General features: G+C 39.7%; 2 protein-coding genes and 1 long non-coding RNA gene across 3 annotated transcripts; 1 reads left to right on the plus strand and 2 right to left on the minus strand.

The window, feature by feature from the left end:
- Positions 1-6,523: 6,523 nt before the first annotated feature.
- Positions 6,524-8,119, minus strand: LOC122992429. The gene is made up of 3 exons (XR_006406047.1): positions 8,043-8,119; positions 7,734-7,805; positions 6,524-7,036 (listed from the first exon to the last, which is right to left on the minus strand). It is a non-coding gene; the product is annotated as an uncharacterized LOC122992429 (long non-coding RNA).
- A 21,161-nt stretch (positions 8,120-29,280) lies between these two features.
- Positions 29,281-110,786, plus strand: itgav (integrin, alpha V). The gene is made up of 32 exons (XM_044366219.1): positions 29,281-29,867; positions 31,363-31,493; positions 47,878-47,969; positions 50,240-50,354; positions 51,492-51,553; positions 52,235-52,283; positions 56,207-56,329; positions 58,525-58,569; positions 61,252-61,295; positions 61,580-61,636; positions 64,489-64,541; positions 65,386-65,461; positions 68,172-68,301; positions 68,485-68,582; positions 70,348-70,441; positions 70,557-70,602; positions 71,970-72,077; positions 73,106-73,161; positions 73,332-73,486; positions 78,646-78,783; positions 80,828-80,895; positions 81,202-81,346; positions 82,532-82,624; positions 83,012-83,091; positions 88,835-88,915; positions 89,573-89,678; positions 95,590-95,748; positions 98,483-98,614; positions 100,548-100,661; positions 102,197-102,304; positions 104,657-104,776; positions 105,579-110,786. The coding sequence occupies exons 1-32, from the start codon at positions 29,701-29,703 to the stop codon at positions 105,669-105,671; spliced, it is 3,138 nt and encodes a 1,045-aa protein (XP_044222154.1). The 5' UTR covers positions 29,281-29,700; the 3' UTR covers positions 105,672-110,786.
- Positions 110,787-116,658: 5,872 nt separating this feature from the next.
- enox1 (ecto-NOX disulfide-thiol exchanger 1) lies at positions 116,659-216,577 on the minus strand. Its single transcript, XM_044366220.1, has 14 exons — positions 216,444-216,577; positions 216,191-216,322; positions 193,699-193,866; positions 191,532-191,738; positions 190,335-190,568; positions 181,876-182,088; positions 175,851-175,957; positions 169,434-169,551; positions 168,630-168,853; positions 160,685-160,792; positions 142,305-142,361; positions 134,148-134,250; positions 122,433-122,518; positions 116,659-119,348 (listed from the first exon to the last, which is right to left on the minus strand). Exons 1-14 carry the CDS (start codon positions 216,451-216,453, stop codon positions 119,217-119,219), a joined length of 1,899 nt encoding a protein of 632 aa, XP_044222155.1. The 5' UTR covers positions 216,454-216,577; the 3' UTR covers positions 116,659-119,216.
- Positions 216,578-288,358: the final 71,781 nt, after the last annotated feature.

Below are 288,358 nucleotides of genomic sequence, written 5' to 3' on the forward strand. Positions count from 1 at the left end.
TTTGTTCAAACCCTTAATGAATACTCCCCATAACGCCTCCTCATTCCACTGGGTATCGGCAGAACAGGTCCAAAAATAGAGTAATCAGCAACAGTCCGATTACCCTGCCTGACACTCAACATAGGAAAAAGCAATAGTAGGATCATTAGTGAATACTGCCTCAGCCCAATCCAAAGATTGGTCTGATAAAAAGGTCAGGGATTGTTGTGGAACACCTTTTCACACTGGAGAAGGAAACCTCTGCACTGGTCCAATTCTCCAACAAAGGGCTGTGGGTCTGTGGTGTGGGACTCTGAGTGGCGGAGGTGCCAGTGCAGGAGCTGAAGGAGCGAGCTGTGGGGGCTGAACAGTATAGGCTGGAGGAGATAATGAGGAAGTTAACGGAGAAACTTGCTGAGTGAGTTGGTGATCTGGTTTACCATGTCTTGATTGCTCTCAAAAAGACTCTGTAACGATTGTTCATGCTGTCTGAGTAAAACACCTTGACCACAACAAACTGCTTGTTGTAAAGAGGTGGTATCAGGAGCTGTGCCTGCCATGTCCATGTTGGCCAGATTGTTCTGTTATAATTACTTGGTTTAGGACCCGAAATGCAGGACACAGACTCAGACAAGAGTGGTTTAGGAAAGGGTTTATTGCGAGCAGTTGGATTGATATCACAAGAGTCCAGTGTATGAGCAGGGCAGAGAGTGGCAGAAGGAGCAGGTGGAGATGGAGCAGGTGAGGGGTTTTGTGTAGTCAGCAGGCTGGGTAGGTGATGAGTGGAAGATCCAAAACCAGGGGTAGATAACAAAGATGAAGCTGTTCGTGGTTGGCAGTGGTGGTAAACCGGAGTGGTAACCTGGTGCACTCAGAATAAGCAAATGCAAACTAATATGAAGCTCAATAAACAACATCTTGGCCTGATGTTGATACCGTGGGGTAGACTGAATGATCTGGTAGAGTCTTGAAGGATTAGCCCAAGTTTTATACTGCAAAGGCTTGTTAAGTTGATAGATGATCAGCTGCAGGTGCACTGGTTGAAAAGTGGGGAGAGGGAAAAACCAGGACGCCACGTCCAGCATACACACAAACACAGAGAGAGACACTGGGTACAAAACCACACACACCCACACACAAGGGAGGGGAAAAACAGAGGAGAGCACAGGGAATATGGGGGACTCAATCCACTCCTAACAAAAACGTGCTGCAGGCACGAAACCTACTTCCAACTGAATCATACATGAATCTATAGATTAAATTTCATGACTATTTCATAGATTGCCGTGAGACTGGGTTGGATTATGAATCAATATTGATATGTAGATATGTTCAGGCCTGGACTCTTATCAAGCATGAGAAATTTGGGGCAGATTGGACAATGTAAAGTCAAGTTATAACAACTTATTAACAACTTAAATAATCCGAACATGTCTTGGGCAACATTCACCAGCACACCACACCAAGGCCGTTCCATGAAATATAAAAAGCTTTGCAATTTAGCATCACAAAAGTGTTTAGATGTAACCTACCAAATTTGAAGTCACTCGGGTTACATCTCTAGGGGGATTTTGTTTAAGTACAACAAAAATGCAAAGTAGATTAAAAATGGCTGACTTCCTGTTGGACTTAGGGTATGGCTCCAAGAGGCTTTTTTTTAAGTCTGGAAATGGTACATCTGCATACCAAATTTCGTAAATCTACGTCAAATTTAATGGTGGGGACTTTGACTTTGAAATTTTCCAGGGGGCTTCCTTGAGCCATTTTGCTCCACTCATGCCCAAGACCTATATCAGACATTAAGTTACTTGACTTCTGATTGATGTCCAAAGTTTTATGAGTTTTTGCTCATCCTAAAGGCCTCAAACATGTGTTCATAAAATTAAAATTGACACACAAAATTCAAAATGGCTGACTTCCTGTTGAGCAAAAAAATAACAACAATTATCTCAAGAATAATGAGAGCAATGAACCCAACAAATTTAATGACCATCAAAGAAACGTTGTTGATGGCCCTGTGTTTGGGGGCGCTATGGAGCCCGCTGGCCACGCCCAAGTCCAATCATTACAGATTACATTACTCCGCTTCTGAGATGTGTGCCAATTTTCATTAGTTTTCAAGCATCCTAAGCCCCTCAAAAATGCAATGACATGTTATAATAATAATAATAATAATAATATTCTGTGTTTATTTTTTTATTGGGACAGTATACAGTTTTTAACATAAAAGATGCCGTGCACTGGAGTTAGCTCAAAGCTAATTTACATCTGCAGTCCCCCACAATCAAAACATACAACAGCTCAACAACGCTGACTGCCCAAAATGCAGTGCGACGAAATGGTATGGTACAATCTTGTATAGAGGATATTCTGGAGGATCTAGTAGAACTAACTGAGCAAGTGTACACAAAGTCACATAGTGGAGGAGGGGCCAAACCATTTCAAATTTTATAAACTAGGCACAAATTTGAGAATAGTCTAAAATTGTCAAAGCTCAGTAAATTGTATTTCTCCAGTAGCCTACAGTAATGGAAATGCATTGGCTTTTTGTGTAGAGTTTTTAGAGTTTGTTTGTATAAGGACTCAAGAGGTTTTATGGCTGCTTCTCCAGCCTGCCCCCTACACGTGATGCAATAAGACATATGGGAAAGAATCATAGTATGCAGAAATATCTTGGCTGCATCCAAAGAGAGACAGTTTCTAATATGTCTTATATTTGCTAAGTTGTACTTTATGGTTTTAATCATTTTTTTAACATGTTTCTTAAAGTTCAAATTTGGATCCAATGTCACACCAAGATATTTAAAATCGGTAACTATGTCAATCTTTTCACTTTTGATTAAAATATCAGTGTTAGGAGGTTGTACCATGGTTTTAGAGAAAAAAATACCTTTTGTCTTGTTTACATTTAGACTCAGACATGATTGATCAAGCCAATGTGTGATCCTTTCCAATGCAATTGTTAGCCTAGCAGCAGCTAACTAAGCTCTTTTTGCATGTGTGTACACAGTGGTGTCATCTGCATACATTTGTAGTTCTACATCATGACACTGTTGAGGGAGATCATTAATATATAGGCTAAATAATAGGGGACCTAACACTGACACTGAAACACCCATTGCGCACTTCATGTTACTGGACGGTGTGTCACCAACTTTAACACATTGTATCCTATTAGATAAATATGAAGACATTCATGCCAGTGAGAAGTTAAATTTAGAGATTTTTGATATTAAAACATCATGATTGACTGTGTCAAATGCTTTATGCAGATCTAAAAATACAGCACCAACTACTACTCCTTTGTCAAGTCTTGATTTAATTTGCTCTACTAAGTGCAAAGTAGCAGTTTCAGTGGAATGATTTGCTCTAAAGTCAAATTGCATACGCCAAAATTGCTTGTATTACGAAATGTTGTCAGTTGTTGTTAATGACAACTTTCTCAGCAACCTTTGAGAGCACTGGCAGTATACTTATTGGTCTGTAGTTACTGGCTTCAAGGCGGCGTGACAATGGCACATTTCAAGTCATCAGGAAAGGAGCTGTGTTTAAAAAACAAGTTAATTAAATGAGCAATAGGGGGAGTTAAAATATCTTTGTGTGATTTGACAAACATGGTGTCAAATTAGAAAGCATCTCTATTTTTGGAGCTTTTTAAGGAGCTGATGATTTTGTTTACTTGTAACTCATTAGTCTCTACCAGCTCGAAAACCTGGCCTGTAGCATCTATAGAAAAAATATCCAGTTTCCTTTTCGTAAATTTTTTTCCTAACTTATATACAGACTCAAAAAAAATGATTAAAGACAGAAGCAACAATGAGATGATCTTCAATTAACTTTCCCTGTACCTTGAGTTTAAAATCTCCTGAAAATTTTGGGTCCCTCCTTATGAGAATATCAATATTTTTTATTATATATTTTTACCTTTATAACTTTTACTATTACTTGTTGTTCTAGTTGTTCTAGTTTCTCTGTGATCATTTTTAGTTTTTTCTGCTAAGATTTATCCTCCCAGTTCACATTAAAATCACCCATAAGTAATAATTTTTTGTTGAGATTGCACTCTTTCAAGACTTCTGTGAGTTGATCATAGAAAGAGCCATCTGCAGAAGGGGGCCTATAGACACCTATGATGTTAAAAGACATTTGTTTCTTGTGTTACCCGCATTGTAAACCACACGTTCACATTTGAAATCGTCTCTCACATAAGAAAGCACCTCTCCTCCTTCCATCAGGTCTGTCTCTTCTGAAACATTGGTATCCGGGCACCATGAACACATTCGCAGGAGGTGTTTGTTTCAATTATGTTTGAGTCAGACAGAGAAAGTCCAGATTTGAGTCAGACAGAAGATTGGTTAGCTGATTGCTTTTTGCACTAATGCCTCTGATGTTAAAATGTATACTGAATGGCCCCCTCAGTTTCATCCCATAAAACTTTTGCATGATTGACAGTTTGGAAGGTTTTAAATAACCTCTGCCTCCTCACTGCAGAGTTTGGACACACAGTGGTGTCAGCAGCAGATTTTGTGAGAGAGACACTGAACCTATCAAGGTTTCCACAGCCCCGTAGTGAAAAGTTATTCATTGAGACATCATGCCTGGTGTTAAAAAAGTGGATTTAAGGGAGAGGCCCAGCTCAGAAAGTTGCTGCTCATTCGTCACTGGCACCAGAGGAGTCCCAGACACACTCGGGCACAAATCAGCATTGAAGTTCTGCAGCACTGTAGGGGTCACTGGTCAAGGATTTAGCTGAACATCTCCAGAGAGAAGGATCAGCATGAAGAGGAGTTATGATGAAAACTCACTGTAGGAGCGTCAACTGGCCATAAGCCAGCATTTGCCCCAAGCTCAATCACTCGGTCTCCCAGCTGTTCTCCATCAATGTTGATTGCTCTGGCCAGACAGACACGCACAGGGAATACAGGAGTGAGTACCAACAGTAGTCCAAAAAGCACTCCATGAAACACAACCCAGGTGTTTTTGCTGATGAAACACTGCTTTGAATTTGATGCAGTTTTTGACAGGCAGGCTCTGTGGTACAATAAACAGCCTCGGATGACAGTCCTATGTGGCAATCCCATCCAGGATCCTGGTGGCCAGATGGTAGAAGCTCCTCTTAAGCCCCTCTGCACCGGCCCAGTGCACCCGGAACCTCCTCTCAACCTCAGCAGGGAGAAAAAGCTGCCACCCGGGCGGTTAGGAACCCCAGTGGATCCATGTGACCAGGACTGTTTCTTCGATGTTGAGATGGATATACAGATGGTCTTACCATGTTTAATCTGATGTTTACATTTGGTAACCTGGACTGGCCTGGTAGCAAAGTCGGCAGGGGGGTGAGCTGACCCTCTCCCCATCCCGATGAGTGACCCCCAGTCATATGCCATCACTTCTTGAGTCCAGGGTGAATAGAGAGGCTCCAGCATGCATGCATTACATTACCAGCAAGGATCCTTTAAGTTTTCTTTTTCATTTAAAAAAATAACTCTTCTGTTAGCTTCTTTAGTGTTGTATCTCCTTTGGAATATTGGGAACAGCAGGTAGCATTTAGCAGTTGTAATCTCTACAAAAACAATGGGTTACTGGCACTTTTGGTGCCAGGGGCCATTTTGTGCTCAGGCCCAGGGGATGCCATGCATTTAAACTATTTTTTTCTACTACTGTAGTTGTAACCACTGCTTCAACTTACCATAAAATAATTACTGAGACCATATGAGTGTAACAACTCAGCAGAATTTATTTAGCGTCTGGTAGCAGTTTACTACTTACATCCAGTTATTTTTGTGAATTGCTGTACTGGAGCATAGCTATCCTTATTATACTTAAGATAATCACAGAGTATCTTTATCCTACTCCCTTACATACCTTACAGATATGAAATTAAAGGAAACTTATACTTCCATTAAAATTAAATGGATAGTTATAGATGCATAGCAAATTGAACTCTGGTAACAAATCAGTATCTTCGAAAATTGGCTTAATAACATTAACAATTACAGGTTCAACCTGAAAATGTATTATGTTGCCCTTAAAATGTAAAGAGTCATTTCTGAGTCCATGGACTAGTAAAACCTAAACTGTCTGTTTTTTTAAAAAAATGTGTCTCTTTTATTAGGAATCCAAAGGGGACCTTTAATTGTCTTTAATTGGTAAATTAAATTCCTAAAGTTGTCCAGGAGGTTTTGTATCAGCAGGGGTCAGTTCCTCTCCAATAGCCACAGGGAACAAGCGGTCCCTCTTCATCCGAAGTCCACCTCAAAGTTAACAGGAGAATATCACATAAGCAGGTGATTTGAGGCTAGTGAGTGCAGAGAGTGAACAACTAGCTCCAGGGCCGGCTTTACCCATTTTGTTGCCCTGGGCAAGATAAAGATTTGGTGCCCCCGCCCCAACCACATTCCACCCAAATTACCCCAGTACTGCCTCATCACCACCCACTCATTCTACAGTAAAAATATGGACAACACACCACAATTGTTTCAAGACAAAAATATATATATATTTTTTTATAAATTATAATTACTTCTCAAACAAACATATCACGTATCAAGAAGAGTGAATAAATGGTTCAATATTACAAACTACCTGTTAGTAACATACAGACACTGGCACTTCATTATTCATAAATTACACTCGATAGATGACTCCCTCCACGATGCCATGTGCCTAAAATGTTCTGGACTCTTCTCATGGCTTTTGAGTATTTCACTGCAATTTTTCCAGTCATTGAGTCCATTACTGATTAGTTTGTGGTTTTTTTGTGACAACAGCTCGGAATATACCACTCAGCTTCTCTTGATTTTCCCTCCATTCACTAATTTTCTGTAAGGTGGTGGTGATGGGAACTTCTCCCATCCTCTCCTTTTTGAAATGTAGAGTCTTATTTTACCTGATATGGCCTGTGCTGACTATCTCTGTCCTCATCATATCAGACAGAATCTACAGCTGCTGCCTTGATGGACTCACATACTTCAGGATATGTTCCAGTTGATGGTGTCTGCAGGCTGTAGAGTAGTAGCAGTGGATGTTGTGTCTGTTGTTCCCTCACCTGCAGGCAAATCTAAACATACATGCAATCATAGTTATTAATCCTTTAGTAAGAACACACAATGACTCATAAATTACAACCCATCAGGCAATAAACACATCTGAAGCATAAATTATTGATAACAGTTGACCAGTACCGTTCAATTACATGAGTGAAAAAAGGTCAAGAGTCCAGGTTTAAATTAATTTTGATGGGAATAAGTTATTCTAGTTTTACTGTGTCCTGTAGACAACCTAAATAAATATAGATGGTTGCAGTCTAATATTGATTATTATTTAAGTTAGCTGTGTTCCTTTTCCTACTATAGAAATGATATTAATGATTCAATATATTTTATTGTGCTAGTGTTACCATGATAATGGAAGTATGTAAGAAACCATTTAATAATAGATAATAAAAATGAAAAAAATATATGAATGAATGAAAATAAAAGAAATTAAATGTGTGTGTAAGCTGCAGTTCCCATGGCTTTCTATCACTGTGAAGGGTTAGAAAATGGTTAAAGGTTTGGTCACAGTATTGATATAATAAAAATAGATTCACTAGCATTCGTTTGTGGACAAAACATTCCAGATGTACAGGATGAGTTACATATGTTCATAACTGATTGTGAATATTTGATAGAATTCGAGTAAAATGTGTTTGGAATTTGTCCATATTGGCATTAGTTACATAACTGCAGCTGTAACATACAATGAACAGAACTCACCTGCTGCAAGCTGTGTTTCACTGCAGGTAGCTGGAATGTTTGATATGATGTTAGATGTTGCTTCACCTGCAGCTGTATTCAAACATACAGAACATCCAGACTGTTACACCATTGCATTAAGTTCATTGTGTCATTCTACTGCATATAAAGTAGCACTGTACAAATAAACTTTATTTAATTTGACTAAGACCTACATTTAATTAGTAACAATGTGTAATTGTAACATTCAACAACAACAATAGTTATAATAATGACAACATAGCAGTTTATGATCAATTACACAGACCACATATAACTGGCTCAACTGACCTGCTTCAGAGTGTGGTGTAGATGGGAGATCAGATGTAACTTCTCCAGCAGCTGGAGGCTTTTGCAGATATTCCTGAAAGCATCTGGACAGTTATAGAGTAGATATTAGCTTGAGGTTTCTACCCGTTAAAGGGGAGTTTTTCCTTACCGCTGTCGCCAAGTGCTTGCTCATGGGGGAATTGTTGGGTCTCTGTAAATTAAAGAGTACGGTCTTGACCTGCTCTATGTGAAAAGTGCCTTGAGATGACTTCTGTTGTGATATGGCGCTATATAAATAAAAATTGATTGATTGATTGATTGATAAAAATAAAAAAAACTTTTTGCTTGTGTTATCTCTGTTTCCATGGAAATACATGGGGTATGACTAATACCTGGAAAACAATCACTCACGTCAGTAGAATCCTATGTAATAAAACCTAGTTAACTACTCCTGCAAGTAGGTTGACCCTTAGCAACAGAGATGATTCCTAGTCCCTGCTGACTCAGCCAGTCAACTCCAGCTGCTAATGCTTTCTGGAGATTGCGGCATTTCCCAAACTGAATAAATACCTCACAAATTAAATACAAAACTGCTTTGCTAGCTCAATCTTGTTGTAACTTAAGATATCTGCTGAAAAATTTTTTTTTTCCAGTGACAGATTTAGCTACTATGTCCGCAAACTTCAAATACAGTTTTAAGCTAGTAATGCCGTAGCACCAGCACAGCTGATGGAGGATGCCAGAGTGGAAGCTGAGATATACTCTCAACTGAAGGGAAAATGGCTACGTTTTGCTGTGTATGGGGGTGCCAGGTAACGATGAAGAGTGAAGAAGGGTTTGGGTTTTGTGTGTGTGTGACTGTGTGCATGTGTAACTTGTCCCACAGTCTCAGAGTTCAATCCACTCGGCAAGGGTCTGTTTTGTTTACCCCACAACCACTAACCAGTTCAGTTCAATCCAGTTTCACAAACATAAAAGAAAGACAACTCAAAACTCTGCTCCGGGTTTTCACCGCAGACCCCCCCCCCCAAAAGCAAACAAACAAAAGACAGCAAAGCAACACAATACACAAAATAAACCCAGCAGAAACATCAGATAGGTTGGACCACCATGTGAAACTATATGGGTCCTATTTTTAACAATCTAAAGCGCACGGTCTGAAGCGCATGGCCCAACTGCATTGAGGATGTGTCCAAATCCACTTTTGCTATTTTAACGGCGGAAAAGTCGATGCACCAGGCGCATGATTCAAAGGGGTTGTCCATAGTCTCCTAATTAATCATAGGTGTGTTTTGTGTGTAACATGCAATAAACCAATCACAGTGTCATCTTCTATTCCCTTTAAGAGCCAGGTGTGCTTGCACCTTGGCGGATTGCTATTATGACATGCATGCATTTGCCAGGTAGTGAGAAGGAGCGCTTTTCTCTGCAGAGGCAATGGATCTGCTGGGAAAGCGCACGATCCATAACAAGCACACTGCTGCTCCTGGACCCTCCTGTGGTCAGCCTCAGACCACAAGTTTAAGGTCCTGTTCATTAATTTGTTGCAAATTTATCCTCGTTTGGTTTTTGAAAAGGTTTATTTTTTTAATTACAGCTTTGGTTTCTTTAAAATCGTTCTGTTCAGTCATGGAGTGACAGGTAAAATCAGTGGCGGTTTAAAGAATATTTGTTAAATATTGTTCAAAAATTAAATAATTAATTTTAATCATGTAAAGAATCATCAACACAATTATCAGGACTTGATCAGCTCTCCAAGGTTCTGATCCTGCTGCTGGCAGCAACTAGAAGCTGTGCAGATATATTTCCTTCGTTAGTTTAACCATTGTTTTCACCTAATTTATTTCCTCATGTGTTCCTCATGTTTTTATGTATTGATGCAGCAGGAAAGTCGATCTGTGTCTGATCCGTTGTTGTCCGCCTATTTAAATACCTACATGTATTGCCACGATTTGGTCAAATAATTAAACAATTTAATCCATCATTACTGCGATCAGTTAATTCTGATAAATATTATCACTAAGCATTATGACATATATTTTTTAAAATATATTAATAGACACAATAATAATCTTTCACATTGTAATCCTTTTATTTGTTACCTTTTGCATGTTTGTGCACTGCTGCGCATCCTGTGTGTGTAACAAGCAGAGTGTATGTTGTGCACCCGCGTCTGTAGGCGCATATTACTGTCTTGATAATGCACCCTTAAAATAACAGTGAAACAGTTATTTTAACAGTTTTTGTTGGGCAATAGCGCAATCGTTCTCTGCTGCCTCAAGATAGCAATGCGCTGAAAATGCGCCTGATCACACCTTACTTTTAGACCAACACGCCCATGGGCGCACTGATGGGCACAAGTGCCATTACTATTTTAACATGGGAACTGGACGGGAACATGACAACTGCGTCGGTCTTAAAATAGCAAAGAGACTTGCGCTGCGCTAAGCGCTGCTCTGCGCCAGGCGTAAGATAGGGCCCCATATCTTCAAACATTGCAGTTACGGCTGAAAATGACAACAGAAAAAAACAAGTTTGCCAAGTTCACATATCTCTGCTATTCAAATCAACCACCAGTCATCTACTCAGAAATGACTGTTCTCAGCGCAATGTCACGGTCTGTAGTTCTAATCGATGGCGGAGTAATATTTTATTGATGAAGCTTTTTTCATTTGAGCAAGGCTAGGTGTGCTGTCATGCTGATTTGAGCACATTCAAAATGTCTAGTTGACCAATCAGATTGCTTGGTCGGAACAACGTATTGTATAATCTGTTATCACAGTCAGTGGAGAGTAACAGAAGCACTGTTCCTGAATGCACAAATATAACTTTACTATACTTAAACTGTTTACTCTTCCCTGGCCTGCTGGGTTGGTCAAATGGCTCTGATTGGCTGGATGGCTGTTCAATTAATCTAACTTGACCAATAGGTTTTTCATGTATGTGAAACTCAGTTTTGTTTTATCAATGACTACCTCAGGAAAAAGTGGGGGGGTGGAATTATGTTTCTGTGAAAGTGCAGGTGTCACAACACCTGTAACACCCATGGCTGCGACACGCCTGCTCAGGCCCTGATAAAGTGACAATGAGTCGTATCATAGGCAGAGCAGACAGTCACACTAAGCCTGATAGCATCCTGCTACACAACACCAGAGCCACTGAACAACAACCTACATTAGCTTTCCTGACTAGGTAGGCCACTGAACTTAGCATGTTTAAGATGCGTATCTGTAACATTAAAGTTAAAATCCCCACCTCTGTCATCTCTTCTACAGTCCCAATAAGTCATTTTGGCCCCTTCTTAACTCTAAGATCTACCAATAAAACACTTACCTTCCCACTTACCTTCCTATCTCTCATCCCCCCCACAAACCCACACACAGTGAGCGATAAGCATTACATAACATGGAAACCAGCCTTACATGCATCTGTGCTCTACATGGTACGTAATGCCTTACACAATGTCTATTACACCATCTCTCTCTCTTACACAAATACATAAGCATGCTCTCTCTTCTGTTGTCCTTTCCCTGCAACACACAAACACACACACACAAATATCTTAATCATGGGATGTAAATCAGGTTCACGTGTTTATCTTGATACCTTTCAGCATCTTCATACTGTATGTGTGCCTCACACTTTATACATCACACCACCCCTCTTTCTCTTCTACACACATACACATACAAACACGTAACCTCCCCCCTCCTGTGAATCCCATGGGAGTTCTGCCACACATTCTTGAGTGCACACTTCATTGTAGCAGTGATTCAGAGCAGCTCATGGCCAAATAAGACGAAAAACTCTCAGCTCACTCACTGGATCTGCATCTGAGCTGTTGCTGTGCATAGAGATGACTGTGGACTGTGACGATGACTGAAGACTATGGATTTATAGACAACAAAAAACCATTGGGTTGTATCTCTATGGAGCTTAATACGTTGCCGAATGTTTCTAAGCCATGACTTTCTATGGCAGTGTCGTTATGTACTGTCAAACTTTTTTTTCTACATGTGTTAAAAGGGAAATCATAAAAAAACAATCTTAGACTTGCCTGTCTTCACTTAGGACTTGAACTTGACTTGACTTTGTTCTTACCTTTCTTGACTTTGGACATGGCTTAGGACTTGTTTGTCTTGACTTGAACTTCCATGTGGCTTAAAGCTGCAGTGTGTAGAATTTTGTGGCATCTAGCAGAATGGACTTGGCAGAAATGGAATACAATCTTCATAAGTATGTTTCCATTAGTGTATAATCCCATGAAAATAATTGGTGATTTGCCAATCCTGACTTATGTCTTCTTTTTCTGACTGGGGACTTGACTTGGGACTTGTGGGAGTCACCTGTCTTAATTTGGGACTTGACTTGACCTAGTCTTAACTTGGACTGACCTGTCTTTATTTGACACTTCACTATCTTGACTAAGGACTTGAACTGGGACATGTGGCATCTGGATTCAGGATTTGGTTTGTGAGTGTTCTGAACTGCACTTGAATTGGGACTTACCTGTCTTAACTTGGGACTTGACTAGAGACTTTCCAATCTTGACTTGGGACTTGATGTGGGACTTGTTGGACCTGGACTTAACTTGGACTGGCCTGTCTTGACTTAGATGCTATGCTGGTAAATTTTTATGGGGGCTATAGTTTTTTGTAGCCAACTTGTCCTAGAATATGGACAGTAAACTCCAGGAACATGCTTTTTTTGTTCAGAAAGACAGATGGCAGACATGCTGAATGAGAAATTGCATTGAATTGCAAAAGTTAGTGGAAAAGTTGCTAGCCTAGATGTGACGTCATGACTTTGACTTCTATTTAGAAGAAAATATGTTGAAAAAAAAAAAAAAAAAGCTCAGTTTAAAAAATATGATGCATTGTGATAGATAGATAACCTAGAGTATATAAAGTAGTTATAATTAACTTAATCTCAACCATATATAACATTGAAATGCTGCTTAAATGTTTCTGCAATTACTATTAATAATCCAGTAATATAATACATAAGAAAATAACAATGACAGGGGCCATTCTGCTGCACAATGGGGCACTTTCACTTTTGATACTTAAGCAATACTTTGCTGACTATACCTATGTATACCTTGTTCTTACATCAGATGTAAAATGCAGGGTGTTCAATACGATTAAAGATTCTATATGTAGAATTGTGAAGCAATTTATATGTTTTAATTGTTTTTTTCTATTGCCGATAAGTGAATGTAATGTAAAAAATGAGACTTTCCCCAACTTGAAGATTCCGGAGTAGTGGCTGCACTGGGAGTGAGTGCCTGATTACATCTCAAACTTGGAACTAAAAAAGTGAAACATTTCGCAAAATAACCTTCAATAATCTTCAGAAAGGACTCTAAAGAAGAAGTAATAGCATTGATCAGCAAGAACACAAGAGAAAATATCATCTTTGGATATATTTTTCAGATCAAAACAACTAGCTGTCAACTGCTAACTGCTACCTGCTGTTACCAATGTTCAAAAGGAGATACAGCACTAAAGAAGCTAACAGAAGAAGAGGAGTTTTTTTTTATGAAAACAACAATATGAAAACTACCAGGCCGGTCCAGGTTTTCAAATGTAAACATCAGATTAAACATTGAGGAAAAGATGGAGCGGATAAACACCAGCTGGGATCCTGACCACATGGACAAGCAAGACCATCTGTACATCCATCTCAACATCGAAGGAAACGATCCTGGCCACATGGATCTACTGGGGATTCTGACCACCCAGATTGTGGCCTTTTCTCTCCACTGAGGTTGAGAGGAGGTTTCGGGTGCACCGGGCTGGTGCTGAGGGGCTTAAGAGGAGCTTCTACCCTCGGGCCTCTGGGAACCTGGATGGGATTGCTGCATAGCACTGCATAGGCCGTTCATCATACCACAGAGCATACCTGTCAAAAAGTGTGTCAAATTCAAAGCAGTGTTTCATCAGCAAAAAGACCTCGGCTGTGTTTCATGGAGTGCTTTCTGGACTACTGTTGGTACTCACTGCTGTATTGCCTGTGTGTGTCTGGTCAGAGCAATCAATGTTGATGGAAAATAGCTGGGACACCAAGTGATTGGGCTTGGAACTGGCTCATGGTCAGTTGATGCTCCTACAGTGAGTTTTTATCATAACTTACTGGGATATTTTGCAATTTATTTCTGCGGCACGGATGAGCCCAGGTACTAGAGCGAAACTCCAATCCAGTGGACCGGTCATTTGCCACCTCGTTTCGGAGAACAGCAGGTCTCCTCTTCATGACCTGGTGCCGGTGATGAGTGAGCATGAATTTTCTGAGCCGGGGGGTCTCCCTTAACAGACTAAACTTTTCGCTACTGGGCTGTGGAGACCTTGATAGGTCCAGTGTCTCTCTCACAAAACCTGCTGCTGACACCACTGTGTCTCGAAACCCTGCAGTGAGGAGGCAGAGGTTAATCAAAACCTTCCAAACTGTCAATCATACAAAAATCTTATGGGACCTGAAGCTTAAACCGAGAGGGGTATTGGTGGACATTTTAATATCAGAGGCATTACTGCAAAGAGCAATCATCTAACTCATCTTCTGTCTGACTCAAATCTGGACTTTCTCTGTCTGACTGAAACATGGTTGAAACAAACAACTCCTGTGAGTGTGTCCATGGTGCCTGAATACCAATGTTTCAGAAGAGACAGACCTGATGGAAGAGGGAGAGGGGTGTTTTTTTATGTGAAAGACAACATCAAATGTGAACGTGTGGTTTACAATGTGGGTAACACATTAGAATATGTTGGGATAAAAATAATGTTAACCCGACAAATGTCTTTTGACATCATAGGTGTCTCACAGAACTCACAGAAGTCTTGAAAGAGTGCAATCTCAACAAAGAATTATTACTTATGGGTGATTTTAATGTGAACTGGGAGGATAAATCTAAGAGGAAAAAACTAAAAATGATCACAGAGAAATTCCAACTACAACAACTAGTAAAAGGCCCAACTAGGATTGCAAAATGCTCCAGTACACTAATTGATCTGAAATTTACCAGAAACAATACAAACCAGAAAGAATAACTAAAAGTTATAATTTAATCACTGGTTTATCAGATGTAAGAAAACTGACTAAAATAAATTTAGGATCATGGCATCTAAGATAATGATCCTTCAATGTATACTCAGCGCTAAGCAAGAAGAATTTTCAGTGAAATTAACAGCTTGAACTGGGATGATGTACTGTCCTCTGATAAGCTAACAATTGCATTGGAAAGTATCACACTTTTGCTTGATCAATCATGTCTGAGTCTAAATGTAAACAAGACAAAGGGTATGGTTTTCTCTAAAACCATGGTACAACCTCCTAACACTGATATTCTCATCAAAGGTGAAAGGACTGACATAGTCACTGATTTTAAATATTTTGGTGTGACACTGGATCCAAATTTAAACTTGTTCAAACTTAAACATGTTTAAAAAAAATGGCTAAAACCATAAAATACAACTTAGCAAATTTTAGACATATTAGAAACTGTCTCTCTTTGGATGCAGCCAAGATATTTACGCATGCTATGATTCTTTCCCATATGTCTTACTGCATTACATGTTGGGGGCAGGCTGGAGAAAAGGCTATAAAACCTTTTGAGTCCTTATACAAACAAACTCTAAAAACTCTGGACAAAACACCAATGTATTTCCATTGCTGTAAGGTACTGGAGAAATACAATTTACTGAGCTTTGAGAATTTTAAATTATTCTCAAATTTGAGTTTAGTTTATAAAATTTTATATGGTTTTGCCCCTCCTCCACTATTTGACTTTGTGTACACTTGCTCAGTTAGTTCTACTAGATCCTCCAGAATATTCTCTATACAAGATTGTACCATAACATTTCATTGCACTGCATTTGGGCAGTCAGCTTTCTCTGTGAAAGCCACAACTCAGTGGAATGTCCTACCTGATGATATGGAGAGCTGTGCTAAACCAAATTAAAAATTTTGCTAAAAACTACTCAGCTCTGTAACCACTGAATCTAAATTTGATCTCATAGTCTTCTCATGAACGCAAATAATCTTACTTTTAAGCTTACATTATTAATTTCTAGTTGACATTTGATGTGCTATTGTGTGTAGCTTTGTATTTTGTATAATGTGTCCTGTGTGTTTTTTGCTTTGTACTGTTTGTTATTGTGGGGTTATATGTTTTAATTGTAAGGGAGTGCAGATGAAAATTTGCTAAAGCTGACTCTGGTGCAGCACATCAAATGTTAACATTTATGTTTAACACTGTACGTGGTCCCAATAAATACAATACAACAACTTTCTCGGTTGTCTGTAAGAGCCTGTGGACTGATTTGTATATGATGGCCCCAGGTTGGATTTTCCATGAAAATCCAATGGAAGTGATGTTTTTGCATGCTCCCAAGTACCCTGCCTCTCTCCTGCTGACATCAACAAACAACTGGCATAACGAAACAACAAAAACGGTACTATCCGACTAGAAACATCCTGCAGATATTAGCTCTCCAGATAATGAGACAGCTAGCTGCTTCCGTCAACCACTACACATTGCAAAACAAAGCACAGCTGCAGTGACAAGTTTATTTCCTCAACAAAGGAGCAGAAAACAAGCTCCAGAGCGATAGCAGAACATAGCTTACCCCTTTTGTTTTTCCTGTTGGTAGTCCAAAGGTCGTAATAAGCACACATTTCGCAACAAACTTCATGTTGCTCCCCAGCCACAGCTCGCTGAGCCTATTGGTGTTTAGTAAACACGGTTGGTAAAAAAAAAAGTTGGTGGTTTGCGTGTCTGGTCTAGTTCGGGTGGTTGATTAACACATATTTGTGCAAGTTGGGCGGTGCGGATTGGCTCTCACCGGCCAGCGGCCACAGTGCAGTAGGAGTCTCTGTGTGTGTGTTTGTGTGTTAGCAAAATGCACAGGGCTGGCTGACTGACTGTGAGGGAGAGACGCTTTGCTGAAACATGGTGTAGAACACAACGAGAGAGATCTTTTATGTAATTATGAGAAGTGTAAGCGAGAAAAAAGACATCACCGGCAATGGTCTTGTGCCACAACTACAGGAGCATGCGAGCGCGAGCACCAGGATGTTCTTTACAGCTTACTCAATGGCCTTAGGTGTCACTAATGAAAAGGAATTTCTGATTCCTACATATAGAACCTTTAAAAGAATAGGTTCACATTTTTTTGAGTCTGTCTTGAAACAATGCTCACATCCCATATGTAAATTGAAAGTTACTAGCAGCTGTAATTGTTCCTCCTGTCTATACTGTCTTTGAAGAAATCTCTTCCTAAAACAATTTGAAAGTAAGAGATACACAGTTTTTGTTCTGTGTAAATATACATTCTAAAATTCAGCCAAAGCTACAGACATGTCTGAAATTATTGGTACCCTTGCATTCTATTTAAATAATGTACCATTCATCCTGAACAGTGTTGAAATTAAAAGATATTTAATATCAATCCATGTTGATGTTTGGTTTGCAGTAGAACAAAACAAAAAACTGAATTCATGCTTATTCTACAAAAACATTCTAAAATAGCCTGGACAAAAGTATCAGTAACCTTTAGAAGTTGTAAGAAATAATTGATTTGTAGTGATACTTTAAGCAGACTATAGCATTTTGATAAGTATCACAGGTGTTTTCAATCTTATAATCACTCAGAAAATTACTCACTGTGCTATTTTGTGCCACTGTATGCATCTCAGTGAACATGGAAAACAGAAGGAAAACTAGAGAGTGGTCTGAAGACATTAGAAAAAAGGTAATAGCCAAGCGTTGTCAATGTAAAGGTTACAAGACCATCTCCAAAGATTTTGATGTTCCTGTGACCACTGCTGCCAATATTATTAAGAAGTTTAAGGCCCATGAAACTGTAGCCAGCATCTCTGGACGTGGTTGCAAGAGGAAAATTGGCCCGAAATTGAACAGAAGAATTGCTTGAATGGTTGAGAAAGAAACACGGAAAACTTTCAAGTCGCACCATTCGTCGCTGTCTGAATGAAAATGGGCCCCATGGTAGAAGACCCAGGAAGACCCCATTTCTAAGGGGGAGACACAAAAAAGCCAGACTGGACTTAGCCAAAAACATGTTGACAAGCCACAGTCCTTCTGAGAGAATGTGCTTTGGACAGATGAGACAAAATTTGTGCTTTTTGGTAAATCACACCAACCCTATGTTTACAGAAGAAAAAATGAAGTCTTCAAAGAAAAGAATACCATGCCTACTGTGAAACATGGAGGAGGCTCACTGATGGTTTAGGGTTGCTTTGCTGCCCCAGGCACTGGGTGCCTTGAATGTTATCAAGGCACAATGAAATCAGAAGACTATCAAGGCATGTTGGAGTGAAACATACCGCCCAGTGTCAGAAAGCTGTGTCTTGGTTGCTGGTCATGGGTCTTCCAGCAGGATAATTACCCCAAACATACATCAAAAAGCACCCAGGAGTGGATGAGAAGAAAATGTTGGATTGTTCTGAAGTGGCCTGCTATGAGTCCTGATCTGAATCCCGATGAACATCTGTGGGAAGAGCTGAAACTTGCAGTTGGGAGGTGGCACTGGAACTGGAGCAGTTTGTTCAAGAAGAGTGGGCTGAACTACCAGTGGAGAAGTGTAGAAACCTTATTCAGAGTTACAGAAAGTGCTTGACTACAGTTATTGCCTCCAAAGGCTGTGCTACAAAATATGTTTTACTGTATGTGCAAACGTCCCATGGATGAAAAAGAGGCTGCCACTGTTGTTAAGTAGTTGCTAGGATACAGACCCTTACAGACCAGACTGGAAAACCCCACCTACTTGCTGAGAGGCACATGTTGTTAGCTTTGTTTCTTTTCTTTCTTTTCCTTGGTGGATGGTGGATGTTAAACAATGTGTCGCAGTGTGTGAATGTCTACCTGGTTGGTGAATTATATATACGAAATATGTATTTCCTGTTTATTTCAATTGTAATCAATTCCTAATTCCTGTATTTTGTGTTATGTCTGTAATTTCTGTTCATTGCAGACGACTGGTAGCACTGCCCATTACACCATAAGTAAAGGATGTTAACTGCATCAGATGCCTTGATCTGAGTTATTCACACTCCCCATAGGTTGCTTAGGTCTCCACTATACTCTCTAACTGGAGTAATATCTGAAGTGTTACTCAGTCAGCTAAATTAATATCCAAGAGGTAACCTTCTCTTTGTAATAAGTGGTCCTTCGAGCCAGATTGAGTAATTGCTGACGATAATGGAGCCTGAGGATACCTATGTTGGTGCCCATCCACAAATGGTACACCAGAGACCTGCCAGGGAGATTAGACCTCCACCACACTTGTCGGATTAAGCTGTTGGCTACCTCCCCATGGCTGAGCTGCCTCCAACAAACCTGCCCCAAGAAGATAGGGAGACACAGCCCAGTTTGTTCCATAGTCATCTATCTTCAAAGCCCAAGTCTAATGTGCCACATGCACACAGCGGCTCTTCCTCATCCAGTAGGATAGGTGAGAGTGGTCTCACAGCCTAGCAGGTTGCAGTGTTGAATGAAAAGGTTAAACGTCTTGAACTGAAGGAGCTACATCGACAGATTGAGGAGGAAGACCATGCTGAACAGGAATGCCAGCATTTAGATGCTCAAGCTAGAGAGGCAATGCTCCACCAAGAGATAGCCCATAAGAAACGGGAAGTTATTACAAGAAGGATGGAGCAGCATCGTCGCCTCAAGATGAAAGAGATTGAGTTCGAGAGAGCACGACTTTTATCTTCATTACCACAGGAGGGAGATGTAGGTGCATTTGCCTTAGTCCCAGATGCCGCTGTAGGTACTGATAAGTGGACACAACCACATTGCCCAGAGTTACTCGTGAAGCAGACTCCTCCCACTGTCCCAACATAGTCTGAGAATATTGGGAAAGTACCTCTCAAACCGCCAATGACAGACCATCATGCTGCTGTTCCAGAGTTTCAGCCTCAACTACCAACAAGTGTTTAGGGCTGCAACCTCCAGGTGGTCGATGGAGATTCCAGAGAGCATAAGGACCACCCTTATTCCACCTACCCCCTTCACTCCACACCTCTTGATAACTTGGCTTGGGGGCAGCTGTGGCTCAGGAGGTAGAGCGGGTCGTCCACTAACCGGAAGATCGGTGGTTCGATTCCTGGCTCCTCCAGTCTTCATGTCGATGTGTCCTTTAGTAAGATACTTAACCCCAAAATTGCTCCTGATGGTTGTGCCATCAGTGTGTGAATGATTAGATTTCTTCTGATGGGCAGGTTGGGACTTTGCATGGTAGCCCCTGTACCCATTCAGTGTATGAATATGTGTGAATGGGTGAATATGATTTGTAGTGTAAAAGCACTTTGAGTGGTTGGAAGACTAGAAAGGCGCTATACAAGTGCAGTCCATTTACCATTTGATAGCCAACATGACCCCCAAATTGAGTATGCAGCAGTGTCTAATATTCAGTCTTCGGATTCAGCACACCCTGCTACTTGTACTGTTACAGAGGACGATAGGGCGCCATCTCCTGTGTTCAGAGCATCTTCGCATCCCCAGATCCAGTATAACCCTGCTCAATCCCATTAATTCCTCCTCTCTCTTAACAACATATTGAGCCAGCCAACATTGCGACATGGAGTTTGCAGTCTCTTCATGATGCCATAGGTAGGCCAATGCCATTCTCTCCTAATGTAGCCCGCAGAATATCCAGCTAACAGGTCCCTTTCATAGCAGGCACCAGCCTGCTCCGCCCTACCATGCAGTATCTGCTGTGATGTATCCACCAGCTGGTTCCACTCCTGTACCTTACCTTGACCTGCTGATTGCTTCATCATATGGTGTTCTGAAGCCTACATTGCCTACCTTTGAGAGCAGCAAAGAGAGCGACTTTGCACTCCTCAAGAGGGTTCTTGACAACCTCATGAGCAACCACAAGCACCTGAATGAGCCGTAAAAATACCAGGTGTTATTGGGCCACTTCAAGCTCCCGAGTGCATTGAAACTTGCCAAGGCATACATGCATGACCCAGAGCCTTACACTAGAGCACTCCAAGCTTTGCCAGCCGCACCAGCTAGTACAAAGCAGCGCACAACCACCCACTTCAAAGAGAAGACCACAACAATCTATCTCAACACCAACCAAGAGAGAAGAGAAGGTCCATCTCATCAGCATCCTAAGAAGGACAATAAGGTCAGGCCTTATTGCCCATATTGTGACACAAAGGATAACTTCCTCAGCGCCTGCACCCAATTCAAAGCCTTCCCCACTGAAGGTTAAATGGATCCAGGAACACAAACAGTGCTGGTGGTGTGCACTTGCTCATGTACCGGATTCTTGTACCCTGAGGAACCCTTACAATACCTGCAAGGAACAGCATCTCACTGTCCTACACAATGTTGCACAGCAGTGCAATCAGAGCATTCTTATGGTCCAAGTTCCGCCTAAGAAGCTTTATATGGATCGTCCTAGTCATCCAAATAAGGTGATGCTATAAGATCATAAAGGTCATTCTCAATAATGGGAAACAATCTATGGAGACATACGCCGTCGAGGATGATGGTTCGGAGCGCAGTATTGTCTTGCAGCCAGCCGTACAGAGCTTAAAACTGAAGTCTGTTCCAGAAACTCTACTCTTGCGAACTGTCCGCCAAGACATCCTTCAGATCCAAGGAGCTAGTGTGTCTTTAGAGATCTCCCCAATCTCCAAACCCTCACAAAGATACTGGATACACCATGCTTTCACCGCTGATCACCTAGGGCTATCTGAGCACTCGTATCCTGTTGAGTCACTTCAAAGGAGGTACAGACATCTCTGTGACCTACCTCCTCTGCCAGCGCATAAAGACCAGCCTCAAATCCTCATTGGATCTGACATGGCCCACCTACTGGTGCCCTTATATCCAGTGAGTAGTAGTCCACAAGGGGGCCCCATTGCAGTCCGGACCAGACTTGGTTGGGCATTGCAGGGTCCCGCAAGCCACATGGAGAGCCCAGGGCACAAAAAGCAATGTCTCTTGACCAAGGTAGTCAACCCAGAAGCTGAGCTTCACCACCATGTTGAGAAGTTGTGGCAGATTGATGTATTTTCTTACCTCAACCAGAAGCTAGTGACCAGATCTAAACAAGATCAGCAAGCCCTAGAGCTCCTAGCATCAGCCACTACCAAAATAAAAGTGAATGGAGTAAGTTGTTATGCTACCCCCCTCCTTTGCCAACCTAATCTCCAGGATCTGCGAGCCCCTAAGGAGGCAGTTCTGCCCAATTCTCTGAAATTGTGAAAGAACACTCCTCAAGGACCCATATCTGGCAGAAGTCTACTGCACAGGGATGTGGAAATTCGAACAGAATGGATATGTGGCCAAAGTACCACCTTAGGATGTCGAAAGGTCAAAGGAGTCCTGGTATTTGCCTCATCATGCAGTCTCACACAACAGTAAAGACAGGATTGTCTTTAACTGTTCGTTCACTACAAGGGACAGTCATTGAATAGTTAGTTGCTCCCAGGGCCCACTCTCAGTCCTTCCCTCCTTGGAGTGCTTCTTAGATTCCATCAGCGACCGGTGGCTGTCAGTTGGGATATTAAAGCCATGTTCCATCAGGTAAGGCTTTTTCCCACTGACAGGCCACTGCTTTGCTTCATTTGGAGGGATTTGGTGAGGACTGAAGAACCAACAGTGTATGAGTGGCAGGTGTTGCCCTTTGGCATGACGTTCTGTCCCTGCTGTGCTACCTACGCACTACAACGACATGTGCAAGACAACAAGATAGGCAATGAAGACATCTTGGAGTCCATCAAACAGGCGTTGTACGTGAACAATTGCCTACAGAGTCTTGGGACAGTGAATGAAGCCCGGAACCTGGTGAACAAGATAAGGGAACTGCTTTCTGCAAGTGGCTTTGAGATTAGACAGTGGGCAAGCGATGACATTATTGTCATAGAGCACCTGTGAACCAGTGAAGCTAGATCTCAAAGTTGCGAGCTGTGGCTTTCTAAGGAAAGCCCTGACCTCCAGGAACCCACATTAGGCCTGCGCTGGGACTGCTTACGAGACACCCTACGGTACAAGAGTCAAACACTAGAATCTTCCTTGCCCACTTTGAGACACATACACAAGGTGCTTGCATCCCTGGTGTGATCCGTTGGGTTACTTACTTCCGTACACTACCTGTGCCAAGGTTTTGGTACAAGATCTCTGGAAGACTGAGCAAGGTTGGGATGACTCTATTCAGCAGCAAGACCTACTGAAAAGATGGCAAGCATGGGAAGTCGAGCTATGTGACCTGAACAAAGTGGAGATTCCTTGGTGCTACAACCCACCATGGGCCGACTCTGCAACAGTGACGAGGGACCTCCATGTATTCTGTGACGCATGGCAGAGAGCTTATGAGGCAGTTGCATACTTGCGGATTATTGACGAATAAGGGCATGTCCATACAACCTTTGTCATGGCAAGATATAAGAACTTTTAAATCAGTATTATTTGATATTATCCCTATGTAGATTATGGTAATGACATTATTGTACTAATTCCTGTATTTTGTGTTATGTCTATAATTTCTGTTCATTGCAGACCACTGGTAGCACTGCCCATTCCACCATGAGTAAAGGATGTTAACTGCATCAGATGCCTTGCTCTGAGTTATTCACACCCCTTATAGGTTGCTTAGGTCTCCACTATACTCTCTAAAAGGAGTCATATCTGAAGTGTTACTCAGTCAGCCAAATTAATATCCAAGAGGTAACCTTCCCTCTGTAATACTGTATTAAATAATATGTTAAACTGTAAATCAAAAGCAAAGTTTCAGTTATATTCATTGTGAAATAAAGAATAATGGATACCATATACTTCTGTCAGTTTCAACTTAATATAGAAATTAGTTTAGTTTCACAAATAAGTTTTTTTTTAAAAATGTGGAAGTGTACCAATATTTTCAGCCACATCTGTATATGAGATTTCATCAGTCTGACTAAAAATATGTGGGTATCTTCCTTTCTCAAGACAGTGTTTTCCTGTCGAGCTTGGTTGGAGGGATAGTAAAAAAACTGATAGAGAATATTGTTATACAGTGTCTTTGGAAGATATCCATTTGATTTGACTAGGTCAGTCTTCTGAAGTCTAATATTTGCTTTGGCTGGACTTTGAAATTCACACAAGAACTGCAGATTTTGTCCTTTGTCACTTACATTGTAATTGCAATTAATAAGAGATGTCTTCATGGGTCACCCTTTGCCCTAATGGTTAAGACACATACCATATAACTACAATGAGGGGACTTGTGTTGCATGTCATACCCCTCTCTCTCGCCCTAGCTTCTTGTCTCTACAATGTCTGTCAAATAAGGACAAAAAGCCTGAAAGAAATCTTTTAACAAAAGAAGAGATGTCTTCATGGTATGGACAGGAGGAACAATTACAGTGACCAATAACTCTTTCAATATAAACTTAGCACAAAAAGTAAGGAAATTAGTGTTTGGTAGATTATTTCTTTGTTGTAACAATGTTTCTTGGCAATAAATCTTATACTGTTGGAAAGCCTGTTTATTTCCCTTTTAAATGGTGCCACATTTATAAGGAACATGCATTTGTGGGATGAGCAGCAGAGCTGAGTATGTAGGTTGCGCCTATGAAAAATATGCCAAATCTTCTTTGCCAATGCCAAACAGCTTATTCTGCCATTGACTCTTGTTTGGTGTTTGGTGGATTGGATGATTGAAGTTTGAAGAAACAAGACATATTGGCAATTTAACAATTTATTCATTTAACAAACAGGAGCCTCAGTAGCGTGTGGAAGAACCATACACAGCCACAACAGCCTGGCACCTCCTCCTCATGCTGGTCACCAGCCTGGTCACACATTGCTGTGGGATGGAATCCCATTCTTCACCCAGCATTTGTCGCAAGTCAGCCAACGTGGTTGTTTTGGTCACTCTGGCACGAACAACACGCCCAAGCTGATCCCACAAGTGTTCAATGGGGTTGAGGTCAGGACTGCTGGCAGGCCATTCCATCCTCTCCACTTCCAAATTCTGGAGGTAGTCTCTGATAAACCCCGCTCTGTGGGGGTGAGCGTTGTCATCTTGGAGGATAGAGTTCGGTCCCAGACCTTGGAGATATGAGATTGCCACTGGTTGCAGAATCTCATCTCGATATCTCTCTGCATTGAGATTGCCTCCAATGACAAGCCTCGTTTTTCTAGTGAGGGAGATGCCACCCCACACCATCACACTGCCTCCACCTAAAGATCAGTGCAGCAATCAGCATAGCGTTCTCCGCGTCTTCTCCACGCTTTGACCCTACGATCCAACTGCCATAGGCATAATCTGGACTCATCGCTGAACATAACATTCTTCCACATGTTCAGGTTGCAGTGCATGTGTTGCCGACACCAGTGCAAACGGGCCTGACTGTGAAGGGCAGTCATGGCAGGCCTCCTGGCAGCCCTATGAGACCGGAGATTGGCTGCGTGCAGTCTGTTCCGGATTGTCTGGGCGGAGAGCCGTCGGCCATATCATCCTGCAAACCTTGACTGCAAATCTGTAGAAAACAGCCTATGGTACCTAAGTGCTGACAGAGTGAGGAAACGGTCTTTTTGGGGTGTCGTCTTTTTGGGACACCCACTTCACGGCCTGTCTCTGACATTCCCCGTTATATGGAACTTGGCCTTCACTTTGGAGATGGTACTAGAGCTCACTCCAAATAATGCTATCCAGATCAGTCAAATGTGGCATGCAGATTCTTGGAGCAGACACCTACTGACCACTGTAGCAGGGCTGTGAAAGAAAACTGAATAGTAGGTTATCATTTGATGTATTTCTTGTATATATCATACATGTTTCAGATAGTGTTTAAGTTCAGTTTAGTGTTAGTTTGTGTTTCACACCTATTCGAAATTTCTCTGTGCTATGTTTATTCTAAACTTAGTTCTTTGCTGTGTAAGATGAGGCAGTTGTGTATTCAACAGTTAGTTTATCCTGTTGTACTTTTACTGAGTCAGTGATAAGATAAACTATAGTTATGTAGATGTTTATGTGTTAATCTGATAAGCTTTTAGAGGATAGTGTGGTTTGTTCTTAATTTAATATGGTACTAATGTTATTTTGTGATGTTACTTGGTGCATGCTTGAGTGCTGTCTTTTATGGTCGTGAAAAAAGACTGTTCCTGGGTTAGTTGAACTTTTGACTTTTGTTTCTATCTGAGGGTTGTTTGCTGACCTATAAGGTTAGAAAACAGATGTTTTAAATTAGTATTTAAGGGACTGGCTAAGTGCCAACTTTTCAGACAAAGAAAAGATAGCTAGGTGGTATGTAGCTTTGTCTCCAGAACTATGATGCATTATACTTCTGATTGTACTATTTGAATACATTATTTCATAACCAACAACAACAACAATGCTCTCTTTGTTTGTTTATTAAGTGATCAGCAATTTCCCATTACAGGGCCGATGCTCACCTGGGGGTAAAAGAAGCTCAAAACAAGAGTCAATAGCAACAGCAAAATAAGCTGCATTGGCAGAGAAGATCTGGCATATTATCATGGGCGCAACCCACATACTCAGCTCTGCTGCTCATCCCACAAATGCATGTTCCTTACAAATGTGGCATCATTTAAAAGGAAAATAAACAGGCTTTCCAACGGTATAAGATTTATTGCCAAGAAGCATTGTTACAACAAAGAAATAATCTACCAAACACAAATTTCCTTACTTTTTGTGCTATGTTTACGTATGAACACGTGAGTATCATATGACAGACTTGAAAAAGTGTGAACCTATTCTTAAAGGTACAAAGCAAAACACTCTGAGTTTTGCCATCACTGACTGACTAAATATGGGCAAAACATGTGTACAGTCTTCAGACAGACATTTTTAGATGTGGTTGTAAAGATTTAAAACGAGTGGTGTGTGTGTGCGTGCACATAGGTAAATGAACACAGCCCATATGAATTGAGCAGCCTGTGTTTGTTGATTCAGCTCTGACAAAACGCATAACTGTGGGATCAGTCAACAATCCCTGCAGACATAGACACACACAATTGTAATGTCATTGGTAACTCAGTAAGTATTGCTGTTGATAAGTTCCCTTTTATATCAGCAATAGTGGCAGTAGTGGTAGTAGTATATATAGTAGTGGCAAAGGTTAGAGCGTTAGTAGTAGTTGAAGCAGTAAAGCTCATTTTGTCCTTTTATTAATTTAATGTCCCATTTAATTCTTTCTTGGTTCTTCTAATCTTATATTTATTTAACAAGCTAGAATATTATTGCTAAAACTGCAACTGTCATATAGTAATTATCACTATTTTTATCAATATTATTATTAGCAGTAGTAGTGATTATATATATTATACTCTTTCACACACATTCACACTCTGTGGAAATATAGAAAACAGCTGATCATCACAAGTTACCCAGAATGACCCAGAATGAACCCATGACAGTATTAATCCAGTAAAGTAAGGAGACATGGCAGATAACCCCCCCCTTGTAGAAGTGTGTTTTCCCTCTGTTTGATGCAGTGGAATGGACTTCCTGTTGTGCATCAAGGCTCAAATGCGTCAAGTTGCATGAAGACAGACAGGAAAACACAGGAAACACAGCTTTGCCTTCGGAATGAAAGCATGAATTGTGCTTATACACAGTACCAGTCAAAAGTTTGGACACTCTTTCTCATTCAAGGGAATGGGAAGGTGCATCCAAACTTTTAACATGTGCTATAAGTCAATAAAAGAAAATTGACTTATAGCACATGTTAACATTCACAGGAAAATAAAAGTTTCAGCAATCTAAAAAACAAGATGTGCTTTGGAAAATTGTGTTCAGCAATGTGTTCTGTAATAAATGTGTTAAAACATTTTTATATTTAATTTATTATATTTATATATATTTATTATATATATTCATTCACTCTGAATTCCAACCAATATGTGTCCATACTGGCAGGTATTGAAAAGTTTCAAGTACTGAAAGTTGGTATCAAATGCTTGGTCAGATTCTTGTTTACTGATATTTTTGATCAGATATTTCCTGACTTAAATCACAAAATGTTTTAAATGTTTAACTATATTTTATTTAGGCAAAGCTTTTTATTTAACATTGATGCATTGAACAGTAAATGAGGAAGTGGCCTAAACATGGTTATTTACTCAACTAGTTCCTTATGAATGTATTTTTCTGTTGGATAGAAGTAGCCCAGTAGTAAGTATATTGAGTCTAAACATAATCAGCCTGTAAATTTGCTAAAATCAACAAATTCAAATAAGAGATATAGACTACATGACCTCAGTGGTTGCAACAACCTTGCCTCAGTTTGTGTCTTTCAAGTACTGTACTACCATTCCATTCACACAGAGCTAGTCACAGAGCTAATCAATAGGTTTTCTGGAAAGTAATTACCCAGTGATATTTTTTAAAAACCCAAAATGTCATTAAATAACACTTAACTGCTGGTCTGAAGGCATTCATGGATTTTGGTTTGCTCTGTGTTTCCCTTGTGTGTTCCTTCACTCCTCCTGTGTTCATGTGCTCTTCCTCTCACCTGTCCTGATTTCTGCTGTAATCATTCCTCCTGTTCGTACTGGCTATTAAAAAATCCCCTTCAAATGTGCTTTCAATGTAAGTGATGGAGGCCAAAATCCAGTGTGTCCACACAGTCATTTAGTGCAAAAATGCATTTAAAAGTCAATCTGAAGCTTATATGAGGCTTCACCTGTCTGAGTCAGTCATATCAAGTGGATATGTGCCACACTAATCTTTTTAGCATCAAATTCCCTCTTTGTGTTTCCTCGGACAGTGTTTCCCTGTTGAGCTGCAGTGGAAATATAGTAACAAAAAGAGGGACTTTGGCACTAAAATGACTGCAATGTTGAAAGATATCTACTTGATTTGACTCATTTGGACGGCTGAAGCTTCATATTGGCTTCAGATAAACTTTTAAATACATTTTTGCACAGAAAGACTGTGGATTTTGTCCTCCATCACTTAAATTGTAATTGCATTATGAAGGGATCTTCTTAAGGTCAATATGAACAGGAGGAATGATTACAGCAAGAAAAACATGTTTCAATTTTCATTTGGGCTCTTGACTGTTGTTTTAAGACTGACTTGAAAAATTGTGAACCCGTCCTTTAAATTTGGCTACATGTTCTGTCCCTTTTGTCCTTAAACACAATTTATCAAAGGCTGCGATTAAATAAAGAACAGTTATGTTCACCTCAACTCCACCCTACCAGGCAGTGATGCTTTTGTTTTGAAAGGGATTAACTGGACGTCGGGTAGGCTGTGACGTAATTGATGTCGACTTGTGTTCAGCTGGCTGGGACAAGCCTCGCCCGCGATGACACATTTCTACACATACACACACACACTCACATAATCGCGGCCTCTCCCTACTTGTTCCCGTGTATCTCCTGATTTATCGGCTAAAACAGGCAAACGAAACGCCGTTAAGACCGAAACTAAATTCAGTCTCTCTTGTAACTGCGCTTTGTTTCTAACGGCCGCCAGGCTTCGGTAACAGTTACAAGTCGGAAATGTGGTTCAGTTAATGACGACTTCTGTTCGGCTATGGAGGGGAGCTCCTGTTAGGAAGACTGAGAATTTAAACCAGTTTAAAGTTACTCCGTCGGTGGACACGGAGCACAGGAGGCTTGTTAAGTGATTGGCGTCATCTTGATCCGTGTTTTCGTCAGTTAACTCACAGAGGTCTCCCAGCAGCAGCCATGGCAGGAGGACGGATTGCTCTCGGACTACTCGCCCTGGCGTGTTTGCATTTCCACCGCTGCGGTTCCTTCAACCTGGATGTGGACAAACCCTCTGTGTATACCGGACCAGAGGGAAGCTACTTCGGCTTCTCGGTGGACTTCTTCAAGCCCTCAAGCAACCAAAAGTAAGATTTCCAGCAGAGTGATGTTAGATGATGATAATAATCAACATGTAGGCTACAGCGTTTAAACACGTCGGGCAACAAGACGTCTTGTCCATTAAAGCAACGTCTTTAATTCAAGTATTCAGGATTCATAACGTCCGGTTAAATCGAAACTACACTTTTCGTTTTTTATGTTTTTAACATGATGATGTTAACTGTCAATGGTATAAAACACTCTTAACTATATGTCTATAGATTTCCTGTTCCTGTTTCCTGCTGTATTCATTCAGTATCTGTTTGAAAAGATAATGATAGAGGCAACAAAGTGGCTCTTAACAGCAATGTCAAAAAACAAGTTTATTATACATTTAGTTTATTTCGTCCCTAATTTATGCCCACTACACAAACTGACTGCAGGAGTTCTGCTGAGGCTAAGTGCGTCCCTGGTGCTAAACAGCAAGTTTGCACCTTACTTTAAAAGCCAAAAGAAATAAAAATAGTCATAACATTGTAATATATCTCCAGAATTTCATTCAACATATGTTTGTGTGCATAATTTCAAACAAACTGTGGCCTGAATACCAGAGGAAACTATTCTTAAGTTTATTTTGATAATGTGCTTTTTTTCTTTCTCTCTCAAGCTTTCTCATTGGCTAACTTAAATGTTTTGTATGGGGTCAGCCAACTCAGTCTTTTTGCACTGTCCATGTTTAAAAAGTCAATTTCTGCTTTCACCTTATAAAACAACATATTTTGTGGCTCCATTTTAAAGTTAATTGTTAGATTGTCAACTAAGATGCAACACTAACCTTATTGATGGATTACTAGAGTTGTTATTTTACTGTTGTTTTAATCTCATTCCGCTGACTCTGCTTCCTAACAATCTAAAAAGCAGCCATAATAAATCAATAAAACTGACTCAGTCTAAATGAACCACTGTCCTATAAACAGCGCAGAGTCTAACAGAGCCAAAGCCCTGTGAAGTGTAAACAGTTAACATTTTTTTCTCATGAATTATAATCCCCTGAACAGCACTTTTGCTTTACAGCCAAGCTAGGAAGATAAATCCTGTTTCACTCTGGACACTGGTGAAAGCTTTCGTACGGCACTGCAAATTGAGCTTCATGTCACAGAGCAGCACTTGTGATATTCGTACAGAGGGGTTAACTTAAAAAAACACCAGCATAAAGTGTCTAAGTAGTGTAAAGGAGAGCTCTGTCTAACAACTTCATTCCTGAATCTCCCATTGGTGTGACTATATCATGTGAGTCACATCATTTTCATACTCATCAAACCATTCACTGAGTCCTGGTACCCTGCATCTGCATTGGTTTCCACGTACTGATCTTTTGGGGTTTTTATTTGCCACCCCTCTGTATATTGTATCTCATGCTGAAATGATTAGTAAATACTTTCTGTCACTCGATGAATCCACTGTTGACAAATTGTTTCAGCACTAACTTTTTCTTAGAAAAAGCTTGTTTTGAGCTCCTCTCCTCTCCTCTCCTCTCCTCAGGTCAGACATTCTGATTGGAGCTCCTCGGGCCAACACTTCATCCCCCAGCAGTGTTGTGGAGAGAGGAGCTGTGTACAGCTGCCCTTGGAAGAGCTCCTCAGCCTGCCAGCAGCTGCAGTTTGATAACTCAGGTAACAAAAACTCTTATGTTTCACATTTCAAGGCAGCTATGATGACATTCCCAGAATAACCCAGCTTTAGCTACACAGCTGTCTTATTCAAGTTAAGCTATTAACCATTAACTTAGATACCCTGAGGCCCTGTTGCCTTCAGTAAACTCATTAACCCTCGACAGCAACCACCCTCTTTTCCCCCTTTCTGCTGCTTTTTTTTGTAATGTAAAGAAATCATCATAATCCTAATCATAATTTTGTGTAACAATGTATGTTAACATAATTCTTACATTTAATCTTAATGTGTACCTTGTCCATCGCAGCAGAATTTATCAGTCATGGTTCAGTCTTTTTCTTAGGGATTTGGGAAACTTTATCATGTTCTTCACTGTGGCCACACAGAGAGGAACTAACTTATGTTAGGGTTAGTTAGAATAGCCTGCTTCGAGCCATCTGTAATTCTGCTCACATTTCTGATTTACTCAGCAGTTCAAAGAGGTCTGGTGTGGTGCTCACTGATTTTTCTCAGTTGGAAAAACAACTGACCCAACCAGAGCTGTGTTGGCAGGATTATTAAGGTGAACTCCATCGCCCTATGAAAGAGCCAGAAAAATTGTGACATGAAAATCACTGCAGCTGCACAGCTCGTTGTCAGACAACTTACAGAAATACATTGAGTTAACATATTTCTTTGATCAACTTGAAAGACGTTAAAGATCCCCTCTGGACATGGTATAAAATACAGAAATACTCTGCTTTGAAAACTTTGTTGATTGTGTCTATCTATATCTCTCTCTATTTTTTTTCAGCAAAAAATGTTCAATTTACCTCATTAAAATCCTTAAAATTACAAGGGCTGTAGTCTCCTGGTCAATTAGTCCGACCAAATTCTCATTGGACAAATAATTGCTGTGTTACTTTCATAAGGAAAAAAGTGCTACATCAATAGCCTTCCAGGATTAATCCATTATTTCCTGCAGTGGGAGAGACAGACTAACAAATTACCTGTGAAAACGGGAGTGTATTCAAAACACCCCTGTTGTTTTCAGAACTTTGAACTCGCCTAATCTAAAAGAGACTGCTAGGTCTAACTGTATTCAACGTTTACTGAATGTATACTGAATCAGTGTTTCACCTATAATGATAACAATAAGAACCCCTGCCAGGCCAAAAAAAATTTCAATGCCAAAAATAACACCAAATATCCATTCATTCAGAAATCAGTAGTGTTTGGGAGTCTCTGTGTTGCCTGCGTAACTCTGTTAAGGAATAGGGCATTGCGTGGTATGTTTGCATAGCAAGTGGGAAAGGGCGAGCGGCAGGAAAGTGACGGTGGATGTGAGCGGAGCAGAGGAAAAGGTTAGCAGTAAGTTGTCAGTCCGGCAGTAAATGTACAGTACAGACTGCAGTGTGTCAATTAGGGTTAGCTCCAAAGATAGCAACAATGAGTTAGCCTAACCTGAAGACACGAAGTAGAGAATGGAGAAATGTCTGGCTGCTGAGTTCACTGTGCACTCTGTGCTGTTACACAGCACAATGATTATAGATTTTAATGGTATGATTGTAGTCTGAGGAAAAATCACAGTTTCATGATTATTATCCATACATTTTTTTCACAACTATATGGATTAATAAAATCAAATGAGCATTTTTATTAAGAAGTTTTATTTTTTTTCCCCAAATCATTTCTTTGTTGGTTTTTGTTTTTAACATTTGCTTATTATTAATATAAGATTAATATGAACTTTATTGATCCCCAAGGTGAAAATATTACTAATGGAGGTAAAAGGCTGAAGTGTCAATATAATTTTACATTTGGCCCAAGAAAATCCTGTCTATTATTGTTTTGGTTTTTTTGCAGTTTGCAGCAAGAAATTGAAAATATCTCTTATGCAGGTGTTATTAATCACTGAAATGCAATTAATTAGATCCCACGGTATAATGCTGGAAGTCTACAATCCTAATGTAAAGTTAGTCTTTTACACCTGGCCTATTTACCTACCATAACTTGTGTTAACACAGATGGGAGGAAGCAACAGGATGTAAATGGTCACACTGAAGCCCTTGAGAGGATTACATGCTGTTTTGGAGAGCATTAGTTTATAAATGGTGCGATGCTCCAACTCTTAACTGAAAGCCCAACTCTTAACTCACTTTGTTTGATTGTAAGTGACACTTTTATATTTAACTTTTATATACTTACTTAGTTATTACTAAGAGCACTTGAGCATGTATAGCTGGATGTTGATCTCAAGGATGTTGCATCAAGTTTGAGGTATTGGATCCTTAAACAGCATCTTTTCTTTGGCAAGTTTTACAAAATGGAGATCCGTCCTCTCGAACAACCCCCTGTCCATTCCTCATGTATCCAAAATACTCCCACACTGATCATTTAAGGCGTTTTTTTAATTGGTGGATATAACACCTCAATATTGGGTCCCTCAGCCATTGCCAGAATCCTTCTCATCTGCTTTAGCCAATGTTGCCCCAAACAAACATAAGGGGAGTTGCTCTCATGACAGCATGTGTATTTTTGTGTATCTGAACTTGCTGCAGCATGCATTTTAAGCCGGTGCACCAGGTTCCGTCAGCAGTCTGCCAGTTGCGCCTGTTGCCTTTTTAAACACAATTATTTAGTTTAATTTTCCTCACGGTACAACCATTATTAATTTTTAAAAAAACAAACAAAAAAACTATAATGTCCCTTTTTCTGAGAGTGAGAACAGAAACACACACTGAGCCTTTCTGGTTACAAAACCATGATGTTTTAAAGTGCGGTTAATTGCTACATCCCTAGTTGTGATATCACAAATCATGTTTGTATTTACATCCCTTGCACTCAGACTTAAGGTGAGCAAAGAGAAACTTTCCTCTGTCAGCAGATGAATGTTGAAACAAAACTCTGCACAAACATTCAGAGAAGCATACGACACAGGCACATTATACAACAGTCTTTACTGATTGGTTGGGACCAAATAATAATACAGTGTCAGACTGAATGATGAGTGAAATGAAATGGCAATTCCTTTCTGATTAACAGGCTACTAAGTAAACTGATCAGTATTGGAATCTGTTGTATGCCAACCACCACTTATGGCTTTACTGAGTTGTGGGCAACCTAAAGCACAACTATAGTACGAATATCAATTAAGATGGGTCTTTATATCATAACCATATCTTGTATGTTTTGTAGAAGGTCCTTGTGTCAGAATCTAGTTTAACATCTTATTTGTTTTAGTTTATACCAGGCTTGTCACCTTTCAGTGAAAATTGCCATTTTGAATCCAAAATAGATCACCTACATGATTCCTGTATATCCGATGAGCTTTTGAAATTGAGGGTGTGGGGGGGGGGTTGAGAGAGAAGCTTTCCATGTTTGTAGACTTAAGAATCCAACCAGAAATCTTTGCGGATTGTCACACTCATGAGCCAATGGGATTTTTTACGTGTGACACAGACAAGCGCAGAACATCTAAACTCTGAGCATCGCTCAACTTCAGTTCAGTTTTGAGTGACAGATCAAACATCAGAATTCCAAATGACGGAATAACAACGATGAAAGTCGTATCATTGTTGTTGAATGTACAATCAGTGGAAACCAATTTACATAAATGATGGACAGACAGATAATGGTTTGCCACAGGTGGTAGCTGGCCAGCTTGGCAAGTTCACATTTAGCCTACCAATTGAAAGTAAATAACATGTTATTATTAAATGAAAATAACATGCAGATGTCCCAGGTTGAACAATACTGGCCTCTGATTTTATCTGTTCATTTACTGCCATCGCTAATTTGCATTTATATTCAGAGCAGGGGAATGTTGCTTATACAGTTGATTTTGTTGGAAGCATGTTTAGTTAGCGTCCTGCTGTCTGACACTCAGCTCTCAGTCTGCATTAACAGAGCAGCTGCTTCTGTTCAAGATGCTAGTTTAGCTTCAGATAGCTACACCAGACAGCTGCCAAACAACAACTCCACAGTGAGCAGATCGTAGCACACTGCAAATTTTTTCTTCCTCCAAAGGTAGGGAGGTGCGTTTGTTTCACAGTTTGTGCAGCCCTTATGGGCGGTAACAAAACACACCTGTAACTCAGTCTCATTAAAAAAGTAAGAGGCCTCACTTGGTGGTGCAACTGCCTGCTACAGTAAGTCTACACAACATTTTCTGACAGTTACAGTGCACGTCCCTCGTCTCCTGCATTATCGGTTAATATATTTTTAATCGATTGAATTATGAATGGCAATGAACCGATAATAGATAAATCATTCACATCCCTACTTTATATCTATTTTTTCTGTACTAATAGGTCACCTTTCAAACCACAGTTACAGGGTGCTTCACAAAATATGATAACATACAATATAGGTTTAGGGGAAACTTTTCTAGAGTTGTTAGCTGTTAGCTCCTAGTTATTGGCTATTCAGGAGGAAGCGTAAAATGTGGGACAAAAGTGCTTTTGTGCAAATCTTCTTTATGCACTCACACATTGGAAATGATATGTGCAAATCTTTTTCATTTGTTAACACAATGCCATGCACAGCTACAGATTGAAATTTGATTTTATTTATTGATTGGGATAGTGTGCAGTTTTAAACATTAAAGATGCATTGCATCGGAGTAAGCTTGAAGCTAATTTGCATCCATAATCCCCCACAATCAAAACATACAACAGCACAACAACAAACAGTACAAAGCAAAAAAAAAATCAAAACAAAAGAACAAACCAAAACAAACAAAAAAAACACACAGAACACACCATACAAAGCTACACACAACAGCACATCACATACACCCACAATGTTAATTAGAAATTAATAATGTAAACTAGACTCAGTGGTCACATAGCTGATTGGTCTTAAGTACATGTTTTATTTTGGCCTTGAATGCATTGATGGAACTACAGTTCTTCATATCATCAGGTAGGGCATTCCACTGAGTTGTGGCTTTCACAGAGAAAGCTGACTGCCCAAATGCAGTGTGACGAAATGGTATGGTACAATCTTGTATAGAGGATATTCTTGAGGATCTAATAGAATTTACTGAGCAAGTGTACACAGTCACATAGTGGAGGAGGGGTCAAACCATTTAAAATTTTATAAACTAGGCACAAATTTGAGAATTATCTAAAATTGTCAAAGCTCAGTAAATTGTATTTCTCCAGTACCTTACAGTGATGGAAATGCATTGGCTTTTTGTGTAGAGTTTTTAGAGTTTGTTTGTATAAGGACTCAAGAGGTTTTATGGCTGTTTCTTCAGCCTGCCCCCAACATGTGATACAATAAGACATATGGGAAAGAATCATAGCATGCGTAAATATTTCGGCTGCATCCAAAGAGAGACAGTTTCTAATATATCTAAAATTTGCTAAGTTGTAATTTATGGTTTTAAGCGTTTTTTGAACATGTTTCTTAAAGTTCAAATTTGGATCCAGAGTCACACCAAGATATTTAAAATCAGTAACTATATCAATTTTTTCACTTTTCATGAAAATATCAGCGTTAGGAGGTTGTACCATAGTTTTAGAGAAAAACATACCTTTTGTCTTGTTTACATTTAGACTCAGACATGATTGATCAAGCCAATGTGTGATCCTTTCCAATGCAATTGTTAGCTTAGCAACAGCTAACTCAGCTGTTTTTGCATGTGTGTGCACAATGGTATCATCTGCATACATTTGTAGTTCTCCATCCTGACACTGTTGAGGGAGATTATTAATATATAGGCTAAATAATAGGGGACTTTACACTGACCCTTGTGGAACACCCATTGTGCACTTCATGTTACTGGACAATGTGTCACCAACTTTAACACATTGTATTGTATTGGATAAATATGAAAACATCCATGCCAGTGCTCTAGATGAGAAGTTCAATTTAGAGAGTTTCAATATTAATCCTTATGGATTCAAAAATTAAATCTATTTGTTCAGATATCTTTTTATACATTCAAACATTTGAATAAATTTGATCAAAATGTTTGTACACATTCACACATTTGAAGATTTTCATACAAAATGTTTTCACACAATCAGATTTGGTGATACACAGCTACAGTACATATGACTAATTTAAGCTCTTAACAAGCTTTACAAATTGCAAATGGGGAGTATGACTTGGCTGCAGCTTGAAAAAGAATTCAGTCAAAAGATTTTTTTTTTGTTGCTTAAATCCCTCTCTCTCTGTCTCTGTCTGTCTGTCTGTCTGTCTGTCTGTCTCTCTCTCTTGCTCTCTCTCTACCAAAATACGACATAAGCTGTGTTTTCTATTTGATTTGTCAGTTGTTGTGTTGTGATTTTTGTTTTCTTTGATGAACTTTTATTGTATGTGCAATGTTCTTTCAAGGCAATGCTCTGCACTCTCTTGACTGTGCCCTGAACTGATGTCCCCCTTACATTACTTTTGTAGCAGTAAGATAACATTATTCTAGTTCCTCCCTTTATCCTCATGCTAAAATCCACTGTAAATTCACACTTTGAAGCTGATACTAAAAAACTTTCTTCCCAGGGGAAATGCCCCCAGACTGCCCTAGGGGGTTCACATCTTGGTCACCTTTTTCACCCCTGATAAGTTTCCATCCCTGCATACTGTGCTAAGGTGACAGGGTGCATACACAATGCACAAGGTGGGGGTGGGAGTGAAGGGGTGGGTCAGTAGGGGCCCAACAGCAAATTTTTTCCTTGTGGCCCCATAATACCTTAATTTAACCATGCCACAGCTGATATGCTCCATGAATGACATAACTACAACATGTGAAGTGTTTTGAAGTAGGGAGAGGAGCTAAAGAGAAGACAGTTTACTGGGTCACAGTAACCTTCATTTGGAAAGAGATTTCATCAGACAGTTTACTTTGACTGAGAATGTTACTGAATGGTTCTACAGACACAGCAGCTCTCTGTTGTTTGAAACAATCTAAATCTCCACCAACCAGGCTACACATTTGTCCTGTGAAACTCTCACAAGGAGAAAGTTGTAGTTTGTGGTAGGTTTCAATGTAACTGCTAGGTCTGGTGAAAGCAGAGACATTTCCCATTTTTTGTTCACACTACACTTAACAAAAAAACTCCAACAAGCCTCACCTTAATAGTCTATCCCAGTGTGAGTAAACTTTGTTAATAACTGAAACGAATCAACATGACACATCACAAGAAACACAAGAAAGAGTTTATGTGCAGTTGAGCAAGAATAAAAGACCTGCACCCTGCAAGGCTGTAAAAAAAAAAAAAAAGAAAAAAAAAAAGCAGGTTATCCCACTGTGGACTGTTAGCACCAGATGCTCCAACTACAGGATAGTAATCCAGTTTAATAATAAGTTTCAGCACAGACAGCAGAAAATGTGCACATTAATGCATCTGATCCTGCTGTTTGTGTTCTCTGTCTGCACACTGCTGCAATGTTAGCTTGCAGCAGACTGAACAAAGTAGAATCTGCATACTGGGAGTGCCCCGATTGCCTAATGGTTGCTGCGCATGCTACATAACTGCAGAGTTCCTGGTTTGATTCCAGCCAGGGACCTTTGTTGCATCTCTCTCTCCCCTTGTTTCCTGTCTGCCTCTTCACTACCCACTATCTAATAAAGGCATAAATGCCAAAAAAAAAGAATCTGCATTCTGTCCTGTCACCTCCCAGTGCTACACCTCTCGTAGCAAGAGATAACACCTCGCCAACAAACACAAACTAAGAGCACAGGCTAGTGTGCAGTCTCTTTTCAGTTTATTCCTCTCTTAGATGAGACCATTAATTCACTGTGAGATAGTGAGAGCAACTAGTCATCTGGAGTTACAGTCTCAGACTCATAACTGTGGCAGTTACACAGGAAGTGTAACTATTCACATCATCTATGTTGTAATCACTTGATTTTCAGTTTTAATTATTTTAAAAAGTGCTTTGCAAAAACTCGTAAAGACAGGAAAATTGCTTGCAGGAGTGTCTAAGAAGCAAGAACACTGATTTAACCACAGAGGTCACTGAAAGCTACTTGATTTTATTTCTGAGTAGAGTGTGCAAGTTTTGCTTTCACAGTTTGCAGTAACAGTGTATTATTAAGCTCAGCTTGCCGCTGTTTTCTCATGTCAGAGCACATCCAGGAATGTGTAGTGAAGCAGGAGGTGTGTGGACTCATCCGTGGACTGATTGTGTAGTTGCACAGCTGTGTCTTGCCCTGTGTTTGCCTATACTGCAAACAGCTCTTTCCGGCAGTGATAGTAATAGTTTCTAGTTGGAAGAACAACAATGAAGAGACACAGGAGCTGTGGGTTGCTTTGTCTTCGCTCTATCACTGTAGATATTAATACAGTGATATTTATTATTTGTTAGTATTGTGTTTTCCCATGCAAATAAATTTGTCAGAAAAGGTGTCTTTCTACTGGCTTCTTTGAATTGTTTTCACTCCTCTGAAACCAGCAGCATACGCACTTTCCAGGATTGATGGTGTTGCTGTGTTTAGACTGCCTTTGGGCAATAATATATAGACAAATGTTATTTCTAATGCTTTGGCACCACATTTTACAGTAGCTGGTAGCTACAGAGCGTTTAAGCATGTTTGAGCTCATTCTTTTGGTTTTCCGGCCCGCAACATTACTGTCTTGGTTAAGTCTCACTGCTCTCATCAGCATCGTTTCAGCAGCAGCAGGCAGCGGTTTTCAGCAAAAAAGCTCTAAAATTGTACACTACCTGCTCAGCACCAAACAGCAAGCACTTAGCAGCTAGAGAGCCAGATATTTCCCTCAGGAGTTGGTAGAGAGCAAAATCAGAACTAAAAGAGAGTAAATATTGGACTTGCTTTGTGTAGATAGTTTACATTTTAAGAGTAATGTTATGATTTTAAAGGTCTCATTCAGCTTCTTACTATGAGTTGTTTTGACATGAACACACTATTTTCTGACAAAATTAGAACAGCTTTGGTTATTTCAAATGAGAGACTTCTGTTAGTGCTCTTTGGGCGAAACTTAGTTGGAAAGAGTTGATGTAACATGTAACATACATAGGACCAATCAGAATCTTTGGTTTGCTTTCATTGTATATTGCCAGGCCACTGTCAAACACATCTGATTAAACCAAGTGTTAAACTCTGAAAGATCCTCTCCAAACATGTTTTAAGACTTATAAAGATACTCTGCTTTGAATAACAATTTGTGTCTGTTTTTTCCACAAAAAAGTTCAATTGCCCAATTAAAAATTATTAAAATTGACTCTCCTTCTCCCTCATTAAAAATCCAGAATCTCTGAGTATGCAAATATGGTTCTTTTCAACAGTTGAACTGCTGGACACAAAATATCTCCCACTTCACTGTAAAGTCCATTCTGTACAGTGAAGCTCAAAATTACAATAAAGGAACAAGAAGAATACCTCAGGTATTATTTATTAAACTGTGATTTTGATTGTTATTGCATATTTAGTTATGTTTAAGGTTACAGAGAAATACTTGAGTATTGGGAGATGAGAACTATTATCTTCTGGAATGAAGGGCATGTTTTATTTTTGCCTGGAAAATAGTATGTGATTTCCTGATATGTGTCTCCTGTTTCTGTTTCCTGTCTGACAAGTCACAACAGTCTGTCAGACTGTTGGTTTCTTAGTAAAGCTAAACAGAAGGGTGAAAAAATCAAGCAAGATACAGAGAATAACCATGCACTAGCGGCTGGTGACATATACTGATATGTTAAACATTAACTTAATTGTGTGTAAATGTAACAGACATTATCACATGTAAACTCACACACATTTGTACTTCTGTAACATTTTCAGAGATGCAGCAGAATAGACTTTGTAGCCTTGAACTGAACCATTCAGGCAGTTTGTTCAGTACCCCAACACTTTCAACAAATCACATGATCATGGAAAATTTAGGTTAGATGTGTTGGGCTATCTCAAAGTAAGGCCCTAAAAATAAAACTTAAGGGACATCTTCACTGCCACTATCAAAAGCAAAATGCCCAAAATATCTTTAAAAAAAGAAAAAAAAAGAAAGTAACTTCAAACCCACAGAACTTTATTTTAAATTCTAGTGGCGATTTAGTGGCAAAAGGTTTTTTTTAGTAAATCAAGGAACAGTTAAATCAGCATCAAGGGAATGTAAAGAGAATGATTGAGTATTCAGAGTAATAAGACTGGAGATGTAAAAGGGAGCCAATCCGTTTAAGGTCTTGTAGGTCACGAAGGAGGATTTCTGTGTTGGTAGCCAGCGCAAAGACAACAGGACTTTGTACACAGGTGTAATATGATCAAACTTATCTTGTAGGGACTCTAGCAGGTGAGTTTTGGAACAAATGTAGACCTTTTGTTGCAGTTGTCGATTTTGGATTTCAGCATCTGAACATTTTACTATCTGCACAGAATATAATTGACTGGGATTGTCCTTTAAAATGTTATATCAGGATACTTAAAATATACTTTCAGTGAACAGTTTAATCACTATTCTCAATCAGTGTACAATAGAGTTGGGAGGGGCGGCTGGTTCTGGAAGTTCTTTTCTCTATTCAATGTTCCTATTTCAAATTTTTTTTAAATGACCTCCTCAATATTACTGAATATAGAAACTCAGGACTCTCCCAGATAATGCAACGTTTCAATTATTTCAACATTTTTACTGGCTGCCGTTGCTGTTGAGAAGATTCCGATGGCACGAATCAGAGTGTAATGAATTCAAAATGCTTCATTGCAAACTTTTTAACAATAGCCACAGTTGCTGAATTCACTCAAAAGTGACCCAGAAAGAAAAAGTAAACTAATTGACAGTGTAGATTGTAAAATCAGTTTTCTCAAAACTGTAATCTTTAGCTTCTGCCCTGAAATTTTCATATACACAATCTTGTACCTTTTGACTTTTTACTAAAGGACCAGATATTTTCTAACTCAGTCGTTGATCCAAGCCATAGGAGAGCTCAAACTTGAGTCACCAAAATAGTTTATGGGAAAAATTAATAGAATTTTTACTTTCAGAACCAGGGGCACCCGAAATGGCTCCTCCCATTCCACATCTCTGTTGGTATTAAACTGCAGGTAACCATAGCAATAATACTGATGCTGTATGCCCTTGTTGTCTTTTAAAGGTGCAATATGTAAGATTTGGCAAGAACTTCAAAGTGTGTGTAAAGCAGAGTTTGTCATGTCACAGAAAAATGTGTAATTAACCACCTTGCCAAATTTGAACGATTTAAAAAAAATCCTCAAGTATATAAAATTAGGTTTCAAAATTGTGAAAAAATAAGTAGTATTTTCTGCTCTGAAACACTGGGGGTGTGTCTGAACAGCCTCCGAGTTAACAACTCTCATACCAAACTCCTTTATAAAAATCCACAATTCAAAATAGGCCTTGTTTGTAGGTGTAAGACAAGCAACATGGATGATTTTTACAAATAAAGTAATATTAGGACTCACTGTTTAATTTGGCACATATTTTGTAAGTAAATGTGGGCTTGTTTCAATAAAAATGTAACTTACAAGATGACTTAACAAGTAATCCATCACCGATCATCGCGATGTTAAATTGTTTTTTTCAGTTGAGCTCAGTGCACTTAATGTTACTTACTTCTCTGCTGAAAAGCAGCTTCATTGTGGCTGTCATTCTTGGAGCAATTGCCTCTCACTTTTGGGTGAAGTGCTGCCCGGAAAACACTCTCCCTCTGGCCATGGATGTCCCAACCGCATAACCAGTGCTGAAGCTGAAGTTGCGGGCAGTCGCTGCTAGAGGGGTCATGCTAATAACCCCTCTATGTCATCGAGCCACCATTTCAGGCCTGCCCAAAAATTCCTGAACACAGAAATGGTGAAAAACAGTTTAAGTCTAACTCCACAATTCAGTACTGCATAGTTCAGTCTTTTCATGTTTTCAGCAATTATTTTCTAACATGTATAATGTTAAATTAAATTCTCTGATTTTCCTTTACATGGACTTTAAAACATTCAAAATTCAACAAATTATCAACAGAATGTGAAGAAATAACTGAAAAATGTTAAAGATGTATATATATTGTGTTGCAGCGATATCTATTGAATTTAGCATGATAACCAGTAGCCCCGTGGTATCTTGTAATACCACTTTGTACCTCAAGGGTGATAGTGAGTCACTGTGGCGTCCAGTCTGCTCTCAGTCCAGCATGAGAGGAAGAAGTAGCACTGCCCAAATACATCATATGTGGTGCTGCCCCAACCAAGCCACCGGCCAGCAATAGCAGCTGAAAACTGTTGCAAGTTTTGCTGTAGGACTGTTTGTCACTTAATTAAGTTTTAATATTTTTTCAGGTGAGAAAGTAACCATTTAGATTCCCGCCATGTGGTCAGTTTATCTAAATAACGCCTATTTGGAAATTTGCTGCAATGTTGTCAGGAGATGCCACTGTTGTAGCTGCTGACTGGTTGAGATAGCTGGTCATCTCAGCTACATGATGTGGTGAACTGATCTGTGAAGCTCTTTGGTAATTTACTGCTGGCTCTAATGTCTCCATTGCATTTTGATATCTTGATGACACTATAGCACAGATTCACTGTAAACAGTAAGATTTAGGCTATATTCAGTAAGTGATAATTATGGTTTGATGTGGGTGGCCAAATCTTACGTATTGCACCATATTGGCCTTTAAGGCCAATTCATACCTCTGTTTTCTGTGTCTGAGGACAGCTATGGACTTGCATGCAGACCACAGACGCACACATGGTACCATACATACTGCTGTAACATTGGGGGTCCACGGACACAGATGCATTCCACATGTTTTCCAGAGTTGTAAAATCCACATGAATATTTTATGAATATTACAAACTGCTGTGCAATGTTTTTCTGATCAGTCTTTAAACGCAATAATCTATACTCTAACTTGCTGGATCATATTTCGTTATCTCACTGGCACTTTAAGCAACATGCCCACACCAACACAGCCCCCTGTATTGTTTCACACAGGGCTGTTGTCAGTCTGAATGCAGCTGAGTAGTTCCTGTATGTTGCAGAATAACAAGAAAAGGTCAAAAAAAGAAAAGCAACAGCTTAATGAGAATAGGAATATGGCACATACATACAGTAGATGAGACAGGCATTCCTGTTTGCTTTTGTGCAGTTGGTGTGCTTGCTATGTGTACAGTCTGCGTGGTCACAAATTGTGACTCCTCTGCAGATGTCAGTACAAATCCTCACAGACATGGATGGATGATGAAATTTACATTATGTGGACCAACATGCAGCCACACAGAAAGCATGAATTGGCCTTTAGTAATTGACTGATTGCTAAACGTCCCCCCCCTCGTCACCGTTGCTCTGCCTGCCTTTACTCATTTTTGAAACATAGGGTCCTTGATTTCTGATAGAAGTAGACAAAAGCAGCTTCTCATTGCAAGCTGGCAGCAGTTGATTATGCACTGGAGTTACAGTACCAATAGATTCCCAGGCAACGACACAGAGGTTAACTCACGTTTCTGTACAGCGCTGCACAGACTCCCAAAAGCTGTTGATTTCCAAATGAATGGATATTTGGCGTTATTTTTGGCATTAAAAAAAGATTTTTTTTGGCCTGGTGGGGGTCGTTGATGGCCTGGCAGCAAGCCAGGCCTGTATAATTATAGGGGAAACACTGCAGCTGTTAGCTGAGTAGTGTTCAGTCTGATTTTTGTTTTGTTGATCGGTTCAGATTCACATGTCTTCTTTGAGCTCTGTTTACTGTGTCAGATCTTTCCATTGCTTGCTCTGATGGTCACTCTTTGATGTATGTGTAACTGCACTGCAGTTCTAAATAATTTGTGTTTTAAATGTGAGAGGGGCATAGGTTATCTCACAGTAACAACATGTGAATACTCTCCTTTATGCTGTTTACTGTTCAGGCCTGTTATGTCCATAAAAGGTGAATTTGTCTTGCACAGCCTCAAAATCTTAAGTAGACTGTTTGTACAGGATGTTTACTTTTCACCAGCATTTGATTTGCAGCCTGACATTACGACTGGCCGGATCAGCAAGCGTCTGCCCTGCTGACATGCCTTTAAACAAGGCTCTCTGTAGGAACTGAAACCAAAGACTACGCACTGATGTTGTACCCTCTGGCTGTAATGCTGTTAGTGAGTGGCCTAGTTATGTCTCCCTGTGCGTGTGTGTGTGTGTGTGTGTTTTCCTCCCACAATAGAAGTCTTTGTTGTTGATTTGCTGGCCAAAGCTTTACTGGACCAGGAGATCAGAATTAACTGGAATACTTGTGTGTGTGTGTGTGTGTATTACGTCTGACTCGGTGTGATTCTGTTCTATTTTAGCTGTGTGAAGTGAGCGGAAGAGTAATAAATAAATATGAATCAGACACACTATATTTTGATCAGTCCTCTGTGACTAAAACTTCTCTGTCCTGATGAATGTTTTCTGTCTCAGCTAACTTGCCAAAACCATAGCAATGTTACAATAGTTACTTCCCGTTTTCATCCCCCAAAGTATAACGGAAACTGTATTTCCAAAACTTAGAGCATGATTATCCCCCAAACACATTCCTGAACTTTTATCTAACAATTTCTTTTGTTTACAGCCTCACTGAACTGCTATTGTGACTGTAGACTGTCAGTCTAGCTTGTCATCATGTTGCTTTGGACATAAACTCAATTCCCTGGTTAAGGAGTGAAGTCCTCCATTGACAAACAACAAAGAGACAGAGTGTGTTGTCACGGTTATAGTGCTGTTAAGATGGTAACTAGCTGGCACAAAACACTTGGCATCATGGCTAACTGGTTCGCCACCACTATTCGAGATTAGGGAAAAAATGTCCAATTTATTGCCAGAATTGGGGAAACTACCCATTTATACTTTATCCACAATGTCTGATGATGGGCACCAAAATACTACTGATACCATTATATCAAGCAAAAATAGCTGTGAGAATCAAAAGACTTGAAAACAGCACCCTCTACATTTCCTCACTGCCTGTGAATATTATCCACCAACTAGATATTAATCTGCTTCTTATCAACATTTTTGTCAGATTTGTGTGGGGCTCCTCCTTTTATTTCAGCAATGACTGAGCTGTTTTCTGCATTGAACTCTGCATAACATCAGCCAGCTGGCTCCAGATTGAGAGCAGAGCAGAGCAGAGCAGGGCCGGCTACTGGCTCTCTTTCTCACATTAACACCACTTTATTAGTATAAATAAATACATACACACATGTATACATAAGACAGTATACACTACCATCATCTTTGGACACATCTTCCCATTCACATGAATGAGAAAGTGTGTCCAAACTTTTGACTGGTACTGCGTGTACATTGTATACATGGTGCATTACTGCGTTTTTGGCTTCATTATTGTTTACAGGGTTTGTGTTTTCTTTTTCCTCTGTAAAACGGTGTCTGTCTGTCTCTTTAATCTTGAATTCCTTCAGCTGTTACAGAACTAACTTTTTTCTTGGGAAACTACTAGTTTCCTGAAATTACTTAATTTAGTTAGTAATTTATTCCTTAAATAAGTTATTCGTGCCCTTAAGTTACTTAATTAATTTCTGATTAAATTGTTTTCCATGATGTACGTTTTCGAGATGTCAAAGATAAAACACCTAATATTTCACAGTTTGCACCTATATTACACTTATTCAAGTTGTGAGGAAAATTACACACATTACCCATATAATCAAGTTTGAATATGTTTATTGCACGTTTGAATACAGTCACTGCACATGTAATCATGTTTAATTTCCACTGTTTGATCATTCTGAATCTTACCATGTCATCTTTAACTGAGAGAACTTTAGCCTGATTACATACCAAGGTACTATCAATCCACCAGGAGGATTCATGGAATGTGTATGATCAAAGACAAAGTCTTTTGGAGTGTTGGCACAGACTTTGCTAACTGTTAGCTGTTTAGAAAGGCCAAGGCTAAAATGGTGCATCAGAAGGTAGCAAGATCGCCACAGTACCTTAATGCTATGCTGTGTACCATGCTCTGAGCATTAATAAAGTGTGACAATACTGTCAGAGATTTTTGTCTCATTCCTCTTTGTCAGTGTGGAATTGCAAAATTGCCCTGGCCAAGTGTAAGATCAAAATGACACTTGATAAGTCATATAGTAAAAGTAAAACCCCACCTCACTCCGCCCTGCTGCTTCCTTTATAGTTACAGTTTTTATCAACTAAAATGTCTGCTCATGATTTCCTCTGATGTTCAGCTGCCAAATCCTGATGGCAATAACACTACTCAGGGTGACAAAAACTAATCACCCTTCTCTGCATATTTTTTTTTTTTTTTTGAAAAAAAAAAAACAAGCAAAAAACAATTAAATTAGATTTACATGTGTGACCATGTGTTGTAATATTGTTCTAATAAAAAAAGGACAATATGCAAACAAAGGAAAGCGTTCCTGAAACAAGAGATGAACAGAGACTAGAACTATATTTTATTCTGAAAGACTTTGCATGCTTTGATAAAAGCTTTCCCTCCTTGCAGATGACAGGAAGAATACAGGGGGGGCTCAGATGGAGTTTAAATCCAAGCAGTGGTTTGGTGCCTCGGTACGATCTGATGGAGAACACATTCTGGTAAGAAACACTACAACACACACACACACACACACACACACACACACACACACACACACACACACACACACACACACACACACATACATTATAGATGCAAATTTCAAGGAATTTTCTTTTAAATTGATTATCAGAGACAATATTCATTTAATCAGTAAAAAATGAAATGGACCCAAAGTGCATGTTTGTCCAAAATCACAGTATTTTTTAAACTACTGGTGTCCATTATTACAGCAAATTCCCAGCAAATTAGATATTTGAGCAGTAAATAAAATTAACATTATTGAAATTTTAATACCAAAATAAGGCATTCACTTCAAATTGTGTTTCTTTGACTCTGTTTTGTTGCTATTCAACAAATGGTCAGACAAGTTCAAAATATTATATTTAGCTTCACTGGAGGACAGTTAAATGGGTTTAAACATGGTGGCACATCTGTCACTTAAAACAAAGTCAAACCCATTTTTCTTGTTTCAACAAAAATGCTCTAGCTTTAAATAGCTATTACAAAATAAACAAAACATATTTACAGTGATTCTTGACAACAGTCAGTCCTCTGGTTTTAATTTAAACATAGCACAAAAAGTAAGGAAATGTGTGTTTGGTAGATTATTTCTTTGTTGTAACAATGCGTCTTGGCAATAAATCTTATACTGTTGGAAAGACTGTTTATTTCCCCTTTAAACGGTGCCACATTTGTAAGGAACATGCACTGGTGGGATGAGCAGCAGAGCTGAGTATGTGGCTTGCGCTGATGAAAAATTTGCCAAATCTTCTCTGCCAATGCCAAACAGCTTATTTTGCTGTTGCTATTGACTCTTGTTTTGAGCTTCTGGTACCCCCAGGTGCCAGAAGCCCTATGCTGCCAATCAGGCGCCTGATTGGCAGCATAGGGCTGCCAGGAGGCCTGCCATGACTGCCCTTCACCGTCAGGCTCGTTTTCGCTGGTGTCGGCAACATGTGCACTGGAAGCTGAACATGTGGAGGAACGTTATGTTCAGTGATGAGTCCAGATTCTGCCTACGGCAGTTGGATCATAGGGTCAAAGTGTGGAGAAGACGCGGAGAACGCTATGCTGATTGCTACACAGATAGAGTCACATCTTTTGGTGGAGGCAGTGTGATGGTGTGGGGCGGCATCTCCCTCACTGGAAAAACGAGGCTTGTCATCATTGGAGGCTATCTCAATACAGAGAGATATCGAGATGAGATTCTGCAACCAGTGGCAATCTCATATCTCCACAGTCTGGGACTGAACCCTATCTTCCAAGATGACAACGCTCGCCCCCACAGAGGGGGATTTATCAGAGACTACCTCCAGAATTTGGGAGTGGAGAGGATGGAATGGCCTGCCAGCAGTCCTGACCTCAACTCCATTGAACATTTATGGGATCAGCTTTGGCATGCTGTTCATGCCAGAGTGACCAACACATCCATGTTGGCTGACTTGCGACAAATGCTGGGTGAAGAATGGGATTCCATCCCACAGCAATGTGTGGCCAGGCTGGTGACCAGCATGAGGAGGAGGTGCCAGGCTGTTGTGGCTGTGTATGGTTCTTCCACATGCTACTGAGGCTCCTGTTTGTTAAATGAATAAATTGTTAAATTGCCAATATGTCTTGTTTCTTCAAACTTCAATCATCCAATCCACCACCAAACAATGTTAATGGCAGAATAAGCTGTTTGGCATTGGCAGAGAAGATTTGGCAAATTTTTCATTGGCGCAAGCCACATACTCAGCTCTGCTGCTCATCCCACAAATGCATGTTCCTTACAAAAGTGGCACCTTTTTAAAAGGGAAATAAACAGACTTTCCAATGGTATAAGATTTATTGCCAAAAGCATTGTTGCAACAAAGAAATAATCTACAAAACACAAATTTCCTTACTTTTTGTGCTATGTTTAGATAATAAGTATACCGTGGCTACACGATGGGAGTGACTCGAGCACTGTTTCGTCTTTCTTATCTAGTTCGGCTGCTGAAAACACCTGATCAGGTGACCAGATGTCCCAGGAAATCTTTCTAAATTCCACAAACAGCAGTAAATTAGATTTACATCCAAAGAGGGGAATGGTCAGTCGACATAAACATTTCATTGACTAGTCAACAATTATGACTTATATTCTTTGCTGTCAGACAGTAGTTTAACTAGTCATGATTAATGACTAGTTAAACAAAACGATTTTCAAAATTACCTCATGTTAGTACTTCTATGACAAAAGGATTGTTCCTCTGGTCTCTGGTGTTTATTGAGTGTGTGTGTTTTCCAGGCCTGTGCTCCTCTGTACCAGTGGTCCACCTTTGGTGTCTCTGAGCGAGAGCCGGTGGGAACATGTTACCTGAAGAAAGAAGACAAAGTGGTGGAGTACTCACCCTGCAGATCAAGTCTGTTCTTTTCTTCTCTCTGTCCTCTCTGTCTGTCTTCTCTAGGTTTAACATGTTGTGTCTTGTGTATAAGGACTAACTTAACATCAGGCTGAAAAACAGTGTTTCACTCTGACCACTCTGATCATCACTGATAGGTGGGGTTGGGTATGGTCAGAAGTGTGCTCTGTTGGACCTGTCATTAAGGCTTCTATGGACTTGATTCAAATGGCAACTGTGACCATACCCAACAGTGATGTCACGCTGTACTGGAGTAAACCTATACATCAGTGCAGTAAGGTAACAAGTTAAAGTACTGGAGGTCAGCAAAAACACAATTTTCAGGTGATTCCAAGTTACTCTTTAATTGACCTGATATATTAAGCAGCCTGTCAAGAATAGGTTTGCAGTTTTACAAGTCTGTCTGAACTTTGGGATGTATTTTTGCACAGGACTGTGGATTTGGTCCCTCATTACTTGCATTGGAATCATTATAGGAAGTGATCTTTTCACAGCCAGTGTGGGCAGGAGGAAAAATTGAAGTGACCAATAACCAATAAAAGAATAGCTACTTGTTAAATAAAAACTGATATGAGAGGAACACACAAGCTCACAAAAACTTGCAGCTAAAATCTATAATCTCACCAGACAGCTCTCTCCATTCTCTTCCATTCTTCACCTGCAGCTTTCTTCACTAGCAACAATATTCCTTCTTTCCAGCCGCTGTTCTTGTTAGCTTTTTCAGGACTTACATCTGGCAGAAGTCGTCACTATTTTACCAATAAAAGAACACTTCCACTTCAAGGTGAAATGTGATTGGAAAATTATAGTTACCGGCAATCACATGCACCCTGATGTTTTTTTACTTAGTAACTAGCCAAAGCAGGATCCTGATTTGGCGGGAAACAGGATTTGTTTTGTTTTCTAAACTTGGTTTTTCCAATAAGGACAAATTGTAGTGGTGTTCAGAAAGTCACTTTTGACTTATAAACATTTCAAGTTTAGGGTAAATAATAATCATGTAATGCTTATAAATATAAATAAATATAAAATGAGAAGTTACATCTATTACAGTTTGATTTTCATTTATCACATGGCATGTCTACCTCTCTTCCTGATATATATGATGTAATGTCACTGCTTTATTTCTTTGTCCAGATGCCAATTCGCCAGAAGGGCAGGGCTTCTGCCAGGCTGGCTTCAGTGTCGACTTCCTTAAGGTAGGTAACCAATCCTAACCCACAGAAACTCATTGTTCACATCTGCTATTATTTTGGACTTTATGCTGCACCACTATGAGTAGAACCTACAGTGGCCTGGAGTTTATTGTTAAGTCTGGGATCATTGCTTGACTTGCATTTAGATTAGATTACATTAGTATCTCACAAGCCACTACAGTGATAAAGCTCATATAGACACACATAAACACATTTGAAGCTCAGTAATGTTTAATCTGTACACAAACAGAAATGTAATAAAACTTAGTCTACAGCCATGCTAGCAGCTCTATGTGCTTTGAGCTAAATGCTAATATGCTGATGTTTAGCAGGTATATTGTTTACCACATTCACCATTGTAGTTTAGTGTGTTAGCATGTTAACATTTGCTAATTATGGTGGCATAGATGAAAATTCAGGGGAATACAACAATCTTTTGGATTCACTCTTTGAGATATTTCAGTATGGACCAAGGCAGTGGACCAACCATCCATCTTTGATTTGTGATCCTTGGTCAGCAGTGCATGTGTTTGGTTGTGTGTGTGGTTTTAGAGGTGGAGGTGTCAGCCGTGAATCCCTAACACCTCTGGGTACAAGACTTAGTTCTGTACTGACTCAGGGGGCCAAATAAGAAGTAAAAGTAATAAAATTCTCCCTTTTTCCCTGTTTCTTATTGTGGTGCAGAAGAACAACAGAGTGGTGGTGGGTGGACCTGGCAGCTTCTACTGGCAGGGTGAGTGTTACACTGTGTGTGTGTGTGTGTGTGTGTCTGTGTGTGTGTGTGTGTGTGTGTGTTGTTGCAGTCTTAAAGCAAGTTTGGTATCTGAAAATTAAGAGCATGTAAGAAGGAAAGGGCAGATCCAGGTCAGCAGTTCCATTCACAGTGTATCTCTCTCTACACTCACTTTGTCTCGGTGAAAGGTGAAAGGAGACTCTGTTGCATTACAACTTTGATCTTATTTGCATGTTTTTAGCCATTGTTTCTAACAATTATAATAACATTATACATATAACATTAAAGGTACCCTGTGCAGTTTGTTACCACTAGTAGTGCTATGCTTAACTGTTGGTTTGTTTACAACCTGTCTGATCATCTCACTGCTTGTATTTCTTGTGCTGGTAGTGGTCTAGCAATGATGCCATGTTGAGTGCCACTTATCAGGAATTAACATGCTTTCGTTCAATGTTACCATAACTTATTGAAATGATGGCCAAAACTTTGTTTTTTGTACAAATTAAACAGACAAGATATAATTTGTTAATTAGTGAGCTTTAAAGGTGCTGGTAGGTGGTTTTGCTACCTTTTGGACATAGCCAGGCTAGCTGTTTATCCCAATATGTCAAACTGTTCCTTCAATGACTGTCCCTGCTCAGACTCACTACGTTCTTTACTCCAAACCCACCAGAAACTTAAAATGCATCTCTTCCCCCCTACCATAAGATTTCTTCTGCAGAACTATAGATGAATCCATCCAATCCAATACATTTACACTGACACTGATAGCAGTGGATTAATTATAGTTGACAGATGAAGGTAGTCTGTGTGAATGTGGAAGTTCATCACTTTTGAAACACTAGTGTGACATTGGTTTTGACTAGGGGTGTCATAATTTCAATTTTAAGTCAAAAATCGATCGAAATGAGCGTTCAGTTGTGACCTTCGAAATCAAAAGCAGGATCTGCAATTCTCCCAGTATTTTTTTTTGTCCCCACACCCGTGCCTGGTGGGTGTCCGAAGGAAAGAAAAAAAGAAAAAAAAAAAGTCAAAACATGTCAAAGACGATACAACATAGGTTACCGGTAGCCTGCAGTTGCAGTTACTTTTTGAGACACCATGGCCATTTCTGGAGTTGGAGGTGATGCAGAAACAGAACAGAACTGGAAAATCCTCCCGCTTCCCTGAAGTCACCGTTGTGGCAACATTTTACCTTCACGTGAGTTGCGTAAACAATGAATGCATCATTGACAGAAAAAACTACAGTTTGTAGGCTACACTACACAATTTGGGAAAGTTAGAAATATATTGACAGATTAGAACTTCCTGGATCAATAACTCATGAGCGAAACGTTTTTAAAACATAAACGCCTCTTTCCTACCATAGTAAGGTAGACAGCAAGCTAAAACCTAATTTTCATCAAAACAAGTCATCCTCCAAGCTGGACAAATAACATGTCTCTAAATAACTGGTCTCTGTGTACAGCTGGCTGTGAGACGAATGTACAGGGGGACTGTTTACAAAGTGCAAAAAAAGCCAACAGGATTAACTCAAGCTGTTGTTGTAAAGTACCCTTCTGCCATCTAGTGGCTCTTCTTTTTGTTTTTGTGTTTAAAGATGACCTATTAAGCTAATTTCCAGCTCTACACATTTATTTTTGGACTCCACTAGAGTAGCTTTGCATGATTCACAGTTCAAAAAACTCCTTATTTATCTGACTCTTTATGCAGCCCTTCAGTTCAGTCTGTTCTGATTGGCCAGCTTTCCGGAAGATGCTGAGTGGCAGCCATATCAGTCATGTAAAGTTACCGCTGATGAAAACCCAACATGTCCTGTTTTTCTGCATCAAATTAAAAGCATTTAAATGACTGAATAAGGATTTTTATTGTGAAGAATTTACAGGAAGTGAAAAATGTTAATTTAATTTTAAAAATTTAATTGGCAGAACTTCGTTTGTGGCACTGAAAACCGGCCGAAATAACAATATATGGGGATATTTGGAGCTGTTTGTTGAGCGGATCAGTTAGAAATAATGCAGGGAGGAACAGTACAAGTGGAAGCAGCCACAGTGGTGGTGATGTTTGATGAATAGCTGCAGACGACCAGCACACCTCCAACAGGTAAACAACTTATTTTACTTTGCTTGGCTATGTATTGGAGTAATGACTCAGCCTGACTACCAACAATACAATGACAAAATGCCATAATGTTAATTTAGTGGTGCAGTGCAACTCCTGTGCTGTGCATGTAGCAGATGACCGTATAAAGAAATCCATCACCAACTGACGTCAGCTCAGGCTGAAAGTAGAAAAAAATGTTGGAAACCAAGCGTTCAGAGCAGTCTGAAGCCGGTGCTTTTTCCCCCCAGGATTATTTCTACATATGTTACCGTCATTATTTGACACGTCGGCCACTTTTAGTATGAACATCTGACATTGTAGGGGCGGCTGTGGCTGCAGTTGTGGTCATCTGCTACAGGCACAACACTGCTGTGCCATCAGTGTGTGAATGTGTGTGAATGATAAGATTTCCTCTGATGGGCAGGTTGGGAGCTTGCATGGTGGGCCCTGTATCCATTCAGCGTATGAATGTGTGAATGAGTGAATGATTCGCAGTGTAAAAAGCGCTTTGAGTGGTCGGAAGACTAGAAAGGCACTATACAAGTACAGTCCATTTACCATTTACCATTGTAACATTTTATGTATAAAAATATGTAAACAAGGAAAAGCATAATAGGTCTCCTTGAAATAATTTAAATTTGACCATATGGCCTTAGTGTGATAAATTCCAAAAAGTACATATCACACTTGATACCATGTAGGCTATCTTTTTAAAGAAGAAATTGAAAATGTAAATGACAGTTGTCAGGGCAACAGATTTCCTGGCAAAAAGCACCCCAAAAAGTGAGATCCTTTTACATTATTTTTTACTTGCATTATATTTGGTCTGCAACCCAGATTCGTCTATATATATAGACGAACCTCAAAGATTCTAATATAAAATGTCTTAAAGAGCAGTTGGAAGTATTTTTCTTCAGATCACTGACGTGGCAGTATTGTTTGGTGGGGCTGGTGTGTGTTGGTCGTTTTAGATGCTGCTGGATCAGCATGAGCAGGGTGTGTTGTGTTATTGTGGGTTCAGCCTCCTGTGGGGATTAGGGAGATGTGTACAGAAAAAGAATCTAAAATCCTATTTCTGCTGTTGTGACACTGGACACACTGGACTGAAGCATGCGTCATCACCACCTTAAGATTTTAATAAGCAGGTAATGTCCAGGCTGGTTAGGCTTTAGACAGGGTGTGTGTATCAGCAGTGTGTTGTAATCCATGTTTGTCTAGCTGTCTGACATTAAAGGGTGTGACACAGAATATGGCTGTATAGCCTGAACACTGAGTCAGTCTCACTCATTTCCTTCCTCCATCTCTCTCTGCCGGTATGGCAAGGTTCTTCCTGGGGTGTGTTAGCCTAATTATTGTTTCCTGTTGAGTCAACACTCGCAACAAACCACACACTCACGTACTCTCACACACAGCTCTGTTTCTGATTAGTCAGTTGTTAACACTGTCCCTGTGGAAGCTGTGTGGCTCATCTAATTACAAGTTGTGTGTGTTTTTCTAAACCAAAAGTGTATTGACTGGTTAACATACTCGCATAAAATCGCATGTTCTTTATCTGCTCTTTACACTCTTCTGTTCTCAACTGTTCTACTCTTCTTCCTTGTTTTGTACTCCCTCCGCTTCTGCTTTCCTCTCTTTTTTTATCCTTGTTTTTCTCCTTGTTCTCTTTTGTTCTATCATGTCCTCTCTTGGTTTTCTTCTTCAGTTGTCACCTTGTTTCTCACCCTTCTTTTGTTGACCTCTGTTTTCTCCTTGGGTTCTTCTCTAGTTGTTCTCTTTTTTGTTCTGCTCTGTTCTCTAATGTTCTCCTCCTTTCTCTTCAGGCCAGCTGATTTCCGATGATGTCTCTGAGATTTTTACCAGATTCAACGAAAATTACATCACTCCTTATGGAAACACCCTGGCCACCAAGTCAGCCGGCGCCCAGTACGATGACAGTTACCTAGGTAACCACATAGTTGCACACACCTTTTCTTTCTTTTTCTTTCACCTTTTTTGATTTCCACTCACAGCTGCATTAATGAGGACAGGGTAGAGATAGTCTGTCTTAAAGTAATAGTCATGTGCTCATATGAACATTGAAACTGGGTTTGCTCACTGTAATCATTCCTCCTTATTCATACTGGCCATTAGATGTATTCCTAATGTGCTTTCAATAGAAGTTAAGGGGGAAAAATCCCCAGTCCTTATTCTGTGCAGGATTTGAAATACATTCCAAAATTAATCTGAAGCTAGTATGATGCTTCAGCAGTCTGATTTGATCAAATCAAATTAGTATCTTCCAAAATCCCCTCTTTGTCCCTCCACTGCAGGTCAGCATAGAAAGACTGTCAGATACTTACTTGATTTGACTGACTCAGACTATAGACTGATGTGAGGGAATATCCACATGGATGTAAAAAGCAGAGATGATGGAAAAAGAAAATCATCCAGCCATACAATCTTTAAGTTGTTCATTTTAATCTCTTTAATATCATATTTTGAAAAAGATTCAAGTTACTTCATAGTTCTCTAAATGAAAAAGTTGAATAATAATTGAGAACTTTTTTATTTATCACAGAATTTTGGTCTGGTATTAATATTGAAATAGCAATTTGAAAGAGTGCATTTTTTTTTTAAATCTTAAGAATTGCCCTTATAATGATAATTTGCATAATTAACAGAGCCTAACAAACTGTAAGACATGGAAGATGTCTCCAATACACAGAATACAGAAAATAATGCAATAATGGTCAGAACAACTGCATTTAGATACTGTCCTCAAATCATTTAGCCCTAGGTAAAATATATGACTCAGTGGAACAAAAGATGGGATTCCATTTTTGCTGTGTGATTTTTGAATACTGAAGTAAATTTGTTGTTGTATTGCAGTTACTGGGACCATGCACAGTGTTTAAACATAAATGTTACCATTTGATGTGCCGCATCAGAGTTAACTTATAGCTAATTTTCATCTGCAGTCCCTTAGGCAGGTCACAATTAAAACATAACAGTACAAAGCAAAAAACACACAGGACACATAACACAAAATACAAAGGTACACACAATAGCACATCACATACATTCACAATGTCAACTAGAAATTAATAATGTACGCTTGTTGAATTAAAAGCAAGATCATTTGCATTCATGAGAAGACCATGAGATGAAATTTAGAGTGAGAGGTTACAGAGCTGAGTAGTTTTAAGCAGATTTTTTAATTTGGTTTTGAGCATACTGATGGAACTGCAGCTGTTCATATCATCAGGTAGGGCATTCCACTGAGTTGTGGCTTTCACAGAGAAAGCTCATTGCCCAAATGCAGTGCAACGAAATGGCATAGTATAATCTTGTATAGAGGATACTCTGGAGGATCTAATAGAATTTACTGAGCGAGGATATACACAAAGTCACGTAGTGAAGGAGGGGCCAAACCATTGAAAAATGTTATAAACCAGGCATAAATTTGAGAATAATCTAAAATTCTCAAAGCTCAGTAAATTGTATTTCTCCAGTACCCTACAGTGATGGAAATGCATTGGCTTTTTGTCCAGAGTTTTTAGAGTTTGTTTGTATAAGGACTCAAGAGGTTTTATGGCTGTTTGTCCAGCCTGCCCCCACCAACATGTGATGCAATAAGACATATGGGAAAGAATCATAGCATGCATAAATATCTTGGCTGCGTCCAAAGAGAGACAGTTTCTAATATGTCTAAAATTTGCTAAGTTGTACTTTATGCTTTTAACCATTTTTTAAACATGTTTCTTAAAATTCAAATTTGGATCCAGTGTCACACCAAGTTATTTAAAGTGTAAATATCTTATCTTTATGTTTATAATATAAATACAGCAATAGTTTGGTACTTTCATGCATGTTTGAGCAAAACTTTACCTTTTATACTGAACAAAATATTGTCAGAACAGACTGGCTGTTATATCATTTTAAACACACATGATCTACATTTATGTGTGTAGGTATGTATGTATGTATGTATGTATATAACATTTAAACTACAGTTGTTATTGTTCTTTGAAATGAACAATATATAGTCGGTTCTATTTAAGACTATACCCTCCAAGAACATTCAAATAACATAAGAGTTATTTGAGGAACATGTTGTAAGTAGTTTTACTGAGTGAATCCACATCTCTGTGTTGACCAGGATACTCTGTGACAATTGGAGACTTCAACGATGATGGAAAGGAAGGTAAGGATAGAGATGGCTGTTGTTAGTGATCATGCTTTTACTACTCCTACACTACACTGCACCATACTTCATGACACTGTACTACACTGCACTACACTGCACTATACTGTACAACACCACACTGAACTGCACTGCACTGCACTACAGTGCACTAAACTACACTGCACTGTACTACTCTACACTGAACTACACTACACTACAATGCACTGCACTGCACTACACTGCACTAAACTACACTGCACTGCACTACAATGCACTACAGTGCACTAAACTACACTGCATTGCCCTGTACTGCATTACACTGCAGTGCACAACACTATACTACAATGCATTGCACTAAAATGCACTACACCACACTACAGGCCCTGCACTACCCCACACTACACTACACTGCACTGCACTGAACTATACTCCACTGCACTGCACTAAAATGCACTGTACTGCACTACACTGCACTGCAACACACAAAACTATATGACAGTGCACTGCACTACAATGCGCTGCACTAAACTATCCCACCCGATAGAAAATCTAGTCCGAAGAGGTCAGTAAGAAAGGGTATGTTGCAGACTCAGACAGCGCCATTTTAAACCTCCACTACCCGCAATCATTCTTTAAATGTCCATTTATTGAAAAATAAATGGACATGCTACATGCTAAATGTCTTATGGAGGCATTGTTCAGGGAGGCATATATCTTTGCTTTGACTGAGTCTTGGCTTGATGAGTCTGACCCGGGCACTGAGGTTAGCCTTGATGGCTTCAGGATCATATGGACAAAATGGTCCCAAATGGACCATCGGCAGCAGTGTAATGTAATGTAATGAGTGTAGTTGTCCTCAACTCGAGTAACGTTATCTACTTCAGCTTGTTCACTAGAAAGTGAACAAGCTCTGCTCCTCTGTGTGTGTGTGTGTGTGTGTGTGTGTGTGTGTGTGTGTGTGTGTGTGTGTGTGTTTGGAGGGGCTAAGCCCCGCCTTTGGTAAAACGCAGAGGAGAGAAACTAGCGTGACTGTAAATTACAGTAAAACATGGTAGAGACTTTCACACTGAGCTCAAATGAAACGAATGCACATAAATTAGGTAAATAACGTAAATAAACACTTTGTTTCTTTCAAAGGGGTGTGGGAGTCCCGTTGGGGGGACAGCAGGATGCCTTCTTTGCGTAGTGTCTCATGGTATCTACCCACCAGATGTACAAAGGGGTGCAAGTGTTTATGTGTAATGTGTGTGTAAACAGGGTTAGTAACAGGAAAGAGAAAATAGAAAAAAACACTGGCTAGCGGTGCAGTCCCGCGACTGTGGAGAGAGAGCAGTAATTGCTTTGTCACAAAGAAAAGCGCACGTATAGACGGTAGTCTGTAAGGCATGTTGTCTGGACTGTTGACCGATAACCCAACCTGCTTTCTTGCTCGTGGTGGCACAATACACAGCAGTCCCAAGTGGGACTTTTTCCTACTTCTGAAGGCAAAACAGGAGAGCACTGGGTTGCAACAGCAGTCTCTTCTTTGGATCCGATAATTGTGCTCGGTTGAACACAGGGAGAAGTCTCAGCTTGTCTAGCAAGGGGAGGATCTTCAAACTTGGAAGGGGGAAATACACTTGCACAGGAGATTGGCTACCTCCTTTAGTAAACTGGCTCACCGGGAAAGCTAAGCTTCCTGCTACACTGCAGGAACAATGGAAAGGCAATGGGTATATCTGTACAGCTGGTACTTACAGCTGAGGTAACTCCCTGGGGTGTTGGTGTCTCTGCCAATGAAAATCGAGAGTTTGGGGCTCTCCCAGATCTCAAGGTGTGAACTGCAGGGCAGGCTGGGAGTTGTAGTCTGTGTGAGCAGCCTTTTGGCCTTTGTTTCAGGGATTAAAGGACAAAGGCGGCCTCGTGGTCAGGCTTCAGAGTTTACAGCTAGGCCTGCCTTTGTCTGACCACATGGTGGAGGCCCAACAAAATCTAAAGGTTATGAAGCAAGAGCTTACCGTTGTCATAACAACTTGCCACACTACTCGCCGCCGCCAGCTCTTAAAGTGTCAGTTCATTGTGCCGTTTTTTGCTTGGTTTCTTTCTTTTCTCCATTTCTTTTTCCTCTGCTGCATCCCATTCTTCAAAACTTCATAACGAGTAAGCTTTGACAGCTGTACTCTGTATTGTTGCTATGATTACAGGTCGGAGAGTGGATGAATTTAGAACGGGGATTAAACTTGAGCCAAACAACATTTACAATAAATGGTTTTAACACACACCTGCTGGCCAGTCGGAAAAGAGTATTCACCCAGACCCTGGTATAAGGGAGCATGATGCACAGCGCAGCTGGCTACGGGAGCTGGTTTAATCCAAAGGATGCACATTGCTGTGGAAAAGAATTTCCTCCTTGAGGACAAATAAACTATCTATCTACACTACATTGCACAAAACTACACTACACTGCACTGTACCAAACTACACTGCGCTAAAATGCCCTGCACTAAACTACACTGCACTGTACTAGACTGCACTGCACTAAACTACATTGCATTGCATTACACTGCACAACAGTACACTCACTGCACTTCTCTGCATGCTATCCTGAATAGGCTGTTTCAGTGATTATTTAATTAAATGCTTCATGTAAATGCAGATAGAGATGCGTTAGATACTAACCAAACTCGTCCGAATTAAGTCTGTATTTTCTCACCTTCATAGATTACGTGACTGGAGTACCCAGGGGAGACAAGGCACTGGGCTACGTAAGTGTTAAGTGTACCCTGTATACACCACATACTGTACTCGCACACATGTGACCACATCAGGGTGATATCCTGTCTCCTCCTAGTCATCTATGTAGCTGGTCAAACAGTGATTGTGGATGGTGACTGTTTGACCAGTGCAGAAAACACTTTACTCTTGTGACAGTGACTCTAAGAGTACTGTGAGTCCAGGGTCCGACAGTTTTAAAACTGTAATGCAACTGCTAATGCTGAATCCTTGAAGTGGTTTGTGTAAAGCTCACTTGTTGTATTTGATGTTTTAGGTGAACATCTTCAATGGCCTCAACATGGAGTCTATGGTCAACTTCACAGGAACTCAGGTGAGCTGGAGGACAATAGGCCACAGCTAGCCATATCTGCATGAGGCTGTATTCTTACTGATATCAGCACTGTGTGGGGGAAAAAAACACAGCCCACATATTAATTTCAAAAACAAAAGAAAAATGCAAACTAGTGGTGCGGAAAAATGTTTCACACAATTGTGATTCTTATCTTTCAATCACAGATTCCAGACAGTCAGATTCCAGAAAAATAAATGATTATACGTTATGTTGATGGAATGAAAAAAAGCGAAACAGAGACACTAGGGCACAGTGCAGGGGTGTAAAGTGCACACACATTAGAGTAATCTTATCCAGTTAAGACAAGCGTTTGTATGCATTTTTAATTTAAAAATTCACATGACATGTTTCAAACGGTGACACTCAAAGGCATAGAGAGGAAGAAGGGACATGATATGCATGCATATTTTAAGACCGTCTCTCCTAGAAGGTATTCATGGTATAGCAGTCAGTTGTGACACTGAGAAAGTGACAGAAATAGTTATGTCAAAAATGAAAAGTGCCTTGCGGGAAAAGTATGGGGGAAGGAGGTTTCCTAAACTATTCGTCTATCCAACAAGCATGCCTGACAGACTATACCAGCCCCCTTACACAGAGCATAGTCTAACTGTCACTTACAAAAGACATTTAACCAGTGGTGGTGGTCAGTAAATTTCACTTTCATTTGATTATTCTCATACAAGCACAAGACTGGACATATTTCAAAAATATTTATTATTGGTATTATAACTTTTTCACATAAAAAAAGTCCACTTAATACTTATTGTCTATATTGCAATTGAATATTGAATTGAGAATCAATTCTGAATCTAATTATGACACCAAAAATGTGAATCGAACAAACTTAGATTCCCAATGAGTCCCACCCCTAAAAAAACAAACAAACGTAGGGTCATCCAGCAAATAAGTTTAAGCAACGTACTCTGGCAACTAACTATGTTAGCCAGGAAAGTTTACATTCCTGGTAGATTACTTTCCAACATGAACAGTGTAATTCTATTGTTTACTTTGTGATTGTAGAGATGGAAACCAAAGAAATAAGTGAAACAAAAAGAGCACTTCTAACTTAAAGTTTGACTTGGCTGCTCTGCTTTTATTTTCCAAATAGAACACAATATGTGTAAGCGCCTGTTCTCCCTAAAGCACACATTTCAAATAATGTATGACATGTCAGCTTTTCAGTCATTAAAACAGCCTTAATCTTATGCTTTTTTAATTGTAATTTTTTTCAAATGATGTCAGAACACTAGTAATTGAAACCTCTCAAGGTTTAGAAGAGTGTGTAAACTGAAGTCAAAACATAGAATTCTCTTGATATTGCAAATTGCTAGCTGTTCTAGCTTTTCAAAACAACTTTTCCCAAACACTGACATAGAGGAGAATTACAGAAGGATGAGAAGAAGAGTGAGTGAGATGGAGGTGGGTGGGGGTTGTGAGAAGTAGGAAGAAGGCTATTGAAACAGGTTGGGGAGGAATAAAGGTTACTATCAGCAGAGTTAATGAAAGAGTTCCTTTTCACTTTCCTGTCTGTCCTCCATAACTCGCCCTCTGAACCCACCAGCCTCTCTTTTATCTGTTTCCTGTTTCTCCTTTCTCTTTCAAGCTCTGTCTCAAGCCTTTTTCAAAATCTCTTTTCTGCTTGCGCTCTCTCACGTTGCAGCCATCTCTCAATATTTCTCTGTATGTCTCAAGGTTTCCATCCTCTTCTCTCACTCTTTAAAAACCCTGTTTGTCTCCTTCTCAGCTTCCCTTCAGGCTATCTCAATCAATTTTCCTTAACATCATCATGCCCGTCTCATGTGAGTCATTGGGTTGTGCTTTTGAATCAGCCTCTTTTGTGTCTTGGAAATGACTAACTCCTGTCATTCTATTATAGTTAAAATACTCTCAAAGCATTCAGTGTCAATGCATACATGGATCTGATAGCTATTGGATATCAAAAAAGCTATTGTATCCAAGAAGTGCTGAAATCCTCTTGTTCAAACCAGCCAGATTTCAAATCTGATTTTTTTTTTTAAAGATTTCCTTTTAAATATGCATTTTAATGTTTCATGCTGTTTTTCTGTTTTAATGTATTATGTCAAGAACCTTGAATTACCCTTGTATGTATAAAATGTGATATAAAAATAAACTTTCCTTTCCTTAGCCAGCTAAACGGACTACATTTACAGTATATATTCAAAGCGCTTTACATTCATTCACTCATATACACACACACACACACACACACACACACACACACACACACACACACACACACACCAATGCAAGGAGCTGGCCTGATCATTTTGGGGGTTCAATGTCTTCAAAGATACTTCAACATGTGGACAGGAGGAGCCAGGAACTGTACGACCTGCTCTACCAGCTGAACCCCGACCTCTAGCTAGCTATTATCACTTAATATTGTTGTAACTAAACTGCTAAAGTGCCCATCCTGATTTGTGTGTAGCACAGGAAAACCGAGACAGCTTGCAATCAGATTTAAGATCTGGCCCATGGAGAGGCACACATGTGGCTAAGTGTAAACAGAGGTGTAATATCACAACTGGATTTTAATTGGATATGAGACACATGACACGTAAGACATTAGCTCTACATAACATTTTGAGTCACTGAATATATGATATCAAGAACTTCGAGGGGGCGGCGTTCGATTAAGTTCTTTATAGAAAGAAAAATAGATCTTTCCACTGGATTTACAGTACAAGATTTTTTGATGTGTGATTTTAATTTGATAAACTTAATGTTTGAGACTGCAACAGTGATCTGACCTTTTGAAGCTCATGGTTTTAGCTATTGTATTTTATATTTTTCTCTTCTGTGTCTTATAGATGGCTGCCTACTTTGGACACTCAGTAGCTGCTACTGATGTTAATAAGGATGGGTAAGGCTGTTTGTCTGTTTCTGTACTTTTTCCCTGTCTGACTCTGTAGTTACCATCTGAGCAGTCCCTTTCTAAATAAGAATCTAGTCTAATGAATTGATGAATTGAGTCCTGTCTTTTTTATTTCAAGAGCTCCCAAGCACTCAGTTTGAAGGGACATTAGGAGTTTTATAACCTCCTAGGTAACACCTCACACACCCTTCTGCCCCCTTGAATTTTGGTGTCCTCCTAGTGAAACAAGATTTAAAGTCACATTTTGTCACTGTAGATGAGTTACTGAGCCAATCAGAACAGAGCACCAAAAGAAATATGAAACGGCATGAGACAATGTCACACCATGCTGAATACTAGAAGGCTGCTTGTCTCTCATGTTCTACCATTGCATATTCAAGGACATGCATTGACATCATGACTGATGCATCTGAGAGCCAGTGTTGGTAATGTGTTAAAAAAAAAAAATGAACAAGCTGATGTAAACAATGCAGGTTTCAAACTATTCAAAAAATACTTTGCAAGAGTTTAGTTAGGCCGAAAATAATTCTAGTTGTGTGTTAGACCTAAAGGATACACAAACCCAGATTAGTGAGAAATGTCATGGTGTGTGAGTTCATTCTTGACCTGTCAAACAGTAGTTTGACAAAATGTCTTAACTCAAGGGCCATTACAGCAAGACCATGAGATATGGTTGAAAGCTCCATTATTTTTTGTCAAACTAACAGAATGCTTTTAACATCACAGAGATTAGTTATAAAAGCATATTAAAAGATGAATCATCTATCTTAAATTTGATCACAACACACACAGTGTTATTCCTTTATTCATATTTCATCTATCTGTCTGCCAGTTTGGTTGATCTGTTGGTTGGAGCTCCTCTCTTCATGGACAGAGGGTCAGATGGCAAACTGAGGGAGGTGGGACAGGTAGGAAACACACACACACACACACACATACACACACACACACACACTTTGTTTTACTACAGCACTGTTTCCATGTGTTGGGGAGTACTACTGCATGTATGAAAAAAGTAGTGTCTTTTGTGTCTCTAGAGGGAGCTGTGTGAAATCTGATAACTTGCTTCAAGTGATGTCACTTGAGTCAGTGTTGTTTGGGGTTGAACAAATATGAAAATAAAAATGAAAAAATGTGGGGGTGCGGAGTGAGAAAGAAGTGAGGTTAGCAGGGCTGTAGCTCCTCATCTCTGCTGGATGCTAGCAGCTCCATGCTGCATTAGCCACCACCAGCATAACACACCCAAATCTCTGGCTGTTATGTCAGTAGTCGAGTTTCATTGTGGGTAGGGATGTGTGATATTATCAGCACGTCATGGATATCGGCCGATAAAAGCTCTAAAATGAAATATTGGCATCGGCGAATTCTGCCAATTATGAGAGGCTGATATGTCACCTTCTCTAACGCTGCCTGAGTGTGCTTCCCCTGACAGACTGTGTCACCCTGACAGTCCAGGTGCTTCCTCCGCAGGCTCCACTTCACTCAGCTGCCCGTCAGACCAGCTGCTTCTTCCCACTTTAACCTTAATCGGGGCTCGGTGCTCCGATCCTACACATTAATCCTGTCTGTCTAATAAACTCAAAGAAAACTCTACTGCTCCACCCACTTGGCATGTTCATTAAAGTTTTAACGCTGAGCTCCTGAACTCCAGTCTTCCTAAATTCTTCCTTCATATATTGTCTTTCTTGATCATACTTAGTACAGTCTATGCTTGCATACATAATGGTCTCCTCAGTCAGCTGGAAAAAAAAGTGCATATATCGGCATCAGCAGTTGGCCACAATGAGTTGGAAATATCGGATATCGGCAAAGAATCCAATATCGTGCATCCCCTAATTTAGGTAAATGTAGCCACCCAGTTTTGAAAAAGAGTGCAGGGAATAAAAAATATAATATCTCCGGTTCTTCTATATTGATCCTTATTTAAAAAGCTGTCCATTGTGAGTTCAACAATGTTATGGCAGTGCAGTGCTAAATTTAGGGGAGTACTCTTAATGTAGCTCTGATCTGCCATCAGTAAACGGTAAAATAAGGCTTGACAGTTTGGCAATGGTTAGCTCTGCTATCAAGCAATACCACAGCAGCGTGACGCAGCACAGCTGTTACTGTGTTGTTGCAGGCATAAATGTTAATATGCTAACACACTAAAAGATAACATACTAACATGTTGGGCTTGGGAAATGCTAAGACCATGAACCATGGTTCATGTCCAGCTGGGGACCTTTATTTTATATGTAGGAAAGTGAACAGTAAACAATTGCAATTTGAACTCTAACTTTGAAAATAACACATGACGTAGAGAGGTGATTACTGAACATAAATACTTTCAATGGCTTTTGCTGAAAAATACCAACCATAAATGGTATTAAAACCAGACGTTTCGTCTCTTACTCAATGGTGACATACACAGAAGGGCACTCAGATAAGCTGCAAGTTCAACAGAGTTTTTACTCCCAACAGCATGACATCATAGCCACAATGCAATACTCTGATCCCCTATATAATAGTAAGGTTGGTGTGGGGGAAAATTACACTGCTCAGTGCTATTGAAGGGTTTCACTGCACATGCCACCACTCGTTCATGACAAGCTAACAAGCACTAATTCTATATAATGTGGTATATTTAGGCAGATTTTATATTCCAGATCCCTTATCATAACGGAGTCCTGATGTAACTTGAAAATATTTATGAGCCTTTTAAATGCATGTATAAACTTATTGTGATAATGATTCCTAACTCTATGAATAAGTATTGAGACAAACATACATGAGCACTCATTTGCTCATGAGTTGCATATAAACTCACACCATCACACACATTCATTCCATTCACAGGAAGCAGAGACACAGATACAGTCCAAAGCTTTCATTGTCAGATGTGTGATATTGAGGTCCCTCTAAACTAACAATCTTAAGACCATACAACCTCCTACACATCAGAAGATGCTGCCCACAGTAATGTTCTGTTCAAGAGACATTTCATCATATCTGTAAAATTACAACAAGAGAGTAAAAACTACTCTGAAAAAAGTGCTTGTTTCTGTTACTGGTGAGGGTGTTACCAAAAGCTTCAACTTGAATGAAAGCCCAAACTGAATAACTGCCCGCCAGTCTGTCCTTCACTGTCTAAGGCCGTATTCAGACCAAATCAGGTGGTGTGGCATTCAGTGGCAGGGTTGAGCAGAGGTGTGTGGGGGTGTGGGTGTGTTTATTTGTGCTCTAGAAAGTAACCGCTATGAAACAATCAGAAAATAACATTTTATTGATCTGATCACTGGCTTTCTCGTTACCAGCGCTCCCTCTCTTCATTCACTCTCTAGCTCGCTTGACCACTGCTTCTCTCTCTCTCTCTCTCTCTCTCTCTCTCTCTCTCTCTCTCTCTCTCTCTCTCTCTCTCTCTCTCTCTCTCTCTCTCTCTCTCTCTCTCTCACTTCCCCCATTTAAACGAATGGGAGGACTGGCATTTTCGCCACACCGCCTGATTTGGTCTGAATACGGCCTAATTCTCTGCTATAATACCTTTGTAACATCTGAAACCTCTGAAAACAACCAAACAGAACAAAACAGTTATTTCAGAGTGGCTACTGTGTGTGTGTGTGTGTGTGTGTCTGTCTCCAGGTGTCTGTGTACCTTGGTCGAGGTGGATTTTCCTTCCATCCACCCCAGATGCTCACAGGGTCGGAGGTCTACGCCAGATACGGCTCTGCCATTGCGGTGCTGGGAGACCTGGATATGGATGGCTACAACGGTATGAGAGGACACCACATCTAAACCTATCCATGCATGTGCGCACACACACACACACACACACACAGAGCTTCCTGCTGAGCAAGGAGCTGCATCCTGACCAGGTCCAGACCCTAACCTCGAAAATTCCTGCCCTGCCTCACATCTTGTTTTTTATTGCTGTTTCTCTCTGTCACGTCTCCAGATGTGGCCATCTCTGCTCCTTATGGAGGCCCCAATCACAACGGTTTGGTCTACATTCATAACGGCCACCCTCAAGGGCCTGACCCGTCACCTTCCCAGGTAAATACAGCAAGGCATTCGTTACATCGCATCAAACCAAATCCAATATCTTCAAATAATCATTTTGGCCCTGTTTACACCTGGCATTAATGTGACACATGTGTCTCCACATGTGTCTCAAGTGACCACTTGTGATCAGATCTTACTTACCCGTTAAATATGGAAATAAACACATACATCTTTCCCTTTGCAAAGACTTAAAAACTTACAAAGAATTTGTAGTTGTTTTTAACCAGTGGGAGGACCGGGGGTCCATGTACCCTCCGTCCAAAGCTGTGTTCAACTTCTTTGATAACAGGATAAACAAATATGTGTGCCCCCTCATGAAAATCTAATGCCCATCCTATGCCCGTCCCATTTAATTCTATTGAATGAATATATATATATATGTATATATATATATGACAAACAGTTATGTGCAGCAATCCACCCGCAGCTGCATCTTCCCATTGAGAAACGCTGTGCGCATTTATGCATGAGACACAGCAGCGTAACTTTATTGATTATTTAAATTTCCCGACACGCCAACAGGATATGTCAGGATCTAATGTTAATTAATGTTCTTTGTTGTTCTTCACATCCAAAAGGTTAGCTGTTACACACACACAGTCCAGATTCATACAGTGAAATTGTTTGGAGTAAAGCAGCCGTCCTCCTGATAAATCCTGAGCTCCATTATTTCGAGCAGTGCAGCAATACAAAAAACTGTAGTTATCAACTTGACAGAGGAAACTATCCAGGGGAAACAGTTTAATGTTTAGCTTCTAAAATATTTTTTTAGACAGACAAACGGAAAACAAGTTATTTTCTGGTTTTGGTTTAATTTCTATTCCAGTTGCCGATTTGTAGAGGAAAATGGGTTAGGGGAACGGGAGAAAACAGGAAGTGGATTTTGTTTTTTTATTTCACATGCCTTTGTATATCCTGTTATTAAAGAAGTTGAACACAGCTTTGGATGGAGGGTTCATGGACCGGGAGGAAGCAATGCAATTCCCATGCCTAGTCTGCTGGAAAGTAGAGGACGTCATTTGAGTAGGTGGTCCCTCAATGTGGCCCACGACACATTGCGTACACACTGCTAGAAGAATGTTGCCAAATGCAGCCCAAACCACCTCCAAATTTGGTCTGAGTGATCAGTTCTCAATGCGTCTCACCCAAGAGGCATTTTAATGCCAGGTGTAAATAGAGCCTTTGTTTGCATTCAGACATCTCAGTAAATTCAGGTGCTAAATGTATCTCACTCTGTAACTCTGGAACATTTTCATGTGTGGTATCACATTTTAATGTCAACTAGGCCTGAGTGATATGGCCAAAACATAAAATCTTAGTTTTCAAGTTTAGGGATGATTCAGGGTTTTAATCTATTTATTTTCCTGCAAAATGTAGAAAGACAAAAAAAAAGACTGAAACATCATATTATTAGACCTCCTTTTAAACCTTGCAAGGCTGTCATCATTATGCATCTTTAAACAAGACTAGGAGCCTACAGGCTAGCAGCTTTGCTCTGGCTAAATGATAACATCAGCATGCTAACATGGCTGTGTTCATGTTTTGTCTTCACATTCACGTAACTGGATTTCGATAACAGAGTTAAACTCTGTGAATGTCACTCATAATGCTGCACATAAGGATTTCCCCACATCTTCCCAATGACATTAGAGAATAAATTATTATTATATCCAATAGGAAAGAATTTCAAAACTACAAAAAACAAGACCCAAAACATTACTCAAATTTATTGTTAGCATGTTGTGTGTTGATTCAGGTCTTGCAGGGGAAGTGGGCGTCCAGCTACATGCCTGCTAGCTTTGGATACTCCATGACTGGAAATACTGACATAGACCAGAATGGATATCCAGGTACACGCACACACTCACACACACACATACATACATATGCAAAAGCACAGCAGGGATCAAAAGAATGTTTGTACTGCTGCTGTGAAAATAGCTGATCTGTGTCTCTGTCTTACAGATTTAATAGTGGGAGTGTTCGGAGCAGACAAAGCGGTTTTATACAGGTAATAAAATTCTAAATCATACTGTGTGTGTGTGTGTGTGTGTGTGTGTGTGTGTGTGTGCGCGCGCGCGCGCGCGCATGCTGCCTCCCCCGCTGTGGCTGTGTGCGTGTCTCTGATGCTGCTCATGGAAGCTGAGGAGTTTAATGAGGAAGGCCACCTCTGATATCAAAGAGCTGCTGTTTTCATTCAGTTTTCTCCTACTGACTTTATGGATGCTATTAGCACAAATTTAACCCTTTGAATACAGAATTGTGTTCCCCTGCATTTCCTAATGCAGCTTTACCACTGCAGTTAATTATATCCTAATAAATGTTTGGTGGAGATCTACATTAATATGTGGTTAAGTTACAACTATTGTGTTATAATTAAAAATAATAAAATCAACAACTCATCATCAACATTTCTTTTAACATATTTAAAGGATTATTTTACTCACAAAGCTGAACGGTAAAAAAATGAAACAAAGGTGATGTTAGATGTTGGTGATATTATTATGTAACATAATTTTTGTGTCACATAATAATTTTTCAAATTATGTGGATCTCTATGTCCAACAATGTCAACATGTGTTTTGTGGGGATTAGTATTTAAGCTTTTGTTTGATATGAATTGATACACTTACATTGTGCAGCATTTCTGTTGTATATATTTACTGTAATTAGGTTTGAGAAACATGATTTATTGTCCATGTATACATGTAATCAGGTTTCTAATCGGCTGTACACATGTGAGTGTGTGCAGGATAAAGACTCCAGACAGGGAAAGTGTCGCTGTGACAGCAGAGTGGCTGGATAAAAGTAGAAATGATTACACATAGACATATATCCTTATACACAAAATAATCTTGTTCAAAGTCCGACTAAAATTGAAACTAACAAAGTATTCCTTTTTATAAGTCAAAATAAATCACTTTCCACAGCTGAATGAAAGATTTCAACATTGATGCTATAAGGAGAGGCTGTCTCTACAGAGCCTGTCCTCTCACTGCACTGTCAGTGCTAAAAATGAAGGAGGGTTAAAAACTGACTTCTTCAAGTTTATTCTGAGTAAAACTTGATGAGCTGAATTTAATTGTCTGTGTTGTGAACGGGCTGCATGGTGCAGAATGATTTATAGTGACTCATCTTGTGCTCACACATAAATAACACTGTTGTGAACACTCGTACATCTGACTGACACACACAAACTTACAAGCACTCATAGCATCCTCTCACTGACCTGTGTGTGTGTGTGTGTGTGTGTGTGTGTGTGTGTGTGTGTGTGTGTGTGTGTGTGTGTGTGTGTGTGTGTGTGTGTGTGTGTGTGTGTGTGTGTGTGTGTGTGTGTGTGTGTGTGTGTGTGTGTGTGTGTGTGTGTGTGTGTGTCAGAGCCCGTCCAGTGATCAGTGTGAATGCCACGTTAGACATAACACCTCAGATCATCAACCCAGAGGAAAAGACCTGCACACTTCCTGGTACCAGCACACCTGTATCGTGGTGAGTTCTCACATATTTCACATTAGACGCCCACATTTGGTCTATTCTATCCATAACTGCATCCCATAATTCTCAACATCAGTCTTTCGGTTTACCATTAAAGAATAGTCAAATTCCATTTGGTGCTGATCAGTTAATTCACTTATCGTGATATTGGCTTCCACAGTGAATCAGGTGTTTGTATGTCACCATGTTTGCTTATGTTGATAGGAACAGACGGGAGGAGTGTACTGAAGCATTAGGCAATTTACAAAAAGATAAAGATATCATCTGCAAAAAGAGAAACATGATGTGGGCACTTACACATGGTTGTTGGTTCATGGTCTGAAGATTAGCAGACATTTTAATTTTAGGGTTCTAGAGCAGTAGCAAACAGGAATGGGCTTAAAAGGCGATCATGTCTTTAACCTCTTCCACAGTCAAACTGAAGAAGACAAGGCTGCCAGTCAGGACTGAAGCAGTAGGATTACTGTAATCATATTAATGAATCCTTGTCCAAAGCCCATGGTGACTGTGACCATAGATACTGCCACCTGGTTAAAATGTTTTAAGCCTTGTTTCCTGTATGGCTCTAGAGAAGGCAGTGTCAGTTTGTTTTTCAGTCCACCAATTAAGTCCAGGCTGAAATATGTCAATGACTATTGGATGGATTGTCATGAACCTTTGTACAGACATTCATGGACCCCAGAGGATGAAGACATTTCCTCTAGTGCCACCATGAGTGAAATATCTCAACTATGGGATGGATTGCTATAAAATGTGGATCAGATATCCATGTTCCCCTCAGGATGAAATGTAATAACTTTGGTGATCCAAAGTCCATACAAAAAGCAAAACTTGTTTCCATGCCATAGGGGCACCTGGCTTTTGTTTTAAGATGGACTTTAATATGGTAAATGTATCCTTTAAACAATTACTGTTTTGTACAAAATTTATACTATGCATTGATGAAATCGGTCATATCATATAAAGCTGACTTCTCTCCTTTTCACAGATTAGTGTTGTAACTAACTGTGTGTGTTTTCTAGTTTTAAGGTGAAGTACTGTCTGAAGGCTAGTGGCCAGGGAGCTCCAGCCTCTCTCAGTGAGTCAGACACCACCTGCTACCTGCCAGCTTCTGTCTTCATCATAACAAGAAATGCTTTACTTTAGAATTACACACACTAACACACACACACACTTACTTATATATGAAGCTGTAAGACCACTGCATTAACTCCTCCTCTCTGTCATAACCATCTATGTCCTCTCCAGATTTTCGTGTAGACCTCATATTGGACCGTCTAAAGCAAAAGGAGGCAACTAAACGCGTACTTTTCCTGTTCAGTCGCACCTTTCAGTACTCCAAGAACATGACAGTGTCGAACGGCAAAGTCCCAGCCTGTGAGGAGCAGCACGTCTTCCTGAGAGTAAGGAAACACAAACATTTTAGGATGAAAGAAACTCAACACACCGTCAAGTGAGAAAACTGAGTTACACAGAATTTTCTTTAAAATCGTATTTACTGTGCAGGCAATTTGGATGTTGCAGCCCACTAATAACAGACTGATTTCAGTATGAGATGCAGATCAACCTACAGAAAGTTGAAAGTTACTTGTGATGCTTAATCCTTCACAGTTAACAGCTCATGTCTTTGTGTTGCATCTCATGTTAATGCAGTTGTGAATTGGACCATGTTTTGTGTTCAAGGAGGCTCCTGCATCTACCTAAAACTTCACATGGTAATGAAAACATATGAATGATACCGACACTGATACTGCTTTTCTTTGGGTCGATACAATAAATCTGATAATACTACAGCTGATATTTGTGTTTAATAATATAAACAAACATTTTTGCATAGGATTCCAAAATATTATTAAAGATAATATCTACATAACTATAAATACAAACGCAAAGAAAAATATATTTAAGGATCATTTCGTAGATTTTCAACCTTATCTCTGGCTATCCGAATTAGGGATATAGTGTGAAAAAAATGCCTGCAGTTGTTGCTGGTGTTCTCTGTGCCACACTGTGTCACTACAGTGTCGTACTAGGGGGCAAGGAACAATCTATTTCAGCCACCTCTAGGTAGTCAGGGGGTGTGCTCTAGATGCTGCTCAAACACAAAACTTCCTTGCTCTCTTTGCTTGTATTGCAAACTTAACAACTTTTCTAAAAGCGAAAATGGTATCCCAAAATATGAGTGCACAAGATGTCATGGACAAGGATACATTTTACAGTGTTTTGGCTGACTTGGATATTCAACCATATGTATTTAAGCCAGAGTCTTTGGGCCTCAGAAGCTCATGCACAGTACATCCTGGTATATGTGGGCACTGCTGGCATGGCTCCACAAGCAGGAAAACAGCTTTCTCGGTCAATATAGCATGCATGATTGGACATTCACATAAAGTGTGGCAAAATTTCCCTTTAAATGTACCCTGTGGAGTTTTTGACCTCAGGTGGTGCTATTGAGCAATGTTTTGATGAGCAGATCCTTGTTAAGTTTGCAATTTATACTCCATCAGCTCTAACACTTGCACATGAAAATGCAGGTGATGTCACACACATTCCTGATAATGATTTCTCAGTATTTCATTGATTGACAGAAAGGAAGCTGACTGCTACCCCATGTAAGCAATGCAGTTTTGAATTAAGATTATCACCTCCTTGCTCTCTTTGACGGCAGGCTTGTCCCTCCACCTTTGAGTGGAGCTGTTCTGAACAACAAGAAACACCATTGAGTTCCAACATGGTTGAACAACACATGTTTAGTTTATTTAACAGGGGCCATGCATAACACAACTGTTGGGCCAGAGTTAGCTATATAGCTAATTTACATCTGTGGTCCCTGGGCATGAAAAAAAAAACAATACAGTACAATACAAATGAAACCAAACCAAATTTGCAAACAGTACATCACATGTAAAACATAATACAAAAAATACATTGCACACTCTCCATGTTGGAAAACAGTTGGTTTCATACAATGGTTTAGATCAATGATCACATGATTCGTTCATCTTGAGCCTTGTTTTAAGTGTTTTAAAAATACTGAAGCTTGTGCATTCCCTGATATGGAGGGAACTGAGTTCCACTTATCTGCTGCTCTCACTGAAAATGCTGATTCTCCAAAAGCAGTTTTCCTAAATTTAGTTGAGCAGTCACCTCTTGCTGATGCCCTGGTCTCCTTAGCAGCATTCCTACAGAATGACACATATTTTTTGGTGGCACAAGATCATGAATTAATTTTTACATCAAACACATATCCACAAAACAAAGAAAACTGTCAAAGGTCAATAAATTATACTTTTGAATAATGATACAGTGGTGGTAGCTTGTTTTTTATCAAGAATTTTCACAGATTGTTTGTAAAGAGTGTATAGTGGTTTTAGCATAGTTGCTCCTGCCTGGGACCGGCTTGTAGTACAATAGGAGAGAAAATCATTGAGTGCATAAAAAGCGTAGCAGCGGCCAGAGGCAGTTGATACCTAATATGTCTAAAATTCATTAGGTTAGCTCTGACACTTCAGGAGACCTTTTTTATATGTTTGCTAAAATTTAAGTGAGAATCAATTATCATGCCCAGATACTTGAAATGCTCAACAATATTTATTACCTCTCCTTTAACTAGAATGTCAGGTTGATGTGTGTTATTTCTCTTGACAGAAAAATGCATGCCTACAGTTTTGCTCACATTAAAAGTAAGACAACAGTGAGTTAACCAGTCTGATACTTTGTTCAGTACTGCAGTGAGTTTGGAAACAGCTTGTACTCTTGGTATAGGATGAGTGTAAATAACTGCATCATCTGCATACATCTGGATGTGGAAGGATTGATTGCTTGGGAACTCCAATGGTACAGTTAGCAAAAGATGAGCATGTGTCATTAATTCTTGTGCATTGTTTTCTTGAGTTTAGGAATGACTCCATACATGGTAATGCATTAGTAGAGGAATTGAACTTTGACAGTTTGGATAAAAGAATATTGTGATTGACTGTATCAAAGGCCTTTTTAAAATCAAGGAAAACGGCACCAACAACACCTCTCCTGTCAAGACTGGATTTAATTTGTTCAATAAAGGGGCAATTTGCTGTCTCTGTGGAATGATGTTTCTTGAATCTTAACTGCATAGGATGCAGTGGGAAATGTTCATTTTTTAGATGGGCTATTAACTGGTCACAAATCACTCTTTCAGTTACTTTAGAAATAACTCAGAGAATACTGATAGATCTGTAGCTAATCACATTGGTTGGATCACCAGTCTTGTAAAAAGGGTTATTACTATTGATTTCCAGGTATTGGGAAAATAGCGTTGTTTTATTGACAAGTTTACAAGATGAGTGATAGGAGTACAGAGGTTACTTTTATACTTCTTTACAAATTCAGAATCACAGTTAAAAACATCTTTAGCCTTGGAGCTTTTTAAACTGGCTTAGGATTTTGGTTATACAAGACTCTGACACTTCAGAAATATTAAAAACAGAGAGCTTATAATTTGGTGGTACAATGACCTTCTTAAGCCAAAATCTTGAGCTAGCTCTTTAACTGAATCTATAAAATAATTTTTAAATACAGAAGAAATTTGGTCTTTGTCTTGAGTTAAGTGCGATTTTCAAAGCGTGGTCCTGCCATTTCATTAGATTCCACAGTTGTTCATTTAACCAGGGAAAGTTCTGTTTCTTTCGAGAATGTTTGATGTTTTACTAAATTCACCTTTAAACCTTATTAATTGTGGTCATTAAGCACTCTAGATCGTCTGAGGACAAAATCTCACCCCAGGTTACTTGTTTAAACTTCTTTTCAAATTCAATAAGTGTCAAACATCATTTGGAATGATTGACTTAATATTGCTGAATATTAAGTCAATCCGGGTTTGAGATGATGGGGTGATTCTAGTGTAGCTTTGGATTACATGGCTGAGGTCAAAATGACTTTTTATGTCCTTATGTCTTTTCCTATTTGACTTCTCAACCCTTAATATTTAGATCCCCAACAAGAATTAACTCTTTATTTCTGTCAAGTTCTTTCAGGGTGTTTTTTTAGATTTTCATAAAACATGCTATCTTATGAGGGAGGTCTGTATATACCAACAACAGTGAAGGACATGCATGGGGATAAAATAATTGTTACAGCAATGCATTCAATATCCATAGAGCTGCTGGATTTAATTTCTATGCAGTTAATGCCGTATTTCACATACATAAGCAGTCCACCGCCCCTGCCCAGTTTTCGGTCTTTTCTAAAGACATTATATCCCGGTATTTGATATGCAGTGTTGGGTGATGAGACAGTTAGCCACATTTAAGACAAACACAGGAAATCAAGGTTTGAGTCCATGAGTAATTTTTCAAGTTGCTCAGTTTTTGAAACAACGCTTCTGATGTTTAAATGTACCCCAAGTAATCCTTTAGGTTTTGCACATGGGTCCCACAAAACTTTGCTGCATTGTTTATAAACAGCCACATTGTGAGCACTCGTTTTGGGGATAGCTGGAGGCGCTTGAGTCGCATTTACTGGTAAAACAGTCATACACAGAAGACAGTGGATTACTGTCACATCGTTGGTGTATCTCAGTCATGGAATGGACATTACCTTGTCTGATGAAAGTGTTAGGGGACTGGGAGTCATGTTGGGAGTCAATACAGTTGGAATTAGGTCCTGGGTTTTGGTGGACTAGATAAGTGGCTAGATAAGCTGATTATTCTTTCAAGCTGTTGAAAAGGTTTTCCTCTCTCCGTGGATTGCAGTTGCTTTGTCGGAGGAGTCACTTTTCTGGCGTTCAATATCACGGAGAAGGAGGTGAACTGGCTCCCTGAGTTAAAGGTAGTAACATGTTTGTTTTGCTGCTGCTGCTGTGTGTTAGTTGCCCAACAGCATCACAGTGATAGAATTAGGAGGGTAACGGTGTAACTAATTACGATGGCTTTCTGTGCCAGATCAGCGATCATCTGCCTTTGTTTGGCGTTGGTTTCAAAACATAAACCGAATTTGTCGGCTTTTGACTTGAGAGTAGCAGCACCTACACCTCTTGTCAGGCCAGTTGTCAGTTTTGTCGTATGAACTAGTTGTTTTCTTGCATAACCTGCCGCTTATGCCTAAGACAGAAGAAAAATAAGCGGCAAATAGACATAAAAATACAATGGCAAGTTCTTTTTGCATAGCTTCAAGCACTGATGCTGGTACAGATATATCTTTATGCTTTATTAGCCAATACTCTGTCATTTAAGGTCTGGATCTAAATATGAATGAAAAGTTTCATTCTTCTTCAAAAGGAAGAAGTGAAATCTGTATTCATCTCTCTCTCTCTTGCTCTCGTTCTCTCCCTCTCTCTCTCTTTCTCTCTCGCTCTCTCTCTCACTCTGTCTCACTCTCAATCTTTCGCTCTCTGTCACTCTTGCGATCTCTCGATCTCTCTCTCTCTCGCACTCTTGATCTGTCTCTCTCTCGCCCTCTTGATCTCTGTTGCTCTTTTGATCTCTGTCTCTTTCTTGCTCTCTGTCCCGCTCTCTCTGTTGCTCCCTCGATCTCTGTCTCTCTCTCCCTGTCTTGGGCTCTGTCTTTCTCTCACTGTCTCTCTCAGGATGATCGTGAGTTTCGGGATAAGATCACTCCTATCTCTGTGGTGATGGAGTATAGTCTGGACTACCAGCGAGCTGCAGACCAAACCGGGCTCCTGCCCATCCTGGACATGTCAGCCCCGTCCAATGTCACCAAGCAGGTAACACCACTCTGTAGCCCCTTTCACACATGCACTGCAACCCTGAAATTTTCAGGACATTATGTGGAGGAGCTGTATGTATGAACGCAGATGTCTGAATCAGTCAGACCGGACATTAAACGGACTTTACCCTGCCAACTCCATAGTACAAAGTCCGTGTAATGTCCGATTGAGCCCATGTGTGAATACAGCAGTGAATTCTCCGGAGAATTCATAGCAAGCAAGTGGGCTACAACTGCTCGCTGCCGTAAGTCCAACAAAATCAGCCAGTAAGGAGATGGTACAAGCAATTTATCATACAACTGTTGAACAAGCAGAACATAAACTTAAATACGACATCTTTGCAGTCAACTACCCTCTCATCTACAGCCACTATTTTACACATGCTGCTGGTGTTGGATAAATGCAGCAGGCCAGCTAAGTGGCATTGTTTTGACTGGGCCTGAATCCTACACTGTGAAGGTAGTGCTAATGAGATGACTTCCTGTGATTCTCATAAAACAAATAATAAATAAAAGCTTAAATTACAATCGCAGCATATTTTTTGTGTCATGTCCTGTCTCCTGCACCCCTCGCCTAAAACAAACGGAGTATTATGACATCGCGTCTGACACAGTTTGTTGCTGTGTGCTACATGTGTGAACTCTGGAAAATGTCCGGAGCTGATTCTCTGGACATTTGACCTCATTCACTTATGTGTGCGTAGAAATGTTACTTGGCGCACAAACTAAGTGCACACGCAAAATTACCGTCACATTCATGACACATGCGCACTGGCCAATTTTCTCTTACCACAGTGTGTATGTTAGTGAATCAGAATCATTCTAAATTGACAGGTATGTGCACGCTATTGGTAATTAGCATACAACCACACCCTCATTTCTCTATATAAGGAAAGCTCTGTTGGAGCGGTGCAGCAGTGCAGAGACCTGTCACTCATTGCAAAAAGTGATTGTAAAAATGCAGAAAAACTTTACTGCTCAGAAGTAGAAGCCAGAAAAGGTAGATTTGGCTGGTAAACATTTCATTGGCACAACCATTTGGATTGTAAATACAGTCTGCATGCCTGTTGCACCACTACGTCCATAACAAAATAAAATAGTTGTTTAAATGTGTAGATCTGTGGAATTGATCTAAATAAATCTCTACTGCTGCACCTGGTGCGCATCGTGTTTTGTATCTGTCCACAACAGGCCATGATGTACTGAAAGCAGAGCACCCCTCCCTGTACCACTGCTGAAATGTCAGGCTGTGAGGAACACTGAACAGGCTGCTGGTTAACCAGCTGCATATATCACAGCCAAATCTGATGGGAAATTAATCGCTTTCACATTCCAATATGGAAACTCTGAAATATAAGCTATTGTCATCTAAAAGTAGGAACAGGACAATTTTAATATATTGATAATTTCATTACATTTATGATGATGATTTATGGATTACAATGTTTTAACTAATAATTTTATAGTTGGTAAATAAGTTGTGTATTATCAGCAATTTCACACTTAAATGTTGTATATTTAGGCCCAGTATTTTTTTTAAATAATTGTAGTTCTAATATACTGTTTACATTGAATAAATATCAACTGTATCATTTTTTAAGACATTTATGATTTGTGCATATGCATGGTCTAAGGCAGTTCTAAATTTGTTCACAGAGTAAGAACAAATTCAGATAAGAACATATTGATGAATCCCAGATTTGTGCTTAAAACGTTGCATGCATGGTTTAAGCACAAATTTGTGTGTATGAAATGAACTGTTTGTGAACGAGGCCCATTGTCCAGAGTTTATATGTGAAAACGGGTTGTGTGTCTTTGTTTTGTGAGCAGTGTTCACGTTTTCCTGATGATTATATTAGGATGGGTTGACGATTCAGTTTCACTTTTGTATGACTGATCCTCTTTTGTCCATTTTATTGTTTTATTTATCTATTTTTTACTTTCTTAGACTTGATTCTTTGTTTTCTCTATTTGCTTTCTTTTCTTGTTTTCTTTTTCCTTCCTCCTGTCCTCCCTTTTCTTTACTTTGTTTCTTCCCTCAGGCTCACATCCTGTTGGACTGTGGAGATGACAACATCTGTAAGCCCGACCTGAGGTTGTCTGTGAAGAGGTGGGAAATTGTTCATCTTTCTGCTCTCTTGTCATTACTACAGTCTGCGTGCTGGACTGATTATAGTCATGTCAGGGTTTCATCTAAATAATAAGCTATAAATAGGGTGATATAGTGATTAAAAGTCTCAGTGATGTTTACCTCATTTTTAGTAAATGTCAACAAATTGCATCATTTTCTTGTTCATTCTTTCTCATATCAAATGACAGTATTGTTGCCCTTCAAAACAAGGAATATTAGGCTGAAATAAAAAACATTTAGCAATTCTGTATTGTGTTACTATTGTTGTTCTTTGTTGTACGACAGTGACCGCGAGCAGATCTACATTGGTGATGATAACGCTCTGACACTGGAGATCAGTGCTGAAAACCAGGGAGAAGGAGCCTATGAGGCCGAACTCCACGTCTACCCTCCACAACAGGCTGACTTCACCGGGGTAGTCCGCAGTCAGGTAATGTCACTTACACTGAGGCCTGTTTATCATTGGAAATTCCAAAATACAATTGGTGTCTTAGAATCGTAGTTTAAATAAAATAATTTCAAATTAAATATAAGCAGCTTTATAGCTATATTGTTTATCAAGTCTCAGGTCTTCCCTGGAAATACTGGGATCTCAATTCCTGATATTCAACCATACAGCCCAATTTAGATTTTAATGGATCGTAGTTTATCCGTGATCCGTACCGATCGCCCCCCACGGTTCGGCACGCATGTGAGCCGCGGATTAATTTCAAAATTTAATGTCTCATTTAAGACAAAGTAAACAAACTGCTGTAAGTACAAGTCATGGAAAGACAGCGCGTCGCTAACAGGGATTTTGAAGAGCAATGACCAAACCAGCATTTAACAGGTCTCAAGTGACATCTGCAGGTATGTTTACATGCTGTTTAATGTGCTGCAACTGAGCAGCTAATTAGCTATCTAGCTGCTAACTGACGTTAGCTGTGCACTTTTCCCCGGTGAATGTTTGTTTGGTGGCTCGTTCAACAAGCTGCGGGACAAGACTTGTGCTCATGTTTGTAAGTTATCATCAAGTTTTAATGATGTGGACAATGCTGTGCAGACAGGCAGGTGGTGCGAGTGGTGTATAAGAGTCCAAACTGTGCTGTGGTCCAATTATTGACACAAATACAATTATTAACACCCAGCAGCAACTTACAGTTCTTGTCCTTGAGAAAGTCTTATCCTAAACAGATGGGTCAGTTAATGAACTCCACACATTCTACACTCTAAATTTCCATTCATGATTATACCTGATTAAAGTCTGAGGATTGATACATTAGAAATAAAGTCAGTACAAATGATTGAAGAGTGCAGGAGTTTTGGATTCTTTCACACAGTTATGAACACCAAATTTCCAGTCAACCTTTTCGAACTCTAAACAACCAGCCTGCTTTTGTTTGTGTTGTCAGTTCATTTGCAGCAGCAGCAATATACAGCTCAGTCTGTTCAATTTGATTTAATCCAGGGCGACCATGATGTGAAGAAATTTGGCTATATTTTAAAACTAATAGTAGTATTTCAGAAAAGTTTGGTATTTATTGGGATAATACCATTTACTGGAATATTTTGGGCCACAATATCGTAGCATGAAAATTTGATACCATCACATCTCTAATAAATTTGTTTTTAACAGACCCTCACCAGGCTGTCCTGTGCTTACAAGAAAGAGAACCACACCAAGATGGTGGTGTGTGACCTGGGAAACCCCATGAAGGGAGGAACCAAGGTCAGTGATAACTGCTGTCAGCCACATTACTGTACCTGTAATAGTATAGTATCTCTTGCTGTACAGATCCTACAGATTTCACTACAGAGGTTTCGCTGATCATGTACAGTGAAGGATAAGTTAAATATCAGAAAAAACAGATGAAGAAAGCAAAGCCTGATGTGTGTATATATAAATAATCTTATTATTCTTATTCCTATGAGATTTGTTGACAATAAGAAAATTATAGAAAATCACCAGCCTTATCCTTTAAGACAGTAAAATAATGATGGCAGGCAGTTCCTCTACATGATGGATCCTAACATGGTGTTGTGTGTTCTCTCCTGTGCCCTCCTGTTTTTCCACTCCTGGTCCTTTGCTGTTGCTTCCTGTGCTGTGATTGGTCAGGTGCTGGCCGAGTTGCGCTTCAGTGTGCACCAGCTGTCGGAGGAGGACACTTCTGTGAAGTTTGACCTGCAGATGGTCAGGTACAGTCCAGCCCTTTCAAAACATGTCTGTTCGGAACGGGACGATTTCTCAGTACCTAGAGAGAACAGTGCCCATCCTTTAAATAACTCTCATGTAGACTATCGATAGATGTTGCAATTTACTGATGCTCCCTAAACGCCTGAGATGCAAGCTATCAGCAGACACTACAATTTACCGATGTTCCCTAAATGCCTCACACACAGGCTATCATAGACACTATAATTTACCCATGTTCCCTAAACGCCTCACATGTCTGGAGACCACAATTTTGAGTTGAGCTGAAATTGATCGGATGAACTGTAGTGCCCGTTCAATAGTGCCTGAGACATCCTGCACTATGTCTTGAACATATATACAAAGTTCCCGTGCATAAAGAACAGGAATAAAGCATAACTCTCTAAACTTTTTTCAATTCATTCTCTATGATAGTTCTTATCACTACGAGTGTGAGTAGAGTGAGTTTGGGCATAAAAGTATTTGAATCATTAATGATATTTGTGGTAGCACTAATAGTAGAAACAAACAAAGGGACAGTCGGTAGTGGAAAAGAGTCGATGAATGAGTAAATAAATTAAATAGAAACAAATGAGGAGGAAATTTCAATAAAACATTATGCGACAATGATGACGAAAAGAAAAAAGGTGTTTCTGTTTTTTCTTTTCCTTAGCAGTTTCAATGTTGTATGTTTGTGTCTGTGTGAGCATGTTTACACTTGTACGTATGCCTCTAAAGAGAATGTGTTTGCAAGAGTGTGTGTGTATGATCCTATTTGTGTTCGTGTATGTGTGTGAATGTTCATGGATGTTGTTTGTTTGACTTTGTTGTGGCACTACCTCACCGGCAACTCAAGAGATTTAAGAAGTTTTGAATACTTTTCATTGAATTGGTCAGAATGTTTTTTTTTGTAGGGCTGAGTTTTGTTCCAGAGTTGTCTTGTTCCTGTCTTGTTAAAAAATTTAACCACTCTGAGATGGTGAGTTGTTCTCTGTTTTTCCAATTTAGTAAAATACTTTTTTGGCGATAGTTAGGGCTACCAGGGGTCCGTTTCACAAAGCAGGTTTAGTGAAAACTCAGGGTCTGTTAACCCTGAAATGAGGGAAACTCTGAGTTTTCCGTTTCAAAAAGGGAGGTAACTCAAACCAGAGAAAGAGGGATAACTCTAGCCTGTTTCAGAGAGAGGGGTAACTTAAGCTCTCGGTCAGTTACCGTAGCAACAGACTCTATGAACCTAACCTGGTCGGGACCAGGTTTTTCTCAATGAACCTCGAGTTTCTCTCAGTCTCTGCCCTCTTTCAGAGCCACACACTCCATTTGATTTCCTCATTCATTCAGTCAGCAGGCGAGTTTTGGCGTTGCCTAGTTCTGCCGTCTGTCATTTAAAAAAATCAGAGTCAGTATATTAGAAGTCCATTAGGCACAGTAACATTTTTCACTAACATGGCATGTCCTTTTGATAACGATCCCGTGGATGAAGGTGCAGCATTACTGCGCAGAGAATTAAATATTCGTCGAGAGATGGTTAGAGAGATGGTCAGGAGACCGCGCATAGATGTTCTTGCATTTCCAGATCTTTTTGAGCGGAACCGTTTCACGTCACAGTCCATCATCTACATACACAACCTAATCCGTCCTTACATTTGCAACATTACCAATCGTAGTCATGCTCTCACATCCCAGCAGATATTGTGTGTTGCGCTGCGTTTCTTTGCAAACGGAAGTTTTTTGTACAATGTCGGAGCCAGCCACTGGCCTTCCTAAATTCTGGCTTAGGGCCAGCTCCCCTGCCTCCGTTAGAAGTGGCGGTGCTGGGCCACCACCCGTTTTACGGGCATCTGCCTTCTTTCTGTTGGCTGAGTAGAAGTATGTGTTAGTTTAAATAGGCTTAATTATTTAAAAGAACATGATGTAAATGAGAAGACATTTATGTGTGTGAAACCAGCATTATGTTGGGGATAAAACAGCTGCTCAGTCAAACAGCCACTTAATATTTACTTTACAATGTAAAACATGATCAAAATGAGGTACCCCCATGAGATTATGCCGAGGTCTCACCTGTTTGAACAATGTTTTTATATTTCATCCTAAACTGCTGCCAAGTGCGCTTCTCTCTCGCGGGATTGGACCTAAATGAAATAAATTAATAGGCGACCAATCAAGCAGTATTCCTCTGTAATATTATTGTGATTGCAAAGGACTACATTTAAACTTAGGCATTGACCCGAGCAGCGATTTTCTCCCACGCCGTCTCCCTCTCTTTTGCAGCTGCAGCGGTGTTGCACTTCTTTTTGAAAACATGTTCAAACTCGCCGTATTATCGCATTAAGATTTCTAGTTCTAGTGGGGTGAAAAACGCCGCCCTCCTCTTCCCCGTTGCCATGGTGACTCGTTGAATCGGGGCTCCATTGATGCTGGCTGTTATAGTTGTGGTGCACGCGCTTAACTCCAGGTGAAACTACTCCGAGTTGAATAAACTGACTCAAATCAGCTGTTCTGGAACTGGAAACTCAGAGTTTCCTATCTCAGAGTTGATCAACTCAGAGTTCAGGATTAGACTCAGAGTTTCTTGAACCTGCTTTGTGAAAGGGACCCCAGTAAAGGTGTTGTGATTTGTTTTTGTGATGTGTCAAGTATGTCCAAGTATGGTGCACCCAAAGAACAGTGATAATTTAGTAGTTATTTCTTTCCAGAAATGTTGTACTGGTGGGAAGTCCCAGAGTGCATGGAAGTAGTGGTCAGTCATGTTTAGGGTACAGTGAATACATATGTCTGATCCGGTAAGTCCCACTGTGTGCATCTTGTGTTGTGTAATATTTCTGTTCTGAGGTGTAGTATTCCATTTATGCTGACACAATGGTAAAATAGTTGATTTGTTCCAATTTATTAAATAGTCAGAAAGGTTGATGATTTTGATAACTTCACTGAGTGATTTATTTGGATTTGTAGAAATAATGTCATCTGCATAAAGACTGATTTTGTGTGTTATGTTGTTTGATGTGATGCCGGTGATACTGTTATTTTGACGTACTATTGCAGCTAATGGTTCGATGAATAAGGCAAATAGTAATGGTGAGAGAGAACATCCTTGTTTGGTCCCTCTGCAGAGTGTGAAGTTTTGTAAAGTTAATCCATTTATAGTGACTGTTGCCCTGGGTGTGCTGTAGAGAATTTGATCCATTGAATTAATGATTTTTCAAAGCCAGACTTTTCTAGAGTTTTGAAGAGGAATGTCCAGTTTACTCTTATCAAATGCCTTTTCTGCATCTAATAGGAAGGATATTGATATTGATTTTGTGTCGATGGGATGTGTTCATCAGATTGAAGAGGGGGCGTGTATTTTCTGAGGAATATCTGTCTTTAATACATCTTGTTTGATCTGGGTGGATGAGAGATGAAATGATTGATTCGATTTTAATTGCTAATACTCTACTAATGATTTTAATATCTGTATTGATTAACGATAGGGGGTGATAGCTTGTACAGAGGATTGGGTCTTTATTTGGTTTAAGTAGTACTGAGATGAGTGCTATATGCATATGTTTTGGGATGGACTTTGATCTTTTTATCTCATCTGCTACTCTGGTGAATAAAGGTGAAAGTGTTGATCAAAAGCACTTATAGAATTCAGCAGGGAAACCATCCAGATCAGGGGCTTCATTGTTTGACATTTTTTTGAGTGCATTTTTTCATATTCTGTTGATGTCAGTCGGTTGTCCAAGACATCAGCCTGATGTTTTAGTGTAGGTAATGTGATTTTATCCACAAAAATATCAATTTCTGATGAATTTTTCTCTTTGTCATTTTTATATAATTTACAGTAGTATGTTTTGAAAATATTATTTATGGTTTGTTGGTCCTGGATGATATTCCCCACTGAGTCTTTGATTGTTGATATGATTGAATTCATCACTAACTTGAACATTACTAAGGCTCAGAATATACTATCAACATGGATCATATATCCTTGGAACACTGACACTCTCCTCTATCTATTCATATACAGCTATTTTCTTTGTGTTGGGAACCTCTCAACATACAGGCAGAAATCAATCAACAGATTAACATGTGCATATCACTGTTTTTTACAACTCATGGAGAAATTGCACTGAGGAAGCAAACAGAAGAGTTATTTTGTAAAAATAAAAAGAGAAATGAAGGGGCCCTTTTTGGTGGTATTCTCTCTCTCTTTCTCCATGAACTGGTGTGATGGTGGCGCGACAACATTTGCAGCAGCCTCTCCTAGTTCCGACTGTGCAGTGTCTTTGTCCATGTCTACGTCACATCTGTGTCATTGTGTGGAGTGCAAGGGAAATATGTCTATGATTGTCAGTTTGTTTTGGACATTTGTAACAAAGACTTTTGCTACGAGAAATAGTGGCTAGGAGCTAAATCAACTGAGAAAGAAACTGAGAAATCAACTGTGAAACGGACCCCTGCCCAATGGGCCCAAAGAAGACCACCACCTTGCATGGAGTTGCACCAGAAAGGAAACATCAAAAGCAATGCGACAGGATTGCTTTTGAGACATGTACTTTCTTTCTGACTTTAAAGTCATAATTCTGTCAGAATTCAGGAAGCCCAATAGGAGAAACAGATTCACAAGTTTGTAGTAGTAGTTTAAATTCTCTGAGACAGGATCATACAACTGTAGAAAGTTATCAGAACAACAATCTTTTCATTCTGTCTCCATGATTTCAAGCTAAACAGCAAGAATAAACTGTTCACATCACAAAGTAAACTACTTGGAAGGTCTGCTTGCACGTATGCGATTGGCCAACACAGTGACTCTTTTGCCAGATGACCCTGCATTTTTTGATGGAGCTGTATGTGACAACACCCTTGAAATGAATGTGGAGGCTATGATTTTAATTTTTTTTGGCATTTTTACCTTTCTTTGATAGTGTAGAGTAGAGAAGCAGATAGGAAAAGAGAGGGAACAGGGGACATTGCGGTAATCTGGAATGTGTCTTAAACATCCAGCTATCAGGACACCAAGAGGCTGTATTTCTTCACACAGTGCTGTTGTCTATCTGAACACAGCCTCAGCAGGCCCAGTCCTTACATCAGCATTCATTAGAGCAGAGCTGTGTCTCTCACAGTGCTCATTTGAATGACAAAAAACCCTCCTGAAACTCTGAAGGAAGCAGCACACAGCCCAGTTCAGCAACACAGACATTCTTCTGTGTGAATCTTGGTGTTTGTGGAAAGAAGACGTATGTTAATGACAGGTTTCAGTAGCCTTTGGTTACAGTCTGACACCTCCATCTTCTTCAGCTCTTCTTCAACAACCAGTAAATCTGCCACTCAGCAACAGTGAGTGTCAGATTTACTGGTCTTTAAAATGTGTCAGGATGCCTGTGTAGGCAGGCTGTTTGGGAGGATACACTTACATGTTTTGACTACTACTATTGTCTTGATTAATCCATTAATGGTTCATCTTTAAAAAAAGTTTTAAAAATACCCCTTACAATTTCTTGCGGTCCAAGAAGATATCTACATATAACTTAATCAGTTTGTGTGAAAACTCCACACACAGCCTCCTCTTCTGTCAGGTCAAAGGCAGCAGCACCACCCTGTGGGTATTTCTAGCACACCTGCAACAGAAACATACATCCATCTATTTAAAGTCTCTAGTTTTACATCTGTTTGTATATATATTTTATGCACATTTGTAGTATTTCGTGTTTAGTTTTCATCACATGGAGATGATGGATCCATTCACTGTTTGTGTTCTCTGTGTTTTAGCTCTAACCAGTTCAACAACACCAGTCCTCGAGTCTCAAGCATCACCAAGCTGGCTGTCCTCGCTAAGGTCTCCATCAGAGGGTAAAACACAAATACACACACACTAGGGTTGCTATTAACAGGGCTGCTAATTGATTACTTTGCTCATTAGTTTCCTGATTAATTGATTATTAGTTTTGTCTATAAAATGCAAGAAAATAGGGAGAAATCCCCATCACAATTTCCCAAAGTTGACCAACAGTCCAAAACCAAAGACGTTGAATTTACTGTCACAGAAAATCAGTAAATATCCACATTTTAGCAGTCGGAGCCAAAACTAATTAAATGCTTAAAATATTAAATGATTAAACAATTATTAAAGCAGTTGCTGATTAATTTTTGATGAATTGATCAATCAATTAGTAACGATTAATGGCTTGTTTCAGCTCTACACATACACAAATACATACACATACAGTATAGCTTGCTATTCGTTTGAAGTCCAACTAAGTGGCCAAAAAAACAGTTATTGTAGGTTTAGGTAGTGATGAAGAAATGGCGCTTAACTGAGAACAGAGACTACTTTCTCATCTGCTGACTAGTTGTGGGAATACAAACTGTGACTGTGATCCTGTAAATGAATCCATACTGTACTTCTATATCTTTTTGTTTGGAAAACACAACTGTATACGATCTGTATCTCTATGGCTGCAACTTATACCTTAAAAATGTGGGTGTGTGTGTTTGCACTCTTCCCAGGACGTCATCTCCTGGTCAGGTGCTGCTGCCCATTGCCAACTGGAAACCTAAAGAACCTCCTGTGGTGGGAGACGACATCGGACCACAAATAGTGCATGTCTATGAGGTACACACACACACACACACACACACACACACACACACACATATGTACTATATAAATTAATATATACAGTATTAGGGTTCTCAGTGTATGTGCACTGGAGCCTTCAAGTTTCCACATCACACTTGTGTAAGATGTATACAGGACCATGATTGGCTCCAAATTAGTTGTGATGTCACAGATTCTGCTCGTATGTATGCGTCTTAAACTGAATTTTAAGGTGAGCACAGAGAAACGTCATTCTGCACAGTGATGAACAAAGATCACAGTGAAGCAACAATAAGCAAAACACAGTTTTAGGGACTTTAAAAACTGGTGTGGCCTTAGAGTTACACCATTCTGTGTAACTCTAAGGCCACACAGAATGGTGAACAAATGAACTGCACAGCCACAAAATCAATGAAGAACAGCCATTGGTTCAAATTAATGATGACAGTATAGGCCTAAATGCACTGGAAGCGATAATTGACGCGTGTCAATTGATGCTCCTATGGCGCACTGCAAGCGTCAGATTTGAAATCCCAACACCACAGAACCAACACAAATTTTTCATTTTGTCCTTGAATTAACCGCTAGTTGGATGTAATGAATGAATGAAAAGGAGAAATGCAGTGGCAATGAAACTGAAACTAAGAGCGACAATGTCCACAGTAAATCATTTGTTGACTGTTTGATGGTTATTTATTTGTGCGTTAAAACATGACTGCCATGAAATAATCAGAATATGGCGTTTTATTTCTCTCATTCAGAGGTTTTGTTCTCACTACCACTCGCTCTCCTTGCTCGACCACTGCCGTGCTGTCTCTCTCTCTCTCTTGCTCGCCAGTGCTCAGCTGACTTGCGCTATCTCTCTCTTTTTCGGCTGCAGAGAAAACAGCTTTGGGCGCTGGGTCCTCATTTGACGCTCCAAAAATCGAAAAAAGGTCGGAGTAGGCAGTCAAGGCAGTTTGACACGCGTCATAACGCTTCTAGTGCGTGTTCGGCCATTGAAAACAATGGGTGTAATTCAAAACGCGCATCAGACGCTTCGAGCGTGTTTAGGCCTTATGTGTCACAAACCTCCAGACAGACATAAGATATCAGTGATGTAGAGCAGCCATTCTCAACCAGTCACCACAGGTGGGCCTCAGAAGCACCATCTAGTGGGCCATGGAGGCAGTGGCACTGCCAAATGGTTAAAACATTTTTTTTGGTAATTTACAAAGCTAGTTATTTTTATATCTAAATGTGCTCAAGAATTCACACACATGAAAAACATCAAACTAAAATGCATAATTTCAATGACCAGTTATGTTTGAATATCCAATCACGCCAATCACAACACATCATTAGGTAGAGACAAACATGTTTTACCACTGTTAACTAGCTAGCTTTCTCAGAAGACATGGCTCTGTCCACTGTGTTGGAAAATGAAATGATCAGTAGACAGCAGTCTGAAGCCTCAGCTAACACAAGTTGACCTTGCTTCATTCTGGATACTGGCTGCCAGTCAGTATTCCTCTCTGTCAAAACAGGCAATCAAATTTCTGTGACCTTTCACCACTACCTATTTATGTGAGTCATGGTTTTCCATTGTGACTGTCACAAAATCAAAGTCAAGGAACAAACTGAAAGCAATTTGGAATGCTACTCTGCATGTCACCCTCTCACCCATCCCACCACAACTTTATATCATTATTTCCCAGAGGCAAGCCCAAGTGTCTCACTGAGGGTAAGCAGAATATTTATTTTGGTCATTACAGCCGACAGTGGCATAACACATATTTACAGCCCAGTTTTTTTGTCATGTTTTGGTTTTGTTTTGTTTTTTTTCATTTATTTGGGAAGGATGTCTTCAGAAAGAACTTGGGCCTTAAGTTAGAAAAGGTTGAGAACCCCTTAAGCAGAGCACGCTGAGGAGAAAATATAGATAGATAGATAGATAGATGGATAGATAGATATTACTTTATTGATTCCAGGACGGAAATTCAAATTGTCAAGAGCTCATCAAAATATAAAAACAAAAAAAAACAAAACTATCCAGTCAATTCAGGAGGCATTGAACAGTCTTGTTGCTGTGGGGACGAAGGATCTCCTGAATCGCTCCATTCTGCAGCACAGTGAGAGGAGCCAACTGCTGCAGCTATTCCTCTGCTGCTCCAGGAGGCAGTGGAGAGGGTGTCTTCTATTGTCCATTATAGCTTTCAGTTTGTTCAGTGTGTGTCTCTCCACCACAGATCTTAGCGGGTCCAATCTCCTGCCCAGCACTGAGCCCACTTTTTTGACCACCTTGTCTAATCGCTTGGTGTTTTTGTCTGTAAGGCTGCCTCCCCAGCACACTGCAGCAAAAAAAAGTGCACTGGCCACCACCGTGTGGTAGAACATGGTCATCATTTCCACACAGTCATCAAAGGACCTCAGTGTCCGCAGGAAGAACAGGTGGCTCTGCCCCCTTCCTGTAGAGGGTGTCGGTGTTAGGGGACCAGTCCAGCTTGTCATTCACAAGGACCCCTAGATATTTGTAGGTGTGCACCACTTCAATGTCCAATGTAGGACAATTAACAAACTGTAAATCCAGTCAGGTGGGAAGACAGTTTCACATGGTTGAAATCTCCAGATATTAATACAAGTGCCTCAGGATGTTTAGTCTATATCCTGGCAACAGTTTCATGGAGAACTTCACATGGAACTTCAGCAGTTGCCTTGGGAGGAATGTACACAAGTTTTATGATATGACTGAATTCTCTTGGTACATAGTATGGTCTCATACCAACTGCCAATAATTCAATATCTGGACAGCACATCTTCTCCTTGACAGTAATATGCAAAGGATTACACCATCTCTGATTCACAAATAAAGCCAGTCCTCCTCCTTTCTTCTTTCCACTATTAGTGTCTCTGTCCTTCTGTATGAGAGTGAAGCCAGGTAGTTCCACACAGGAGTCAGGAGATGTTTTGATTCAACCAGGTTTCAGTAAAACACATGAGGCTGCACTCATGGTATACTTTGTTTCTTCACCAGTATCTCCAGCTCATCACTTTTGTTGGGCAGAGAGTTGACAACAAAAATAAGTAAAATTTAGTAAAAATTGAGAGCTACCAGACTTTGTTGCTGCTTGTTGAAGCGCATGTTCTAGAATAATGACTCATTCTTAAAGTTGTTGTACTTTAAGAATGAGTCCAGGTTGTACCAGGTGTTTGAGTTGCATCCTTTCAAAGGCTTCCAATCTGGTTCTCTTTCAAATTATTTCCCTCCAAATGAGTGATGGCACTCCTTAGTACAGCCGCTGTCAAGCCTTTTTTAGCCAATCTGTGAAACCTTAAGTGTTTTGCAAAGAGGAAGAAATAAAGCCCTTTTCACACATGGAATACATTAATTATGTTAGTGACAGATTTTTGCCATTCAGGTAGGTGTCTTTTACATCAGTGTTGGTTACAGCTTTATTTAGACATTTATGGAAGGAACCACAATGCTAGGTGATATTTGCCAGCTGGTGTGTGTGAGAGGAAGAGGTGTCACTGAGGGAGAACAACTGAGTTGGAAAATAACATATGAAGGAGGTAGAGTGTTCTCAGATGTTTAGCAGACTGCATCAGTGATGAATTTTTTTTTAGCCTGTTTTTAATATTTTTCATCATACAAGCTTCTACTGAAGAGCCAAAAAATGCTTGTTCAGAGTGTCTTGTGGTTCATTAAACAGATTTTATGTCCTTTGTGCAAGAGATGAGTGATTCATTTATTACAGTGACCTCTGAAGCCAAAACAAGATGCATATTTGATATGCTTGTGCTGCTGTGATCTTTACATTAATCTCATAGCATTCAGTTTGACCTGTTCCATGTTTAAAGTGTTCTAGAAATGTTCAAGGTCAGGCTTCATTAGATTGCAACCTTGACACTCATGTGAAAGTGAAGCAGATGATTAATCAGACATGCAATCACATGTACATAATATCTGAAAGGGTCTTAATAGACCAATGAGAAAGCAGTATTTGTAGGGTTGCAATTAAACATTATGTTCTTGATTGATCATTATTTGCTAATTGTTTAGTCTGTAAAACGTCAGCAAAGCATGAAAAACGCTCATCAGAAGTTTCCAGAGCCCAGGATAACATCTTCAAATGTCTTGTTTTGTCTAACCAGCAATCCAAAACTCACAAATACACTTAGCACAAAAAGTAAGGAAATTTGTGTTTGGTAGATTATTTCTTTGTCGTAACAATGCTTCTTGGCAATAAATCTTATACTGTTGGAAAGCCTGTTTATTTCCCTTTTAAATGGTGCCACATTTGTAAGGAACATGCATTTGTGGGATGAGCAGCAGAGCTGAGTATGTGGGTTGCGTCCATGAAAATCTTCTCTGCCAATGCCAAACAGCTTATTCTGTCATTGACTCGTGTTTGGTGTTTGGTGGATTGGATGAATGAAGTTTGAAGAAACAAGACATATTGGCCATTTAAAAATGTATTCATTAACAAACAGGAGCCTCAGTAGCGTGTGGAAGAACCATACACAGCCACAACAGCCTGGCACCTCCTCCTCATGCTGGTCACCAGCCTGGTCACACACTGCTGTAGGATGGCATTCAGCAGTTGTCGCAAGTCAGCCAAGGTGGTTGTGTTGGTCACTCTGGCACGAACAGCACGCCAAAGCTGATCCCACAAGTGTTCAATGGGGTTGAGGTCAGGACTGCTGGCAGGCCATTCCATCCGCTCCACTCCCAAATTCTGGAGGTAGTCTCTGATAAACCCCGCTCTGGGGGCGAGCGTTGTCATCTTGGAGGATAGAGTTCAGTCCCAGACTGTGGAGATATGGGATTGCCACTGGTTGCAGAATCTCATCTCGATATCTCTGCATTGAGATCGCCTCCTATGATGACAAGTTTCGTTTTTCCAGCGAGGGAGATGCTGCCCCACACCATCACACTGCCTCCACCAAAAGATGTTACTCTGTCGGTGCAGCAATCAGCATAGCATTCTCCGCATCTTCTCCACACTTTGACCCTATGATCCAACTGCCATAGGCAGAATCTGGACTCATCGCTGAGCATAACGTTCCTCCACATGTTCAGGTTCCATTGCATTTGTTTCTGACACCAGTGCAAACAGGCCTTATGCTGAAGGGCAGGCATGATAGGCCTCCTTGCAGCCCTAGACTGGAGATTGGCTGTGTGCAGTCTGTTCCGGATTGTCTGGGCAGTGAGCCGTCGGCCATATCGTACTGCAAACCTTGACTTCAAATCTGTAGAAGACAGCCTACGGTACCTAAGTCCTGACAGGGTGAGGAAACGGTGTTCTTAGGGTGTTGTCTTCTTGGGACGCTCACTTCGCAGCCTGTCTCTGACATCCCCCGTTATATGGAACTTGGCCTTCACTTTGGAGATGGTACAAACGTGGCATGCCGATTCTCTAAGCAGACACCTACTGACCACTGTAGCAGGGCTCATGCTCACAGGCAAAATAAGCTGTTTGGCATTGGCAGAGAAGATTTGGCAAATTTTTCATGGGCGCAACCCACGTACTCAAATGCATGTTCTTTACAAATGTGACATCATTTAAAAAGGAAATAAACAGGCTTTCTAACAGCATAAGATTTACCATAAGATTACCAGGAAGCATTGTTACAACAAAGAAATAATCTACCAAACACAAATTTCCTTACTTTTTGTGCTAAGTTTATTTAATTTACTATCATAGAAGACCAAGATAAATAGAATATTCATGTTTAAGATGCTAATTTGCCATTTCTGTTTCTAAAAAATTGCTCTAATGATCAATATCATCAAATCGATAAATTATGAAAAAAGTTTCACATTAATTTTCAGTGTAGCGAATATCCGATTCATGGACTGATGGTTTCAGCTCTGCAGTATTGGCTGAGCACATTGTTCTTTGAAGCAATAATTTAAAATCCTGGCATTTTTGCCTCCTCTCAGCTCCTAAACAGTGGGCCCAGTACCTTCAGTAAGGCAGCCCTGGAGGTGGAATGGCCATACCAGTTCAAGAATGGCTCTCTGCTCTACATCACCAGCTACGAGACTGAGGGACCCATCAACTGCACCACCGACATGGAGATCAACCCGCTCAACGTCTCGGTGAGAATACACAAAAGCAAGCACACACAATAGAATGCACATACATGTCCAGGTAATTTCTGGGAATTTTTGTCAGAATTTGCTTCTGTGTCCAGGGAAAACATCTGTGGGAACTTGAAGTTTTTATCACCTTTGCTTGTGTATCCATGTGTGTCTGTGTGTTTACATGCTGAAGATGATTCTCTAAACCTCAGTAATGCTGCCAGGCAATTGTCATATTTACACTCTGACCATAACAAGCTGATTTTATGGTAATAGGACTGGATCAATTTTTAAGCTGTTGCAGTTTCTCACAGTTATTTGTCAAGCTAAAATGGCAGTTGGCCAGTAAGCTTTGTGGCAAAATATTTTTAGAATAACTGTGAATGAAGTGGAGCACAAACTACGTAAACAAAAACTGCTGGCAGTTTAACTATCTTAATGCAAAAGACATGTAGGATGGAGGCTCCATCACTATATGAGAGTGCAGAGCGGCGTGCAGCCCATATCTCTGGATTTGTCAGTAATTCAAATAGTATTAATTATAGGCTTGTACTTGTTATACATAATGGAGTCAAACACGATGACAGTCCAGGGGAATTATCAGGCAGTAATAACAGCAGGTTAGCCCTGTAGACACGGCCATACACACCCTGTAACCTCTCTGACGAATCAGGTGATTCTGTTTGGCTGGCACCTCAAAGATAGCGTAATTTTAAGGGGAATCGTTGTTCTACTGTTCTAATACATACGCTGAAGAATAATTTGAAAAAACGCAATTTTATGATTATCCACATTTCTGTGTTTTAAAGAGGACCTATTATGCTCATTTCCAGCTCTATATTATTATTCTGAGGCTCCACTAGAGTAGCTTTGCATGCTTCATGTTCAAAAAACTCCTTATTTATCTTACACTCCACATTTATCTTACACTCCTTATTTATCTTACACTGATCCTTTTACCTACTGACCCTTAGTTCAGCCTCTGTTTCTAACAGTGAGTCTTAGCTCCTGTCTCTTTAAGACCCCCCTCCCGATGAGCCCACTCAGTTCTGATTATCCAGCTTCAGGACGCCTAGCTAGGGGCAGCACTTATTGGTATCATTTAAGTTACTGCCAATGAAAACACAATATTTCATGCTTTACTGCTTCATATTAAAAGCTCTTAAATGACTAAATAACAGGAGGTTTTTATTTTGAAGAATCGATAGGAAATGAAATGTGTTCACCACTGAATTAGCAGAGCTTTGTTAGTGGTGCTATTCTTTAATAAAAACAGTTCTATACAACAAGATTTAGAGATATTTGGAGCCATTTGTTGAGCGGATCAGTCAAAAATAATGCAGGAATAGAGGAAGAGAACAAGTAGATACAGTCACAGTGATGATGATGTTTGATGAAGAGCTGCGCTGCAGATGACCAGATAAACTGATAACAACAGATAAACTGCTCAGTTACTTTGCCCTGCTGTGTAATGGAAAAACAGTCACAGTGCGCCAGTCATGGCTTAGTGTGACTAACCCCATAACAATGTAAAAATGCCATAATGTTAGCGGAGTGGAGCAGTGAACAACATGCGTGCTGTACGTGGAAGCAGTTTGAAGCCGGTGCTTTTTGCTCACAGGGATTACTTCTATACACATATACCTCATTATTTGACACTTAAGCCACGTTTAATATCATTGTAACATTATATATGTGTATATATATATATATATATATATATATATATATATATATATATATATATATATATATATATATGACTGCAAATAAGGAAAAGCATAACAGGTCCCCTTTAAATCAAACTTAAAGGCACACTATGTAGGATTTTCCTAAAAAACAATCCCTCTCAATCATCACTTACGACTTATGAAATATGTGACAGTGTATTTATCTGCAGGGACCCTACCCCCTGCCTGTACTTTCTAACTACCTTATTATTTTAGTTCAGGACATTTCTGGGCATCATTCCTTGGGTAGTGGGTGTGTAGGCCCCAGCCAATAAGAGTGCACAGGGTGTGTGGTCGGAACTCGTAGCATAGTGACCAGGTTACATCACTGTGTTTTTATGTGCTTCCGTCTCTCCTCTGCTGTATGCAGCGTGCTGCTGTGTGCTGCTCCTCTGCTGTCAGTGTGTCTGTTTGACTGACACACACACATGCAGAGCAGAGCGGCCACAGTGGACAGGATGAAGCTGTGCATTCACACCAAATCTGGTAATGCAGCACCTTCCCACAAGGTTGTGCCGTGGTGTGCCGAGGTGTGGGCGTGTGTATTTGTGCTTTAAAACATAACTGCTGTGAAACAATCAGAAAGTAACGTTTTATTTACCTGATTCACAGCTTTGTTCTTGCCAGCGCCACTTGCTTTCTTCATTCAATCTCTAGCTCATTCAACCACCGTTAATCTCTCTCTGTGTCGCTTGCTCGCTCGCTGGGTGAGCCGGTGAGCTGGGGCCAACTTTGAATGCTGTGTGTTTACAAACACCAAACAACAAATCCTGCATAATGTGCCTTTTAGAGTAATAATTTTAATATGACTGGAAATCCTTCAACCTATATAATTTTACACAGTCCCATTCTCAGCACCAATTGCATAGTAAACTGTGTGTGTGTGTGTGTGTGTGTGTGTGTGTGTGTGTGTGTGTGTGTGTGTGCGTGTGCGTGTGCGTGTGCGTGTGCGTGTGCGTGTGCGTGTGCGCGTGCGCGTGCGCGTGCGCGTGTGTGTGTGTGTGTGTGTGTGTGTGTGTCAGAATCCACTGTCCTCAGCAAAGAACACCAGCAGTGTGCCACCCAGAGAGAGAGAGACTGAGGGAAGAAACCGAAACCATGTCCGCAAGAGAGACCTGGAGTCAAGAGAGACACAGAACGACCTGCAAACTCTGGTATACATACACACACACACACAAACCTGGAGGTTTAATTCATATGTGACATTTCATTCTCAGTAGCTGCTGTGTGTATTTATTGTAGGATGTATTTATTATTAGAAACTTGATCTAGAATTATATTATTTTCAAAAGTATCAACACTGTAGGTGTACAGGCTGTTTCAAAGTATGTGAACCTCTTGAGCAATATGGAGTTTTCTATTGTTTTAGCGTTATTTCTTTATTTAATCAGAACCAGTATTTGTTATATGAAATGACAGGTGTATGTTTATTGGTCCCATATACTGAAATAGAGATCAAACCAGGTCAGTTTAGTATTACCAAAGTGAACCCTTACAGGTCAATCATGCCAAGATGAAAAGAAATCTCAGAGGAACTCAGGAAGAGGGTAGTGACATCACATTTGTCTAGGAAATGCTGTAAATTCATCTAGTAGACCGTGAGATGAATTTACATCTCATAGTCTGCCATGACGCAGACCATCTACAAATGGAGAGCACTGAAAATGACTGCAACTTTGCCTAAAAGTGGACGACCTAAAATATCTGCAAGAGCCGCAAGAAAAATGATAATTCAGGTAAAAGCTGACCCAGACCTCTTTTGCAGTATCTAGGATCCATGTGCATGCTTCCACAATAAGAAGAAAACTCAGTCAACATGACTTGCATTGGAGGGTTGCCTGGAAGAAGCCTCAGCTCTCAAAAAACGAACAAAGCTGCCCGTCTCAACTTTGCCAGAGAGCACTTGGAGAAACCTGACGCTATCTGGATGTCCATTCTGTGGTCAGATGAGTCCAAAATTGAACTCTTTGGTCACAACCAAAACCACCATGTTTGGTGAAAAGTCATAACTGCATACCACCTAAACAACCCAACAGTGAAGCATGCCAATGGGAACGTTAAGATCTGGCCCTGCTTTTCGTCCACAGGAGCTGGACAACTCCACATAGTCCAGAGAATCATGAATTCTGATTAATATTGTAAAATCCTGGAACATAACTTCAAGTCGTCTGTTTTAAAGTTAAAGCTTGGTCAAAAATCGATCATGCAACATGATAATGATCCAAAGCATTCCAGCAAAACGACCAAGGAATGGCTGAAGAAGAAGATTAGTATGTCAGGAGTGGCCCTGTCAAAGTCCAGACCTCAATCCAATTGAAATGCTGTAGCGGGACCTGAAGCAGGCATTTCATGCCAGACGTCCATTCAGCCTCACTCGACTGGCTGCGTTCTGCAAGGAAGAGTTGGCAAAAATCCCCTAAAGCAGATGTGAGAGACTGATTAGTCCCTAAAAAAAAACCCTTTGGTTGAGGTTATTGCAGTGAAAGGAGGGGCAATACCACATTAACTGAAAGGATACACATATTTTTACACCCATGAAATCTGAGGTTTTGTGAGCAACCACTTTTATCAAATAAACAATGACAATATGTCATTTTTCTGTTTTCCGTTATTTAGAATGTCAGTATTATGAATTGGGGTATAGAGTAACATTTACATTTTTTTCATATTTTTTATAAAAATACTGACTGTCTCTTTAGGGTTCACATATTTTCAAGCAGCAGGTCTGTATGCATATGTACTGTTATAAAAACAGCAAGTACTAAAATTCACCATATCGTCAGTTTTTTGACTTTGATGAGAAGGGACTGACTAAAGGCCAGGTCGCACCAGAAAATGACAGCCAAATTAATCATCATGGTTAATCACTACTTATACTAGTCAATCACAATGGCTGAGCTTCTTACTAATTTTGCTGCACTTTTTTCCAATAAAGGCAACAGTTGAGAGATGACAGGAAATGAAATTTGCAGTTATTTAATTACAACTGACTATTGTTAATTAAGTGGAAATTCGCACTCTGTAAGGCAACTCTATGCTACTGACTATTTTCTATATGAATAATGGTGTGTGTGTCTCTGTGTGTAGGACTGCACCACGGCAGAGTGTCTGCGGCTGAAATGTCAGGTTGGTCGTCTGGAGAGAAGGAAGAATGCCATCCTCTTCATCTACTCCAGATTGGCTGTTAACAACTTCCTCAGGGTAAATACATTATTTTTGAATTCAGAATCACAACTTTATTCTTCAACTGTCAATATATACCTGTATCATGATGAAGCTAAATTATGAAAAAACAATCAAATTGATGTTCAAAGTAAAGAAGTCTTCACACATGTACTTCGCACATTGACTATCTCATGCTGTTGGGTTTTAAAATTTGCTTCAAATAGTTCATTTGCACAACAGACTTTGGATCTGTTCCCTGTTTCCTGATAATGATCAATCCTACCAGTTAAGATTGTTTTTAACAGGATGCTGAATACATTTTAAAGTACTGTGGTGTATTAACTCTGAAAATAATGCTATATATTAAAAATACATTCATCATAAAGAGTAAATGTTGTAAACAACACAAAGAAATGTTTCATATTTGGAATTGGAGCCGCACAATGAGTCAATTCATCAATAAGACAATCAACAGAAAATTAAGTCTTTGTCTTACATTACTGTAAACTGAATATCTTTGGCGTTTGAACTGTTTGAAAAAAACTTTTAGCACACCAAATGACTAATCAACTAATCGAGGAAATAATCTGCAGATTAATCAGTAGTGAAAAGAATCAGGCCTACTTGGAATCGTTCAGTATGGAAACAACGGTTAATGTTAAGTCAGCAGTCAGGGCTGTGGAAATCAATTAAAAGAGTGACTAAAATAGAGAGGAAAATTGTGTTTTTGCTGACATCCAGTGCTTTAACTTGTCACCTTGCTGCAGTGATGTACAGTTGTACTCCAGGACCCTGTGACATCATGGTAAATGTCACATCATTACAATACAAACCACATTCACACATTGGGTACAGGGGCTACCATGCAAGGTCCCAATCTGCCTATCAGAGAAAATCTAATCATTCACACACATTCACACACTGATGGCACAGCCATCAGGAGCAATTTGGGGTTAAGTATCTTGCCCAAGGACACATCGACATGCGGAGTGGACGAGCCAGGAATCGAACCGCCGATCCTCCGATTAGTGGATGACCTGCTCTACCTCCTGAGCCACAGCCACCCCACTCGACATCACTGTTGGAAAGAAAATAAAGTGATTGATTTAGCTTCTTCGGATATCACTCTTCAGCACATTCAACCTAAAATCAAGCAGTGAGCATTCCTATAAGTTTCATGAATGTGTACAACATCGGTTATAGATGTTATTCTGTCATCCCATATGTAGTAGATCTACTGTATATAAAAGCCTTTGTCAAACAACATACTCACCATAAACATAACTGCTCCGATCAACTGTCCAAATCAATCTGGTTACTTTAATGTTCTGATTCATGTCCGCTCTGCTAACCACAGCAACTGCTAACCATCACTGTCTTGTTAAATCATCCCCATTAACATATTTGGTAGAAACTACATTTACAGTGGCTACTGTCTTTTCATGGAACGCTCTTTAGTTTCTAGGCCTGTTTGGATATTTTTGGACATGATTTGCCCTCATTGGGTGGATCTGTATCATGGAGCCTAATGTGGCTGAATGATAGATGAGTGACTGCTTTTTTCTTTTCAGGCTGAGAATCAGAATCGTTCATATGTCGTTCGATCTACGGCCTCCTTCAGCGTCATAGAGATGCCGTACAAGAACCTGAAGTCGGAGCTGCCATCCAATAGCACTACTGTAAGACACACATACACACACACGCACACAAATGCAAATATGAGTCATCGGCATGCAGTAGAAAAAGCACAATTCCAGTATTGTCTGAGTGCGATGTGCCTTTCTACAGCCAAATTATATCTGTCTACAATATGTCTCTTAATCGTTTTTGATTTTGTGTCAGAGTGGCTATGATTCGCCATCCTAACATAAGTTGGTTCTAATATTGATGGTGTGTGAAATGAAGCTCATTAGTGTTTGGAGTTTAATTTATAGAAACATTTTATGAAGCCACACTACTCTGGAGCCAGGAGAGATTTCATTGGTTAAATTAAACCTTAGTGGGCGGTGCCACAGAATGATAAAAGCCCGGTCACACCAGCATTCAAACTGCAAAATTTCATGCCAACATCAATTAATTTCAGCGAAATTGCTGCAATCAGTGGATTTGCTCACAAGGGCGAAGTAAATTCTTGCATTGACTTCAGCTTTGAACTCAATGCAACTTCACTGTTCAATTTTGTAAGGCTGTAGTCTCCTGGTCGATTAGTTGGTCGATATGCTCCCAAAGTCTCATTGGTCGAATAATCGCAGTGTTACTTACAAAAGGAGAAAAGTGCTACATCAATAGCCTTCCAGGATTAATCCATTATTTCCTGCGGCGGGAGGGACAGACTAACAAAGGGGGGGTGGTTTGTGTATTCAGACACCGCTGTTGTTTTCACAACTTTGAACTTGCCCACCTAATGGAGACTGCTATGTCTAACTGTACTCAGCGTTTACTGAATGTACGGAACGTTTACCGAATCAGTGTTTCTCCTATAATTATAACAACGAGAACGCCCGCCAGGCCAAAAAAATTTTTTTGTTGCCAAAAATAACACCAAATATCCATTCGCTGCACAGCGCTGTTCCGATACCTGAGTTCATCTCTGTGTTGTTGCCTGGGAAACTATTGGTTGTGTAACTCTGTTAAGGAATATGGCATTGCGTGATATGTCTGCAAAGCAGGTGGGAAAGAGCAAGCGGCAGAAAAGTGATGGTGAATGTGAGCGGAGCAGAGGAAAAGGTTAGCAGTAAGTTGTCAGTCCGGCAGTAAATGTACAGTACAGACTACAGTGTAACAGTTAATAAATGCTGCAGCTTCTCAAGACCAAGAAAAGTCACGTCTGTTGTTTCCCCAACTGCTGGAAAAGTGAAGGGGGTTAGCTCCAAATTTAGCAACAATAGGTTAGCCTAACCTGAAGATGCTAAACAGAGAAATTGAGAGCGGAGAAATGTGTGGCTGCTGAGTTCACTCTGTCCTGTACCATCCAACAATTTTTAATCCCCCTGCCCCCACGACTAATCGATTAGTTGAAAATTACGTACAATTTCAGTTGACTTTATTTTTTTGGTTGACTACAGCCCTACAATTTTGAACTTTAACCTACAACATCACACCGTGCCCAAGCTGTGTCACTACAGGATTCACTACAGGATCAACCATTGATTTGAGTTGTGCATGCGCAAGCTGATCGGCCATCTTGGACAGCTAGACAGCAACACCACTTGGACAAACCACATGTTGCCACTACAAGATATTGAGTGTCAACCATGGATTTTACACGCATTTTTCACAGCATATAAGTTATTACATAACATATATACTGTGTAGCTGTGCTGACAGAACCGACCTTTGAGAGAACGGAGAGCTGGATAATCCAAAATGGTGGAATCTGTTGTCGTTGTTGTGTTGTGACATTATTTACCTTCCTTTGTGGGAGTATTACATGCTTCACAACAGAGGATTGGTTTGCAAACATTAAGAGTTGGGAGTTATTGGTACAACTATGTCTATTAAGTAAATTGTCTGAACCTATTGTCCCATGAGCAACCAAACTATTGAGTTTGCAGAGCTTTTTCCCCCCCCTCTTCAGTAACTGTTCCAACAGAGCTAGGGAGTCTGCTAACTAGCTAGGCAAGCTTTTCCCTCTTCAGTAGCTCTTTATTGAATGAAATTCTGTCCATAACAGTCGAGTACAGAGAAAATGGAAAGAACCTCAAATAACCATTGTGACTGACTAGAGCTAGCATGCAAGACTTACATAACAGTGACAGGCTTCATAATATGAAGCCTGCCTTCGTTGCTAGTCTTTTCCTGGTGATACTTAACTCTGCCCCCATTTTAATAACTGATTATTTTTGGCTCTAATCCTGCTCTTCTTTGAAACTGCTTGTTTAGCCAGAAGTCCAGTTGGTTATTTAAAGATCATTCATAAAAAGTTGCATGATAAATGTATAGCATGTTGTTTTTTCATGAAAATGATATAAGGACTTATTAACTTCTGTTATTGCAAGTCACTCTGGGTAAAAAGTGTTTTTGTGTTGCAGGTGAGTGTATCAGTGATGTGGGTGGTAGAGATTCCCCAGCCAGTACCAGGCTGGGTGGTGGCTCTGGCTGTACTGGCAGGACTGCTGCTGCTGGCACTGCTCATCTTCATCATGTATAAGGTGAGGAACAAACACTGACACCTGAGAAGAATGAGATTTACACAGATTTACAGTTTCCATCTTGGTGTTACTGTTTGTTAAACTGAAGTTTTTAAGGTTGTTTTTCATTTCTTTCTTTTAAAGTTACAGTGTATAGAATTTAGTGGCATCTAGCAGAACGGACCTGACAGAAACGTTATATAATATTCATGAATATGTCTTAATTAGTGTATAATTAGTGTGAAAATAAGAATTGTTCCATTTTTGTTACCTTAGAATGAGCTCTTTATATCTACAAAGGGAGCAGGTCCTCTTCCACGGAGGACGCCATGTTGCACCGCCATGTTTTGACAGTAGCCCAGAACAGACAAACCAAAAACTGGCTCTAGAGGAGGGCCTTTTGTGTTTTTCGTTTTTAGTTTCGTGGCCACCGTAGGCTCTCCTACACACTTGGAGGGGAGGTGGAGAGCGAAGGGTAATTAGTTGGTTGCAATCTGCAAACTCACCGCTAGGTGCCCTTAATTCCTACGCACCAGTCCTTTAAACTCCATCTTTTAACCACAACTCAAGACCATGAAGATTAGGAAAATTAGAGCCGACGAATTAAAAAACAAAGTCTACATTTAAAACAGCCATCCTGTTGTTCTAAGTATTTACTGTTGATGACTGGTGTCTCACCATTCCCCAAACTTTATGGATGTGAAACATGAAATTGCTGGAGTATCCTTTAAAATGTTTACAGGTTGGTCAGGCTAACTGCATCAGCTCCAGCACTAAATGTAATAGTAATTATCATTCCCTCCCTTCTTCTCTTCTCTTTCAGTTGGGTTTCTTTAAACGGGTCCGCCCCCCACAAGAAGACTGCACTGAGAAGGAGCAGCTTCAGCCAGAGGAGAACGGCAACACTGATGCCTAGAGGTCAAACTCTGAGGAACTGATCTGGTCTGTTGTAGAGAATAGAAAGGAAAATTCAGGGTAAAATGGCCGTTGAGGATGGATTTGAGAGAATTTCACTGTATTCACTGTTGAATGGCAGATAATGGTACTGGTAAAATTTTTAATAATGATTTTGTTTTTACCTGCCAAGTTGTGTTTGTGCCAAAAGAGAAGCTCACTGGTCAGAACAAATCATCATAGCTCAAGTATTCTTTTTAATGCTTACTCAAGTCTTAAGTTTAGGCAATAGTTCCACATTTTGGGAAATGCATTTTTTGCTTTCTTGCTAAGAGTTAGATGAGAGGATTGATACCACTTGCATTACTATGTGTTAAATATTAATCTACAGCCAGCAGCCTGTTAGCTTAGATTAGCATAAAGACTGGAAATAGCTAACCTGGCTCTACCCAAAAGTAACAGATTCCACCTACCGGAACTTTTAAAGCTCATGCATTAGCATGTAATTTCATATTTAGCATTCATACATGAGAGTGGTATCAATCTTGTCATCTAATTCTCAGCAAGAATAGGTCCCAAAATGTCAAACTGTTCCTCTACCACAGTGACCATCAATACTTCATGGGTCAAAACATTGAAAATCTTTTTGTTAATAGTGTATGACATAAGAGGCTTTTGTCTGCATGAGTGCTGGTAGAGCTTGGCCTGATATTAAATTTGCACTTTTTTTTGTTTAAACTTAAAATGATTAATGAGCTGTGGGTGCTTGTTGCCTTGTACGTCCAGAACTGCTGATACATTCAAGTCATTTTTCAACTTCTGTCATTACTAGTCTGCCCTGAATCAGCAACACTGTCTTCTAAAAGAATTTATAAAGAACAGTGAATTGTGAAACTCCTTAAGTGGGCCCCCTTGGGTTTAGAAAGGACATTGATCTGGACTCACACAGTATTAACAAAACAAGAAAAAGCAGAACATGGATGAAATGATTTTGCAAATGAAAGTTTAAATAATAAAAAATATACCATGAAAACAAAAAACAAACTACCATCCTGGCTAAGTTGAGTGGCAAGGTGGATAAAATAGTCATAAATACAAATGAGATAATGAACCAGAGAATTGTGGGTACATGATGGCCTTCAAGTCTTCATCCTGGTGAAAGGATGGCCATGTTGGAGTGATGAGATGAATTGTGTTGTCGATTTCCATATTTGATCATATGTGATCATCTACGAGACAGACAGCAATGATGCAGCAATATGAAATTTGAACATTGAACAGTCAGTAATAAGTGGAATGGGAAATGGCTGATCAGCTGCATTCGGGTCTCTATTTTTTGATAAAGATGGTTTAGTTTGCTATGGTATAAGAAGTGTTACAGTAATATATTTACCCTTATATATTTTCCCTTCCTGCTGTGTGTGGGGGTGGAAGGTTTGAACTTCTCAGATGATTTAGTTTAATAGAAAATCATCACTTAAGAGTCATTACTGCGCTACTTTGGGATGCTGGTTTCTTTTTTTAGTGTTTTCTTTAAGTGTGTGCCCAGCTCATTTCAACACAATCAAGGTAGGGTTTTGCAGTGTTTGGTTTTTATTCAGATAATGTTTGGTTTGAAAATCAATGCAAGTGATGAGATTATAATTTGCCTTGCAGAATCAACCGTTCGCGAAACCCCTCCCCCAAACAGTGATTGTCCAATCATAGCTTAGTTAGTAACCATAACTAGGCACAGCTGGCCTGTAGTAAGAGAAGAAAGAGTTTAGTTTTTTCCCCTTTATTAGCCTTCCAAAATTACAAATACAAGAGTATAATAAGGAATGGATTAAACAGCTAAATAGCAGAAACTGAATCTTATTTCCACAGCCAAGACCATTTCATTAGCAAACTACATTAGTTTGTGGGGTTACAGGTTAAAAAAGCCATTCACAGCTAACACATCTACTGTATAGTATTTGCTCACTGTGTGGAAGCCGGTTCTGGATGCTATCAGAGTTTAGGCTAATGTTAGCAGCTCTGTCCTACACTTAATCGAATTTGGGGAAGTTTACACTCAAGCAGCCCCAGCCAATGTTACCTGAGATGCAGTTACATTTTTAAAGCACATCAGTTAGTCCTCATCCTAAAAGCTTTTTCTCCTTTAATGTTAACAGCATACTGTGTAGGATTTTCCTAAAAAAACAATGTATGGACTCATACAAAAGTAATCCCTCTCAATCGTCACTTATGACCCAGTAGAAGTGTGGTGGTGCATTAATCTGCAGGGACTCTGCCTATATTTTCTTGTTATTTTGCTGTGTTCGGGACATTTTTGGGCATCAATCTTTGGGCAGTGGGTGTCTGGCCCTCAGCCAATAACAGCTCACAGGGTGAGGTCGGGACGTGGACCGGGTTACATCACTGTGTTTTTGTATGTGCTTCATTGTTTCCCCTAAATGCTTTCAAGAGCGGTGCAGCAGCACTGCTACATCATGAACACCACTGCAGAAATTTCACATTGTAGCCTACATAATAATCACAATGAATGCAAACCACATGCACTTTGTCCACTTTGACGGGGGCTAATGGAGTGAAGATTGGGATGTTTTGCTTCTCTGTCTCTCTACTCTGCTCTCTGTCTGTGTCTGTTTGACCAGGGGTGGGGCTGAGCTACACACACAAACACACACACACACGCAAAGCAGAGAGGGTGCAGAGAGAGAGTGCTCTGCTAGTGTCGTTGAGATGGGGAGGAGGGTCGAACTTTTAATGTTGTGTTTACAAATGGCAACCAACAAATCCTACACAGTATACCTTTAAAGATGCAAAGCGTAGCAGCCAAACAGGGTTAAGTTTGAACAAAATACCAGTCTGATCTGAGGATGCTGATTTTTAGTCTGGGACCTGTTAATTTTAGCCTCAATCTGTTAGCTGGATATCATGCATGAAGCCATCAAATGCTCCCCTTTTACAAGATTTAAAAGGATACCACTATCAGTTTAAAGCAAGTTAACCAGATAGGTTTTTTTTCCCCCAACCAATTTATACAACAAACATCATTTTAATCATTTTGATGATTAAAAAATGCTACCGACAGTTGTCCTTTCAGCAAAATCAATTCCTGGCTGGAAATGATAAACTGCTTTTGTGTGCATCTGTCTGAAATCAAATCAATTAATCAACCCATTGATTAAAAATGAGTAAGAATGTTGATGCTAAATCTTCCACCTCTGTAAACAGCATACAGTCTGTGTCTTGTTGGAAAGGAAAGCTTCACAGGCTTAGTAACTGAGGGGGAGCAGCACTAAGCAAAAAGTCAAACATGACCTTCCACTTGCCATGATTTTTTAAATAGTATTTTTCCTCAGACTTCAGTTGTGACTGGCAGCTTTGCTGAAAATAAAATTGCAAAGTAGAGCAAGTTGCTGTTTTATTTTTGAGTCAGTGAGTTAGTAAGTCTGTGCGTGTGTGAGAATATTTTTACAAAAGAAAAAAAAAACTTTGCTTTGAATTTACCCATATTGGGCTTGCATTGGAAATATATTAATCCAATTAACAATCACTATGAAATAACTCCACAGGAACACTTTGGTTAGCACATTATACTGTACATTGTTCTCTTTCACTGGTTTCTTATCCACTGCTTTCATGTTTGCCATCTCTCCAAATATCCTCTGCTGCCACTAGATGTCACTACTACCATCATTATTTTGATAGCAAGCTCTTGATTTCAGCAGCAGAAGTTGGGAATGCACTAGTGCTACTGGTGGTACATTGGTATCACATACAATAATTACAGCAGATATGAACCCAGTGTTCACACGCACAAGGTCAGAAAACTAAGTTCATTTTCTATCTTTTTTTTACACTTAGTTGTGGTGTCTCTAATGGAGGAAAATTAACTTAAGTTTTCTTTTTTGGACCCCCAAACAATAGGATGTTCACACTTGAAGTCATTTGGCTGAAAGGTTATTAACAGTATCAGATGTATCACATATACAGCTCTTTCTGTTGCTTCCAATGTGAACATGTTAAATAAATAGTTTGACATTTTGGGAAATATGGTAATTCACTTTCTTGCTGAGAGTTAGATGAGAACATTTATACCACTCTCACGTAGCTTAGCATACAGACTAGAAACAGGGAAAACAGATAACCTAGCTCTGTTCAAATGTAAGAAAATCCAACTCCAGCACCTGCAACTCACTAATTCTCACATTACAGTATATCTTATTGTTTAATCCATACATGAACTGAAAAGCACATGGGTTTATGGGGAGATTTGTGCTGAATTACTTGTTCAGGCACTGTGATTTCCTGGAGTTTTGTCATCATTGTGAGGTTACCAGGCAGTCAGTTAGGAATCCGATTTCCAGTATTTATACTAAGCCAAGTTAACCAACTGCTAGCTGTAGCTTCATATTTACCATACAGGCATGATAGTGGTATCAGTTCTTTCATCTAACACACCAAAGAAGGAAGATAGGGGTATTTCCTAAAATGTCAAACTGTTCCTTTAGGTCTGCTCCATTTAGTGAAGGTGACAAATGTGAGATTGTGTCAGTATGAGCACTGATGGTAGTCAGTAGTACCTGTTGTCTCAAATCTGATGAGGTAGATATAGTCATGACAGAGTGGCTTACTGCACTGTTAAAACATTTTATAAAGATTTTTCCAAGGACATTGGTGTTTAAACTAGACTAGTATCATGGTTTCTCTTGCTGCCAGGGTTCAGCAAGGCTGATGGCAGCTCACTCTCACCTCAGTTAGTTCAATTGTTCACAAAAATTGCATTTCATTTGAGTATTTGTGGTCACTTCTTAATTGCTTGGATATGACTGTATTCTCAGGATGACAGTTATACATTTACATTTACAGGACCACATTTGAACTATTTCTCCTGAGTGATTATACAAAAGATCTAGAAATGTCTGTAGCTTATTTTGACCTGATTGAATAGAGTGATTTGGAGCCAGCCCTGCTACTGTCAGTTTGTTGTGTTTGGGAGGGTTTAACTTTGTTTTATATTTAATACCACTGTCTGTCTTTCTGTCTGACTTCATTTGATGTATGTATTCTTTCACCTAGAAAATAAAAAATAACTTTTTCATCAGGAGATGATTTCACCTTTGAACTGAAATAAATTGATTTGTTCACATTTTCTTGGGTATTGTGTTTTTTACTTGATAGTTCACTTAAACAGGAAGAAGGATGCTCCAGAGGCTAAACAAAACACTAACGCCAGCATGCTACTCTCAGAGGTTGCTTAGAAAGTTGTCATTAAACAACTGACAACATTTCTTAATACAAGCAATTTTGGTCTACATTGTATGATATTTGGCCTTAGAACAAATTATTCCACTAAAACTGCTACTCTGCAATTAATAGAGCAAATTAAATCAAGACTTGACAAAGGAGGAGTAGTTGGTGCATGGTAGCACCATGCTAATGTTTGGCAAGTGTAATATTTAACACGTCCATCATCTTATTTTGATGTTAGCATGCTAACATATGCTAATTAGCACTAAACACAAATTACAGTTGACATTTAGTAAATTTATATAGTAGATTTTGAGATTATTCACTGAACAAGAGAAAACTTTGACCTTCTGGTGTTCTGGAGGAAAAGTCAGAGGATCCACTTCCATGTTAAAAAGAATAGTGTTTTCTGATCAGATGTAGCCCAGGATTATAGAGAAACAATGATTCTATGAACAGTTTCAGTATAGACAGACAAAAACATTTTGTCTTCACTTCTGTCCTTTTCCCACTGTTCCTTCTCTAAAAACTGTCTTAGGACCATCTCCTTAGCAAAACACATTTCCATGTTCATAGAAAGAATAGTGTTTTCTGATCAACTCTTGCCCAGAATTATAGAGAAACAAGGATTCTATGAATAGTTTCAGTAAAGACAGAGAAGAACCTTCTGTCATCACTTCTGTCCGTTTTCCACTGTTTCTTCTGTAAAGACAGTGCTCTTAGAGGTTCTCTTGCGCAAAACACCTTTCCATTTTAATGGTGGAAAAATTAATGTTTTCTGATCAGATGTAGCCCACAATGATAGAGAAACAATGATTCTATGAAGAGTTTCAGTAAAGACAGAAAAAAAACTTTTGTCCTAATTTCTGTCCTTTCCCCACTGTTTCCTCTGTCAAAACAGTGTTTCAGGTGTTTTTCCTTAGCAAAACACATTTCCACTTTCATGGTGGAAAAATGTGTGTTTTCTGATCAGACCTAGCCCATAATTACAGAGAAATAATGATTATATGAAGAGTTTCAGTAAAGACAGGTAAAAAACAATTTGTCTTCACTTCTGTCCTTTTCCCACTGTTTCTTCTGTAAAAGCAGTGTTTTAGGATCATGGCCTCAGCAAAACTCATTTCCACTTTCATGATGATTAAATTAGTGGTTTGTCATCAGATCTATCCCAGAATCATAGAGAAACACTGATTCTATAGAGTTTCAGTATGGACAGACAAAAACCTTTTGGCTTTACTTTTGTCCTTTTTTCCACTGTTTCTTCCGGAAAAGCAGTGTTTTAGGGGCATTGCCTTCACAAAACACCTTTCCACTTTCATGGTGGAAAGATTAGTGGTTTCTCATCAGATCTAGCCCAGAATCATAGAAAAGCACAGACTTTATAAAAAGAATCAGTATAAATAGATAAAAACATTTTGTCCTCACTTCTGTCCTTTTCCCACTGTTTCTTTTATAAAAACAGTTTCTGAGAGGTTCTCCTTAGCAAAACACCTTTCCATGGTGGAAAAATTAGTGTTTTCTGATCAGATCGATCCCAGAATGATAGAGAAACAATAATTGTATGAAGAGTTTCAGTAAAGACAGACAACCCTTAGTGAGACAGACAAACATTAGTGTTTTCTGATCAGATCTAGCCCAGAGGTATACAGAAACAACGGTTCTGTGAACAGTTTCAGACAAAAACATTTTGACGTCATTTCTGTTTCTTTTATAAAAACACTGTTCTGAGAGGTACTCCTTAGTAAAACAGCTTCCCACTTTCATGGTGATAAAATTAGTGGTTTCTCAGACCTAGCCCAGAATCACAGAAAAACACTGAGTCCATGAAGAGTTCCAAGATATACAGAAAATTACCTTTTTCTTTCACTTCTGCCTGTTTCCCACTTCTTGTCCCTTAAAAAGAGTGTTTTGGAATCATCCCACCAGAAAAAGGGCTTCCACTGTCATGGTGCAGAGATTAGTCGTCTTTAATCACATCTAGCCCAAAATCATACAAAAACACTGATTTTATAAAGATTTTCACTAAAACATTTCACAATGTTTTTTTGATGATCACAACAAGAGTGGTTTAAGTGTACAGGTCTTTGTGGCGCAATCAGTCAGCATGCCCCATGGAAACAGCATCAAACAGCACCTTGATAATGCTAAATACTGAAACTTTTAAGTTTTCATCATTTGATGAATTTCAGTGAGTGAGTGAATGAGTTTCAGTATTTAGCATCAGCTGACCAAATTTTAGGTGGATCTGATTTGAGGCAGATTGTACAAATTACATTACAGTACAACTTCCGTATTGACTTCTTCCACCAAAAGACAAACAATTAATGGAGAAATTATATGGATATCAAATGACAATACAAAAGTGTTATGCTGCTGTATAAACCAACAGTGAAACAAAATGTGGGGAATGGAGCTCCCGCCAGCTGTTGTGTACAAATCGTGACATGAACAGTGAGGGGCCCACAGAGAGAGAAAAGCCTGCTGACACAGTAAACCTAACATAGACGTAAATACTGCAGCAAGCCATCCTCCAATTCTGGTCCTTCCTCTTCTGCACAGGCTACTGTATGATTATGCATGTTCCCTGTTCAGGAAAAGGTGTATAAATAGTAATGTGCTGCCCAAAAATGTGAAATTGGATTCATTCTTCTCTCAGGCCTGGGGGAAACAGAAGCAGCCATATGAAAAATATTTTGGCTTGCTGCTTAAACTTGTGGACAAACAGCAGCAGTGGGAATGTTACAGTTAGCACTCGGACAAGATGTTCTTGTCTGTAATTTAATAATGCAAACTAATATGACACATTCCATTTATTAGTTCTGACAGCTGCCTACAAAACACAACACTATAAACTGAATATGTTAATGAACAACTGATGCTGTTTTAATAAATGTCACAAGGTTTAATTGAAGAAATGATGGAATTCACAGTGTTAATGTTTTGAAATTGATATGCCAGTGTCCAAAACATGATGTCAGAAGTAATTACAAATAATATGTCTCATAATAATGTCTCATAAAGCGATAATGTCAATTCTGATTAATAAAATGATTATCATGAATTGGAAAAAGGAAATACATATGAAAGACTTTAAATGCTTCATTATTAATATCGTTAGGTTTCCCCTTACCGGGTCTGTAGCACAGCAGTGGTTGAGTCTCTGTTTAATTTATCTAGCCAATATCTTGCCAGCTTTGTCACCAGATTCAAAATATGTTTTGTTACACTTCCTTCTTTATCTGCTTTTTCTATTCAACAGGCTTTATTGAGGTTCTTTTCTTTATACTTGATATATTGTCAAATCCCTCAGTTTCACAGCTTTTCAGACAGTGCCAGCAGATGGTGCTGTGGGAACATTTGTCTCCATTTAAAATTTTAATTATACCCTGATTGCCTCTTTCAAACTTTTGACTAGTATTAAAGATTCATTAACCTGCATCCTCTAGTTACCCCCCCAGAATTGCAGCATTCCCAATGCAACAAGTGAATGAACAGAAATTAAAACTCAGCAACAAGAAGTGGCTTAAGTAAAGACTTAGAAATTAAAAAGAATTAATTTTCTAGTAAAGCTCAGCTAAGTGAACTGAGTGGATCATGTTCCAGATATCCATAGAGGAGAGAAACACTTTCCTTCTATGGTTAACACTTAGTTGGGTAGCCTACTTGTTTTAATTCCCATCCAGAATGATGGGGCAGTAACGCATATCATGAAGGTTATTCTCTTGACTTCAAAAAAAAAAAAAAAAAGATGACTATCCATTTTTTGTGCAAAAGTATTTACTAGAATAAGTTTCAGCCTACTGAAACTTGATAAGTCTCAACTATCACCAGCCTACCTCATCTCTGACCTCTTTTAGGTATTGGAAATGATTTTGCAGAACTTATTTATTCATAAGAGACACAATGTACCAGCTGCGTAGATGTGAGCTGTAGCTGTATTGTGTTTATCTTATTTTATTCTCGTTTTCCATGTCTCTGTAACTGGAGTTACAGAGCCTAAGGCACTAAATCTCAAATTTTTAGATAAAGTTGAAACATTTGAGTTGGTGTGTCCCAGCCTCAATTTGTGCCACATAATTGTCTATCTGCACCGGCTTGTGTTTCTCCATTATCTTTGTATGCAGTCAGCCCACATCTAAAATTTTCTTCCCATTCAGTCTCAACACACTGTAAGGAACTACAGGCTCATGTTTTAAGGCTCATAGACGGCACAGTCTGCCCTAGATTTTCTTAAATAGTTGCCAAACTCCATTCCATCAGCAGAATCTCTCTCTGTCTTCAAAAATCACTAGTGTGCTATGGTAATCTACTAATAATAAGATTATGTCATATTTTTATTTAAAATGGTAATATGGTGACATTAATTAATAAGGTAATCACCTGATAATTATTAGGTAACATGGTTCATATTTTCAAAATATTATGGGCTACTACCAAAATTGGTAATTACCAGATTGTAGTGCTGAGATTCCTCGTCCTTTTTGTTCCAAACATTCCCTTTTGTTTTTAGTAAATACTGTACAAAATATTCGTTTAATGCTATCATTTGTTACCTGGAAACACACCTAGTAGTTTCTTTGTAATAGCCATGAATATGTGCTGCAAAATGAATAATTACATATTTCTACTTAATTTCATGGTGATATTAGATTAAACCAACACCAAGAGGCATAGTAATTACCTGGAAACACTTGTGGTAGGCCTAACCCTACAACTTTTAACTAAACACAACATGATATGTTGTTGATGAATTAACAAGAATTGTGTGCTTCTAATGTACATATTTTACTCATCAAACTTCAAAGCAAAGCCTTTGAAACATGTTCATACATGTTTTTTTTATGGTATTTTGGTGCTAAAGAAAATACACCTTTTTATATCTTCTATAACATGAAAGGTTGGGTATGCATTTTGCAGCACTGATTCATGGCTGTTGCACAGAAACTACCAGGTGTGTTTCCAGGTAATTACTGTGCCTGTTGGTGTTGGTTTAATCTAATATCACCATGAAATTAAGAAGAAATATGTAGTTAAGCATTTTGCATCTTTAGATGTGTTTCTGCATAATTTCTGCTTTTAAGTCTAATCAAGTCTAACTATCAATCACTTGTTAGTTACCATTACATTATTATTGCCTCCTTATTATCAAAATATCACCCCACTATTACCTTATTATTACCAAACTGGAATGTAAATGCTTCCAACCTGCCTCTCCTGAGAGTACTTTCACTTTCATCCTATATACTTATTAGCAGAACATTCTCATTCTCCATCTCTCCATCCCTCTCAGAAAAAAAGTTTTCTGCTAGGCTTGAATATGTTACTTCAAGCCTCTACAAGCCTGTGGCACTTGTGTCAGGTAGAACATGAATCTTGAGACATTAATTCTTGAAGGCTTCTCCTTGATCTGCTGTAGCTTGTACCTCATTGTTCCTCATTTGTACATCACTTTGGACAGAAACATCTGCTAAATGAATAAATGGAAATGGAAAATGTAGATATCCAACTGCAAGGAGGCGCAAACACACAAACACGCACACGCGCACGCGCACGCACACGCACACGCACACACACACACACACACACACACACACACACACACACACACACACACACACACACACACACACTTTTCAATAGATGTGTCTATTATAGCTGTGTAACATCAGAAGTAGCTCCCTGGTTTTGAACAGCTGTGTAAATGTGGAATTATTGTGATGTTTGAAACCTTTATTTAAGTGGGACAAACACACAAAAAACAATTAATCCTCTATGTTTGTTTTGGAAGAGTAATACAAAATTACATAATTATCATTTTTAATTATACATGTACAGCATTGTGGTCTTTGGAAACACAAAAATGAGAACATTAAGCTGATACCAACAAAACAGGACAATCTGTGGCATCTCCTCCTTTTCATCCCCCATTCCCATTTTCTGTTTCTCCAGCCTCACTCTGTCACACAGCTCACCTCTCTCTTCGTCTGCACTCTAAGCTTCTGCATCTCCATTCAACAGGAAAAAAACATTGTTATAAACACTGAGAAGTATATTTAAAAAAAACAACTTTTTTTCATTTCATCATACTTAAAGACAGTATGTAAGACATTCCAGTCTGCTGCCATCAGTGAACAGCTTCTTCATACAGTATAATGAAATAAATTAAGTGGAATGATTGAAATTACTACTCTTCTTTGTGTCATAATTTACAAAATGCCTATTCTCTCTTTTCTCTCTCTTAATTCCATCATCCTTATATTTCTCAAATATTGTCCTTTTTCACCCTTATGTCCATGATCTCTGAAGGAGGCCTGAGCAGGAAGCAAATGAGACAGCGGGCCTGGGGTATTCTCACACCTAGCTAGTCAGGATAATTCAAACCTTGGAGAGGTTTCCTCCATTAGAGCTGTTACACATCAAGTCCAGAACTAAAAAGAGTCTCATGTTTAACCCATTGTGTTTACACAGCAACTCCAAAACTATCTCCAATTAGAAATGGTTTTCAGGATAAATAAAAAAAAATACTCTACATAATAAGTGGGTGTGTAACAGGCTGTGACAACAATGACCAATCACATTCATTACCTTCATCCCCTACAAACACAAAGCTCTCTCCATCATGATGTGCAGACAGCTTGGGAAGCTGTTATCTATTATTAGAATGAGTTATTATTGTCTGAGATGTAGTTGAAAGTATGAATACAGCAGCTCAGTTATGCTGCCAATAGCACTTTTAAAGTTGAATTCATGTTTCTGGACATGCTGAAGGTCTGGCAGTCACCATGTTTTCTTTGCATAAAGTGTATATAATGTGTGCGGTTTTATTTGGCATTGTGCTGCATCAGTTCCCGTTAATCCCTTGTGTGTGAAGGCCATTTGAATCCCGTAAGGGAATGACAGACTACACCACTCATAATGAAAACTACTATATAGAGAGGTAATGACAGAATGTTAATACATTTAATTGCTATTGCTGGCATAAATACTTTCAAAATGGGGTTAATGAAAATCTGCAGGATTATAACTTTAAATACTAAAGTAATGCAATAAATAAAATACAAGTAAAATTAAAAATTGGGTCAAAGTGTTGGGTACGTTGTAGCCTATTTCCTATTTTGTGTATTACTTTTTGAAAAAAAGGTTTCATTCAATTACATTTGATTGTTTGCATACAACAATAATTACTGATTAGCTGAGAATGGACCTGTTGCCTATTTAATCATTTACTTTGCTAGCAATTATTCTGTAATGATCCTGTTTACAGTCCACAAATTAGTTGGTTTTGGGACACACCACTATAACATTTAACAACCAAAGTTAAAAGAGCAGTCCTGATTCTGCTGGACTGGCAATGACACACCCTCTACAGCCCTCCTACTGCGATGCATGGAGCTAGCATAATACCACACTATCTCAGGAGAGGAAAAATGCAATGTCACCAGCGCAAGCACAGGCATGAAAATAGAGCCCTATGCATACTTGTGATTGATTTGTTATTTTTTATGTGAAGGTATCAGATATGTTTTAATGTTTTTTCTCAGCAACCAGGAGTCTTCATTTTATCAGATGACACAGTTTTAAAAGTTCCTATAAAAAGTTTTGAGTTGTTGCTGCTTTAGTTAGTTTGTTTCACCACTGGGATGGAGGTTTTTAAATACATTTCCAAACCAATGCTCAGAGTATCATGAGGAGGGAGGATGTGAGGATGTGTGCACTGCACAAACCTTGACCACCTACTTTCTGTACAAAAAAGGAAATGAATGTTCCCATTTTGTCGATAAATGTATTGTTTGGCTTGAAATTTTGCTTTGTAACCCATTGTGTAAATGGCACCAAGGAGCAAGTTTGGTTTAACTTTTACTTGTTCTTTCTGTTGATTTGGGGTGCTGCACCGACAAGATAACCAAGGACCATGATTCAGTTCAAAGCAAAGAGACTCAGGTTTGGAGATCCCCTCAACATGAACAAAGTGAAGTGTGATCTGGTCTGATGTATTCTGCCTGTGAAGTGTTGGGTCCTGTTGCTGTCCCCCTCATTGTGATAAATATCTGTAATCAGCAATTCTCAGTTATATCACCTCAATCCAATATCAGGAAGTGACTTTTGATTTGGGATTTCCTCCTTTCCGATGCCTGAACATCCGCCTCCTCAACAGTTTCCAGTGTCTGCTTTAGAGAGTATCATCATCTGATGCACTGCTATATTTCCAACATGATTGGAACATACTTCCATTTCCAACACGATATTGGATGGAAGGAAGCGCACACACACATAGATTAAAAGTTCATGTTAATGTGTTTCCCCAAGGTGTGTGTGCATTCTCCCTGTGTCACGCGGAACTGAGGCTGTCGAATCCACAGAATTTCCACCGTTTCTCCAGTGTTGCACCAACACCACTCAGCTCCTGCCTGAACATACTGGGTAGACGGACCATCAGACGCTCCAGCTCCCCCGCTGATACCTGACCGAGGACGTGAGAGACAGCAGAGACATGGAGAGGTAGAGTGAGAGGACAGGAAAGGAGATGAAAATGTAATAATACAGAAAGAAAAGCAGTACATTTTAAGTGATTTTTAATTGACCATGCTTTGAGAGAAACCTTTACTAAGCAAAAAACTATCCTCCATTAGTTTACTTTTGAATTTGGTGCATTGGCTCCATTCAACGGTGCTTGTTCCCATTTACTTTTTACTCACTTAGAGGGAATCTGGTGAATAATCTGCAGTTCATGTGCTTTTTCCTCATTATTTTTTCTGTTTACTTAGTATAGAATTATATGAAAACATCAAGCTGTGGTTATCACAGGAAAGTGTTATCTACTGTAAGATATGTCGGTCAGTATCTTAATGCAGCAATCAAGACAATTCCATATTTTTTGACAATATTTTTCAATTTTATTTTAAATAATTTTAAATATAACACAATATCTTAACAATCCTGAGGTGCTTGGAGACATTAAATCAAAATGAAATCAATTCAAACCAGTCTGCTCCTTTTAAAAAAATCAAATCCAAATATTTTCCTTCCTATGAATCAATTAGAAACCAAAAACAATCAGTGTATATTTGCACATAAAGTATGACAAGTTAGTAGCAGCAGTGTCTCAAATTAACTAACATGGGTGAAGCCTGGTGTGTTTCAGCTTGCAGTGCTGTGCAGAGGCCTATGAAATCAGTTAGCAGCAGCCCCACGGACTAATGTTTCAGTCTGAACCTTTGCTATGAGCTCCATTTTATACTCATTACAGGGGGATTAGGATTAGGATGTTTACATTTGTAAATATAATCCAACAATAGGATGCATTAGAACTCTTTAATATCCTCAATAATATGATTATATTTTACAGAATTTCACATTTTTATGTAAAGCATTTTCTAAACATAGTATTATGTTGCTAGTGGCATGGCTTAATGGCTGCAATGTTGTTGGCGATGTCAACTGCCAATTTTGGTCCAGACTGAAGCTACTGGATGGATTGTCATGAAATTTGGTACACACATTCAGGATGAATTGTAATAACTTTGGTGATCCTCTGACTTTTCATCTAGTGTCATCGTCAGGTCAATATTTTAATGTGTCTCATGCTTTGGTTTATGACCAAACACCCGCAAAACTAATGATATTGCCTTGCAAGAGTGAGCTCAGCAAAGAACTGCTGTCACCGCTAAATGAGGTCTCCAAAAAAAAAAAAAAAAATCCAAATTGCAGGTTGTAATAAAATCACTGAAAACAAAGGTCTTGCATTTAGGGCTAAATTAACAGGCATGGTGAGACTCATAGGTTGAGGAGCAGCTGTGTTGGCTGGAGATAACAGAACTGATCCTCCTGATTAACCATTTGGTTAGAGTTATTAACAGAGGGTATCATACCTGTGAGAACCGGTATAGTGAAAGCTGGGGTTTGAAAAGGCAGGGATAGGGGATTGATATATATATCTGGAGCAGAGTGTGTGTAACTATTGTGTCCCATACTCCCTACTGGCTTGCAAACTGTAAGTGATGTTTGCATTTAACAGTCATCTTCCCTTGCAGTTAAAATGGAGATTATCTTGCTTGTTGATAAAAACCAAGACTAGTAGCAACACAGAAATTGAGAAGCCAATGATGCACGCCGAAAATGTGGCTGAAATTCTCACAGGATTTCCTCAGTGTAGGAATGGGACCAGAAAAAATGAATATTTTTTCGAGGCTCTCAATCATTTCTGCCAGTGTCTCAAAGTCCTGCTGTAGTCAAACAGACTGTTTGATCCTAGTGTCATTTGTGCTGACTTGCACAATAATAGTGAGGGCAGTCAGGTGGCAGTCATTGATCGTGGGGGCAAGTAGTGTGTTTATCGTTTGAAGAGCTTCATTCAAAGGTGGAGTGAAAAGCCGACCGTCACAGAAAGGGGAGGGGGACGGGGAGACGTGGTATCATTTCACTATGGAGATAACGTGCATATTTTAATAATAGTGTTGCACTTGGTCAGTGTTATGGGTCTCTAGTTTATCATTCTGACAGCAGCGACACTATAGAGTAACCAGGCTACATCTAAGTGGTCCGCTGCCAAAACCTTCTGAGTGGAACTCAGAATTATTGTTCCACACATCAGAGTAAGTGGATTATTAAACTATTTTGACAGTAATTGTTTGAGTCATGGAGGGAATTCTTCGTATGACTGCATGCACCAAACCATAACGTCCAGTTACACCCCTAGAGAGTAGCTGATTCCATTTGGGACTTCAACAAATCTAATTATGGAATCACCTACCAAGAGGACCTCAGGCTCTCTGGGAGCTGATCAATCAATGTAGATACAGTAAATAAGTTCAAAACACATACAGCAGGATATTCAATACCGCACGTGGGCCTTCACAATAAACAGCTGTCTGTGCAGATTACATTTTGTGATTGATTGATGCTTTTATTTGCTGTGTGAAAACTCAGAAAAATCGACCTTGTTCCGAAAAAAAATCATGTTGCGTTTTTGCCTTATAATATTGCGTTCTGTGTGAAAGTGAAAAAACATATTGACATGCAAATTAATCACATGAAAAAAAAAGCCCCTGGTGTGTTTAGGCCTTTAGAGCTGAGTGTTTCTTGACCCATGGCACAGCTCCTAGTTAAAGAGCATATAATCTTACATCATCTCAAGCCATCAGTTAGTTAAAAGTTGAATATCCAACTTTCAATTCAGGTAAACAATATTTTGTATTCATTCAAGCCTCATCTTTCAGACCAATTTTTTCCGAAACATGACGTCTATGAATAGCCCAAACCAATTGCCCAAACCAATTTCACATTCCATCTCAATATTGAACTCTTTGTATCCATCTGTGAACAAAATATCCAGTTGTTCCCAAGAACATGTTTTTTTTTTTAAATTAGAGAACAAATATGATTCAGTAAACTCAGAGTTGTATGAGAGTAGAAAAGTTGTATGACATGTTTTAGTTTTGAAGGACTTGCATTGAAACTCACACTGGTCTACACCTTGCTAGGTGTAGCAAAACATTTGAATGATACAGTATCATAGCAGTGCAGACAACAGTGTGACCTTGTTCACCTTTGCGTCGAGTCTCTGTATGTACGACCACAGATACTCAAGGTTGGCACCAAAAGGATGGACGTGAAGGAATGTTGATATAATACCTGCAGAAGAAAAAAGGTCTTCAGACAAACTCATGGCAAGACAGATACTGAAGAGATGGTTCAGTTTAAACAGCACAAACAGAATGTCTCACTGTCAGACATGTTTAGGAATTGAAGATTTAGCAGAGAATAAATGAAATCTCATTAGAAAAGGAATGCTAATACTTGTGTGTATTTATGCCACAATTCCCGGATTAATGACAGCAAAGAGGAATTCTAAACTGTCAGATTGTTTGCATATTGTTAATATTTACTATTTAATATGCCCAAGTTAATCACCATTTTGTGCTACTCATGAGTGCTTTAAGAGCACTGGCTTTTCACGCCAATAAAGCAGAGAGAGAGAGAGAGAGAGAGTGAGAGATGACAGAGAGTAAAATCCACTAGAATGGATATTAGATATAAAGGTTCAGGCTCTGGTAGAGCAGCCGATCTGCATCCTCATGAAGTGCTGCACAATAAACAAATGGCGGGGCAGCCACATAAAAAAACACTTGAGTCGATTACTTCTGAGAGGTCCTGCTAAGGTAGGCAGTCATGCAGAGGGAGGGGGATGGGGAGGAGGAATGGGGGTGTGATGGGGTAAGGAAATAGAGTGACGTCCCCTGGAGGAACCCAAACAGCCAATATTTATTTCCTTGATTTATGTGGCGAAACGCTGGCAATTACAGACAGGCCTAATTCAGTTCCCTGCCCCCAGGCCTGCTAACATGGAACACTGCCACCAGAGAACTGTGGGGTGAAAAGGGGTAGGGAGGTGGGGGGCTAATTTGTGTGCGCACACTCTTAAAATGGAAGTTTAATGTCCACCAAGAAAACTTCAACTGTTTTAACCCTTTCATGCATGAATTATGATAACCTCAGTCAGGATTTTTATTCCCCTTTCGGCATGAAAAAAAATATCTCAACTTTTTTGAACATTTTTTTTAAACATGCATTTTTCAAGGAGTTTTTCACATGGATCTTTAACCCCCTCAGCCCCCTCAGCATCCTCAGCATCCTCAGCTCCCTCAGTATCCTTAGCCCCCTAAAACTGCAAGTTACATTCTAATAATATAAATCAATTGATTTACAGCCAAAAAAGTTACTGCAGATGAAGTATTTTCAAGAACAATAAAGTCACAGTAATAGTATAATTGTAGTTGAAATATAGTCAGCGATGCATGATGTCCAAATTAGTGGACAGATGATTAATCGTCATTTTCTCACAACATAAAATCAATACTTGGTAATTTGAACAACTGTATTACTCCTTAGTTGTTACTTGATATTACAAAATTTTATTTACCTGCAAGGGTCTACTACCCTTGCAGCAATATCTTGGCAAGATATTCCTAAGCTGCTGAGCGTTTCCGGCCGACCAGCGACCATCTTGGTTTTGAGAAATTTGTGTTGCACTTACAAAAGCTGGCCAATAGGTGGCAGTGTGGGATGATACACTAGAGTCCACTGTGGTGGCTGATGAAGTATGTTAGGTTTTACCTGCTGTAATCAAGTTGAGATATCCTTCATAATGCAGCCGACATCAAGCCAGCGCAAAATGATTGTGGTGAAACAACTAAGAGTTTTATTCCTCTCCAGCTCAGGGCCCTCGTCATGTGTATTATCTTTCTGAGAGGGCTGTAAGAGTGAACAAAATTTGATTTATGACTGCCAAAATCGCAGGTTGTGACAGACTCATTGATGTTGCAAAGATGCACTCAAAAATATGTTTTTCTTCTTGTTTCTCTGAGAATGAACTTTACAGTGAAGTAAGAGACATCTCACAGACATGGCTGAAATTATTGGTACCCTTTCATTTTATTAAAATAATGCACCATGCACCCTGAACAGTGTTGAAATTAAAAGATATTTCATTATCAATGCATGTCTATGTTTGGTTTGCAGTGGAACAGAACGAAAAAGTTGTGAAAATAATTAATTCATGCTTGTTCTACAAAGACATTCTAAAATGCCTTGGACAAAATTATTGGTACCCTTTAGAAGTTGTAAAAAATAATTGATTTGTAGTGGTACTTTAAGCGGACTATTCTGTTTTAATTAGTATCATAGGAAAAATTACTCACTCTGCTGCCACTGTGTGCATCACATTGAACATGGAAAACAGAAGGAAAACTAGAGAGTGGTCTGAAGACATTAGAAAAAAGGTAATAGCTTAACGTCAACATAAAGGTCAACGTAAAGGTTACAAGACCATCTCCAAAGAGCCTGATGTTCCTGTGACCACTGTTGCCAATATTATTAAGAAGTTTAAGGCCAATGGAACTGTAGTCAACATCTCTGGACGTGGTTGCAAGAGGAAAATTGGCCCGAGATTGAACAGAGCTCAAATGGTCGAAAAAAGAACCAAGGAAAACTTCAATATGGATCCAAGCTGATCTTCAAGTTCAAGGAACAATAGTTTCAAGTCGCACCATCCATCACTATCTCCATGAAAATGGGCTCCGTGGTAGAAGACCCATGAAGACCCCACTTCTAAGGGGGAGACACAAAATTAGAGCTTCTTGGTAAATCACACCAACCCTATATTTACAGAAGAAGAAAATGAAGCCTTCAAAGCAAAGGACACCATGCCTATCGTGAGATATTGAGGAGGCTCAGTGATGTTTCGGGGTTGCTTTACTGCTTGAGGCACTGGGTGCCTTGAATCTGTGCAGGGCACAATGAAATCAGAAGACTATCAAGGCATTTTGGAGTGAAACATGCAGCCCAGTGTCAGAAAGCTGTGTCTTGGTTGCTGGTCATGGGGCTTACAGCAGGATAATTACCCCAAACATACACCAAAAAGCAAGTGGATGAGAAGAAAATTTTAGACCATTCTGAAGTGGCCTGCTATGAGTCCTGATCTGAATCCTATTGAGCACTGGTGGAAAGAGCTGAAACTTACAGTTGGGAGATGGCACTCATCAAACCTGAGAGAACTGGAGCAATTTGCTCAGTAAGAATGGGCCAAACTACAAGTGGAGAAGTATAGAAAACTTATTCAGAGTTACAGAAAGCGCTTCGCTGCAGTTATTGCCTCCCAAAGCTGTGCTACAAAATATTAAGTTTAGGGTAACAATATTTTTGGCGGTGCCATTTTAATTTGTTTTATTGCATAACATAATATGTTAAGTTGTAAATCAAAAGCAAAGTTTCAGTTATATTCAGTGTGAAATAAAGAATGATGGATACCATATACTTCTGTCAGTTTCTACTTAATACAGAGAAAATTACTTTTTTTTTTTTTTTTTTTAAAAAGGTAGAAGGGTACCAATATTTTCGGCCATGTCTGTGTGTCCAGCAGGAAAACCTCTGAAAAGAAATATATTTGCATATTTATAGATCATGGATTTTTACTGAGGGAGAAAGAGTGGATGTCATTTTAAGGATTTTAACATGGTAATTACACTTTTTTTGTGGAAACCATATCAGACACAAATTGTTGTTCCCAACAGAATGTTATTATATGTATTAATGTACGTCTGGAGGGGATCTTTAAGGTTTCTGTGGAGACAGCATGTTTTCCTCTGCGTCACGCACAAGCAAGTCAGCCACAAAACAATCTATAATATCATTGTCATAAGGATTCCCAAAACATCTCAGACCACCATCTCCTAGCGACTCAGGTTTAGCAGCTTGGCAAGAGACAGGAGTGATTTCCTTAATTGCAAGTTGATGAAATGCTTTTATTCCTTCTAGTCCTAGGACCAAAAATACATCACTCTGAGAATTTCTGGCTGGTCAGGACTGAGTTCTTGCTCAAAGATGCTTGATAAATATGGGCCCTGTTTAACAGCACTTCTTTGAGTTCCTAATGATATCCTTTTAGCAACTGACAACAGCCAAACATCTGTTTTGTTGCTTTTAGATCTTACTGTGGCTTTTGATACAATTGACCACTTCAACACAACCGGTCAAGGCAGATGGCTGCCTACCTAGAGCCTGGTTCTTCTTGAGGTTTCTTCCCATTAAGGTGAGTTTTTCCTTGCTGCTGTCATCAAGTGCTTGCTCATGGGGAATTGTTGGGTCTCTGTAAATTAAAGAGTATGGTCTTGACCTGCTCTATGTGAGAGTTTAGAGTTTGTTTGGACTCAAGGACTCAAGATGCAATAAGACATATGGGAAAGAATCATAGTATCCATAAATATCTTGGCTGCGTCCAAAGAGAGACAGTTTCTAATATGTCTAAAATTTGCTAAGTTGTACTTAGGTGGTTTTAATCATTTTTTAAAACATGTTTCTTTAAGTTCAAATTTGGATCCAGTGTCACACCAAGATATTTAAAATCAGTAACTATGTCAATCTTTTCACCTTTGATGAAAATATCAGTGTTAGGAGGTTGTACCATGGTTTTAGAGAAAAACATACCTGTTTTGTTCACATTTAGACTCAGACATGATTGATCAAGCCAATGTGTGATCCTTTCCAATGCAATTGTTCGCTTAGCAACAGCTAACTCAGCTGTTTTTGCATGTGTGTACACAATGGTGTCATCTGCATACATTTGTAGTTCTACATCATGACACTGGTGAGGGAGATCATTAATATATAGGCTAAATAATAGGGGACCTAACACTTCAGTGCACTTCATGTTACTGGACAGTGTGTCACCAACTTTAACACATTGTATCCTATTAGATAAATATGCCATGCCAGTGCTCTAGATGAGAAGTTAAATTTAGAGAGTTTTGATATTAAAACATCCTGATTGACTGTGTCGAATGCTTTACGCAGATGTAAAAATACAGCACAAACTACTCCTCCTTTGTCAAGTCTTGATTTAATTTGTTCTATTAAGTGCAAGGTAGCAGTTTCGGTGGAATGATTTGCTCTAAAGCCAAATTGCATACAATGTACACCAAAATTGCTTGTATTAAGAAATGTTGTCAGTTGTTTAATGACAACTTTCTCAGCAACCTTTGAGAGTACTGGCAGTATACTTATTGATCTGTAGTTACTGGCTTCAAGGTGGTCTCCAGATTTAAAAATAGACGTGACAATGGCACATTTCCAGTCATCAGGAAAGGAGCTGTGTTTAAAAACAAGTTAATTAAATGAGCAATAGGGGGAGTTCAAATATCTTTGTGTGATTTGACAAACATGGTGTCAAATTGGAAAGCATCTCTACTTTTGGAGCTTTTTAAGGAGCTTATGATTTTGTTTACTTGTAACTCATTAGTCTCTATCAGCTCGAAAACCTGGCCTGTGGCATCTATAGGAACAATGTCCAGTCTCCTTTTCGTAAATTTTTTTCCTTAACTCATATACAGACTCAACAAAAAATAAATAAATAAATAAATAAAATAAAATATATATATATATACATACATACATACATACATATACACACACACACACACACACACACACACACATATATATGCGGATACTGAGATCTTTTCATGTGTGTGTGGAAATGATGAAATGGTGGCCAGTGCACTCTTTTTTGCTGCAGTGTGCTGGGGAGGCAGCCTTACAGACAAAAACACCAAGCGATTAGACAAGCTGGTCAAAAAAGTGGGCTCAGTGCTGGGCAGGAGATCTGTGGTGGAGAGAGGCACACTGAACAAACTGAAAGCTATAATGGACAATAACAGACACCCTCTCCACAGCCTCTTGGAGCGACAGAGGAGTAGCTGCAGCAGTCGGCTCCTCTCATTGTGCTGCAGAACGGAGCGATTCAGGAGATCCTTCGTCCCCACAGCAATAAGACGATTCAATTCCTCTTGAATTGACTGGACAGTTTTTTGTTTTTATATTTTTATGAGCTCTTGTCCCAGGTTCCTTTTCAGCACCTTGGCCAGGCTGACAAAGAGTCATAACTCTATTGATCCATGTATTCCTATAGCTCTCAGTAGTGACGACTTTATGAGCTTCTTTAATGATAAAATTCTAACTATTAGAGACAAAATTCACCAATTCCTGCCCTCAACAGGCACCAATTTATCCCCAGGCACCTTAGAACCTTAGAAACAGCTGTAAAACCTGACATATATTTAGACTGTTTTTCTCCAGTCGACTTTCCTGAACTAACTTCAATGATTTGTTCATCTAAACCATAAACATGTCTCTTAGACCCCATCCCAACTAGGCTGCTTAAGGAGGTCTTACCTCAGTTAGCACCTCCTTACTAGATATGATAAATCTGTCTTTAGTAACCACAGTTCTTTAAAGTAGCTGTAATTAAACCTCTTCTTAAGAAGCCTTCTCTTGATTCAGGCATTTTAACCAACTATAGACCTATATCTAATCTTCAGTTTCTCTCTACGATCCTTGAGAAAGCAGTCTCTTATCAGTTATGTGACTTCCTACATAATAGTTTATTTGAGGATTTTCAGTCAGGATTTAGATCGCATCATAGCACAGAGACAACGCTGGAGAAAGTCACAAACAACCTCCTAACTGCATTGGACAAAGGACTTCTCTCCATACTTGTCTTGTTAGATCTTAGTGCTGCATTCGACACAAATGACCATCACATCCTATTACAGAGACTGGAACATTTAATTGTTGTTAAAGGAACTGCATTAAGCTGTTTTTAATTCTATTTATCAGATCGATTTCAGTTTGTACATGTTAATGATGAATCCTCCAAGGCTCTGTGCTTGGACCAATACTATTCACCTTATATATGCTTCCTTTTGGTAATATTATTAGGAAACATTCCATAGGTTTTCATTGTTATGCAGATGATACCCAATTATATTTATCAATGAAGCCTGATGAAACCAATCAGTTAAACAAACTCCAAGTATGCCTTAAGGACATAAAGACCTGGATGACCTGCAATTTTCTGTGACTAAACTCAGACAAAACTGAAGTTATTGTGCTTGGCCCTAAACACCTTAGAAACACATTATCTAATGATATAGCTTCTCTGGATGGCATTACCCTGGCATCCAGCTCCACCATAAGGAATCTGGGAGTTATCTTTGATCAGGATATGTCCTTTAACTCCCACATAAAACAAATTTCAAGGACTGCCTTTTTTCGTAACATTGTAAAAATCAGGCACATCCTGTCTCAAAAAGATGCAGAAAAACTAGTCCACACATTTGTTACTTCTAGGCTGGATTATCACAAGTCCTTATCATCAAGCTGTCCTAACAAGTCGCTAAAGGCTCTCCAGCTGGGCCAGAATGCTGCTGCACATGTACTGACAAAAACTAGAAAAAGATATCATATTTCTCCCATTTTAGCTTCGCTGCATTGGCTTCCTGTGAAACCTAGAATAGAATTTAAAATCCTTCTCCTAACTTACAAGGCCCTTAATGGTCAGGCACCATCATATGTTAAAGAGCTCATAGTACTGTATTACCCCACTAGAACACTGCGCTCTCAGAATACAGGCTTACTTGTGGTTCTTACAGTCTTCAAAAGTAGAATGGGAGGCAGAGACTTCAGCTATCATGCTCCTCCCCTGTGGAACCATCTTCCAGATTTGGTCCAGGGGGCAGACACCCTCTCTTCATTTAAGAGTAGGCTTAAACTTTTCCTTTTTGATAAAGCTTATGGTTAGGGCTGGCCAGGCTCGCCTTGGATCAGCCCTTAGTTATGCTGCTATAGGCCTAGACTGCTGGGGGACTTCCCACGATGCACTGAGCTCCTCTTTCCTCCTCCTCCTCTCCATCTGTATGCATCCATGTACCATCAATGCATGTTACTAGCTTGGCTTCCTCCCTGGAGTTTTTTTGTGCTTTCTCATCTCAGGAAACCCTGGGTTCTGGGCCGAGCCTTTGCAGTCCTGTTGGTGTCCTTCCCCAGCTATTGCTGCTGTTGTTATTATTGTTATGATTGTTGTTATTCTGTCCTGTAATTCTTTGTTGAGATTGCACTCTTTCAAGACTTCTGTGAGTTGATCATAGAAAGTGTCATCCGCAGAAGAGGGCCTATAGACACCTATGATGTTAAAAGACATTTGTTGGGATGACATTATTTTTATCCTAACATATTCTAATGTGTTACCCACATTGTAAACCACACATTCACATTTGATGTTGTCTCTCACATAAAAAAGCACCCTTCCTCCTCTTCCATCAGGTGTATCTCTTCTGAAACAGGAATATTCTCTCCTTTGGAATATTGGTAACAATATTGATCAATTCTATTATTTCTTCTACAGAGTCCTTTCTGAAGATTTTTGAGGGTTATTTTGCAAAATGTTCCACTTTTTTGGGTCCAAGTTTGAGATGTCATCATTCCCAGTGCAGCCACTCCTCCGGAACACTACAACAACCAAGAACAACGTTGTTATACTCCATTTATATGTTACCTCTGGGGCAAATCTTTTGAAAGCACCAGATCAGTTTCCACTCCTGTGCAGATGACTCCCAGATCTATTTCTCTTTTGATTTCAACAGCTATAGTATTATATTAAATATAATATTAAATCAGCTATCACAAACATTTCTTCAGTTAAACTCAGATAAATCATTGGTCCTGACTCTTCCTTTAATCACGTTAGTCAGCCCTTCTTAAGCTCTCTGTCCTCATGCATTAACACCCATTGTAGAAATTGACAATAAACTTAGCTTTGATCGTCATGTGAAGTCTGTCAATGTCATCCACACTTCCTGCGACTTCAAAACATTGAGCCTTTTGCCTATCTGAAAAGAACCTGAAAACTATCATCCATCCTTTTATTATGTCCTGGTTACATTACTGCAACTTGCTTTAATGCTGTCTGAGTCAATGCAACCTTTCCAAACTCCAACTGGTCCAGAATGTCCTAGCAAGACTTGTCACAAGATCCAACAAAAGAACCCCTATTCTAGCATCCCTACACTGGTTACCTGTATGTTTTAGAACAGACTTTAAGATTTTAATCATTACTTTTACGGCAGGTACGGTTTTGGCCCCAGACTATATGTCCGGATTGCTGACAAGCCTCAGTGCAGCTTGAGATCCTCTGGTAGGGGCTAGGCTGAGGCTGAAAACCATGTGTTTATCAGCCCCTTTTAGCTGTGTGTGAAAACGGGCCACTTGTGCCTTTTTACATTTTGCTGTCCAATGAAAATCTCACAGTAGCAGCAGTTGTGGAGACTGCAGATTACAGGCAGCCAGGGAGGAAGATAGAGAGCCATGCCTCCTCTCTCTCCTTCATATTTGGATTTTCTTGGCACCACTAAGAGAGATAAATGTGCTGCTGTTTCTCCTGCTTACCTCATTTCTGGACAAAGCAGTAGCTTTATTGCAAAAACGCAGCAGACCTACAGATCACTCACTATGCCTTTCTCAGTACTGCAACATGTACTGTATAACATGGGGATATAGACGACAGAGAAAGAAAAGCAGCTAAGAAGAATTCAGTCCAGCTGCTGTGTGGGTCTTACACAGAGGAGATGCATGAAAGACTATAGAAAGAGACATGCATCTGAGAGAGAAAGAGACAGACAAAGGCAAAGAGAGACAGCAGGGTTTAGTCAGTTTGTGTTTCACTCCCCTCTGTCGTAGGAGGTTTAATCTGCTTCAGTGGTTGTGGTTGAAAGCCCCCCGAAACCCCAGACACCAGAAAGTGTGTGTTAGTGCATGTGTGAACATGATGACAGTGGTATGAGCTGAAGTGAATTTTCAAGTGCTTTTCTGCACTTCATTTATGCGTGGGGGTGTGAGTGTTCAGTCATCTTAAATGTTATGCTAACAAACACACACAGAGCTCTGCTGTGCACTTAACTCAGTCAACAGGGATGTTCCTACATGAAGGATGAATAGAACGGCCTGCACAGTTTCTTTGGAAACTAAATTTGGTCCAATAGTTGTTAGTAAATTCCAGTCAAAGATTTTATAATCCCAGTATGTGCATAATACATCTGGAGAAGGACGACGCACAAGATGGAAACAAAATCAAGCCACGCAAGAATCACTGTACACACATCACTCACATATTCACCTCCGTTCTTGGACTGGAAACACCAGAACACTGCAGAGCCAATAGGAACAGAGGCAAACTACTCAGTGGACAAAATGTTATATACCAACATTTTCTTTGGATAAAATAATGGAGAGGTGAGCAAGCTCAAGACGTTCTTAAACAGAAACTTTTGCTAACTACTCTTCATTCCAGTCATGAACTATTATGCAAGCAATAATACATGAAGAGGTGTTAAGATATACATAAGTAACAGACAAGGAGGAGGCAAAGAACACAAACAATGCAAAGTATTTCCTCCAAACTTGTCTGGATTAGAAGAGGAGATGCTTGGTGTGATGGTGTCCTTTGCCTCCTACTCTTTCAGGACAACTTGAAGTGCATTATCACATATCACAAGCATTCAGACTGAAACGAGCACCAAATTAAAGATCATGCAGAGGGGCTGTGTGGGCATGTTGTTTCAGGTAGGAAATATGATCCTGGAAGTTTAAGGGCTTATCAAATGGCAAAACACTGCACAGCAGTTTATGATGTTACGGAACAGGATTTTACTACTTTCTTTAGAGAGTTAACACAGCTACAAGCATTCTGTCCTTTGTTTTGATGACTGTGAGTTTAACTGTAGGATACAGCATTCATGCTACAAAGTAATTCAGTAATATACACCCCACACTTTGCAGACTTGTACACCATAAGATGCAGAACCACAGCTTGCAGGATTATGAAGGATCTCCACCACCCAGAAATAGACTATTCCAGCTTCTTATTCCAACTCCAGTCCAACACAGAAAGCTTAATGTGAGCAGCACGTTTAGCAGAGCAGCAGCAGCAGCAGTGGGTGCTCCGTCTTGTGTGTCTACACAAGAGGCGTTCAGGTACAGTGTGAGCGTAGGTCACTCGGGTTTTGAAAGAAACACACACAGCTGGAATGATCAAAATAGGAAATCCCCTCTTTGCTTTTCAAATAGATGATTGATTCCTGAGCCACAGCAGGGGGACAGTAAAACAAAGACAGACATTTATACTAACTATGACTACTGAAGCCTCATATTACCTTTTGCTGAACTTTAAAATGCAGACTGATGACTTTAAATTGCTTTAAGAGGAGATCTCTTTGTGGTCAGCATGAACAGGAGAAACAACTGCAGCCAAGTGCATTTCACTACACATTTCTTGTGTACTTAACAAATAAAACATTGAATCCTTGAATCTACCAGGAATGTGTGGTTCCTCATCATGTTTGATTGGCCAGCGCAGTCTGCTAGCGTGTTGCCAGTTGATGTCTCATGTTGTGAAAAAGAGAACATTGCTCAAGTCGTCATCTGTATTTTAAAGTGAGTCAATCATCTGTTTATCCCATTGGTAACTTGGGTTTACCAATGAGAGTTAGCTATCTGGTAATGTTCTGATGGCTGATCAGAGAGCAGAACTATATTTTTTTTGGTGATTGTGTAGTAACATTTTATTTGTTCCAAAATCATCTCGAGTGTAATGTTAATTAACAAATTGGTGCCCCCTTGTGGCTATAAGATCCAGTTGCATATTGGATTTTTTCTGACTTTGCGTCAAAAATTAAAACAAGTAGGAAACAGACAGCAAGGGCAACATTTATTTCTATTCTACAATTTCTATTAAATTGTTCAGGATTTTTTCCCCATTTATTCAAGATTTGAGAGCAATCGATGAAACTTCTCTTTGGACTTTAAAAACACAATCAGAGGAAGTGTTTGACCAGCTGGAAGCTTTTTTCTTTTTCTTTTTTTGGTTCATATTTACCCAGAAGTAGCGCCTCTTTTTCTGACGCGACCCCTCCTCTCATTATGACCTCACTCCTCCTCTCTCTGCTGTGGTACAGCGAAGGAATACACCCATTGACCACCTGTGAAAACACACACACATATTGCACACACGGATAAAACATAAGAGCAAATGTATATTCAAGAACAGTGCAGAGTCTATGTACCATACACACAAAGAAACTAACAGCACATACTGTACACACAAGAATATTGTGATGGAGGAACAGGCACTTAAATATACAAACTGTACATACACACACATTTTCATGCAAGCAAAACATCATCATTTAATAAAGAGCATCATAGCTTACCACTCAGACTAGATTCCAGGGTTTTTAAGATAACATGACAGTGAAAACAGGCCATGTAGCATGTTTTATCTATCAATGTCTTTCTGACTTATATCAGTTTACAGTTCAGCAGGTTTGGGGCTAAAATGTCATCTCCCATTACATATGTGTGTATATGTACATACTGACTTCCCCAGGTTCTTTGAAAGTCAGTAAAGTGCTGTGAGAGACTGCAAAGGAGACTTAAACCACCACAAGCCACTCTGTTCACTCTGACCAAAATAACATGCCTGAACTCTCTACACTCTCTTTCTACCACTAATGTTTACACTAATGTGTCATTGCAACACTCTCATGAACTCTGACCTCTGAGACCTGGTTATACTTTATTTCTACTGTGTGAGTATCAAAGGCCTCATTTATAACTATTGCACAAAATGGAGCTGGAAAGATGCATATGCCACTTCTCACTAAAAAAAAATATTTATAAAGACGCCTTAGTAGCTGCAACACACTCTGTCTTCTAGTCACCTCATCCAACATCTCATCACCACCTGCAGTCATATTGACTGTGTAAATTAGAGAGGATTTAAGTTAGGATTAGGATTTGAATTAAATACAGTGTTTATTGTGTTTTAAAAATTCAGTGTGTGGTCTCATCAGTCAAGCATTACCAGCTATCAGCCTCTTAAACCTTCTTCTGTTTTTAATAATACTGCTGTTCTCCTCAGAAACAATATGCATAACAACATTAATGAGGGCTTTTGCATTGACCATTTATAGTTAATTATGGGAGTGTAGGGGGTGGGATACAAGGTTTTGTCCGTGTGCATGCATTTTCAAGTTGATTGTGATTTATAAAGGGAAAATGTATCCAGACATAAGTGCACTGTTTGATTTTTGATTCATTTTTGGCATGCACCATTTATGTCTTTTTTGATGCATGTTAACTTTTGGTTTGGATCCTACGCACTGGCCTCAGGCCTCTGGAGTAACCTTTATAAATTGCTAATTTGCAAACAGTAAATACATTTGAGAGAAATGAAATGCCATCCAGGTGATGTTTTTTTATTAATGATGGCATGTTATGTAACATGTTATGTAGGCCCTGAGAGGCAAGAGAGAGAGAAAAAAAATCTGCTGATCCATTTTCTGAGTCTGATCTGAATTGTTTTTTCTCCTGTGTTTATGACTTAGGAAGTACATAACAATAGTATATTTGAGGATTTTCAGTCAGGATTTAGAGCTCATCATAGCACAGAGACAGCACTGGTGAAAGTTACAAATGCCCTCCTAACTGCATCAGACAAAGGATCTCTCTTTGTACTTGTCTTGTTAGATCGTAGTGCTGCATTTGACACCATTGACCATCACATTCTATTACAGAGACTGGAACATTTAATTGGCATTAAAGGAACTGCATTAAGCTGGTTTAAATCCTATTTATCAGATTGATTTCAGTTTGTACAGGTTAATGATGAATCCTCCATGTATGCAAAATTTAGACATGGAGTTCCACAAGGTTCTGTGCTTGGAACAATACTATTCACCTTGTATATGCTTCCTTTAGATAATATTATTCGGAAACACTAAATTTTCATTGTTATGCAGATAATACCCAATTATATTTATCAATGAAGTCAGATGAACCCAATCAGTTGACAATCAGTTGACCAAACTCCAAGCATGCCTTAAGGATCTGTATCCATCTGTATGCATCTGTATGGATAACCTGCAATTTTCTGCTACTAAACTCAGACAAAACTGAAGTTATAGTGCTTGGCCCTAAACACCTTAGAAACACATAAATTAATGATATACTCTAGATGGCATTGCCCTGGCCTCCAGCTCCACCATAAGGAATCTGAGAGTTATCTTTGATCAGGATAAGTCATTTAACTCCCACATAAAACTAAATTAGAAAAAGAGATTATATTTCTCCCATTTCAGCTTCGCTTGTTACTATGCTTCTCTGTGTCTCTCTCCCCCCTCTCCCCCTCCCTCCTTCTTTCTCTCCAACCCAACCGGTCAAGGCAGATGGCCGCCCACCTAGAGTCCGGTTCTGCTTGAGGTTTCTTGCCGTTAAAGGGGAGTTTTTCCTTGTCGCTGTCGCCAAGTGCTTGCTCATGTGAGAATGTTGGGTCTCTGAAAATTAAAGAGTATGGTCTAGACCTGCTCTATGTGAAAAGTGCCCTGAGATAACTTCTGTTATGATTTTGTGCTGTATAAATAAAAATTGAATTGAGTTGAAAGAACAGGTGAAAAAAAGGTTTTGCCAGGAAAATATTTCTAATTCCTTTTTTTTCATCTGTGAAAAAAGTTGGAAAAAAAAGTTTTGGCAGGTTGTCAGGATCATTTTCAAGTGTTTGTTGTATTTTTTTGGCCACAAGAAACTGAAGTGCACCACTACTCCATGTTCTAAATGGGACTAGATTCATGCAAAGCATTCATGTTTTCTTCCAGGTGAGTTTCAACTTCTCCATGTGTGTTTGCAAGTTATGTAACATTACTGTCATGTCTTTCTTTTGGCTAGAAAGAATTTTAATCGGTGCTACTTCACATTCTGGAAGCAAGAGTTTAAAGATTCACTACAATGAAAATTGTGTTTTTCAATCTCATTGCATTTTTTACAGAAGACATGTTGATGTAAAATAACTCAAAATTTTACAACTGTTGTTATGAAAATTATAAAAGCCCTATGATCTCTATCCCATTGGCTATCATTAGCAATCAATATATGGACTGCATTTATATAGCGCCTTTCTAGTCTTCCGACCACTGAAAGCGCTTTACACTACATTCCACATTCATCCATTCATACACACATTCTGATGGCAGAGGCTGCCATGCAAGGTCCCAACCTGCTCATCAGGAGGAGTTCTAATCATATATACACACAAACACTCACACATTAATGTGCCCAAAGACACTTTGACATGCGGACTGGAGGAGTCGGGGATTGAACCACCAATCTTCCGATTAGTGAGCCACAGCCAGGAGGTATATAGATACAACACACTCTAAACATAAGGTGCATACTGTATATTGTGTGTTAGCAAGTTATGTAACATTACTGTCATGTCTTTCTTTTGGCTTTTAATCAGCGCTAATCTGCTTTTAGTGTTAACTATACTGACGTTAGCCATTAGACTGATAGCTAGTGAGTGGAAACTATAATGTTCATGGCTAACGAACGGCGACGACCAAGGTTTAGTCGACTGCATAGCTAACATTTGTTTACTGTTACATTAGTCATGGTAATGGGGACACTTCACCCCTTATGATTAATAATTAATATGGTTATTATTCACATTTATGATATAGAAATCGATGCTGTTTATTTAATATTGCAATTATAATGTGCTGCTTATTCTTAATCAGTCCTTCAGTTGACAGTTGAACCATTGGCACTTAGACAATTGGTTCGGAAAACTTTTCATGTCAAGGACCCCAAAATTGATATGTGATATCAATTTTTGATTTTTGTCCCAAGGAGCCCTATCAGAGCAGATAGTTGTAAGATATGATTTAGTAGAGAATTCCACAACTGTCCAAAATGTAGGTGGGGAGATAACCATGGAGAGAGTGAAACCTCTGATCAGAATAGTCATTCTTATGCATTGTGCTAACTAACAAAATTGAACTACTCCCCATTTTTATGGGGACCCCCTGGTCCCCGGACTCCACTTTGAGAACCAATGACTTAGACCAATGTAAATCACCCTTGAGGGCAGTCAGCTCATTTTTACTTGTTTTATATTCTTGAGGGAAGTCTAACATTTGACTTGTGGGTCCAATAATTTCATCCTGGAGGTGTAAGCCACGACAGTGAAGGAGGAGGCCATGTAAGCTTAATAAGCTTTTATTTATTTAATGAATAAAACTATTATTATTATTATTATTATTATTATTATTATTATTATTATTATTATTATTGTTGTTATTATTGTTATTATTATTATTATTATTATTATTAGTCTTTATTAAACAAGAACCACGCATAAAAACATTCATCTCAAAATGAGAAGAGATGTTTATGCCAGATTTATCTATTAGCTAATTTCCATCTGCAGTCCCTGGGCAGGTACACAGAACAATTACCAGATAATAAAAACATTAATTTACATGCAAGACAAATATATAGTCTCTATCACACAAACAATTCTACAAACAGACCTAAAAACACACATCAATATATAAATACCAGCACATTCATCCAGTACAACTATAGAATTACAATTCATTACAATTTAAAATCTGAATCACTGTAAAATTAATGTTGATATGACTGATTGCTCATTATCCATTTTTTTGCACCATGGGAAAAAAATGAAAGTCTGTGCAAGTTTTAAGCTCAGCTGGAAGCATATTCCAATGTTTGATGGCTGTAAATGAAAAAGAAGATTATGCAAAAGTAGTCTGCCGCAGAGGGATGTGTAAGTCTGAGTTTAGAGCAGATTGAGAGGTTCTGCTCATTTGCTCAGAGCTGAGCTGAAAAAAGCTCTGCAGTTGTGGAGGAACAGCATTGTGAATTATCTTGAATACCAATCGAACCTCTGAAAGCAGAATGAGATTTTCAAAACTCGAGAAACTGTATTTGGACAATACGTTACAATGATGATGATTTAATGATTTCCCATCGAACAATTTTAAAGCTTGTTTGTATGTTGTATGGCTTTCAGAGGTCAAGTTGGAATCCAAAGTCATACCTAAATATTTAACCTTGTTAATGTTTTTGATTATTTGTCCATTAATACTAAGCTGTGGATACATGGTTTGTTTTTGTTTATTAGCAAAATAAATCGTCACTGCTTTTTTTTTGCATTCAAGGGAAGACATGAGTCACTCAGCCATTTGGCAACTTTATGAAGCATTAATGAAAGCTTAGGGGCCACTTGTTCAGCATCTCTCCCATGAGTGTAAATGACTGTGTCATCAGCATACATCTGAATATCCACATCCTCACAAACAGATGGGAGATCATTGATGTATAAACTGAACAACAGTGGCCCAAGAATAGAACCTTGTGGCACTCCCATTTTGCAAAATTTTATTGATGACGATTCATTATTGATACGAACACATTGTGAATGACCAGATACATAAGACCTTATCCAATCCAACTATGATTCTGAATGATGCTGTCTTGTTTCACAGAGGACAGAATGAAACCTACACTCTGTCTGGGAGAAATTCAAACCTGATCAGCTGTGCGTAGCTGATGTGTTACAAAGTATGACCCAAGCTATCCACACATATTGGAGCATTGAGCCAAACTTCATTTTATTTTATTTTACTTTATTTGTGTTAGTCTTACCTCATGAATATTTTTATGTGAAACACAATAACGATTGTACAATGTGCAGCATATTGATTTGTTTGTGGACTAACCAGCTGATATCCTTTACAACTACTGACAACTAACTGATGGGCCAGTCAGGGTAACTCAAGTAGATTATGCAGTCTCTTCATGGAAGCAGATTGGATATCTGAAATGGTTTGATTCTACTGGTATCTAGAGAGATAAAGATCATAGGGCTTTCATCATTTTCATAACAACAACAGTTCTAAAATTTTGGGCAATGTTACATCAAGGAAGAAAACATGAATGCTTTTAGTCCTATTTAGAACATGGGGTAGTGGTGCACCTCAGCCTCTTGTGGCCAAAACAAGTATTACAACAAACACTAAGAAACATGATCCTGACAAAAAAACAACTTTCTTTTCACCTGTCAAACTTTTTTTCACCTGTTTTCAAAAACGAAAAGAAAAAGTAACTTAGAAAGATTATCCAGGCAAAACCTTTTTTCACCTGTCCTTAAATCATAAACACAGGAGAGGAAACAATTTAGATCAGACATAGAATATTTTTTCTCACTTGCCTCCCAGGGCTTTCATAGAGTGTTTTGCAAAATGTTCACACTTAAGGTATCTGCAAACACTGACAAAGTATTTTATTTGCTTTCCTACAATATTTTCTTCCTTAACAATATGGGCTTGCATGATTAATGGTTTTTACAGTTATGTTATGGTATACAGTATTTGATTATGGTTTGGGAAAGATGTGGTCTTGGTTAAAAACTTTACTTTATTAGCACTTAAGCAAAACCACAATCTTCTCCACTCTAACCAAAGTCCTTTTGTTGCTTAAACATAACTCAACATAGGACATGAACGCTGGTTTCCAGTATCAAACTCCTGCACTTTGCACTTTCACTGGGAAAAAATGTTGCCATAGAACATAAACCAGACAGCAATTACATTTTTCACAAAATTTATTTGGCAAAACAAATAAGTAGCCTGTAAGCATCTTTTCTAAGAGCCAGGGTTTCAGAGCTCTACACTTCAGACTTGGAATTGAATTGGATTTAGGTTTGGAAAATGAGGATTTGAGACTTGAGTTGGACTAGTCTGCTGTGGGAAATGATTTATTTGTCACATTTTTGTTTATAGTTTTTTGTACATGTATTAAAACATGTCTGGAGGGGATCTTTAAGTGAAGTAAAAAAGTGAGTTTACAGTTTTATTTTGCTTTACTGCTCATGTCACTCTTCAGAGTATGTGTTCAAGATTCAAGATTCAAGATTTAGTTTACTATAATTTTCTTGTGTATTTGTATACACAAAAAAAAACAAAATGCTGTTCCTCCCAGCCCACAGCAGTGTAACAACAATAGATAGGATAAAGACTGTTAATGTCTCAGTTCAATGTAGACAGCTCTTGCATGTCATCGAGTGACCAGCACTGATGTCCATTTTGCTGTCCAGAGAACATTAGGCAGCATGATTGTTGGAAGTGCTGGTTTGTAAGGGTTAACAGTTAGCCTAGCTTGTACTTCATCGTGCTTGCCGAGGCTTCCGCTTCCTGTCACACTTCTTTCAATGTTTTCTTTCCAGTGCAGCTCCAGGCAAGTCTATGGTCTCCTTTGGGTCCACTGAGCGTAGCACACCAAGCACGCTCAGCCGATTTAGCTCCCAGACAGTATTTCTTGTAGCAAAAGTCTTTGTTACAAATGTCTAGAACAAACTGATGATCATAGACACATACCTTGCACTTCACACGATGACACAGATGTAGACGTAGAGACGGACAAAGACATTGCATGGTCCGAACAAGGAGAGGCTGCTGCAAATGTCGTCACGCCGCCATCACACCACTTCATGGAGAGAGAGAAAGAATTCCACCAGCAACGACCCCTTAATTTCTCTTCTTATCTTCACAAAATAACTCTTCTGTTAGCTTCCTCAGTGCAGTTTGTCCTTTGCTTCCAAAGCAAAGTTGGTAACAGTGGCAAGTAGCAGTTAGCGGTTGTTCTGATTAAAGATGCTATTTCCTCTTCTGTTCTTGCTGATTAATGCTGTTACCTCTTCTTTACCTCGTCCTTTCTGAAGATTATTTGAAGGTTATTTTGCAAAATTTCCCACTTTTTAGGTCCAAGTTTGAGATGTATTCAGTAGCCCATGTATGGTGAGCCACTCTCTCTCATTCCAGAGAGAAGGTAATTGTTAATAATAATGGTAATGTTGAAGGTAGTTGTAAAGATTTTGCAGTCTGAATTTATAATTGCGCTCTAGTATTAGCCATGTCTTATGTTATTGGCCAGCTCAGAAACATTTCTTGTTTTCTAGTCATCTGTATGAGAGATAATGGTACAACATTGTTTTTTTGACTTTTCAAGAATGAAGTGCAAAAAAGAGATACTAATTTGTAGCACAAATGTTTTCACTTTGAAAAAAATTAAGTTGCGTTGAAATGCACAGTCTCAGCCGGACTTAAAACTGACCTCAAACACTTAAAGCCTGCTCTGGTGTGTGCTTATGTCTTGCCTACAGCACAGTTTTTACCCTTTCATGTAGCTCTCCATTGGTCCTCTCCACAGCCTCCCCATTATTTTTCAGCACCTAAAGAGACAGAGAGAGAGAACAGGACATTTGATCAGTCATAGTGAATCCCAGAGTGAGAACAAAAATTTATCCGCGACAATTGAGTGTGTGTTGTCTTAGCTGTTGTTTTATATATGGCTCTGTATGAGTGTGAGTGTACAACAGACAAACACAAACTAACAGATTGAAGTTTATGTCCAAAACATGTATGATTGAAAAAGTGACACACTTAACTTTACTCATTTCTCTGTCTTATATATTTTATTATATTTTTCTTCATTTTTTCTTTTTATTGTATTCGCACTGATATGGAGGATGCTCCCTGTGTAATTGAAATTTTGAATTCTTTTTTTTAAGAAAACCTAATTTATTCTTAGGATCAAAAGGCAGAATGTGTGAACAGAACTTAAACATTTTGGGAAATGGGCTTATTGGCTTTTTTTGAGTGAGATGAGAGCATTGGGTGAGCATTGAGTCCTCACATGTCTCCGCTAGTTCCTTGCAACTGATCCTTGCCAAGAAATATTTTGGCACAAAACCTCCTGTGAAACTATGAATTGTTTTTTCACTTCAGATTTCTCATAGATCAAACGAACAAGATATTACATGTTTATTAGGGAGCTTTATAGATTCTGCATATTTTGTTTGCTGTTTCCAGTCTTCTAAGCTAAAACTAACTGGCTGCTAGCTGTAGCTTCATTTTTACCTGAGAATGAACTTCATGAGAATGAACTTCTCATCTAACTTTCAGCAAGAAAGTGAATATGTTTATTTCCCAAAATGTCATCTATTCCTTTAAAGGTGGTAGTGTCATCAACTTGAATTCATGTCAGCTACAACTGATTCCAGTGGTGACAAGGTGGGTAATGTATTTCAGGATGTGTCCCAAAAAGCGTCAAATATGGCCAAATACACTTCTTCATCTTCAGCCTTAAGCCATCAATCTGCCTCCCTTATCGAATTTGAATGAGGATTTATGGCAAAGTGGATCACATAATTAAAAGCCAGACCTTTGAGCTGATCAGGAGTCGAGTCAACAAGGAGTCTGACACTGTCCATGTACTACGGTTGTAATACAAAGCTGTATTTGTATCTGTATCTGTTTATTTCACAAATATATCTTATTGATACTGTACATGAGTAGTGCTTTTACTGGAACTTGTTAGAAACTTCTACAGCTACAGCTTAATTTTCTGTGTTCAACTGTTTTCTACTACTATTCCCTTATTTATTTGGTTTGTAGACAGTGTACATTAATCAACACTGATATTTTAACAACATCGATCTAAATGTACTGGGGTTAGCTCAACAGTACATTTGGAGGCTTCATCCCAACTCGATTCAATTCAATTCAATTTTATTTATGTAGTGCCACATCATAACAAAAGTGATCTCAGGACACTTTTCACGTAGAGCAGGTCTAGACCTCTACTCTTTAATTTACAGAGACCCAATAATTCCCCCATGAGCAAGAACTTGGCGACAGCAGTAAGGAAACCCCCCCTCCTTTAACATGAAGAAACCTCAAGCAGAACTGGGCTTTAAGCAGGCGGCCATCTGCCTTGACCGGTTGGGTTGAGAGAGAAAGAAGGAAGGAGGGAGAAAGGGGGGAGAGAGACACAGAGAAGCATAATAACAACAATAATAACAACAACAATGATAATAATAATAAAGATATGACTAGTAATAATAATAGCAATAATAGCCAGAGAAGGTGTCGAGGCAGGACACCCACAGGACCACGCAACCATCCCCGCACCATTCCCCGGAGCCATGCCCCTCATACCCGCAGCCATGCCCCTCGACATCCACAACGTGGAGGAGAAGAGAGGAGGAAGAGAGGAGCTCAGTGCATCATGGGAAGTCCTACTCTTAAATGTAGAGAGGGTGTCTGCCCCTGGGCCAAATCTGGAAGATGGTTCCACAGGAGAGGAGCCTGATAGCTGAAGGCTCTGCCTCCCATTCTACTTTTGGAGACTATAGGAACCACAAGTAAGCCTGCATTCTGGGACTGCAGTGTTCTAGTGGGATAATAGGGTACTATGAGCTCTTTAAGATATGATGGTGCCTGACCATTAAGGGCTTTGTAGGTGAGGATAAAGATTTTAAATTCTGTTCTGGATTTTACAGGAAGCCAATGCAGCAAAGCTAAAATGGGAGAAATATGATCTCTTTTTCTAGTTTTTGTCAGTACATGTGCAGCAGCATTCTGGACCAGCTGGAGAGCCTTTAGAGACTTGTTAGGACAGCCTGATGATAAGGACTTGCAATAATCCAGCCAGTAACAAATGCGTGGACTAGTTTTTCTGCATCTTTTGGGACAGGATGTGTCTGATTTTTGCAATATTACGTTAGTTAAAAAAGGCAGTCCTTGAAATTTGTTTTATGTGGGAGTTAAAGGACATATCCTGATCAAAGATAACTACCAGATTCCTTATGATGGAGCTGGAGGCCAGGGTAATGCCATTCAAAGTAGCTATATCATTAGATAATATGTTTCTAAAGTGTTTAGGGCCAAGCACAATAACTTCGGTTTTGTCTGAGTTTAGTAGCAGAAATTTGTAGGTTATTATGTCCTTAAGGCATACTTGGAGTTTAGTTAGCTTATTGGTTTTATCTGGCTTCATTGAAAAATATAATTGGGTATCATCTGCATAACAATGAAAATGTATAAAGTGTTTCTGAATTTATTTATATATTATTATATATAAATTATATATTACCTGAAGGAAGCATGTATAAGTTGGATATTGTAGGTCCAAGTACAGAACCTTCTGGAACACCATGTTTAACTTTTGATTGCATGGAGGATTCATCATTAACGTGTACAAACTAAAATCAATCTGATAAATGGGATTTAAACCAGCTTAATGCAGTTCCTTTAATGCCAAAAAATGTTCCAGTCTCTGTAATAGGATGTGATGGTCAATGGTGTAAAATGCAGCACTATGATCTAACAAGACAAGTACAGAGAGAAGTTCTTTTTCCAATTCAGTTAGGAGATAATTTGTAACTTTCACTTGTGCTGTCTCTGTGCTATAATGCGCTGTAAATCCTGACTGAAAATCCTCAAAGAAACTATTGTTATGTAGAAAGTCACACAACTGATTGGTGACTGCTTTCTCAAGGATCTCAGAGAGAAAGGGAAGGTTAGATATAGGTCTACAGTTGGCTAAAACGCCTGAATCAAGAGTAGGCTTTCTAAGAAGAGGTTTAATTACAGCTATTTTAAAGGACTGTGGCACATAGCCTGTTACTAAAAACAGATTGATCATATCTAGTAAAGAAGTGCTAACTAAGCATAAGACTTCCTTAAGCAGCCTAGTTGGGATGTGGTGTAAGAGACAGGTTAACGGTTTAGATGAAGAAATTGTTAGTTAGTTCAGGAAGGTCGATCGTAGAAAACAGTCTAAATATATGTCAGGTTTCACAGCTGTTTCTAAGGTGTCTGTGTTTGTGGATAAATTGGGGCCTGTTAAGGGCAGAGAGTGTTGAATTTTGTCTCTAATTGTTAGAATTGTATCATTAAAGAAGCTCATGATATCTTTACTACTGAGTGCTATAGGACTACATGGATCAATAGAGTTATGACTCTTTCTCAGCCTGGCCAAAGTGCTGAAAACGAACCTAGGGCTGTTTTTATTCTCCTCTATTAATGATGAGCAATAGATGGCTCTGGCATTACAGAGGGCCTTCCTATATGTTTTACGACTATCTTGCCAGACTAAGTGAGATTCTTCCAGTTTGGTGGAATGCCATATCATTTCAAATTTTCGTTATTTTTGCTTTAATTTGCGGGTTTGGGAGTTATACCATGGAGCTAACCTTTATTGTTTTATTATCTTCTTTTTTAAAGGGGCTTGGAGTTCAGTGTCATTCGCAATGAGCCTGCAGCACTATCAACAAGATGATCATTTGGGAGGGACTAAAGTTAGCATAAGAGTCCTCTGTTGTATTGAGACACGGCACTGAATTCACTGATGGAATTGCTCCCTTAAATTTGTCTAATGGCGTGTAGTCCAGTAATAGGAATTCAAAAGTTATTAAGTAATGGTCTGATGAAATAGAATTTTGTGGGAAAACTATTAAATGTTCAATTTCAATGTCATAAGTCAGAACAAGGTTGAGGGTGTGGTTAAGACAGTAAGTGGGTTTATTTACACTCTGAGAGGAGCCAGTTGAGTCTAATAATGAGATAAATGCAGTGCTAAGGGTCATTATCATGTCCACATGAATATTAAGGTCACCTATTATAATTACTTTATCACTACTAAGGACTAAGTTTGATAAAATACAGATAAAAATTCAGAGTATGGGCCAGGAGGCTGGTACATTATAACAAATAGAATTGGCTGTAAAGTTTCCCAGGTTGGGTGTGAAAGACTAAAAACAAGGCTTTCGAATGAGTTATAATTAAATTAGGTCTAGGGTTGATAATTAGGCTTGAGTTGAAAATGGCTGCAACTCCAGCTCCTTGGCCAGTGTCTCGAAGAATGTGAGTATTAATATGGCTGGGAGAAGTGGATTAATTTAGGCTAATATATTCTTCATGACACAGTCAGGTTTCAGTAAGACAAAATAAATCAGTATGATAATCTGAGATTAGATTGTTTATTAATATGGCTTTAGATGACAGAGATCTAATGTTTAAGAGTCCACATTTAATTCTCCTATTTTGTTATTGCAGTAGTGGTGTCGCTAACTTCACATTTCTCACCATGGAGCTGCCAATAATCAGAGTTGGTTTCTCAGTGGATGTGTCACTGAGTGGGGAGAACCTGTTAAAAACGTGAACTGGTTGGTAAGGCGGCTATGGCTCAGGAGGTAGAGTGAGTTGTCCACTAATCAGCGGTTCGATTCCCGGCTCCTCCAGTCTGCATGTCAAAGTGTCCTTGGGCAAGATACTAAACCCCAAATTGTTCCTGATGGCTGTACCATCAGTGTATGAATGTGTGTGAATGGTTAGTTCCCTCTGATGGGCAGGTTGGGACCTTGCATAGCCCATGTACCCATTCAGTGTATGAATGTGTGTGTGAATGGGTGAATGTGACACGTAGTGTAAAAGAACTCGAGTGGTCGGAAGACTAGGAATGTGCTATACAAGTACAGTCCATTTACCATGGTGAACCATGGGCTTCTGCTTAGGGCTATGCTTCCTTCAGACAGTCACCACGCCACCCTGGCTTCCCAGCTGCTCGGGGGAGTAGGAGCTATGCTAGGTCGGCCTGCATCAGCTACTGGGGGATGCCTAACTACAGTAGATAATGACTGGTTTTCCATGGTGTGAAGCCGTGCTTCCAATTCACTGAGCCTTGCCTCCAACACTGCAAATAAACTACATTTATTACACATACCATTATCACTAAAGGAGGCAGAGGAATAGCTAAACATATGACAGACTGAGCAAGAGAGAGCAGAGAGGAAGAGAGGGAGAGAGAGAAGCCATTGCTAACTGCTTAGCTAAGTTAGCTGCTAAGCTAACTGCTGAGCTAAAATAACCAACAACTGTGGGATTAGCAAGAAAAGTCTCTAAAGGAAGGAGAGAGCTAAGAGTGCTTGAGCAGAACTAGTGAAAGTTTAAATGCACAGTGGGTGCATTTAAACTGGTGGGAATTATCCACAGTAATGAAGAATATAGCAAAAGTAACTGAGTTGAGAGCAGTAAAAACGCTATCAGTAAACAGTCTGCAACCGGAAATGACACAATTGACGGAGTTGAACTGATTCCAATCAAAATAGGGTAAAAACTCATTTTGGATCTGGTAGGAGTGCGTTTGGTTATTAGTAATAATTCATAAAAGCTAGAAATTATTAATATGAATTAATAATACAGGACACCATTAGAGAGCCTCACATGGGGACACCAACTATCAAATTTGTGAGGACCATGGCTGGTTATTAGCAATAATTAATCATTATCAGAGTTAATCATTATCATAGATAATGATTAATTATAAAAATGAATAAAATTCTGAATATGACTTAATCATTACAGGGTACCACCCGGAAACCGGGACCAATAACCAAAAAATAAGGTCTACATAATGTAAGTCTCATAAAAGAGTTCACCTAGAATGCTAACATCTGGGGGATATCAACATTCACAGGTGAACAAAGAAGATATAAATTTGAGCTCTGACTCTCTCAATCAGCCACTTTTCACAATATATAAAACACAATAATGACAAAAGACTTCTCATTAAAGATGTAACAGTCTTTATTAAACAATAGCAAAATTAACAAAGTTAGCCAATGCTTTGAGCAATGAATCACTATCTAAAATCTAAGTCTACCTAAGCAAACATACAGCTATGTACAGTGAAAACATACAAGCGGGAGCGTGTATGTGTGTGTGTGTGCATGCAAGATGGCGACACTATAGGAGGAGGTCACGTCACGCGAGAACCAAATGGTGGAAGTGACCACGGTGTCTTGGCTAGAACAATAGCAAGGTGGTGCTGCCTCGAGGTCGGTGTCTCTGCACTCACCCAATTCCATGTAAAACACATGTGTCTGATGGCAGATAAAGAGGGGCAGAGTGGTGCTATGTCCTACATTATCTGACCGTCAGATGTGTAAGAAGATGCGCGTGTGTGTATGTGTGTGGGTTAGTAACGAGAGGGAAGAGAGAGCGACCGTGGGGGGGAGAGCAAAGCAGTTGCTTTGTCCACAGAGAGTGGGCATACAGACGGCAGTTTGTAACGCATGTTGTCTGATTTCCGATCGACAAAGCAACTTACCTTCTCACAATGTCACCTTCATCATAAACGTTTCAATTGTTACGCCCGTGTGAGAAGGCGAGATGGTCGCTTGAACTTCATTTTTTATATGAAAAATTGAAGTGATAAGTGTTACAAGGACCCACAGTTGTAGTTTTCTCAGGCTGGTTAGCAGCTCCTCCATCCGGACTGTGATGAAGGTGACATTGTTTTCTCCTCCAGCACACCAACAGGCAGGCACTGTGCCATGCGGCTACAATAATACTGTATGCAGCTACTATAGTAAAAATCACGGGTGCTGGTGCATAAATGAATCGTCCTTTTATTCCAAAAGTCATAAATAAAGCAAGGGAAGTACATTTTATAAAGCCCTGGAGGGTGGGAGTGGATGAACCCAGTTAAAGAGTACCTGCCCGTACGGGACGCTCTAAGAAGTAAAGCGAACAAGCTCGCAAGGAGGAAGGGATCATTTCATTGGTCGACACTAAACCTGGCCTTCTATTGGTTGGGGGACTTTGACAGAGTTGTTGCACAAAAAATCCAAGAGCAGAGGAGAAATCCGAGCGCAGAAGTTTCACGAGCACGCAGAAGCAGCCTGAGTGCGAGGAGAAGGGCTGAAGCTTGAGCGCAGGAAATCTGTGCAAGCAACATTATATTTGAGTGCAAGCACACAATTTGAGCAGAAACAGAGCAAATCTAAGCACAAGCAGAGGCTATTTGAGTGCGAGGGCAGGGTTTTGAGGGAGAAATTACAAACTTTGAACGTGAAATCAATAAATTATGCTCTCAAAATGATATACCACACTCTTGAATAAAGATAGGGAAATAGCTCCATAGACTCGGGGGTCTGTCAATTCACACAACAAAACAAACAAGCTTAAAGCTAAAAACAACAGCAGCACTGAAGCTGAAAATACCACACAATATAACCTAACTCTGCCCAGACTTAAACCTCTTACTTGGTTGCTTCAGAAAGCAAGCAGGGTGTGTGTTTCAGTCCGTCTTTGGCCTGGCTCGGTTCCTCGGCTCGGATGCTGATGGGGCTGTCCTCGCACTCCGTCGGCGGGTTTTGCGGCAGCTGATCCTTGGCGGGCATTGCGGAGAAACAGCGGAGTCAACTTGGTTGAAGAAGAGCGAGGCAGAGAAGTTATCCGCTTCTTTGTGAAGAAATCCGTTTCTTCCTTCTGCAGGCAGTGAGAGCGCTGGCTTGCAGCAGCGGTGGTGGTCTCTCTCGGATCCGGTGATTGTGTTTGGGTGAACACGGGAGAAGTCTTGTCTCGTCCAGTGAGGGGAGAATCTTTCAGTTGGTGGGGGAAAGTACACATGCATGGGGTTACGTCCTTTAGCAAACTGGCTCACAGAGAGACAGAGCTTCCCCCTAGTTCAGTTACAATGGACAGGCGGAGATTTTTAGGTGCACCCAGTACTTAAAAGGCAGTGACATCACGGCTGAGTCACCATGACATACTCTGGTGTTGGAGCGTCTCTGCCAATGAGACGAGAGTTTCTGGATTTAACACCAAGGTACAAACAGAGCAGTGCATGTTGGGAGACAGAGTCCATTTTGGACTCCCTTTGTTTCACTGGCGCCATGCCTTGTTATCAGGCTTTAAGACTGCATGCCTTTGTCTCATGCACATGGACTATGAGCACCAACATCTGAGACCAAAACAAATATGCGTGTTGTTTACTCAATAATGTTGGGAAAAAAACAAAGCTGTCCTTGAACTGACAGCTCATGAAACTCTGATTGAACTGTCAAAGTTGGCAGTGCTGACCAAATATGGATCAAGATTCTGTCACCTCAAATGCTTTTAGAAACATATTTTAGTGTACTGTTTAGCTGTAATTTGAGAAAGTTTGTGATGTGGCCGACATCTTGGAAATGTACGTGGAGGACGCAGAGGGACTCATATGCACTAACATGCATGGTCACAGGCACTAACATGTTGCTGGACCAGCTACCAAAACAAAGAACAGAAAAGCTCAGATAACAACACAAACAGAGGGAGTGTGACTTCATTCACTGCTCAGGCCGCCATTACTCCACTATATCTTTACATAGCAAATAGTTGTTTGCTGTCATCTATTGCACCTATAATTTTCATATTTGAACCTACCATCAAAAAAGAAAAGAAAAGAAGAGTGACTCTAAACTGAGTCTAGATAAATGCTGTGTAATTGTTAATGGTCCGGGTGGGACTATTAACCCTATAAAGTGTCAGAACTGCAATGCCATATTACTTATTTAATAAAAAACAATACAAAACAAAAACAAGAAAACTGAAAAACTGAAAACTGGTTGTGGGTATAATGGCAGAAGGCACAGATGAATGTTAAGTTTGACTGAAGTGTGATAAAATATGAGAAAGCTATTGACAGACAAAATAATAGCTCATCCTGCCATAAGTTTTTTTTTATTTTAATGAGGTTGTGTAATACCAAATCCAAATGATTGGTCTCTTGAAAAAAATTAGCTATTTACAAAAATTTGAAAAGCACTCTTGAGATGGTCTGAAAAACTTCAACAAACTCCAAACTTCCAAAACTCCAACAATTTCCCATCTACTGTGAAGTCATGAAAAATGCAGGCTTCAATAACAGCTGTAAAACATCACTCAGGTTTTATCTTGCACTCAAGTCTAGTGAAAACTGCTGCAAAGTTTTTGAGGAAGATCATCGTGGAATGTCTGAATATTGAACTTAAAACTATCTTCACCTCTTTGTTTTCAGCTAATAGCTTATTTGTTTACAATGTGGCAAATCACCACCGTAGAAAGTGATTCTACTTTGGCTATGAGCAGTTCCTGTTCACATTGTGCATACAACAGTCACTTGGATTACTTTTGATACCGCTCAAGTGGAGTGCCTTTCTTCAATTAATTCTTAACACATTTGTCCTCAGTGGACATTGGAAATCTTGCCCCCTCTGTAAGGAATAAGTTAGCATTGGTGTATTATGAGAAGTGGTTTGCAAAAAATGCAGATGTGTGCATTCAATGTGCATGAAGTAGCCTGAGGTTAGCCTGTCTGAATATTACATTCAGACAGGCTAACCAAAAGCCTGTCTGAATAAAAATATTTTTAGCTGCTTCATGAAGATGTCACAGGAGTCTAGGGATCGCAGCAATAAGGGGAGAGCATTCCATAACTTGGGTGCAACAACTTGAAGGACGGTCACCTTGGGTTTTATAGCAGGTTTGAGGGACAGCCAGTAATTTTTGTTCAGCAGACCTAAGAGCCCAATTGGGTATATGAGGGCGGAGGAGGTCAGCTATATACTGGGGTGTTTGAACATGCAAGGCTCTATAGGTTAGCACCAGTATTTTAAAATAGATTTGAAATTTAATTGGGAGCCAGTGCAGAGAGGATAAAATTGGTGTGATATGTGATCTCTTGTTATTTCTAGTTAGAAGCCAATCAGCTGCATTATGGACAGTTTGGAAACAGTTCAGAGAAGTTTGATTTAAACAGGTAAAAAGAGCGTTACAATAATCTAAATGAGAAGAAATAAAAGCATCAATAATCATCTCCATCTCAACCTTGGTTACCACAGATCTCAACGGAGCAATGTTCCTCAATTGGAAAAAACATGAGCGCATAAGCTGGCTGACATGATTATCTAAGGACAGGGATTGGTCAAAGATGATGCTGGTTATGGTTATGCTGAACACAAACACTTAACTACCCCATATACTGCTTGATGTTTGGAATAAAATTTTCATGAGCTTCTGTCTCATTTGCTTTTAACTGAAGACAGTTGTGAGCCATCCAAATCTTGACAGCATCCAAACAATCATTTAAAATGGACAATTGGTGACTCTCATCAGGTTTAAAAGAGCAATACAAGTGAATATTATTGGCATAAAAATGATAAGAGATGCCACTATAACTGCTAATAATCTGTCCCAGGGGCAACATATATAAAGAGAACAACATAGGACTCAGGACGGAACCCTGTGGGACACTGCATGTCAGAGACACTGTGTCTGACATGAACTGACCCACAGAGACTGAAAAACTCCCATCAGCAAGATAGGATGAGAACCAATCCTGGAAATACCCACTAACTGGTTTAGCCTCTTTAAAAGAATACCATGATCGACAGTATCAAAAGCAGAGCTGAGGTCAAGTAACACCAATAATGAGCATTTCCCATCATCTGCAGCCATCATAATATCACTACTAACTTTAAGCAGAGCTGTTTCTGTTGAATGCAGTTTTCGAAAACCTGATAGAAATGAATCATACAGGTTATGTGTTTCTAAAACAGTTATAAGCTGCTTGGTGACAACTTTTTCCAGCTGTTTGGACATTAGAGGCAGCTTAGCTATAGGCCTATAATTCATTGGGAGGGTGGGGTCTAAATTTATTTTTTTCAGCAAAAGCTGAACTATAGCATGTTTAAATTGGCTAGGAACAAAGCAAGTTGAAAGGGAGAGATTGATCATGGCTACAACAATGGAGCCAATTGAATTAAAAACATTTACAAACAAAGATGAGGGAAGAATGTATAAATAGTAGGGCTGTAGTCAACCAAAGAAAATCTTGGTCGACTGAAATTGTACATAATCTTCAACGAATCGATTAGTCGCGGGGAGGTTGGATGTAATGGGACATAGTGCACATTTCTCCGTTCTGTATTTCTCTGTTTAGCGTCTTCAGGTTAGGCTAACCCATTGTTGCTAACTTTGGAGCTAACCCCCTTCACTTTTCCAGCACTTGGGGAAACAACAGGTGTGACTTTTTAGCATTTATAAACTGTTACACTGTAGTCTGTACTGTACATTTACTGCCAGACTGACAACTTACCGCTAACCTTTTCCTCTGCTCTGCTCGCATCCACCGTCACTTTCCTGCCACTCGCTGTTTCCCATTCACTACGCAAACATACTACACAATGACGTATTCCTTAATGGAGTTACGCTACCAATAGTTTCCCAGGCAACGACACAGAGGTAGAATCATGTACCGGAACAGCACTGCACAGGGACTCCCAAATGCTATTGATTTCAGAATGAATGGATATTTGGCGTTATTTTTGGCATTAAAAAATATTTTTCGGGCCTGGCAGGGGTTCTCGTTGTTATAATTATAGGAGAAACACTGATTCAGTAAACGCTCAGTAAACATTGAGTACAGTTAGAATTAGCAGTTTCCATTATGTTGGGCGAGTTCAAAGTTGTGAAAACAACAGGGGTGTTTTGAATACACCCCCATTTTCACAGGTAATCTATGAGTCTGTTCCTCCCGCTGCAGGAAATAATGGATTAATCCTGGAAGGCTACTGATGTAGCACTTTTCTTTTTATGAGAGGAACACTGAGATTATTGGGCCAATGAGAATTTGGTCGGATGAAAGCATATCGACCAACTAATCGACTAGTCGACTGGGAGACTACAGCCCTACAATTTAGTGATGTCCTCTAAGGAAACAGGAGAAAAGGAATTCAGGATTGTGGAGCAGGAAACACCAATGGTATGTTGATTTGATGATGGAGGAATATTTGCACTGATATCACTGACTTTGTCCACAAAACATTTAAAAAAGATGGCAGAATAGGCAGTCCTAGCTTCCCTCATAATTTCATTCAAACAGATTAAAAGCTCATTAAGATGCAGCCAATGGACCTCTAGTTTGGTGGCTTTCCATAAGCACTCTGTCTTCCTACATTTCTGCCAAAAATTGCAGATAGACTCATTAATCCAAGGTGAGAATTTTACAGAAAAGAATTGTCTAGATTTAAAAGGAGCCACTATATCCAATACAGAAGAGCAGTGTTCATTAAATAACTGGACCAAGGTCTCCACATCATTACAGCTTTACAGCACATCAGGATCAAACAAAGCTGTGAAGTTTTCAGCTGTGCTCTGGTTAATGATGCGCCTACAAGACATATGTTTATGGGGCAGCGGATCCAAATTACAATAAACATCAAAAAGTATACACCTATGATCGCTGACAAGGAAATCCTCTAAGCGCACATTTTTGAAGTTTGCCCCGCTTTATGTGTGGGCCAAGAAATATATTGTATTAAGTTAAAAGAATCAGTAGTAAAGAAATTCAGATGCAACCTTAGACGTAGCATCATCAACATAAGAGTTAAAATCATTAATAATTTAAATTTTGTCTAACTTATTAACTGAAGATAAGAACTCAGTAAAATCAGACAGGAAAAAGCCAGATGGGCCAGGAGGTCTGTAAATTAAAATACAATAGATGGGCTTCAACTGACCAACTTTAGTCATACTAAGTCACTGCAAGACCTGCATTTGGCCTGATAGCCTTGAGGTGCTGATGGGCCTACAGTCTGCGGAACAAAGTTCATTGATGAACAAATATTCCTTATTTTTCTGCCAAGTTTCAGTGAGGAATGGAAATTCCATATTTTCCCTAATGAATAAGTCTTTGAGGAGAAATGTCTTGTTGGCAATGGAGCGAGCATTGAGCATAGCCATCCTGACAGTTGACCCATCAGGAGTGGCTCCAGCAGAGGCAAGAGAAATGATTGTCTGTTGGCCAGGAATAGGAATTAGGTTTGATAATTGTACAAACCGAGTTGGATGCACCTCGTTACCTCTATCTCTAATTAGGACAGGAATTTTTGATATCACATGATTGGAGAGGAAAGGAGAAGGTTTAGAGGGAGTGTTATCTGATAGTCAGTGGGTATGAGAAGCCTTGCAGGAGTGCAGAGTCAGTTCAATGTTTGTGGATAAAAAGCGTGAGCCTTCCTGTGAAGGATGGAAGCCACCTGATTTAAAAAGCTGAGGTCTGTTTAAAAAGGCCAGAAATGATTACCTACTTCCCGGTGTCCAGCAAACTGTCCATGAGGAGCATGAAGTCCTCTTTGAGAGTCTTGGACTGTTGGTTTTTTATATCATTGGTTCCGGCCTGGATAATGACTGCAGTTGCAGAGTTATGCTGTTTAATGAGCTGCTGAGCAGTTGGTGTAATGTCCTTTACACAGGCACCTGGATAGCAGAAAGTCCAGGCCCCCCGCACCACCATGTCTAAAGAAGTGCCAACAACAAGCACTGACGGTGGGCGCCGCACCGTGTGTTCATGCCTGACCACGTGGGGGGCTGGGTCCAGTCAACAGCAGACAGCAGCAGAGGAGCCGATAACTGTCGCCTGAATGTGCATGCCTGACCAACTAGAGGACCAGACTGGGGCTGTGTGCAACAGCAGCTGAACACTCGGTAAACACACCATTTGGCCTGTGCAGCAGTAATGGACGAAAAGCCCAGGATTAATTCTTCAGGTCCTGTTTCAACTGTCTGATGTCCTCTTTTAGCTGTAATTATGCTGGCTGGCAAAGTCTACACACCGCCATGGTGATGCTTCAGATGCCTGTCAGCAATAGTTATTGTTATTGTTTCTTTGGTGTTCATTGGTTGAGGAGGTTTATCCCAGTAGCCAAATTTTCTGTCGAAGTCTCCTCCACTCCAGGGCAAAAGAACACAGTGATTAAAACTATTCAAAATGCTGAATAAAACAGTTACACTTTAAAAGACAGTGTTTCTATGATGCTGTTTGGTGAGTGGTAGGAATTAGAGCTGCCACTCATGTTTGCGTAGATTGCTTCACTGATATCTTAAAATCCAGCAATCCAATGATTAAAATCCTTCATCCAGTTAATACAACAGTTAAAACAACCAAGATCTAAAAAATGTGTTGTAAAAATGTGGCTTCAAACTGGATAAAAAATCAAATTAATGACAGTGTTTCTGGCAGACAGACTACACGCTGATGCATTCACCCATGCACGAGTCCTTTTTACTCTTGCAGAGTACGTCTAGTAGTTGGGTCGGATCGAGGTCGGATCATGTTCCCACCACAAGTAAACCACTCCAGAGTTCGTTTGTGACAGGACCAAGACTATTTCCTCTGAAAGGATTCTGTACGGTTGTTTTGGTCTGCAATCGAATACGATTACTCAGACCTGCCCAAACAAATCGCACCAATCGAACTAGAATCGAAAATACGAACTAGAGTCTGATTCAACCAGACTAAAAAGCACAGGTCTGAAAACTCCCTAAAAGGAAGACTTTTGGAGAGATTTGACTCGGACTTGACTGCTTTGAGACTAGTTGTCTTGTGTCAAATAGTTACCTGGTAAATCCTAGAACAATAAGATAAAAATATCACAGCATCAGGTAGGCCCTGCAAAGCTGCACATTTTGAAAATTATCAGGCCACTGCATTAAGAGAAACACCACAATCTTGGTCAGCATATACCTGAAAGACTTGCATCTTGACTTCCAATTTGCTTATGACCACATGACTTGACCAAAGTTGCCCAGAAGGACTTGAGATTTGTCTTGATTGACTTGGTACTTGACTTGGGCCTCTTTTGGATGACTTGACATTTGATGTGTACTTACACTTGTCAGAAACAACATTAGACTACTTACATTAGACTAATTACTTGAGAAGAGATTTGATTGGACTCATTAAATGAACTTTGCCTAAAGTAGCTGAAATGACTTGGATTTGTTTCAAATTACTTAAGGCTTGACATGGAATGACTTAAGACTAAAGTGACTTAAAATTTGGCTTACACCTGTGTAGAACTTGAGACATGACTTGGACTTGGCCTTAATTACATGAGACATGACTTGGACTTGTCATGAATGATTTACATCTTGACTTGGACTTGTCTTGAATGACCTGAGACTTGGACAAAATCCATCTCAGTGAGCACAGGTTCACCCCAGGGCTACGTCCTGAGCGCCTGCTGTTCACCCTTCTAACACATGACTGTACTGCCAGATTCAATACCAATCACATCATCAAGTTTGCTGATGATACAACAGTAGTGGGTTTTGTCAGCAATAATGATGAATCTGCATACAGGATGGAGGTAGAACAGCTAACGGCCTGATGAGTCTCTCCCTCAACATCAACAAAACAAGGGAGATGGTGATTGACTTCAGGAGGGATAGCAGGCAACATCATAGACCATTGATCGCGCGGCTATGGATATGGTCAGTAACATCAAGTTCTTAGGGTGCACCTAGTGCCTCAACCAGTAACACCTTGGCCATTAAAAAAGCACAACAGCTCCATCCCCTCCAGAGAATTAAAAAGGCAAGTCTCCCCATTCCAGCCCTTATCACTTTCTACAGAGGCACCATTGAAAGCACTCTAACCTATGGCCTCACTTCCTGGTTTGGTAACTGTAAAGCATCCAAACAACATCATCTGAACAGGACAGTTAAGACAACTAGCAAGATTGCTGGTGCCCCACTCCCCTTCCTGCTGGAGATTTACCATCAACGTTGTGTTCGCAGAGCCTCCAGCATCATAAAGGATCCCCACCACCCTTCTCATAGTCTGTTTTCCCTCCTGCAGTCTTGTAAGAGGTACAGGAGCATCTGTGCCAAATCCAGAAGAATGCTAAATAGCTTTTACCCTCAAGCAGTCAAGATCATCAACGGACTGTTCCCCCCCTTGAACATCAGCTGTCAACACTAAACTGAGACAAGCACTTTCTCTCCAAATGCACTTTAATGCCTGTGCTTTTGTTTTTTTATTTTTCTCTTTGGGATTTACATGTTTTATCCGTTTTTAAGGGATTTTTAGATATATATCTTTATCTTTTCTTTATTGTTGAATTGCTGTGGGCTGAGAGGAACAGCATTTCGGGGATTTTTTGTGGATGCAAGTACACAAAAAAATGACAATAAACTAAATCTTGAAATCTTAAATCAATGTAATTTAAACTTGCCCTAAAGAAACATGAAAAATAACTTGGACTTGTGTAGAAGGACTTGGACCTGACCCTAAGTACTTTAATTGGCATTAAAGGAACTGCATTAAGCTGGTTTAAGTCCTATTTATCAGACCGTCTGTACATGTTAATGATGAATCCTCCATGAAGGCAAGGGTTAGACACGGAGTTCCACAAGGTTCAGTACTTGGACCAATTCTATTCACCTTGTATATGCTTCCTTTAGGTAATATTATTAGGAAACACTCCATAAATTTTCATTGTTATGCAGATGATACCCAATTATATTTATCAATGAAACCAGATGAAACCAATCAGTTAAACAAACTCCAAGCATGCCTTAAGGACATAAAGACCTGGATGACCTGCAATTTTCTACTACTAAATTCAGATAAAACTGAAGTTATTGTGCTTGGCCCTAAACACCTTAGAAACACATTATCTAATTATATAGCTACTCTGGATGGCATTACCCTGGCCTCCAACACCACCGTAAGGAATCTGGGAGTTATCTTTGATCAGGATATGTCCTCCCACATAAAACAAATCTCAAGGACTGCCTTTTTTCATTTACATAATATTGCAAAAATCAGGCACATCTTGTCTCAAAAAGATGCAGAAAAACTAGTTCACGCATTTGTTACTTCTAGGCTGGATTATTGCAATTCCTTATTATCAGGCTGCCCTAACAAGTCTCTAAAGACTCTCCAGCTGGTCCAGAATGCAGCTGCACGTGTACTGACTAAAACTAGAAAAAGAGATCACATTTCTCCCATTTTAGCTTTGCTACATTGGCTTCCTGTAAAATCTAGAATAGAATTTAAAATCCTTCTCCTAACTTACAAAGCCCTTAATGGTCAGGCACCATCATATCTTGAAGAGATATGAGATAATACCGTATTATCCCACTAGAACACTGCACTCCCAGAATGCAGGCTTACTGGTGGTTCCTACAGTCTTTAAAAGTAGAATGGGAGGCAGAGCCTTCAGCTATCAGACTCCTCTCCTATGGAACCATCTTCCAGATTCGGTCCGGGGTGCAGACACCCTCTCCATGTTTAAGAGTAGGCTTAAAACTTTCCTTTTTGATAAAGCTTATAGTTAGGGCCGACCAGGCTCACCTTGGATCAGCCCTTAGTTATGCTGCTATAGGCCTAGACTGATGGGGGACTCCCCCCCCAAATCATTTTGTACTCCAAAAAACATTTCAGACAGTAAAAGAAAACCGGGCAACTATTTTCTTGACACCATAAATCTGATTAAGCAGTAAGCTTGTGGTGTTTTGCTTGTGAAAGAGGCAAAAAGTAAAGACAAACTGCAATTCAGTCAGAGACACTCATCAAGGAATTGATTGTTTGATTTGGCAGGGAAGGATGTGTTCTTTCAGGGAAATCTTAAAGAATCTGAGCCAGGCCAAGTAGAGCCAACAATGCAGACATTGCAATACACACTGCAACAACTAAAGATCTCTGAAGGTAGACTCTGGACTTGGTGTGTCCTTATGGATATGATAGCGGATCATCAACCATCACGGCTGATGGCGTTGTAAATCGGATTGTAGTACATTACCGCCTATGACAGGCAACCAACAAACACATCTCAGAAACCCTGGATGGGAAGATAAAGTTTTCTCCTCTTAACCTGGTCCTGATTCAGCACAACTAGATAGGTAATTCACTTGCATTAATAAAACAAGGTAAGGGGATAGTCTGATGAACAGAAACCTAGTTATGAAAGCTAGTTTACTCCCCAAAACAAGATATAAAACCGCTTTCAACTATCTAAAAGTCTGGCTATTCATCAGGAGTCTCTGATAACTATTTCCTATTAGACACAATCTTCTGGACTATCTGGAGGACCATTTGAACATGACTGGGATTACACACCTTATCTCGAAGGGTGAGCACCTCCCCCTGCAGGTTGCGATGCTCCTCTCTTGCCTGCTCCAACTCAGCCTCCTTACTTGTCAGCTGCTCCTGCAGGCTCAGGAGTTGCTGGAAGACAAACACAGACACACATTTATAATTAAGACAGAAATCAAGCATAAGGAGGAGGAGTTAGATCAATATACAGACTCAAACCTTATAATGTGAATAATATTAATAATAATAATGATCTGATAATAATCTGAAGGCTGATATTTCACCCAGCAAATGTTTTCAGTTTGGTCTGAATATGTTCATTATTTATTATTTAGTAGTTACATTCTTTATTGCTCAGTTCAACAAATCTGAACTTTCAGTGTACCCGCTTCGCTCTGCACACAGAAATCTGTGACATTACTGTGTAAAATACCACACACAGTAACGGAGGAGGCTGCAGCAAATCTGGGTGTGCTCCAGCACAGTCAGTCACGTCATTTTGATGGCAAAGGTTAAGTGCATGGTTTCCAGGGCTCCAGGAAATTGCCCAGATAATTTAAATTCCTGCTGCCCTGCCCTGCCCTTGGTGCACAGAGACAAACATAACATCTACAGAAAGATAAGAGACTCATTTCAAGATTCAAGATTCATCTATTATCATTTTACAACACAAGATTGTATAACAAAATGTAGTTTGTAGTCCCTTAATGCTACTCACAAACCAGAAATTATATAAATGGATTAATAAATAAGTTAAGTGCAGAAGATGAATTGAGGAGTCTCACTGCCTGAGGAAAGAAGCTGCTCTGTAGACTGGTGGTACGACAGCGGGTACTTCTGTATCTCTTGCCAGATGACAGCAGGGTGAGCAGGTTGTGGTTGGGGTGGATATTGTCTTTTAGTATCCTTTGGGTTCTTTGCAGGCTCCTCACCTCACCAACATCAGTGATGCTTGGTAGATGGGCACAGATGATGTTCTGGGCAGAGCCTTCTGGGCAGAGCATTGCCAATTGCCAATTTGTGATGTTTCCAGTCAGGATGCTATCTATTGCTCCACTGTAAAAGTTAACAAGAACTTGAGATGAGAATTTTGCCTTCTTAAGTTTCCTAAAGAAGCACAGTCATTTCTGAGCTATTTTTTTTTTTACTAGGGTGGAGATGTGTGATGTCCATGACAGGTTCTCTGTGATGCTGATACCCAGGAACTTAAAATTGTTCACCTGCTCCACCTCAGCTCCAGTGGTGTAGACAAGACTGTGTGTCTTTGCCTCCTTTTTTCTAAAATCAACAATCAACTCTTTGATTATGTTGACATTTTGTTGTTCTCTGTGCACTATTCTGCAAGATTGTTGATTTTCTCCCGATGTGAACTCTCATCGTTGTTTGTAATCCAGCTGATGATGGTGGTGTCATCCACAAACTTCACAGCTCCATGTTGGGGGTTGCAGTCATGGGTGTACAGTGTGAATAAGAGGGGGCTGGGCACACAACCCTGGGGGGCGCCGGTGTTGAGCACTAGAGTGGAGGAGGTGTGACCACCAATCCAAACTGTCTGGGGTCTGTTTGTAAGGAAGTCCAATATCCAGTTGCAGAGTGTGGTACACAAGCCCAGAGTACTAAGTTTTCCAATCAGTTTCATGGGGGAGATTGTATTAAATGCTGAGCTGAAATCAACAAACAGCATTCTGATGTAGGTGTTGTTATTTTCAAAACTGAGTGGAGGACAGTGGAGATGGCATCCTCTGTGGATCTGTTGGTTCTGTATGCAAACTGGTGAGGGTCCAGGCTGTCTGGGATGTTGCTTTGTGCTTGAGAACCAGTTTTTCAAAGCACTTCATCAGAATGAGAGTGAGTGCCACAGGGCGGTAGTCATTTAGACTAGACACAGATGCAGACTTTTTAGGTACAGGGATGATGGTGGCTGTCTTGAAGCAGGTGGGAACACTCCCCAGTGACAGTGATATATTAAAAATGTCAGTAATAACATCAACTAGCTGGTTGGCACATGTTTTTAGTACACGGCCAGGGATGTTATCAGGCCCAGTAGCTTTATTCATATTTACTGTCAGCAGGATTCTTCTCACATCTGCTGTGGATACTGACAGTGGCAGGTCCTGTGGAGGCAGAGTGGACTTTACAGCTGACTCTTTGTTGAGTATATCAAAGAGAGCATAGAATGAGTTAAGCTCATCTGGCAACGTGGGCCATTATGGGGGGCGTTCCTGCTTTTGTAGCTTGTGATGATCTGGATCACCTGCCACATATCTTTGGTGTTATTGGTGTAGAGGTCTCTCTCCAGTCTCTGCTGATGTCTCTGCTTTGCCTCCTTGATGCCAGCTTTCAGTCTTGCTCTGGCGGTGTTGTATGTTTCCTTATCACCTGATCGAAAGGCAGCTTTTTTGGCTCTGGATAGAGCCCTCAACTCTCCATTCATCCAGGCTCTCTGGTTGGGGAATGATTTTTCAACGAGAGTCTGTGTTGAAAGGAGGTGCCTATCCCTCTTCTTAGATGTGGCTAATGTTTATAAGACATACTAACACTTCTTCCTGTCTTGTAATATTATTGAAGAAGAATTCACCTCCTTAGGTTACACCACATTCTGGTCAGTGGATTAATCAAAATTAATCATATTAAAAACATATAGTAAAGATGTATTCAATATAAATGCCTCAATCATTCTGTAGGTGTCATGAACTGATGATGTAAAAACAAAGGAAAACAAAAACAACAAAAATAAGAATCTATATGAACATTTGCTATATTTCGTATGAATTAGGGCTGTCATGATCAGATTTTCACAGCATGGTTATTGTGGCCAAAAGAATTCTATGGAGCTATTTCCCTATCTTTATTCTAGAGCGTGGTATATCAATTTGAGAGCATAATTTATTGATTTCACGTTCAAAGTTTGTAATTTCTCCCTCAAAACCCTGCCCTTGCACTCAAATAGCCTCTGCTTGTGCTTAGATTTGCTCTGTTTCTGCTCAAATTGTGTGCTTGCACTCAAATATAATGTTGCTTGCACAGATTTCCTGTGCTCAAGCTTCAGCTCTTCTCCTCACACTCAGGCTGCCTCTGTGCGCTCATGGAACTTCTACTCTCGGATTTCTCCTCTACTCTTGGATTTTTTGTGCAACAACCCTGTCAAAATCCCCCAACCAATAGAAGGCCAGGTTTAGTGTTGACCAATGAAATGATCCCTTCCTCCTTGCAAGCTTGTTCGCTTTATTTCTTTGAGCATCCCGTACAGGCAGGTACTCTTTAACTGGGAAAACTATGACTGGGTCCCAAAAGGAAGTAAAACAACAACTGTGGGTCCTTTTAACGCTAATCACTTCAATTCTTCATATAAAAAATGAAGTTCAAGTGACCATCTCGCCTACTCGCACGGGCGTAACCATAGAAACGTTTACGACGGAGGTGACATTGTTTTCTCCTCCAGCACATCAACAGGCGGGCACTGTGCCATGTGGCTACTATAATACTGTATGCAGCTACTATAGTAAAAATCACGGATGCTGGTGTATAAATGAACTGTCCTGTTATTCCAAAAGTCATAAATGAAGCAAGGGAAGGACATTTTATAAAGCCCTGGATGGCGGGAGTGGATGAACCCAGTTAAAGAGTACCTGCCCATATGGTACACTCCAAGAAGTAAAGCGGACAAGCTCACAAGGAGGCAGGGATCATTTCATTGGTCAACACTAAACCTGGCCTTCTATTGGTTTATGGGATTTTGACAGGCACAAGCAGAGGCTATTTGAGTGTGAGGGCAGGGTTTTGAGGGAGAAATTACAAAATTTGAACATGAAATCAATAAATTATGCTCTCAAATTGATATACCACGCTCTTGAATAAAGATAGGGAAATAGCTCCATAGAATTCACAATAACGATATTATCGCAATATCTATAGAAAATTTAAAAAAAAATTCTATCAGTCAAATCATCTTTAACTTTGTTTATAGTGGATTTTGCCTCTTTTCTGGCAAATGAATTACACTCAAAATATGAGTGTAGGGAGGTGGAGAGAGAGTCGGTAACCATAACTGTACATAGTTTGAAAGAAGTTTGAACACACTGATGTTTAAGTTTTTTATTTAATATTTTTTTGCAAACATACACCCGCAAATGACCTATGGCTGTGACTTAGCTGGAAAACACAATGGGACCACAGCATGGAGCCTTACCTTGTCCAACTTCAAATTTAATAACAATATAATATAACACCACAGAAAATGAATATTTTACATGTTTTTCTAAGTGTATGTCTAGACTTATTCCAAAAAAAGGCCATTTAGAGACACCAAATTACCCCTGCTTCAGAGTAATTGAAGCATAAACACATTATAGTCCTTTGTTCCCCTGTTGAAACTAAACTTTGTGCATATAAAAGAGTCAAAACAAGTGCTATGATGGAAAATCAGTTTATATAAAAGGTAAATCACAGCAAATTATTTATATTTACATAATTTCCATGTTGTGGTTTTATAAATAGCAATAAAGCAGCATATGGTCATTGGTGGCTCGGTCTTTACACAAAACAAGAGGTGCAGGCACCTCCTTTCAATGCAACTCTCGTTGGCTATTGTAGACGGTGGACAGGACATGGAAGCTCCTACTGGGTCCAGTGAGGTGTCAATTGAAAGGTCAGACTGCAGCAGCCATTTTGTACCTAATGTTTACATGCTTACATGAATTATGATGGAGAATACGTTGGAAAATTAGGACAACTGCCAGCTAATTTGAAATGACGTAACAGCCATTCATGGATATTTTACTGATGCAATAATGTATTTTGGACTAAATATTTTACTGGATTGGATCGACTGGACCTTTGCCAATGTTACAAGACCGTTTTTGTCAGGGTTGTATCAGTAAGTGGAGTAATATGAGGCTTCATAGGAGAGTAGCATGAATTTTGCAATTGTTTGTTTTATTTGTTTGTTGGTGGTCTGACAGAAGAATTGATTGTACCTGCTGTTGTGATTGTATCTTGAAATGGTTTGCATCAATCAAATCACAAGTATCTTAGCCTTCCAAAGATGTGTCGCATGAGTACCCGATTAAAGACTAGAGTTGTGTACTAAACAGTGTGATGGCCCGTGAATGGGCTGTTGGAATGTTAAAGGGTTTTAAGAGGCGCTGGATTATTTCCACGATATTATCATATTTGTATTATTAACTCCTCCTGTTTTATCCTAACTTATAAAAACAGCCTCAAAGAGATTCCTCTTTGAGAAGTGAAGCCGGCCTAAAGGCTCCTTCAGAGCAGCCTGGAAAGGCTTGATTCTTCATTCAATGCCCCTGCATCTATGAAGATGTGCCACAGCTCACAGCTGCTCTGGGCTCTTTCACTGCAACACCACAGGTGATGCTGCATCAAACAACACTGGACCTGCTAAGGTGATGCCTCTACCATGACGAGACACCTCAACAGTAATGCATAACATGGCTTTGTGATTAAGGGTTGATGTCGAATAACGTTAAAATTAAAAGAATTTGAATTTGAGAGAAGTTGAATAAGTTTTCCCCATAGCATTCCCTGATCCAATATGTTAAGCCTTGAGTCACGCACTGCGAGCTACTCTTGCTGAATAATTTTCTTTATTATTTTTATTATCATTCATAGACCTTATTTATTTATTTATTTTACTTTCTTTTTATTTATTATTTTCAAGACGTTTAGCTATTATTAAATGTCTTCATTTATCCTAAACATGTTTGGTTGTTTCTTTGAGCTGCAGTAAACAGAGGTCACTGCTTGGGACAAGAACTTCCGATTATGAGACTGATTCATTGATTAAATTGAACGAGGGTTAGTGCTTCCTCCTGGCACTAACAAATCCTAACCAAAAAGGAGGTGGTGCTCTCAATAACAAGGTAATTCATAAATAAAGCATTAATACTCCTGCAACATGTATTTATTGTGTATGCATTTACATGATTTTGATGACAGAATTTGATTAAATAGTTTTTAAAAAGTATATTTCAAGAGCGATTTGTGTCAGTTAAGCATTTATTTTGTTTGTCACACCAGCTTGTCTGTATTGGAAACAAAAACAACAGCAGGAGACAAACAAAAAGCGATCATAGCATGATGTTCTCTTACACTGTTAAAAGTGAAGTACATTTACAACAAGCCAGCAGGACAGGGTGTGTGTATACATGTGTGTACGTGTGTTGGTAGTTGTCTCTAATGTGTCTTGTTCTATCAGTGCAGTCATTTTAGATAGAGAAAGACAGGAAGTTGAGTCAAATTAGGCTAACTCATGGCAAACGAGCTCTACTCTAACAAAGTTTTCTTTGCTGGTTTATGAAATCAGTGGAGCAAGGGATTATGGGAGTGCTCTGAGTCATCAGTGAAAATCACAGGGTTTTTTTGTTTCCTTGGGGAGAGTAAAGTAAACTCAGCTTCCTGCTCTTTTCTGATAAAAACCCTTCTGAACTTTCACTCACACAGTGGGAGCTGCAGCAGGTCCACTGAAGCAGTTAGGGGTTCAAGTGCCTTGCTTGAGGGCACTGTTACATTGATGACTTAGGAAGGAGAGAGCCTGGCCTTTAATGCACTATTGTATGTTTTCACTCAGACAGTCTGATGCATATACGTAATGAATATTTTGCTGACAGTATGCAATTTCGACTCGTTTGAGTGATCACCTGTTACAGCTAATTGGCAGACATACTCTGGAAACTCTGGAAACTGACTTGGTAAAATAAACTGAAATAAAAGCCAGAAGCTAATACAATACAAGTCACTGTAAAATTATACTAGTACCAAAGATAACATCGACTCACTGTTTGGTAGCTACATGTACAACAGAAAGTAAGTTACTATGTATATCATAGTAAAAATAAAGATAAAGTCTCAAGGTATAAATACAACACTAAGTGACAAATTACATGAGAAAATGTCATTTCAACCAAAATACAACAACTGTCTTTGTGCTGCTTCATTTGAATGAACCTCCCACATGTTTGCGCCTTTCCTCACACCTGTGAACAGTGTGCTCAGCGCTGGTCATCAAAATACCACACACACTTTTTGCCTAGGGAACTCCAGGTAGCGTAGCTCCTTTTAAGGAATAGGGCAGTGCTAAGTGAGTGAGTGGTTAAGCAAGATAGCGAGTGTCAGAAAAGTGACAGCAAATGCGAGCGGAGCAGAGGAAAAGGTTAGCAGTAAGTTCTCAATCTGGCAGTAAATGTACAGTACAGACTACAGTGTGTCAGTTAATAAATGCTGCAGCTTGTCAAGACCTAGCTTATCTTAACCTGATGATGCTAAACAGAGAAATAGCTGGTTTGGCCCTGCCAGGCCAAACCACTCAACCTAGGGGAAACACTGCTTGTAGTGAGAATAATAAATAGGGTTTAAATGATAAACTAACAGTTGTAAGTGTCTTAGTTGCTTTGCTACAGTCATCAACTGGAAATCATGATTCTCAAAACACTGTGTGTGTCTGTGTGTGTGTTCTCAAATATACAGTTAACTTTCTCACACCAATATTCATTTTCGGTGGCCTCTACACAGAAATCAAGTCTTCAGATGATCCAGTGATGCATTAAGTTGGCAAGCAAAATTGATTACACTGCTTCCTTAAGCAACTAACATTTTCAACATCATGATCATTGTGTAAATCCTCACAAAGACATTAAAGCCAACAGAAATGAAATGTGATATTGTAACAATATAACTGATAACAGATGAATCTTTAAATTCACTTACAGTACACTTACATATTCATCAAAAACTTTAGTGCAGTTCATCACATGTTGTCAGCTATAATTTACAGGTGTAACACCTCAGCTATGATTTCTCAAACAATTTAGGGGGCTGAGTTTCATTATCAGGTCACTGTTTGTAAGTCTCAATGAGAAATGACAAAAGAAAATGAGGCTAATCAGGACAGATATAGTCTCTGGAGGGCTCTACAATGTGACAAAAAGAGGAGCAATGGGAGTTTTCCTACCTGCTGCATGTTGTGCATGGTCTGCTGTAGCAGCTGTATCTGAGCCTCTGGACTGTGTGAATGTGTGTGTGAGTTTGTCAGTATGTGTGTCTGATCATCCTCTGGGCGGCTGGCTTTGCTCTGCTCCTTCCTCAGAAGCTCCACCTCGTTCCTGTAGGCGTCCAGCTGCCAACGCAGGGAGTCATTCTCCTCTTTCAGAGACACCTGAGTCTGATCACACACTCCTGGAGGAGAGGAGAGGAGAGGAGAGGAATGAAAAAGTTAGCACATCCTCATTTATTTAAGATAACTTTATACACTGACAAACCATGAGAACCTTTTTTTTATGTGTGTTGCTGCATGTTAGTTTATTTCACTGACTGAAGTGTTTCTGTCTTCCTCTCTACAGCCTGAGATCTCTGACTCCAGTTTGCTGTCTAAGCAAAGCTGTGTCATTTGTAAATAGAAACAGACTCTGAATGGATGTTGAAAACACACTTCCACATCTGATGTTCATGACTTAGTGTCACTGAGACAAAGACACTTTGTGCTTCACACACTCAAGCAGTCTGGCTGCAAATGAGCATACAGCAGCCAACAGGGAATGCACAGAAAACAAACATCATGTTGTCAACTTCAAATGGAAAGTAATTATTTTGTTGAAGGAGAGAAAATAGGAAAAAAAGACAAAGAGAAGAAAGAAACTTCCCAAGCCAAGGCCTAAATTCCATAATGTGAAGTTTACACCTTACAAATGCAGCTTGTTTGTTAAATTTTTGATTTGGTAATACAATATTGATACTATTTGTGCAGGGTCTATCATACCGTTTTCCTCAGTACGCATCTTCTTACAGGGATTTTCACCCAAATCGTCATCTGACATCTCCATTTCCTCTTCTCGTCGGATGCCCATGATCTCTTCGCTATGGGCGTTTCTCAGCTCCTGAAACATCACAAACACCAGACACAGAGCAACCAGCCCTCATCACCACGATGCATACAGAGATCATGACGTACTAAATCATGAATAACTATCATGATCACCAGGGGCCAGATGCATAAAACTCAGTGAGAACTGCATATTCTGTTTATAAATCCCAGTTTATGTGGAAATGGTGTATACATTTGTGTTTTTATGTGTGTGCATCGTTTATGCATCTGGCCCCAGGTGTTTGGGGATTAAATAGTATGGTACCAATGGCGTCATATTTACCATTGTGCATCAAGTAATAAGTATGGGGGTGAAAAGTGTGTGAGGGGTGACTAAAAGTGCAAAATGTTCAAAAAAAGTTATTTATATAAACTTTATCATCTCCAGGTGGTGTATTCTTCCATGGTAATAGACTTTTCCTCATGTTTCCAATTGTTGTGCTTTTTTTTTTATTATTATTATTGGTTTCTTTACATCAACTTTTCTTAAATGGTAGAAGTTACAATATAGGTAACTGTAATTAGTTACATTTAACTGCTGAAAAACAACATTTTGACTCTAGCTAAATCAATACACCTCTACATATAGGAATCAGGCACCTTTTTGTTATCTACCTGCAATGTGAAATGGCATGTATTTGATTCAACAATGCGGTGTGTTATGAGTTACATTGCTTGTTGTTCATTTGCTGGGATACCCTGCTTTTTGTTGGGCTGGAGCCTCTGTGTTGTCACCCCCTCTGGCACAGTGGTCTCACAGTCTTTGACACTTCTATTGTCAGTCTGAATGCAGGCTTCCTCCTTCCTTTTCTTTGCTTTGCTTTACTCACCTGTAGGCCAGGTAAAACACGAGTGAAGTTTGTGTGTCCAGATAACAGAAAGTTATAGTTCAAAAACCTGAAGTGAATCTTCTTTAGAGCCCAAAAAAGAGCAGAAAATGACTCCAAACTGAACAAGCGTTCTAAAGCCAAATAACTACATTGTAAGACAATACAAAGACAATACTTCTGTTACATGTAGTCCAAGTCTTTTTGCCGTAGCTTCACACCAATATTTGACATGACCTTTCCCCAGTTCCATGTGTGGAACTCTCCTGCAGATCAGCTGCTCCAGCAGACTTGTTTTATCATTTTCAATATGTTTGTATGTAAGTCTTTTTTCACTCTCCAGCAGGTGACAGGTAGCAGGTTTACCATCACTTCAATCCCACATTGTTTTGGGGAAACTTACATTTGTTACATGGACATATGTACAAACTTAACTTGTGTTCCTGACATGAAACGTATTACATCGAATACTGAATGTGATACTGATGGGGTCATTTTTGCCCTCAGATGTTCATAAAGACAGTTCAATGTCAATGTCAATGTTCTGGCTTGTTTGGAATCCTCAGAGCCTACAAGTCTTTGTACAATCTTGTCAATGCTGGAAGAATGGTGGTGCCTTTACCAATGGTTCCTGAACTTAACACCAACACTACTTTTTTGGGAGTGAGTATATCATATGTAAAGTCACTTGATTGTGGTCCCAGCCTACAGTGTTAATTACGATTCGGCTGAAGGTATTTCATGCTGCTGAAGTACAAGGCGACATCACATTCCCTATGATATAGGCTTATAAAGACATGCATTTTGAATTACTACTACTAAGAATAATATTATTTATAATAATAACAATGAGCTGTATTTCTGAGGCACAATTCATGCAGAAAATGCAACACAAAGAGCTTTATATAAAAGTAAATATTCATAAACATTGATAAATGAAGTTATATAACTAAGTTCAGGAACAAGACCACACCCTGCTCCCTCTCACTAATTCAAACACCTGTGCCTCGTTAATCAAAATCACCTGTGCGTCTCTAAGCCATTTACCTGCACGCACCTATATAGGCGTGTCTAACCATTTCCTCTCCCATTCGTCTCAGTTCTCTCAACCATTCATTTGCGCTTTGACAGAGTATGTAAGTAAGTTACAATTGCTCACCCACCATGGACTGCGAGCTAGTTCTCAGTTCAGCCATTTTCTCATTCACGGTTTCACCTTCGGATTCCACCCAGGCATAGAGGTCCTCTCCGAATCATCCTTCACTTGCCGTAACCTCCAGTCTGCCCTTGCCGAGCCCACTACAGTGGACAAGCTCCTCGCCAAAGAAGTCACCAATGGTTTTATGATAGGTCCATTTACCAGCCCACCTTTCCCAATGGAGCTCTGAATGTGGCGGGACTTCCTTTCCTCCTGGAATAGCATTTCCTTTTTCTACGATGACCACGTGACCCAGCCCGAAGACATTCAGCTGCACACCGATGCTGCTCCCTCCGTCGGTTTCGGCAGTTACTACGGCAGTAGATGGTTCGCCTCCGATTGGCCGCCGGAACTGTCCTCACTCTCTCCCTCCTCAGCCCTCTATGGGCTGTGCCCAATCGTCATCGCTGCACTTCACTGGGGGCAGGAGTGGTCCACAAAGTTCATCATATCCACTCAGACAACCACACCGCCATTGACATCATGCATAAAAGTCACTCCCAATCATTAGACATCATGAAGTTCATACACAGACTGACCCTAATCTCCACCCAACACCAATTCATCATCCATGCTGCCCACTTTCCAGGCTACAAAAATACCACTGTTGACTCCCTCTCCCGTTTTTCCTTTCAGAAATTCAAAGCCTTGGCAGCGGATTCAGATCCTCATCCAACACCGGTCCCTCCAATTTCAGCCACAATCTTCCCCTAAACCGTCGGCCACTCTGCCTAGTCACCACATCGCAACAAGCAATCCTAAATAGTCTTGCCCCCAACACTCTTTCGTCATACTACTCAGGATGGAGCTGCTCCAAAACCTTCCATACAGCACACAGTCTATCATTTCCATCCATCAACATCATAACATTAACCAGCTTCATCACTCACACCCATTTGGTTCTCAAAATCAGAACATCCACTATCCAAGCATACCTGAGCGGTATAAACTTCTTCATTAAACTTCTCTCTGGAGCTCCAGCCCCTTCCATTTCTCACCCCGACATCAACATGTTAATTAAAGGCTTAAGAAAGGCAGAACCTCAACTAGCACCATAACATCTACCCCATGCTGCAGACCTCCTCACCCGATGCATCCAAACCCATCGCGCAGGTTACTTATCCATCGACTCAACCCTGGAAGCCATGTTCCTCCTTGCATTCTTCAGTTTTTTACGATGCTCTGAATTCACCACCACCTCGTCTAATTACGACCCATCACAGCACACTAGCCTCTCTGTAATTTCTATCCACTCACCAAACATCCTCAGATTCAACGTCAAATGGAGCAAAACCAGCTGGGTCTCTCTCACCCCATTTTTCTCTTCCATTTAAACTCATACCTGAGCCCTTTTGAACCCATCCAAACTTAGATTAGCCCACCATGCTTCTCCCCAAGACTCACTCTTCACCACCGAATCCAGCAGAGTCGCAACACGCTTCTGGTTCCACCACCACGTCTGTCAAGTTCTGTCCAAATCAGGAATTTCACCTGAACTATGGTCACTCCTTCCATGTAGGAGCTGCTTCAACTGCATCTAGTCAAGGAATCCCAGACTGCACAATTAAAATCCTTGGCCGCTGGTCTTTTCAAGCCTACCACAGTTATATCCATTGCCACCTCCATGATATCCAAAGGGCCCATTCACACCTAGTCCAGTGAAGTACCTTGGGGGACGATGAAGCAGATTTGCTCATTGAGACGTGCCCCCACCCTGAGTCTCCAGCCCTGGGTTTCTAGATGCCCCAGCCTCGACTCAACTTCAACCGGCCGCCATTCACTCCCCCAACCAGTCAACCCACTTTCAACCCTCCCTTTGATCCCTTCATACACGACCTCAACTAACCTCCCGCTCCCTTTGACCTTCCCCAGTGACTCACCCTCCCCCCCCCCCCTCAACCCCAAACATCCCACTGCAATCGACCCTCATCCTATTCTTTCCTGAATCTTCTTGCTGATCTCAATAAACTATTCTTTAAAACTCTACACAAATGGCGTGGTTTTAGTTAGAGAATAGAACAATAAACAGGGACAAAAAGAAAATAGGACAACTTAAACTTAAAAAAAGCGAGGTAAGATATCAGTAGGTAAAAAACACTTAAGGAGAAATCAATGTTATGTCTTAAGATTTTGTTTTGAAGTGATTACAGAGTCAGTCTCTTAAACACACTCTACCACAGTATTAGGGTCATGATAAGCAAAAGCTGCCTTATCAGACAGATTAGATGGCACAAAGCCATTCACTAAGGTGTTTGACCTTATCCTTGATGTTTAGTGTGATTGACCTTAGGCGGTCAGACAGTTTCTCTCTCTCAGCTTTTGCTCCAATAACTAGAATATTAGTTGTATCTTGATTCAGCTGTAAGAAATTTGGGTCATCCAAAGACTTACTGCATGACAAAGATGCATGCAGTCAAGTTGTTGATAAGACTTAAGTTATTCGGACATAAAGAGATATACCGCTGGATGTTGTCTACCTAGCTGTTAAAATTGATGTTGTAATTTCTAATAATGCTGCCATGTAGTAGCATGTAGAGGTGGAAGAGAATTGGACCTAAGATAGAGCCCTGAAGGACACTACATGTCAGGTTTATTTTATCAGTGAGATGGTCATCCATGGTCACAGTAAAAGCTGAAAGAGAGAGTTTGGAGTTGCAATTTGCTTAAAGACATTGAGAAGATTGAGATTATTTTACAGTGGTGAGCAAAGTATTTGAGGTAAATCTACATCCTCCCTTTTACTGTGGGGGCTGAGTCTGAGTGTGAGTCTTAAGCTTGCAAACCATCTAACTTGCTGCTAAGCCAACTCTGTGTACATATGAGTTCATTATAATGTCCAAAACTGTGGCAGGCTATTGTGCGCAACGTCACAACATTGTGCAAAGCAGGTCACAATCAACAAGCATCTTTTTGTAAAGTTGATGACTGTGCCCTGGGATGGGCTAAGAGGACTGAAAGTAAAAAAGATATTATAAGAGTGTCTTTATGAGCACTGCCATTGAATGCTCATTGCATTAATTGTAATTTTGTCCTGACATACAGTGCAGTGGACTCTGAAATTCTGGAAAGCCCAAGAAATAAAACAAAGACTATGTTGTTTGATACATCACTTTTGTAGCATATGTAAATTCCTGAACAGAAGATCTTTTTCTTTCTTTACTGACAGCTTTCCACTCTGTAAATCATTTTTTTAGTGTGAGTTTAATAAAATCAAGATTAAGAACATCCATGTATTCAAATGCATCTGTTGCCCACTTCACAACTGCATTTTCCATCATTGCCACTGCAGTCATGATCTTAAGGCATTCATAAAGTGGAGTACATATACGTGTGAAGAGACATAAGCATTAAAAAATCAAGCTAAAAGCAGAAAGCCCCTGTCTGCCTATTACATTCTCTCATCACTGCCGCAGAAGCCCCCTGGGATAATCAGATCTCTCTATGGTTGCCATATTCATTATCTCCTCATTTGTTGAGTGTGATTTCACAGCACATTTCTGACAGAATAATGTCCATTTCTACAGAGGAAAAATATGCAGTGTGTTTCCATACAGTTAGCAAAATCAATGCTGTTGCCACAGAGATATGGTTACACTTACCACAAATACCAGCCTTTACAGGGGGAGCTTTTACAATGGTACTGTAGCATGCTAGAGATGATTATGTCTCATCAGGTGTACTATGCATCAATCTCTGTCTCAGTCTCTTTTTAAAGCAAAAATATTATATATGGTGATATTGTGGTGGCTTGGATGAAGCTTTGGTGAGAGTTAGGTAATTTTTTATCATATAGGATTCACTTAGGCCCCTGCAGATCGAAAAAACTAGACTCCCAGCAGAGCAACAGGCTGCTCCATCCATGAATCAGCATCCATGGTTTGGATTGTTGCTGCATGCCCCTAAGGGCTGACTAAGCTAAAAACGGACAAATCCCCACTCCTTTATACACAGCAGTCATACTTGTTATCTGGATTTGACTCTGGATGAATAATTGATCAGAGACTTAACCCTGGAAATCACTGTTGCCATAGCAGCACCTCACACTTTCGAGGTGGCTTCAGATCTTTGCTTTACATCGGGGCTGGAGGGAAAAAAGAACGACAATCAGAAGCTGATGTCTGTCTGTCTGTCTGTGAGGGCACAGCATTCAGAAAAACAACAACAAGGACACTGAATACAAGAAATCCTACAGGGCTGTCTGTCAGCTTTCTCATGGGGACTCAGAAATGACAGCAGAGAAGAAAGTGGGCTGAGGTGGGAGGAGAAAACAGTAAAATGTATACCAACCTCACACTGCTTGCGCCAAATGTCTATGTTCTTGCGTTGTGCTTTTGAGAAATGGTCCCATGCCTTTTGCCTGGTGGCGGCGGTGAAAACGGTGTTGATCTGCTCGACTTTGGGGTGAACAGGAAGAGGAGGAGGAGGAGGGAGGGTCAAGACAAAACAAGCCGTTTATGTAGCATTGAAGCACTGACTGAGGCTCATACAGCAGACAGAGGAGAGACCGTGGACATACACTGACCATAGGCTGAGTGAATGCAGGCATCTTGATGTTGACGTTTCTTTCATATTAAAGGAACAGTTCACTCCAGAATTAAAACAGTGTCATCATTTGCTCAGGTCAAACTATGAAAGGTCATACATCTTGCAGCCAAACAGTAAGTTACCATATTATTTCTCCCAGATGCATTGCACAAAAATTAGAGAAGATTATTTCTATCATGATTTTTTAGGTCTTTATTATATCTTGAGCATAAGACAAAGGTGGAAAGCCATCTAACTCTGTTTCGTACACTGAGAAAGAATTACTGTCTGGCTGTATTTCATGATAAAACACAGTAGAATAAGACTTCACTGGAATCATGGGCAATTTGCAGAATCAGTTTTAGGTGATAAATTGTAAATTGTCCATGAGTTGACTAAACCATGTGCACCTTTCAGAGGTTTATTTATAGTTTAATTAGTAGTAGTAGAAATTTTAAACAAATGTGTGCTTCCAACTATGTGTGAACAGTTTGGTGAAAGCCCATTCCTGTTTAATGTTTAACATGATGCGAATGGTTTGTGGAAGAACTTGACTGGCCTGTGTCTTTGGGTTTCTTTACATATTCACTGGGTTCTGCTCTGTCAACATCTGAGAGGACAGACTATACTCTCTGTTACATGCTGCTCGGACTGCAGCCTGCAGAACCTGCACTGTGTATTACAACTGTATAACCATTTGTGTACTGATCATGAAGTTAAAACATCATGATGAGATGATGGTTATTACAGCACCAGATTTGATTATTTTACTTGTGTGGCTGAACCAACAGTAACATATAATTGAAACATTTACTAAGGTAACATCAAAAAACAATATAAATACACATAATGTGCTCTTCATAAAGCTAGTTAATTTTAGCATGAATGGAAGTCACATGACCTTTGATGATTAGAGCATTGATGCAAATTTCCATTTGACACTTTTGGAAAGTGCGCTTGTCTTTAGACATAAACTATAGGCAGTACTACTCTACTGAGTATACAACTGGCTCCATGAGACTAGAGTGTCTTATGAACTCATGAGACCCGACTTTCTGAGCAAATAATGACGGAATGACAAAACTTTTATCTGTAGAATACAAAAAGCAAATGTTATTGTAAATCATTGATCTGTCTTTACTGTAATTCAAAATATTAATTTGATAAACATTCAGTAGAAATATAATTTTATGTGATTACATGTCATGCGAATTAGGTGCAAATTCACAAGGAGTGGGTTAAGGAGGAAAATGGACAGGAACTCCTGATCAACAGTTTATTTATTATGCTTGAAGATAGATACACACTGAAAATATAATTTGTCCTTTCTTAAAAAACAAAACAATAAATTATGTTGTGTTGGTAGCACATTAAGGCTGGTGATAGGTGTCAGCTAGAGTGTGTCATGTGATGACCAGGTCTCCCTCCTGGTCAGTGCTCTGTACTTACATCTCATCACCTGCAGCTTCAGTTCCTTCAAGACTGACAAGGCAACATTTATCCAGAATGGATGTTTATTGGTTGGACTCAATACACAATATGGGTGTTGTCACATGTCATATTATATGTTTAAGCTAAATGGAAATTGTAATGTAGTGAATTTGTATGCTCCAATATAAGACTGAATGAGAATATAACTCAAAAGTTATAATATATATAACTTTTGAGCATGCAGTTAGAACAAAAAACTGTAATGTTGCCCTTCAAAGTACAGCTCTGAAATTTTATTTGCTGTCACTCAAACTCAAACATTTTCACAAGTGATGTCATTCTTACTTGTCAAACCTGAATGAACATAAAGCATCATCCACTCATTTCAGAAACATCTTTGTAGTTCCTGTGCTTAAGACTTTCTCTGATGGAGCCACAAGATCAACAGACAGACACAGACAGACAGACAGACAGACAGACAGACAGACACAGACAGATAAACAAACACAGACAGACAGACAGACAGCACTATACTTACCCTTCTACAGTCCTCTGTCCTGGCCTCTGAACTCCCTCACACAAACTTCCAGCAGACTTACAAGACTTGTTTACATGTTGACATGCACAGTGAACTGATGAATCAATGACTGATTCATCATTGTTGCAAAGCTGCATGTTCCCTGTTACAACAAAGTGTAACGCCGTCAGGATGCGGTCTTTTGTGGGGACAACGTGTGTTCTCCTTATTTTTATACGATTTTATTCTTACTTTTTATTTTTATACAATCTTTTATGAAGCTTATTCTTATCAAGCTATCATAAAACATCTCTCCTCTCACAGAATATCTCTACCTGAATGTTGTCTCCTGCAGCTCCTAACAAGTTAGGACACCAGGCGCTCTCCTAAATATTGGCAGATATAGGAGTGATAAGTTAACTTAATAAAATGGTTTTACTCCTAGTCCTAATAGGAGGACCAAAAATACATCACTCTGAGAATTTTTTAGCCAATTTACACTGTGTCTACACTGACAGTGTCTCAGTCACCTTTTTCAGTCATCCGTGTCACGTGTGTCTGATGGAACAGTACACTTATATGATAATCAATATAGCTGTCTACACAGCCCACATATCGGCTCACATGTCACGTGTGTAACCACGGCCTGAACTACAGTCAACGCAGTTGACCTACATTCCTCACGATACCTGAACACCTCCTGTGTAGACACACAGATGGAGCACTCACTGCTGCTGCTCTGCTTTCTGTTTTCTGTGTAGACACAGTGTTAGGAGTGATTTCCTGCTCTGAGAAGCTTAATTAATACATTGACAGACAACACAACTTTAACTGAATAATTATGTAGCTGCATCTGCTGCTGACTTTCTCTGCCCCCTAATGGTCAAAAATTACTTAATGCAGCTTAAATGGAAATATTTCGAGAAGTGACAGTGAATGAGTAATGGTTAACCACAGCTATTTCAAAGTAGAACCACATGCATTCAAAATACCAGCTGTGGTTATTAGTCATTGTGTGTTGGCATTTTCTGAGCCTGTGAAAAGGTCAGAGCATTGTCACATTACTGACTCTAAAACCTTGTGCGACTGACCTAATCACAGTGAGCTGAAGATAATGGATCTGATGGTGAGACAGATGGGGGAGTGTTGTCATGGAGACTGGGCTGAGATCCTTGTAGAGTAAATGACTTGCATTGAGGCAGGCTTTAAAATGGATGGGGTAAAAATGGCTTCATGGTCTGCACCTCTGTAACCTGTGTGCACCACACCCTGTAGTAGTGTGAGGAACTGTAATAATGAATGCAGTCACACTGTATGCTGATGCTGTAGTGATGGGGGTAATTAGCTATTATTTAAAATCTCAAAGGAACTGGCCTGAATATTGTCAGATATTAAGCTATTTCCACATTATATTTACAATAACGGAACACAAAATAATCAAAAATAGATTATGGTCAACACTTTGTTGTCAGTGTTTGAAAAGATTACACTGCTCTTGCCAATTATATCAGAGAGAGTTGAAATGCAATAAAGGTCCCTGGCTGGAATTGAACCCATTGGCTACCAGGGTAACTTTCCATGAAGCTTAAAGTTATAATCCTTACAATTTCAGTCCTTGTTGATTTGACGACACCTGTAGTTACCGTGGGAACAGCAAGTTTAATACTACAGCTGAAGGGTGTTCCATCAAGCTGGCTAATGGGATAGCCTGGCTTATTTCAATAAGCCTCGCTAATTTAAATTAGAGATCAGTTCCATCACTACGGCTTATATGAGTCCCATCTCAGTAACCATGGTAACATAGTCAGCAGAACTAGCCTGCACCGTGGCAGGCTAATGGTAAAGCTTAATTTAGCTGTGTGTCAAAGAATGTCTGATGGACAGGAACAGACTCTCAAAAGATGGTTCCATCAAGTGTCTTTTTGCACTCGCAACCCTTTTAATTAAAAGCTTAGTATTCGTAATTTAAGAAATAAAAGTGTGCCAGCGTTATTTTGAAGCTATTTATTTATTCATTCACTCATTTTGTTCAAGCTGTGAAGACAAAAACAAAATTAAATAAAGTCCAAACCATGACCTTCTGCTGTGTTTAAGTGTGTACAGTGGCAACTGCTTACAGTGATCACAGTTACAGTGATCAGCTGCTTATATGGATCAAAAAGTTTGGGACAAAATCATTCCTATACAGCATTTATGCTGTTTAAATAAATCACCTCTAGAACTCAAGTAGTCCACCCACAGTGTTCATTTTGGGTCTCTTCATACATGACAACGTATGAAAAAACATTTTAAATCACATAAATCTATTTTCATACTTTACTTCCATGATAAGTGGCTGCTGCTTCGTGCACACTGAAATCATGACAGAGACAGAAAGTCATTTTCTATCAATGACAAATGTAGTCTCCCTCCTTCCCTCTCCCTCTCAGAACTTATGGCAATAAAAGGGGGGGAAGAAATTTAAGTAAATTTCACTGTTATCTTCTCCTATAATAAGGAATTTGGCAAAAGTCAGAACCTGCTGCTTCAAAAATGTACACACTGCGTTTGAAGCAGCTATACTGTATTATGAGACAGTTATTAAAATTCAGTAACTTTATATTTTAAATAAAGAAAAAAGAGAAAAGGTTATAATAATCATCTGCTTACAGTGATATTTGACCCAGACAGACATGATCACTATAAGCGGTTTCCACTGTACTTATATCCTGCAGTTTCCAGTTAATTTTAAGTTTCAGTGATGCTTGCCATCCTGTGAAAGAGAAATGTGTCAAAGAGTATGATAATGTTAGTAATGGTAAGTCAGTTCTCTTGAGTTGCCTACACCATAGTTTTAAATATACATCTGATATTATCTAGCCTAGTGACAATATAACCACAGTCACTGATCTCAATGCTCATTTATTAACAAATAAAGATAAAACCATGAACAGGAACAAGCACTGCTCTTCATTTCATGATGCAGACTCATCAAGCCGGATGCAGGGATTGAACCGTCAATCTTCTAGAAATAAGTTACCACCTCTAACCTTTAGGCTATCACTACCCACCTACAGCTATACATTTAATCTGTCATCAATTTTGTGCCAAGTCATCTCCTTCACCTTGTTAATTGCAGTAGTTTTGCCCTTTTAGGTGAAAACTCCTTTATATTCTTCATATAGTTCAATCAGCAGCTTTGTTCTTTGTTCTTCTCCTCTGAGAAGAACACCACTCTAGTTTTCTCTTCTTTTTGCGATATAGTATAGTCTTTTTGACAATCAACTGTTCTGGGCTGCTTATGTACTCCGTGCACGCTCACACCAGTCTGGCTAGACTTAGCGTTGACTAGATGCAGCTAAGCTACATTAGTTGAATGGCTTGAGCCTCAAGTGAAAGTTGTCATTAATTCTGGCCAGGCTTTTTCAAGAAAGTGCAGCTTTCTTTAGCTGCGTTGATGGAACACCCCTCTGGTGTATCTATTTACAGAGCAGACAATGATTTTTAATTTGAACTGTTTCTTGTCAACAAGCTAGTTGGCTGTCACAGCTTATCAGCTCTAACTTGCATGTTTCCCTGTCATTATTGCTGTTATGATTAACTGAATTCATCTACAAGGTTGACCGTCATTTTTTGTCATTTGTTCTTATTGTTTATTCTACCCAATTTTGCTTGCTGGCCAGCTGATGTAAGATTATGCCTTTACATGATGAAGCATTATGAAAGACGGAAGAAGCTATTTGTAGTCTGAATACAAGTCACAAGTAGAAATTACCTTAATGACTTTTCCCATGTGCACTCCATCTGCCTGCAATGTTCTAACAGTGTGACAATGTGTTGGAAATAAATAAGTCTCCTTACATTGTGTTAATATGGCCAGCAGGGCGTTCTTGAAGATCTCTTTAGCCCGCTCCATCTCCTCCTCATGCTGAGCTTTCTCACTCATCAGCCGGCGAACGTGGCTGTTGGCTGACTGGATCATAGAGTAGAAGTGATTGGCGGTCCGGCGGTTGACTTCGCCCCGGTCGATCCAGGTGAACAGCACTGCCGTGGCCTCACTGAACTTGTGGTCGTCTGTGGGAAAAGGTAACAAAGTGTGAGATACTTACACAGACAAGAAAAATAACATCAAACCTTACCACAATATACCACAACATGCATGTCTCAATAATTCAATGATTCTGATAATTCTTTCAAAAAACACTCTCCATTCCCAGCTTCCAAAACTAAACAATATCTCTATTTTTAGCATAGTGATATATTACATACTCTGTAAAGGTTTCTATTGGAGCCAGCTTCTGTTGTGATGTGTGCTTCATGTCCTTATTTTTGTAAGTTTATGACTGTTATGGAATTTTCCATCTTTAGCGGTTACAAATTGGGTTACTTTGGGTCAAGCTTGGCTTTGAGGTCACACTGTAATTCTTGATCAGAGATTAAGATATCTTCTCCTTGAGACTTCAGCTGTCTGTGATGTTTTGGGGAAGGCAGAAACCTCTCTGATATAGGGTATATCAGCATTTCCATGGTTACCAAGGTCAGAGGAGGCTTCCCTAAACAACGCAGATAGGTGGATGACACAGTCAGATGCTAAAACCAAAATTGCTGAAATTACATGCAACATGACTTAAACGGTCATGGGTAAAGTGCATCGCTCAAAATATCCACAACAATGACCAGTCATTGTCATCTGTTACATGACAAAATATTAAAGGTGAATCCCAACTATAACCACAACTTCAAACTATACTATATGAGCCCCAAATTTCCTTAAAGATCAATTTTAATATTTTAAAAATCTCATTTTAAAAAGATGCTCATGGTTGAATTTTACATCATGACTGACCTGGAAAGATTTTTTTGTGCAACTGAGTGTGATAAATGAGTGAGCGTCTCTTTCAGTGAGTGTATCTTGGGTGTAGAGCAAAAGCGTCCAACAATTTCAATATCAGGAGATGTGATTAAGCATTAAGAGATTGTGAAAAATGGCAGTAATAATTGGCAGAGCATGTGCATTATAAGAATACTGGTAGACCACAAAGTTTGCAATATGCAAGATTCTATAAAAAGTCACTATAATGTACAAGGCCTTTTCAAATATAAAGCACATACAGTATAAATATATAGAGTAAATCAGAATAGATATGTGACTGTACCAGACAATGACAAATTAAAATAAGAAGATCACAATGAAAAGCAATATGTGAAATATACAAATGCAAAAATGTGCTCATATGGACATAAGTACTTTCAAAACCAAATATAATACATGTATATACACAAAGTGTGTAGAAAGGCAGACACAAATAATAATCCAGAGTACAGGAACCATAAAAGGAAATACTTTTCTTCTTTTTAATCTCCTTTTACATAATCCTCATCCATTTCAAGGGCAGAAACACTGACAACAATAATCAATTCTGTAGTTTCAAGAAGTCACAGAGAAAAACAAAATCATTTTTCATGTTGTTATCTTGTGTTTCTGTGTCTATTGCACTATTTACCCTTACACAACACTATACTGTAAATTATAAAATTAATTTCCACATTTTTGAAAATATCATAATCTCACCTTTTTATTTCCTGTGAAGTGTCATTTAAGAGCAACTTAAGAGCAACTGAAAATCTTGTTTCCGCTGACCTCCAGTGATTAACTTCTCACATTGCTGCAGTGATTTAGATGTGTACTCTGGGGTATGTCGGTACACTGTGACATCACTGTTGGGTGTGGTTACAGGCACAATACACCCTCAGTGATGCTGGTTGTGGTCAGACTTTTAAAAGGAGAGGACAATGAAACAGGAAACTCAGGTGTGTTTACAAAATTCCAACAAAAACCAAAAAGAGATATTTTTTTCACCAAACTGTTGTACTAGCAGCAGTAACAAGCTGGCCCTTCCTCTTTGTCCTCATTCATCTTCGCTGTATGTGGGAGTGATGGGAAAGGAGGTGAGTGATCCTTTCTGGTTACCTTTATATTATGTAATTTGACCCTTATTTAACAAGGATGGTTAAGAAATCAAAATCTATTTTTCGAGAGAGACAAATTGTCAGCAGAAATGAAGTAGGAGGCGTTAGGGAACATTAAAACACACCAATCCTCTGCAAACAACTAAAACTATACATTAAAACAGATGACTCACCCCCATGATTCCAGTGTCACTTATTCCTTTGTCCACAAACTTTAACTCCCAAGTCACGTCCCTCCTGATGTCAAGTCCCTCCCCAGCATACTGTTTCATGCAACATTACACAAAATGGCGACATAAGAGTATGATCTGAAAGCTGTTTCATGGGACCTTTAACATTCAGTCAGGCTAAACAAACAACAGAGCAACTATAGTGGGGATTAAAATACTTCTCTAGGGGCGTTCACTGTTCATGGATCTGTGAACCATGTCACAGCCACTGAACACAAAAGGCAATTTTGATATTCAACTTTTCAACCAATACAGCCTTTGGTCTCAGTCGTAAAAAGTACTGAGTCTCCACGGGCCTCTGTCAAGTGTGTTCTCCCCCATTTGAATAATAATTGAGCGATGCCACAGAGCCGCGAACGACAGCAGAACAGAGTGAATTAGAGAGCATTAAATGAGCTCAATACCCACTGCAACACAACCTGTAAGAAGACACTTTCCCCTGCACCGATAAAGCCCCATTCATACACAGCAGCAGATTACAGTCACATTACAGTGAGCACAATGAAGCTCAGCTGAACAGGGACGACTGAAGGAATAATGGAAATTTATTTCCCCTGCTGTTTGAGGTAAAGAATGAATTCAAAAAGGTTATTCAGAAAAAAATACATGCTTGTTTATGTTAGGTGGTGGGTTGATGGGAAAACTTCACAGAGACTGAAGTTTGGATTTTGTAGTTAAATTGGAGATGCAAAAGCAAATACAAACAACTCAAAGCAAATTCTAAAGCTCTGATGTTTTGAAAATGCAGCAAAGTCACACAGCACTTTTTCGTTTCACCTCCTCATTTGGTGTTGGTGTGCCATATTAAGGAGAATGAATGTGTTTTCTCCCTAAATTTTTTTGTTTAAAAAATACTGCACTTAAGAAATGTCATTCTCAGTGTGTTGAGTGTCATTTCATGTCGTATTCTGATTGTAGACATGGGTCTTAACAGCAGTCACATTCTAAAAATACCACATCATCCAATTTTATATGCCCTGCTCTGTAGAAAGAGAAGCTTCTTTGCATCCATTTTCCAAAAACTAGCCAAAACCAGCAGTAGGAGCTGCATGGGCCACAAGTATTCATCACATCCCCCCGCTAACATCACGACATATTTTACATAAGGACACGTACATGAATTTCAAAGCTCACCTTTCTGGTCTAACTGTTCATAATGAACATGAAGCAAATTTTAGGGGCAGCACAATTGTGTAAATTGTAAATATGTCAGGTACACATGAACAGCATTAATTGAGGAAAAGACATGCCTGTGTGGCTTAAAAGTGCTTCATCTTAAATAAAGATTTGCACTTAGAGCTGTCATACAAACACACACTCACAAGTACTCTCCAAAGACATGGTTGGTGTGTATGTTGCTAGCTAGTCTGTATATTTGGTACAATGACTCTGGTGAAATAACATGGAGCTTCCAGTAGTCAGTTTTTATGAGAATAAATGAAAGTGAACATTCACCTTGAGAACTGCTTTTTGTTTCCCAAAAGCATCTTAAGGCTAAGATGACTGTAAAATCCATTTTATGAACCTTATTAAACGTAAGAGGTGTCTCTGGTAACAGAAGCTGTTAGAAATTATTTTAAATTAACAAGTGACTCTGACTGACTCAAAGGAGGCTAAGAGCACCTTAAGAAACAAAACCTACATGTTTTATTAAAGTTCTTATTGCTTTTGTTCATTTGTCAGTCTATATTTTTATCATGAACACTGATGTTCTTTGTTGGGTGACATTTCATACAAAATGAGTGATGTTGTTTAAATTACAAAATAAAACCGGCACACACAAAAATTAATTCAACAATGTGCCACTTTGTGTCATCATCGTTGTCCTACAGAGTGTTCATAGAAACACTCTTAGAAAACAGTCTTAACTTGTGAGATCAGTCGAGGCCCAGGATAATGCTGAGATCTTGAGACATGGCAACATCACTACAGCAGAGGCCATCCAGTCAGGAACAAACCTCCACTGTAGCCAGGTGGAAGTGATACTAATTGTTAGTTATCACTCCTTGCATAGAAACACTGTACACACAACTATGGTAAGTGCAGTTGGTCAAAGGTGAACCAAGAAGCTGCTCTGAGGAAATCAAATGTTTATTTAAATGGGGGTTTGTCTGACTGCTGCACTGGATTTGATGATGAGGAGATAATCCAGGGGCACTTATTACCAGTTTTAAATTAGTTATTATAACTAAGGTTAAGGAGCAAGACCACACCCCTCTCTCTCACTAAATTCAATCACCTATGCCTTGCTAATTCAATCACCTGTGCATACCTATATAGGCGTGTCTAACCTGTGCATACCTATATAGGCTTGTCTAACCCCTTTCTCTCCCGTTCGTCGCAGTTTTCACAACCCTCCCCCCCAAATCCCGTTTTTCTACTCTCTCCCCTCTCAATGGTCGTCAAGGTGGCTCAGTGGTTAGCACTTTTGCCTCACAGCAAGAAGGTCCTGGGTTCCAACACTGGCCATCCCAGGTCCTTTCTGTGTGGAGTTTGCATGTTCTCCCAGTGTTTGCGTACGTTTCTGCCAGGTGCTCTGGTTTCCTCCCACCATCAAAGACATGCGCGTTAGGGTTAATACTTCCGCTTAAGTAATTCTTCTTGTCCTATTTTAGGAGCCACAGGGGGATGATGGGGCAGAAAGCTCATTGAGACATGCCCCCACCCTGAGTCTCGACCCCTCAGTTCCTAGATGCTCCAGCCTCATTGTGACTCCATTTGGTCCCCGATCATCCCCATGCCATCGATCCCCTTCATCCTTCTCCTCAACCCCATCATCCCACCATAAACGACCAGGACCAACCTTCAGCTCCCATTCATCCCCTGGCAATTGACCCCCTTCATCCCTCTCCTCGACCCCCAATCAGCCTACCATACACTATTCTCATCCAATCCTGAACCCTCTTGACAATCCAAATAAAACTACTTTTTATAACGTACAAATGGCATGGTCTTTGTTAGTGAACAAGTTTTGGGGGAATGAAAATCAATCACAGTGAGTTGTTCAAACTTTCTGTATTACTGTTTGAAACAGGTGCAACCAGACTTTTCACCTTTGACAATTGCCATGGAAAATATTTTTGTAAGTTGAATTGTGATGTTGGTGGTAATTTGTTGCATTACCAGTCTGAAATACCAGAGACATACTTTTGCAGTCCTCTCTGGACCAGAATTTTTTTTTTTTTTTGTAGAATTGTTGAAGGTGCAAAGTGATAAACGAGTAGTGGGAGTAAATCTGACATACAATGAGGGCAGGATTACTACAGGATTACTACAGTAGTAAATGGTATATGAAGGTATTTCTTTATGAATGGAGGTATTGCTGTTTTAATGATATACAGGTTATATGTTGACTTCTTTGTTTTTTCATTTCATTTTATTTATGTGTGGATGACCTTATACAATATTACCATGGTCAAAATGTTTTAGGTTGTAAGATAACATTACTGTAACTTGATTTAATCCAGCAAGATGAAAGAACAATGGATGTGTCACGTCCTGCCTGGACTTTATCTGTTATTTTTGGACTCTGTGTATTTTGTTCTCTTGAGTTTTCCGTGTTGCACTTATGTTGCCTGGTTTTGGTTTTCTCTGTGTTTCCCTTGTGTGTTCCTTTACTCTTCCTGTGTTCATGTACACCTCCTCTCACCTGCCCTGCATCATTCTTGTTAGCCCAGCCCTGCTGTCTGTCCTGTCCCGTCCTGTCAGTTTATCAGCTCCCAGTCTGCCTGTGTGTTGTGTCACCTGTTGTCTGATTACTTTAGTTCCTGTTTTATTTTGAAATGTTTTCTCCTTATGTCTTGTGAGCTTTACTTCCTGTTTTCCCGCCTTTGTTGATTACCTCATGTGTTTCACCTGTGTCTTTTTTTACTCACCTGTGTTCAGTTTTCAATCACACCCTGCGTATTTATAGTCCAGTTTTCAGTTCAGTCTCTGTCGAGTCGTCTGTGTTTGTTCCTGTGTCTCAGTGTCTCCTGTGACTTTTTTGAATCATTTCATTAAATCCTGCCTGCCTGCCGTCTCTTGCGATTGGGTCCACCTGCTCCACTCACCGTCATGACAGGATGGTAATGTTGTTCAATGGCCCTGATCACAGCAGTAATGAGTAGTGTGCTGGATTTGATTATTGCTCTAAATTGCAATGGTGAAGCCAGTCCTCCTTTGTCTTCAAAAACACAGGGAAGCCTTCTTTAACCTGCCAGATACAGTAAAACTAGTGTGTTTTCAGCCATGGGAGAGAAGAATCAGCTGCAGCAGAGCAGAGCAAACATTGAGGAGGAGGAGGAGGAGGAGGAGGAGGAGGAGGAGGAGGAGGAGGAGGAGGAGGAGGAGTGACCTTCACACTCCTCCACAAAAACAGCCCTCATCACTCGCTTCTTTCTTGTGCACATCCCTGCCTGTCCACACCCACGTTGTGTCTCTTTGTATCAGCTCCTCCATATGCGAGTGAAAGGTAATCAAGTTTGGAGCCCGACTGGAAGGAAAGAAAAGGTCTCCAACGTTAACATCGAACCAATTACACAGTATGAAACTGGGTTTTAAAAGAATTTGCTTGACATACAGATCTTAGGCTGCATTCAGACTGAAAACTGCCCCATGTTAAAACACTACAGGGGCTGCAGTGGTGGGGGCGTGTTATATAAGGTACCAGTGAGACAACAAAATACAATCCAGGAAGTCGAGTTGGAGCTACAAATTAATGCAGTTAAAGGCTTATCAGAAGCAAAAACACTGCACAGAGGTTTGTAATACTCAGACAGGATTTTACAACTCTGCAAAGTTTTCACGGTGGTAACTGTTGTATCTTTCATCGTGATGATGGCGAGGTAAACAGTTGAATACAGTGTTTACGTTACAAAGTAATCCACCAGGAATGTATGCTTGCATATATGTGTCCAACGCAGCACCTTTCCGGATGATGTTGGGTTACGTTGCGGTGAAAGTCAAGTCTGGTTCAACTTTTTTGCCGGACGATTGCTGCATTTTTTTGCCGAGCCACGTTCATACTCACGTCTACAACAGGTCGGAAACACACTGATAATAACAAATTAATATGATGCATGTGTCACCGACTCTCCGTGCTGGAGTTCCCCACCAGAGAGGCCCCCTCCCCCGACATGCACCACGCAGGCTGACCTGCAGTGGTGACAGATACAGACATTGAAACTATAGAGAAAGGTGTAATGTTGCTGGTATGATGTCGATGTTGCTGGTATGACGCAGCCGTGTGTCAGATACTCTAGTCTGTTAAAACATGGGTGCTGAAATGAAAAGCAGGTTTTGGGGGCTACAGTGTCAAGACTTCCCTGCTCTCAAATAATTTGTTGCAACAAATTGCATTTGTTGAGCCTCTCTGAACCTCTCTAAGGATCACAGTGTGATAACTAGAGCAACTGTAGAACAGTACTAACATATACAGACACCTGCAAACACGGTCTGTTAAATGATCTTCACTGTATTATCCTCCAGCTCACCTCTGTTGTCACAGTGTTTGCCTGCTTCACACGGTTGTAGACAAACAGAGCTGTTGGTATCAGTCTGTTCATATCGGCTACAAATGAAGATGAAGAATATCAATAATTGTGCAGGTTCTTGAATGATTTATCTGCAATTGTTATTAGGTGTCTCAGCAGGTAGGTTCCAGTGCTGCACAGTAGATTATACAGTACACACACCACACACACTGCTGACTGTAACCATAACAACAGATGTGTTGACAATCAAATTTGAAGTATTGTTAACAATGACCTCTAAACCAGCTTTGAAAAGCTATACATGATTATAGATTTGTATACTTGATAAAAATGATTGTCTATGTTTTCTATAATCATATCTATCACTACGCCTGCACATTTCTCAGCAACAGTTTACTGAAGCAAATCAGTCATTTGCCTCTGTGGATGTGTTATTTTCCATAATCACATGGAGTGTGTGGCCTTGACAGCAATGAAAATAATATTTTCTATCAGCAGATGTCATATATTGGGACTATTCACTCTATTAATTAAAATTGTAATGGCATTTATAATTGTACTGATTGTTTTGTTTAGGCAGAGATATGTATGTCTCTATCTACAATCCTAAATTAATCTCATCAGTTGTTCTCCTCACCCTGCTCACCTTTCAGTCTCTCTGCTAACATAACCGCTTCATGTTCAGAGTAGTGCACAACAGGAGGAGGAGACAGTGGGCGCAGGCGATCTTCATGGATCTTGCGGCGATGTCTTTCTTCTCTGGCCAGTAAGCGCTGTTTGCACTCCCATTCATACAAGTCATCTCTGGCCTGGGCAAAGTCAACATGGATCCTCCCTGAGTCCTTTTTATCGGTGCTGGATCCAATACGCATTCGATACCCTAGGAGGAGATAAAACATTATAGTTATAGGCCACTAACTTAACTTGTAGCTGCTGTCGTGGGTTCTTCTTTTGTGTCCACTGTTCTCTGCCTGAAATCTTGAACCTCCAAAATGAAGAATGCAACAGCTTGCAACACTGCAATGCAACACTGAAATTAATACAGCTGGACTTGTGTTTAACTATGCACTGCAAGGGATTGTGTTCCAATATACAGGCAATATACTAATTCAGAACTTCTGATGTGTGTTTTGCTGCCTTGTTAGGAATCTTTACATGCAAACTGTAGATGGTTTGCACAGTCCTGGTGAATACACTATTAGTTTAATTATATTAATGCATAACATTCAGGTTGCATTGGTATTTTCAAAATCCTGTAACATTTCCAGTAGTGAGCTATTCTTTCCATCAAAAAAAACTAAGAAATGATTGTGGTGCATTCTTTAGCAGATTCACATGTCACATTCCTAATATTTTCCCCCTCATGTATGTTAATGGGGTAGACTTCGTAAAAGTAGAATTCATGGCAGAACTGTTGCATTGGATTGCATTTCACAGGTGTTCCTAAAAAAGTGCTGGGTAAGTGTTCATCACTGTGTTCAGCTACTCCTGCTGCCATTCACAGTGAAAAGGGGGAGAACGCACAAAAACATATTTCAGATGCTGGGGAGAGAGGGCACATACAAAATTTTAAAAAATGACAGGATGCATAATGCAAACATTTTGATGATTTCACATAATGAAGTTCAATTGATCAGAATGCTGTTGATGTGTCCAAAACATTTCAGTTGCAAAACTTTATATGGATTACAGATGCTTCAAGTCATATCCTTTATGAACTCATCTTGACCCACATAATACTGTATACCACCATAAATTAATTCTGTGAAATGCACACAGTAAGTCTCAAGCTTATGGAGTACACAATGACTGAACTATCATGTTTGTGTGTGTGACCGCCCACCTGATAGATAAATAGCCTTGTCCACCATGAACTCCTCACTGAAGCGGATGTGGCAGAAGTTCTTCTTGCTCTTGCGGATGGCGGTGATCTCCCCGCACTGGTCGAACACTTCCCTGATGATTTCCTCTGTGGCGTTCTCTGGCAAGCCTCCAACAAACACGGTCTTACAGCCAGGGGGGCGCTCTCGTGTCGATGGAGGGGGCAGGTCTGAAGCACAATGCACATCATTGTCACCGACATGGTTGTTTTCATCATGATTAAACAGTTAAATCATCCACATCTTTTTTGATATGGGACTTTTCACAGAACAAAGCACATCTGAACAAAATATGTGTGGCTTCAGTTTTGTTTAAGTATTAAAACTGGACTATATGTGCTATGATTATTATCAGTATTAGTATAAAAATACATTCTAATGTAAAATAGCTGAAATATTGTAATTTTATTTCAAGCATGATCAATTAAATGAAAAATCTTTAATTTTTCTTAAATTTGGCCCAGATGGTCCCTTCCTGTCATTTAAGGAGACAACACACACTTTAATTTCTTCTTGACTCGATTACTGCCATTCTCTCTGCGTAGGAATCAGTCAGTCAGCCTTATCTCACCTCAGATCTGCTAACCAATCATTGCTCTTCATTCCATGCTCCCAGTTAAAATCCAAACTGTGGGAAAGTTTGCTGCTCACTATGAGATCTTCCCCCTCTTCTTTAAAACCAATCTTTAAAACGAATCATAAGGTGGGACAAGATGACACTTTCCCTTTTGGAGTACTCCTGTGAGTGAAAGTGATACTGGGAAGCAGAGAGAGAGAGGAAAACAGAGAAACATCTTGTTCTTCGAAGTGCTGGCTCATGTTGTTTTTGGAGGAATATTAGGAAATTTTCTGAAGGTAGATATGTAAAATGTGTCTCTTGCACAATATGTCAAGCAATGGACACTAAAAAAAAAGTCTCTGTTGGCTGTTGACAGCAACACAGTGAAATGTCTAAGGCCTAGTCTTGTGAGAAACCTGTTGTAATGGAGGCGGACTATGATTATTGCTTCAGACGCTTCAGTGTCTTCTTTGAAACCTGTTGTAATGTATGTTAACATCTAAGAACTGTTGTTATATTCATATTCAGTTGTGTTAGCCTTTAAATTGGGGCAGCTGTGGCTCAGGAGGTAGAGCGGGTCGTCAACTAATCGGGAGATCGGCGGTTTAATTCCCGGCTCCTCCAGTCCACATGCCGATGTGTCCTTGGGCAAGACACTTGACCCCAAATTGCTCCTGATGGCTGTGCCATCAGTGTATGAATGTGTGTGAGTGGTTAGCTTCCTCTGATGGGCAGGTTGGGACCTTGCATGGTAGCCCCTGTACCCATTCAGCGTATGAATGTGATGATTTGTAGTGTAAAAAGCACTTTGCGTGGTTGGAAGACTAGAAAGGTGCTATACAAGTACAGTCCATTTACATTTACCATTTAAATTGTGGCTTTACGGTTGATATCCGTCACAATGTTTCATACCAAAGCTTTGAATGTAAGGTTTTACTCTTTGCACACTCTCCTGGTTCTTAAAATATTTTTGTACTCTTGTTTTAAAGGTACTCGTACACCCACTCAGTGTACTGCACATCAGCAATAGTGAAGAGTCCATGATGATACACTTTAAAACAGACTATGTAGGTTTGTAAGGAGTACAGTAGTTACTTGTCCTGTCGCTGTGAAGAGTTAGGGTAATTATAGTCATCATATTTTGGTGAATCAACCTAATTAATAGTTTGGCAAGGGTCTTCGGTGTGTATAGTCATAAATTGTCCAATTAATCCAAAAGAGACTACACCATTGTTCCTCAACCTGCCATGTCTGACAGTCTCACTCTCGAATGTCTGTGTTGTCTCTCTCTTTTTTTATATTCTGTTCCCAGCTGTCCGAGCGTTGCCACTGCCACCAACCTCGGTGTCAGGGCTGTCCTCATGTTTACAGTGGAAATACTGGCGGAGAGGTGGCAACCACTCGCTGTCTGAAAGTAGCTTCATTGCCTTCCTGTATGCGTCACATCATGAGCAGCACTATATTACTCCCGCTCCCTCCAGTGCTTCAAGTTAAGTTCCCCTCTGCTACATTAAGACCAATAAATATAGGTTTGGCTCAAAATATTTTAGATATTTGCTGTGGGATCTTACTTGGATTCTGAGGAAAGAGGGTGCAGCTCTTGCAGTGGATTATCTCCTTGATGACAGGCATTTCTGGGGTTACGGGTGGGGGAGGGACCAGGCTGATGCCCGCCATCATGGGGTTTATGGGTGTGATGAGGCCTAGCCCAGGATCGAACCTCTGGAGACACAGAGATTCTGGAGGATAGAATGACACAAGTTAAATGTGTATTTACCCTGTATATTTCTGTTATTCAAAATAAACCCCTCCTTAAATCCTGATCCAGATCTTTTTGCTCATTTTCCTGCAAAACTGATATATTCTCAACATAATTTACAGCATATATAGAATTCCTAGATTAAGGCTATCAGAAGGAGAGAATAAACAGAGGGTGAAATCAAAGGTATATACACAGGAAGCAAGACATAATTTCTAACACACTTGGGGGGGGGGGGGGGTTTACTAAAGATCAGTAAAATTGCATTTGTCCTCATTTACTAAAGGACTATACAGAGGTTTTGAACAGGTAAAATGGAGGAAAAGCAGCACCACTGAGAATTAAGTGTTTGGTCTCATGCAATGTGTGTTTTAGGGTGTTCAGATGCGCAAAATATTGGAGGATGGTATGAAAATGTACCCTCAGTATTACCATTCAGTTTCGGAATACAAATAGTACAGGAAACAACATATCAGCACCAAGACTACCCTGTGTGCCTTGAAAAACACATATTGGCTGCACAGTAAAAGACATAAAAAACAGATAATATACACTGTGATAACTAGAGAGTGGAAGACAGAGATTGTGATTAGATTGTTTTAGAAAAGCATTATCATGACTCCTCTATGACAATCAATTCACAGAGAACATTTCAGCAATAATACATCACTTTTATATATGCATTTTCTAATACTGTGTCTTAACCATGATTAATTTAAAAAGGGTAAATTAAATATGTCCGATATACAGGCATGCTATTATTTCCATACAATCAACATGGTGCTCCCTTCTCAGCCTTGGAAATGAGATACAAATGTATAAGGTGAAATAAACCTGTGTTGTGTTTAAACAAGCAAAAGTGTAGCTGCTGTGTGAGGTACACATGTGGTGTACTTCAGTGTGAAAGCTGCAGGATAAAAGCTTGTCTCTCTTTTCATCTCTAAAATGCTCTCTCTTGAAATGAGCTGCACTGCACCCAACAGGTCATTCACCCACATTATCAGTAATGTTTCATATTAAATAAATTAATGCATCCTATCATTAATACATTGTACCTATAGATGATTCAATATTGCATACAAATTATGCCAAAATGACTGGTTTAGAGTACTGGTCCTTTTTTATTCAAATCAAAGAGCTCTAATCTGCCAAAATGAGGGTCATAGGCAAGAAAAGAAATATATCAAAATGCTGAAAAATATCACAACAACATATGCCAACACAATGACATATTTGCGAAGGAGCAAAAAAGCAAAAAGGAGAAATATAGCATCACTTATCAGGAAGACTGGTAAATTGAGAAAAGAATGGGGAAAGATGAGAAGCAAAGGGAGAAAAGAATCATCTTGAGTGTGCTAATGGGAAAGGTAGAAGAGAAAAGAAAGCTTGGTGAGGCGGTGGAGAGAGAGGGAAGAAGAAAATGTCTGTTCTCTGAGACAAAGAGAAAGTGAGGAAGAAGGGAGATAAAGATAAATACAGAGGACAGAGCAGACAGGAGCAATGTTTCAGCTGTCTGGGTGAAAATAGAGCAGGTAGATTGGAGAAGGGTGGTGCAGCGTTGCATGTTACTATCTTCACACTGCAATAACAAGGGAGCAGGAGAAACACAGCATCAGCAGAATTACTCCCTGTTGCTGCCCACACAGTCACAACGGGAAGGAGAATGAAGTGATTCAAATTACAGGCGAAGGAAGCTGTAACACAACAAAAGGACACATATCTCTTGCAGTTATTTTATAGAAATAAATATTTCTTTTCCTGCTCAGTATAGAGGACTGATAGAATGCACAAATGATTCTGTGTGAAAGCTTTTACTCCTGCTGCTCTAAACAGTCAGTGCACAGTAAGTCTTTGCTGAAAACAATCATCAGCACAAAGCAAGTGAGGCATTTTACATTTCCTAGTTTGTTTGGAGTAAAGAGAAGACAAAGCCACAAAAATGACAGCAAAGCTGAGCCTCATGGGACTAACCTACAATGACAAAAGAGACTGCACTTATGTTAGAAGCTCTGTGTGGCTGCAAACAATGAAAATGCTAAAATGTTGATGTTTAGCACATATAATCATTATCATATTCACCATCTTAGTTCAGCGTGTGAGCATGCTAACATTTGCTAATTAGCACTTAACACAACATACAGTCGAGGTTGATGAGAATGTCATTAGTTTTGCAAGAATTTGGTCATAAACCAAAGTACCAAAGTAATGATGATGGCGCTAGATGAAAAGTCAGAGGATTACCAAAGTTACTACAGTTCATCCTGAGGAAAACATGAAAGTCTGCTCCAAATTTCCTGGCAATCCATCCAGTTGAGACATTTCAGCAAAATCAAATCAAGACCACAAATGTGAACCTCATGGTGGTGCGAGAAGAACAGTCAAGGGCTCTCCAAAGTCATTGTCTGGGAACTGTGATGTCTCTACATAATGTTTTTAAGTACATTTTTATCTTCAAGGTGATATGCTCCCCCAATGGTCTGCCCTCACTTTGTCCTTACAGTGTTTTTCCACTGCATAAGGGTGGGGGGAAAAACATTACAATGTTGTTTCACTCAAACCACAAGAAAGATCAGCCACATACCTCTAATAGTATCTAGCCATGTAAATGGTTAATAGTAAATAGTATTTTGTGTTTTATCAAATTAAATGAAATGTCCACTTTTCAAACACTTTGCCTATGACAAGATAACTGAAAAACTACTGACCATTAGCCCCAGCTTCACTGTCAAAATACTGCTCTAAACAATGTATTAAATGTTGGCATGCACACATGTTGCCAATAAGGCTATGGAATGAAGAGAAGCCTGCCAGCTGGTTCAGGAGTCAACTCAAGCCACTACACTTAATTTTCCTGTAGAATTTGCTGGTACAACTCAGAACTCATAGCTCCTTCAATGATTGTAAGCTGTCCTGGTTCAGAAGCAGCAAAGCAGCCCAAACCATGATACTACCACCACCATGTTTCACAGATGGGAGAAGGTTCTTATGCTGGAATGCAGTGTTTGCTCATCACCAAACATGACACTCCTCATTCAAGCCAAAAAGTTTGATTTTGATCTCATCCAGCCACAGAACATTGTTCCAATCACCTTCTGGCTTATCCACGTGGTCTTGAGAGAACCGTAGACGGCAGCAATGTTCTTTTTGGAGAGAAGTGGCTTTTGTTCCTTACAACTTTGCCATACACACCACTGATGTTCAATGTTCTCCTGATGGTGAACTCATTAACACTGACATTAGCCACTGCATGAGAGACCTTCAAGTTTCCTAGACATTACCCTGGGGTCAGTTGTGGCCTCCTGGACTATTACACGCCTACTGGTGTGATTTTTGTTGTTCGACCACTCCTGGGGAGGGTAGCAGTGCTGTTGGATGTCTTCAATTTATACATGATCTGCCTGACAGGTGGCTGGAGGAGTCCAAACTCTTTAGAAATAGTTTTGTAACCCTTTCCAGCTTGGTGAGCATCAACAACTGTTCTTCTAAGGTCCTCAGAAATCTCCTTTGTTTGAGCCATGACACACTTCCACAAACCTGTGTTGTGAAGCTCAGACTTTGATATTAAAGGCCCAGATTTCTCTTCTTTAAATAAGGCAGGGCCTCCCAGACTCACACTTGATTGTCATCCCATTGATTGAAACACCTGACTCTAATTTCCCCTTCAAATGTATTGATTTTCACAGAGGTTCACATACTTTTGCCATGCACAAATATGTAACATTGGATCATTTCCCTAAATAAATAAATGAACAAGTGTAAGATTTGTGTCTCATTTGTTTAACTGATGTCTCTTTATCTACTTTTAGGACTTGAATGGAAATCGGAATGGAATGGAACAGGTGACATAGAATCAATTTTAAAACTGCTGGCTAAGGATAAACGTAAATATACAATAAATTGTTATTCATGTCGGCAGTAACGACTCCCGATTATGCCAGTCAGAGGTCACCAAAATTAATGTTGAGTCGTTGTGTACATATGCAAAGACAATGTCAGACTCCGTAGTTTTCTCTGGGCCCCTGCCGAATCTGACCAGTGATGACATGTATAGCCGCATGTCACAATTCAACCACTGGCTGTCGAGGTGGTGTCCAGCAAACAATGTGGGCTTCATAGATAATTGGCAGACTTTCTGGGGAAAACCTGGTCTGATTAGGAGAGACGGCATACATCCCACTTTGGATGGAGCCGCTCTCATATCTAGAAATATGGCTGAGTTTATTAGTAGACCAAACCATGACAACCCAGAACTGAGACTAGGAGGCAGAGTGGCAGTCTTACACCCTTCTCTGCGCCTCCATTAGAGCAGTTACCCACTCAAAACCACATAGAAACTGTGTCTGTCCCCTGACCATTTAAATCAATTAAATCTTAAAATAAATAAAAGAAGAGTCATTCATAAAAATCTAAAACAAATTAACACCACGTCTGCAATTGTTTAACAAAATAAGATAATTAAATGCGGACTCTGAAACATTACATCACTATCATCTAAAGCTGTATTAGTAAATGATCTAATCTCAGATCACCATATTGATTTATTCTGTCTTACTGAAACCTGGCTGTGTCATGAAGAATATGTCAGCCTTAATAAATCCACTCCCCCCAGTCATATTAACACTCACATTCCTCGAGATACTGGCCGAGGAGGTGGAGTCTCAGCCATCTTCAACTCAAGCCTTATTGTCAACCCTAGACCTAAATTTAATTATAACTCATTCGAAAGCCTTGTTCTTAATATCTCTCACCCAACCTGGAAAACCATACAGCCAATTCTATTTTTTATAGTGTACCGTCCTCCTGGTCCATACTCTGAATCTGAATTCTCAGAATTTTTATCAAACTTAGTCCTTAGTACAGATAAGTAATTATAGTAGGTGACTTTAACTTAACTCCAAAACCTGCAAATTAAAGCAAATATCGTAAAAATTGGAAAGGATTTGGCGTTCCACCAAACTAGAAAAATCTGGCTTAACCTGGCAAGATAGTCTTAAAACATATAAGAAGGCCCTCTGTAATGCAAAAGCAGCCTATTACTCATCATTAATAAAAATAGCCCTAGGTTTCTTTTCAGCACTTTGGCCAAGCTAACAAAGAGTCATAACTCTATTGATCCAATGGCTCTCGGTAGTAATGACTTCATGAGCTTCTTTAATGATAAAATTCTAACAATTAGAGACAAAATTCAACACTCTCTGCCCTCAACAGGCACCGATTTATCCACAAACTCAGGAACCTTAGAAGCAGCTGTGAAACCTGACATATATTTGGACTGTTTTTCTTCAATTGACATTTCTGAATTAACTTCAATGATTTCTTCATTCAAACCTTCAACCTGTCTCTTAGACCCCATCCCAACTAGGCTGCTTAAGGAAGTCTTACCCTTAATTAACACTTCTTTACTAGATATGATAAATCTGTCTTTAGTAACAGGCTGTGTACCACAGTCGTTTAAAGTAGCTGTAATCAAACCTCTTCTTAAGAAGCCTACTCTTGATTCAGGTGTCTTAGCCAACTACAGTCCCATATCTAATCTTCCATTTCTCTCTAAGATCCTTGAGAAAGCAGTCACCAATCAGTGGTGTGACTTTCTAGATAACAATAGTTTATCTGGAGATTTTCAGTCAGGATTTAGAACGCATCATAGCACAGAGACAGCACTGGTGAAGGTCACAAATGACCTCCTGAGTGTATCAGACAAAGGACTTGCCTCTGTACTTGTCTTGTTAGAGCTTAGTGCCACATTTGACACAACTGATCATCAAATCCTATTACAGAGACTGGAACATTTAATTGGCATTAAAGGTACTGCAATAAGCTGGTTTAAGTCCTATTTATCAGATCGATTTCAGTTTGTACATGTTAATGATGAATCCTCCATGAAGGCAAAAGTAAGACATGGGGTTCCACAAGGTTCTGTTCTTGGACCACATCCTGTCTCAACAAGATGCTGAAAAAATAGTCCATACATGTGTTACTTCTAGGCTGGATTATTGCAACTCATTATTATCAGGCTGTCCTAACAAGTCTCTAAAGACTCTCCAGCTGGCCCAGAATGCAGCTGCATGTGTACTGATTAAAACTAGAAAAAGAGATCATATTTCTCCCATCTTAGCTTCTCTTCATTGGCTTCCAGTAAAATCCAGAATTGACTTTAAAAACCTTCTCAACACCTACAAAACCCTTAATGGTCAGGCACCATTATATCGTAAAGAGCTCATAGTACCCTATTACCCCACTAGAACACTGCACACCCATAATGCAGGCTTACTGGTGGTTCCTAAAGTCACCAAAAGTAGAATAGGAGGCAGAGCCTTCAGCTATTAGGCTCCTCTCTTGTGAAACCATCTTCCAGATTTGGTCCAGGGGGCAGACATCCTCTCTACATTTAAAAGTAGGCTCAAACTTTTCTTTTTGATAAAGCTTATAGTTAGGGCCAGCCAGACTTGCCTTGGACCAGACCTTAGTTATGCTGCTATAGGCCTAGACTGCTGGGGAGCTTCCATTGATGCACTGAGCTCCTCTCTCCTCCTCCTCCTCTCCATCTGCATGTATTCATTTACCATTAATGCATGTTACTAACTTGACTTCTTCCCTGGAGTTCTTTGTGCTTTCTCATCCGCAGGAAACTCCGTGCTGGCGTGTTGATGTTGCTGCTAGTCATGTATCTATCGTTGTTGTTGTTGTTGTTGCTGCTGTTGTTCTGCTTCTCTGTGTCCCCACCCTCCCACCCTCTTCTCTCTCTCTCTCAACACAACCGGTCCAAGCAGATGGCCGTCCACCTGGAGCTGGGTTCTAGAGGAGTTTTTCCTTACCACTGTCGCCCATGGGGGAATTGTTGGGTCTCTCTCTGTGTAAATTAAAGAATATGGTCTAGACCTGCCCAATGTGAAAAGTGCCCTGAGATGACTTTTGTTGTGATTTGGCGCTATATAAATAAAACTGAATTGAACTAGCACAGACATGGTTGATTGGCAGCAGAATCAACCGATGCAAGGTGGTAAACTGCTTCTACAGTTCAACCTCAGTTTAGTCTCACAGGTGAAGTTTCTGTCTGGATTTAAACCATTTAATTTATTAATTCCTTATCATTTTAATTGATACATTTGTCAATCGATACATACGTACGTAGTTCTTGAGAAATAATAAGCGATCGGCCCATTCTGAACAGGCACGTTTTAAACGGGCACTGCACTAGTATACCAAATAACGACAAATGCCATTTTTTAAATGTGTTAGGGCTTTTCATGAAGAAATATATTTTCATTTTGTTTGCCAAATAGTCATTCACAAAGAAATGCACTGTATGCACCTAACCCTAACCCTACATAACGACATTACTAGTGGTGGAATGTAACTAATTACATTTACTGAAGTACTGTACTTAAGTACAAATTTGAGGTACTTGTACTTTAATTGAGTATTTCCATTTTATGTTACTTTGTACTTCCACTTCACTACATTTCAGAGAGATATCTTGTACTTTTTACTCCACTATATTTATTTGCCGCTAATAATTACTAGTTACTTTTCAGATGAAGATTTTATTAGGATTTATTAAGATTTTATTTTAAATTATTTTTTTGTCATTAAATTAAAAAAAAAAAAAATCTCAACCACCCTGCAACATTACAGTACAAAACATACTTTCCGCATGGTAGTCTTGAGGTAACAAAGTACACAAACATAGACAGAACAAAAATGAAAAATGAAAGCAAATGTAACAGCACAGTATAATAGGCCAGAGCATCTCCCCCTCCCCACAACACACAACACATGAAACACATGAAGGCTTTCTATTACATATTGCTAGTGAGTGGTCCCCACCACTAATAAATCTGAGGAAGCTACCCCACATTTCAGTGAATTTAGACACAAAGTCTTTCAGTTTAGCTAGCATTAAGTCGTATGAGGCTGTAATTGTCATGAGTTCAATCCAGTCTTTATAAAACGGTATGCTTGTATTTTTCCAGTTCATTAGTATAATCCTGGCTGCTTTGAGGTGGCCTGCAAGGGCTAGCCAAACATTGCCTTTGTAATCCAGCTGGTAGAATAGATTTGTCCCCAAGAAGGCAGAGGCGTGGTGAGTTTGGCAAGGTAAGGTAAGGTAAGGTAATTTTATTTATATAGCACCATTCAGACATAATGCAATTCAGAGTGCTTTACAAGGGGACATAGAAGACATTAAGATTGAATTTAAACAACAATAAAAACAATAAAACAAAAACAAGCACATAGGTAATTAAGGACTAACAAGATAAGCTACATATTAAATTTACTGGAAAACTACAGTTAACAATGTTTTGAGCCCTGATTTAAATAAGCTGACAGTTTTGGCAGATTTCAGGTACTTAGGAAGCTTGAACAACAGGTGGGGAGCATAGAAACTAAAGGCTGCTTCACCTTGCTTAGTTCTGATCCTGGGAATAGTGAGTAAGCCTGTCCCAGATGACCTGAGGGGTCTGGGTGATTCATAACGTACAAGCAGATCAGAAATGTATTTGGGCCCAAGACCATTAAGTGCTTTATAGACTAGTCCCAGATAGCAAAATTGCCGTGGCCCAGATTCGGCCCACACCCGACACTTTCGGCACTTTCATCCAGCCCACATAACACGTGGAATGATGGCCCTTGGGCGGTCAGCTCCTGTTTCCCGGATCTAAGACACAAGCAAGCCATAGCAATGCTGTATATCAACAAGAACAAACCCGATAAACCAGAACTGGCCCACATCCCGCGAGGGCACTGCATCTTTACCATGAAAGGCCCACATTTGATTTGGGATATTTGGGCCATGTTTGCCATTTTACATGTGGGTCATTTCAGGCTCACATCCATTTTGTCTAGGCCAGCAGTGCTGCATCATTGCCTGAAGTGGCCCACTTCTGTATGCTATCTGGGATAGTAGGATTTTGAAGTCTATCCTTTGACATACAGGAAGCCAGTGCAGTGATTTAGGGACCGGTGTAATGTGCTCCATTTTCCTGGTGTTAGTGACAGATCTGGCAGCAGCATTGGATGCACTGGATGAGCTGCAACTGTCTGATTGACTTTTTGTTGAGACTTGTGAAGACACCATTACCGTGCTAATAATAAACATGTGAACTATTTTTTCTGCATCTTGTTTAGATTAAATCCTTTGATTCTTGCTATGTTTTTGAGTTGGTAGTAGGCTGAATTCATGATTATCTTCAGCTCGCTGTTAAAATTTAAGTCTGAGTCCATAACTACACCAAGATTTCTAGCCTGATTTGTGGGTTTAAGTGTAATGGAGTCTTTGTGTTTAGTCTCTCCTCCCTGGGACTAAAAACAATTATTTCATTTTTTTCTGAGTTCAGTTGTGAGAACTTCTGGCACATCCATTCACTGATTTGTTTAATGCACTTATTTATCTGTTGTAGGCGCTGTAGTCATGTGGTGGCACTGTTATGTAAAGTTGTGTGTCATCGGTGTAAGTATGGTAGGAGATGTTGTAATGTTCCATGATCTGAGTAAGAGGGAGCATGTAGATATTAAACAAAAGAGGGCCAAGAATGGACCCTTGAGGAACTGTGCAAGTGATTTTCTTGCATTGTCTTGAAGTGATGATTCAAGACTCCTACCCATTTTTCTAGTCTGTCAAGAAGTATTTTACGGTCAACCGTGTCAAATGCTGCGCTATGGACAAAAATATTTGATGCATCACTGCTGAGATGAATATGGTTTTTCATTAGTGTAGTCTCAGTGCTATGATGAGATCGAAATCCAGACTGAAAAGTACTGAAAAGGTCGCTTTGTACTAAGAAAGTGTTGAGTTGTTGAAAAATAACTTTCTCCATGACCTTTCCTTGGAAAGGCAGGTTTGATATGGGCCTGTAGTTGTTTATCAATGCAGCATCCACATAAAGCTTTTTTAACTACCACTCCTCAATTGCCCCAATCTCTCGTGTCCAAAATAGGGAACCCAGCGGGCAGTCCCACATGATGTAGAAAGGTACCCATAGAACTCTTACATTTCCAGAATACATTGCTTTGAATAAATTGGAGTCCAACAATATCTATGAATTATTTTATAATGCATGAATTTGCTATGACTATCCCTTACTGACTAGCTCACGTTATGGACAATATTCTCCCAAACCTCTTGTTCAAGCTCAGTGTCCAGGTCCCTTTGCCATACCATCTTCAGACTCTCACTTTTACCATACAGAGCATTTTCTGCTATTTTGTAAAATACAGAGGATGATTTCACAACATTGGGAAGCTTTAGAAACCTTTGCGATACACGTTCCTCTGGTCCTGTATTGAAACCCATAGACTCATACACTGCTTTGTACTTCCAATTCACTACATTTCAGAGAGAAATCTTGTACCCTTTACTCCAATATATTTATTTGCCACTAATAATTACACAGCTCTGTAATTGGAGACATTTCCACAATTCACCTTTATCAGTTAGATTATATTGATCCTTTAGCCCTTGATAGAAGTACACTCCTTCCCCCACTCCTTCAGCAACTGTGACTTTTTTCCATAAAGATGAGTAACCTTGTTTATATTGAAACAGTCCAAACATTTTATGGACCTTGCTCCAAACCTCCTGTAGCCTACATTGCGACTCTTTTTCAGTAGGCCTGGATGACGCTCCACTTGCCATGCTTGCATAACTAGCGCTTTGCTTAGCAGCTCTTGTTTTTGAGTTAGTACTTATAGTTGTCATGCTGAACATCAGCTAAACTAACAAGCATTCACTCACGTTAGTATTCATGCATATATTAGCAACACTTTATTAAAATTGCAGAGTCAATCGAAGCATAACTATGAAGAAATTCTGGGGTTTAAGTGGAGCGATGCTGTTAGAGGTCCAGAAGTCCATCTTGCATTCCCACATGACTCCAAAAATAATGTATTTTAATATTCGCACCTGTTGTTTAAATTGCATGCTCTTTTCTTTTTTAAAAATTTGTTATGCGCTTTGACCTGAATTAGTGTGTGTAAGGTGCTATATAAATAAAGTGCATTATTATTGTCATTATAAAAACATATGATACAACTATGTAATATGATACAATACTATTACTATTAATCTAGCAAAAGTATCTAAATTTGGCTACACACTGATAAACTACAGCATTAAAATGCTCTACCATTTATTTGTTGGTGAAAAATACAAACAATATTGTACTACTAAAATATGATGTCTGCTTAATGAGTACTTTTAATTTTGATACTTTAAGTACATCTTTAAGTATAACATGTAATGGAGTATTTTTAGACTAGAGTATACTTTTACTTAAGTAAAGGATCTGAGTACTTCTACTACTGTACATTATATTGTAAGTAAGTTGATACAACAGTGCTGTTAAAGGAAACTCAGATACTAAACATTAGGGTTAAGCTGTCAGTGCTCTGCTCACTTTTTTGCTGCATGCATGTTGCCACACCACTCACCTGAAAGCTATGCTGTCACCACTGCTGCTGATCAGATAACATTACAAACACCCCACATCCACCCCGACATCCACCTGAAGGCTCTGAATCCACGTTCCCGCAAGGGAGAAGTTAGTGTAATCACTCCCTGCTGTGCTGAGCTTGGTGCTTCCATATAGGGAGTGACAAGGTCAGAGCCGAGACAACAAATACCAATGTTGTACATACTCTACAGTTACATAACAATCCATTCAAAGTGAGTTAGCTGACTGAACTTAAAGTTTTGTTTTTTAAAGAAAAACATCCTGTAGTAGATGTATAAATAATATGGAATTCTTTTAGAGATTAATGTTTTTAAACAGGTATTGTTTGGTCAGCACAATAATTTGTAACATTTTCGCATTTTCTACCAGCATAAGGTTATGTAGTGTGCTGTAGGCTAAAGAGCTGTAAATACTTCCTGCACAGTGTTTTATTTGGCAAAAAGAAAAAAAGCACTGCCAGCTCTCTTTATTAAAGATCTTCAGGCTTATAGAAAAGAAAAAAATACTTGGAGAGATAATCTTCCATAAATCTAAGCGTTTGTAGCTGGGGTGCATTCAGAGATTCTTTAGGTCTTAGGAAAACTCATTAAAGCCTTGTCTGCGATAACCCCGACAGGTAAATTACACATCTTTGTGCCACACATTTATCATAATCACATAAGGCTGGTTTCACTTGGAGATTTTTCTCCCAGAGCCAAAATGATTCAAGCCAGGTTCATTTCTCTGGCTCCGAGCTCGGCTGATTCTGCCAGAGAGAGAAATGGAGGAGACAGAGGAAGAAATACAGAGAAAGAAACACAAGGAGGAGAAAAATGAAAACCAGAGCCAAGAAAGGCAGAGAAAGGCTCTGACAGAAAAAAAACAGTATTAATGCCTTTAATTGTGATTATTTTATAATTGTTTTTCACCCGAACCAAGAGAAACAAGAGCTGCATCAACCAGGTGGGAAACATCTGCTGGTAATTACCCTTAAGGTGAGATCTCATCGGTCTAGACACACAACCAGATTTACACAAGTGAAGACTGAAATTTATCCTAATTCTGATCTTTTCCCCAAACCACATCCAGCCCTGAAATATTCTCAAATTTAACCCTTTGCCAATCGTCATCGCAGGTTAGTCTGGGTAATCCAACAGTGTTCAGTGGGACTATTTTCTATAAATGGTTGACAAATGTGAAAACTGTCTCCAGGAGTTAACTGGAAACGTGTTTTTGGTTGAACTGACCCTTTAACATGCACATATCAGATTCACTTGTCCCTTTATTTGTGTCTTGTTTCTTTTTTTTCATTATCTAAATGTTTCCACATGTATTTTAAAGAGGGGGGGAAGCTGAAGTTGTTGCCAGAGGTGGAGTCTAATCAGCATCACATCATCACAGTAATAATATCATGTCAATTTAAAGCAACATTTTTTTCTTATATTTCTTAGTTGAAATATGCACCAAAGCACATGTTAATGTGGAGAGGTCTCGTCAAAGGTGTCCATGACTTAGGCTCATTGAACAACTTGGCAGTAGTGCAGAGATATTCCCTTCTCAAGTTTTTTAGAGAGCCTCGCCCTTCTAACCAACCAGAGAAGACCAATGTTAGGGGTGGGAGCTCAGGGATGTCAATCAGTACGTGAATGTGCTTCTGGTCCACTACTCCTCTCGTACTGAGGCTCCAAGTTAGCATTAGCTGCTGGGAGAGGTCACTATGGCTCTCAAGTTCCTGATACCTGTAATCCAAGAGCTTACTTCCTTTCCCCAAAGTGATATTCAGTGGAATAACATTGCTATGTTGCTGTCTGTCCCTCTTTAAAACAGTTCCTCTCTGCTTAGTGAAATCCATGCATTTTATTATTCTGGGCTTAACACAAAAAACTCCTACTCAACAAATCTCCCCACATGCTAATTTAATAAACCCCCACAATACAGCATTTATACAATGACAAACCCAGGCGCCTTTATATAATAGAAAGACACATAGCCGCAAAGCTCACACAAATCCTCACGTTTGAGAAAAACAATTTCATAAATAGATTCCGAAGTGAAATTAAGCCCAGAGAAACAGACAGTGAAGTTAAATCAAGTGGCTACATGCAGAGCTTAGTGTATTTTTGTCCAAATAACAAGTGAGACCAGTGTGTTTGGAGTACAGCCATACTGTACGTACTGTTGAGGGACAGATACAGCTCTTGGATTTAAGGTAAATTATGGATTTGCATATATTTCTAGCTTTACATTAGACTGCATAGGACAGTTTGGGGTTATATGATTTGAACAGTATTAGATATCAACAAAACTGAAGTAATTATTATATCTAGATGCTTGAGTTTCTATTGTGTGGAGCGGTTTTCCAGCCCTGCCCTCTTTAGCAAATTGTCACAGTTTGGTATGTCTGGGAAAATCTCTGCCTGCTACAACTAACATGCACACTGCATGCACTCTGTACAGTACCTTCAGGTTTAAAATAACATGTAGTGCTGGTGTTTTATCCATGAAGTTGCTTTCATGGTGACATGTTTTCAGTGATCAATACACTTGTTCTCTATGGGAAACTTTAACTGAACTTAATATACTACTGCAACATTTTAGATATATGGACACAATGGGTAGGTTTGGATCACTATTTTATGTATTTTTTCTGTGAAAAAGGCCAGATTTAAATATGTTTTATTTAGGTTTAAACTTTTTTTGTGAAGTGTGCTTTTCTGTTCCGCCACAAGAGGGAGTAGTCACCAGAGTGAGCGCTAGTTGTACGCTGCATAAGGCTTCCGTTTCTCAAACAGAGAACAGCTTACTGAACGAACTCAACTAACGTCTCCTGTCTCTGCTTCCCTGTATAAAACAGGTTAGTAATGCGTGTAAACCTGTCACAACTTATCCCCAAGGACTTTTTAAACCTTTCTGATGTGGTTTGGACTAAGTTTAAGGTAGAAAACTGTGTGTTAGAAACTGTTTGGAAGTCAAATATAGCTTCGCTGGCTCCCGTGAATAAATGGTGATAAAGTGGTGGCCTTACTATCAGTGTTTTTATTTATTTGTTTCTTCTGTAGCTCCTGTACATCTGCCTTAAAACAGCTGCTTAGCTAAAGGTTTACTGTAAAATTTAATGAAGTGAATGCTGTAGGTTTTCAGGGAGTGAGCATCGTGGTTAATGTATAGTAATTTAAATGTTATTGGTTGCTCATTCTGGTTGGTACACTATGTTTTTGTTGTAAAATGGTTAAATGTGATATGTTAGTATTTTTGAATGACCACGGTTGTTTATATAGTGTATATATTGTTTGTATTATGTAGAAGTGTTCATGTATGCAGTGGGACGAAGAAGGATAAACAAAACAAGCTTAAAACAGTGAAGTTACTGCTTAAGTATATTTTAGGAAGCTGGTTACAGCAGCAGTAAAACAGTGTAAGTTTTAGTACACAGATTTTACAGCAATATTTGGTAACTTAATTATTACTGGTAAATGTAACAACAGATTGGTGTGTAGAAGTTATACATTGCTACTATAGCATGAACCGGTGACAGTTCATCATTGTTGTGTTGTTAATGGATGAATTGTTAAATTTGTTATGTGAAGATTATTGTGAACAAGAGACTTATGAGTCAAGTCTAAAAGAGAGAAGATGAAATTGGTTTAATAAAAAACAGAGAACAGTCTGCTGAATGAACACAACTAACGTCTCTGCTTCTCCGTATAAAACAGGACACGTCATTTGCATACAGGTAACTCATGCCTGAGGCCTGTAACATATACACAATTAAAATGTGCTGCTTGGTAAGCGAGTGCAGATACTGCCACTATTAGTGCTATACTGCAAATAATGCCAATACTACTGCTTTCTGTAGCAGTAGTATTGTTTTCTAAACTACAATGTGTCATTAAAGTAGTGTAACTCATTTTAAGGAATAGCTCAGTGCTTAGCAAATGTGCAGTCTAGAGAGAGAGAGGGAGAGAGACCATGTTTGTGATGGTGAGGCTGTAGCTTACCGCCTACCATCCAAGAACAGGCTGAATGGGCAGAGAGTAGGAGAGTTTCTGCCAAAAACAAGCACTGAGACCCAAGGAGACATGTGAGCAGCTGCTCACTATTAGCTATGTATGTTTACAGCAGAGGAGCAGGAGGGAGGACAGACATCTCATGTCGCTAGTAGGTGCTGCGACCCCCCATCCCTCCCCCGAACAATTTTTCTGGCAGAAACCCTGAATTGTGCCCCCTTTTCTATTCATTCAATCAAGAATCAAATCTGAATCGAATCAGACACCAAACAATCGGAATTGAATAGAATTGTGAGTTTCCCAAAGATTTCCACTCCTAGTAATTGCTGTACAATAGCACACACACACATACACACACACAAAACAGAAACATATGATCTTAGTGCCTTTTCTCTCTCTCCAGCAGACAAACACAGATAACAGCCCCATTAACATCAGCACAGACAAATAGGACATCGGACATTTGGAATTTTGACCACTGTTTCCCCTGATATTGTCCTCACTCTCACCTCCCCCTCTGTCTCTGTCTGTTTCTGTGGATCAATGTCCAGATAACAGCCTGTTTTATAGTTTTTCAAAGACACTTTTATTTACAAAGGATTTAACAGATGTGAAATTGTAAACTCATAAACAAACAAATGAAATCACAAACAGTCGTTCTTTATTATTGAAACAAAGATAAAGGTCTTTGGAGATTTATCAGAAATGCTCCTTGAAGGCCTTGTCATACCAACATTTAAAACATTGACAGTAATGTTTTGTGGAAAAAACAGTTAATTCCAATGGAAACAGCGATCAGTGGATTCACTCATGGGGATCAAGTGAATCTGTGCAAATGTTTCAGTTTTGGTGAATTTTGACCTGTGAATTTGCACTGTTGAACAACAGCAAGCTGTCTTGATAGTGCTAAGCTTTGAGGGAACAGAGAGCCTGTAAATCCAAAGTGGAGGAAGCTATCGTAGCTTATTAGCTGTCTGTATTGTTGGGGGAGAGCAGGGGTCAAGTGTGCATTCTGCCCAGCAAAGGAGAGAAAGGGACAAAAGAACCGAGAAGATGCTGGCTCTAATTCACAGACTGAGAGGCCACTTGTTGCTGTTGATGTACTAATTTTAACTTTCAGACAGTTAGTTAGAGCTGTTGCTTAACAAAGGCATAGACCCTCAGAAAATTAAATTCAATACAATTCAATTTTATTTATATAGTGCCAAATCACAACAAAAGTCATCACAGGGTGCTTTTCACATGGAGCAGGTCTAGATCATACTCTTTAATTTACAGAGACCCAACAATTCCCCCATGAGCAAGCACTTGGCGACAGCGGTAAGGAAAAACTCCCCTTTAACAGGAAGAAACCTCAAGCAGAACCCGGCTCTAGGTGGGCAGCCATCTGCTTTGACCGAAATGGGAAATGGGACCTTAGCTAAGTAGGTCACATGCTTTGTGCATGCATGCTTCATGCATTGTTAGAATAGCCTTATTTGGTGCTATCCTTTGCCATTATTCATGTATTTTTATGTCCTTTTTTGGAATTATCAGCTTACATATAACCAACAAATTTTTTTGAATTTATAATGTATGCATGTTCCATATAACCGATTAAATGTTTTGAATTTAAAATGTGTACCATGTGTAGATTTCTGATAGCACAAAAATAGTGAAAACCTCCTTCAGCTGCAGCTGTATTAAAGGAGATGTAACTGTGGTGGAGAAGTCAGTTTTTTAGTTAGTTTTTAGTCAGTTCTTTGGTCAGTTTTTGGGAGTTTTTTTTGCCTTCTTTGAGTTTTTGAGCTTAGTAAGTTTTACTCTTTTGAGATGTTGCAGTTTGCTTGTTGTGCTAAATAAAACTAAGTAGATTGTTTTGATCTATTGAAAGACAGAAACTTCTCATCTTTTTGGCCCTGATTCTTCATTCATCCAATGCTCATCAACTACATTTTCGGTAAGGCCCCTTGCTTCTAATAATTCTCTAATATGTTAGAAATGCTAATCTGTGCCCCTCAGGAGAGGGACCAGTGGTAGAATTGTTAGGGCAGGAGCCACTGCATTGGGGGAAAGCCTAGAATGAGGGGTACTGGGGCTCTCTGTCAGATACTAACAAATTTCTAGGAGGAGAAGAGACCTCTTTAAACACAAACTGATTCCACTGATAACAGTATATTATTGTGATATTATTATTATCATATCTGATGGTTAGCGACACTGGAAGAAAGTATTCATTCTCGCTCACTCTGGTGTGCTTCTACATTGCGTAAATCTCTGACATACCTGACAACCTAGTTGATGACTAGGAGGTAGTGTGGTAGTCCTTGTAATTTGAGCCGCACGGCAGTACTTGTGAACGGTTAAATAGCACCAAAGCAATAGGAACGGGACTTCATTGGATCATGACCTATGGTCCTAAGCAGTGCCCAGATTGACACTTTCATTAAAGTCTGTAGTCCATTAGAACCATCAAACAGTATCATCCACAAACCACTCCATAAAAAAGTGGCTGAAGCAGTGGAGGCTATCAGTGCTCTAGCCTGCCTGCACTCTCTCCTCCTCACCGTCACGTTGCACCTCGTCTCCTCTCTGATTCGAAGAAGGGGCGAGTGGCAGATGATGGCTCAACTGCACCTTCTCCTCTTCGAGCCTCTTGAAGCACTGAGTGACAAAGGAGAGGGATCCGAAGAGACCGTCCGGCGTCATGGGAGCTGGACGGTCCTCTCTGTCCTTCCTTTGTAGGGCGGTGAATCCCAACCACATGTGAGGTGAGCCTACTGTGGCTAGTGACATCACTCGTCCTGGGGCAGTGGCAACACCCAGAACAAGGTTATTAATCTGACCGATGGTGCGACCCAGAAATTTAACCTGTTCTGTCATGGAGGAGGCATTTAGTGGTGTATTTGCCGCTGCAACGCCCAACACACCGAGATTGGCGGGGCAAAGGAAGCCCAACACATTCTGCCGCAATGGTCATAACTTGCGGGAAGTCCTGGTGAACAGACGTCGGAGGCGGATTTCCGAAGGTCAGTGAAGTCGCCGAGACAGATGACAGATTGCCGTCATTATCCATCGGAGAAGCCACTCAGAGTGTCTCAGTCGAGGCATCCGACAGCGGTGGCAGTGGAGGGCCAGGGGAGGGGTGATTTCATTTACGTGGAGCCGTGGAGTTCTATCTCAAACTCTGGCTCGCTCTCATTGCAGTGGAGTGAGACATCACATCACATCATTTTCCCACCACTTCTGACATTGATCTGAAGGAAGTGCTTGGCAGAGTGCGCAGGGCGGTGGCTGCATCATGCCGCTCTCTGCGTGGTGCCGTCCTAGTCCCTCGAAGTGATGCCTGGCGGCGACAGCGATGGGGCCAGGACACGACGGGCAGGAATGAGCAGTCCTCTTTTCTCCAGTCCCTAGAGAAAAGAGATCAGTGAGCTGACTCACCTTCACTGAAGAAAAGAGGAATGTGAGTGACAGCGAGACGCTGCTTATACAGGGTGCGGGATGCACGTAAGTGGTGGGTGTGTCCTGATTGGCTGGCTATGTACATGCAAATTTCAGTGAGTGATTTCATGCATGTGATTGGAGAGTCCAGTAGAGGGAGGAGCCTGTGTGAGATAGAACAATAAACAGCATTGTGATGTAAGTGTTGTTATTTTCAAGGCGTGCAAAAAGTGAGTGGAGGACAGCAGATGGCATCTTCTCTGTTGGTACTGTATGCAAACTTGTGAAGGTCCAGGCTGTCTGGGATGTTGTCTTTGATGTGCCTGAGAACCAGCTTTTCAAAGCACTTCATCAGATTGGGAGTAAGTGCCACAGAGAGGTAGTCATTTAGACTAGACATAGGCGCAGACTGTTTCGGTACAGGGATGATGGTGGCTGTCTTGAAGCAGGTGGGGACACTCTCCTGTGACAATGATGGTACATGGTAAATGGACTGTACTTGTATAGTGCCTTTCTAGTCTTCCGACCAAGCGCTTTTGCACTACGAATCACATTCACCCATTCACACACATTCATATGGTGAATGGGTACAGGGGCTACCATGCAAGGTCCCGACCTGCCCATCAGAGGAAATGTAATCATTCACACATATTCACACACTGATGGCACAGCCATCAGGAGCAATTTGGGGTTCTTGCCCAAGGACACATCGACATGCAGACTGGAGGAGCCTGGAATCGAACCGCCAATCTTCCGATTAGTGCTATAGCTTCATTTGTCCACACTTTAACAGTTTTTACTGATGGTTTGACCCTTTTTACTAGCTGAGAGTAAGTAGGCAGGAGAAGCAGGGAAATATGGTCTGATAGACTGAAATGGGAATGAGGGAGGGCTTTGCAGCTGCCTGGAATGTTGGTATAAACATGGTCCAGGGTATTACTTCCCCTGGTGGGGATGTGGACATGTGGAATTTTGGTAAAACAGTTCTGAGGTCTGTTTGATTAAAATCACCAGCCACAATAAAAATACCATCCGGTTGTTTTGTCATGTGAATACTGATGACCTCATACAATTCCTGTAGTGCATTTTTTGAATTTGCATCTGGAAGAATGTAAACAGCAACAACAAACACACTGGTGAATTCTCTGGGTAGATAATATGGTCGACATCTTAACATTAAAAACTCGACATCTGGTAAACATTGCCCATCCACTTTGACTGCATTTGAGTATCATTGATGTAAACACAGAGTCCGCCTCCTCTCCTCTTATTGGAGTCTTGTGTTCTGTTGGCACAAAACGACGTCCACTCATCAAATGCAATAGCCCAGGATGTTGGGATGGAGCCAAGTCTCTGTTAAGATGTGGACACAACAGTCTCTGATCTCCTGTTGTTTAGTTAATCTGAACCTTATTTCATCAATTTTATTTTCCTGCAACTGGACATTAGCTAGAAGTAGACTAGGTAGAGGAATAGCCTTAGGTCCAAGCTGTGCCAGCTTGGCTCTGATTCCTGCTCTCTTCCCTCTCTTCCTGGGGCGATCGCACCGCCTGTGGTGACGTTTGGTCCGGCAGATCCAGCTGGGTGTTCCAGAGATGCCGTTGATAGTGATCATTTCAAGATCCGCTGCACTTAATCCAATCTCTCGCTTCCTTTCCCAACGTTGATGAGTGTATTTCTGTCATAAGTCATATATGCATCAGTAATAAAGGCGAAAAAATAGCAAATTAAAACAAAAATGTTGCTACTGGCTGCTGCATCTGTATGCGCCGCCATTGCCATGGCATGATGTATAATCCTGTGAATAAATGGGTGATCAGGTGAATACATTCCACTGTGACACTTTGTAGTGTGACTTGGCCTTAAGTGGTTTGTGTACGTGTTTATTTGTAGGTGCACCAAGAGTAAGGACAGGCGAGTTTTTTGTTAGCAGTGGTGTTGAAGAATAATGGCCACACCGGCATCTGTAGTACACTGACTGAAATGACATTTGCTGGTACGTTTTTGTGCTACAGCTGACTTACTAATTAGTTATCTAGCACATAGAAAGCTAATGTGTAAAAAAATGCGTTTTTTTACTTAATTACCTGGATGACAGTGTGTGTGTGTGTTTGCTCAAGGTGTTTCATTCACCAATTGAACTCATTTCTGTAGTCCTCGGATCAGATAATTTAGCAAGCATCTAAATGGACCTGTTGTCCAAGATAACAAAAAGTCAAAAGTCTGATAAATAATTTAAAGAAAGCCCCTAAAAGCAGCTTTGGCAGATGGTGCTCTCAAACCTGAAATTTGCATGGCAATGAGAGCCTCAAATCTTAATTTGTATTAAAAAAAAAGCGACCGATAATGCATGATACCTCTCCTCCCCCTGAAGGTGAGTTGAGAGAACCACTCACTGACTCCATTTCAAGCTCCCCTCTAAAAGCTCCTCCAGCTTTTGAAGACAGCCAAAGCTTTCACACAGGAGAATGCAGTGCACTGTGGAGGGTTAGGGTTAGGAAGGCCATGGAGTAAAATATTATAGATGACAGGAAGAAAAAGTGACCTACTTTTATGTTCTCTGGCAAGGCTTTTGCATTATCTCACAAAGATTTTGCGTTCCCCTGCATTATGATAAACACAAACACAGTTGTACTATTAGGCCACTTGTCCATCTGGTTAACAGAAATGGATCAAAAATAAAATGAGTATTTTAATGTATAATTCTGCATTTTTTGTGTAAAATGTGCATTTTTAAGTAGTTTGTGACTGCTGACTGCTAGCGTAACAGGAGCATAACTCCCAGTTATAATATTGTCCTTTATGTCTCTTCTGGGACTCCATAGTGCACTCATTTATTTGAAGTAACATCTAAAACACGGGAGGAATGTCGTTCAGTTGTTCACCTCTGATGAATAACTAGTGTAAAAAAGTCAGTTATATTAATAAGATTATAATGTAAGTAAGATTACAAATTTCATCATCCCGTTTTTGAGCCAACAGACCACCACTAAAGAGACATCTGTGAATCTGATGACGGCACACCTTGAGCTGCAAAGAAGGCCCATTATTACATTATTATAAAGTTCACAATACATTATTATGCATTGTGAACTTTAAACTTTGAACACGTATTTATTGAAGTTTGTCAGAGTCTAGAAAATGATTCCTAATGCTACTGGAATCCAGTATCCAGTTTTCCTAATACAACCACAGTTTTATTTGTGTCTACGTGGAGTTTCCATGCTTTACATGCACCTTCCTATCCTCTAATGCTTTAAAAATTTCTGTCAAGAGATTTCAGAAAGTGTCTCACTGTGGGCACCCAAACAAGAGTAAAAGTAAAGAAACTTTATGTTTGCAGGGAACTGGTTTTGGCTTCCCAAAATATCTAGACACTGAGTTACACATCAATTGATTACCAAGCACACCACTAGAAGTGAAATCAGTCCTGCAAAGGTACCTGAAACCAACTGCTGCCCACTGATGCCCATGGGCATGATTCCCAGGTTGTTCATGGCCGTGGCCCAGGCTCCATGATCACTGACAGGGACACTCAAGTGGTTCTCACCCAGACTGCCTACACCATCAGCTGCTACACCACAGAAGAGCAAACAGAAAGACATCAGGGAGGAGACTGATATAAGGAGGTGGTTGTTTTTCCCTAGAATGTGGGGTTATTATTTTCAAAGTGGAATTTCAATTTTGTTACGTACTGCTAGCCATTGTGTCTTCTCTCCTCTCTCTGCAGTCCTTTCATCAGATCCTTCCTCTGGCTAATGGAGGGATGTAGGGATGGATCAATGGAAGGGTGAACAGACGGGCTCATCCAGCCGGATCAACAATCACAGTCCACCTGTGGAAGAAAAGCAGGGAAAGTTGAGATGATGGCAAAATCAGAAAAAAGAGAAAAAAATCTTTGAGAACAGTGACGAATCATTGAGCCAAAAGTTGATACAAAACCCAAGAAATCTTTAGTTAATTAAGAAGCAAAGTTACAATCCCAGCTGACTTTCCAACAGGGAAATCTGCTTAAAACAACCCCCCCCCCCCCCTCCCCACACACACAAAGCATTTGATTCACATACACTGATGCAACTTTCCAGCAGCAGTGTCTAATCTTTGAAAACACATGAAAATGTGTTCTCAACTCCTCTCTCACACACGCACGCTAACACGCACACACAGACAAACACTTGGACACTTAATGTGTGTTAGTGGGTTGGCATCTGGCTCATTACTAGTTCCCCACCCCTATGCTGTCGTATTTCTCCAAGCTGTCAAAGCCACATGGAAAACATCAGAGAGACAAACTGACAGCACCCAGTGGCTCATTTCTATCTGACAGGCCAGAATTAAGCTCGATCCATATCAATTATTAGCAGTGGTCACAGAGGGCAACAGCACTGTTGTTCTTGAGTTGAATCTTGGTGCCCTCTCTGATTGTTTCCATTATAGATGTCACACTTTACATACTGGTGGGAAGAGATCTCTTTATTTCCATGAGTGATGTGTTCATATGGAACCCTGTAGCAATAATATAACAAAGAAGCTACAAAACATATCACGAGGATTTATAATAAAATAGATCAAATGTAGTGGAAACAATCTAAAAGTACAGATGAGATCACAATGATAACATCAAATTCTTGGATTCTGCTGTGCTGAGGCTTTATTTGTCAGGAGTAGACTCTATGTGTTCCACAGTCTTTGATATAGGATTGAAAGTGTAATACTGTAGTGCTGAGTGTTTGGTATGCCGGACACGTCACACTCTCTTTCTCAGAGTCTTTGTCAGCCCACTCTGCTCTGCAGTAATCACCATTATTCACATCTGACACCAGGAAATCAACTGAGCCCCACAACACATCCCACTTTAATTGAGACACAATCATACCAATGACTTTTCATTCATGACTGCACACTACATCATGTAGTTCAGTGAGACTTCCAGTCAAACCCCAAAATGTACATTTTCTTCACTGAAATGATTCATCTTAATTATAAATGTGACGACTGGACAAAACCTGTATTTGATAAACATGTTTACTGTAACTGCGGGGCTAAGAACACATTGCATTAGTATCACCTTCACAGTGTCAACACTGAGGAGGCAGCCAGTCAAATACTTTGTGATGCACTAAATAATTGCATGTTAAATGTCTTTATAATATATGAACATGGATTATTCTTACACACCAGAACACAAAGACACATAAGTCCGATACACCCTCATTTACAAAGACACACTTGTTTGTACTAGTTCTCATTGACATATTGCATTACCTGACCCCTACGTCAAATCTTAAACCTTCTGTTGACGGTAATCCTAACACCTGCGGCCTCTTTTATCAACTATGCGAACATAGTTTTGTGTTTAAATCATACACATGCTCTTTTCTCCACATAGAGTCCCATTGATTAATTTCTTCTTGTGTTTTTCATTTAGAACCACTCCTGAGTCCTCTCTCCCCATACTGTATAACTATCTATTTCTCTTCCCTTGTGCAACTTGTTCCTCTCATGCTTTGGCCAATGAGACCCCTGCCCTCAACCTTCTCAGTGACAACCAGATGAGATGCTCTCACTTAAAGATTTAAAAAGTACTTACAAAGATAGAAGAACATGAGCACACACATATTGAGAGAGTCTGACTCTATATTCCTTAGTTGCAATTGTCCACCAGATGCCCTCTGACTCTTTCTCTGTTTGGTGAAGACTGGACTGAGCGGGAGAAGTGTTACTACTGTACTTAAGTTATTTTCATATATATTTGGTTAAGCTATGCCAGTCAGTGTGTGGAATCATTTTTTATGTTGTTCTGTTGTACACTTTGGGTAGATGGACAGAGATCTAATGTTGGGATATGTGAACTTGTACGTTGAGTTTGTTTGTGTTTTCTGTCTTCTGGTTTTGATGTGTCTTTAAAAGATTCTGGCATTGTGATTATTTTAGTTGCCTTTACTAGTTAGTCTATTCCCTGTGTTTTTCTCCCTACACCTGCCCTGCATCAAGCTTGTTAGCCCTGCCCTGCTCTCAGTGGCTGCGGTCAAAAAGTACCCCCTATTGTCTTTTCCTAACCACTTTTCCTTGACCTCGATGGAAAACATCATGAGGTCAAGGAAAGATGTGAAGGAGAATTCATAAAGACTTAGGAAAAGGCAACCATGGTGCTAAGAGAATCTGACTGCACTTACACTGGGCTATGTAATTATGCGACAGCGGATGTTATCGACGTGGGTCTGCCATAATGTTCTGATGATGGACTACAAAAAGTGCATTTTAGATACTTCACCCCGTGTGTTCTGTTGGGACGGTCAGTAGTGCGTTTGGTTATTAGCAATAATTCATAATTATCATAGATAATTATGAATTATGAAAATAAGATATTGTTAACCTTAATCAATAATTCGGGCACCAACTGTTGGATCTATGAGGAACACAGTTGATTATTTGAAATAATTATCAATTATCAAGGATAATTAACTAATTATGACAATTAATAGAATTATTAATATGAATTAACAAATACGGGGCACCACCCGGAAACCGGGACCAATAACCAAACAAGGTAGTCTCATAAATGGGAGTTCACCTAGAATGTTAATATCTGAGAGATATCAACATTCAAGGATGAACAAAGAAGGGTTGAATTCGAGATCTGACTCCTTCAATCAGCCACTTTTCACAATATTACACACAATAATGACAGAAGAACTTCTCTTTAAAGATAGAACAGTGTTTATTAAACTTAGCAAAATTAACAAAGTTAACAAATGCTTCATTCAATAAACAACTATCCTAAGATCTAATCCTACCAAACAAAACACAAACGCTATGTACAGGGTTGGACACATGCAGGGAAATGTGAGTGTGTGCGTGCGTGTGTGTGTGTGTGAGCGTGTGTGTGTGCAACAAGATGGCGACGGGGCCTGACGTGATGACGTCGCCGGTCTGCAACACGGACATGACTATGGGAGGAAGTCACATCGCGCGTGTATGTGTTAGTCAGAAGAGAAAAGGAAGAAGGAAAGAAAACGATCGTGAGAGGAAGAGAAGCAGTTCCTTTGTCCACAGACAGCGTGTGTACGGACGGCAGTCTGTCACGCACGTTGTCTGGTTTCTGATCGACAAAGCAACTTGCTTTCTCTCTCACGATGGCACAAACACAGCAGTAGTCCCGAGCGGGACAAACACAAAACAGTCTAGCGTGGTGAACACAACTAAACAGGCAGCAAACTTAAAATACTCCTAAGAGTAAAGCAGGAAAAATGGACTCGGCGGTCTGTCAACAACACAACAAACAATAGCAAAAGCTAAGAGCTAAATGCTAAGCAACAGCAACTGATGCTGATAAGAACACACAATTAACACTGCCTCTGCCCAGACTTATGCCTCTGACTTGGTTGCTTCAGAAAGCGAGTAGGGTGTGTGTGTAATCTGTCTTTATGTCCGGCTTTGTTCTGGGCTCGGATGCAGACGGTGGCCGTTCTCGCACGGTCGGCGAAAAACACGGCGGCTGGCTCTCGGCGGCGTGGCGGAGAGAACAGCAGAGTCGACTCGGTGAAGAAGCGTTTCTTCCGTCTCGAGGAAATTGAGGACGCTGGTTGCAGCAGCGGTCTCTCTCGGATCCGGGAATGTGTTCGGGTGAACACGGGCGAAGTCTCGTCTCGTCCGGCGAGGGGAGTCTTCGATGAGGGGAAAACACTTTAGTCAGCTGACTCACAGAGGAACAGGAGTTACCCCTAGCTCAGTGACATGGGAAAGGGCATGTGCTTCAGGGCACGTTCAGTTTTTAAAGGGGCGGTAATGTCATGGCTGCGTCATCAGGACGCTCCGCTGTGCAGGAGCGTCTCCGCCAATGAGACTGTATGTTGACTGCTCCCTGCTGAGGTGTGAAAATCGCAAAGCATCCTTGGAAATGGAGTTTGCAATGGACTCCCATTGTCTAAGCAGCATTTTTGGCGCTATTCCTTTGTCTCGGGGAAAACAAAGGAATAAAGCACCTCGTGGTCAGGCCTCACAGGTTACATGTAGGCCTTCTCTGTGTGACCTCATGGTTTGAGGCCCAACAGTTCTTACCGTGTTGTTTCATGCAGGCTATATAAACATGGACAACACGGTGAAAAATATTACTTCATTACCAAGGTCAGAATTGAATTTTAAAAAGGAATATAGGCTATAGTATAGGCTATAGTCACAAAACTGAAATGAAATTGTCACGCTGAGAATGCTTGCTCACGTTCACCCTCCTAAATCCCAATTATTGAAAAAAAAAAGAATGTTAGGCCTACAAATCTACTACTGTACATATCATCATTCTTAAATTTCAAACATGTTGAATTAAAAACATCATCAGACTAAAAACATTTCATACCCCTTTTTCTTGAATGACTGTTTTCTTCTGTGTTATGTATGTATGTAATTATGATGTTATTAGCCAATGCATATAATAGCTTAAGAACCACCACACAACTCAGAAAAACACCTTGAAATGCTAACTTAATTGTTATGGTTATGGATATGTTATGGTTGATACAGGATAGGAGTCTGTGTACCCTCCGTCCAAAGCTGTATTCAACTTGTTTGATAAGAAGATAAACAAATGCACAATGCATTATTGTTACATATGTAGAGAAATTATACCAAAACCAGAAAACAACTTGTTTTTCGCTGGTATTGTTTTATCTATATTATCTGCTCCTACTGCATCTCAAAACAGTGTCACTGGCTATACTCATAGCCTAGATAGATAGATAGATAGATAGATAGATAGATAGATAGATAGATAATCAATGAAGTTACGCTGCTGTGCCTCATGTGTAAATAGGCACAGTGTCTCTCTTAATGGGGAAACGCACTTACCATTTCATCTGATCATCAGATATCATCAGATATATTTCAACGTTACAGTCATTTTAGTACATTTTATTACATTTTAGTTCCCTGTTTTTGTTAGGATCCTTCCACTGCAGCTCAATAGGGAAACACTGTACAGGGAAACAAAAATGGGAAGCAGTGTAACTTGACTGTTTAAATCTCCAGACACGCCAATGGACCAGTCAGGATCTAATGTTAATTAAGTGTTTTTACCAGTTGAGGTACAGTGGAAGAATCAACAAAAAGAGAGAATTTGGCATAATAAAAAAGACCTTAAAGTTGAAAGACATCTGCTTGAGGTTATTAAATACCTGCAGCATCATCCCCCACCCCACAGCAGAAATGATAAGTGTGTTTCCCCATTAAGAAGATCATTAAAAAGAGATGCTGTGGGCATTTATGCATGAGATACAGCAGCATAACTTCATTGATTATCTATCTATCTATCTATCTAGGCTATGAGCATAGCCAATTACACTGTTTTGCGATGCAGTAGGGGCAGATAGATATAACAATAAAAGCCAAAAACAAGTTGTTTTCTGGTTTTGGTTTAAATTCTATTCCAATTGCTTCCAGTGTATAGTATGTTTGTTTATCCTGTTATCAAACAAGCTGAACACAGCTTTTGACAGAGGGGACACGGACCACTGTGAATGTGTGGTGTGGGTTTAATCGTTTGAGTTTGTGAATGGTGCGTTGCTTTAAATATTGCTGCCGCAAAGAATTGTGGGACGGAAATATCTCCTTTCCTTTTGTAAAGGACGGTCAAGTGTATCTTACGCTAAAGGAAATTGGAAAGGGAGCATTGAAGCACCTTTCCTCAGCATTTAGAGAATTCGACCAGCTCTTATCATGGCTGCCACTTAGATACTTCGGGGTCATTTCACTCAGTTAACATGCTCAGTTAAAAAAGACTATTCAACCGCAGCCAGTGTTTTTCCCCAGCCTGCTGTTACCTTCACAACTGCCCCGTATCAGTTTTGTCAGCCCTGTCCTGCTCCCTGTGTTTCCCTCAGCCTATCGCTCCCAGCCTGCCCTTGTGTCTAGTCACCTGTTCCCCATTTTGCTCATTTGTTCAGTTTGTATTTTAGTCCTGGTTTTCTGTTCAGTCTTGTTGGATCCTGTTTTGTTCCATCCTGTTTAGTCTGTTCAGTTTGATCTGCTTGTGTGGTATTCTGTTTTGCTTTGTCCTGCCAGCCTAGTCTTGTATGCATGAGCATTCAAAAAGAGCCTGAAGTCGCTCAGCCTGAAGTCTCTGCATTTCTGTCTATCCCTGCTACTCTACATAACACATACACACACATCCTGCAGGCAGAATTAGGTCCCCAACAATACAGATGGGGATAGTAGATGGAGCAAAGGCTTATGACAAGCTGAGGAGGCTGATTCACTCCACTTTGGTCCAGCCTGAATTATCTATTTATTTATCTATAAAGTGTAAGATGGGTTGCAATGACATTTTGCACAGACATTCATTCCTGAATGAGGATGAATCTTTGGTGGTCCCCTGACTTTACTTTTAGTGCCACTGAAATATCTCAACGTCAACTAGATGGATTACATTAAATTTTGCACAAACATTTATGTTCCCAGACATATGTATCTCGATGACCTGATGATCCTTACCTCAACCACCACCATAAGGTTTACAGTTATGGTTTGGGTGACATGTCTTAACAACTATTGGATAGGTTGCCATGAAATTTGGTATAGACATTCATGTTGCTAATCCTAATCCTTTGACTTTTCATCTAGCTCCATGATCAGTTTATCTAATTTTGGTTTATGGAATGAACATGATGAACATGGTAAACATTGTACCTGCTTAAATACAGCATGTTAGCATTACCGTTGTGAGCATGTTAGCATGCTGACTTTAGCTTGTAGCTCAAAGCAATGCTTTGCCTCAGTAGAGCACACAGAGCTGCTAGCATGGCTGTAGTTTCAGTCTTGTTTTCCCACTAGCACTATAGAATAGAGGTTGAAATGTTGGACGCTCAATCTGTCCATCTAACACTTTGGTTGAGGAAGATATCTGAACTGAACTGCTGGTCATATTTCTATTTGGGATAGTTAATCATGATCCGCAGAGGATAATACCAATTAACATGGGTGACCCTCTAATCTTGTGTCGTGGAAAGTAACTACGTACATTTACTCAAGTAGTTACCGCCAAGTAGTAAATACTTACTAAGTTAAGTAAGTTAAGTAGTTGTACTTACTACCACCAACTTTGAGGTACTTGTACATTATATACTTTCACTCCACTACATTTCAGAGGGAAAAATTGTACTTTCTACTCCACTACATTTATTTGACAGCTTTCATTACTTTATCTATCAATCTATCTAAAGTATCTAAAATTGGCTCCACAACTACAACATTAAAATGCTCTTGCATGTATTTGTTTGTGATAGAAACAAACAACATAATATACAATAATAATATAACTCAGTCTGCATAATGAGTACTTTTACTTTTGATATTTTAAAAGGTTGGTTAAAATGAAATGTGTTCTAGATAGTCATGTTCACCAGAGGTTGAATAATGTTGCTTTAGTGACCCCCCTAACCTTTCCTCTAGTGCCATTATCAGGTCCACATTTCTACTTGCACACTATAAATATGATTTAATGGGCAGATTATCAAGACATTTATTGAGTGTACTCATGCACACAAGATGTCTGTAAGACACACGACTCAGAGATGTATTGAAATTTATTGAGCACATTCATGCTCAACAAAGGATGAGACTTTTGATTTTGAACACCTCTTGCTTTTCTCTTTCACATCATTGTTGAATATCTTTGGGTTTTGGATTGTTAGTTGTACAAAACATGACTGAAAAGATTACCTTGGGCTCTGGGAAATTGTGATGGCCATTTTTCACTATTTTCTGAAGTTTCATAGATTAAACAATCAATCGATTTATCAAAACAATTATCAACACATTAATCCATCATGTTTTTATTGGGAATAATAGACAGAGGTCACCAGCATGGCTTTAGATTTGTTTTCTTGCCGAATGTGATTTATTTTTTCTGATATTTATACTTGGTGCAGCCAAATGAAATAGATCTCAGAATCTTGCCTGATATGTCACGATTAGGGAAGGGCCAGAGAATTTGTCTGTACTGAATTTTCAAATCAAGTTTTTACATACAATATATGTGGTTGTGTATTACCATCATAAGCCAACATAAGCCTATGTGATTATGTTACAGGCTATAGGATTTAGAGTGTAGTTACCATTTAAGAGTAACACCAGGCTGTGTTTCACTGGCCTCTCTGGTTCAAAGTTTGGGTTGGGAGTGGTCAGAAGTGTCCTTCAGCCCTTGTTGTTCTTTCTCCACCAATCTGTCCTTTCTCTTTTTCTTATATCTTTCTGTCCATCCTTCCATCCCGTCCCTCCTTTGAAAGCCAACTGGACGATGCCGAACTCTGCTTAGCCCTTCTGCTCACTTTCATGCATCATGAAATATTAACAGCTGAATGCATGTCCTGTTCATTATTCATGAGCTCACTTGACATCTCTGAATCATACACACACACATTCACACACACACTCTCGGTTTGCTAATTTGCATACTGAGGAATGCTCAGTTGGACACAAACACACTGATAAATACACAGCGAATGTAGAGACACATCCATGGACACCAACTGGGAGAGCTGGATTTGTTTGGTGATGTGCTTTTATACACATATCTATACATACACAGAAACAAAAGAACTGCAGAACTACAAACACACTAATACAGTCAAGCCCTATCAGATCCCTCTAATGATAAAAAGCAGTCAGTCATGCTAGTGCCTCCAGTGAGGGCAGGGATTACATCTGGCAATTTCAAGCATTCATGTTATTTGTGCATACTGTATTTTACATTTGCAAAGCATTTGTGAAGTACTGCAACTAATAATTATTTTCATTATTGATTAATGTGCAGATTTTTTTTCAATTAATTGATTAGTGTTTTAGTCTATTAATCTTATGCAGCCTGCCCAGTTTTCAGTCATTCCATTTCCTGTTTTGTCTCCTAACTTGCAGGTGCTAAGGCTGGTTACAGTAAACACAAGTCAAAAGTCCTGGTATATAAAGGTTGCGGGAGACTTAGCAGCCACACATTTCTCTGTTCTCTATTTCTCTGTTTAGCGTCTGCAGGTTAGGCTAACCGACCATTGCTAACTTTGGGGCTAACCCCCTTCACTTTTCCAGCAGTTGGGGAAACAGACTTGACTTTTCTTGGTCTTCAGAAGCTGCTGCATTTTTTAACTGACACACTGTAGTCTGTACTTTACATTTACTGCCAGACTGACACCTTGCTGCTAACTCTTTCCTCTGCTCTGCTCACATTTACCGTCACTTTTCTGCCACTTGCTCTCTCACTCAACCACTAACTCACCTGCTACGCCACATTTTACGCACTGCCCTTTCCTTAAAAGGAGCTACGCTATCAAGAGTTTCCTAGGCAACGACACAGAGGTTAACTCACATTTCAGAACAGCACTGCATAGAGGCTCCCAAATATTTGGTGTTATTTTTGGCATTAAAAAATATTTTTTGGGCCTGGCATCAGTTCTCGTTGGCCTGGCGGCCTGCCAGGCCTGTACTACTATAGGGGCAACACTGCCCACCCCAGCCATAAAAAGTGGGACACAGCGCCACTCTGTCACTCCTTATCTGCCATAAGACACGTGTTTTACGCAGATTTGGGTGAGATTAGAGACACCGACCTCTAGGCAGCGCCATCTTGTTATTGTCTAACCAAGACACTGCGGTCACTTCCGCCATTTGGTTCTCGTGTGACGTGACTTCCTCCCATAGTCAAGTCTGGATAATGTAGCCCCTGAGTCTTAAATATGCAAGTGATTGCTAACATGTTGCGAAATCCAAGTGGCTAAAGCAGCCATTGGTGCACCTTTAAGACAAACAGTCAAACTAAGCTAGTGAAAAATTAGATAATATTAGTAATATTAGCAGCAGAGGATTCAGCTGGTGGTCTTCAATGTGTAACACATATGTTCCTGATCACTCCCAAACGGTGCTTAGGATGTCCATAATAAAAAAAGGACCCATAAATCAGAATAGAAATGTCGTGCTTTTCTGCTCATTTAAGACACAGTGTTCCAGTTCTTTAAAATGTGTTTTGGAACATTCCACAAATTCCATTTGTGTAAAATATTTTGATGGACCATGGTAACCATGGTCCCTGAAGTAAATCTGCAAAGATTCAGTCTTTAAAGAGTCTTCTTCTCTACTGATAAATGTCTACACATACTCACAGACAGGTTAACTGTCTGCTTCAGCACATTCCTGTAAAACTCCATGCATGAGATAGCAAAGATTTCAAAATGGCTGTGAACAGTTTATTTCACATCATGGATCCGACTGTAATGAGTTTAGAGTCCATAGATGCTGGGTTTGATGATGGTAGTGAGCAGACAAGAGGTTCATGTCTAGGGAGTCATGTTTTCCTGTGTGACTTCACCCATATAGCTGAGCAAGCACCACATTTCTGTACTTACAGCTAACAGCATGCAACACTAGTCTAAAAATACAGGGAAGGAAGCTGGCTGTCACGCAATCTTTGGGGGCTTTATAATAAGAAACACTACAACACTACATTTGGATGTTGTGCTAAGAAAAACCGTGGAAACACATAACAAATGATTTTAGATTTCCCACAATTTCATCCATATCAAAGACCTCTGAAATGATATTTGACCTTCATGGGGGGCTTAAACCTTCCACTGGTCGTACTAGTCAACCTTTCACTACTTACTACTACCATTACTGAGTCACTTCATATTTTTCATTGACTCAGTTACACATTAAACATGTCATCAAACTGTAAGAACACTGACTAAAATCTTTTCATCTTTAAAATTTGAAATCTGTGAAGAAAAGTGCCAATACAGATGATTCAATCATCATTCTGGAAAGTTGACATGCAATGAAACAGTGGCGTATCCTGATGTGACGCCATGCAGGTTGTTGCATGGCATTTAGCATGTTAATTCATGTCCTAAATGTGCTAAATATAAGTCTGTTACCCTGCTAAGTGTATGTAATCATTGTCAAGTTAAATGTTCTGTGAGCAACATGCAGCATTAACTAGCACTAAATTCCAATTTTGAGAAGCATCCTCTTATTAAGTGAAAATTTTGACCTAATGGTGGAGCTAAATTAAAACTCAGGGTATCAATGAAGTATTTAGGATTCATTCTCTGCTGACCAGAAATGTTTTTTAAAGATGGTGAAGCTATTTTGCCTAGCATTTAGCATTATTAAAAACATACCTGCTGAACTTTCATGTGCACAATGTCCACACATTATGCAGCCACATGCATGGGAAGATATCCATATTGAGCTCATGTGTGCCGTTACACTTTTAACCACTGAATATTGTATCAGCCACAGAGTGTAATGTGCTGGCTATTTCACGCATTCCGTGTGGAGACCATTTTATAATTCATTAATGGAAAGATACACTGTATATTGCAGCAATTTCATGAGGTACTGTATCTATGAAAACACTCAAAGACGAAAGACTACTCATGAAATTGATTTAGGGGCAGCTGTGGCTCAGGAGGTAGAGTGGGTCGTCCACTAATCGGAAGATTGGCGGTTCGATTCCCGGCTCCTCCAGTTCACATGCTGATGTGTCCTTGGGCAAGACACTTAACCTCAAATTGCGTCTGATGGCTGTGCCATCGGTGTATGAATGTGTGTGAATGGTTAGCTTCCTCTGATGGGCAGGTTGGGACCTTGCATGGTAGCCCCTGTACCCATTCAGCGTATGAATGTGTGTGTGAATGAGTGAATGTGTTTCATAGTGTAAAAAGCACTTTGAGTGGTCGGAAGACTAGAAAGGCGCTATACAAGTACAGTCCATTTAGCTGATAATAATATCAGCTAAATGGACTGTATTAATATCCAACTTTAAATGGTAAAAGTACTTCAATCAATAAACATTATGAACCTTTCGTTAGGAGTGACATCTCTTATGTGTCACATCAGCTGACTGTCAGCTACAGTAAACAGTTTCTGTAAATTCCATCACCACACTCTTCACCTGCCTAAACACTGCTGCTTCCTACTACCTGCCTCACACTACAATCACTCATTGGGTACGTCTCAAGTCTCTTATTTTATGTCTCCTTGCTCCTCGCTCCTCGCCTGAACCAGAGTGAGGAGCGAGGAGCAAGGAAACATGAGAGCAGACTTCCTGGAAGTCTTTTACCAGCCTACACGCCCCCTTATTGGATATCGGTTATTGATTGGACGCTGCAGCAGATCTGACTGATCTGATACATCACTGCAGTTTCAGAGACAGATTACATATTAAATTTAAGTGTATCACTTCCAAGTTTTATGCTTTACTTGTTTTCTGATTCATCATATAGTTAAAAATCTGTTAATTGTCGGTCTGATCAACAAAAGAACCATAAACAACTTTCTTCATTTATTAGAAGTAGTATAAATGCATTCTGGGAGTAGATGCGTCCGAGCACGACACACTATAAATGCAGAATGCAGGTTTTTATTTAGGTGTTTATTAAACAGGTAACAGGCTGCAGAGAAAATAGCTGCTCTAGCAGTGATAACTGTGAACCTTTATTAGTGTCAGCACAGTGCACATGTGTGCAGACACAAACTCCATCCAGGAGTCTCTACAGCTGTTAAAGCCGACTGACAGCTGATCCAGCTGTGATCAGCTGTCGCGGTCATCAGAAACAGACGTCACTTCACATGATGCATCAGAGGAGAGGACGTCTCATGTCTCTTAAAACAAATTTCCTCGTTTCCTCTCTCCTCGCTTGGTTTCCTTGCGTCTCTCCTTGCATGCACGGTGGGAGGGACTAAAACGCAAGGAAAAGACCCAATTGAGAGAAACATGGATGCAATTTAAGAGACTTGGGATGCACCCATTGTGTCTCCCTGAAGTGCTCCAGCCACTTCAGGCTACTTTTGCTGGCAGCCTTAATGCCCAATTCTGATTATTTATTGATATGGGTAGCTCATATTTTGTTTTCATTGTGGCCGGTATTCAATATCATTCTGAAAAGGTCATGATGCTCCTGAACTGACCTGTCACATGAGCCATACTAATGTAGAAGCAAACACATTTAACAATTGGCCTTGCATCTGGTGTCATTTGTACATTAATGTCCAGTGGACACTGACTGCAACTTGGTGAATAAATGATTATGAGGACAATGAGGTGAAAAAGAGTCAAGCCACGCCACTCCAAATCCTTCTGACATCTGAAATCTCAGTCCCCTGAAAACCTCCAGCACAACTGCCCTCTGCAGTCATCAACAGCAAAACATGACAAATGTCATTTTAGAGTAAAAGTTACATGAATTCCTAAAAACATTGTAACAACTCACAGTATATGTAAAAGTAACCCTAATTCATAATCAGACCTGTCAGATACAGTTGTATTAATACACTGTATTAAATTGACTTTTTATCCAGTTCAAGCCACATTTTTACATTATACTTTTTAGAACTTGGTTGTTTTTAAGTATCTCCTTTAACTGGATAATGGATTTGGTTCATCGTACGCCTGGATTTTAACTAGGCCTATCTGAGAGACGGCGACAATGAAACTATACAGAGAAAGTCAGCCTTAGTTCGTCATTGTTGTGTGGAGGAAACCCCTACAAATGGTTCGGCTCCCAGCAACAAAAATCCCCTGAAGGATGAACAATTAAAGGGATCCTGAAATAAACAGAAGGAGCTGTCTAAAGCACATGAGAAAAAACGTATAGCTGACAGCTGTATAGCGAGCTGTTTGGGCCCATGTTGTTTCAAAAAGCACTGTCCTGGTTTCCAGTCCATGAACGCAGTCTAGTGCATCTCATTTTGTGCTGGTTGTTTTTGCCTTACTGCTACAGCTACCACCCAATAAACCAACCATCTCTCACAATTCAACACTGCTGCCAAAGTCTTTCTCTGTCTCTCTGTTTTCAGCCACACGAATCATCTAAAGCCAGACTGCCTACAACACTCTACAGTGGAGAGACCTCTGAAATAAATTCAGCTCCTGTCATTTTCACCTCTATTATCTGCATAATCGTTAATAGTGAGTGAATACTGGACTTACATTCATCAGCACCGCTGTATGTGGAAGCCGATACCAGCTGGAAGATCTTGACAGCTGGTTAAAATCCCTGCTCCAGTAGCACAAGTGTTTTGGCTTTCGTCTTGATGGCTCCTGCTGAACTGTCCTGCCTGAAATCTGAGCTTCTGTCCCTGGAGAAGCTCATCCATGAACTTCTGCACAGCCGGTCCCAGATCACCTCTTGTCTCCGGCTGGCTGGCATGCAGCTACCTGTGGCTGGTGACTGGCTCCCTCCTGCCCCCGAGCTGTCTCTCAGGGACATGATACCCTCCGCCTCCTGGACCATGGTACTGAAGAGTTCAAGGTTGTCCATGCCTCTTTTCCCTGATCCACTGGGTGAAGAGGATAGCGAAACACCTTTTCACTCACTTTGGTCCACTTCAGGGACTGGATGAAGATGGGCCGCCGCTAGCTCCGGTTCGGGTCATCCTCTTGGTCCTCGGTTGTGGAGAATGGTGGTGCGGGTACTGGACTATCTTCTCTCTCAGAAAGCGCACCTCACCCTCCAGCAGTACCACAAACTCCCCGGATGCCTCTCCCTCCCGCAAGCGCTACCAAGTGACTCCCTCAGTGGCTCATTCAGTGGCTCCCTCCATCTCCCCCAGTCCCCCTCTCCTCGCCGTGGCTGCAGTGGCAGGTGCTACTGCAGCTAGCTCAGCTAAAGCTAGCGGCCTCCTCTTTCCCTCCAGGGTATATCCTTGTGGGTGATTCCATGGTTATATCCGTCGCTATCCAAATGGCATTACATACTCATTCTCAGCTGCAAAAGTCCTTGATATTCTCACTCTTATCCCTGCCATCACTGAGCATCACTCATCTGCCCAAACTGTGACTGTACATGCAGGCACAAATGACATCAGGTGTAGGCAATCAGTTCAGCTCCAGAAGCCTTGTTAAAATTTGCATATTTTCAGGTTTAATCCCGACCCTCTGAAGGAGCTCAGAGATGTTCAAACGTCTCTATGGTGCTGATCAGTGGTGATGTAGCTTTTGCTCAGCATGCGGTTATGGATATATGAGCCACTTCGACTCATTCTGGAAGAGATGACTGATCTATACAAACGTGATAATTTCCACCTCAACAATAAGAGAATTTTAGTCCTGATGCCTGTACTACAAAGCAAGTTCAACATACCTGGGATATCTTTTTGTTATCTGGCTTCACTGAGCCTAACATGGGCCGTCCAGATAACTGGTACTATGAAGCTGGCTATAAACTAGCACAAACAACTCTGGTTTTTCCTATCCAGCTACAAGCGCGTTCATGTGAAAGAGGCAGGGTTGTTAATTACAAGCAGTATCATTAGAACCGTGAACGAAGAACTTCATAGTGTGAGATGAAATGGTGATACCAAGTATCTGCAGAAAGTTTCTGTTTTAGGAACAGAAAAAAGTCATATTCAGTGAAGTGAAATGTAAATTAGCCCATAATCATACAACAGAATAAGAAGATGCAGAAACACTAGAAATAATTTCCACATATTAAAAGTAGGCTAAGGCTTAAAATACATGTTGGTATTATTATATATGACTGAAGTATAGAGTGAGATTTTTTTTGCTATTTAGTTGGATAATGAAGAAACCATTCTGAATATGTCACACAAAAAACTGAAAAGTAATGCCTGACTGTTTCTGCTACTGAAGCAAAGGGTAGAAAAGTAGTTAATGACTGATGAGGTCTACCTGACTTTTGAGATTTATAGTTTTATTTTCATTTTCAACAATACATCATAAAGACAAACAACACATGAACAGTGAGACAGCCCCGTATGAAATAATGCATCAAATTAACTCAGGCAGGACTAACCAAAAAAGGAAAGACAAAAACAAAACAGCAGCAACAAAAAAGACAAAAAACAGCTATAAACATAAAATAAATAAAACAACACTATAATAAATAAGTGTTCTTACAATGGTACACAGTAAGATTGGGGATAAGAGTTATGCATGAGTTGATCCTCCATCCAAGCCCTCAATGTGGGTTATCCATTTATCCCATTTCAACATATAAAGGTCTACTGTCTTTGGATATTTAATCAATCTGAGTGCTAATTCCTGCCCAAAATTCCTGTATCTTAGGGCAATCCCATAACATGTGCATCAGAGAGCCCTCTGCCCCCTGTCATCTCCAACATAGAGGGCTGTCCCTTAGTTTAATTGAAAATAATTTTGATGGTGTCCAGTAGACTCTGTTCAAAATCTTAAATTGAATGAGTCTGGTTTTGAGGTCTCTGGACATCTTTTTGAGATTTCTTAGCAGCAGATTCCACTCCTCCTCTGTAAATTTCGTGGCCAGATCAGACTCTCAAACCAATTTAAATGCGGAGGCCGAATTATCCGAGCAGCACAGAAGCATTGAGTAATAATGAGATGCTTCATGCCCCAGCCCAAACACTTAAAGCATGCGAGTGAGGACATCTGCAGTGGGAGGTGGTGTGGAGGCAGATCCGAATGTTTGAACAAGCATCAAGTAATTTCAACCCAAACCATGATCTGTCTCTAACTCTAACCAAGTTGTTTGTGGCTCAAGCTAGGATTTTACTTTTGAAACAGTGATTTGATACAGTTTTGAAAGACACAGAGAAATGATGTTGTCCTGCTGACAGCGGTAACAGACTAGAGAATGATTATATATGTTGTTCTGGATGGCATTTACAGATGTATTTTGGTGTTTAATTTGAATTAATTGTTGGGTAATTACTCATTCTTGCTGTAAATATGATTTCCATTTAATAGATCAATCCAAAGTCCACAGGAGTCATGTCAAAGACATTTCTGGTTTGAATCACTGAGCATTGTCATTTCACACAACCACTTTGTCCACGCTCAGTGCTCTTCAATATATCCAGCTTAAAGACTCTAATCTATGGACAGAGTGCAGGGCCTGCCATTTCCAGTGTGACTGGGACTCCCTCTTTACCCTTCAACTGAGAGACAGGGTCATGGCCCACATATCAGTCAGTGCTCACTGCAGCAAATTACTTCTAATAAAGCCTTTAGAAAGGCACCATTAACCACAACGACACAGAGAGGGAAAGATGGGCTGTAGCTGTAGCAGAAAATCCAGTCAGCTCCAATCAAATCATTGTCAACAGAAACAGGTCAGCCTAGACCCCATAATGACCACTAAAAGCAGGGCAGCCTTTTGCATTTAACATTCAAATAGCCATCAGCGTGTAAACTGCTGAAATAGAAAATATCTTGACAGCTTTTCAGTGGCTTATCAAAGACCACAGCTGGTTTCAGTGAGAGTCTCCCCTCTGTCTGAAGACAAATCAGTTAAAGAAGCTGCTGTTGTGTGAAACTGTGTTGCTGTGTTGAAATTTATTCAAAAACAATTAGTTGATTAATCAATTAGTTGATAGACGGAACATTAATCTCAACCACTTGATTGATTAACACAACAGTTTACCAATTAAGTCATTTATCAAGCAAAAAAAAGAAAGAAAAGTGTTTTCTCATGAAACAGATACTCTTCCACTTTATAAATGTATTAATCCACACTGAGTCTGAGACAGTCTCACAGAGAACCCCGTATTTTTACACTCCAAGTCTGTTTCTGTGGCGTTTAGTGAAATGTAATCTGAACAGGCAGCTGTTTAAATCATACAAATATCCCACTGTATATGTGTTTTGAACTTATTAACCATATGAATGAATCAATAAATACAAACACTGTCAGGTTCGTCCTGTCGAGCCAACAAGCAAACTATTTTGATTCAATAAATTTCTGCTGTCAGTCAGCCTGGTGAAGGCAGTTTGGCTGCTCATTGTCTTCTCAGGAGCTGAGGATGTGCGTCCATGAATTTGGGGGGCAGGGCTTCTGAAGGAGCACGAAGGGAGGAGTTTGGGGGTTTAGTTCAAATATCAACAATCTTTCTCCAGTTCTCTCTCTCTCTCTCTCTCTCTCTCTCTCTCTATCTCTCTCTCTCTCTCTCCACTTTTGCTATTTTAACGGCGGAAAAATGGTTGCTGCGCCAGGCGCATGGTTCAAAGGGGTTGTCCATAGTCTCCTAATTAATTATGGGTGTGTTTTCGGCGTAACATGCAATAAACCAATCACAGTAAGTGTCATCTCCCATTCCCTTTAAGAGCCAGGTGCACTTGCACCTTGGTGAATTGCTATTATGACGGTGCATTTGCCAAGTAGTAAGAGGGAGCGCTTCTCTGCAGAGGCAACGGATCTGCTCGTGCGCAAAGTGAAAGCGCACGATCCATAACGAGCACACTTGCCTCTGCTGCTCCTGGACACTCCTGAGGTCAGCAACAGACCACCAGTTTAAGATCCTGTTCATTAATTTGTTGCAAATTTATCTTCGTTTGGTTTTTGAAAAGGTTTATTTTTATAATTACAGCTTTGGTTTCCTTAAAATCATTTTGTTCAGTCATGGAGTAACAGGTCAAATCAGCAGGGTTTTAATTGCTGAAAGTATGGAAACTTGATCACTGTACTCTCAAAAATGTTAAAAGAATATTTGTTAAATACTGTTAAAAAATTAAATCATTAATTTAAATCATGTAAAGAATCATTAACACAGTTATCAGGACTTGATCAACTCTCCAAGGTGCTGATCCTGCTGCTGGCAGCAGCTAGAAGCTGTGCAGATTTATTTCTTTCTTTAGTTTAATAATGGTTTCCACCTCATTTATTTCCTCATGTGTTCCCCATGTCATCATGTATTGATGCAGCAGGAAAGTCGATCTGTGTCTGATCCGTTGTTGTCCGCCTGTTTAAATACCTACATGTATTGCCACGATTTGGTCAAATAATTAAACAATGTCATCCGTCATTACTGCAATTAGTTAATTCTGATAAATATTATGACTAAGCATTATGACATGTATTTTTTAAAATATGTTAATATACACAATAATAATCTTTCACATTGTAATCCTTTTATTTGTTACCTTTTGCATGTTTGTGCAATGCTGCACGTCCTGTGTGTGTAACAAGCAGAGTGTAAGTTGTGCACCCACCTGTTTAGGTCTGTCTTGATAATGCACCCTTAAAAAAACAGTGAAACACTGCGCCATTGACTTTAGACCAGGATTTGGTAGGTCAATAGCGCTATAAATGCCTTCACTTGATTCAGGCATTTTAGCCAATTATAGGTCTATATCTAATCTTCCCTAAGATCCTTGAAAAAGCAGTCTCTAATCAGTTATGTGACTTTCTACTTAACAATAGTTTATTTGAGGATTTTCAGTCAGGATTTAGAGTGCATCATAGCACAGCGACAGCACTGGCGAAAGTCACAAACAGCCTCCTAACTGCATCGGACAAAGGATTTTTCTCCATACTTGTCCTGTTAGATCTTAGTGCCGCATTCAACACAATTGATCATCACATCTTATTACAGAGACTGGAACATTTAATTGGCATTAAAGGAACTCCATTAAGCTGGTGTAAGTCTTATTTATCAGACCGATTTCAGTTTGTACATGTTAACAATGAATCCTCCATGAAGGCAAAAGTTAGACACGGAGTTCCACAAAGTTCTGTGTTTGGACTATTCACTTTGTATATGCTTCCTTTAGGTAATATTATTAGGAAACACTCCATAAATTTTCATTGTTATGCAGATGATACCCAATTATATTTATCAATGAAGCCTGATGAAACCAATCAGTTAAACAAACTCCAAGTATGCCTTAAGGACATAAAGACCTGGATGACCTGCAATTTTCTACTACTAAACTTAGATAAAACTGAAGTTATTGTGCTTGGCCCTAAACACCTTAAAACCCATTATCTATTGATATAACTACTCTGGATGGCATTACCCTGGCCTCCAGCACCACCGAAAGGAATGTGGGAGTTATCTTTGATCAGGATATGTCCTTTAACTCCCACATAAATCAAATTTCAAGGACTGCCTTTTTCACTTACGTAATATTACAAAAATCAGGCACATCCTGTCCCAAAAAGATGCAGAAAAACCAGTCCACGCATTTGCTACTTCTAGGCTGGATTATTGCAATTCCTTATTATCAGTCTCTAAAGACTCTCCAGCTGGTCCAGAATGCAGCTGCATGGGTACTAACAAAAACTAGAAAAAGAGATCATATTTCTCCCATTTTAGCTTCACTACATTGGCTTCATGTAAAATCTAAAATAGAATTTAAAATCCTTCTCATAATTTACAAAGCCCTGTATGGTCAGGCACCATCATATCTTAAAGAGCTCATAGTACTGTATTACCCCACTAGAACACTGCACTCCCAGAATGCAGGCTTACTGGTTCCTACAGTCTTTAAAAGTAGAATGGGAGGCAGTGCCTTCAGCTATCAGGCTCCTGGTCTGGGGGGCAGACATTCTCTCTACTCTCTATTTAAGAGTAGGCTTAAAACTTTCCTTTTTGATAAAGCTTATAGTTAGGGCCGGCCAGGCTCACCTTGGATCAGCCCAAGGTGGTTATACTGCTATAGGCCTAGACTGCCAGGGAACTTCCTCTCTCCTCTTCCTCCTCTCCCTCTGTATGCATTCATGTACCATCAATGCATGTTACTAACTTGGCTTCTTCCCCGGAGTTTTTTGTGCTTTCTCATCTCGCAGGAAACGCTGGGTTGCAGGCCGAGCCTTCGCGGTCCTGTTGGTGTCCTTCCCCAGCTATTGCTGCTGTTATTGTTATTGTTTTGATTGTTGTTATTCTGTCCCCCTCCCCCTCTCCCTACCCCCTCTTTCTTTCTCTCTCAACCCAACTGGTCAAGGCAGATGGCTGCCCACCAAGAGCCGGGTTCTGCTTGAGGTTTCTACCTGTTAAAGGGGAGTTTTTCCTTGCCGCTGTCGCCAAGTGCTTGCTCATGGGGGATTGTTGGGTCTCTGTAAATTAAAGAGTATGATCTAGACCTGCTCTATGTGAAAAGTGCCCTCAGATGACTTTTGTTGTGATTTGGCGCTATATAAATAAAAATTGATTGATTGATTGATTGATTGATTGATTGACTGATTGATTGTTGTTCTGATATAATTAATGCTGTGGAAATGGACATTATGCTGAAATGACAATGTGAATTATTATAATACAGTAATTCCACCCTACTAAATGTTTTATTAGCTTTAATTGGCAACCAGTCATTATTTGCAAATACAGGCTTTTACTTGAGAAATTATGGTGTCTATGGATGGCACCTTTTCATTCATTTCTGACATTTCAGATCATGAAAAATAACCATTAGACAGTAGCCCCATCGAAAACCTACACAACTATGGAACATGATACCACTGCTGCACAGTAATACCAAATAAATAAACGCAGTTACTTATTCACATCTGTCTTTAACAAGTGTAGAACTGCTGCTCAATGGCATCCTGTTTGTTTTCTATATTTCTGTTTTCATTGTCTCTCTTCCTCCACAGTCATTATCACTTCATCAGGTTCCTGCCCTGTGGTAAGACTCATAATTAGCTAGTGCTTAAAATTAGCAGTGAAAAGGCTGCATCATCAAGGGACAAGTAGCAATTAACGCCTGATTTAGTAGCCAGCTCCACAAACTGGAGGCCGAGGACAGGTTGCAACAAAACATTCATTTTCTTTTTTGTCTGTCTGTCATGTGGTTACTGGCTGCAGATGGTTTGATTTCTTGAGCTGTGAGCATCTTGTTGCCCTCCAGCTCTGTTCAGCTTTGCACACTGTCTGACAAACTATTGCTTTATAACTTTGAGCCTTTCTCAGCACATGTTTCTCTCTCTTTCTCAATTTTGTCAGCTTTTAATTTTCATCCTCACTGTAACAGTTTCCTACTCTCTACCAAGGAGATAGTCCCTGTGAAAACTGTTGTTAGTGTGTTCTGTGGAGTAACTGAGACACTGCTTCTGGAAAGAGATGTTATTGTAGAATTTTATAAATGTGATTTTCCAATGCTCTAAATAACAAAAATGAACTTCCATGTCATAGTACTGGAGTGGAGGCAAAAATCTCACAGCCACAGTTGTCTCAAAACCCAAGCAACTAAAGCATTATTAAATGCTTTAATACCACAAGCTTTTCACTAACCTTAACCAAGTGCTTTTGTTGCCTAAACCACACACAGGACTCAGCATGTGAACCGTGAACGATGGAAAAACAAATTAGTAGTATACTAATTTTATTCAATTTCAGGGAGATTAGTGGCTGCAAGTGTAAACTCCTTGTCTGTCTTTGGTTTGCAGCCACGAGGACTCACACATTAACCAACACTTGCTTGCTGCTTACAGACACACAAGAGTGTAACCAGGTGGCAGTCAAAATATATGAATCCCAAATGTTAGAATGATGTCATAATTTCTTAAAGGAATATTCCATTGAATCCTTATGTTTTGAGTGTGAAATGTGCAGCCCCTATAGGCTAAAGACAGCTCTGAAAGTTTATACAGTAGCTTGCTCCAACAGCTGTAGTTTGGATTCACAGCAGGTACAATGGATTCCAATGACGAGCCATTTTCAAGTTAAAAACTATATAAACATTGTAAATTACTCAGTCTGTATTATCAGTTTGTTCCACACAATTGTGGCATTCATGGAAGGAATTGCTATATATGCTACTACAGGTGCAGCTTAAGCACTATGAGGAGGCGATAGCACAACACATACAGTAAGTGCAATTTTAGCTATTTAGCTCATAATGAACATGCAGATGAAAGGTGGAGATATGGATTATACTGCAGCCTTGATTTGAGACCTCTCCTCTCCCCCCTCTGTGGATATTGTGAAGACTTCTTCCTTTGCTCTTGGCAGATGAGTCATAATTCCTACAACCACTTTGCCACTTAATCATAAATAAATGTAATTTTTGGGAATTTGGTGAAATGACTGATGCAGACATATCTGTGAACATACTCTATTCTAGCTCTTGTTCATGGTCATCTAATGTGCTACTGTGAATGCAAGCGGACTACAGCTGCTCCACTATGGAGAAGCAAGATACAAACTTTTCAAAGCCATCATTCAAGGTTACAGGCAGTGAATATTTGATACTGAAATGATTTTTGATGGAGTATCCCTGCAACTAATAGATTCATTGCTATGACAGTTCATAGTAACTGGATTTGGGGGAAACCCAGAGATTTACAATTTTTGCACAAAATATCAGGTCCCAGCAATTCTAGTCCAAAGATATTCCCATTAGCCTTCCAAACCATGTAGCCAATTAGATGAACCTTTCAGGTAATGTACAGTACATGTCACTGTGTCGGTGTGGATGAGCTATTAAGGGTGGTTCATGCATCTCAGTTACAGTGCTGCTGCTCTTCATTCTCTGAATCAATCCACCGTGGATTGCTTAATATTCAAGCAATGCTATTAGTGTGGCTGCGGCTAGTGTTTCGAATCCATTTAATCCACTTAGGGCTTGAGAGGCTGGGGAAATGACAGTAGAGAGGGAGGATCACTATAGCTACCTTTTTTTTCTTAAAAAAAGGAACTACATGGGAAATAGGAGCAACCTCTTGTGTGCCAACATGGACACAAAGGCAACATGTCCTCGATCACAGAGGAAACAGGATGCTTTTCAAACAGTCCACCAATCACTGCCATGTTCTGATAAAAGCTGATATGTCCACCCCTCCCCTCGTCCATCCTGAGATACCCTCACTCTCCCTACAGGAAACTGACACATTTGGTAGGAGTGCCCGGTGTGCCTTCACCCATTTTTCACCACTCACGCCGTTTACCTCAACCTATGTTGTGACTGGAGCCTTTGGGTAGTTCAGGCAGGCACGGAGGTCATTTTTTAGTCACCTGTTCCATACAAATTCTAATCTTCCTCTATCAGGCTGCCTATATTACCATTTGCCCATTCAACCTGTCTACAACAACACTGAGTTCTGCCTGTTTCAGACCACCTCCCCAGCCTCCTCTTGTGTTAATGTTCAGTTGGTCATGAATTGTTAAAGGTGCAATATGTAAGAATTATGTACAAATTTCAGTTCAAAACATTCAAAAATGAATTAAAATGATCGACAAAATGTGAACAAACAGTTTTGACGTTATGTCAAAGACATTAATATATTGTTGCAGACATATCTACTGAAATTAGCATGCTAACCAGCTAACCCCAGCCCATCCTGTCTTGTAATACCACTTGTACCTCAAGAGACAACAGCATCATCTGGCCTAAGTCCAACATGAGAGGATGAAGAAGTAGCACTTCCTCTTCTAGGTTAGATTCATTCAAGCAAATGTTAGCTCAACTTTCGCCCTGAATTGATATTGCTGTCATACTGAATCAAAGTCCTAGTTACCTAGTTTGCTAGCTAATAGAGCACTGATAATGCAGTATTGATTCGGCACTATAGTGTAATGTAGCATAACGTAACAGACACCCCAACATTCTAGTGATATGCTGCCCCCAATTGGTTTGGAGTGTGGAGTATGAATCTGACAATTCTTGCATATTGCACCTTTAATATTTCTTGTATCTCAGCCTCTGCTGGGAGAGTTGTGAGTTCAGGGATAGTTTGTGTCAAGCTTGCGTAAATTTGTTCCTGAGCATCACATGAGCGGAGCCATACTGCCCAAATAAAAAGCATGTTGTTGAAATAAATGATTAAAATCTCGACATGAGTTTCCTGACTGAACTAAGGTATATTGGCATTCAAGAGTCTAGAGTCTGCTAAAGATGGTGATTTGGAGAAACACAAAACATTTTGCTTATATACCTTAAATACTGTAAATGAGGAGTTCAATATAAAACTCTAAAAACAATAAAGTGTCATTCGCCTTTGATACGACTCTTGGTGCGAAACCTGGGCTACCGACTGATTTTTTCTTCTCATGTACTGTATAATATTAATATTCTACATTCTCTTTAATATATATTGCAAAAAATCAAATATGTGTATTAGGGATGTGCAGAGGGCCCAGTATCTGTATTTGTATCTGTATTTGTTGAGGCAGAAAAATTATTTGTATTTGTATTGCTATTCAAAAAAAGTGGTCAGAGGCTTAAAAATCCTGTTTTTGTTTGTATTATGCTTTTAATTTTACCAAATTAAAGTGTTACAATATGTGTTCCTGAATAAACTACCTTACGAAGGAGGTCATCACACTGGGTCTCAAACTGGAGTCTCCCAGATCATAGATACTGTGCTGACTACTGAGCTAAAACTTAGCTCATAGCCTCATTGCAAGCAGACCTCTACCTATTTATACACCCATAACACAGAGACAGCACACCGTGTAGCATGTAGGGAATAACTTCAAAGGCGATTATTGCTTTGCACTTTTCATTTATTGCCTATTTTTTCCAACTTAACTTTGTGGAAAGGAGAAGGGGAACAACAGCTTATGGAGAGTCCCTTGGGAGCACTTCGCATGTGTCAGTGGCTCAGCTTTATCTCCCCAACTCCGGGAGTGATGTCCAAATTAGGAAATGTGCGTCATGTAGCAGGTGGATGTGACTGCCCTCATTGAGACCTGATCATAGACAAAACAGCGGAGCAATGTAAACGACCTGCATGCTTGTATTTGACACATTTTCTTCCCGAAAACAAATAATTTTTAAAATATTTGTATGAAACAAATATTTATAAAAAAAACCCCCCACTATTTGTGCTTTGCCAAATAACATATTAGTATTTGGGCACACCCCTAATGTGTATCATATATGTCCTCTGTGAGATGAGTTTCTTCTTTAGGACATCATATGTTTTCTCTTTGATAGAGGTTTTATTGTGTATCATGTTCTGTGTAATATTAACACATCAGGCTCTGTCTTACGCTGGTGCAAAGCGGCGTCAAGCGCAATCTTTGTTAGTTTCAGACCAACGCAGTGGTCATTTTCCCATCCAGCGCCAATGTTGTTTAAATAGCAAATGCACTTGCGTCCATCAGTGTGCCTATGGGCGTATTGGTCTTAAAATGAGGTGTGGTCAGGCACATTGTTGGCACATTGCTATCTTGAGGCAGCAGAGAGCAATTGCGCTATTGACCAACAAAAACCTGGTCTAAAGTCCATGGCGCAGTGTTTCACTGTTATTTTAAGGGCGCATTATCATTATAGTAATATGCGCCTACACAGGTGGGTGCACAACATACACTCTGTTTGTTACACACATGGATGCGCAGCAGCACACATACATGCAAAGGATTACAAATAAAAGGATTACAATGTGAAAGATTGTAATTGTGTACATTAACATATTTTTAAAAATATGTCATAATGCTTAGTCATAAAATTGATCAGAATTAACTAATCGCAGTAATGACAGATTAAATAGTCTAATTATTTGACCAAATCGTGGCAATACATGTAGGTATTTAAACAGACGGACAACAACGGATCAGACACAGATCGACTTTCCTGCTGCATCAATACATGATGACATGAGGAACACATGAGGAAATAAATGAGGTGAAAACAATGATTAAACTAAAGAAGGAAATAAATCTGGACAGCTTCTAGCTGCTGCCAGCAGCAGGATCAGGGCCTTGGAGAGCTGATAGAACAAACCAAAGTTGTAATTAAAAAAATAAACCTTTTCAAAAAACATACGAAAATAAATGTGCAACAAATTAATAAACAGGATCTTATACTGGTGGTCTTGGCTGGCCACAGGAGGGTTCAGGAGCAGAAGGGCAAGTGTGCTCGTTATGGATTGTGCGCTTTCACTTTGTGCATGAGCAGATCCGTTTCCTCTGCAGAGAAGCGCACCTTCTTATTACTTGTAAAATGCGCCGTCATAATAGCAATCCGCCAAGGCACTACTCCTGGCTGGATTTGGACACACCCTAAATGCACTTGCGCCATGTGCTTAAGACTGTGCACTTTAGATCGTTAAAATAGGGCCCATCATCTCAAAATTGCATCTCAAGCTGTCATTTTTGTCTGTACATATAACCTGTTTTTTGTTTGTCGACAACCTCTTCTTTTTCTTTGTTTGAAGTTTTTGTCCTACACCTGTAACCAACTGGGGTTGGATAACCACATGATCCACCTTTTTTGCTCTTGCTAAGGACAACACAGTGAATGACACAACAAGCAGGCAATATACCTGTTAGACTAGATGATGCCTTTGGTTTTATTGCTGGTTTATATGTTCTCTGGTAGAGTAATAACAGTGTATAGATATATGGTGATGGTTGAAAGGATTCAGTCTAGGATTAGGTTCCGTTTTGGATCTGGTTCCAAGATGATCTGGTAAACTCCAAGTCAGATGAATCTCTTTAAATACTCAGTTTCTTACTGGCAAAAAGTAATGTACAAAACATTCAGGCAGCAGAACTGTATTTTTCTTTTTGCAAATTCAATCACTACTTCATCAGCTGTCCCTAATAAATATTAATTGGTAAGTTGTGTTCTGCGGAACCAAGACCAAACACTTGACCCAAGCCCTAATTATGGTCCAAATTATACTCAGTCTGATTGGCCGGAGTAGGGTCTCTGGTCTGTGTGTCAATATGTCAAATACTTGAATGGAATAGAATGGATCTGAGTGTGCTTGGTATCAGCTTTGATAATCACAACAAGAGAAATGTTTCTAAGAAATCAATAGCCAATGTAAAATATTTATGCTGTTAAATTACAGTTATTTTCTTGGAATTTGATTGATAGATATCAAAATTGTTAGGAAATTATTGTCCCCTCTCTGTCTATTGTCCAGCTGGCTAAAAAATATTTTATTGTTGGTGCAGGAGGTGAAACTAGGAAAATAGAATTAGTCTTTGAAGCATTTGTTTTAGGTTATTATTTAATGTTAATTTCGTAACAAAAACTATGACTTAATATGTTCATCAACAACCTTTTTTTCCATAACTAAGACATGACAATGACAAGACAGCACCAACATTGTTAAATACTAACTGACTGGCTTAATGACTATACAACATGCAATATTGTTGACCAGAGAAAATGAGAGTAAAATGTAGAAAAATGTGAAAAACTTTACCAAAACCTCTCTTTAGAATATTGTAGACTCACAGGAAGCGTAGCCTGAGCAGTACGTTAGCAGAGCAGCAGTGACAGTGAGTGCTCCGTCTGTGTGTCTACACTGGAGGCTTTAAGGTGCAGTGTTGATCGTTATCAGACCAGACACTTTCTGCAGGGCTGCATTCTGAATCATTCAACCTGTATTTTTCATCAGATAACGATAAGATAAAATCTTATGTGAAATAATTTTGACAAAAATGACAAAGACTAAATTGACTGAAATGTTCAATATAATCTGATGGCTAAAAAAGACTAAAATATCAACAGTTTTCATTGACTAAAACTATTCTAAAATAGTTAAGGTTTTCTTTGACTAAGATAACACTAAAATGCCCAGACTTAGAGTCAACTATATTGCTATCCTTTTCAGCCACAGCTGCTTGTTAATTGACAGCACGTCATGCTGCTGCTGTTGTTGGTGTTCTTCCTCTATTAGGGGCTGTTCAGGTTGACCGCATTTTTGATCAGGTCTGCTTATCCTCCCCCTCAGATTGGGGGAAATTTTAAATTAATGCCAATTTATGTCAGGGTCGGTGCAAAACAGGGAGGCACGTCAAATAATTTTTTGAGCACTGGGGAGGGACTAATGTATTTTATTTTGGCTTAGCGGAGGGACGTATTTATTTTAAATACTTTTTTTCTTTTCAAAATACGTGTTTTACTGCTGTATGGTGATGGGACTCACAAAACATTTCTGAGGAAATAAACCATTCAAACCTGCCTATTCAGTTTGTGTTGGAATGAGTTAAATGAAAGAAGCCCCTTTTGTCAGCCTATCAGAATTTTGTGCGCCACAGTTGCTGGAAAGACAATTCTGCTTTCAGCTCTGTGACTGGTGATCCAGCTATAATTTTACAGAGGGCTGAGTAATTTGACAGTAAAATTCAATTCATCATAACCATATCTTCCCTCTAAATGGGCTTTGTTGTTGCTACTTTATGCCAAGTTCAGCCCGTTATATGATGTGAATGGGTTCACACCATTACCACGCTGGCAGAGTAGGCAGAGTCTGCACACCATTTGACAGTTATCATAGTGAGCAGATACACCAGATCTACCACCAATTTTCAGCAGCGAGAGCAGTGCTTACGTCACCATGACCGCATGGTCGACACAAACATAAACAAGTCAAAGAAGATTGATAAAACAGAGAACTGATGAATGTCATTCAGGCTTACATAAAATCATATTCTGTCCATGCTGGCAATTATTTGTCAGCTAGGAAAACTGCCATGGCTTTTGCCCTGTAGGCCGACATTGTTGTTTGTTTTGTCAGTTGACAATTACGTGGTTGCTACCGCTGGTTGACAGATTACACAGATTACAGGCAGATTACACTCCATTACACTCCAACAGTTTTCCCAGCTATTACGTGTTAATGCACCAGCGCGCTGAAATAGAGCAGACCTAATCACAAACTAGTGGGAAAAAAACAAATATTTTAGTGAGCTAGTGAGGATTGTCCATGCCTTTTTCAAGATTGAAGCTAGAGTGCGGGACTTTTGTCTCTCCCTTCTGGCAGTGAGAGTAATTACAAAAACACTGTTGATACGTGCTTATGTCATAGGCTACGCCTTAGCCTACTCCATCACTACTGTTGTGGCTGAAAAACAGTGGATAAATTGCTACAAGCGTCACACAGCCCCTGCAAAATGATTCCTTTCATTATCAGAATTTGACCCATTTGGTCCGATGACGTTTGGAAAGTCTAGAGGAGCCTCGTGATTCAATTATTTTATCCCCATTCAATTTAGCAGAGAGCTAACCGGAAGTTAGCTGGTAAGTCTCTGGGTGCACATTCAAACAGCCAGCGTGGGAATGTCCCTCCTGACATGGGATTCAAAAACTCTGTATACTGTGAAATACAGACAGATTTATCTGGCCGTGAGAGGCTTAATCAGTATTGTGTGAACTCCTTTGGTAAAAGTTCAGCACTGCAGGTTTAAATTTTAATGAAAAGTTGGAGTTAATCAGCAAAGGAAGACCTACACCAGAGCTGCTTTTTTGCAGAAAACCAACGCTTTTTTCAACTGCAGGATTTAATTTTCAAGTAACTTTCACTGTGATCATCAAAGGGTAAGTTTTTAAAAATCGAATAACGGCCTGTGCAAACTGATATTATTCTGGCCGCTGCTGCTGTTGTATGTTACAGTTTATTTGGGAACATGGTCATTAATATGCATATGTCGCTAATATTGGCTGTGTGCGCGGTGTGATGTGTGTGTGTGTGTGTGTGTGTGTGTGTGATGTGTAGGCTTATTAAATTTTGTTGGGTTTGTGTGGTAGGAGGGGTGGCTGTCATGCACCCATATTCTGCTGAGGTGCACACAGCTTGTGTGATGATGCGATTATTTGTAAGGAGGATTTGCATTTTGGTTAAGAAATTAGCTCTTTGTTTTAGTGATAACTCTCATTCCCTCTGAGCTATTTGTTTGTTACATTGTTTGTTACATTGTTTGTCCCTTTTCAGAACTGACAAGAAATGTGGACATAATTTTGTGAGATGCATGAGGTCTCACAAAATTACTCTCCTGCAGAATGTCCAACTTAATTGAAAGTTTTTCAGATGGTGAATGTGAACCAGGCATTTCTGGTGACTGAGGAGCTGTCCAAATCCAGAGATCTTTCACTTTATGTTACACAAATGTCCAGACTTAAAGACTTTATATTAAATGTGAACATGCTAGCATTAGCACTTACTGCAACCTATGATGAAAATTGCAGTGTGTGTAACTGCTTGTCTAATGACATGAATTATTAGCTTAAGGTGACAAGTGGCTATATCCATTTACTGTGACAAGCTAGAGCTTGTTAGAGGTGGTAAAGAATGGCAGCCAACAAATCACCTTCATTTCTCCTCTCATATGATTAAGTGATGGGGGAAGCATTAAATCAAACTCACTACAGAAAGACCTGGATATGAATTCAGACTTTTCTTGCCAGGTCTTAAATAAAACAATCACATGTTGATCCGTGTATTCCTATAGCTTTCAGTAGTAACGACTTCATGAGCTTCTTTAATGATAAAATTCTAACTATTAGAGATAAAATTCATCACCTCCTGCCCTCAACAGGCACCAATTTATCCACAAACACAGGAACCTTAGAAGCAGCTATTAAACCTGATATATATTTAGACTGTTTTTCTCCAATTGACTTCCTGAACTAACTTCAACAATTTCTTCATCTAAACCATCAACATGTCTCTTAGACCCCATCCCAACTAGGCTGCTTAAGGAAGTCCTACCCTTAGTTAGCACTTCTTTACTAGATATGATCAATCTGTCTTTAGTAACAGGCTATGTACCACAGTCTACTCTAAAATAGCTATAATCTAATTTATCTATCTAATCTATCTCTATCTAATCTTCAATTTCTCTCCAAGATCCTTGAGAAAGCAGGTGCTAGTCAGTTATGTGACTGTCTACATAATAGTTTATTTGAGGATTTTCAGTCAGGATTTAGAGCGCATCGTAGCACAGAGACAGCACTGGTGAAAGTTACAGATGATCTCCTAACTGCATCAGACAAAGGACCTCTCTCTGTACTTGACTTGTTAGGTCTTAGTGCCGCATTTGACACAATTGACCATCACATCCTATTACAGATACTGGAGCATTTAATTGGCATTAGAGGAACTGCATTAAGCTGGTTTAACTATTTATCTATTTATCAGATCGATTTCAGTTTGTATGTTAATGATGAATCCTCCATGCACGCAAAAGTTAGACAAAGAGTCCCACAAGGTTCTGTGCTTGGACCAATACTATTCACCTTATATATGCTTCCTTTAGGTGATATTATTAGGAAACACTCCATAAATTTTTATTGCTATGCAGATGATACACAATTACATTTATCAATTAAGTCAGATGAAACCAATCAGTTAACTAAACTCCAAGCATGCCTTACGGACATAAAGACCTGGATGACCTGCAATTTTCTGCTACTAAACTCAGACAAAACTGAAGTTATTGTGCTTGGCCCTAAACACCTTAGTAACTAATTATCAAATGATATAGCTACTCTGGATGGCATTATCCTGGCCTCCAGCTCCAGCTCTGGGTGCTATCTTTGATCAGGATATCAAAGATAGTTAGGGGCTGGCCAGGCTTGCCTTGAACCAGTCCCTAGTTATGCTGCCATAGGTCTAGACTGCCGGGGGACTTCCCATGATGCACTGAGCTCCTCTCTCCTCCTCCTCTCCATCTGTATGCATTCATTTACCATTAATGCTTGTTTCTAACTTGGCCTCTTTCCCAGAGTTTGTTGTGCTTTCTCATCTCGCAGGAAACCCCGGGATCCATGCTGTGAGCCTTTGCGGTTTGTTGTTGCTAGTCACATCTCCACTACTACTATTATTATTATTATTATTATTAATATTATTATTGTGATTGTTATTATTGTTGTTATTTTGCTTCTCTGTGTGCCCCACCCACCCCCTTCTGCTTGAGGTTTCTTCCCATTAAAGGGGAGTTTTTCCTTACTGCTGTCACCAAGGGCTTGCCCAAGGGGGAGTTGTTGGGTCTCTGTAAATTAATGAGTATGGTCTAGACCTGCTCTATGTGAAAAGTGCCCTGAGATGAAATTTGTTGTGATTTAGCGCTATATAAATAAAACTGAATTGAAATTGAATATTCTGGCAAACTTTATGTCAATTGATATTATATATTTGTTTCAATCAAAATAGAGAAAAGAAAAAAACATTTAACTTTTTCAGCTTTTTATTTCCTGATAGCTTAACCCATGATTGCAAGGAAGGTACAGACATACAGTATCATTCTAATTGACAAGCAATTTATTTTATGAGCAGGTTCTGATGCATTTATGATTTAGAGGACATTCTTAATTGATTTTGGCATGTTATAACACAGCTCAGCTGTGACTGTATTCTCAAAAGACACAAACACTCAGTTCCTATGTAGTTTTGATGCAGAGCAATCTGCAAAAACAGACACTGTGAAAATACTCCAGCCTGAATCAAACTGTGACTTGGCTGCAGGACTACAAATCTGTCTATGAAGGTGCCATGAGAGATGATACAAGTCTGCTCACCACTGCCAGTTTACATTATTCACACACACACACACACACACACACACACACACACACACACACACTGACACACACACACACACTGACACACACAGCCACAGAGCAGTGTTGTTGTTGAAGTGTGTTGAATTTGATGATGATTATGATGAGTGACTACTCAGCTCAGCAGACAACAGCACATCGAGCAGGAGACATGCTGACTCCTAACATCACAAACAATTTGTTACTTCAGGCCAAACTGTGAAGAGCTGTCCTCCGACGTGAAGCTTAATTACATATTGAAAGTAGAATGTTTAGGTTGAGGTGAATTTGAATATAGTCTATGGTTTAAACAAAGAGATCAGACAAAAACCAGTGTGTAACTTTAAAATCAGTTGGTTAGTTAGTGAGTTAGAGTAAAACATTAGTAGTAACAGTCATCTTTCTACATAGGCTGTACAGCTGCTCACTTTTACTCGTGCTTTATAGAAGCAAAGCATATTTTTTTTAGATTTTCTTCACTTTTACACAAGTAAAAACAGTGATTGTGTGTTGGGCTCTGACAGATGCAAAAATGTGGGTGACCTACACTGCAAAACCTGTTTCATGGAAATTATATTTTTATACTACTACTCTGCAATAGTGAATACGTTGAAATGTAATGCCAGATTAGGCCATATTCAGACCAAATCAGGCGGTGCGGCCCACCACCGCAGGGTTGAGCAGATGTGTGTGTGATTGTGGGTGTGTTTATTTGTGCTCAGTAAAATAAAGTTTTATTGATCTGATTCACCGGCTTTCTCGCTACCTGCTCTCTCAGCGCTGTCTCTCTTTTTTTCTCTCATTTTTTTAATGAGTTGGGAAGCTGACAGCAAAGTCTAGCTTTACTTTTAACATTATCAAACAAAGAGAAATGTCCTCCCCTCCTCCTAGTAACGTCTTTGTACTCCCTTATGGCAGGGTTTTACAGCTCTGATCAGTCTGATCTCCAACTGTGATTGGCCACCGTAGCCTTCAGTCACAGTGATGTCGGGTTGATTTTCTCCATGAGTTGACTCTGGCTCAACTTACCGGCCGCATGCCGGTGTGGTGCTGTTGTGGCCAGAATGCCCGCAGCTGAGACACATTACAAATTCAAATGAATGGGAGGACTGGCATTTTTGCCGCACCACCTGATTTGGTCTGAATACGGCCTTAGAGATCATGCAACGAATCTGGCAAGTGGCAAAATGTTTATACTGAGTGTATTGTCATGGCAGTGGCGTGGGCTGGTCAATTACTGAGAGAGCCTGACATAATAAAAGAGCATCATGACTGTAAATGGACTGCACTTACATAGTGCCTTTCTAGTCTTCCAACCACTTTTACATTACAAGTCACCTTCACCCATTCACACACACATTCATAAGCTGATGACAGGGGCTACCATGCAAGGTGCACAACCTGCACATCAGTAGGGACTAATCATTCACACATATATTCACACACAGATGGCACAGCCATTGGGAGCAACTTGGAGTTCAGTATCTTGCCCAAGGACACTTCGAAATGCGGACTGGAGGAGCCGGGGATCAAACCACTGAACTTCTGATTACCTCCTGAGCCACAGCTGCCCCATTGTGACATTAAAAAAAAAGGAGAGACATCTAGGTGGATCCTTGGAATAGCAGGGACAATGTCTTGGTGTTAGAAAAGCCATGAAGCCAAGGGTCTTTCTCTCCCCCTGATTTGACATTGCCCTGAAATACTGAGGGGCGTGAGTATGGGAACGTCGTGGGGCATCTAGAGACGGGAGTGGCTGAAAGACAGCGGTGCAGTGAAATGGTGACCGTGGCAATATCACTAAAATGTTCACCAACAACATTTTTTTTGTTGTTTGTTTGTTTTCCTACAACATGAGCTTGTAGCAACTGAAGCACTGTTAAACTTTTTTTAAGCACTAACAGTGCTTGGTTGGAAAATGGAAATGGAAATGGAAAAATTGTGGTCTTTGCTGAATGTTGAAAAAGTCGACACTGACTTGAACTCAAAACCCATTTAACTGAAACTATTATCTTTTTCTGTGACCCAAAAGACTTTTCTAACCATCTGGGTGAAAAACTGTTCTGTCTGCTGCTCAGTAAAAAGATTCTTAGCCAACATTTCTTTATTCAGATGGTTAGAAGAGTCTTTGAGGAGTCTGGAAAAAACTTTCAGATGTTTGTTATATGTTCTTCTGGGTTTTTCAGGCATCGCTGGATGCTTAGCTGTGTGTATGTAACACTAATGCTAACAGATGAGAGGCACAAATTGGGGCTAAGTATACTGTAGTGTCCTAATTGCTAAAACACATTAATTGTGATATGAGAATGTGGTGCATTCACACTGAAAAGTCAACTTAAGACTTAAAAATTTTTAGGACTGCAGCAAACAATTATTTTCAATTAATCAATTATTCATGCCCCTCAGCATTTCGGCATCAGTTATTTTTTTGATTTATCACTTATTCATTAAATGTCAGTAAATAGTGAAAAACACTTGTCAAAATTTCCTAGAGCTCCAAGTGACAGCTTCAGGCTGTTTTTTCTCCCCCACCAACAGTCCAAACCTCAAAGATATTCAGTTTACAATGATATAACAATAATAAAAGCAGCAAATCTTCACATTTGAGAAGCTGCAACCAGACAATATTTGGCATTTTTGCATGCTAATTGACTTGTAACAACAATTAACGACTTACCAAAACTGTCTCAGATTAATTTTCTGTCAGTGAACTAATTGATTAATTGACTAATGGTTGCAGCTCTAGAATTTCTTCAAATGCCAATGTGCATAATAAACCATGCTTTGGCTTGATGTTGATAAACACTATTGTCCTACAATGAAGGAACTGCTCCCAGCAAGAGGAAGTGAAAACACTGTGGGCAGTCTTGTCTTTATTCAGGAGCAAAAAGGGCAACCTGTAAGCCTGAAAACATGGTTTGATATTGTAATAGACAATGAAATTTCTGGTGACATCTCCTAATCACAACCAACCATGGTCATTTGAACTTTTCAGGTTTGATCGGACATGAAAGGGACTTTGATAATTTTGGTAGTAAGTGTGCTGTGTTTGTTACTGCACAGTACTCCAAGGCAGTATCACACGCTGTCACACACATCTCCAGGGTAGGAAATTTTAAGTGTCACAAGTCTTTGTGTATGTGTGTGTGTGTGTGTGTGTGTGTGTGTGTGTGTGTCTGTATGTGGGTGGGTGGCAAAGCCTCCAGCAGGCGACAGCGCTGAGTCACAGAGAATGACCAGATGGTGTTGGAGAAAAAAAAAGAGAGCAGAGAGGGAAAACTGGAAATGGGGAAAGAGAAAGAGAGAGACTGTGTGCAAGAGAAGAGAGAGAGGGAGAAGAGCAACAAAGCAGAAGAGAGAGGGAGTGACAGAGGGGGGAGAGACAGTGTTTTGTAGCTACCATTCCTCCAGCCGTGACTGCTCTCTGCATTTTAAACACCTTCCCTTCTGTCGCTCACAGCCCCAGCTCTGCAGGACGGGCCAATTAGCATCACACACACACACACACACACACACACACACACACACACACACACACACACACACACAATCCACGTTTGTCTATATATCCTTGTGAGAACACTCATTGACATAATGCATTCCCTAGGCCCTTACCCTAACCTTAACAATACAATTAAATGCTAAATACTAAACGTAATCCTTACCTTAAACTGAATCTTAACCCTCAAATTGCCCTTTGAGGTTGTGAGGACCAGACAAAATGTCCTCACAACACAGAAATGTCCTCACAACGCTGGTTTTCAACTGAAATTGGTTCTCTTTAAGATAGAAAGACATGCACACACACACACACACACACAATACACACACACGCACAGTGAATAGAACCTGCCTATGAATATTTACATTTTCCTGCCAGACATCAGGAAGGGCTGTTCACATGTGACAACAAATATCCATGTGAGCAAACTAAACCAACAACTAACACCTCTCACTAATTTTCAGTCCAACTCAATAGACCTGAAAAAGACGAGTTGGGCTCAATTCCCATTTTGAGAATAGAACAGAATGCAATACAGTCAAATCAGTAGAGCAGAATTACTCACACAGGATTTGGGAGCAAGATGTGTATTAGGGCGCAGAAAGCTTACATAAAAAGTCAATGTAATGGCATGATTACATGCAAATGTGTGTGTGTGTGTGTGTGTGTGTGTGTGTGTGTGTGTGTGTGTGTGTGTGTGTGTGTATCCTCAGCATGAACACCTACAACAGAAGCAAGAGGACAGGGAATGCAACATCTTTTTTTGCTTTTTACTTCAAAAGAATCTTAGAATTTATTAAGCCACTGTTAAAAAGAAAAAAAATACATTGCTTTTGCTGTTACTGTATTACGTGAAGCATATTCTGAGCAGATGTTCTTTATTTACTGTGAACAATGTTAGCTAGGGCTGCAGCAAATTGTTATTTTGATTTTTGATAAATCTGCAGATCATTTTTTGGTTTATCTTATTAATTGTTAGGTCTAAAAATGTCATGAAATAATGTTAAAAATCAAAATTTCAATCACAATTTCCTAAGGCCATCTTCAAATTGCTTTTGTTGGACCCACAGTCCTAAAATATTTAGTTTACCACAACATAGTTGCATAGTTGCAGATTGACTAATTGATTAATTGAATTATCATTTCAGCTCTGCAGGAAAATTTTGGAGGTGTGCAAACATAAAATCTGGGTGAAAATCAAAAAAGTATTTTTCTGTGAACCTGAAAGCATTCATAACAGTCAGCTTTAAATACAGTAAATGGTCAAAATAAATAATCAGTAGTTCTCATATAAATTATCATGAATTATTGTATAAGGTACTGTTATGGTTCTGTCCCAGTTTGGCTCTTTGTTCCTCAGCTACCATAATCCACCAGTCCACCAGAGACCCTCAGTTTTTTTCCCTGTGATGTTATGTCTGGACTGAGTGGGAGAAGGACAGATATTTTTGTTGTTCCTTATGTGGGTTTCACTTGTATGTTTGAAAGTTTAAAATGTTAGAGTGATATATTGAAGAGAGGATTTTAAGTCCCAAGATAATGACATTTACTGACGTCGGTGAGCCCTTGACTTTCCCTCTAGCCAGTCTAGTCCAGTGAAATATCTCAACTGAAACTATGAGACCCAGCCCAAACAATGAACAACAGCACTGCACCAAAAATGTATGTGTCCACTTACTTTTGCCCACAGTGGAGGTGTTAAAAGAAACAAGGACCATAGGGGAATGAAACAAGCAAAATGTGTGATGAAAAAAGATTTTCATTACCAAAAAGAAAAAATAGAAGCACAGGGGAAGTAATGATAGCAGAATTAGAATTTGAACTGACACAGAATCCAGTGTAAAATGTGTGTGTGCGTGTGTGTGCATGTTAGTATAGATGTGTGATCACAGCCTTGTATTATACCCCTGCTAAATGGGCTGATTGACAGAAGCAGCGGGCTGAGGCAGCGCCGTCTGTTCCCATCCCCTCTAATTACAATCAAGGAAAACTTAGGAAAAGTGGCAGAGCTCATCACTGAGCCTCCTCTGTGCTCCCATAACTGCAGTCACAGCCGATACTTAGGCCACTCCTCACAGCTGATCATGAATCTGATATGTTTGGATTGGACCTGTCACCACACAAAATTTTCTGCTGCAATTCAGGTCATTCCTTTTGAGGACTTTTACATGTAAAAATGAGAAAACTTTCGTGGAAAAAGCATCTACAAGCCAATATTGGCATTCAGAATATCGGTCTAACCATACTGAGGACATCTGTCATGTTAGACGCTGTGAATCAAATCCTGCTTTAACATGGTGTACCCAATCACTGGGACAAATAACATCCAGACGACACTGATGATATCAGACAACAAGATGCAGCAGATGACGGGGGAGTTCATACAGCAGTGTAATTTGATTGAGGGAGTTTCCTGAGCTCTTAAAAGTGCAGAAAATACAATGACTGCAATGATCTCAGTGCATCCAGATAGAAGAAGCAAGTCTGTATGTGATGATCATACATACAGTCTGCTGCATGTGCAAGGCCTCTGGACGTAGACAGTCAATTGCTTCAAGACATGATACTATAGCTTGAATACAACTGTTTTGATTGCTGTGAAATTCATGGATATTCATGGTTTTGGTCACTCCCTCATGCTTTCTTATAGTTTTATCCTGGAGTCTCAGCTGGTAGCCTTGTGGTATAAACAAGACTCCAAAAAGACACAACTTATATTTTGTTTGTAGACAAACAAAATATAATGTGTTCTGCAGTGAGCTTTAGAGCTGCTGGTATACAGATTTCTTACTTTTGACAGAACCTTGCTAGCTGTTTCCGAGTCTTTATGCTAAGGTAGCCAACCAGCTGCTGGCAGCAGTTTCATATTTAAAGTACAGACATGAGAGTGGCATCGATCTTCTCATTTAACTCTCCACAAGAAAGCAAGTTTATCTCCAAAAATGTCAAACTATTTCTTTGACCAAGAGCACAATCTTTCTCTTACCTTAAAGGAGATATACTGTATATTGCCTTTTGTGATTTTCTGTATATTATATACTGTTGTTATGATGGATTTCTATGTTAAACATGGTTCAAAGTTCCAAAACTTGAGGTTAACATATGTACAAATTAGGGGTGTACCTGAATACAAATACATTATTCTGCAAAGCACAAATAGTGTTGGGTTTTTTTCCGAACATTTATTTCGTCCAAATATTTTAAAAATTATTTGTTTTCGGGAAGAAGAAAAAAACCCATGTCAAATACCAGCACACAGGTTGGTTACATCTCATTCTCTCTCCTGTGCTCCTCTGTTTTGTTATCAGCAGGTCTCAATGAGGAGAGTCATATCCACCTGCTGCATGACACACATTTCTTTATTTGGACATTAATCCCGCTGTTGGGGGTGTTCCCCAGAGATAAAGCTGAGCTACTGATGTGCGCAAAGTGCTCCCAAGGGACTCTCCATAACCTGTTGTTCCCCTTCTCCTTTCCACAAAGTTAGGTTGTAAAAAATAGGCAGTAAATGAAAAGTGCAAAGCAAGAATCGCCTTTTTAGTTTTTCTCTACACATTAAACGCTGTGCTGTCTCTTTGTTATGGGTGTATAAATAAGCAGAGGTCTGTCAGCGTGATGGCGATGCACTCAGTTTAGTCACGCAGTCAACGATGATCTGGGAGACTGGAGTTTTAGACCTGGTGTGGGGACCTCCTTCATAAGATAGTTTATTCATTAACACTTATTTTAACACTTTAATATCCTTTTTAATTAAAAGCATAATAAAAACAAAAACTGGATTTTTATTTCCACTTTTATTGAAATACAAATACAAATATAAATGATTTTGCTGCCTCAACAAATATAGACACAAATACAAATACTGGGCTAGTACAAATGCTCCCTGCAAGTCAAAAGCCAGGACTTCAGTCAGTTCTGAACGCTTCGTTTGCAGGGGTTTTTTCTACTTTCCCGACAAGCTGATGTCAGATTGTCTTTAATGACACTAACATGTAACACTATGTCAACATGTTTTTTAAATGCATTGTTAAAAAGGTTTTTGGAGAAATATCAGAAATGCCCCTTTGTATCACCTGGCTGGAAAGACGTGTCAGTGTCTGTTTGATTGACAGCAGTTGACTGGCTGCCAGATTTCCACCATACAGAAAAGAGACAAACAAACTGCTACAAGTCATGCTTCAGACAGTGTGTTGTTAGCAGTGATACTGACGAGTAAAAACCACCAGCATCTAACAGGTCTGAAGTGACATTTGCAGGTATTTTTACAAGCTGTTTAATGTGCTGCAACTGAGCAGTTAATTAGCTATCTAGCCTGCTAACTGATGTTAGCGGTGCACTTTTCCCCGGTGAACGTTTGTTTGGTGGCTTGTTCAACAAGCTGAGGAGCTGGACAAGATGTGTGTGCATGTTTGTAAGGTAAGTAAGAGGGGGACTTCAACAGGAAAGCTAACATGGGTTGTTGTTCAGAGTCTGTGGCTCTTGTGTTGTGTAGCCTTATTATCAGGCTGCCCTAACAAGTCTCTAAAGACTCTCCAGCTGGTCCAGAACGCAGCTGCACGTGTATTGACTAAAACTAGAAAAAGAGATCACATTTCTCCCATTTTAGCTTCACTACATTGGCTTCCTGTAAAATCTAGAATAGAATTTAAAATCATTCTCCTAACTTACAAAGCCCTTAATGGTCAGGCACCATCATATCTTGAAGAGCTCATAATACCGTATTACCCCACTAGAACACTGCGCTCCCAGTATGCAGGCTTACTGGTGGTCCCTACAGTCTTTAAAAGTAGAATGGGAGGCAGAGCCTTCAGCTATCAGGCTCCTCTTCTTTGGAACCATCTACCGGATTCAGTCCGGGGTGCAGACACCCTCTCTATGTTTAAGAGTAGGCTTAAAACTTTCCTTTTTGATAAAGCTTATAGTTAGGGCCGACCAGGCTCGCCTTGGATCAGCCCTTAGTTATGCTGCTATAGGCCTAGACTACTGGGGGACTTCCCATGATGCACTGAGCTCCTCTCTCCTCCTCCTCCTCTCCATCTGTATGCATTCATGTAACATCAATGCATGTCACTAACTTTGCTTCTTCCCCGGAGTTTTTTGTGCTTTCTCATCTCACAGGAAAACCTGACTCCCGGGCCGAACCTTCGCGGTCCTTCACAGTCCTGATGGCATCCTTCCCTGTCTGTTGATGCTTGTGCTTGTTGTTGTTTGTTGTTGTCGTTGCTTTTCTGCTTTCCCCCCTCCCCCTTCCCCTCTCTCTTTCTCTCTCTCAACCCAACCGGTCAAAGCAGATGGCCGCCCACCAAGAGCCGGGGTCTGCTTGAGGTTTCTACCCGTTAAAGGGGAGTTTTTCCTTACCGCTGTCGCCAAGTGCTTGCTCATGGGGGAACTGTTGGGTCTCTGTAAATTAAAGAGTATGGTCTTGACCTGCTCTATGTGAAAAGTGCCTTGAGATGACTTCTGTTGTGATATGGCGCTATATAAATAAAGATTGATTGATTGATTGATTGATAGCCAGCTGCTATCAGGCTCGGTCTGACTGTCTGCTCTGCCCATAATAGAATGACATGTTGTCGCTTTATTCAAGATTTGATTTGCTGTTTTAAAATAAGGAATCCATCTACATAGGTGGGGAAATAACAGTACTTCATCCAACCAAAGAATCTAAAATATAGATTTCTCCCTTTTGGTTTCAGATTTGTTTCTCAAAGAAGAGCACAGGACAAATGATTTACAGAGCAGATATGTTGCTGTAGCAGACATTTAATTTCAATTAAATTCAAGCTCTCTACATGTACAATTGGATATTCCCGATCAGGGCTGCTTCTGGGCATCTCGATAGTCCAAACATCACTGGACATCACAATTACTTTATTTCAACTTTATTCAACTTGAGTTAACTTCTGGGGTTCATCCTGTCATGAACAACACCTAGCCTTGTCTTGTCTTGTCAGTGAGTATGTTTAGATGCTCATAAGTGTCATTCACAATTTTTCTTTTATTGTTTGCTATAATATTTTGTGTAGTGTCCTACAGCATGTAATTGTAGATCACTGTTGATCTATTATAGCAGGAGGGTTTGGATAAATTTAGACAGACTCTCTTCAAGGTGCTACTGTTTGAAAACATTTTTGCTATTGCTGACAATAGCAAAAATGTTTTCAAACAGTAGCACCTTCAGGTTGTGGTTTACCTGTACAATCTCACTAACAGATGAAAACGTACTCACTTACTGGCTGCATCTTATTCATTTTGTGGATCTGCTTACTCACTCTGTACGGTCATTATTTTAATATTTTAGTGGGCGTTTTAGAAAGCTACTATTCCAGGGGAAAACATCTGGCTTTAAAGCCAATACCAAGACTAAGCTACATTAATCAAAAAAGCCTGGATTTGTCCCGATTGGACGCCTGTAGAGCAGTTTGGTCCTTAGTTTCACTTTAATTCTCAGGTGATGCTGATTACAACTTTTATCATATCTCCTGTACAACTGATGAATGTGACTGGTGTTGAGGACGTAGCTGCACACATACATGCCCAGTATCAGCATTATCCAATTATTATCTGATTTTGACTCAGAATATGATATCTGTATTTTGATACAGTGGTGCACGCAAATGAACTGCAGTGGTCCTAAAGTAAGCGACAGCCAGCTGTATTAAGTTTGGGATAATGTACAGCAAGCAGGTCATTATTGTGAAAAGAACCCCAACAGGGTGATGCAGAAATCCCCCTGAAGGGGTTCTTTTCACAATAATGACCCGCTCGCTGTACATTGTCCCGTTTATTACACAGCTATTTACTAAAGAAATCAATAATCTGACACAAAATATTGATTTAAAAATTATTTTATTGATTTAAAAATGATTATATTGTTTCCACCAAAAAAAGTAGTCTGTTAGATTCTACGTTTAGAACTGCATACATTGCAACGTAAATATCTATGAAAATTCTGTAGCCTTCTTAAGATCATGACGTTTTTGTCATTCATCTCGACTTTTCCTTTTTGCCAGGGCTTTGCAGTTGACACACCTGGAAACACAATTGTTATTAATGTTACAACTGGTCACAATATTACTATTATCACTACCACTTATCATTTAAGTTAGTGTGCAGCGATGTGCAACTAAGAGAGGCACTCACCAGATCTGCTGCTGTTGCCTGGATTGGAGGACAGGATCTTGCTAAACTTTTCCCTCTCTGTAATGGTTGGAGCCCAGTAGCTCTTCAGGCTGCTGTCAAATATGTGCCCAGTCACAGACATTATCTCTGATGTTTTTTTGGCCACAGGGTGTTGCGAATGAGCTGTAGTTGGTTATTTTACCAGACTTCTTTCTGCGGATTGATATGATTGGACGTTGTCCTCCAGAGACTATGAACAGAACTGCATCCTTAGGAATGGTCTGTTATTCATAGCAGTGGTCTGCTATTCAGAAATAACAGACAGTCAGAATCGAGTATTCGACAAATCCGTGTAATAATTAATGATATTACAGTGAGTGTCAGTTCCTGTAGAGAGTCCTCTTATTGTATGTCTCCAGAGTCCTCAGTATCATGTCTATATTGCAGTGTGGGGGTGGGAAAAAAAGTGTTGCACACTCTGGCTCCATATGCATTTCTCTTTTATTCAGATGATGTTTTGGCCATCAGGCCTTCTTGAAGATCAACAATCATTGTATTGCAGTGTGACCACTGGGTTTATTTAGCATGAGTGGGACAGACTTTTAAAAGTAAACTGGGTGTCTGAAATTATTTAGAATTATTTAGACTTCCTCTTTGGCACTCCTCCACCTGGTGGTGCCCTAAGCAACCGCCTAGCTCGCCTATGTCTTGCCCTGGATGGAGTAAATCTGCACACACACTCAATTTGACAGTTTGAGTTCTGTTTTCATTCTCTTCTCCTCTTGTGATGATTTAATTAACTGGTGGATTATTTAGTGCAGCCTTGCAGGTCAAATTACTGTGGTGGATTGAATGCTTCATGGTTGAAAATATCTTTCCACACCAGTTACCAACACAAGCATGCACACACATACTGTATACACACAAATGCAGGTAATCATGAGTTAATCAGGCAAACACACACAAGAGGAAAGTCTCTTTTAAAGACTTTGCATTGACTTAAGTCAGCCAACTCATTGGGGCTGAGTTGGCCCAGACTGGTCTGTTTCAGTCTGGGTCAATCTGTGTTGACAGTTAGCAGATAAAATTGTTTAGTGTGTGATATGTAAGAATTCTAATCTCATGTCTTCAAATCCACTCACTGCCAGTCATTCTCATAAATATTTTTTTAAACATGTTTGATATTTGCAACAGATGACATCACCTGTGTGTGAGATGTACCAGGAAAATAAACAAAAGAAGGGAAAATTCAGAAAGGTATGGAGTGAAAAGCTTATTGAGCTGTAAAGAGAATGAATGTCTGCAATGTAAATTCAAAGAGCTGCACAGCCGACCAGAACCTGAAGTTATGTTCATTTTACAAAACTGATCCCTCAAATTCCCTCTGTAGGCTCAATAGTGCACATTACCCACACCTCTCCATCCAAGATCTCACCTAAACTCTGTGCTTTTGTTTTCTTTCTTTTTTGCCTTTTTAGTGTTAATTGAACTGCATATTGACCTCTGCTGCACAATACAAGATGCTGGGTGGCATCCAGGTTTGTTTTAGTAAAAGAACATATGACAAGTGGCACTCTTGCAGGATTTGTGGGGTTGTCTACCACCAGAGGGGTATACCATCAACACAGCTAAAGAAAGCTGGGCTTACTTGAAAAAGCCTGTCTAGAATTAACGTCGACTTTCACTTGAGGCTCAAGCCGTTCCACTAACACAGCTTAGCTGTGTCTAGACAATGCTAACTCTAGCCAGGCTTGAATAAGTTTGCAGTGTGCGTGTGCATGGACTACATAAGCAGCACAGAACAGTCGATTGTGGAAAAGAAGGTACTATGCCGCAAAAAGAAGGGAAAACTGGAGGGGTGCTCTTCTCAGCAGCGAAACAAACCTGCTAATGAAACTATATCAGTCATCATCAAAAAGGGCAATACTGCTGCAATTAACAAAGCAAGGGTAAATTATACACATCTATGTAGATGGCTAGAGATGGCCAAAAGCAGGCTTGTAACCAGAAGGTTGATGGGCCAATACCCTAGACTGCCAGGATGAATCTGGGTAAGTAGTGCTTGCCCCTAATTATGGTTTTAATAAATGAGCATTCAGATCACTGATTGTGGTTCTATTATCAGTAGGCTAGATAATATCAGATGTATGGATAAAATAATGGTGTAGGCAACTTAAGAGAACCAACTTACCAACTACATAATCAGCTACTCTTTGACACATTTTCTCTTTTACAGGGTGTCTGTTCGAAAGTTAAAAGTTAAGAGGTTGCAATTGGAGATAAAGAAACAGGAGAAGCATATAAGTGGAAACCACAATTTGACCACGTCTGTCTGGGTCAAATTGATCATTATAGCCATTTTTTCTCTTTGCATGCAGAATACCATCCAATGATTCATGATTTCAATGTGTACACAGCAGCAGCCTCAGGTGGGCAATGGTGCTGCAGCCACTTATCATGGGAGTTAAGTATGAACAGAATTACCGTAGTTTAAAATGTTTTTCCATATGTTGTCATGTATGAAACAACCCAAAATGAACACTGAAAGTGGAGTACTTGATTACTATGGGCAAATTAATTTAACAGCATAAATTTTGTATAGGAATGATTCTGTCCCAAGCTTTTTGATCCATATAAGCAGTTGATTACTGTAACTGTGATCACTATAAGCAGTTTCCACTGTATACATTTAAACACAGCAGAAGGTCATGGTTTTGGACTTGTTAGCACACTTTTATTTTTTAATATTATAAATGCTAAACTTTCAAATAACAGGGTTCACTCCAAAGCAAAAGTGATGATGAATAAAATGGGGATTAACTGAAATAGGTATTTCTGTAAAAGTCCCTCACAGTTCTTCAAATTATGTTTCAGAACACGGACATGACAAGTGATGTGAGCACAAAAAGACAGTTGACAGAACTGTCTTTTGGGGGTCTGTTTCCGTCTGTCAGACATTCTTTGACACAGCTAAATTAAGCTTGACAGTTAGCCTGCTGCTGAGCAGGCTGGTTTTCCTGCATAAGTTACCACAGTTACTGAGGTGTGGACCATATAAGCCACAGTAATGGAACAGAACTCTCACTTGAATTAGCGAGGCTTATCGAAATAAGCCAGGCTTTCCCTTTATCTGCCTTGATGGAACACACCTCAGAACTCCTGAACACACAATTATTTAAGGTTTGTCCAGTCTTTGTATGTTTAAACTAGTCTTCAAGTTTGTCCCAAGCTTAAAATTCATTCTTCTTATTCAGTCTTTAAACAGCCTTAAAACTCCTTAACGTGAAACCAATAAAAATGCAGCTGCAGTGAAACCAAAACAGGTAACAAAAATCACACATATACACACACACATACAAACAAAAGTCCCCGCTCCGCAGTCATTTGGATGGGGTAGCTTCCAGGAATTTGATGAGAGATCCAGATGTTTTGGCTCCCCCAGCCTCCCCCCCCTCTCTCTCTCTCTCTCTCACACACACACATACATACACACACACACACACACAAACTGCACATCCATTCTTTGAGAAACTTTGCTATTTAAGTAAAGAGAACTAGAAGAAGAGAGCTGTCCCAAGCTAAGTCACATCTAATCAATCTGAGTCATTGACTGTCTCCATTTCTAGTTAATTCTCAGTAACCATCTCAAATGTTTTGTTGGGGTCTTTCAGTATTTGCTTTAGTGCCTCATGACTGTGACTGGGTGGAGTTCACCATCATGGAATAATCCAGACTCTGAGCTACAGACAACATCAGTCGTTTTAAAGAGTAAAACTGAACTCAGCAGGCAGCTCTGAACTTTAAAAACACCACAATAAATCTGTCAGCTCAGACTTCACACTGGATCTCACAATTCACACTTCTGAACACTACTGTTTTCCACAGTGGAGTGTCAAAGATTGGTGTTCTTTCTCTATACCTGTAAATTAACAGTCAAATAAAAGATCAATGCACATCCACTCAATATATCTCTTGTGTTAACATTGTGTGGTGTCCAGAGAAGAGATGGAAATAGGCCTTTGTTTGATCAAACATTTGTCTGAGAATTATCTCTAAGTATGTATGGGTAGAAGTCAGTGATGTAATCCATGGGGGGAATCAAAACTTGGAGGAGGACAACCAAGTCATAAAATGTCGGGGAATTCAAAGTGATAAGTGGTCTTGAATATAATGTTCACATCTTAAATTCAGTTCTGGCAGTACCAAAAGTGATGCTTTATGCCATAAAGCTGACACAAAGCATCAAGTTGATATGACTTGCAGACAACCTGAATAATGTTAAAGGGGACTTATTATACTTTTCCTTATTTGCAGTCATATATATACCGTATATTCTCCAATAATGGCCGGGAGTGTGGTCGACACGAACAAATAAAGGCTGGCCCCAAATACAGGCCGGAGAGGGAAAAAACAAGGATGGATTAAGGCCGTATTCAGATCAAATCAGGTGTTGCTGCGCACCACTGCAGGGTTGTACGGTGATGTGTGGTGGTGTGGGTGTGTTTATCTGTGCTCTAGAAAGTAACCGCTGTGAAACAATTGCATATTTTTTTTAGTGATCTGATTCACTGCTTTCTTATTAGCTCAAGCTCTTCATTCACTCTCTAGCTCCCTCTTTCTCTTTTTCTCTCATTTTTTTTAAAATGAGTTAGGAAACCGATAGCAAAGCCTAACTTTACTTTTAATGTTATCAAATGAAAAGAAATGTCCGCCCCGCTCCTCTTGGTGTCTGTTATAATGTGACTGTGGTTTGTAGTAATGTACAAGTGCCATAAGATGGCGGTAGCTATATTTGAAGTACCATATAGGACCTGTGCAAGTGTCAGTGACTAAATTTTCCATAACACCCATGCCACAACACTGTAGAGAGCAAACATGGCACCAACCAGACAGAAATTTGATGTAAAATTCAAAGAGAGAGTTTTGCAATATGCAGAGGAAAATTAAGGAGCGAAAGCTGCAAGAAATTTTGACACTGACCCGATAAGAATCAGATACTGGAAAAGACAGAAGCGTGAGCTGCTGTTAGCTGACAAGAGGAGAGCATGGCTAGCTGGTGATGGGAGGAAGAAAGTTAGCTTGGAGCTAGAGAGACAGCTGATTGATATTTGATATTTGGCTGTGCTGTTAACTGGCTATTAATGTTTATATCCAACATAACGTTACCTCAGATTTGTCTAGTTTTTATATGACACTGGCCATATTTCCCTTCTGGTACTTGACCGATCATACTTCACACGTTAGTTATATTGAAATGTTTGTGTAATGTTTCACAATAAAAGTCAGGAAATGAAGGCTTTTAATTTTATTAATAGCATAATGCAATAACAAAAATTTAACAGAGCAAACAGAAGCAGATCAGAAAACAGGGAGGCTTCGTACTAAAATATGAGCAAGTATACTTATCAAACAGAGGGAATTAGGAATAAAGGCTGCTATATAAGCCTGCTTCCAAGAAAGGCCTGATACCCTCTGCAGTTAAGGTAAATAAAGGCCCCAGCCACGACTAGAGAAAATAAGGTAATATTACAATGTCGGATGTTCATATTAAATGTGGCCAAAGTGTCAAATAATGAGGTATACGTACGTAGAAGTATCCCTATGAGCAATAAGCATAGGCTTCAGACTGCTCTGACTGCTCGGTTTCCAATGTTTTTTTCTACTTTCAGCCCAACATTGGTGTGATGGATTTCTTTATATAGTCAGATGACCATAACTTAACACAACTCTGATATTACTGCCCCTCAGCAGGATTTCGGAAAGCTGGCCAATCAGAACAGAGTGGGCTCATCGGGAGGGGGGCCTTAAAGAGACAGGAGCTAAGACTGCATAAAGGTTAAGTATAAAATAAATAAGGAATTTTTTTGAATGTGAGTCATGCAAAGCTACTCTAGTGGCGTCCCAGAATAAAAAATATAGAGCTGAAAATGAGCATAATAGGTCCCCTTTAAGTTATCTTTCATGCTTTATTCTGACTTTGAAACCATTACCTGACCAACAGTGACGCACAGTGAAAAGTCAGAATAGTGGGTGTGCAGGCACCCTAAAGTAGACCTGATTATAATGTGCAGCCTAAAATATGCTTGATGATAGATGGGTGGAGTACTTTATTAATCCCAGAGGCAAATCACAATGTTATAGCAGTCACTTAACATGAATCACAAAATATGAAATTAACAAATACAGTTAAAGGCTAAATTATATACAATAACTAAAATACTAACTCAAATCTAAAAATAAATAGTAAACTAGCTTCACTAGCTATCCAGTTTACAGCACTGACATGAGCTGATTGCCCAACAATAATGAGCCTGCCTCACAAACCTTACCGAGGATATAGCCTTTTGATTGCCATGCTCCATGCAAATATTAATAGAGCTGGAAACTGTACGGCAGGGACAGCCTTAAACCGTCAGTATCTACATCACAAGTGCTATCCCGGTGGTCAAATAGCATCTGAAACCCACAAACTCCATGCCTTCCTGATGTCAGAATTGGGGGAGCTGTCTAACTTTCATGAACCGACATTGATGCCTGCTTAACGGTTGGACAATGACAGTATGTGTAGCAGAGAAACTAAGCGTGGTTTGAACTTCTCCTTCAAACTCTTTTTTAATTTGTTACACAACTATTTCTGACACTGTTATCCCTTTATTTGAAGACTATCACACTATTGACTACCATGAACTGAAACATTTCACATGTGAACTGAAACATTTCACATGTGAACCAAACCTTCACATTGGTAAATGACATGTGTATCCTAAAAATCACATGTGATAAGACAACCTTAACATATGAAAAAGATTTGGAATTAACATGTGTATCTTGAAAATCACACGTGACAAAAGACATCATGTTTTCAACATGTGAACTGTAACATCTCCCCAGCCATTTTAATTGACATGCTTTTAGCTTAACATGTGAATGCAAACTTTCATGTGTGAAAATGGTCATTTCGTATGTGAACTGAAACATGTCATTTTGATTTCACATAAACTCAAGTTTCACAAATGAAAACCACATGTGCACCTTACAATTCCCATGCTCAGCACACTGGGGACACTGTTATTATCAGACTGCCCTTACAAGTCTCTAAAGACTCTCCAGCTGGTCTAGAATGCTGCTGCATGTGTACTAACAAGAACTAGAAAAAAAGATCATATTTCTCCCATTTTAGCTTTGCTGCATTGGCTTCCTGTAAAATCTAGTATAGATTTAAAATCCTTCTCCTAACTTACAAAGCAATTAATGGTCAGGCACCATCATATCTAAAAGAGCTCATAGTACACTATCACCCCACTAGAACACTGAGCTCCCAGAATGCAGGCTTACTTGTGGTTCCTACAGTCTTCAAAAGTAGAATGGGAGGCAGAGCCTTCAGCTATTAGGCTCCTCTCCTGTGAAACCATCTTCCAGATGGGTGTCTGGGGGGCAAACACCCTCTCTATGTTTAAGAGTAGGCCTAAAACTTTCCTTTTTGATGAAGATTATGGTTAGGGCTGGCCAGGCTCGCCTTGGATCTGCCCTTAGTTATGCTGCTATAGGCCTAGACTGCCAGAGGACTTCCAATGATGCACTGAGCTCCTCTCTCGTCCTCCTCTCCATCTGTATGCATTCATGTAGCATCAATGCATGTTACTAACTTGGCTTCTTTCCCTGAGTTTTTTGTGCTTTCTCATCTCACAGGAAACCCTGGGATGCAGGCCGAGCCTTTGCAGTCCTGTTGGTGTCCTTCCTTGGCTATCGCTGCTGTTATTGTTATTGTTATGATTGTTGTTATTCTGTCCTTTCTTGTAAACTATGGACACATTTAAGTTTTCTGGCAATGTGTTACTGGTGTTGAAAAGCCACATTACAGTAGTTACATGTAAACGAGCTTTTTCACAGCAAACATTTGAAACACTTGAGCACAACTGGAATAACATTGATGATGACACCATTACAGTGAAGTATCTCAGTAAGCCGTGTTAGTTAGCATGCCAATCAGCATGAACAATAGAAATAGATTGCATCTATCATTAATGGTAGTACTTTAGCTACACCTGTGTTTGACATATCAAATGTCCACTGTTGAAAAGGTCACAGCCAGGTATGAGAATTTGTCTCTCAGGAAACCAGCTGCTGGCTGGAGTCCACAGACAACACCCTGCATTTCACTTTCAGATCCCTTTTTCTTTTTACAGTTTGCTGATGCTGCAGAGGAGCTGAACCCCTAACAAAAGCAGCGATGAATGAACTGAAATACAGAGAAAGAAAAACAGATTACTGCTTCATCACAATGTTGCTTTTAATGCTGAAGAACAGCCCGAGTAGAGAAATCACAGCAGGAGGGTGATTTTTCTTATCACTGCCAGCCTGTAGGTGATTTGTTCATTTTTAGCGGGGGGGATGGCCCAGTGGGAGGGTTAGGGTAGGACCGCAGGATTATTATATAGGCCTAGACTAATTCTTGATATTATAATTGCAATTTTAATTTCAGTTTAATAGAACTACTATTAGGCTAAATACATATTTTGTGTAGGCCTATTCTTTTACTGGATGTGGACATTAAGCATATTAATAACGCAAATTTTTAAAAACACACTGTAGTTTTGACAGTATAAACTTTACCTGGAATTATGTGTAGCAGCTGAGCTCGGTGTGGTCAGCGCAGCTTAATTTCCTCAGTCACATGACCTGCTCCACTTCCAGGTTACACTAAACTTCTATAGTAAAAACTATATCTGTAGTCATGTCTACCCTTAAATATTTTATTACAGAGGTGGCTTGGTCTGGGGGTGTATGAATGATCATAGAGATCATAGGAATATTGTAGGAATACTACAGGCAGCAGTGTGTCTCTATGATCCTCTCGCTCTTCTGCAACAATGTGTAGTTGCTACTTGTCACATTGATCATGAAGGTGACACTATTCTACAGTGAGAGTAGAGTATATAGGCTACAATATAGTATAGAATTGAGTCTTTATAGTATATAGTTTAGAGAATATTATAGATCCAAGACGTAACTGACAGAAGAGTGGGACTGAGAGAAAAAGGCGCAATTACAAATCCTTCTGCTACTTCAGCACCAAGGACAGCACCATGGATTTATCAATACACAACTCAGTTAGGCTACTGATATTTCAGAGCCGTGGTCAGGGCCATAGATTCTTGCTCAAACCTCAGTCTGATAAAAGTTCAATGAGTCAGGCAGACTAGACTAACATATTCAACTAAATAACCCTTCTGCCCCTGCTGGAATCCTTCTTCATCAACTGCAAACCCCTCTACTCTCCCTGCGATTTTGCATCCTTCCTTGTCAATGATTATGTTCCACTGCAGGCCAATGTGCAGGAAGCACAACGCAAACTCGCTTACTGGATACTGTGTGTAGAGTGGACAAACCTGGACTCCTCAATTATTGTCCTCGGCAAGTTCAACAAAGTTTATTTAAGCTACGACCACCCCAAATATGGACAGTTTATTAAATGCCCGACCAGAAAAGAGAATAGTTTGGATCACTGTTACACCACAGTCAGCGTTGCTACCATGCTGTCCCCCGCACTGCAGTGGGCCACTCTAACCATGTCATGGTCCACCTGATCCCCTCATACAGGCAGAAATAAAAGATCTCTAAATCTGTAGTGAGGGTATCTAAGACGTGGAACAATGAAGCTGTGGAGGACCTTCATGAGTGTTTGGACTGTACTGACTGGGAGGTTTTCAGGACTGCCACCAACACTCTGGATGAGTACACAGAGGCTGTTATGTCCTACATAAGCTTCTGTGAGGGCAGCTGCATACCAACACGCACATGCCAAGCCCAGGCGTCTAAGGTTTGAAAAAGAAAGAGTCATTCAGGGTTGGGTACAGGGATATGTTAAAGAGGCGAAATACAGGTTTAGCAAGGCAGTGAAAGAGGCTTAGGGGCCATTTTCATGCAAAAATGTCCACAACAGGTGTTTCAGTTTCTTTCTGCAAATACCTCCATCTACATTAAAATGCCAAAACAGGTAATTCTCCTCCTACTGGGCATGTGCAGAGGACAGAAGATCAAGTCAGCCAATGGACCAGAACTCTGTCTGGAGAGATCTCACATCAACTACAAACGTAAAGCCCCCAACTCAATTAATGACCTGTGCCTGGCGATTACAATCTAAATGAGTTCTGCTGTCAATTTGAAAGACAAAGGGGCAGTCCTGACACATCCCCCCTGACTCCAGCCATCAGCTGCAGTTCCCCCACCACAGTGGGTTCCTGGGAATAGTACTAGGTAGTTAGTTTAGAAATGGCTCCAAACATGAATAACAGCAATCACAATTTCATCTCTCTGAGAGCATTTCCTGTACAGCAGACACCATTGACCATGTGCAGGAACACGATTCCATTAACAATGCTTCGCTAGCTTGTTGTACTACATATCACAACCCCTTGACTTTGTACAGACGTTCTTTGAGAACTGTATAATGTGCACTATATATTAATTGCTATGTACCACAAACACCAAGGTAAATTCTTTGTATGTGCAAACATACTTGGAAATTAACCTGATTCTGATCAATGCATATACACTCATACATATTTATTTAACCCATATGCAGTGTCATACATAACCACAAAGCTACAAAACAAATCCCCCACATACATTACAACAGGGTGGTGTCTCACTGAAGAAAAAGCAACATTCATTCAGTTGGTCTTCATAAAGATGGAAGTACAGGAACATTCACTCACAGGCCTTCAGGAGATGTGTCTCTGGTGATTTTTTTAATGAAAGCACTGTTGGGTAGAGGCATTTATTCAAAGAGCAGGCAGCAACTTCATCTCATCTGATTCACACCAGCAGTTAAAGATCAGCCAGATGCCTTTGGGGGAGGGGAGAGGAGAGGGTACGAGAGAGAGAGAAAGAAGGAAGGAGAGAGAGAGAGAGAGATCAGAGAAAGCATTGAATCGAGAGGCGATAAGGCTTTTGTGCATAGAAAGCCCCCTTTCCTTCCTCCTACATGCAGATAGATTCTCTGCCAGCTGCTCTTGCATGACACTATTGTCACATTCTGTATCTATTCACACCTCAGCTGAGCCAATTTGTCAATTGGAATACATGTGCAGAGAGGTTTATTGTGACTTGATTAAAGAGATCGGAGGTGGAAAGGCATCATTTTATTAAAGGAAAAAGAAATCCTTCCAGATCAGCTTTCTGTGTGAATAACAACCTCATATTCATATAACACATGTCTGTGTCAAAGCTGAAAATGTCTGTGAATGTAATTCCTTGTCACTGAGCATCATTTACTGGTTTATCATTGTGTTAAAGACTCATTCTCCTGTTTATTTCACCTGAGGTGCCACCAGTGATTCCTGCAAGGATCAGACTACAGGATATAAAGCCAATAAGGCCCAATGTAATAGACATGGGGCATCAGGAGCAAATATGAGAACACAACAGTTTGTCAATTCATGCCATGCAGTGTGTCATAGCAGAAAATGACCTGTCTCTAAGACAGTGATGCAACCATTAATTCCATTAACTACATTTTATGTTATGTTTTGAAACATCAAAACAGAAGATATAAGCAATAAACATAATCATAATCATAGTTTAAAAACCCTGTTAAATATGCAACATGTCCAAATTACACAACAAAATATGTGCACTGTAGAACAACACAATAATGCGTTTTCTGATCTGATGCCCCTATCAGCAAGACTACATAATTTGTCTGAGCCTTTCACAACTGTTACACATCACTGTTGAAACATAAATCCATTTGGGTTTATAGAAATAGAGTGTTTGGGTTAAAATAAGTACTCTGTTAAGGTAAGGTGACCTTCATTGTCGTGCTTACAACAATAACCACATGGTTAAGGTTGGGGGGTGATTGTGGTCATGGTGCCTAAAAACTAATGGTGACTCATGGTTGGAAAAAGGAAAAAAACAGTGATCTCTTGTGTTAAAGTCTGATGTTTTGTTGATCCATCCATCCATCCCGAACTCCTCCCACCACAGACTTTGTTGCTCTATGATAACATCACTTGATTCTCCTGTAGGGCGCCTGTCACTTGAACGTAAATATATGTTGTTTTGGGGCACTTGCATAACGGACTGATCCTGTAGCTTTTCTTCAGATGACAGCCTCTAAATATGCAGTTATGCCACAGCTAATGACTTGAAAACTCACGCTTGCTGGTTGTCATAGCAATGCAACAATGCTTTACAGCTCAGGAAAGTTTTCCAGGTGAGCAGCAGTCAGAAATAGCAACTCTCAGAGCAAGTGGAAGAGCAAGGACACCTGAAAAGGCCCCGACAGAAAGAGTAGCATGACAGATGTTTCCTTGTCTCACCCACTTTGGCAAATTTTACAACATGCTATGAGATGGTATGTTTGTGGACATCAATCCTGACTCTGGATGTCTGTCTCTGGCGTCTCCTATCCAATAATATAGAATCGATGATCTCAAAAGATTTACACTATATTGTCAAAGGTATGAGGACACACATATCCTTATAGTTGATCTGTTTTTCCTGGTTTGGTCTGGACCCCTTAGCTCCATTGAAGGGAAATCTTAATGTAAATGTACAATAATATTTTAAACAACAGTATTCTTCCAACTTCGTGTTCAACAGTTTGTCCCATTCTTGTTTCAGCGTGACAAAGTCTCCGTTCACAAAGCCAGCTCCATAAGGAAATGCTTTTCCCTCTTTGGTTTGGAAGAACTTGATTGGCCTGCACAGAGTCCTGACCTCAACGCCATCCAACACCTTTAGGTTGATCTGGAGCACTGACCGTGAGCCAGAACTTATCACCTAACATCTGTGTTGGACCTCACTAATGCTCTTATGGCTGAATGGGAGGAAATCCCTGCAGCCAGGTTCCAACATCTGGTGGAGAGGCTGAAACCAGAGTGGAGGCTGTTATAGCAGCAGATTAATGAACAGGGGTTTGAAATGAGACAAAGTGGTCGTATTTTGGTCGTAAACTTGCTGTTGCCGATACAAGTGCTAGAACAGCAAAACACTCAAATGAGTTATATTGTCATTTAGATATAAAACATGTCAGTGTTGATTGTGCTGCAGTTTAAACGTGAAAAGTAACATATTGCAGAGGTGTGATCTTTCATTATATTGTACTTTAATGTACTATTGTATTAGGCAACAAGTCTGGCAGTAAGCAGTGACATAAATAAAAAGCAGACCTTTAGTGTCTTGGCTATAAAAGACATTTTTCTTAAGGCAAAACACATGTAAAGGAGTCCCTGACAGTTTGCTAACATGCTTGATGTTCTTCTGCATGACCACATTCATGGATCTGACACTGTTGTCTCTGCCAGCTTCCATAAAGTATTAACCTGCTGGAGGACAGATTTAAACACCAGACCTCCCAAACCAGGGAAAACACAAGTCTGTCTGTAGATCAAATGTGTGTGAGAAAATGTGTTCAGAGGAGGAATTCATTTATGTTCAAATACATGTATTCTTTTACAAGCAGGTGAGAGGTAGAGAGAGAGAGAGAGAGTGATGTATTATGAGACAGCAGCAGAAATCTCAGTGTGTTGTGGACGTTCAGACCACAGAGGACAACTCAAGGTTGAACCACACAGTGGTAAATTATTCACCAGCAAGGAAGGAAAAAACACATGCACCTCTAACACATATTTCTCCCCTCACTCAGCAGTAGGTATACATGCACAACCTTGTCTCCTTGAAACTATGTTCAAATACTACTGCTTTGCAAAATCACATCTTTTTCAAGGATTTTAGTTAGAAACGTAATGTCACCTTGATGATTTTTTTTTTCAATCAACATACATTAATAAGGAAACATTTGATAATCAACATAATAAATTGTTGATACGTTTTAGAAAAAAACGACAAAGTATTTCAGTTGTTTTCCTACAAAACCCTCTTACAATACAATATTTGCATATTTGCATGAAGAAACTAAAGCCTGATTTTAAAGAAATGTATGGTTCTGTTTAGGCACCCACAGCTCTAGGTAGGGAAAGCAAAAGTCAAATCGAAAGTGGCTTGAGGCAGGAGTTATGTGATGTATTTATTAATTAAAACTACAGTCTTTCTCTATCATTAACCAAAGTGGTTGTGTTGCCTAACCCTAACCACACAGGATGTGTACCCAGGTCCCCAGCATCAAAGTCTTGCACTTTGTAAGACCACCTCTCTTTGGATCATGTACACCACAGAAATGTAGCATGTCCAGTAGACTAAAAACATTGCAGGGGAACATCCAAGCAGAATTAAGAAAATAAATTCAAAGAAGGCCTCATTAACACACTGCCCATTAATTTGCGTATTCACACAGGACCAGTGTGATGTGTGACCATGTGCTTTGTAAAAATCAGAGGTCATCTGTATTTTTAATCAAAACCTTCTGTACTACCAGACAGACACAGGACAATTCTGCAAAACCTCAGATTACACTCAATGCCAGCCTTTTTAATATGATTGTATTTGTCAATATCCACACATGACAGTGCATTGATATTAAGGTTAGGGAAAGATTGTGGTTATGGCAAATAAACTATGGTTATGGTATGGCTAAGGTATATTTAGGCATATAGGTATTAGCCACTAAAACACTTAAGGTTAATTGTAACAATTGCGGTTAAGGTTTAAAAGGCTAACAATAGTTGCTAGACATGCTATATGCAAATCCACCACCTTGACCTATATATACTTTACACCTCACTAAAGAAAGTGCTAACTGAAAGTTCTAACTATATTTTACCAAACATCGGGCTTAACAGATAAGATTAGTCCCTGACAATCAGCTTGTCAGTAATCCTTTGATTTTCACTTTTTTTTTCTTTTTTAATTTGTTTTTTACTCAGCATGGAGACCTGTACAGACAATTGACAACTTCAAATCAGTACATCGAAGTGAAACACTGACTTTAGCCAAATTCACACAGAATTAGTGTTTTTAGCAGAAGGTAGACAGTAAAATATTTGTCCTGATGCCTGTTTTAACCACTGTCAAATTATAGAAGGTGGTTCATAATAGACAAGGAAATTCTGCTAGAAAACAATGTACCTCATCACCAGTGGACCTTCAGCATAAACTTCCAAGATAAACCTTCAAAATACAAGGTGTCTGTCCAGACAGGTCTCAAATATTGAGGACCGCAAGTGTGCCAAAAAACAGTAAGTTGATGGTAGGAACTGTAATTATAGCAGGGAAAGAGGACAGACAGGTTTAAAATCATTGATGGGCACATCCAACATGTACCCAACTTCCTCCAAAAGCACAACACACACAAAAAAATCACATCAGTGTCCCCAAGTAAACCTGTACCAATGCCAGCAGAGTTTTAGTACACAGTAGGGTTTGACCATGTTCAATCATTGTTGGATTAAAGCTGTGAGAGTTTGGAGTTTTTTTTGTTTTGTTTTGTTTTTTCTGCCAACATTACTTGGGAAAACATTAAAAGGCCAATATGTGATTTTTCACAAAAACACCAATAAGTGCTGTAAGTACCCCAAATATGAGTGTACACATCATACACATTACAATACAATCGACTTAAACATGTTTTGTTATTAATCTGGTTACTCAGAAAATGTAATGAATTACTGTTTTGTTTTTTTTTGTTTTTTTACCATGGGGAGTGTTTTACTGCTTACACAAAGCTTTCAACAGACAATCATGTTCTTTGCATCCAGAATCAGAGATATATTCAAAGAGACTGGACACAGGTGCTGAAACACAACTGACAGATTTCATCAGCAATGTATCTATTAATTTATGTATTCATATTATTATCATTGTTATTGTTATTATTAGTAGTAGTGGTATTGTTTTTCATATTAAAATAAAACTGCCAGTGTGTGGGCATACCTCCTTAGGACAAAAACAAAAGCATGTTGACAGAGCATTACTGGGATTAGTAACTGTATTAGATAAATTGGTGGGCCAATTTTATTGGCCAATTTAATTTACTTGTAGATAAATCAATATCTACATTTATAACAGCAGACAGATTTGGTCTTAAATTTCTGACTTTATCAGGCTGCCAAAATCAGACAGCCCAAAATCACACACAGGGGGCCTTTATTCCCAGTATTGCTATTGCATACAGAAGTTTGAACTTCCACCACAGCGCACTGTGACTCCCCTGTTGGAAACACACTAGTGACACTGAGTGACAGTAAGACTGACAATGGAGACATAAAATCAACATGGAATTTCAACTTGATTAACTATAATGCATTGCATATGAATTAACAAAACTAACAGCCATGCTAGCTCTCTGAGGCCGGAGCCAAATTTTAACATCAGAATGCAATGCTAATGTGTTGATGTTTACCATAATCTTAGTTTAGCACTTTAGCACGCTAATGTGTATATTAGTAGGAAATACAAAGTACAGCGGAGAATGATGGGAATGTCATTAGTTGTGCAGGTATTTGGTCATAAACCAAAGTATTGTGCAAATTAGAATTTGGCCAGATGATAGTGGTACAGTATGAAAAGAGAATGACCAAAGTTATTAAAATACATCCTCTGAGGAACATGTGTGTCTGTATTCAATTTCATGGCAGTCCATACAGTATTTGTTGAGCTATTCCAGTCTAGACCACAGTGGTGGACTAACTGACCAGCCAACCAACCATCCATATTGTGTGGATAGAAACATGGTCAATCCTTTTTTTATGAAATCTGTACATTCTCACAGTGTGCAGGTCTGACTAATAGCGACAATGAACAGTAACTCCCCTTTCATGACTGCTGCAGTGCTGACACATACGAGGTCCCTTAACTTTCCATTTTAATAAGCCCACAGCAAAATGAAGCATAGATCTGTTTTTTTCTCAGGATTTATAGAGGGCAGGAGGTAGGAGGAGATGTCAGATTTTCCCACAGCTGGATGGCAGGCAGTGGCTGGTCTAGACATGAAATCACCAACCACGGGATGAGACACACAGAGAGAGACTGGAGGTGAATGTTCTGTGGTACACAAGGTTTTATAAGTAAAGCAGCAGATGCGCATTTTTTCTTCATGCTTCCCTGAGAGGTGAAAGACTGCAGAAATTATCAAAATCATCAACCATATAACATATAACATAATTAGTTTTCCCATTTACATTGTGTTGTGTTAGGAAATATATTTACTAACTGGATCGTGGATAATTTGAATTACCTTATCTGTAGTGATGCATAATGTTTTATAACATCCAGTCAAATTTTTGTGAGGTTTCACAATTTCACTATACATATGTTAACGTACACACCATACCAAGTTGTTTGCAGTCATTATCAGCTTGGGCTTTTATGTTTATGATCAAAATGCCTCCCGATCAGTACCTATCTACAACTATAACTATTTAATAGCAATATGGAACATGAAAATGTTAGCGAAAAAGCTTTAAACTCAAGGCTAATGTTAGCTGGTTAGCTAGCAGAACTGTTTATGTAATGTGTATGTACTCATTATGTAACACACATATAGCTGCTGTTTTTAATGACAGTATTTATATTGTATATACTGGATTTTATATAATAGATTTCAGTGCTGCAAATTAGTTTAGACAAAAACAACAATCTAGCTACTAATAATAGCAAAGAACAACAAGCTAATACTAATGTTAATAACTTGTGGGTTATAGTTAAACTACTGATAGTGGTGAAAGTTACTTTGAAGTGAAGTTCTGAAGCTGTAAGTAATTTACAAATTCATTCAAGTTAAACTGTTTCATGGGGTGAGCTGATATTGGTTATTCAAACCTCACACTGTGCTTAACAATGATTCTACATGACTTCCAGCCGCAGCTGAGCGGCTTTACCAGCTCCGCTAATACTATGTAGAGTTTTCTAGCTGGAAGGAACTAAGTAGCCCAAACAGAGAGGGGGGTCTGTGTGTAGCAGGCAGAGTTAACAATAAAAACACACAGAGAAGTGACTTTTGTTTATACACTTTATTACTAAAGCTAATTAAACATATGAAACTTATTGTGAAAATAGAATTTAATTATTTCTAAATACATCTAATCTCAAATATTTGAGTTGGCATGTGCCATGTACAGGTACCTCAAAATGTAACTTAAGCAGCAAGTACAGTGGAAACTGCTTAGTGTGATCACATCTGTCCGGGTCAAATTGATCACTACAAGTGGATGATTACTATAACCAAATTTTTTTTCTTTTTCTTTATTTCTCATGCAGATTACCATCTAATTGATATTTTTATATTTATTTCAAGAATATAGTGGAATGAAACGGGCAGCTTCGCTATTTACTGAATTTTATTGACTGTTTCAAAATAGAGTACAGCTGTTTCATATGCTTGTTTCGCTGCTGGATCTCAGCTCATTTTTGGCAGTTTGTCATAAGCCTCAAGGAGACTAAACAAAGTAGAATTACTGTGTTTTAAAAATCTTTTTCATATGTTGTCATGTATGAAAAGACCAAAAATGAACATTGTAAGCAGACTACTTGATTATTATAAGTAAATTATTTAAACAGCATTTGTATGGGTATGTCCCAAGCTTTTTGATCCATATAAGCAGTTGATAACTGAAACTGTGATCACTATAAGCAGTTTCGACTGCAGTTACTTTTTACAAACCTGAATCACAAAGAGTAAATTTATATGAATCTACTCATCTGACTCATGTTTTACATCCTTGCTGCTATTTTCCACATGAGAACAATTTTCTTTCCTCCAGTAGAACATCCTCCCCTCTAATGATTCTGTTCCTCCATCCTGCCATAACAAGTCACCGCTGCCTTCCCCTGCCCTCTACTCCAACTGCGTTTTTCTCACTTCTCTTTCTGTTTTCCTGTCTCTCGCTCCTTTTTCTCTCTCTTTTCTCGACTTTCTCCCTACCAGTCACAGTGATGAAGTGGCCAGTGAGTAGCCGTCTCTGCCGGTAATCACCACAGTAACTCATAGCAGCGCCGCAGCGCCGGCAACGCGTCATCCATCACCGCCTCTGCTGCTGCAGGAAACTGATACATCAAGATGTAAATTCTGGCCCTACTGCTCCTTGCGCTCCTCTGCTGTCCCCTCTGAGGAGGAAAAAGGTGGAGACGATGGGGGAGGGAAGAAGAGGGGAGGAGAGGGGAAAAGACGAGAGGAGAGAAGAGGAGGGGAATGATGGGGAATGGAGGAGAAATGAAAGGTGAAGAAGAGAGAGAAGGGGAATGGGGAAATTAAAAAAGAAGAGCAAACAAGGAGATGGGGTGAAAGAGGTAAAGGGGATGAATAGAAAAAATATATGATAATGGAGGAGAAGGGTGGAGGAGAGGAAAATAATTTTAAAAATTAAATTACAGGAGACTACAGGAGAGGAGAAAAAAAGATGGTGAATAGCTAGAGAGAAGGGTAAAAGAGAGGAGGACCTGTGAGGAAAGAAGGAAGGAGGAGAAAAAGGAGAGAGAAATTGTGGGAGGGGAAAGCTAAATGTATGATGATGACGACAGTGCTAATCCATCCTAATCCAGCCTCACTGCTTTCTCTCAGCCTACAGTGATCTGCCTCTGGGTGCTACAGTGTGCACACACCTGACACACAGACACACGCACACACACACACACACACACACACACACACTTCTTTGAGGGGTTTTGTGTGTTATTGTAGTGAGTTGTGTATATTTTTTCAGGTATGTTAAAATGTAAAAAAAAAATAAAAAATTCACAGTTTGGGGTGAGTTTTCTGCTTTTTATGATTCAAGGTGTCTTTATGATACCTTTATGATGATCTGCAGAATTAATACACCTGTATCTGCTGTATAAATTCACCTGTATCTGTTGTATAAATACACCTGTACATGCACAAGCATCTTCACGTTTAGGCCATACACAGGCATACAATTAAAAATTATACTGACCCTCCTCACTCAACAACCCACTCTATTCACAGATGTCTCATCCCTTCTACTCTCACTCTTTTATATATATTTATAAACTTTTTTGAATATTCATTAATCTTTTGCTATGTTTTATTCTATTATGTACTATTTATCCCTTCATTCCAACCATATCTGAATAATGGGGCCTCCTTGGACTGGGCTCTGGTGACTGGGGTGGTCAGGGGTTTGGGGAACTGGACTGGTTTGGGACAGCTTGGAGTCAAATAGAAAGATGCTCCTCAGAACCAGCGGAATAGAGCCCTCCTGTAGAGGTGGGGGCTGTTCTAAAGGGCATCTGTCCTCCAAATAGCCAGCCACCTCCTACAGGCCAGGTGGTAGCCTGAAGCAGGTGAAAGCAAAGAAGCAAGGAAGAGAAGAGGGGAAAAGAGCTAACAATTAAGAATAAAAAATGATAAAACAAGCAAACAAACAAAAGTTAAAAGGAAGGGAAAACAAAAATAAATACAGAAATTCTGCCCTTACCCAGCTGTCCTGACCTAACCCGCCCTCCAAGCTGCATTGTAGCTATGTTTTTCTTATTCCTTTCTTTTTCTTTCTTCCTTTGGTTATTACTGCCCCCCTTATGCTCTCTCTCCCCTCTATATCTTTCACACAAAAAACCCACCCACACAAACACACACAATAACGACAATAACAAGCCAAACATTATGCCTCTTTTGTTTGTTTGTTTTTTTGCTCTTTCATCATTCTTGTTGTTATTGTTGCTGCTGTTTTGCCTTTTCTCTCTTTTTGTTTCTGTCATTTGTTGTCTTTCATATTGGTCATTTGTATTGCACTATAAACAAATAAAAACAAGTAAGTGCCATAAAGCTAAGTTTGAGTCTGAAGTTTCAGTCCTTCAGTTCATCAACTTGTTCCACGACTGGGGAACTACAGAAGAGAAGAGTCTGGCTAGAGGGAGTGTAGACCTGAATGAGGGAGTTCAGGTAAGCAGGAGCTGTTTTAGTTGCTGTTTTGTAAGCAAGTGTCAGAGTTTTGAATTTGATGCAGGCAGCAAGTGGGAGCCAGTGGAGGGATATGAACAGTGGGGTGACATGCTGTTTTGAGCTGGTTGTAGACCAGCTGTGCCGCCGCATTCTGGATCATCTGCAGAGGTTTGAACGTAAATGCAGGGAGGCCTGCCAGTAAGGAGTTGCAGTGGTCAATGCATGATATTATGAGAGCTTGTACCAGGAGATTTGCCGCATACTCAGACAAGTAGGGTCTGATCTTCCTGATGTTGTACAGGGCAAATTGACACGAGCAAGCGATTGAGGTCGTGTGTATACCTGTATCTGTAGCATAAATACACCTGTGTCTGTAGTGCAAATACACCTGTATCTGGAGTATGAATACACCTGTATCTGGAGTATAAAGACACCTGTATCTGTAGTATAAATATACCTGTATCTGTAGAACAAATACACCTTTATCTGTAGTATAAATACAACTGTATCTGTAGTATAAATACACCTGTATCTGTAGAATAAATCACCTTTATCGGTGGTGCAAATACACCTGTTTCTGTAGTGCAATGTATATTGTGTACAAATCTGTGGTATAAATACACTGTATCTGGAGTATAAATACACCTGTATCTGTGGTATAAATACACCTGTATCTGGAGTATAAATCTGTAGTAAAACAGAGAAGCAGTATTTCATCAATCTGTAATCCACAGTCGGATGCCAAACGAACACTGATCATTAATAGCAGCTGTCATCCTGTTGATTTATATTTGTCAAGAGGAGACATCAAACCTGCTCATGAGGAGTCAATGTCATATCTATGTCCAGAGATCAAATCTCATAAGAATTTAAGAAAGGAAGGAAAAAGGATGAAGATAATGAGACAAACTTATGACTTACTGTTCCACTGCAGCAGCTCACTTCTGATGCTCCCTGTGGAAACAAAGAAAGAGAGTGCTCATCAGTCTTAAACATCTTGTGCCGAGGCTTTCATGCTGTCCTAATGAAGTAAATGTGTGTGTGTTGAGATCTCTTCAAGTTTCAGCCATGACATCATCTCAACCCTCCCAATCCCCTGAAGCAACACGCTAACTCTGTGAGCATGTGTGCTGGATTCAAGGCTGGTGGAGTCGCTAATAAACTGTTGTATGATTTACAGCATCCTGAGGGCGAGAATGCTGCCAAACTCACACATTTACACACACACACCCACACACTGAGCACCAGCTGGGTTGTGCTCACCTTTCTAAAGGGTGAGTAACAAAAACTCACAGGGAAACAAAAGCAGTAAAACTGGGTGTAAAAAGAAGCAAGAACACAGAGAGCTGATGTGATTAGAAATCTTCTGACAAAACTCTGTTCAGCCCATGGACAAATAGTGACTACCTAACTCATCTCATGGACAACAATGTGAATCAGCATCATTCAATCAGAAACAGCTTAGAATGACATCTCAGAGTATTATTTACATAAAACGTAACAATTAAATGTCCAGAGCCCAAGGTGACTTCTTCAAATGTCTTCTTTTGCATAACCAGCAGTCCAAAATCCAGAAAAACCCATCATACTTACTATAATGTAAAACAGAGAAAAGTACCAAACCTCACATTTAACAAGCTGGAACCAGAGAATGTTTTGCATGAGTTAATCGATTATCAAAACTGTTTAGTATGTAACAGTACACAAAATTCATGTTCCGGTATGTACCTTGGTTTTGGAGTCACAGTGTGGTACAATTTCGGTACAGCAGGGAAAAAAGAAAGGTAGTAGATAATATTTTGGTCCTTTATTTTGAAAAATGTAAACATCCAACAGTGGCTCATTGGCTGTAACTATTATTGAAACAGTTTAGTTGTGCTGCAGTAGGAAAGGATAACAAACTTTCTGTTTCTTGCAAGGAGTCTAGACACCTGCTGACAGCTGTTTTATGATGATGATTTATGGTTTAACTGTAGCCTTTATAAAGTAGTTGAAACTAGCTCCACCTCCAGCAGCTACAACAGTAACACTGATGCTTCAGTATTTATAATCAATTGATATATATAATAACGTATCAGTCAGAGGGACCAAATCAATACTTTTAATTTCATACTTTTTAACTACATTTTTCTCTCTCAGAACTGGTTCTTATGATCTGATGATGTCTGACCACTTCAGAAATCAAATGTTTTTATTGTTGTTCTGAACAGCTTTACTCAAAAGTGGAGTGAGAAGCCAACCATCACAGAGAGGAGAGGGAGACGGGGAGACGAGATAGAATTTCACTATGGAGATAATGGAGCATAGTTTTGCACTCAGTCAGTGTTATGGGTCTCTAGTTTGTCATTCTGACTGCAGGGTAACCAGAGTAACCAGGCAACCATGGGCATACTATATCTAATCTAAGTGGTGCAGTGCTAGAATTATTGTTCTGCATGTCAGAGTTGTTGGGGTCATAGAGCATATTCTTCATACGACTGCATGCACCAAACTGTAACATTTGCACCTTGACGGTTTGGGACAAATACACATACCGTTACACCCTTAGTACTCATAAAGCAATACAAGGCGTTATATCACTACTGACACACTGTGAGTGCAGGGCAATTGATGGTTCCGTGTAACTGTGTGTTCAGTCAGAACACAAATAGAGTTTTAGAGATTGCATACAAAGGCAATGGAGGATGCATCGTTTAAGGCTTGTCACCCTTAGTTACTATTGCTAAGCCTGTATATAACATAAGCTTTCTGTTCTCTGCATCAGACAAAGGACTTCTCTCTGTACTTGTGTAGATCTTAGTGCTGCATTTCATACCATTGACCATCACATCCTATTACAAAGACTGGAGCTTTTAATTGGAATTAAAAGAACCGCACTAAGATGGATGTGCTCCTGAATACATCTAAAACTTGAACCTAAAAAGTGTGACATTTTGCAAAATAACCTAATAATCTTCAGAAAAGAACTCTAAAGAAGAGGTAACAGCTTTAATCAACAGAAGAGGAAATATCATCTTTGGATATATTTTTTAAATCAAAACACTAGCTAGCTGTCAACTGCTAAATGCTACCTGCCACTGTTACCAACCTTCAAAAGGAGAAACTGCACTGAGGAAGCTAACAGAAGTGTTATTTTGTGAAGATAAGAGGAGAAATGAAGGGGTCCTTGTTGGTGGTTCTCTCTCTCTTCATGAACTGGTATGATAGCAGCGTGACGACGTTTGCAGCGGCCTCTCCTAGTTCTGACTATGCAGTGTCTTTGTCCATGTCTATGTCTACGTCATCATGTAGACATTCGTATTTCACTCCCCCATCAGTGCTGGTCAGTTGTTGACATGCAAGAGCTGTCTACATCGAACTGAGACATGTACTTTCTTTATCCTTTCTGTTTTTGTTACACTGCTGTGGGCTGGGAGGAACAGCATTTAGTTTTTTGTGTGTATGCAAATACACAAGAAAATGACAAACTAAATCTTGAATCTTGAATTCTTTAGTCCTATTATCAGATCAGTTTCAGTTTGCACATGTTAACAATGAATCCTCCATGCACACAAAAGTTAGACACAGAGTTCACATGGTTCTGTGCTTGGACCAATACTATTTACCCTACATATGCTTCTTTTAGGCAATATTATTAGGAAACACATAAACTTTACAAACATAAACTTTCACTGTTATGCAGATGATACCCAATTATATTTATTAATATGATGAAACCAACCAGTTAACTAACATCTAAGCATGCCTTGAGGACATAAAGACCTGGTTGACCTGCAATTTTCTGCTACTAAACTCAGACAAAACTTGAGTTCTTGTGCTTGGCCCTAAACACTTTAGAAACACATTATCTAATGACATAGCTACTCTGGATGCCATTATCCTGACCTCCAGCTCCATCATAAGGAATCTGGGAGTTATCTTTAATCAGGATATGTCTTTTAACTCCCACATAAAACAAATTTCAAGGACTGCCTTTTTTCACCCACATAATATTGCAAAAACCAGGCACGTCCCATCTCAAAAACAGGCAGAAAAACCAGTCCATGCTTTTGTTATTTCTAGGCTGGATTATTGCAATTCCTTATTATCACGCTGCCCAACAAGTCTCTAAAAACGGTCCAGCTGCATGACAAAATTTGAAAAAGAGATCATATTTCTCCCATTTTAGTTTCTCTGCAATGGCTTCCTGTAAAATCCAGAATAGAATGTCAATCCTTCTTCTCACCTGCAAAAGCCCTTAATGGTCAGGCACCATCATATCTTAAAGAGCTCATAGTACCCTATTACCCCTCTAGAACACTGCACTCCCAGAATGCAGGCTTACTTGTGGTTCCTAGAGTCTCCAAAAGTAGAATGGGAGGCAGAGCCTTCAGCTCTCAGGCTCCTCTCCTGTGGAACCAGGAGCCTAACAGTCTGCCTAACAGCCTAACATCTGTGTAACATTGAAAGTGTATGGAGGCAGACACCCTTTCTGTGTTTAAGAGTAGGCTTAAAACTAAACTTTTTGATAAAGCTTATAGTTAGGGCCAGGAAGTCTGCCTTATGTGACAAACATTATCCGATTTACATGAAATTCACATGATGTACAGCAAGATGAAGTTTAAGTAGTTGGCAGTCTTTAGCACCAAATAGTGGTAACCATTTTGACCAAATAACGGTCAAAATGCCTCATTCGAGGCTTCAAAATTGGAGTCCATAAATCAGTGGGTGACATCATGGTGGCTAACATTTCAGAAGCGGAGCGTCTTTACTTCAGGGAAGCCATCCACCTTTTAAATTCAGTTGTACTCCTACTATAGTAATTACAGCAGTCTAGTCAAAGCTGATAAAATGCCTTAAGCCTACCATAATTACTGCAGTAGCAGGGCAACTAACAACTATGCCGTTTACATTGACAAAGTGGCACATTTACCATCAAATTATATTACCAATATTAGCAATGTTTAAACAATGGGTGGTTGATTTAAAACAGAAGTAGACATCTACTCATCATCTCATTTCTACCTTGCAACCATCAATTTTGTCAGCTGGAATGACAACTGTCACTGGCAGGTTTTATCAGTTGTAGCTAGCTGGCTAATTAGCCTAATGTCAGCTCTGCGACTGTTGAAGACGCCATTTCTGGCCGACTTTTTAAAACTAGTCTTAAATATGCACTTGATGACATGATATCATGCTAACAGACTGAAGGTCGACTTATGGTCAATCAGAGCTGGAGGAGTAGAGAAGTATACTTCCCCCTTGAGGCTAAAGCTAACTGGTCCCAGGTTAACAGTCAGCACCCTAACCAGCTGATGATCCATGTAGATGGTATGTAAATGGAGAAACAGCATTATTCTAGTGCTGCAGTGTAGAGCTAGTTAGTTTGTAGTTAAGTATATAGAGGAGGATACACAGTGTCAGTTATGAACAGGGCTGTAGCCTGTAACCCCACAAAATGCAGTTTACTAAATGCAGTAATTAAATCCATTCCTTATACTTTTGCTCTTGTGTTAAAAAAAGGCTCCATCCTCCTTTATATCCAGGGTTACTTTTACCACAGCTCTGTGAACACCACTTCAACATGTGGAGAAATACAAAACCTGAAAGACCTGCCATGCTCAGTTGCTAAGCTATGATTGGATAATCGATGTTCAGAGGAGGGTTTCATCAAACAGTCAGTTATGCTCTCAGCACAATATAACACCAAATGAAAATTCTAAGGGATTATGACAGGATGTCAAAGTGTTGCAATTTTTCTATTATTTGCTGAATTACTAAATTGTAAGAAAATAGTTTTTATGACATTAAGTGTTAAATAAATTGATGGTTGACAGTTATGGAGCAGCATGTAAATAGGAAACGACTGATTACTGTTTAGTGTTCAGCCAAGTGAACAGCACAGTGTGTTATTGCTAGAACAGTCCATATGGCAAAGAGAGTCCCATGCCAAACCACACCAAAGCAGTCCAGACTAGAATGAACCAGCTCAGCTTCCAGCAGCTCCTCTCTGCATACAGACTATAGGATGCTGTCACAGGGTGAGACTGGAAACCAAGGAACATGTTACTACACAAGAATTACTACATGTCTCAACATTCATACATCACCTCTTGTGGAGTATTTCGTGTCAATTGTCTATTGGATAGATGATTGAAAAGTGTTCTCCTTCCCTTTTAAAGTGACTGAGCTGAAGACAAAACCGTATCTGCAGCAGATTGGATAAATGCATCTCTTACTTCTGTGTCAAAATGTTAAACTAGAAAAAATACCCTAGCCATTTAGTATTGCACTACCATACATTTGGGTGGACTTGCAAGGGACAGAATTCAAAATAGTGGATGTTATATTTCCCATAATGCAACTTGATAGCATATTTCATGACCTCCTCTCTGCCTGGTAAACATCCACGTCTGTCAGACTTCACATCTCCAGTTTGCCAAGTAACCAGCCGAGGATCCAGGAAGTTACTGATCCTGGCCAAGAAATGACACATAACTCCCTGCAAAAAATGTTCTTTTTACACTTCTGTCTTTGTAAGGATTCAACAAATGAGATATAACATGATATTAGTGAGATTTAGGTGCTAGTATGAAGATTTTGTTACCTTTGGACAGAGCCAGGCTAGCTTTTTCCCTTAGTTTCCCATCTTTATTCTAAGCTAAGTTAGCTGGTAGTAGATGTATTTACCATACAGACATGAGAGTGGTATCAATCTTCTAATCTATTTCTCAGCAAGAAAACCCCCCAAAAATGTCCTTTGAACCTTGAAACAGGTTTTTGCTGAAATTGAAACATTTTCATCACAAGGTAAATTATTCTGGCCTCAGTTTGAGCCACTTAGTGCAGACCTGCCTCCGAAAATCTCCACCGGCATCTTTTCATTCACTGTGTTTGCATTCATGCAGCCTCTATCTTCTACTGTCTCTTTATTTTGTATAATCCTTCTGAATGACAGTTCTCATCACATTTGTTTTGCAAAATAGCATTTGTGGACATCTAAGAATATTAGTCCAAGTTTTTATCCCTCAGAGGACGAGACACTAAATGACATAAACTTTCAGTTTTAATATTTAAACTTTAAACAAACAGATTTATGTTCTAATCAAAACCGACAACATATCACATGATTTACACATATTTCCTATGTATTTTCTTAGTATACAGAAATATATAAAGTACCATAAAGCTTATAATGTGATACAGGTTCAGATCAGTGCTGAACACTAGAAAG

This window comes from Thunnus albacares, chromosome 11 (assembly GCF_914725855.1).
Source record: "Thunnus albacares chromosome 11, fThuAlb1.1, whole genome shotgun sequence".
Taxonomy (NCBI): domain Eukaryota; kingdom Metazoa; phylum Chordata; class Actinopteri; order Scombriformes; family Scombridae; genus Thunnus; species Thunnus albacares.

Excerpts from the sequence above, each read along its gene's own strand:
- enox1 (XM_044366220.1), bottom strand. Across the intron at positions 175,958-181,875 it reads GCTGGCCATATTAACACAAT|TCGAGCAGATCAACACCGTT; the intron begins GTAAGGAGACTT and ends TTCACCCCAAAG. Across the intron at positions 169,552-175,850 it reads TTTGGCGCAAGCAGTGTGAG|GAGCTGAGAAACGCCCATAG; the intron begins GTTGGTATACAT and ends GTGATGTTTCAG.
- itgav (XM_044366219.1), top strand. The coding sequence starts at position 29,701 with ATGGCAGGAGGACGGATTGCTCTCGGACTACTCGCCCTGGCGTGTTTG. Across the intron at positions 61,296-61,579 it reads GAGACAAGGCACTGGGCTAC|GTGAACATCTTCAATGGCCT; the intron begins GTAAGTGTTAAG and ends TTGATGTTTTAG. Across the intron at positions 70,442-70,556 it reads AGACCAGAATGGATATCCAG|ATTTAATAGTGGGAGTGTTC; the intron begins GTACACGCACAC and ends TCTGTCTTACAG.